This window comes from Hyla sarda, chromosome 6 (assembly GCF_029499605.1).
Source record: "Hyla sarda isolate aHylSar1 chromosome 6, aHylSar1.hap1, whole genome shotgun sequence".
Taxonomy (NCBI): domain Eukaryota; kingdom Metazoa; phylum Chordata; class Amphibia; order Anura; family Hylidae; genus Hyla; species Hyla sarda.
The window spans coordinates 272867247-273079559 of NC_079194.1; the positions used below are offsets into that span (position 1 = coordinate 272867247).

Here is a 212313-nt window from a genome sequence, read left to right on the forward strand (position 1 = left end):
ACCTTTTATTCTGAGATTGTTTTTTCGTGACATATTCTACTTTATGTTAGTGGTAAATTTTCGCCAATACTTGAATCATTTCTTCGTGAAAAATTCCAAAATTTTATGAAAAAATTACAAATTTAGCATTTTTCAAACTTTGAAGCTCTATGCTTGGAAGGAAAACAGATATTCCAAATAAATTATATTTTGATTCACATGTACAATATGTCTACTTTATATGTTCATCACAAAGTTGACATGTTTTTACTTTTGGAAGACACCAGAGGGCTCCAAGGTTCCGCAGCAATTTTCCAATTTTTCACAAAATTTTCAAAATCGGAATTTTTCTGGGACCACTTCAGATTTGAAGTGGATTTGAAGGGCCTTCTAATTAACCCCTTAAGGACGCAGGACGTACTCAAACGGCCCCTTTTCCGAGTCCTTGAGGACTCAGGACGTTTGAGTACGTCCTGTCAAATCCCGGTCCCCCGCCGCTAGCTGGAGGGGAGCCGGTGCCCGATGTCTGCTGAAATCGTTCAGTAGGCATCGCGGCATATCACTCAGGGGGGTCATGATGACCAAGTGACCTGGTGACCCGGAATTACTGGCTGATCGGGGCCGTCAGAGACGGCCCCGAACAGCCATAGCCCGCAGGGGTGAGGTGGCACTGGTGCCACCTCACGATCGCCCTGATTCGTCGGCCGGTAAACCAATCAGGGCACCTGCTGCGGGTGTCACTGCCGCAACCCGCTCCGCCCCTCTTCCGGAGCGCGGGTGCGGGACGTGGACCCCGGGAGCTGGGACCCCGATCCCCGGCGTCCCTGTTGGGATCGGGGCCCCAGGAGCAGCGGCGAGGGACTGACCTGTAGCGTGGATCGTTGGACGTGAGTGACAGCCTCCTGCTGTTGCTTAGCAACAGCTCCCAGCATGCAAAAAGGGCGTGCTGGGAGCTGTAGTTATGCAACAGCAGGAGGCAGACCACCACAACTCCCAGCATTCCCTTATGGGCATGCTGGGACTCATAGTTTTGCAACAGCTGGAGGCACATTTTTTCTATGGAAAAGTGTACCTTCAGCTGTTGTATAACTACAACTCCCAGCTTGCACAAACAGCTAAAGTGCATGCTGGGAGTTGTAGTGGTGCATCTGCTGGTTGCATAACTACAACTCCCAGCATGCCCGTTGGCTGTCGGTGACTGCTGAGAGTTTTAGTTTTGCAACAGCTGAAGACACACTGGTTGTGAAACTCAGTTTTTTTTTTACCTAACTCAATGTTTCAAGACCGGTGTGCCTCCAGCTGTTGGAAACTACAACTCCCAGCATGCACCGTACATACTGGGAGTTGTAGTTTTGCAAAAGCTGGAGGCACACTGTTTGTGAAACACTGAGTTAGGTCACAAACTCAGTGATACACAACCAGTGTGCCTACAGCTGTTGCAAAACTAAAACTCTCAGCATGTACAGTCTGTCAGCGCATGCTGGGAGTTGTAGTTTTGCAACAGCTGGATGTTCCCCCCTCCCCAATGTGAACGTACAGGGTACACTCACATGCGTGGAGGTCTACAGTAAGTATCCGGCTGCAAGTTTGAGCTGCGGCAAATTTTCTGCCGCAGCTCAAACTGCCAGCGAGAAACTACTGTGAACCCCTGCCCGTGCGACTGTACCCTAAAAACACTACACTACACTAACACACAATAAAATAAGAAGTAAAAAACACTACATATACACATACCCCTGCACAGCCCCCCTCCCCAATAAAAATGAAAAACGTCTGGTACGCCACTGTTTCCAAAACGGAGCCTCCAGCTGTTGCAAAACAACTACTCCCAGTATTGCCAGATAGCCACTGACTGTCCAGGCATCCTGGGAGTTTTACAACAGCTGGAGGCACCCTGTTTGGGAATCAGTGGTGTAGAATACCCCTATGTCCACCCCTATGCAATCCCTAATTTAGGCCTCAAATGCGCATGGCGCTCTCACTTTGGAGCCCTGTCGTATTTCATGACAACAGTTTAGGGTCACATATGGGGTATCGCCGTACTCGGGAGAAATTGTGTTACAAATTTTTTACATATGCAAAAGTCATGAAACCCCTGTGGGGTATTAAGGTTCACTTTACCCCTTGTTACGTTCCCCGAGGGGTCTAGTTTCCAAAATGGTATGCCATGTGGTTTTTTTTTTGTTGCTGTTCTGGCACCATAGGGGCTTCCTAAATGCGGCATGCCCCCAGAGCAAAATTTGCTTTCAAAAAGCCAAATGTGAGTCCTTCTCTTCTGACACCTATAGTGCGCCAGCAGAGCACTTTTCACCCCCCATATGGGGTGTTTCCTGAATCGGGAGAAATTGGGCTTCAAATTTTGGGGGGTATTTTCTGCTATTACCCTTTTTAAAAATGTAAAACTTTTGGGAAACCAAGCATTTTAGGGGAAAAAAAATTTTTTTTTACATATGCAAAAGTCGTGAATCACCTGTGGGGTATTAAAGGACATCTGCAGTGCTGGGCAAAAAAACTTTTTTTTACCTCATTTAATAAGTCTTTAAAAGACCTTTCCAACGATGTCTCCCCCATGAAAATTGGCCCAGTCTTTCTCCCGTTATCAGCACACGAATTACGGAGGAGAAGTGAAAATAAAACTACATCTCCCATCATGCCTTGTGCTTACTTCCTGTAAGCTGCTGCTCTCCCCCTGTTCTATCCCCCCGAGCAAATTATTATATTGTAACGCCCCCATCTCCCTCCCCTTCTGCTCATCTCCCCCTCCCCATGCTGCTCCTGTCCAGTGATGAAGCAGCTGCCTCCGTGCTCACTGTAGTGTGGACACTGGAGAGTGGAGAGTGAAAGGAAAAATGGTAAAAAAAAAAAACATAATTGTTTGTCTATAAAACTGTCCTGATATTGGTCCCTCCATCTTTTTCACAACTACAACTCCAAGCATGCCCAGTTATTTTATATGCTGTTCTGGCATGCTGGGAATTCCAGTGGTGCCTCCAGCTGTTGCAAGACTACAAATCCCAGCATGCCCTGTCAGCTTTCTGCTGTATGTGCATGCTTGGAGTTGCAGAGGTGACTCCAGCTGTTGTAAGACTATACATCCAAGCATGCCGTGTCAGCTTTCTGCTGTTTGAGTGTATAAAGGAGTTGTAGTTCACCAACACCTCTACTGTATCAGGAGACTCCTGGGAGTTGTAGTTCACCAACACCTCTATTGTATCTCTGTAGTCTCCTGGGAGTTGTAGTTCACCAACACCTCTATTGTATCAGGAGTCTCCTGGGAGTTGTAGTTCACCAACACCTCTATTGTATCTCTGTAGTCTCCTGGGTGTTGTAGTTCACCAACACCTATATTGTATCTCTGTAGTAGTCTCCTGGCTGGGAGTTGTAGTTCACCAACACCTGTATTGTATCTCTGTAGTCTCCTGGGAGTTGTATGTCACCAACACCTCTATTGTATCTCTGTAGTCTCCTGGGAGTTGTAGTTCACCAACACCTATATTGTATCTCTGTAGTCTCCTGGCTGGGAGTTGTAGTTCACCAACACCTCTATTGTATCTCTGTAGTTTCCTGGGGGTTGTAGTTCACCAACACCTCTATTGTATCTCTGTAGTTTCCTGGGGGTTGTAGTTCACAAACACCTCTATTGTATCTCTGTAGTTTCCTGGGGGTTGTAGTTCACCAACACCTCTATTGTATCTCTGTAATCTCCTGGGAGTTGTAGTTCATACACCAGTGTTTCCCAACCAGGGTGCCTCCAGATGTTGCAAAACTACTACTCCCAGCATTCCCTGGTTGGGAAACACTGGCATACACACACACATAACAGGGACTACAACTCCCAGCATGTGTCATTCAGTAGTCCCCCCCCCCTCACACACAGAATCAGTATGATATTTATTCCCTGTAGTCTATACACCACCAGCCCGTGCAGTGTAATATGTCTCCTTCACACACACGTCCTCCCCTCCCTGCTCTGTGGTTTGCTCTGTGTTTCCCCCCATGAAAACTTGAATCCTCCCGGTGATAAGTGAGGTCCTATGTAGACAGAGCAGGGGAGGGGGGAGGAGCTGTGGACGTCCTCATTCTCCCCCTGCTTGAATCTTACAGATAGGGGCGTTTCTGAGGATGAGCCTATGGCTGCCTCAGAAAGCACCCGCTCATGCATATGCATAAGCAGGGAAGAGCTGACAGAGGCTAGGGGGAGCACAAACACTGCTGGGAGGAAGAGATCTCCGTCCCCAAGATGGCGGCTGCAATGTAATGAATAGGGGACGGACGCAGGACTACTGGGCTATGCTGGCAACTCTAATATCTCAGAAACGGCTGCATATAGGTAAATAGGACTAATTGACTGAATTGTATAACTTTTGTTTGGGGAACATTTGGGCAGGGATTTTTGACCACTACAGTTGTCCTTTAAGGTTCACTTTACCCCTTGTTATGTTCCCCGAGGGGTCTAGTTTCCAAAATGGTATGCCATGTGTTTTTTTTTGCTGTTCTGGCACCATAGGGGCTTCCTAAAGGTGACATGCCCCCCAAAAACCATTTGTCACTCCTTCCCTTCTGAGCCCTCTACTGCGCCCGCTGAACAATTTACATAGACATATGAGGTATGTCCTTACTCGAGAGAAATTGGGTTTCAAATACAAGTAAAAATGTTCTCCTTTTAACCCCTTGCAAAAATTCAAAAATTGGGTCTACAAGAACGAGTGTAAAAAATGAAGATTGTGAATTTTCTCCTTCACTTTGCTGCTATTCCTGTGAAACACCTAAAGGGTTAAAATGCTGACTGAATGTCATTTTGAATACTTTGAGGGGTGCAGTTTTTATAATGGGGTAATTTGTGGGGTATTTCTAATATGAAGACCCTTCAAATACACTTCAAACCTGAACTGGTCCCTGAAAAAAAGCGAGTTTCAAAATTTCGTGAAAAATTTGAAAGTTGCTGCTGAACTTCGAAGCCCTCTGATGTCTTCCAAAAGTAAAAACACGTCAATTTTATGATGCAAACATAAAGTAGACATATTGGAAATGTGAATAAATTTTTTTTTTATTTGGAATATCCATTTTCCTTACAAGCAGAGAGCTTCAAAGTTAGAAAAATGCAAAATTTTCAAATTTTTCATCAAATTTTGGGATTTTTCACCAAGAAAGGATGCAAGTTACCACAAAATTTTACCACTATGTTAAAGTAGAATATGTCACGAAAAAACAATCTCGGAATCAGAATGATAACTAAAAGCATCTCAGAGTTATTAATGTTTAAAGTGACAGTGGTCAGAATTGCAAAAAATGGCCGAGTCCTTAAGGTGAAAAAGGGCTCAGTCCTTAAGGGGTTAAAAAATACCCCATAAATGACCCCATTATAAAAACTCCACCCCTCAAAGTATTCAAAATTACATTCAAAAAGTTTGTTAACCCTTTAGGTTTTTCACAGGAATAGTAGCAAAGCGAAGGAGAAAATTCAAAATCTTCATTTTTTTACACTCGCATGTTCTTGTAGACCCAGTTTTTTAATTTTTACAAGGGGTAATAGATGAAAAATCCCCCCAAAATTTGTAACCCAATTTCTCTCGAGTGAGGAAATACCTCATATGGGGATGTAAAGTGTTCGGCGGGCGCAGTAGAGGGCTCAAAACGGAAGGAGCGACAATGGGATTTTGGAGAGTGAATTTTGCTGAAATGGTTTTTGGGTGGCATGTCACATTTAGGAAGCCCCTATGGTGCCAGAACAGCAGAGACCCCCAACATGGAATACCATTTTGGAAACTACACCCCTCAAGTCACGTAACAAGGGGTCCAGTGAGCCTTAACACCCCACAAGTGTTTAACGACTTTTAGTCAAAATCGGATGTGTAAATGAAAACATTTTTTATTTCACTAAAGTGCAGATTTATCCCCAAATTTATCATTTTTACAAAGGGTAATGGGAGGAAATGCCCCCCAAAATTTGTAACCCCATCTCTTCTGAGTATATAAATACTGCATGTTAAGACGTAAAATGCTCTGCGAGCGAACTACAATGCTCAGAAGAGAAGGAGTCACATTTAGCTTTTGGAAAGCAAATTTTGCTGAAATTACATTTGGGGGGCATGTCGCATTTAGGAAGCCCCTAGGGTACCAGAACAGCAAAAAAAAAACACATGGCATACTATTTTGGAAACTTACACACCTCAAGGAATGAAGGAATGTAACAAGGAGTACAGGGAGCCATAACACCTCACAGGTACTTCATTTAAAGTGCGGCCCACAAGTCATTCATTTTAAAGTGCCACAGCCTGGAGGTGGGGGGGGGGGGGATTTAGAGAAATATAGCACCCCCAGTTACCTTCTCATTCACACTGGCTGGACCAGAAACAGATAAACCGGCAGCAGCAGATGATGATAATGATGAATTTTCAGTCCGTTTTGCCTCGGCATCATGGGACACTAGGGCTGGGACAACCTCCGCTGGCCCTTCAATGGACTGGGCAGCATGCTTAACCAGTCTAGAGGAGGCCCCAGCCCTGTTCTTATTAGTGCCCTCTGCCTCATCAGCAATTTCTCCAGTCCTATCACGGCACCAATGAAAAACAATATCTTTCCCTTACTGTCCAGCCTTTCGGCCGATGCCTTCTCTGCTCCATACCTGCTACTGCAAACAGGCATGGAGCTCTGTGCCCTGTCAGTACCTGTACTCTACCTGCACCTTTGCACCGAGTCCACCACAGAACACGGGCTGGGCTGGGTAACGGGGCTCACACAATGAGCTGACCCTGCGGCCGACTCAGGGTTTACGGGGAGGGGGGTGTAGATGTAACTCACCACCTCCTGCTGCTTTGGCTTGGTCTTCTTTTTCTTCTTCTTACCCCCAGGTGCCTCACCTGGGAGTTCATTTCCGAATACCAGGTTCTGAGGACACACTGGGGATTCCAGCATTCTGATCCCTCCCTGGCCACTGCTGTCACTGTCCCCTGAGTTGGCAGGTGACACTGCTGGCTGCTGTGCAGGGGGCCCACTGTACAGGGCCTGCTGGTCTTGTTGCAGGCTACCAGGTATATCTGGCTGTTGTTCTCCTTCCACCTGGCTCTCAGGTTGCAGCCCCATCAACCTTCTCTCTTTCTTTTCAGCCATTTCCCTGAAGCGGTCGTTGTTTTCCATTTTCTCTTCCTCTCCTCCAAGGCATCAATTTCAACCATAAGTCTTTTTTTTTTTTTTTTTTTTTTTTTTTATCTGTGCCTCAATTTCTGGCTTCCTCTTCTTCGGAGTGAAATAAGCCCTTGCACGGGCACACCGCAGTTCCTCCTGAAGCCTCCTGGCAGCTTTGCTGGCGTCTTCATACTCATGGAGGTGACTTATTAACCGGGTGCCATAGGTGGAAGTAGACTCCCGGGTCCTCCGCACTCCCCAGCCTTCCTCGCTGAGGTCGGCTTCACCTCCATGAGTACTCTGCCTTCCTGGAGATGCACTTGGCTTTCTGCTGGCAGCACCCAGCTTTCCTGAGTTGGGATCTTCATTTCCAGAAACCTTTTGGCTTCTATCTTCTGTGGGGGGGGAGTTGGAGCCACATTTCTGCGACTCCGGGTGGAACACCTCACCCCCACATCCTCCGATGTACAGGCCGCTTGCTGGCCTCTCCGGCTCCCTTGCGGCCTACTCTGGGGAGCAGAAGCCTGGGCCTCGCCGCCCTCACTCATCCCTGGAAACCCACTCCCTCCCTGGGGAGGAGGAAGCAGGCTTCAGATGGAACAGATGGAAATCCCTAGCGCTCAGGCGGCACAGCAGACACAGCTGAACTGAAGCACGACCACACCCACCACTAATTTGTAAACACTCCAGAGCTGTACTCACTATTCTGCTGGTGGGGTCACTGTGTACATACATTACATTACTTATCCTGTACTGATCCTGAGTTATATCCTGTATTATACTCCAGAGCTGTACTCACTATTCTGCTGGAGGACTCACTGCGTACATACGCTTAACTTCGCCGTGCTGTTTCAGTGTGCTCTGCTGATTGCTGCCTGCCAGAGCTGCCACTGACGCAAGTAAGAAAGCACAGATTTGGATCTGTATGAAAGTGCTCCTGCCTCAACTATTAGGTAGAAGTGTCACTTTTTTGTAGACTCCTCTGTCCACCCCTGACCCCTCTGTTCAGCTGAAGGGATCACTGGCCCTGATTTACTAAAACACGAGCGTTTAATGTTGAGTGTTTTTCTTTTTACTCTGGCTTTTTTTCCCCCTGATTTACTAATTTGTCACCCATCTCTGGGGTTTTTTTTGTCACAGGGGTTTAAATCTGTCACACAAAATATACTCTGCCCTGACAGGCAGTATTGGCAAGATGATTACAGAAACATCCAATTAAAGATAGGAAACAGTGAGAAGCAAACCCACAGAACAGATTAAGATATATGGGTCAAAAAGAATTTTCAAAAGTTGTACAATGTAACATGTTGAAAGGCTGCATTCACACAGCCGTCTGTCTCTGTAAATTCAGACTACATTAGTGCTTGTACTACTACCCCCATCATGAAACAGGCTCTGATTGTGCTGCGGGGGACATTACCTATATAAATGCACTGCGGGGAGCAAGACTTATATAGCGCAGCAGGGGTCCAGACAGCGATTCTATATACTGTATCTTTCCCCACCGCAGCGCTTCTATTTGATAACCCCGCCAGGAGCCCTGAATGGCTCCCCAGTACCATCCAGTGCTCCCGGCAGGGGAATGTAAAAATGAAAGTAAAAGTACTGTTCCACTGTGCTGGGGAGTGGAACATGCCACCAACTCCCCTGCTTAATGAATTCTGATCGGATCGGGTCTCAGAAGTGAGACCGGTGCAATCAATCTCAGCCCCTGTACTACTGTCCCCAACATGGAACAGACCCTGTTCCATGAAGGGGGTAGGATTCACTTGGTTTTGAGTAATTTCCCGACAGGCGGGTTTTGGTGAAGCAAACTTCACACGTTTTCCTGTGTTTTTTTTTTTTTCATACTTGCAAGTGTTTTTTCTTTTTTGTCGGGAACACGACCCTTTCTCGGCTAACCACGCCCATTTTGACAGGTTTAAAAAATACTGAGTGATGGTATTTCGTGTCGGAAAATTGTGTTGCATGGGCTATACGACACAAATTTGGTTGAGAAAAAGAGTCGGGTTGACATTAGTAAATCAGGGCCACTGTGTATAGCCAATCACTGCACGGGTCCCATTCGGCTAGGGGGACACAGTTATTTTCATTAGATCCCCTATAACAGTGTGTCTTCTACAGATTATGTAGAGATTCTAGGGTCTATATTATGGAGGGGTCTGATTCTGGGGTCTGTATTATGGTGAAGTCTGATTCTGGGGTCTGTATTATGGTGGGGTCTGATTCTGAGGTCTGTATTATGGTGGGGACTCATTTTGGGGTCTGTATAATGGTGGGGTCTGATTCTGGGGTTTGTATAATGGTGGGGTCTGATTCTGAGGTCTCTATTATGGTGGGTGGCGATACTGGGTCCGTATTATGGTGGGGACGGATTCTGTGGTCTGATTCTTGGGTCTGTATTATGGCGGGGTCTGATTCTGGGATCTGTATAATGGTGGGGACTGATTCTGGGGTGTGTATTATGGTGGGTGGTGATACTGGGGTCTGTATTATGGTGGGGACTGATTCTGAGGTCTCTATTATGGTGGGTGGTAATTCTGGGTCCGTATTATGGTGGGTGGTAATTCTGGGTCCGTATTATGGTGGGGTCGGATTCTGGGGTCTGTATTATGGTGGGTGGTGATTCTGGGGTCTGTATTATGGTGGGTGGTGATTCTGGGGTCTGTATTATGGTGGCGACTGATTCTGGGGTCTGTATTATGGTGGGATCTGATTCTGGGGTCTGTATTATGGTGGGGGTCTGATTCTGGGGTCTGTATTATGGTGGGGGTCTGATTCTGGGGTCTGTATTATGGTGGGTGGTGAATCTGGGGTCTGAATTATGGTGGGTGGCGATTCTGGGGTCTGAATTATGGTGGGTGGCGATTCTGGGGTCTGAATTATGGTGGGTGGTGATTCTGGGGTCTGAATTATGGTGGGTTGTGATTCTGGGGTCTGTATTATGGTGGGGACTGATTGTGGGGTCTGTATTATGGTGGGGACTGATTGTGGGGTCTGTATTATGGTGGGGACTGATTCTGGGGTCTCAATTATGGTGGGGACTGATTCTGGGGGTCTGAATTTACAAATCTGTTTAACTTTCTGCCACCAGTTGATTAATTTTTTTTTTTACCACTGGAGTACTCCTTTAATGGAGCTGAGCTGCAATTCCAGGAACGCGCATGGTCCTTTGAGGCTAAAGTTCTTGCACACGTGTGGCCCCTACGGGGTGCGACAAAAACTGTCACCTACACCCTGTGACAGAATAGAGGATGATGTCTGAAGTCTGCAGCGGGGAGCTGGAGCCGAGCATAGGGTAAGCAGCAAGACATGCTTCATGCTGGTGGCTGCCATGCGCTGTACATATTTAAACTTGTAGACTACGTCAAGTTAAATATTCCTGCTCCCTTTCTTGTTGACAGCTCATTGCCTAGGTTACAGACCACCACTCCAATCTAGAGGTGACTGGGCTGGTGCGTGTCTGTATATCTCTTACATTATATATATTACACATACCTGCCCAACTATATATGTATATACATGCAAACACCAGCCCAACCACCCCTTCTAGAGTGGAGTGGGGGGTCTGTAGCCTAGGCAAAGAGCTGTTAACAAGAGGGAAGCAAGAATATCAGAAAAAGGAGCACATTTGCTAAATTAAAGGGGTACTCCGGTCGTTAAGATTTTTGGCTATATTGCATCTTCTTTTAATGTTCATGTTTTCTGCAATTGACATGTATTATATGTTTGTGTAGCATGTGTCTTTTTTTTCTTACCTGTTTGTGGGCCAGGAAGTTCTGTATTGGATCTCTTACTGTTGTCCACAGGTTAGGATTAGGCTGTGGACAACATGTCATGGCTTTTTCTCTCTCTGTTCTTTCAGAACTGCATAAGCCACGCCCCCTCCTGGAGGACGCAGGTGTGCATGAGAGAAAGAAGCCAGAGTAGGGGGAGAGAGTAGACATACTTGTAGGACGCAGGTCTGCACTGAAAGAAGACAGAGAAGATAGAGTGTTATCTGAGGGGGAGGATAACAAAGTGCACGGGCTGGGGGTGTATAGACTGCAGGGGAATAAATCTCATACTGGGGAGGATTTGTGTGTGTGAAGGAGGGGGGGGGGGGCGGGAGACTCCTGAATGACACATGCTGGGAGCTGTAGTCCCTGTTATATGTGTATGCCAGTGTTTACAAACCAGTGTGCCTCCAGCTGTTGCAAAACTACAATTCCCATCATGCCTGGACTTTGGGCATGCTGGGAGTTGTAGTTTTGCAACAGCTGAAGGCACACTGGTTGGGAAACACGGTCCTAGCCTATTTAGCATACACATCATGTTACACCAGTGTTTCCAAACCAGTTTGCCTCCAGCTGTTGTAAAACTACAACTCCCAGCATTCCCTGACAGCCTTTGAGCATGCTGGGAGTTGTAGTTTTGCAACCGCTGGAGGCACACTGATTTGGAAACAATGGCCTAGCCTATTCAGTATGTTACAAACAAAGTGCATTCTTTCCCAACCGGGTGTCTTCAGCTGTATCAAAACACCTGGAGGCACCATGGTTGGGAAACACTGGTGTATGCCCTATAGAGGTGTGGTGAACTACAACCCCCAGGAGACTACAGAGGCAGCATGCTGGTGTTATATCACAGACTGAAGACTCCTGAATGACACATGCTGGGAGTTGTAGTCCCTTTGTGTGTGTATGCCAGTGAATCCCAACCAGGGATGATTATCAGGAAATAGAAGCAAAGATAGGAAAACAAAGTGGGGGATAAAAAGACAAAACTGAAATAGAGTCGCCTAAACAACAAGAATAGAAATGAAACAACAAATAGGGTAAGTCAAAAATGGAAAAACACGTTGACCACCGTAGTACCCCTTTAATGTATTTACAAAATATTTAGCTTGATGTCCCTTTCAAGCTTAACCCCTTAAGGACCAAACTAATTAAGCCCGTACGCATAACTCTAGTAATGTTTCGCATATGAAAACAATTCTGACATTGTTTTTTTTTTGTCACAAGTTGTAAATAGTATAAGTAAATCGTTATCATTTGTATTTTTTTATTTACAATGCAAAAAATCATGACATTCAATATAAAAAGTTCTTTTGACACTAATAGGTTGCATATATTTATACATACTGTGCAAATAGTTTATAAAAATTATAATTTCATATGTCTACTTTATTTTGTCTGTGACAACAACCTTTAGGGGTCGCCCCCCAAGGGGTTAACCCTAAACTAGAAACCCCCCTTAAAACTAAATTTTATTAAGTCATTTAAAATACATGAGCTCCGGTATAGTGATCTAAAAGCACAGCTAGTAGTTGCTTGAATCGTATGTTGGCACCCTGTAACTTCTTGGGTAATGGTATTGTGCTTTTATAGCACTAATCTGCGGATGCCACTGTATAGATAGAGAAGCACTGTAAGCTGCTGGTTAAAATATGAATAGCCCTCCGCTGCCCGACGTTTCGTTGGATGAACCAACTTTATCAAGGTACAGAGGCTAATGGCCGTTCGTTTGGTCCGCTCTCCCTTTTGTACCCTCTGTTGGTGATGTCAAAATCGTTGCATCATTATGCGCCGATTGTTCGGCCTATCTGAGCTCAAGTGACGTGACTGACCAATCCGGTCATGTCACGTCATTATGTGTTGATCTCATCCCAACCAATCAATACTCTTCATGCCCTGTCACTCGCATTGCGTATATATGATGCGCGGCGCATGTCTCTGCACTTAGTAATAATCTATCACAGTTTAGGATAACTGCGCATGTCCGTTCTGCGATGATCTGCCGTTCGCGCATGTCTCCGCACTTAGAGATGATCAATCGCAATTGTAAGCAACTGCGCATGTCCATTCCACGGCGATCCGGCGTTCGCGCATGTCAGTGGACTTAGATTCAATGTTAGATATTATTAGAGACTGCGCCTGCGTCCAACTCAAGATGTTCCTATGGTGGATTATGTACATGTCTGCGGACTCAATTAGGACACAACCATGATGGTAATTGTAAACTACATATTAGTTGTACTCTTTATTCTACTAGTAACTTACGTGTACTGAATATATATAAATACAGACCCATTATATCACCGCAAATAGTGAATTCAGTAAGTACAACATATGTTTGTAGAGTACATTATTTTAATGTTTGTGAACTTTTATTGTTCTAATGAATATTATTCTATATGTGTGAACTTGGTAGTGACAGGGGTCATCGTGGTGAAGGGTATTGGTGATAAATTCTGTATTAAAGTATATAAATATAGATGGTAGGTGTTGATGTTACTGGATGTCACCTAATGCGTCCATGTACAGTGGATATTGATAATGTTAGAGGGCGCCATATATATAAGGTGGAAATGCTAATATTAATATTCCTATGACTGTGGGCGTCATAGTATGGTGGTTATTTGGAGGAATGCTGTGGACTATATTCTATCTATCTATATTATATCTAGATACTAGCTAATCTCCAAAAATGGGGCCCAGGATCCAGATTGGCCCATTAGCTACCAACCCATAATCCATGGCTCCAGGTGGGTATAGCTCAATTGAACTGTATCATATACCCAATGTCCATGATAGTATATGGTGCCAAGGGGTCTCTGTCTGTTCATAATGTTCCCATTGATGAGTATATATAGGATGTGTTCACATCATTGTTAAGCTTTTTTGATTCCTAAATCCAGAATGTGGTTGGGGGAAGAGAGTCAAATTATGATACAGGTTAAAATCGTATAATCATTCTGTTTGACAACACAGAGTATAAGGGAGAGGGTTAATTATCCAGTGCTCAATTTTCTAAAGCTATTTTATTTTTGAAGAGTGATAAATCATAATATTATTAATTCTCCAAGAACGCTGTGAAAGAGAAGCCTTCATTCAGTCCATCTGGACTTCTTGTTCTCAACCTGTATATCCACTTGGCCTCTTCTCTGAGTAATACCCTATTTACATCTCCTTTTCTTGTCCCCATCTTAATTTGTCGTAATCCCCAAAACTTAATCTGATCAGTCCTATTGTTATGCAAGGTCCTAATGTGTTTGGCCAGTGGTGTATCAGCATTGGTTCTAATAGTGCTGAGATGTTTACCAATCCTACGTCTGACTTCTTGGGTTGTTTTGCCCACATATATTTTGGGACATGTGCAGCAAGCTATGTATAATACGTTTTTACTGCTGCAATTTATGAAGTCAAAGATCTTGTAGGATCTATTATCATATGGATTGATAAATTCCTTAGTTTTAGGGAAGGAACTGCAAATTGTGCAGTGGCCGCAGGGATACGAACCTGCTGGCGGGTTGGGTAACCATGTCTGTGGGGTGTCTATTTTCTCATCAAAGTGACTGTGAACCAAAAGTTCACGTAAATTGGCCCCCCTTCTGTATGTGATATTAGGTCTGGGTCCAATTTTTCCCTTCAAATCAGGATCAGATAGTAGGATATGCCAGTGTCTTTGTAATATTTGGTTGATCTGAGGAGTATAGGCATCATAAGTTCCTATCATTCTGGTGACTGATTCCTTAGATGTGGAGTTACTGTTATTCGGTCCTAGTAACCTATTCCGATCACTACGTTGTGCTCTGTTGAAGGCCTTTCTCATATGTTTGATTGGGTAGCCCCTTTTTAAGAATCTAGATGTTAAGTTTTGGCTTTCTTTCAGAAATCGATCATCTTCCGAGCAGTTGCGGCGCGCTCTAAGGAACTGGCCAGTCGGAATACTTCTCCGCAAGGTAAACGGATGCCAACTGGTCCAATGAAGGAGACTATTTGTCGAGGTAGGTTTCCTGAAGATATCAGTTTGAATCTTGTTTCCAGAATCTATGTAAATATTGAGATCAAGGAAATTAATAGATCTTCCTCCTTCTTCTGGTGTGAATTTCATGCCAATCACATTTTGATTGAGAACTGAAACAAATTCCCTGAAAAGTGTTGGACCCCCTTCCCAAAAAATTAAAATATCGTCAATGTACCTTCCCCAAAATGAAATGTGCTGAGTGTACAAAACCAAATCGTCACCAAAAACAAAAGTGCTCTCCCACCACCCCAAAAATAAATTAGCATACGTGGGTGCACAGGTATTCCCCATGGCGATGCCCTTCATCTGTCGATAGAGGGCACAGCCAAAGAGAAAATAATTGTGAGTTAGAATAAAGTGCAATAGTTCAATAATGAACTTATTGTGATTGTGAAATAATGTGCTCTTGGTCTCCAAAAATGTGTTAATGGCTCTTATGCCTAAATCATGTTGGATATTACTATAAAGTGATTCCACATCCAAACTCATAAGAAGTGTAGTGTCCGTGACTAAAAGATCACTAATTTTTAGAACTGTGTCCTTAGTGTCCTTTAAATGTGAGGGAAGGGAAGGTACAAAGGGTGATAAAACTTTATCCAAATAAACACTAGCATTCTCTGTTAGATTGTTATTGCCGGATACAATAGGTCGACCTTTGATGGGATCCATGCTTTTATGTGTTTTTGGTAAGACATAAAATGTAGAGATGGTGGGGTGTTCGTTTAGAATGAATTTGTATTCATTCTCTGATAATACATTTTCTAACCTAGCTCTTGACAAAATTTCCTTCATTTGTTCCAGATATTCACCAGTTGGGTCACGTGCTATTCTCTGATAGGTATCCTCATCGTTGAGTAAATTCATAGCCATTTCCACATAGTCATCCTTGTCTAGGAGGACTATGTTCCCGCCTTTGTCTGACGGTTTAATGATCAGACTTTCGTCATCTTGTAATGTTTGTAGGGCCCGTTTTTCCCCTTCACTCAGGTTAGAGTGTATCAGGCGGCTTCTCGGGTGGATTTGTTGAATGTCTTTAGTGACCAACTTCACGAAGGTGTCGATCTCTGAATACTGACTGAATGCCGGGGTCATTGTTGATCTAGGCTTCAATGGTGTGAACGGTGCTTGTATTGCGCTCGCCGTGCCTTCATTTTCTTCTTGTAGGGATTCAAGGACTTCCAGGGCACGTGAGTCCAAAATGGATTGAGTTCTTTCATTATTCTTGTGTAGACCATGCCATTTGTGAAGAGCCAGTTTTCGGGCAAATAGATTTACATCCTTGACCCAGGTGAATTCCTCAAACCTTGGCGTCGGTGTAAAGGACAATCCTTTCAGGAGCAGTGATTTTTCATCATTGTTTAGTCTATGTGAGGATAGATTGAATATTTGCATAGTGTCTTGTCTATGATTAGTGTGATCTTCTAATGGTACCACTGACTCTCTTTCATCAGGCACTGTGTCTACTTGATGTCCTATTTGAGAATGTACACTGGAAGGGCTGACTAAGTATACCGTAATCCTTGTGTTGTTGTTCTATTGTTGTTTCCCATTCCCCGCCTTGGGGTTGAACCTCCCTAGGGTATTCACTGATGGGATGGTATTCATATTTGTCCAATCCAGAAATTATCGTCTCCCCATACATTGGTGTTGGTGAGCCCTCATTGTTTCTTTGTGCTTCAAAAGTATCAGTGTCATATAGATCAGCCAGTAGTGTTACTGTGACAACGTTATACATATCACCAAATGGTGTGATTATGTTAGATTTCTGAATAGGGGTTGATAATTTTGACCCTCTACCTATACCATCCGAGGTTTGAGTGGTGTTGGAGGTATTATGGTGCTCATCATTTGTGGTAATGGTACCTGACCCAGCTGTAGGGGCATACTGCCCATGGCTCCTGATGATATTGGCACCTGTCCCGAATGTTGGGGCATGGTGCCTGCTCCTAAAAAAGGCTGAGTGTTCAGACCAGGTTGTGGCATAGGGGTTGGTATATTGGACGCAGGAGCTGGTGCCCTTGCAGAAATAGCACCCATCTGCCTTTGTGGTAGTGGTGGTTGAATTGTGGACATATTGGTATGAAAAGAGGTAGAACCAGAGGCTGAGTTGGCCTGTGGTCCCCATGTTGTATTTGTGGGATGAGAATTTGAATGATTTACTGTTTTACGATAGGGCTGTTTATTTGCTCTTGAATTATTGTAACTAGTTTTGTTTTTCCTTTTTGTTCCTGTATTTGATTGATTGCTTGAATCTGAATGGTATTCTGATCCTGATGCTTCAGACTCAGAAATCTGTTTATATGGTCTATATTGAGTGGTTCTAGTTTGAGTGTTCCTTTCTTTATATGTATAGACTTTGTCCGCAGTAAAATCGGTGTAATCTCTTACGTATTTACTATGTTTACGTTCCTTTAATTCGTTTTTGTAATTATCCAGATTTTTTTGTAACTTCTGTTCTAGATCGTTATATTCTGGATTATTGGCTAATGCCTGTATCTGTTTGATTTCTGAGTCCAATTGACCACTGATCTTTTGTAAATTGCCTTTCTCGTATTCTAGCAAGTAATTGATGAGTCTGAGCGAATTCTCAGTTTTAATATGTTCCCATCCACGTAAGAACTCTTTGTCCTCTCTATGTGCGTTGGGGACGAGGGTGGATCTTAGTCCCCTATATACAAGTTTCTGCTGTGAGTAGGTATCCAAACTTTGCACTTCCCACCACGATCTAATGTATGATTTGTAAGTCTTATTTAATGTTTTAAATGCTTGAAAGATGTCTACCTGATTTAGAGGCAAGTTACTGACAGAGAATACATGTGTCGCTTCAGTGGTAAAGGTATCAGCGTTCATAGGCTGTGACAGAAACCCTGACATAACGGGTTAATGGGGAAAAGTGGGATATACCCACTAGTAGAAACACAACAACAAAATTCCCCAGGGATTCCAGGGCAAATTATATGTGACAACAACCTTTAGGGGTCGCCCCCCAAGGGGTTAACCCTAAACTAGAAACCCCCCTTAAAACTAAATTTTATTAAGTCATTTAAAATACATGAGCTCCGGTATAGTGATCTAAAAGCACAGCTAGTAGTTGCTTGAATCGTATGTTGGCACCCTGTAACTTCTTGGGTAATGGTATTGTGCTTTTATAGCACTAATCTGCGGATGCCACTGTATAGATAGAGAAGCACTGTAAGCTGCTGGTTAAAATATGAATAGCCCTCCGCTGCCCGACGTTTCGTTGGATGAACCAACTTTATCAAGGTACAGAGGCTAATGGCCGTTCGTTTGGTCCGCTCTCCCTTTTATAGCCTCTGTTGGTGATGTCAAAATCGTTGCATCATTATGCGCCGATTGTTCGGCCTATCTGAGCTCAAGTGACGTGACTGACCAATCCGGTCATGTCACGTCATTATGTGTTGATCTCATCCCAACCAATCAATACTCTTCATGCCCTGTCACTCGCATTGCGTATATATGATGCGCGGCGCATGTCTCCGCACTTAGTAATAATCTATCACAGTTAAGGATAACTGCGCATGTCCGTTCTGCGATGATCTGCCGTTCGCGCATGTCTCCGCACTTAGTAATAATCTATCACAGTTTAGGATAACTGCGCATGTCCGTTCTGCGATGATCTGCCGTTCGCGCATGTCTCCGCACTTAGAGATGATCAATCGCAATTGTAAGCAACTGCGCATGTCCATTCCACGGCGATCCGGCGTTCGCGCATGTCAGTGGACTTAGATTCAATGTTAGATATTGTTAGAGACTGCGCCTGCGTCCAACTCAAGATGTTCCTATGGTGGATTATGTACATGTCTGCGGACTCAATTATGACACAACCATGATGGTAATTGTAAACTACATATTAGTTGTACTCTTTATTCTACTAGAACTTACGTGTACTGAATATATATAAATACAGACCCATTATATCACCGCAAATAGTGAATTCAGTAAGTACAACATATGTTTGTAGAGTTCATTATTTTAATGTTTGTGAACTTTTATTGTTCTAATGAATATTATTCTATATGTGTGAACTTGGTAGTGACAGGGGTCATCGTGGTGAAGGGTATTGGTGATAAATTCTGGATTAAAGTATATAAATATAGATGGTAGGTGTTGATGTTACTGGATGTCACCTAATGCGTCCATGTACAGTGGATATTGATAATGTTAGAGGGCGCCATATATATTTACTAGTAGAATAAAGAGTACAACTAATATGTAGTTTACAATTACCATCATGGTTGTGTCATAATTGAGTCCGCAGACATGTACATAATCCACCATAGGAACATCTTGAGTTGGACGCAGGCGCAGTCTCTAACAATATCTAACATTGAATCTAAGTCCACTGACATGCGCGAACGCCGGATCGCCGTGGAATGGACATGCGCAGTTGCTTACAATTGCGATTGATCATCTCTAAGTGCGGAGACATGCGCGAACGGCAGATCATCGCAGAACGGACATGCGCAGTTATCCTAAACTGTGATAGATTTTTACTAAGTGCGGAGACATGCGCGAACGGTAGATCATCGCAGAACGGACATGCGCAGTTATCCTTAACTGTGATAGATTATTACTAAGTGCGGAGACATGCGCCGCGCATCATATATACGCAATGCGAGTGACAGGGCATGAAGAGTATTGATTGGTTGGGATGAGATCAACACATAATGACGTGACATGACCGGATTGGTCAGTCACGTCACTTGAGCTCAGATAGGCCGAACAATCGGCGCATAATGATGCAACGATTTTGACATCACCAACAGAGGGTATAAAAGGGAGAGCGGACCAAACGAACGGCCATTAGCCTCTGTACCTTGATAAAGTTGGTTCATCCAACGAAACGTCGGGCAGCGGAGGGCTATTCATATTTTAACCAGCAGCTTACAGTGCTTCTCTATCTATACAGTGGCATCCGCAGATTAGTGCTATAAAAGCACAATACCATTACCCAAGAAGTTACAGGGTGCCAACATACGATTCAAGCAACTACTAGCTGTGCTTTTAGATCACTATACCGGAGCTCATATATTTTAAATGACTTAATAAAATTTAGTTTTAAGGGGGGTTTCTAGTTTAGGGTTAACCCCTTGGGGGGCGACCCCTAAAGGTTGTTGTCACATATAATTTGCCCTGGAATCCCTGGGGAATTTTGTTGTTGTGTACTTTATTTTGTCAACTAATTTTTTTTTATTATTCACATTTTAGATGTATTAGAAGCCTAACAATTTTGGGGAGCTTTCTCTGACTTCAGCGTATAGTGCCACATCCAACAGTTTTTCTTATGGCAAGATTTTGATAAAGGGGTACACTAGTATAATTGTCTGTGTATAAAATGATTCCCCTTGTCCAAAAGGGGATGAATAAGTTGCCACACAACTTTTCCAGCCACATTGAGGAAGGGAGGACATAAATTTGAAACCTGTGGGTTTACCCAGATTCACTTTCGCAAATTTTGTAAACTTTCAAGCCAAAACGTGCCTTTTTACCCGGAATATATTGCCAAAAGCTTAGAGGCCCCTTGAGAAGAACAAGGGACTCATCTATAGAGGTTTTTTCGGGGTTATATATATCACAAATTTTTTGTTCAAATAATTGACCAGTGGCCTTATATTATAAAGCCGGTCAAAGTTGGGATCATCGCTTGGGGGGCACTGTGAATTGTCACTAAAATGGAGACAGCGTAATATGGCTTCAAAATGCCGGCATCACACCGCAATACACAGGGGTATTATAAAGAACATCTTTCGACCAGTACGCCCTCAGTCAGTTTTTTAATAATGCCCATATTGAGGATGAGGCCCCAAAATTGTAAAATCTCTGCCTCATCCACTGGGCGCCACACATTTGGTTTAGTGTATTGCGAGGTCGGATTGGAATCTATAAATTGTGTGGCATATAGATTTGTTTGCTCAATCATTCCCATGCTGACTGAATTTTTTAAGTCAGACTCCGTATAACCCTCCACATTCATATGGATTCCCACATCGAAAGTGAATTCCGGAATCTGGGGTGAATGGGATTCTGTGGGAACCCAGTTACGAATTGCAACAACGTGATCTTTCCCTGCGCTGTTCCTCAGACTCCTCATCGCTGCTACCACTGGAAGACGGAATTACAAAACTACTCCCCCTCACTTGCACTCCCAGCGTCCGAGCAGAGCATAGCGCCTGCTGGAACTTACGCTAAGATGTTCCCTGATGCTAACTGACTAGACCTAACTTTCCACTCCTATCTAACACCCTACACCTAACCTAATTATATACCTCGGTAGCTTACTACATTACTATCTAATAAATATATTATATATATATATATATATATATATTTTTTTTTTTTTAAAGAGGGGGGGGGGGGGGGAGAGACAGGGTATGAAAGGGAGGGGAAGTGGTGCTTGGTGTGCAACTGTAAGAGGGTTAAATTAGGAAATAGAGGTCTGGAGTATGTTCTCTCAGACTGCTCTCTAACACAGCTCCGATCTCCTACACATACGCTGACAGGAGTTAAGGAGATCGATGCTGCAGCAGGAGAGCTGCTCGCCCCGCGTGAATAGAACACTGTCATTGGTCTGATAAGACAACCAATCACAGCAATCATGGGGCGGGGACCGCTCTGATTGGTCCTCGCCCCACGAGCAGTGACCATCAGCTATCTGTGACAGGAAGCATCACCCTCCTGTCACCACCATTTAGGAGCAGTGACAGAAGCATGAAGTATACACATCCAGGTGCCAGAATGGCCGCCCAACCTGGGCGTCTATACTTGTCCATGGTTGTTATCGAGTTAACTACATTTGTTTGCATAAAAAGAATCCCCCTTAAGTTATCTGTGATATTACCACTGATTATTAATGCAATACCGCCCAGTATTTATAGTGTATGGATCCTGGATGTAAATCAACAACTTGCAACACTAAGGCTGCATTCACACCACAAATCGAGCCTACAGTTGCCGGATCCGGCTGGGGAGGGGAAAACTGGGCGCTCCCACACCCCAGCCGGACCGGCGCTGATCTCCATCCAATTTAATGAGCCGACCCGAGTCAAACCGTGACTACTGTTGGCTCATTTCTGCCCTGTATCCGGTTTTGTGACCAGACCTAAAACCGTAGTATTCTACCGTTTTAGGTCCGGTCACAATCGGATACATTTGTGTGAACCCAGACTTTTTTCCCAAAACAGTTCCCGTATACGTTTTCAATGTGAAAAACGTATGGAACCGTATTGCAAACTATATGCATTGACTCTGCCAAACGATGCATCCGTTTTGAGTCTTGTATGGTTTTGTCTTTTTCCCATACCCAAAACAGTAGCCTACCACGGATTTTGGTCCGGGTGAAAAACCGTATGTTTTTTTTTTTTTTTTTTAACATGGGAGTCAATGGGAACCGTACAGCACCGTATGTGCGTACGGTTCCATCTGGTTTGCATTATATGGATGCCATAAGTATAATTTTGATTAGTATCACCCGCACTACAAGCCTGTATGACAGGTTAGTGCATGACCGATTTCCTTTAAGGGCCATTGTTTTGGGCTACAATTCCAAAAGTACTTTTCTGTCCCTTACATCAGGCATTGACTTTTGACCACAGTATTTTTGCAGATGTTTTGCCAGTCTTTGCATACTAAGATATGGTCAAGGAATCAGTAGATCCTAGCACCCTATTATCTAAGGTCACAGAGGTCACTAAATTATTTCCATTGGGAACTCTCACGTCTGACAATCCACACCCCTAAATCAAAGAACGAACAGCACAATAAAATGTTTATCTACGATGATATAAGCTATAATATGGGAAAAGAGGTTCATTACCGCAGATGGCAGGAGAGTCAGGAAAAGCTCAACTGGACTATGTAAACATAGAAGTGTTCTAATCCTTTTATCCAACCCACAAACATATACTACGATAACGTACCATAGATGTGCTGAGAAATAATATACACAGGAGCACAGCGGGAGAGATTTACCAAGTGCCATCAAGTTCATGCACATATAATTATTAGTTAAAAAAATTATTCTTTTGACACGTCAGTAGTTTTGAGTAATGAAAGTCTAGTAATTTGTGCTTGGTTCTCCTTCACAGTCTATAAGTCCATACAACACACGTGTAGCTCACTTTACACTTATTTTTCCTTTTAAAGGGGTAATCTGCCCCTAGACATGATATCCCTATCTAAAGGATAGGGGATAAGATGTCTGATTATAGGGGGTCCAGCCGCTTGGACCCCCATGGTCTCTAGGCCATCACTGCAGCGTTCATGAACATGTTTGTGATATAATGGCACGCCTCCTCCATTCTTGTCTCTAAGAGGGGACATGACGGCTAGTACACAGCATGAATAGAGGGGACAAAACGGCAGTGGTCACCCATCAACCGGCACAGAGTAGAGTTCGCTCCGTCTCCAATTATGGGGTGAAAGGCCAGAGATCGTGAGAGGTCCCCGCAGCCGGAAACCCCCGCGAACAGACATGTTATCCCCTATCCTATAAACAGAGGATAACATATCTAGGAGTGGAGTATCCCTTTAAGAAACCACCCTCATAGTGCACTTCATTTCAGTTACTATGTGGACACAAAAAAAAAATCCAGACACTGTGAAACATTTTGTATATACAAAAGAAAAAAAATTATAAAAATGCTAATCTAACAAAGGAACATTTCAACCATATTTTATGATCCACTAATTGGATTAATCCTGAGAAGAGTCCAGTTTTAGTTCCGTTCACAAGGCTGTGTAAAGACTGGGCATTTCTTTTATAGCAAATTACAGTGAATAAAATACAGCCACTATTTTGGTATGTTTTAATTTTAAAACCAGAATTAACATTTAGAGGTAACATTTGAGAAAGTTACAACAGCAGGAAAACGTTCTCAGCATAAAAAAAACAAAGTTCTCGTTTTATGGTCTGGTGACTACGTAGTAACTGCATTTATGTATAAAGCTTTCATTTCCATGTGTTCATCTGTAAATAAACTACGAAGCAATGAAATTCACCAGCTTAAAGGGGTACTCCGGTGGAAAAACTTTTTTTTTTTTTTTTTCAACAGAAGTAATTTACAAATCTGTTTAACTTTCTGGCACCAGATGATTTAAAAAAAATATATAAAAAAATTTAAAAAAAAAAGTTTTCCACTGGAGCGTCCCCCCCCCCCCCCATAATGACAATGTTTACCTGCTAATGTTTTACTTTATTACATTCCCAATTCTGCCTTGAAGTCCCTTCAACTCCACATGGCAAAATGTGTTTAAAATGCTAATAAAACTATGAGAGGCTGAAGTGGCCAATTTCAGTATGACATTGCTATCATGTATGGCATTGTTTCCCAACCAGGGTGCCTCCAGCTGTTGCAAAACTACAAATCCCAGCATGCCCAGACAGCCTTCGGCTGTCTGGGCATGCTGGGAGTTGTAATTTTGCAACAGCTGGAGGCACCCTGGTTGGGAAACACTGATGTATGCATTTGTACTGTGACAATTAAAAATTTCAGTGTATCATCTATATTAAAATGTAATATACAGAACGCGTGAAACTCATACAGCACCTTTCCTACAGAGAAAGTCACCTGCTATGAAACAGCTACTTAGTGCAATTCATCATTCCACACTAAATTGCCTCTAAGGCTTTGTTCACGTGTGGCTGATCTGTTGTGGAATTTCAGTGTAGATTCTGCAACTCAGTACAGTAAAAGTCAAGGGATTAGGGTCTTACAAAAGCCATTTACATACTGCAGAATGAATTGTAGACTACATTTCACACTGTACATTACACTTACAGCAGGATCAAAACAGGGAAGCTTTGGTGTTTGGCATATATGCCATGCATCAGCATCAAAACTGTACTGTGTGAACAAAGCCTTATGAGTGTCAGTTTTATTTTCCAAAGGCCCTGTGATAATTTCCTTTTCGTACTGTAGTACTACGCTAGTCTGAAGTAAAGTTTGGCAACATTAGCATATCATCTTCACAAATTAAAATTTGGGGACATAAATTGATGACAAAATAATGCAGAAAGGGCTCATAAATTAACACTTAGAAGCTACTGGAATATAGGGAGTTGCTGAGGCCATGTGGCTGTTTTGGTTTTTTTTTTTTCTTGGATTTCGGGTCTTTTAGTATCAGCAATCCAATGTATTAACACATCATCCTTGCTCAGTTGGATAGTCTAGCAGGCAGCAATAAGAAATGGCTGGGCCTGGACTTCAGAGGCTGTAGTTGGGAAGGCTTACAAGAAAGCATCACACCATTCCTTCAGACAGGAGGAACAATCACGTGCTTGTTTAGCATTGGCTCCACAGGTGTCCTTCAACCAATCTCTAAAAAGCTCTTCATCTTTCCTTAGTATAAGAAACTGCCCTAAGATGATATAGGCCTAGAAAAACAGAGAAATGGTGCATTAGGGTAACCCGTGTAATGAAATGAATATATATGCAAGGTTTACTGCTAGGATTCCGAATTAACCACAGCCCTGAAATGTAAACAATAGAGCAGTTGTGACAATTATGGGGACGATTTATCAAAACTTGTGCAAAGGAAAAGTTGCCCATTTGCCCTTAGCAACCAATCAGATGGCTTCTTTAATTTTTTCAGAGGCCTTGTTAAAAAATTAAAGAAGTGTTCTGATTGGTTGCTATGGGCAACTGGGAGACTTTTCCTCTGGACAGGTTTTGATAAATCTCCCCCCATAAGTATATTTAATTGAGCTGCGTTTAAGACTATTCCATAAAGTGCTTTATGGAAACTGAATACATATACAGCAAAATGTAGGTGCACTTGAAAATATCTCACGCAAGACTTGAATGAAGAAATGTAATAGCTAGTTCTATCAGTGTCTGGATTTGGCGACAAGCCATGGCAAACATTACATCCAAATGGTAGAGCGCGTAACAAATGTAAATATATATATTTAAAAAAAAAACCACAAAGTGCAATCTTACCTTGTCAAAGCCCTTATCTGAAAGCTTTCCTCCCAGTACCTCACCAATGCCAGCAACAGCTTGCACAGACTTCTCTCCCATGGGCTCGGCCACAAAATCCCTATGTTTTTGCGATGTAGAAGACATCTTTGCTGGCTACACCTAAAAAAATAAATGAGTATAATCACAAAAGAAGCCTTGTTAAAGAAATATTATGCATGGGTTTTATATGCAAAAAACATGTACAACATCATAAAGCAGTTTGGTTCCTGCTAGGCCAGCATGTGTGAATGAGGCCTGAGAGGTGTGGTGAGTGCATGCACATATGGATAACATAGGGGTTTACAGGCAATTTAAAAAAAAAATAATAATAAATAAAAAAAATCCTACAGTCAGGAATTAAGTTAAAAAAACAAAACAAAAAAACCTTTACTCATCCCTCAATTCACCACCATTCCAATGTTTTATCCCCCTGCCCCTAGAAGTGTTACTTAAATTGAATGATGTTGCAGCCAGTTATTGCCCCCAGCAGTCACTTTTTGTTTTAGTCGTGCCTTCTAGTCCCTGTAGAGCAGTGTTTCCCAACCAGGGTGCCTCCAGATGTTGCAAAACTACAACTCTCAGCATGCCTGGACAGCCAAAGGCTGTCCAGGGATGTTGGGAACTGTAGTTTTGCAACACCCAGAGGCACCCTGGTTGGGAAACCCTGCTGTAGAGAACTATTACTATGCATGCAGCTCTATGGCCCTATACCTGCTTGCAAGTGGCCACCACAGCGCCTCCATGGACGGTCTTCCAGTCTCCTAAAGAGAATATTTATCTGGTAAAGCAGCCTTGTTGGAGAGGAGACCTGAAAAGAAGATGTCACACTAGTTTTCTGCCATTCAGGAGTCGTTGTGCAGGGCTCAAAGTACTTCCTCGGCTGTATAACACTCCTGAATGGCAGAACACTAGAGTGACATGTGATACTTTTCATCATGTCTCCTCTCCAATATGGCTGCTTGACCAGATCTCTTAAGGAGACTGGAAAAGTTGTGTGACAGGCACTGTGTACTTCTATTAAATTACTTCTAATTTAAAAATCTTAATCCTTCCAGTACTTATTAGCTGCTCTATACTACACAGGAAGTTCTTTTCTTTTTAAATTTCCTTTCTGTCTCACACCTCTGTCCATGTCAGGAACTGAGCAGGATAGGTTTGCTATGGGGATTTGCTCCTACTCTGGACAGTTCCTAAAATGGACAGAGGTGTCAGCAGAGAGCACTTGTGGACAGAGAGAAATTTCAAAAAGAAAAGAACTTCCTCTAGAGCATACAGCAGCTGATAAGTACTGGAAGGATTAAGATTTTCATATAGAAGTCATTTTCAAATCTGTTTAACTTTCTGGCACCAGTTGGTTTAGAATTCCCCCCCCCCCCCCAGTGAAGTACCCCTTTAACCACATCACCTGTCAGTGGCTAGTCACGAGGCAACCATACATTTCAGACAGTCAGGCATCTAGTTTGGCCAACTTTAGTCTAAAGTGTATGGGCACCTTGAAGGTGTTATTCACAATTACAAAAACTGTGCTGATTTCTTAAAAATAAAAAAAAATAAAGAGGAAAGAAATAATCAGCACCACTACACACCTGTTGCAGCTCATACTTCAAATTACCAAACACAACCTGAGGACAGGAGTGGTGCCAATGATCAATTGATTTTGAGGTGTGGAATCCCTATGTGACGGCAGTGTGAGATCAGTGGCCCAAAGTCATTTAACCTTTTCAAAACACCAGTTAAATATTCAAATAGGGAAAAATATAAGCAGGTGGCAAGGTTGGCACATTTTTTTTTGCCCATCCCCCCTTTTTTTTTTTGGGACAAGGCTGAAAACAGTTCGTTATTATGTAGCGGCCCTTATGCTTTCAAATTCCGCCCCTTGGTTAGGCCAAGTTCACATTGCCGGCGGGATCCGCTATATGGAGCTCCGTTGGCAGTTCTGTCGATTATAGCGGAGAAAAATAGTGCATGCACTAATTTTTGTTTTCTCCGCCAAAAAAAAAAAAAACGGATCTCCAACGGATCCCATTCAAGTCAATGAGATCCGTCGGACCTCGTGTAGTCCATTGTGCTCCAAACCACCTGACTGGCACAAAATAAAAGTGTCAAATAGACCCAGAACAGAATGGAACACAACAGCAATGTGAACTTCACTTTAGTGGCCCAATGGTGTTTAGATTTTTGAAATCCTCAGTTATTTAATAAAAATGCAGAAAATATAAGTAGTTGCAAGGTCGGCACCGGTTTTCTTGCTAATCCCTTATTTGGCCCAGGCTGGGAACAGTTGGGTATTATGAAGGGGCCCTTAGTCTTCATATTTCCGTCCTCACCTTAGTGCAGTGTTTTTTCCAAACACTTTTTTAACTCCTTAACAACCCATGATGTGTATACACATCATGGTGTCATTAAGGGTGTATGGCACAGGCTCCAGAGCACAAATCAATGCAGTCCTATTGAACTGCATTGATATGCATGAGGAATCTAATGATTTCTCCTAAAGTCCACTAAGGGACCAATATAGTGTAAGAAAATCAGTCCACGCTGAGATCCTGCTTCCCGTGACCCGGACCACGGAACGCAGCGACCTATATTGAGCGTGAGTGCACATATACCCCTTCTGTACTATAAGAACATTTTTAATAAAAGGTTTAACGCACGCACATTAAAAGGAGGACTCCCGTTTATAAAAACGTATCCCCCACAATCTCCTGCTCTGCGTCCCCACTGAGTGAAAACAGTGGTGTCTACTTCAGCACAAAGCTGCGGCCAACATGGCCCCTCCATGCAGCTCTATGGCAGAGTTGGAGATTTCAGCACTCTGTTTCTCCCATAGAGCTGCATTGAGGGGCTGGGTCGACATGCCTCATTCAGGAGGAGAGCCGGACACCGTCCGGGAGATTGCAGGGGTCCCAGCGGTCTAACCCACAACGATCTCACACTTAGGACAAGTTATTATAAATGTGAGTTCTCCTTTAATCCCTACCATATCAAAAGCTTGCGTTCACATGGCCACTTGCCCCGTTCAGTTTAAAAAAAAAAAAAAAAAAAACGATTTAAAAAACTGGATAGAAAACGGCTGTTTTGAACAGTTTGTAACAGTTTTTTTTTTTTATTGGAATGAAAAAAAAAAAATCAGCCACCTACAGACTCCTGCAGCCAGGACTAGTACTACTCCCATCATGGAACAGACTTGTTTCCATGGTGGGAGTAGTAGTTCCTGGCTGCAGGAGTCTGACGGCGGCTGGGGAGGCTACATTAATGCTTATACTACTACCCCCATCATGGAACAGACTGCTCCATGATGGGGTTGTAGTACAGGGGCTGAGAGATTGATCGCATCGGGTCTCACTTCTGAGACCCAATCCGATCAGAAGTTATTAAGCAGGGGAGCGGGCAGCATGGTCCGCAACCCTGCGATCACCGATGTATTTTACTTTAATTTTTAAATTCCCCGCGTGGAGCTCTGAATGGCCGGTACTGAGGAGTCAATCAGAGCTCCCTGCAGAGATTTTTAAAATGGACAATGTATATTAAAAGCACTGTGGGGGGGGGGGGGGGGAGATATATAGCACTATATATCTAGCCCCCCAGCGCAAAAATATATACACACACATACATATAATTTATTTATATTTATATATTTATATATATATATATATATATATATATATATATATATATATATATATATATATATATATATATATATATATATATATATATATATATATATATATACATACACACACACACACACACACACACACACATATATATATATACATACACACACACACACCCCGTATTTATCGGGGTATACCACACACCCTCATTTTACCAAGGATATTTGGGTAAAAAAAAGTTTTTTACCCAAATATCCATGGTAAAATGAGGGTGTGTGTGCGCGTGTATACCCCGATACACCCCCAGGAAAGGCAGGGGGAGAGAGGCCGTTGCTGCCCGCTTCTCTCCCCCTGCCTTTCCTGGGGTCTAGAGCGCTGCTGCCGGCCCTTCTCTCCCCCTGGCTATCGGCGCCGCTGCCCGTTCTGTCCCCCTGACTATCGGTGCCGGCAATGGGTACCGATAGTCAGGGGGACAGAACGGGCAGCGGCGCCGATAGCCAGGGGGAGAGAAGGGCCGGCAGCAGGGCTCTAGACCCCAGGAAAGGCAGGGGGAGAGAAGCGGGCAGCAACGGCCTCTCTCCCCTAACCTTTCCTGGGGATGTATCGGGGTATACACGCGCACACACGCACCCTCATGTTACCATGGATATTTGGGTAAAAAACTTTTTTTACCCAAATATCCTTGGTAAAATGAGGGTGCGTGTTATAGGCCGGTGCGTGGTATACCCCGATAAATACGGTATTTAAATAAAAAATAAAAAAAAAGGGTGCATACAGTGACATTAACTAGTGTGATATATGACTCCAGAGCACTTGTCTATTGTATACCTAAATCCCCTGAAGAAGTGTAAGGGGTAATTCTTTATACCATACCCCTACATAGAAACACGTTGGGATAAAGGGAATTTTTTTTTATATGTTGTGATAACAATTGGTATTGAGGAGCATACAATCACAGATTGGTGATAAGTTGATTACAAATTATTGTCATACATCTATGTAACTTGCGTCATAGTGGGCTTAGAACCCCTATGTAAGCCGCAGCTTACGTGATTTATGCACGATTGTTTTTGAACAATTTTTTGGTTTTCTATAATTGTTGGAATAATATTTTAAGTGATATAATTAAAAGTTAAATTTTATAAGGCACCTCAGTCCTTGGTAGGGACAACCTATTATTTTCTTCATTTATTGCCGAGAGGTAACATGCACTAAGCAGGCAGATGTATGGCATATATTTCATACATATAGCTTTCTACTCACATATAGCGCCGCAGTAATGACATATGCGCTGGCGGAGGGTATTTATTGATAATTGTGCTGGCAGGGGGGTATATAATTATAAAGGCGCAGGTTACATTATAAATGCGCTGGTGGGGGGGGGGGGGGGGGTCACACACCCATTATCCAAACACGCTGGGGGGTTAGATATATAGCGCTATATATCTTGCCCCCCCACAGAGCTTCTAATATACATTGTCCATTTTAAAAATCCCTGCAGGGAGCTCTGATTGGCTCCTCAGTACGGGCCATTGAGAGCTCCCCGCAGGGGAATTGAAAAATGAAAGTAAAACACATCGGTGATCGCGGGGTTGTGGACCATGCCGCCCGCTCCCCTGCTTAATAACTTCTGATCGGGTGTCAGAAGTGAGACCCGGTGCGATCAATCCCTCAGCCCCTGTACTATAACCCCCATCATGGAACAGAGTCTGATCCATGATTGGGATAGTAGTACGAACACTAATGTAGTCCACCCAGCCACCGGCAGACTCCTGCAGAAGGGGAATTACTACTCCCATCATGGAATAGACTTGTTTCCATGATGGGAGTAGTAGTAGTCCCACAACACTGTAGGAGTCTGCTAGTGTCACCTCTTCTGAGCATGCTTTTAATTTTAAACCCGGTTGCAAACGGATGACATTAAAGGTTCATCCGTTTGCCATAGACTTCAATGTTAAAATTATGATGTCCGTGTTTTCTTCCGTTTTTTTCACGGCCACGGAAGAAAAAATACTGCATGAAAAAAACGGAAATGAGTGCAATCGGGAGCACACGGATTGTAAAAAAAATCCCATTGACATGAATGGTATTTTTTTTTAATCGTTTTTAATCCGGCTTTGCAGATTCTAAACGGAACTGAGACAGGGATAAAAAAACGGGGGCAAAAGGCCGTGTGAACGCACCCTTAAAACTGTCAGCCAGTTCATTCACACTAAACCCAATACAATGGGTTATAGTGTGGGTGAACAGGAGTCCATACATGGTAGGGCTGGGCGGTATACCGGTTCATACCGAAATTTTTGTGCTGCAAGATATGAAAACCGGTGCCGACCTTGCAACTACTTATATTTTCTGCGTTTTTATTAAATAACTGAGGATTTCAAAAAGCTAAACACCATTGGGCCACTAAAGCGAAGTTCACATTGCCGTTGTGTTCCATCCTGTTCTGCCCAGCCCCACGCTGTCCCCATCAGGGTACTACTCACATGTCACCCGCATGCGCTGTCCTCCTCTTCCTGTTTGTTTCGGCCGCCGGCGCTGACACTATACTGTGCGGTATCCCTATGCCCGGGCTGCAAAAAACAAAATAAACTTTAACTCACCTCCCGGTCCGGTACCGGCCTCACTTGTTTCCTGGGACGGGAACCTCGGACAGCCGTCAGCCTATCACCGGCCGCAGCGATGTTCCGCCTCGGCCAGTGATAGGCTGGCTTCTTACATGACAGTGGGCCCAGCCTATCACCGGCCGAGGCGGAACATCACTGCGGCCGGTGATAGGCTGACAGCTCTCCGACGTTCCCATCCCCAGCGTAAGGCCGACGTAGGTGCGTTAAAGTTTATTTTGTTTACCTTTTGCAGCCCGGGCATAGGGATACCGCACAGTATAGAGTGCCAGTGCCGACGGCCGCAACAAACAGAACGAGGAGGGCAGCGCATGCATGTGATATGTGAGTATTTACCCCGATGGGGATGTGGGCTGATAATATTGGGGGGGGGCGGCTAGGAAATACCGTTCTATAACGCGGAACCGCCAAAAGTTTAAAAAATACTGTGATACACACATTTGGTAATACCGCCCAGCCCTAATACACGGGTCACTTTTTCTTAGGTTTTCTTGCCGCCAAGTTGTCGTCCGCTAAAGTTCCGTAATTTTGGCCTTCATTTGTGCTCTGAAGGCGGGTCCCCTACCGGCAACCTTCCTTTGTGTTCCGGAGGAAGGGGCCCTAGCCCGCCCCCCCCTTGTTTGCATATTAATTTTCCCTCTGAGGGCAGCGCTGTCTGCAGAGCACATGCACTGAAGATTTTACCTAGCTCTTGCATCCTGATGACGTGAGAGCTGTGCGTTGGGAGAGAGCTCTGCAGAGTGTAACTGCACATGCGCCGGTCCCTCGCTACACCCGGAAGTAGCGAGACTTCAGAAAGGGGTACTTCCAGGTGTAGCGAGGGACTGGCACATGCACAGTTACACTGCACAGAGTGCTCTCCCGGGTCGCACAGCTCCCACGCCATCAGGATGCGAGAGCTGGGTAAAATCTTCAGCGCATGCGCTCTTCTGGGAAAATGAATGTGTGAACTAGGAGGGCAGGTTAAGGCCCTTTCCTCCGGAACCCACAGAAAGGCTGCCAGTGGGGGACCCGCCTTCAGAGCACAAAAGAAGGCCAAAATTACGGAACTTCAGCGGACGACAACTCAGCGGCAAGAAAACCAGTGTATTGGGTTTAGTGTGGGTGAACTGGCTGACAGTTTTCCTTAATTAATCCATATAAAAATGCATATTAAGTGCATAATAAAAATGAACATATTTGAAATCACCACATGCGTAATTGTCTAAAATAAGTAATAGTTATACCAGCGCTTCCTATATGGAATTCCCTAAAAAGGGTATAGCTGCCAGGTATTTTTATGGAACCCTGAGGACCATAAAATAGAGTGTAACTCAAAATGAATAAATAGATAAAATATCAGCGCTATAGGATCAATATATTTCATTAAAGGAATAAATAAACAGACTATGAAAAAAGGATATAAATATATCTTAGTAGCAGCAAGAGGGGTTGATGTAGGGCTCAATTGGCCAATGATACTCCTGATGGTTGAAATGAGGTAGCTATAAAAAAATATATATATTGGGAATGTAGAAGAGTAAAGTTTCTCCAGAAGTGTCTATATAATGCTTATCTAACAGTAAAGGTATGTTTCTATACCTAGTTGAACAATGAAATTGGGTGACTACTGATGTCCCTACCGAGGAAACTACATGCAGGAATAAGAAGGTGGAAAAAGTGCGCGCCTGAATTAAAATAGGGATAGACCGATATCGTTTTTTTTTAGGGCAGATACCGATAATCTGCGACCTTTCAGGCCGATAACTTATACAGATATTCCGGTATAAGTTATCGGCTATTTCCGCCCCGCCCCGCAGAAGCCGCTGCAGATCAATGATTTAAAGCGGGTGCTTTAAATCAATAAACTGCAGCGGCTTTTGCAGGGCCAGAGGCCGCCACCCGCTTCTCTCCCCCTGCCTGTCCCGGGGTCCTCCCTAGTCCAACTACCACCGCCGCTGCCCCATTGCCTCCCCCATCCCCAGTTTTCTAATTACCTGTTCCCGGGGTCCATGCTACTTCTGGCTCCGGCAGCGTCCTGAGCTGTCACTGTGCGCACTGACAGTGACGTCGCGTTGAGGACGTCACTCGTCATTGCGCTGCGTAGCGCGCAGGAGCCCGAAGTAGCGCAGGCCCCGGGAACAGGTCATTATAAAACCGGGGATGGAGGAGGCAATGGGGCAGCGGTCTCTGGCAGGAGGGGGGGAATGGGGGGCGGGGCATTATCGGCAAGGTAATTGCCGATAATGTCCAAAATCGTGAATATCGGCCAAACCGATAATCGGTCGATCCATAATAAATATGCATTGTTCTCCCAATTGTATAGATAAAAAATTAAAACTTTACACCTTCTTATTCCTGCATGTAGTTTCCTCGGTAGGGACATCAGTAGTCACACAAGTTCATTGTTCAACTAGGTATATAAACATACCTTTACTGTTATATAAGCATTATATAGACACTTCTGGAGAAACTTTACTCTTCTACATTCCCAATATATATATTTTTTATAGCTACCTCATTTCAACCATCAGGAGTATCATTGGCCAACTGAGCCCTACATCAACCCCTCTTGCTGCTACGAAGGCATATTTATATCCTTTTATCATTTTTTCTTTATGTATTCCTTTATTGATATATATTGATCATATAGCGCTGGTATTTTATACATTTATTGAAATATTAAAATTATTTATCCTGTACTGTGAATGGCCCAAACATAACCAGAGATTTGCGTTTTTCTTTATCACAATGGTACCAATAAAGAGGCCTGTGGAAAATGAAAGAAGCAATCTGATTGGTTGCTATGGACAACTGCACCACTCTTCCTCTGCACAGGTTTTGATAAATCTCCCCATCTAAGTCTAGGTTCAGACTACAGAATCTCCGGGCAGAAAATTTCCGCCCGGAGATTCCGAGTGCGGCCAGCGCCGACTGAATCATTGGGCGCTAGGACCGCGCGGACACTGAAGTCTCCAATAGACTGCAATGTGTTCCGCGAGTATTTCTGCCTGAAGAGCAACGCCATTCTTCAGGCGGAAATTTCCAAGCGGATTTTCCGTTCACAAATTCCGAAGTGTGAATTTGTGAACGGAAACCCATTCACTACACTATACATTTTAGCAAACGGAATTTCTGCCTGTAATTTCAAAGCAGAATTTCAAGCGGAAATTCCGTAGTCTGAACCTAGCCGTAGGGTCTATTCACACGTACTATTGTGCAGATTTGAAGCTGTGTTCAGCTGCATCAGAAAATCCTGCGCAGAATACTGTACATGTGAATAGTCCATTAGGGTACATTCACACGTACAAGATCTGCTGCGTATTTTCTGCAGCCGATTCTGCTTCCCATTGAAGTTAATGGATAGGGAAATCAACTGCACAAAATATGCAGCAGATCTTGTACATGTGAACGTACCCTTAGAAAGATTTTTTTTCAAAAGCCTGTATAGAGGAAAAGTGGTGCAGTTGCCCATAGCAACCACTCAGAAAGCTGGAATCTAAAAGCTTGCTATGGGCAATTGCATCACTTTTTCTCTGCACGGGTTCTGATTAGAGATGAGCGAACTTACAGTAAATTCAATTCATCACGAACTTCTCGGCTCGGCAGTTGATGACTTATCCTGCGTAAATTAGTTCAGCCTTCAGGCGCTCCGGTGGGCTGGAAAAGATGGATACAGTCCTAGGAAAGAGTCTCCTAGGACTGTATCCACCTTTTCCGGCCACCGGAGCACCGGAAAGCTGAACTAATTTATGCAGGAAAAGTCATCAACTGCCGAGCCGAGAAGTTCGTGACGAATCGAATTTACTGTAAGTTCGCTCATCTCTAGTTCTGATAAATGGCCCTTAATGTCCACATCACGGTAACCGAACACACCCACCACCCCGTCAACTAAAAGGCGCATGAGACTGTGGGCGCCGCCTCCAGACGCAATGCCACAGCCCGGCCTACACTACTATTACTTTTTGCCTCTGTGCTCCGGTAACTGCTCACCTCTATCCGCGCGTCTTCCCGCCAAGCCAACCGCTCACTGAGCAAACACTTCCGGCCAAAACTTTAGAGCGCGCTTACTACTTCCGCAGACGACAGGATGGATGGTGGAACGTGCGAATCACGAAAACAAAGAGGGGGAGCGGGGCTGAATTGTATCAGTAGAACGCCCCCCCACTTCCGGGTCCGGAGCAATGGTAACGCCCTCTCGTGACGTAACCGGAAGTGTCCTTGCAGCCATGTTTGTACTCCAACAGCGCACTACCAATGTACCCCGGAAGTGGCAGGTAACGAAGTCCATGCTTATAGAACCATGTGGGATGTTTAGTGGTAACGTGTCATTGGGGTCTGTCCACATTGGGGATGTCTCACCGGGTGTCAGTGATCTAGTTTATGATCCACATAAAGAATGTTCCAGCTGTACCTTTCCTAAAGGCTCTAATCCTACTGCTTTCAGGGAATGCTGGGAGTTGTAGTTTGACAAAAAAGATGCACATCAGGGTAATGTTCCCCAATGTTGTGATGGCTTTATTCTTATTGGTCAATTTTGTATGATGCAGGATATCCCTCTTGTATGTTTTTAGGTCGTCTCCTGTACCATGTATTAGGAACGGAGAAGAAAAACTGTGAACCCGCAGAGTAACGTCACTTCTGACTCTGGGGACAATGTCAAAGACCACTAAGAGGAAACATGTGGTGAAAGAGGTTCTGCTGGATTATGTCCAACCCACCGCGAACCAGCGCATAGTGAAAGTGAGTGACAACCATCCGCAGGACTTATTGCAGTGTTTACCAACCAGGGTGCCTTCGGCTGTTGCAAAACTACAACTCCCAGCATGCCCGGACAGCCTTTGGCTGTCCGGGCATGCTGGGAGTTGTAGTTTTGCAAAAGCCAGAGGCACCCTGGTTAGGAAACACTGACTTATCGGTTCATAAGCCATTTTATTATAAGTCGTTGTGAAGTAAGGGGCTGTAAGACCTAAAATGTAGGTTCACATTCCGTATATAACAGATACAGTTAAAGGGGTTATCCAGGAAAAAACTTTTTTATTTATTTATATATATCAACTGGCTCCAGAAAGTTAAACAGATTTGTAAATGACTTCTATAAAAAAAAAAAATCTTAATCATTTCAGTACTTATGAGCTGCTGAAGTTGAGTTGTTCTTTTCTGTCTAAGTGCTCTCTGATGACACGTGTCTTGGGAACCGACAAGTTTAGAAGCAAATCCTCTTCTACTCTGAGCAGTTCCAGAGACAAGCAGAGATGTCAGCAGAGAGCACTGTTGCCAGACAGAAAACAACACCAACTCAACTTCAGCAGCTGATAATTATTGAAAGGATTAAGGATTAATAGACGTAATTTACAAATCTGTTTAACTTTCTGGAGCCAGTTGATATAGATATATAAAAAGCTTTTTCCTGGAACACCCCTTTAACTTAGATGAGTTATCTAGAAATCGAAAAAACAGAGATAATTTCTTTCAACAAACGTTCCCTGTCTGTGTCCAGGTTGGGTGTGGTATTACAACTTAGCTCCATTTACTTCAATGGAACTGAGATGCAGAACAACACCCAACCGGAGACAGACAGGGAGCAGTTTTTTAAGAAATTGGCTCGGTTTTTCGATTCCTGGATAACCCCTTAAGGAAAATAAAATTTTTACGTTTTCGTTTTTTCCTCCTCTCCTTCTAAAAATCATAACTCTTGTATTTTCATCCACAGACTAGTATGAGGGCTTGTTTTTTGCATGACCAGTTGTCCTTTTTGTAATGTAAATGTATGGCCCAACCCAAAAAAATACTATTTGTGTGGGGGAATTGAAAAGAAAACCGCAATTAAACACATTTTGGAAGGTTTTGTTTTCACGCTGTACAATTTATGGTAAAAATGAAGTGTGTTCTTTATTCTGTGGGTCAATACGATTAAAATGATACCCGTGGTTACATACTTTTCTATTATTGTTCCGCTTCCAACTATGTTTGTTCATTTTTTTTTTCCCCAAAAATGTTTAACTTTTTTTTTTTTTTTTTTTTTATACTTTTATTTATACACTTTAATAGTCCCTATTAGGGATCGACCGATATCGTTTTTTTAGGGCCGATAATCGGTGGAGGTTAGGGCCGATAGCCGATAACTTATCGGCTATTTGTCCCCCCTCGACGCCGCTGCAGATCATTGATTTAAAGCGGGCGCTGTCCAGGGCAGGAGAACATCCCCATAGCAAACATATGCTGCTATGGACAGCAGAGAGCACTGTGGTCGTGACAGAAGAGAAATAAAAAAAAAGAAAAGCATTTCCTCTGTAGTATAAAGTCCCTAAAAAGTACTTGAAGGATTAAGATTTTATTTTTTTTTTTTTTTTTTTTATAGAAGTAATTTACAAATCAGTTTTCCACGGGAGTACCCCTTTAAGAGGATATACTGATTGGGGGCAGTGTATATATTCTTTACTACTTTTAACAGCATTTTTGCTCCCCATGAAAGTGGGGGTGATAATTGGAGCACAGATAGTGGTTGACCTCTAATTCTGTAATAGTAACACACATCACTTGCACTGATGAATTTTTTTTAGCTAACTTTAACTTATAAAAACTTAGTATTAAGCACTTTCCATACTGGTGAAAAATCCCCAGAGCAAACATATGCTGTTCTGGACAGTTCCTAAAATGGACAGAGATGTCAGCAGAGAGCACTGTGGTCGTGATGTCAGCAGACAGCTCTGTGTTTCAAAAAGAAAAGAATTTCCTCTGTAGTATTCAGCAGCTAATAAGTACAGGAAGGATTAAGATTTTTTAATAGAAGTAATTTACAAATCTGTTTAACTTTCTGGCACCAGTAGATTAAAAAAAAAAAAAAAAAAAAAAAATTTTGTTTTTAACCGGATTACCCCTTTAACTCCTTAAGGACTCAGCCCATTTTGGCCTTAAGGACTCAGACAATTTAATTTTTACGTTTTCATTTTTTCCTCCTCGCCTTCTAAAAATCATAACTCTTTTATATTTTCATCCACAGACTAGTATGAGGGCTTGTTTTTTGCGCGACCAGTTGTCCTTTGTAATGACATCACTCATTATATCATAAAATGTATGGCACAACCAAAAAACACTATTTTTGTGGGGAAATTAAAACAAAAAACGCAATTTTGCTAATTTTGGAAGGTTTCGTTTTCACGCCGTACAATTTATGGTAAAAATGACGTGTGTTCTTTATTCTGAGGGTCAATACGATTAAAATGATACCCATTATTATATACTTTTATATTATTGTTGCGCTTAAAAAAATCACAAACTTTTTAACCAAATTAGTATGTTTATAATCCCTTTATTTTGATGACCTCTAACTTTTATATTTTTCCGTATAAGCGGCGGTATGGGGACTCATTTTTTGCGCCATGATCTGTACTTTTTTTTTATACCACATTTGCATATAAAAAACTTTTAATACATTTTTTATAAAAATTTTTTTTAATAAAATGTATTAAAGTAGGAATTTTGGACTTTTATTTTTTGTTTTTCGTTCACGCCGTTCACCGTACGGGATCATTAACATTTTATTTTAATAGTTCGGATATTTACGCACGCGGCGATACCAAATATGTCTATAAAAAAATGTTTTTTACGCTTTTTGGGGGTAAAATAGGAAAAAACGGACGTTTTACTTTTTTATTGGGGATGGGGATTTTTCTTTGTTTTTTAATTTTACATTTTTTTACATTTTTTTTTTTACACTTGAATAGTCCCCATAGGGGACTATTCATAGCAATACCATGATTGCTAATACTGATCTGTTCTATGTATAGGACATAGAACAGATCAGTATTATCGGTCATCTTCTGCTCTGGTCTGCTCGATCACAGACCAGAGCAGGAGACGCTGGGAGCCGGACGGAGGGAGGTGAGGGGACCTCCGTGCGGCGTTATGAATGATCGGATCCCCGCAGCAGCGCTGCGGGCGATCCGATCGTTCATTTAAATCGCGCACTGCCGCAGATGCCGGGATCTGTATTGATCCCGGCACCTGAGGGGTTAATGGCGGACGCCCGCGAGATCGCGGGCGTCGGCCATTGCCGGCGGGTCCCTGGCTGCGATCAGCAGCCGGGATCAGCCGCGCATGAAACGAGCATCGCTCCGATGCCCGCGGTTATGCACAGGACGTAAATGTACGTCCTGGTGCGTTAAGTACCACCTCACCAGGACGTACATTTACGTCCTGCGTCCTTAAGGGGTTAAGTTCACATTACCATGACATCAAGTTACACGTAAAAACGGAGAAAAACACACCTGAAACTCCACTTCATGTAAACTAGTGAATCATAATCCATCCTGGTCCCACCTGTAGATGTATTAAGAAAGAAAGAACATGAACCTGCAGAGTAATGTCACTATGTCTGATGTCCCTTTGTCTGATCCAGCAGACCCCCTCTATGCATGATCCCCCCCCAGTAGCAGGCTACTACTCCGGCACTGAAGGCAGGCCACAATCCCTACAGGCCTCTTGCACTCACTGGAAATGGGACGAAATATCCCACCCAAGGCCTCTATGGTATGTGGCCTGCTTTCAGTCCCAGAGTTGCAGCCTGCTAGAGGGGGATAGCGATAGGTACACTTTTATGTAGCACGTGAGTGTCATAGTGGCGTGGCCTAGGGTCCTATGTGCCCTAGGGCCTCAATGCCTCTGTGCTGTAATTCCCTGCTTAATCGCTCATTTGCCAAGACCTGTTCAAAGCCTGCACACTCACCTTAGCCTTTACATTGCAGCCCATGCGTACAAACCTCACTCGCTCACTGTAGCGATGCAGCAGTGCAAATGAAATGCGAGTGTGCAGGCTTTGAATAGTGCTTGGCGTTTTTAGGAGAGTCTTGTCTTCTCTCATCCAAGAGGGAAATTACAGCACAGAGGCTTTAAAGGGGTACCCTGCTGCTCAGCATTTGGAACAAACTGTTCTGAACGCTGGAGCCGGCGCCGGGAGCTCTTGACATCATAGCCCCGCCCCCTCAATGCAAGTCTAGAGGAAAGGCGTGACAGTCTTCACACCCCTTCCCATAGACTATCATTAAGGGGGCGGGGTGTGATGTCATGAGGGGCGGGGCTGTGACATCACGAGCTCCCGGTGCCGGCTCCAGCGTTCGGAATAGTTTGTTCCAAACGCTGAGCAGCGGAGTACCCCTTTAAGGCCCTGCTGCACAACAGACCATAGGCCACGCCTCTTTGACTTTTACACTGTGTATAAGAGCTATTTTACAAGAAATAATGAAATGGGCGCACTATACAAAGGGATGCACCTTTTATTGCACCTTATCACTATTGGGGGTTCATAATAGTTTTATGTTTCTTCATTGCAGATTCCATGTAAATAATGAGACAAAAGAAACCCTGCATGCAGTATTTTCTTGTTCCAGATAGGGGGAGACTTATCCTAATCTATTCTCCGCAGTAGTTTACACATTTACAGAGTTTTGGTCTAGCGTGCGACAAAATTATCAAAAGTCGCACACTGTTTCATACATTTTGTGCACAAACTTCCTGTCACCTATTTAGATTGTATTACCGCCTGGGTCGATATGGTCTGAGGTTTCGGCTTAGTTTGTGTCGATGCGATTTTTTGGGGTCTTTTCAGGAAAAGTCACAGTTGATAAATTAATGATGACTGCATTTTGTGCTCTATTATAGACCACTATTCTTGTTGGGAAGAAAAAACCTCAAAAGTCGCATAAAAGTCTCACCTAAACTGACTGAAACTTTCTGAGAGACAAATTTAGACCATCTCAAACGGTGTAAACAGTTTGATAAATCTCCCTCATAAGACGTCTTTTAAAAAAATCTCTTACCATAATTAACCCCTTAACACACAGGATGTAAATGTATGTCCTGGTACTTAATGCACCAGGACACACATTTACATCCTTTACATTATGCGAGCATCGAAGCAGGGCTTGCATTATGCACAGCAGGTTCTGCCGGTAATGGCGGACATGAACGATTGCGCTGATGTCCGCCTTTAACCCCATAGATGCCATGATCAATACAGATCACTGAATCTGCGGCAATTCGGGCATTTGAATGGATGATCGGATTGCCCACGGCCACGGGGATCCGATCATCCAACATAACAGCCAGAGGTCCCCCTGCACCTGCTCTGGCTGTCATTCCAGGGTCTTCTCTTCTGGTCTGACATCAAGCAGACCTGAGAAGAAGATTGGCGATAATACTGATCAGTGCTATGCCTATGCAAAGCACTGTTCAGTATCTGCAATCTTGTCCAAAATTGCTGCTTTTTTGTCACATCTAATTCCCAAAAATTTATAAAAAGTGACTAAAAGGTTACATATACACAAAAGCTACTAATAAAAACTACAGATCACGCACCGTGCAAAAAAATTGTCCTCATGCAGCCCCGTATACAGTACAATGATAGAAAAGCATGTAACCATGGATATTACTTTAATCGTATTGACCCACAGAAGAAAACATGTCATTTTTCAAGTGTACAAAGTGAAAATTAAACCTTGCAAAATTACAAGGTTTGTGGATGGAAATATAAAATAGTTTTTTTGAAGGTGAGGAGGAAAAAGCAAAAATGCAAGTATAAAATTTGCTGTGTCCTTAAAGGGATACTCCGGTGGAAAATATATATTTTTTAATCAATGGTGCCAGAAAGTTGATAAAAGTTTAAACATTACTTCTATTTAACAATCTTAATCCTTCCGGTACTTATCAGCTGCTGTATAATACAGAGGAATTTTTTTTCTTTTTGAATTTCTTTTCTGTCTGAACAGTGCTCTCTGCTGACACCTCTGTTAATGTCAGGAACTGTCCTTTACTCCTTTTAAGGAGTAAAATGGCCTAGAGTGCCCTGATCACCCTCCTTTTAACAGTTTCTTGTCCTCCCATTCCAACATTATGGGGGTTTATAGTTTGTCTGACAATTCAGTTAATTGTCTGATGGGTGTGAACTGATATTCCTGATCTCAGGAACAGGAGGGCATATCCAGAAACTGTAAAAAAGGCAGTAAGATCTCCTTTTGGGAGTTGACCACAGGTCCTTTCAGCCCCTATGGTTATTCAACCTGTCCCATTACCTTGTAGGAGTGAACAGCATTCTGACATTAATCAACCCAAACAAAAGAAAGGGGATGTGCTCAAATACCTATGCTAGGTAATTAAGGTCCTGTGGTGTACACACTAACTATAGAACCGAAAAGAAAATAACCCACTTAAGGATGGACCATTTGTAAAAGAGAATACATTTTATTTATGGAAAGTTCCAATAATACATAAAACCAACACAGCGTGGACAAACATACGTGGGAACTAGGGAGCAGGGGGAGACCAGAAATAAAGAAATAATCCGGGTGCACTGGCCTATGGCATGTAAGAACAAGTAAGTCACAGGGTAATCATATAGATGTATAAACATGAGATATGTACAAAGGCAGAAAGCGCCTCAATGAAAAGGGTAAATATTTATACAGGTCTCATATCAAGAGTACCAACATATAAAAATTGAACTGAAATGCCATAGGAAGTGAAAAACATGCTAACCGGACTAAAGAAAGAACCACATGCAATGATGGTACACAACAGTAAAACCCCCCCCAAACTCCCCAGTTACCCACCAAACCTCCGACGCGTTTCACCCAACGGGGCTTTATCCTGGATAAAGCCCCGTTGGGTGAAACGCGTCGGAGGTTTGGTGGGTAACTGGGGAGTTTGGGGGGGGTTTTACTGTTGTGTACCATCATTGCATGTGGTTCTTTCTTTAGTCCGGTTAGCATGGTTTTCACTTCCTATGGCATTTCAGTTCAATTTTTATATGTTGGTACTCTTGATATGAGACCTGTATAAATATTTACCCTTTTCATTGAGGCGCTTTCTGCCTTTGTACATATCTCATGTTTATACATCTATATGATTACCCTGTGACTTACTTGTTCTTACATGCCATAGGCCAGTGCACCCGGATTATTTCTTTATTTCTGGTCTCCCCCTGCTCCCTAGTTCCCACGTATGTTTGTCCACGCTGTGTTTGTTTTATGTATTATTGGAACTTTCCATAAATAAAATTTATTCTCTTTTACAAATGGTCCATCCTTAAGTGGGTTATTTTCTTTTCGGTTCTATAGCATTCTGACATTGTATCTTTTACACTGTGTGCGATTCCGTAGAAACTACTAAAAAGTCACGGAAGAAGAGAAGCACCAGCATCTAGTAATGTTCCCATCTGGGAATGTCATGTGAAGCCTGGTACTATATATATGCCAGCCATCAAGATGTGTCACATTTAACATGTTCTCTTTACATTTCTTGTTTTCAGATTTTAGGAAGTCCTGGTAATAATTTACATGAGGTCGAGACAGCTGAAGGGGAGAGGTTTTTAGCCAGTATGCCAACAAAATTCAGAAAGAACATCTGGATCAAGAGAGGTAAACATTTCTGTAGAGCAATCTCACACTTGCTGTTACTCTTGCAGTGATATACTGCTAGGCCAGATGCGATTGTATTATATTGGATTTTTACTCACTGATATACTTTTTCATTTATTCTTTCTCCCCCCCCCCCCCCCCCCACAAACACCCCCCCCAACACACACACACAACAATGTTGTCAAACTGTGAGGGAGATAATCAAAACCTGTAGGACCCTATTATTCAGGAAGATTATTGGCCAAACAGGCTGTTATTGCCCTGAGTAATAAGGTCAGTCAGTGATCAGCTGAGAAAGAAGCAAACGCTAAGTCATTGGCTGATCGGGTTGTTTTGACCCATCAAAAATCCTTGCTCAGCTGCACGCTTCCCTTGCTGCTTGATGGTCAATTTTTGTAAATGGATCTGCAGACTAGCGCCAATTTACAAGATGGGGCCATCTAATAGAGCAGTGGTCTTCAACCTGCGGACCTCCAGATGTTGCAAAACTACAACTCCCAGCATGCCCGGACAGCCATTGGCTGTCCGGGCATGTTGGGAGTTGTAGTTTTGCAACATCTGGAGGTCCGCAGGTTGAATCCCACTGTAATAGAGTAACTGTCAAGTTTGAGTTTACACTAACTAAAGGAGTAGTGTAGTAAAAAAAACTTCTCTTCAGTGTAGGGTCACAGATCTGCTACATATTTTACACTGTGGATCCGCCAATGACCCTATAGTGTGCCTTCTGCTGTGCCTGTCTGCTTGTAGCAGCAATCTGTCCCTACAAGCAGACACACAAGGATCTGTGAGCCACTGGGCGCATACGCAGTGTATTCAGACATCGCAGATGCTCTCGGTCTAGCTCAGGGAGCAGGGGTAGCGACCGCGATGTCAGGGACTACAATGCGCATGTGCGCAGTGATTCTCAGGTCCTTCTGTGTCTGCTGACAGATGCAGCAGGAGGCACACAATAGGGTCAGGTCATTTTTGGATGCACAGTGTAAAATACGTATGACCCTACCCTTAAAATCTGTCCAGGAAGTAGGTTAGTAAAAAAATAAAATAAAAAAATTATAAAATAAAATAAAAAAAAAAACACACACACACACACACACAAAAAAAAAAGTCTCCTATCTTCTATGCTTCTGCGCTGCTGCTGGTATAACTCAGATTCGCTCCCCGCTGTCCAACTCTTTTGGGTTAGGGGAGCAAGATGTGACATGCCTGCTCAGCCAGTCAGCAAATGAGACTGGACATTAGATGAGCTGGGGTGTGGTGTCACATCACCAAACCTGAAAGTGCAGGGCAGTGGAGTTCCATGTGGAGTTCCGGCATCAGTGCGGGAGCAGGGAAGGTAAGAGAGTTTGTCCAGATCTTAAAGGGGTATTCCAGGCAAAAACTTTTTTTTTATATATATCAACTGGCTCCGGAAAGTTAAACAGATTTGTAAATTACTTCTATTAAAAAATTGTAATCCTTCCAATAGTTATTTGCTTCTGAAGTTTTCTGTCTAACTGCTCAATGATGATGTCACGTCCCAGGAGCTGTGCATGATGGGAGAATATCCCCATAGGAGCTGGACAGCTTCCGGGACGCGAGTCATCAGAGAGCAGTTAGACAGAAAACAGCAACTCAACTTCAGAAGCTAATAACTATTGGAAGGATTAAGATTTTTTAATAGAAGTAATTTACAAATCTGTTTAACTTTCCGGAGCCAGTTGATATATATATAAAAAAAGTTTTTGCCTGGAATACCCCTTTAAGTCAGATCAGTGGTGGCCATTTACCTTTCAATTCCTTATGTTCTTACACTGAATTTTCTTCCTCTTTAGGTGATTTTGTTATTGTTGATCCTATTGCTGAAGGAGAAAAGGTGAAGGCAGAGATCGCTTTTATCTTATATAAGGACCATCAACGCCTATTGCAGAAAGAAGGCTTGTGGTAAGATGTTTCTTGAGAACTGCATGGACTGTTATTTTCTCATATTTTCTCCACATTTACCTTAATGGGGTAATCCCATTATTCAAATTAATAGCATATCCCTATGATTTAATTCTTAGTTGCTATTGCTGCTTGAGACTTGGTTTCCTTGTAACCAGTATTGCAATTTTTTTTCTTTTTAATGTGTGTGCAGTACCAATACTGCAGCCTTACTGTATTATTTTTATTAGTTTTAAATCAAAAATGTTCTTTTCCACTGATACATATTTTTAACCATACTATCTGTATTCCTTTTTTAATCTGTGATGATGTGCCATTTATTGATGTATGTCTATGGCCAAGATATGAAATAAAAAACCATAGGTGTGTTATTGTAGGTTAAAGGGGTACTCCACTCACCAGCATTCGGAACATTTAGTTCCGAACGATGTGCATGCGCTGCGAGGGTCGGCCACGCCCCATAATGCCGTCACACCACGCCCCCTCAATGCAAGTCTATGGAAGGGGGCATGACGGTCGCCATGCCCCCTTCCGTAGACTTGCATTAAGGGGGCGTGATGTCACGAGGGGGCATGGCCGACCCATGCAGCGCGTGCACAGTGTTTGGAACTAAATGTTCTGAATCCTGGCCAGTGGAGTACGCCTTTAAAGGAGTACTCCGGTGAAAACCTTTTTTCTTTTAAATCAACTGGTGGCAGAAAGTTAAACATATTTGTAAATTACTTCTATTAAAAAATCTTAATCCGTCCTGTACTTATTAGCTGCTGAATACTACAGAGGAAATTTTTCTTTTTGGAATGCTCTCTGATGACATCACGACCACAGTTCTCTCTGCTGACGTTATTATAATAATAATAATGCTTTATTTATTGTTGTCCTTAGTAGGATTTGAACCCAAGTCCCCAGCACTGCAAGGCAGCAGTGCTAACCACTGAGCCACCATGCTGCCCTTAGCATACATCTGCTATGCATGGTTGCTAAAATGGACAGAGATGTCAGCAGAGAGCACTGTGTTTGTGATGTCATCTGTGTTCCAAAAAGAAAGGCATTTCCTCTGTAGCATTCAGCAACTAATAAGTACCGGAAGGATTAAGATTTTTTTAATAGAAGTAATTTACAAATATGTTTAACTTTCTGCCTCCAGTTGATTTAAAAGAAAAAAGGTTTTCACCGGAGTACCCCTTTAACAACTAAGTCTAACAACTGAGCATTTTCTTTATTATCATCAAGGCCATCAGCTTTCAATAAAGAAGATACAGAAAGCCCTGCTAAGGAAAAAGAGAGGTACGAATTGTTTCATTAGTTTCAAATTTTTTTTTGTTATATATTTTAGTGTGTATATTATAAAGAGGCAACAAAAAATATCTATAAATAAACACTTAAAGGTTTGGCCAAAAGTGGGCCTGACCCCTAGTACCTCTACAATCGGCAGAATGAAGGGGCCATCATGGTCTTTGGAGTGCTACAGCCCATTACCCAGGTCAGAGCTTCCCAAACAGGGTGCCTCCAGCTGTTGCAAGACTACTACTTGCAGCATGCTCGGGGTTGTAGTTTTGTAACAGCTGGAGACACCCTATTTGAGCAACACTGGACTAGGTCATACACGCAGCTGTACCTGGTACTGTGGCCCAGTCATATGAAGTCCTTAGTGACACTATTTTCCCTTCTTACCTTGCGGCATGATTTTGTAGCTGTGATTTCATACCATAGTGACCAGAGGTGCAGTAAGAAATGTCCTTTCAATTGTTTTTTGTTTTTGTTGCTGCTTTAAATGTAAAACAATTGCTACCTGATATGTCAAGTACTTGTAGGTCCACCCAACCACCGTTAAAGGGATTGTCGTGAGGAAAACTTATATTTAGAAATGCCGAGGTTGGCAGCAAAACAGTAAAAAAAAAAAACATGTACTCACCTGCCACCAATTACCCCCACCCACCCTGACAGTAGTTTTGACTGTGCCAGTCCCATGGCTCAGAATTAAATTTTCTCCCGAAACAATTGCACATTACCAGAATTCACAATCTGAGGGATTTTTCTTTGGGATCATTCTGATGGTGGTAGATAACTATCCTTTTGTGTCCCTTTCTAAACAGGTGTTTACATCTGAGACATTTATGGCATATTCACAGGACCCACAACTATGTAGAGATAGAGGATCCCTGGCCTGCTTGCCATAATCAATGGTGTTTGAAAGCCGAAAATACCAGAGCAGGCTATTTTACAGGTTTTGCTTAATTCCTTTTGACTTTAACCCCTTAAAGGGGTTCTCCACTGCCCTACCTTCCGGAGCTCCGCTCGCAGTTTATTACTCCGAACGCTTTGTGCGGGCTTCCGTGTTCGAGGCCGCCCCCTCGTGACGTCATGCCCGCCCCCTCAACGAAAGTCTATGGGAAGGGGGCGTGACTGCTATCACGCCCCCTTCCCATAGACTTTCGTTGAGGGGGCGGGCGAGCGTGACGTCACGAGGGGGCGGCCTCGAACACGGAAGCCCGTACACAGCGTTCGGAGTAATAAACTTCCGGACGCTGCGAGCGGAGCTCCGGAAGGCAGGGCAGTGGAGAACCCCTTTTAAGGACTCCAGGGTTGTTCCGTTTTTGCACTACTGTTTTTTTTTTTTTTTTCCCTCCTCACCACCTAAAAGTCATAACTTTCAGCTTTCCACCTACAGACCTATGAGAGCTTGTTTTATGCGCTACTAATTAGACTTTGTAATGATATCAGTCATTTTACCACAAAATCTACGGCGAAACCCCCCAAAAAAATTATTTGTTGGACAAAATTGAAGAAAAATTTTTTTTTGTAATTTTTAGCGACTTCCGTTTTTACGGAGTGAACTTTTCGGTAAAAATGACGCCTTATATTTATTCTGTAGGTCCATACAGTTAACGAATTTATGTAGGTTTTATTTTACTTTCCCACTTTAAAAAAATTATAAGTACATGCACCAGAATTTGTATGCTTAAAGTTGTCATCTTCTGACCCCCTATAACTTTTTTGTCATTTTTTTGCGCTGTGGTCTTTAGTTTTTATCGGTACTATTTTTTTTTTTTTATGGGACTTTTTGATCACTTTTTATACCTTTTTTTTTTTTTTTTATTTATTTATTTTAAATTTTTTTTCAGGGTATACAAAAATACACAATTTTGGACTTTTGAATTTTTTTTACGTGTTTGCCATTAATTGTGCGGTTTAATTAACATTATATTTTTATAGTTCGGACATGTACGCACGCAGCGATACCACATGTTTATTTTTATTATGTTAACATATTTTTTGAAAGGGGTTAATTCACATTTATTAGCTTTTTTTAATTTTTTTTTTTTACACACCTTTTTTTTTTTTAGTTCCCATAGGGGAATATTGCATGCAATCATTTGATTGCATACACTGTCCAATGCTATGCCATAGCATAGCATTGATCAGTGTTATCTGTGCTCGATTGCTCCAGCCTGCAAAGCCTGGCTGGAGCATTGAGGAGGAGATCGGATGGCAAGGAGGCAGGTAAGGGCCCTTTCGCCATCCTCTAAGCTGATCGGGACACCGCGGTTTCACCGCTGTGGTCCCGATCAGCTCCACTGAGCTGCCAGGAATGCTTTTTTGTTAAAATTTTATTTAACTTTTATCGTGGCGTCTAATGGATTAATGCCTGGCATCACCGCGATCAGTGATGTCAGTTATTAGCCACTGGTCCCGGTCATCGATAGCAGCCGGGACCACCCCGCTATGACGCGAGGTCAGCTCGTCATCGCCTACGTCCTTAAAATGTTAAAGGGAAACAAAGAGCCAGTCCACCTGCACTGGGATGGACACCTAACAGTGACGTATTGAGTTAAATAATGTTTTCTTTTTTGCCAATTTTTATATTTTAGCAAGAAAGAAGCAGAATCACAGAATTCCAAAGATGATAAGTCTGGGACTGACGACGACGACGACACAGAAGATGACAGTGACCTGTTTGTCAACACTAACCGTGTCTACTATGAAGACAGTGAAGAGGAATCTGAAAGTGAAGACAAAAGTGAGGATGAGGAAGAAACAGTGAAGATCTTGGATTAATATAATGTACTCTTGTTTGACAGGAGACATGATGGATCCAGCATCAGTATCATTTGTTTCCTCTTTACAGCTGCGACCCATTTATTTACCAAGTCACCTGTGGAGCTGAGGGTCACATCTTGTTTTATTCTCATGTTGTCTATTTTTCTCCATTTTGGACAATTCTTTATGCATTCCTATTATTGCTGAGGAACAAAAAGCCACCCCCATTGGTACTGTACCAGCTGCTTATGAATCTCAACTGGAGACTAAAGGTTATAAAGAAAAAGCTAAAAATTTCAGTTATGTGATTAAAAATTTTTTTATATCACCTTAAACCATATTAGATGTTGCCATAGAGCTTTCTTTACTTACACAAACACGTGTTTATCTGCCACTAGATACAGATGTTGAGTTGTTGTAGCAAAAGTGGTCAACTATTTTGTTTGTTGGATAAAGAAGAAATATTTCTGATCACGTGCCTAATGCAACTGCATTCACAACTAAGGCTGGGTTCACACTACGTTTTCTCCCATACGGGAGCGCATACGGCAGGGGGGAGCTAAAACCTTGCGCTCCCGTATGTCACCGTATGCGCTCCCGTATGTCATTAATTTCAATGAGCCGGCCGGAGTGAAACGTTCGGTCCGGTGGGCTCATTTTTGCGCCGTATGCGCTTTTACAACCGGACCTTAAACTGTGGTCAACCACGGTTTTAGGTCCGGTTGTAAAAGCGCATACGGCGCAAAAATGAGCCGACCGGACCGAACGTTTCACTCCGGTCGGCTCATTGAAATGAATGACATACGGGAGCGCATACGGTGACATACGGGAGCGCGAGGTTTTAGCTCCCCCCTGCCGTGTGCGCTCCCGTATGGGAGAAAACGTAGTGTGAACCCAGCCTAATAATGGGATGTAACTTGCAGAGTGCAGAGCTGTATGTTATACAAAACGAGTTAGAATTTTTAGGGTCACTAATCTATGGATAAAATGCATAGCAATAGCATGACCTTTAAAATGAAAACACTTTTTTCCCTCCTAATGTGTGTGTGGGTTTATATATATATATATATATATATATATATATATATATATATATATATATATATAAAATATATACCGTATATATAATTTTTTATTTATTTTTTTAAATCCCATTTTCATGCACACTGCTATACTTAAAGGAGAACTCCAGAATAGAAAAATTGGCCTCCGTATTGCCGGCAGTAAAAAAAAAAAAGAAAAAAAAAAAAAAAAGATACATACCTTCCTTCGCTCCCCCGGTGCCTCTGGTAGCCCACTCTGGTCTCCACCAGGATCGTCTTCCTGGTGGTCGGCGAGTCATACTGCACCGGCTGCAGCGGAGTCCCGATTCGACCGGCGATAGGCTGAGCGGCAATGTGACATTTTCGGCCCCGGCAGCAGGTGCCAGGGCCAAAAACGTCACACTGCCCAGCCTATCACCAGCCTAAAGTCACGCTGCTCAGCCTATCACCGGCCGAGTCGGGACTCTGCTGCGGCCGGTGATTGGCTGAGTGCAGCATGACTCGCCCACCACCGGTAACCAGGAAAAGGACCACGGCTGGTCCGGGGGAGCGAAGGAAAGTATCTATCTATAAAAAGTTCTCCTTTAAGTTGTGCTTCATGGAAAGAATTCTACTGGTGGAATGGATGTCTACCCAAAGAATAAACATGTTCATTGTTATGGAGAAATTCTGCTGGACTTCATTGCCATCTGAATGTCCGCAGTGTGAACGGGCCATAACTGCTCACAGATGACCAACTATCTCCCTCACAAGTGCCCTGGACCTGAGGGTGCTATAAAAAAAAATGCTATAGTATCCCAATAAAAAATAGAGCTACAACAATCTCCCCCAAAAATTGCCAAATTTTATTATACATAATAGAAAAAGATTGAAACATGAGGTATAACTCACAAAGACACACCAATAAAAACTTTTAGTGGGGTACAGAACATATGTAAATGCAAGTGCCAGTAATATAATATTGCACATAGACCATAGAAATATTTGTTAGGAACCTCGGACCAAATGTTATCTCTAGGGGAAACAATCTCCCATCTAATAGTGCCTTGCCCGAAGTTTAAACTGCAGTGTGTGCATACATAATGCACACCGCACCGATGTTGGTAGTATTAAGTCATGTGCACTCACCCATAACGAAACAGGAAGGAACGAAACAGTGGCTGTAGGGGTTGGTGGCGTACAGACGTCTTAACATTATGGGTGAGTGCACATGACTTAATGCACACCGCACCGATGTTGGTAGTATTATGTATGCACACACTGCAGTTTAAACTTCGGGCAAGGCACTATTAGATGGGAGATTGTTTCCCCTAGAGATAACATTTGGTCCGAGGTTCATAACAAATTGCACTATGTGCAATATTATATTACTGGCACTTGCATTTACATATGTTCTGTACTCCACTAAAAGTTTTTATTGGTGTGTCTTTGTGAGCTATCCCTCAAGTTTTAATCTCTTTCTATTATGTATAATAAAATTTGGCAATTTTTTGGAGATTGTTGTAGCTCTATTTTTTATTTATCTTTTATATAGAGAGAGAGAGAGAGAGAGAGAGAGAGAGAGATATAGAGATAGATAGATAGATAGATAGATAGATATATATAGAGCCCTCCCAGTGATAGGAGGTTATCCTTATGCCTAGACCCGCCATGATGCGGCTATATAGCAATTATTGCACTAATGGTCTAGTGGGACTCAAGTTTATATAAAAAAAAAATACTAGCAAAATGCTGATGTAACTGAGCAATGATATGCAAAATAATTGTTCATTTTTAGCAGTCTAATGAAAGTCCCCAATGGAGACTTAAAGGGGTAGTCCAGTGGTGAAAAACTTATCCCCTATCCTAAGGATAGGGGATAAGTTTGAGATCGCGGGGGGTCCGACCGCTGGGGCCCCCTGCGATCTCTCTGTACGGGGGCCAGGCTCTCCGGCCAGATAGCGGGTGTCGACCCCCGCACGAAGCGGCGGCCAACACGCCCCCTCAATACAACTCTATGGCTCTGCCATAGAGTTGTATTGAGGGGGCGTGTCGGCCGCCGCCTCGTGCGGAGGTTGACACGCCCCCTTCCCGCGGGCTGTCGGGGCTCCGTACAGGAGATCGCAGGGGGCCCCAGCGGTCGGACCCCCCGCGATCTGCAACTTATCCCCTATCCTTAGGATAAGGGGATAAGTTGCTCACCACTGAGTCACCACTGGACTACTCCTTTAAAGGGGTTCTCCAGTGCTTAAGCATCTTATCATATCATATAAGATGCCTGATCGCGGGAGTCCCGCTGCTGGGGACCCCCGGGATCATGCACGCGGCACCCCGTTTGTAATCAGTCCCCGGAGCATGTTCGCTCCGGGACTGATTACCAGCGACTACAGGGCGGGCGGCGTGTGACGTCACGCTCCGCCCCTCAATGCAAGCCTACGGGAGGGGGCGTGAGAGACAATGCAAGCCTACGGGAGGGGGCGTGAGAGACAATGCAAGCCTACGGGAGGGGGCGTGTTAATACACGCCAGTGATCAGCATGAGAGATCAGTGTGTGCAGTGTTATAGGACCCTATGGGACCTATAACACTGCAAAAAAAAAAGTTTAAAAAAAGTGTTAATAAATGTGATTTAACCCCTTCCCTAATAAAAGTTTGAATCACCCCCCTTTTCCCATAAAAAAAAAAATAACAGTGTAAATAAAAAAAACATGTGGTATCGCCGCGTGCGTAAATGTCCGAACTATAAAAATATATCATTAATTACACCGCACGGCCGTTTTGCCGTGAATTTTTGGGTAAAATGACTGATGTCACTGGAAAGTAGAATTGGTGACGCAAAAAATAAGCCATAATATGGATTTTTATGTGGAAAATTTAAAGGGTTATGATTTTTAAAAGGTGAGGAGGAAAAAACGAAAGTGCAAAAACAGAAAAACCCTGAGTCCTTAAGGGGTTAAAGGACATCTGCAGCAAAAGACAACTTTTGGGACCCCCTGAGATCTCCTGCATGGGGCCACGGCTCTCCCGCGTAGGAGGCATGCCGGCCGCAGCGTGACGCCATGGCCGACACACCTCCTCCATGTATCTCTATTGGAGAAGCGGAGAGGGCGTACCATCTGTCTCAGAGAGGTTGATGCTACGCGTATTAGCCGCTCACATAGAGCGGCAATGCGGGGACCCTGTTTGAGAGATCACGGGGGCACCCAGTGGTGGGACCCCCACGATCAGACTCTTATCCCCTGTCCTGTGGATAGGGGATAAGTTGTCTTTTGTTGCAGATGTCCTTTAAGCCAGCTGAATGTCTGCTAGGCGCCGCTAAAGTCATTGGATCTCATAGATGGTAAAGCAGTCCGGTGGAATTCAGCCCAAAGAATGAACATGTTCATTCTTTGGGTAGATGTCCATTCCACTTTGACGATTTCGCACTATGCACAGTGCGGCAGAATCCCATTGAAAACAATTGGCTGCTGCTGCAAGTGGATTTCTCCAGTGTGAACGAGACCCAAGTCCCCCCCCAGACCCCCTTAGTACTCTTTCAGACCCATCTTTCCCCTCTTCCTTTAGACCCCCTAAGTCCCCCAGACTCCTCTGCCCCCGTCATCCTCCTTAACACTTTTCTGACCTCCCCCCAGACCCCTTCCCCCTCAGGGGTCATGTGTGAGTTATATTCAGTAGACACAGTGTCTGGCAGGGTTATAATGATTATTGTCTTTATACAGAGGATGAACATGAGGAACAAAAAAAGATGTAACTGGAAGAAGTTCTGACCCCTCAGTCAGCCTTCTTCACATTTTTCTGCTCTCCCAGCCCCCTTCTCAGACACCCCCTTCAATCATCCTTCACACTTTTCAGCCCCCTTCCCAAGACCCCTGTCATCCTCCTTTACTTTTCTGCACCCCCAGACCGCTTCCCCCCAAGACCCCTCAGTCATCCTCCCTCACACTTTTCTGCACCCCCCAGACTCATCCTCCCCCAGTCATCCTTAACATTTTTTCTGACCCCTTCCTGATCCCTTCTCCACCCCAAGACCCCTCAGTCATCCATTTCTCAAGCCCTTCCCCTCCGCACACCCCTCTTTAGTCATCTTTCATTGTTACTCAGCCCCCCCCTTCTCCTCCGCACACCCCTCTTCAGTCATCTTCCCCCCCATCCCCCTTCTCCTCCGCACACCCCTCTTCAGTCATCTTCCCCCAGCCCCATTCTCCTCCGCACACCCCTCTTCAGTCATCCGCCTTCACATGTTTCTTCCCAGCCGCCTTCTCCTCCGCACCCCCTGCCATTGAATTATCCTCCTTCATACTTTCTTCCTTTCCCCCTTCCTCTGTTACCTTGTAGGGGAGGATTAGTCAGCTGTAGAAGTGAGCGGGGATCCGGGTTCCTCTTCTCCTCGGAGCAGAGCAGCCGGGGCAGGGATGTCTGTGACGTCAGGGGTGTGCCTGCGCACGGACGTCTGCTGCTCATAAAGCAGCAGTGTCCCTGCCCTGGTTTACTGCAATTGGGGCCGGAGGACTGGTCACTGGACGGAGTGAGGCCCCTTTTAGGGTAGGGATGGGCTGTGTCAGTGAGGAAGCAGAGCGGGCTGTTTTATTCACTACACTGACCCCTACTTTCAAAGCGGAGGCCGAGACTTTGAAAGCAGTGGCCGGTGTAGTGCAGAAAACAGGTATAGCGCGACAGGGCAGGTGAACGGCCCGACCCACTGGGCAAATGCCCGGTCTGCCCAATGGCCAGTCCAGCCCTGGCCTCAAGTTTGAGGCTTGATTTGGGTGTGCCCAGGCACACCCCATGCGCACACCTATGGGTGGCACCCCTGCCACCTCACTCCTATCTCTTCAGGGGGATTAGACACCCGCGATCCCCCTTATATTCCGGGTCACCATAGACCCGGAATCGCGCAAATCGCAAGTGTGAATTCACTTGCGATTTGCGCCGATCGCCGACAGGGGGGGGGGGGGGTGTAGTCTGGTGTGAACAGGACAGCAGCCGGATAACAATGTGAGATACTACTGAACAGGGTGCAACGCTAATGAGTGACTAGACGAAGGTGCAGAATTCCATAAAAAAAAGATATTAGCTATACACTCACAGCTCCTGTAGAATATTTCATACAGACATTCTGTTCCAGCAGGAAGACTTCATAGATGCGGGGTGCTCAGAGGTAAACAGCTGTTTTTGCACAGTAGGTGTGTGCTTCTTCCTGCCTCATGAGGCCAGAAGAAGCACACACCTACTGTGCAAAAACGGCTGTTTTCCTATGAGCACCCTGCATCTATGAAGTCTCCTTGCTGGAACTGAATGTCAGTATGAAATATTCTACAGGAACTGTGAGTGCATAGCTTATATCTTTATGATATTCTACTTTATGGTAAATTAGTGGTAAATTTTCGTCAATACAATACATCATTTCTTGGTGAAAAATTGGATGAAAAAATAGAAAATTTTGCATTTTTCTAACTTTGAAGCTCTTCTTGTAAGGAAAATAGACATATCAAATAAATTATATATTGATACGTATATACAATATGTCTACTTTATGTTGGCATCATAAAGTTAACATGTTTTTACAGAGGGCTTCAAAGTTCAGCATCAATTTTCAAATTTTTCACGAAATTTTCAAAATCGGAATTTTTCAGGGACCAGTTCAGATTTGAAGTGGATTTGAAGGGCCTTCATATTAGAAATACCGCATAAATGACCCCATTATAAAAGCTGCACACCTCAAAGGATTCAAAATGACATTCAGAAAGTTTGTTAACCCTTTAGGTGTTTCACAGGAATAGCAGCAAAGTGAAGGAGAAAATTCAAAATCTAAATTTTTTACACATGTTCTTGTAGACCCAGTTTTTGAATTTTTACAACGGGTAATAGGAGAAAAAGCCCCCAAAAATTTGTAACCCAATTTTCTCTCGAGTAGGGAAATACCGCATGTGTAAGTCAAGCGTTCGGCAGACGCAGTAGACGGCTCAGAAGGGAAGGAGCAACAATGGGATTTTGGAAAGTGAATTTTGCAGAAAATTTGGCATACTATTTAGGAAACTACAACCCTCAAGGAACATAACAAGGGGTCCAGTGAGCCTTAACACCCCACATGTGTTTGACGACTTTTTGTTAAAGTCGGATGTGTAAATAAAAATAAATAAATTTCTCACTAAAGTGCAGTTTTTCCCCCAAATTTACCATTTTTACAAAGGGTAATAGGAGAAAATGCCCCCCAAAAATTGTAACCATTTCTTTTGAGTATGGAAATATCCCATATGCGGATGTAAAGTGCTCTGCTGGCGCACTACAATGCTCAGAAGAGAAGCACCATTGAGCTTTTGTAGAGAGAATTTGATTGGAACGGAAGTCAGGGGCCATGTGCGTTTACAAAGCCCCCATGGTGCCAGAACAGTGGACACCCCCCCACATGTGACCCCATTTTGGAAACTACACCCCTCACAAAATTTAATAAGGGGTGCAGTGAGCATTTACACCCCACTGGCGTTTGACAGATCTTTGGGACAGTGGCCGGTGCAAATGAAAAATTACATTTTTCCTTTTCACGGACCAATGTTCCAAAAATCTGTCAGACACCTGTGTCTATATCATCTTATCATGACATTCCTTATACAAACACATCTTTTTGTCTAATTATGTCTTCACAGTTCATCTATATATGTATAGAACCCGAGTGTTACTATATACCTGTGTGGAAGTAATAACCACTCTATGCTATTGCCAATATTGGAATCTACATGGATGTGACAACACATACCCTATATGGCTGTGGTGTTATATATATAGATAATTTATATGTTTTACTGAATTTAAAGTTATGACATGGTGGGTTGCGGTTATCAGATTGACTCTGGACTCTTTGACGGTGTACACATCACTCTGAATGACTGTTTCGGACTGTAAACTTACCAATCTGGACATCAACTGTGGTTCCAACTTGCCAGTGACTGACTGACATATCTATCTCTTCTATCTAGTGTTTATCGGGTCTGTATTTGACCACCTACTGATCTTGACTAACTACTGATCTGAACTTAGTCCATATATACCTATTTCTATGTACCCTTGTGTGATATGATTATATACTGGTAGCCTATTATTCCCTCCTCGGTTCCCTGATGAACCCTTAAAACAAGTGGGAGAAACGCGTTGGACAGGAGTATGAGAGATTAATTAGCTAACCACCTGCGAGTGGAAATCACCAACCCCCACCCCCACCCCCACCCACACTAAATGTAGTGAGGGATAGTCCTAGGATGAGGTAGGACTATTTAGACATAGGTATTCACCTGTTACCCCATACCCATCTCATGAGCACGGTCCTGTGTTGACCAACTATACTGCTAGCTATGGACTTTTTAATTCTTGTATTTTTAGAAAAAGAATCAGAATAAAAGTTATATATTATTATTTTTTCATCACTGCCTTATTGGATGTTCCTTAACTTCATATATATATAGACACCTGTGGGGCATAAATGCTCACTGCACCCCTTATTACATTATGTGAGGGGTGTAGTTTCCAAAATGGGGTCACATGCTGTCTTTTTTTGCTTTTGCCATGTTGAGCCATGTTGTGCGCAGAGCAGAGCATTTTACGCCAACATATTTCCGTACTCAGGAGAAAATGCGTTACAAATTTTGGGGGTCTTTATTTCCTTTTACCTCTTATTAAAATAAAAAGTATAACACCAGCATATTAGTGTAAACATTTTTAGTTTTTTACACTAACAGGCTGGTGTAGACCCCAACATTTCTTTTTCATAAGGGGTGAAAGGAGAAAAAGCCCCCCAAAATTTGTAGTGCAATTGCTCCCGAGTACGGAAACACCCCATATGTGGCCCTAAACTGTTTCCTTGAAATACGACAGGGCTCCGAAGTGAGAGAGCGCCATGCGCATTTGAGGACTAAATTAGGGATTGCATAGGAGTGGACATTGGGATTCACTGGCGTAGAATACCCCTAACAGGGTGCCTCCAGCTGTTGCTAAACTCCCAGCATGCCTGGACAGTCAGTGGCTGTCCGGAAATGCTGGGAGTTGTTGTTTTGCAACAGCTGGAGGCTCCGTTTTGGAAACACTGCCGTACAAAAGTTTTTCATTTTTATTGGGGGGGGGGGGGGGGGGGTGAAGACAGTGTAAGGGGGTGTATATGTGGTGTTTTACCCTTTATTATGTGTTAGTGTAATGTAGTGTTTTTAGGGTACATTTACACTGGCGGGGGGTTTTCGGTGAGTTTTCCACTAGGAGTTTGCGCTGCAGCAGAAAATTTGCCGCAGCTCAAACTTGAAGCAGGAAACGCGCTGTAAACCCGCCCGTGTAAATGTACCCTGTGTACATTCTCATGGGGTGGGGGGGGGGGGGGGGTGGGAAGGGGAACTCCAGCTGTTGCAAAACTACAACTCCCAGCATGCACGGACAGACCTTGCATGCTGGGAGTTGTACTTTTGCAACAGCTGTAGGCACACTGGTTGGAAAACCTTCAGTTAGGTTCCGTTATATTACTCAGTATTTTCCAACCAGTGTGCCTCCAGCTGTTGCAAAACTACAACTCCCAGCATGTACTTATCTCCAAAGGGCATGCTGGGAGATGTAGTTATGCTGGAGGTACGCAACTACAACTCCCAGCATGCCAAGACAGCTGTTTGGGCATGCTGGGAGTTGTAGTTTTGCAAGATCTGAAGGGCCACAGTTTAGAAACCACTGCACAGTGATCTTCAAACTGTAGCCCTCCAGCTGTTGCAAAACTACAAATCCCAGCATGTCCAAACAGCTGTCTGGGCATGCTGGGAGTTGTAGTTTAGCAACATCTGGAGGGCTACAGTTTAGAGACCACCCTATAGTGGTCTCAAACTGTAGCCCTCCAGATGTTGCTAAGCAAATAACCAGCTTCCGTAGTCTGCACCAGGGAGCCAGCCACAAGTCATCGCCGCCAGCGCTTCCGATGGTAAGTGACCTCCCGTGCCAGTCACCGACGGTTCCCCTGCTCTGCCCGGACAACAGTGGGTGGACAGAGCGGGGGAACCGAACTTTAATCCCTCCACCCCCGATCTGCTATTGGTCGGTCACTTCTGACCGACAAATAGAAGGGAAAGGAGGGGTGGCACCCCTGCCACCTAACTCCTATCACTTCAGGGGGACCTGGCGTGTCTTGGACACCCCGATCCCCCTTATTTTCCGGGTCACCGGAGACCCATATGACCCGGAATCGTTGCAAGGCGCTTCTAGAATCATATAATCTATAATGCCTTTGCAACGCTATGAATGACAAGTATTCTTTCAGCAGCACATCGCGATGGCCAGATGCGCTGCTGTAGAATACTTTTCATTCATATTGCAGCAGGGGGAACGTATATACATGCGCTGCGGGGGGGGGGGCAAGATAGATATATATATATATATATATATATATACACATCCCCCCCCCCCCCCCAGCGATTCTATATATCTTTCCCCTACACAGCGCTTCTATTTGAAAACCCAGCTGGGAGCCCTGAATGGCTCCTCAGTGCCGGCCATACAGGGCTCCCGTCCCCTGCTTAATAACTTCTAATCGCATCGGGTCTCAGAAGTGAAACCCGGTGCGATCAATCCCTTAGCCCCTGTACTACGAACCCGATCATGGAACAGAGTCTTTTCCATGATGGGGGTTTTAGTACAAACACTAATGTAGCCTCCCCAGCCACCGGCAGACTCCCGCAGCCAGGGAACCACTACTACCAACATGGAAACAAGTATATTCCATGATGGGAGTAGTAGTCCCTCAGCACTGCAGGAGTCTGCTGATGTCACCTCTTCTGAGCATGCTCAGAAGCTCATAAATAACGGCCATTAATTTACCCTTTTCTTGTGACAGAAGAAAAATTAGTGCATGTGCCGTTTTTTCTTCCGTCACAACTAACGTCCATTTTTCATGACGGGCTATGACGGATCATAACGGATAATCAAAAAATCCCATAGACTTGAATTGGATTTTGTAACAGACAATTTTATAATGTGAAAGGGGCCTTAGAGGTAAAAATTCCTTCCCAACTCCAAATATGGCATCAGAATAAATCCCTGGATCAACCTTCTGTCCCTATAAATCTAGTATCCATAACCTGTAATGTTATTAATCTCCAAAAATGCATCCACGTCCCTTTTGAACTCTTACAGAGTTCCCCATGACCACCTCCTAAGGAAGAGAATTCCAGTCTTGCTGCTCTTAGAGTAAAGAACCCCCGTCTATGCTAGTGTAGAAACTTCTTTCCTCTAGACGTAGAGGATGCCCCCTTGATTATAGATACAGTCCTGGGTATGAATAGATCATGGGAGAGATCTCTGTACGTTCCCCAGATATATTTTTACATAGTTATTTGGTCACCCTAAGCCTTTTCTCTAAACTAAATAACCCTAATTCTGATAATCTTTCTGGGTACTGTAGTCCTCCCATTCCACTCCACTATATATTTCTTGTACACTGGTGCCCAGTACTGTACACAGTATTCTATGTGTGGTCTGACTAGTGATTTGTACAGTGGTAGAATTATTTCCTTGTTGTGGGCATCTATGCCTCTATTGATGCACCCCAAGATTTTATTTGCCTTGGCAGCAGCTGCCCGACACTAGTCACTACAGCTAAATTTACTGTTAACTAAGACTCCCAAGTCCTTTTCCACATCAGTCATCCCAAGTGTTCTCCCATTTAATACATAATCCCAGCCTTGATTTTTCCTCCCCATGTGCATTACCTTACATTTATCATCTGCCACTTCCCAGCCCAAACCTCCAACCTATCCAGATCCAGTGCACTGTCCTCTATAGTGTTTACCGCTTTACAGTGTTTAGCATCATCTGCAAAGATTGCTATTTTACTATTCAACCCCTCTTCAAGGTCATTCATTAAAAGGGGTTATCCACCATAAGGTGATTTTATGGCAGGCAGTAATGGACATGCTTAGGAAGGATCTGTGCTGGTCTTTGGGCTAAATGGCTATGTCATGAGATTACCATAATACTGTGGCTAGCTTTTTGTGAACTTGTATTTCCTGTTTGACTTTTCTTTTTTTGACTACAAATCCCACAGTTCCATTTTCCTCCCTCCCACACATCAGCCACCCCACCCATTGAAAACCACAGGTCTTTTGATGGATGCAGCTCATTTGTTTCAATCAGAGTGCCTACAGCTGTTGCAGTTGTAGAATGATCTCTCTCTCCCACCAAGCGATCCCTCCATCCATTGAAGCAGACAGGCTCCCTGTCATCAGCTGACTTGTGAGTCAGGTCTCTGCCAAATTGCAAGCTGGGAAAAATCAGAGACAACAGTCATTTTGTATGCTGGTAAAAATATTAGGGCAAAAATCACAGAAGAATTGGGAGAAAACCGTCACACACAGGTACAGACACTATATTATGAACTACACTAACTTTACAGCCCCTCAAAAATAAAATCCTGGAATACCCCCCTGATATATTAAATAGAACAGGACCCAAGACTGACCCCCTGTGGTACCCCACTAGTAACAGTCACCCAATCAGAATAAGTACCATTTATAACCACCCTGTTTCCTATCCCTGAGCCAGTTACTTTCCCACTTACACACATTCTCCACCCGCCCCATTCCTTCTCATTTTATGCACCAAACTTTTATGTGGCCCATATCAAATGCTTAGGAAAAATCCAGATATACGACATCCAGCGATTGCCCCTGGTCCAGTCTGGAGCTCACCTCCTCATAAAAGCTGATCAGGTTAGTTTGACAGGACCGATCCCTCATAAAGCCATGCTGATATGAGGTCATAAAAAATAAAAGTATCAAGATACTCCAAAATAGCATCTCTCAGAAAACCCTCAAACAATTTACATACAACGGAGGTTAAACTAACAGGCCTATAATTCCCGGGGTCACCTTTTGACCCCTTTATAAATATTGGAACCACATTTGCTATGCACCAGTCCTGGGGAACAGTCCCTGAATATTAAAAAATAGGGGTCTGTCTATCACACTACTTAATTCCTCTAGAACACGGGGGTGAATGACATCTGGACCTGGCGATTTGTCTATTTAGATTTTTTTTTTTTGTAGGCGGCGCTGTACTTCTTCCTGGGTTAGACAGGTGACCTGTACTGGGGAGTCTACCTTATCACACTGTATTTCACCTGGCATTTCATATTCCTCGGCGACTACAGTGGAGAAGAATGGGGGAGATTTATCAAAACCTGTCCAGAGGAAAAGCTGCTGAGTTGCCCATAGCAACCAGATTGCACCTTTCCTTTTTGAAGAGGCCTGTGAAAAAAGCAGCAATCAGATTACTTCTTTTTTCACAGGCCTTTTCAAAAATCAAAGGTGCAATCTGGCTGCTATGGGCAACTCAGCAGCTTTTCCTCTGGAAAGGTTTTGGTAAATCTCCCCCCAATGTGTTTAATATATTTGCTTTTTCCCGATCCCAGTCTATAATTTCTTCCTTATTATTTTTAAAGGGCCTTCCCCCTTCATTTTCTCCTTTTTGCTATTTATATAGTTAAAGAACATTTTGGGGTTAGTTTTACTCTCTTTGGCAATGAGTATTTGCTCCTAGCATCACTGATGCTGTAAAGTGTTAGGAGCGCACAGGAAAAACAGCTGATGTCAGCAGTTGCAGAGTTGTCGGCAGTGTGCAGCGATCACATCTTCGACAGTCCCGTCATCTCTTGCCACTCACATCTCCATCAGCCCCTCTCAGTCACTCATATCTCCACTAGCATTAGCAAAACTACAACTCCCAGCAAACTCTGACATTGAGGACATGCTGGGCGTAGTTTTGCAAATGCTAGGGGAGATGTGAGCGGGCAGATGCTGACAGCAGACTGAGTGAGGAGGCTGAGGCACTCAGTGCAGACCCCCCCCCCCTGTACATGATCAGTATTAGGTTTTTTCTTTTGGATCTGACAAGTACACTTTATGCTATGTTTACATGAGGGAAGGTCCGGACAGAAAATTTCCGGGTGGACATTCTGCAGGCACTGGCAAAACAAGCCTTCAGTAGGACCACTCAGAAATGAGCCGTCTTCATAGACTGCAATGCATTTGTGAGTGGATTAACCCCTTCATGACCCAGCCCATTTTCACCTTCAGGACCTTGGCATTTTTTTGAAAATCTGACCACTGTTACTTTAAACATTAATAACTCTGGAATGCTTTTACTTATCATTCTGATTCCGAGATGGTTTTTTCGTGACATATTCTACTTTATGTTATTGGTAACATTTCACTAATATTTGCATTCTTTCTTGGTAAAAAATTAAAAATTTCATGAAAATTTAGCATTTTTCTAACTTTGAAAGTCTCTGCTTGTAAGGAAAATGGATATTCCAAATAAATTACATATTGATTCACATATACAATATGTCTACTTTATGTTTGCATCAAAAAATTGACAAGTTTTTACTTTTGGAAGACACCAGAGGGCTTCAAAGTTCCGCAGCAATTTTCCAATTTTTCTCAAGATTTTCAAAATAGTACTTTTTCAGGGACCAGTTCAGGTTGGAAGTGGATTTTAAGGGTCTTCATATTAGAAATACCATATAAATTACCCCATTATAAAAACTGCACCCCCCAAAGTATTCAAAATGACATTCAGTAAGTGTTTTAACCCTTTAGGTGTTTCACAGGAATAGCAGCAAAGTGAAGGAGAAAATTCTAAATCTTCATTTTTTACACTCGCATGTTCTTGTAGACTCAATTTTTGAATTTTTACAAGGGGTAAAAGGAGAGAAATCACCCTAAAATTTGTAACCCAATTTCTCTCAAGTAACGAAATACCTCATATGTGTATGTCAAGTGTTCGGCGGGTGCAGTAGAGGGCTCAGAAGAGAAGGAGCGACAATGGGATTTTGGAGAGTGAGTTTTTCTGAAAGGGTTTTTGGGGGGCATGTCCCATTTAGGAAGCCCCTATGGTGCCAGAATAGTGGACCCCCCCACAAGTGACCCCATTTTGGAAACTACACCCCTCATGGAATTTATTAAGGGGTGCAGTGAGCATTTACACCCCACTGGTGTTTGACAGATCTTTGAAACAGTGGACTGTGCAAATGAAAAATTGTATTTTCCATTTTCACAGACCACTGTTCCAAAAAATCTATCATACACCAGTGGGGTATAAATTCTCACTGCACCCCTTATTAAATTCCATGAGGGGTGTAGTTTCCAAAATGGGGTCACATATGGATATTTGTTTTGCGTTTATGTCAGAACTGCTGTAACAATCAGCCACCCCTGTGCAAATCACCTCAAATGTACATGGTGCACTCTCCCTTCTAGGCCTTGTTGTGCACCCCCAGAGCACTTTGCGCCCACATATGGGGTATCTCCGTAGTCGGGAGAAATCGCATTACAAATTTTGAGGGTCTTTTTTCCCTTTTACCTCTTGTGAAAATGAAAAGTATAGGGCAACACCAGCATGTCAGTGTAAAAAATTTAATTTTTATACACTAACATGCTGGGCGCTTCCCCTGACCGCGACTGAGTACTTCCGCCCTTACCTGACGTCATTAGTGGCGTCGGGGTGGGGGCCGAAGTGATGATGCGAGACGGAGAGGCGTGATTCCCAGGACACACTGAATTCATGCGCGGAAAGCCGGGACTACACCGGAAACTCCACTGGCGTTCCGGAAATGATCAACTCGCGGTGGATATAAATACTCAAATACACAGAATAAGTTACCCCCTGAGGAAGAGACGAAAGCGGTCGCTCGGGGCACTTTGGCAGGCATTGCACTTTATACAGCGTGGGTGAGTGTGCGAGGAGGCTTAGAATTCACCCTTGATTACTTCCTTTATATATGCTACATAGGACTACCCTTATATACACACATTGTCTCTACTATGAATGTTTACTATAGTGTGTAATAATATAATTGTTTGCATATATTGTTACTGTTATTTTTTTCCTTGCACACCCCATGTTTGGTATACCTTCTTATATTAATATAATCATTATTATATGCAATTTCTGCTGGCCACCCAGATTTCTGCCAATTTTAAAAGTTTTTCAAGTACTATGTATTTTAAAAAGTTACAATAAAGATATTTGTATTATTATGGTAGCTGACTCATCTCTCGGTATACAAACTAACATGCTGGTGTAGACCCCAACTTCACCTTTTCATAAAGGGGTTAATGAAGAAAAAGCCCCCCAAAATTTGTAAGGCAATTTCTCCCGAGTACGGAGATACCCCATATGTGTCCCAAAACTGTTGCCCTGAAATACGACAGGGCTCCAAAGTGTGAGAGCGCCATGCGCATTTGAGGGATTTGGGATTTGCATAGGGGTATTCTATGCCAATGATTCCCAAACAGGGTGCCTCCAGCTGTTGCAAAACTCCCAGCATGCCTGGACAGTCAATGGCTGTCCAGCAATACTGGGAGTTGTTTTGCAACAGCTGGAGGCTCCGTTTTGGAAACAGTAGCGTACCAGACGTTTTTCTTTTTTTTGGGGAGGGGGGCTGTGTAGGGGTATGTGTATATGTAGTGTTTTTTACTTTTTATTTTGTGTTAGTGTAGTGTAGTGTTTTTAGGGTACAGTCACATGGGCAGAGGTTCACAGCAAGTTTGCCGCTGGGAGTTTGAGCTACAGCACAAAATTTGCGCCATCTCAAACTTGCAGCACTCACTGTAAACCTCCGCCCATGTGAGTGTACCCTGTACATTCACATTGGGGGGAGGGGGGCAAACATCCAGCTGTTGCAAAACTACAACTCCCAGCATGCCCTTTGGCTATCCGTGCATGCTGGGAGTTGTAGCTTTGCAACAGCTGGAGGCACACTGGTTTGAAAACACTAAGTTAAGCAATAAACTTTCAAGTGTTTTGCAACCAAACTTAGTGTTTCCAAACCAGTGTGCCTCCAGCACAAACTACAACTTCCAGCATGCATGGTCTGTCAGTGCATGGTGGGAGTTATAGTTTTGTAACAATTGCAACAGCTGGAGGCACTGAGGTAGGAAACGGACAATGTTTCCCAACTAGTGTGCCTCCAGTTGTTGCAAAACTACAACTCCCAGCATGCCCAGACATGCTGGAAGTTGTAGTTCGGCAATATCTGAAGGATCAGATGTTGCCGAACTACAACTTCCAGCATGCTTGGGCAGTCTGGTATGCTGGGAGTTGTAGTTTTGCAACATCTGGAGGTCCACAGTTTGGAGACCACTGTATAATGGTCTCCAATCTGTGCTCTTCCAGATGTTACAGAACTACAACTCCCAGCATGCCTGGACCGACTGAGCATGCTGAGATTTGTAGTTTTTGCAACATCTGGAAGAGCACAGATTGGAGACCATTATACAGTGGTCTCCAAACTGTGGACCTCCAGATGTTGAAAAACTGCAACTCCCAGCATGCCCAGAAAGCCAAAGGCTGTCTGGGCATTCTGGGAGTTGCAGTTTTGAAACTCTCAGAGGCAGCGGTGAGATCGCTTTACGGCGATCTCACTGCTGCCAATGAAGGTGCCGCACTGCTGCCGGAAACTCACCTCCGGGACGCACCACCCCCGGGACCGCCTGGAGGCCGCCGCTCGCGCCGGGACCGTTCTGGACACCGCATGGCCGGGTAAGTGACGCCGGGGGACGGGTAAGGGACACTTAGCAGAGCGGTGTGTGTCCTGATCCCCGTGATCGGGACTCACACACCGCGCTGCTAAGTATTCTGATAGCGAAACGCTGCTATCAGCTAGTCAGATTTGACTAGCTGATAGCAGCGATTGCTGATAGCTATCAGTGATATCAGTGATAGCCACCATCTTACCGGGCGCTGCGGGATGCCGCAGGACAATGACCCCAAATATACATCAAAAAGCACCCAGAAATGGATGGCAACAAAGCGCTGGAGAGTTCTGAAGTGCCAGCAATGAGTCCCGATCTAAATCCCATTGAACAAGGCGCCCTTCTAATAAGAGCGACCTGGAGCAGTTTGCAGAGGAAGAGTGGTCCAACATTCCAGCTGAGCGGTGGAAGAAGCTTATTGATGGTTATAGGGACTGAAGGGACTGATTTCAGTTATTTTTTCCAAAGGGTGTGCAACCAAATATTAAAGGGGTATTCAGGGCAAAAACATCTTCTCCCCTATCCAATGGTTCCCAGCAACCCCCCCGCGATCAGACATCTTATTCCCTATCCTTTGGATAGAGGATGAGATATTTTCACCTGGAATACCCCTTTAAGTTAAGGGTGCCAATAATTTTGTCCAGCACATTTTTGGCATTTAGTATGACATTATGTCCAATTTGCTTTTTTCCCCCTTCCTTTTGTGGTTTAATTACAATACAAACAAAGGGAATAAACATGTGTATAGCAAAACATGTGTTACTGCAATCCTTTTCTGTGAGAAATACTTAATTTTCTTGAAAAATTTCAGGGGTGCCAACAATATTAATTTGAATCTGTTCTGTTATTAGTTGAAATCCACAACTGCAGTACAGTAAACAAATGGAATGGACTTTTCCAAACCCAGGTTATAAAGGATATATAAATTGTTAAAGAATTCATCCAGTAAGAAGCAACTTTAATGATCTCATATTACAACACTTAATAGATTTACGGACATCCTCTTGACTGGAAACTGGAGCATGTCTGGATTCCAGAACACCCCAATCTTACAGAACCTAGTTAAAAATAAATCCCACCAAATTCCCAAGCTGTAATGACTGTCTGCATGGTGGCACATTGCAGTCCATACAGAGATCCACACCAGTCCAGCATGCTTGGAATATCTGCCTATATAGTGTGCAGAAGCTGGTCGTATTCATCTGGCCCTGTCAATCCGCTTTTCCTTCAGTGGAATTTTAGTAATTCATTACCACTCATTTGATAAGAGTGTTCCTAAAAATAAGAAAAAGAGTGAAAATTAAGAATAATGCATTGCTAGGTGTTAAGCTAAGAACTAATAGAATGGACTGAAAGAATAGAAATTCCAGTTTCAGTACAAACTAGAAATACCTGATAGATATAGGGCCAAAATTATTTTCCAATCAATATCTTTATAACACTTTATCCAGGAATAATATCACTATAGTACCATCTGCTGTTTTTTAACTTAACTGTGTCCACCTTGCAGAGGTAGGCATACATGCTTAGACTTAGTCATAAAAAAACTAAACAAAAAACACATCTTGGGTGACATGGTCTCTAGTGATCAAACCTTTTGAAATGTGTCTGATTAATAGTACATGCACTATTTCTCCCGTTACTTTCTTCCGTCACAAACGGCCGTTATTAATATCTGGCTATAACTGGTTAAAACGGCTATTAGAAAATCCCATTATAGTCTATGGGATTTTTCTAAAAGGCCATATAGGATTTTGTAACTGCCGTTTTCAACTGATTTAGATGCAACTTCGTACGGATCTTTAAAACGGAGTAATTTTGTAGTGTGAAAGGGGACTAAGCATGCAAGTCCAAAATTTACCAAGGATGGAATAGTAAAACTACTAAAAATCAGCAGGTGGCGCTATACTAACATAACTCCTGGAATATTAAAATTTAAGAAACTTAATTTAGGGCCGGATTTAACTGTGTCCAATATTTTTTATGGGGCGAGCCCATTGAGAGCTCGCCGTACACTGTTTAAACATGGCAAACAACAATGTGCTGTAAGTGCCCCCCTTATGATGGCTGCCAGTAGTCAGAATTTTCTTATTTAAATGGGTATTCAGATTCCACAGTTTCATGACATACCTCCAACCTATACCATAGATGCCTGATAAATGTGGGTCCAACTTTTGTGATCCGCACCTATCCAAATAACTTTTTCTGCGATTTCCACAGAAGTTAAATGGTAGTGGTTGTAATGCTGGCCACTTCTGGACGTCACAATGACTATGACAAGAATATCCCTTTAAAAGGGACTATCAACAGATTGGAACATCCTAACCTGCTGGTATAGGCTAATAGGGGACATTACAATCAGGATTATGTTACCTTTAAATGGTTAGTCCATTAAAAAAGTAACAAAAAAGCAAACATTACGAATTTGTTTTACTTACGCTGTCATGCTCTTTCCACTTCCGCTGAGCACAATGTATGGTGTCTTCTGGGCTTTCTGCTTTTCCTGCAGAAGGGCGACTGTACCAAGGGGAGTATCACTAGAACTCATTTTTTTTAAAAGCTGAAGGGGGGAAAAAAAAAAAAATCAGATAATTTTTTTTACCAACTTAACCCGTTTTTGCACTTACGTTTTTTCCTCCTTACTTTTTAAAAATCATAACCCTTTCAAATTTTGCACCTACAGATCCAAATGATGGCTTATTTTTTGCACCACCAATTCTACTTTGGAATAACATCAGTCATTTTACCCAAAAATCTATGGCGAAACACACAAAAACAAAAAAAAATTTATATATATATATGTCGCACGATGAATATTTTATATTATATATATATATATATATATATATATATATATATATATATAAAATCATCGTGCGACAAAATAGAAGAAAATTATATTTTGTAATTTTTGGGGGCTTCCATTTCTATGCAGTAAATTTTTGGGTAAAAAATTACACCTCTTTATTCTATAGTTCTATACGATTAAAATGATACCCTTTCTCTCTGGGCCCGGAGCATGCCTTACCATATATGCAACTTAGAGCGTTATTGGACTCTAGACTTAGGGACCTATCTAGGGAACACACATCCAATTCGTTTGACTTTCATCTCCTCGGATAATAGCCATCATTCACTCTCAGGGCTTTATAGGTATTTGTTCAACAAAGGCGAGGGTCTACAGGGTCGCCCACTCTTTAGTTATTGGGAGAGGAAGCTGGGACGGGAGAATTGGACGCCTTTGATTTTGGAGCGGTGGTCTAAAGTGTGCAAGGCCGTTGTTAGTGAGAAGTGGAGAGAAACCCAGTTTAAAATCATGCACCACGCTGCGTATGGTTTTATATTCCCTCGCACGCCTGACCATCCGGACCGCATTTAAGATTGTCCTAAATGTGGAGCTCATCGCTCCGATTTGCTGCAGGCCTGGTCACGTGTTGTGGTCTTCCCTGTAACGACTCTTGGGTGATAGGCTGCAGATTTCTGTCCCGGTTGATGTCCCGCTGATAGTTCTGCATATCCCTCCACCTGATCACACTATTTCACTACTGGTTCATGCCTTTATTTTGGTGGCAAAACGCTGTATTCTTGCTATGTGGCTCCAGTCGGCATTGCCCCAGGTGTCGGACATCCTGTTACAAATGAAGTATCTCTTCATAGATATGATGGACTTACGACGTATGAGGGAAAAAAGGCAAAATTCTTCTTCAAAAAATGGAGGGCATTTTTGATATCCTGTTCAGATGCTGAAATTCGGACAGTGATACAACCCTTTAAGGATACCACATGGTATTTGACGAGGGCAATTGCGGGTTCCCTGGGTAGGCTACTACAAGATGACGCATAGGGGATGGGGTCCTTACGTTATTGCACGGAGTTGGTGTCGTGGAGCCGGACTGCGCTTTGCTCATGCTATTGGAATATCATCTGGCACTCCTAGAAGGGGTATATAGATCTTAGTACTATATCTTTTGATACATCTACACAGGGTCCTTCGGGACCGGTTAAAGGATCTAGGGAGGGAGGGGCGGGGTTATTTGGGTCATCCTTTGTCTACTGTTCTGATAAGCCCTGTTGTACGGCGTAGACTTTCATCTGACTTGCCTAATCCAGGGGATTGTCCTGGTCTGTCCTTTCTTGTAATTGTGAAAACTAATAAAATATTGTTTAAAATAAAAAAATTATACCCTACTTATATAGGTTTGATTTTGTATTACTTCTGAAAAAAATCATAACTACAATCGGAAATCATAACTTCTGACCCCCTATAAATTATTTTTCTGCGTACGGGGCGGTATGAGGGCTCATTTTTTGAGCTGTGATCTGAAGTTTTTATCGGTACCATTTTGATCTGACTTTTTGACCGCTTTATATTAATTTTTTTATGGTATAATAAGTTACCAAAAATATGCTATTTTGTACTTTGGAATTTTTTTTGCGCGTACGCCATTGACCGTGCTGTTTAATTAATGAGATATTTTTATAGTTCGGACATACATTTACTCACGCAGCAATATGTTTATATTTACATGTGATTTGAATTTATTAGGGAAGGGGTTAAATCACATTTATTAACTTTTTTTTTGCAATGTTATAGGGGGCTATAACATGCAGTATATTGATTGTCAGCACTGTTCAATGCAAAGCCATAGCATTGATCAGTGTTATCGGCAGTTGACATAGGAGTCTTAGTTAACAGTAAATTTAGCTGTGGTAACTAGAGATGAGCGAACTTGCAGTAAATTCGATTCGTCACGAACTTCTCGGCTCGGCAGTTGATGACTTATCCTGCGTGAATTAGTTCAGCCTTCAGGTGCTCCGGTGGGCTGGAAAAGGTGGATACAGTCCTAGGAAAGAGTCTCCTAGGACTGTATCCACCTTTTCCAGCCCACGGGAGCACCGGAAAGCTGAACTAATTTATGCAGGAAAAGTCATCAACTGCCGAGCCGAGAAGTTCGTGACGAATCGAATTTACTGTAAGTTCGCTCATCTCTAGAAGTAACCAGTGTCGGGCAGCTGCTGCCAAGGCCAATAAAATCATGGGGTGCATCAATAGGGGCATATAAGCCCACGACAAGGAAATAATTCTACCGTTGTATAAATCACTAGTCAGACCACACATAGAATACTGTGTACAGTACTGGGCACCAGTGTACAAGAAAGATATAGTGGAGCTGGAGAGGGTTCAAAGACGGGAAACCAGGGTAATACGGGGAATGGGAGGACTACAGTACCCTGAAAGATTATCAGAATTAGGGTTATTTAGTTTAGAGAAAAGAAGGCTTAGGGGAGACTTAATAACTATGTATAAATATATCAGGGGACCGTACAGTGATCTCTCCCATGATCTATTTATACCCAGGACTGTATCTATAACAAGGGGGCATCCTCTTCGTTTAGAGGAAAGAAGGTTTCTACACCAGCACAGACGAGGGTTCTTTACTGTAAGAGCAGAGAGACTGTGGAATTCTCTCCCGGAGGAGGTGGTCATGGGGAACTCTGTAATAGAGTTCAAAAAGGGTCTGGATGCATTTTTGGAGAGTAATAACATTGCTGGTTATGTATACTAGATTTATAGGGACAGAACGTTGATCCAGGGATTTATTCTGATGCCATATTTGGAGTCAGGAAGGAATTTTTACCTCTAATATGAGGGCTTTTTGCCTTCCTATGGATCAACTCAACTCAATAGGGACTTATTAGGGTTATAGGTTGCACTTGATGGACTCTGGTCTTTTTTCAACCTTATGAACTATGTTACTATGATTGCTCAAGCCTGAATCTCAGGCTTCGAGCAATCAATCGCCGATCGTACACGCCGAAGGCAGATAACGGACCCTCCGCTCGTGTCCTAGCTGATCGCTATATCGTGGGAGCGGGACAGGATGTACAGGTACGCCCTGAGTCCCCAAGAGGTTAAATATGAGCACTAATGGCAGCTTCCTACGCAGTGGTTTGCAGTTGTATTATTTCCTTCCTATTCTGCTTGTCTGTGGCTGATGCCAGTTCTGTATAGAACAGGCTTCAGTGTCTGACTAGGAGAGGACAGTAGATCATTTCTGAAATGTTGGTATTTAGGCAAGTAAAACATCAGACTGGCAAGGCTAAAATGTTTATGTGCAGTTTATGCTAATAATCCGCTACATCCACCTTTGTTGAATCATTTTGTTAAAGAGTAACTGTCACCAAACCAAGCTTTTAATATATTGTTCCTTATGTTATTATAAGACACTTTGCTATTTACTTGCGGTTAAAATTCTCAACCTTTATATGGTTTTAATGTGATTGAAAAACCGGCCACTAGGTGGCTCTGTTCTGTTCCCAAACAGTTAATTTGGTCTCCACCTGGACTTGCAGAAGTCCAAACTCGAAGTGTGTGCGGGGCATGGCAAGTCACAGCACAAGTAGGCTTCACTGACGTCGCCCCTGCTGGGGAGCACCCACTTTCTCCTGCCGGGAGCTCACAATGTGAAGAAGGGGAAAGGTATGATACAGAGCTTTTTAAAGCTCGGAATTTTTTTATTTTTTAGGGCTGCAGGGGTGTTCGGAGTAGTTCGTGAATATAATCTAAGTTAGTTTAGAAAATATGGTTTGATGACAGGTACACTTTAAGAGTCAAATTAAGATTATAGTGGCCATGAGGGATGGCTGAAGCGGTCTCGTAGATAGCAATGAAAGCGCACACATCAAGTCTAGTGTACAAAGTGTGATGTTTATTATATGCCTTTTTGGGCTATGCAAACCAAACTACTTTATCAGGTAAAACAAAAAGACATACATCAATTCTCTATGTCACTGAGGTCCTCTCTAAGTTGGTGGAAATTGGCTTTCCATAAATGGGCACTGTCAGATACAAAAACTTTTGATATATTGTAAAGCATGTACAACCAATAGGTTTTGAAGTTTCTTTCATTAGGAAATTTTCAGTATTTCATACTGAAAAAGTCAGTCAAACAACTGTTCCCCCCCCCCCCCCCCCGCCTGCTTGTACACATACTAGTCCTGCTGTGTCCATGAGTCATCACCTATGTCATGGACACACTTCCTTGATTGACAGCTTTGAGCGCAGGGCTCACAGCTGGAGGAAAAATCCTCCCACTGTCAGCTTGTGTCCCGCTACCAGGCCTGGACTGGCCATCGGTGGACCGGGCCATCTGTGTACCGGGACCTAGGCGCGGACTGACTGGCCATCTGGCTGGCATTCAAGTGGCCAGAGAAGGGGCCGACTGCTGTCACGTTTTTTTTGTTTTATTTAGTTGCTGGGGCTTTTATTTAGTTGCTCGGCCGAAGGCTGGACGCAGCCAGTGAAACAATTACGGCACTGGCTGCTGGTATGAGACGTGCCTGCGCGCGGCACGTCAATAACCAGCAGCCATTAGGAGAAGACGCTGGCCAGTGACGTCAGTCGGCGTGTCCCTCCCTCTTTCTGCCCAGCGCCACAACAGAAGAGAAGAAGCAGGATCAATTCAGTACTGACACATGCTGTACACTCTACTAATGAGGTATTTACTTAAATTGGGGCTGTGAATGTGTATGTGGAGGCCGTGTATGTGTGTATATGGGGCTGTGTATGTGTGTGTATATGGGGCTGTGTGTGTGTGTATATGGGGCCGTGTAACTGTATATGGGACTCTATATGTGTATCACCTTAGGAACACAGTGTAAATGTAGGCCTGCTCCCAAACTATGAAGTGCCCTCAGGAGCTCACTTCATAGCCGGTAGTTTAGCAGAGCCAGAACCTGTGGCTAATGCAAGACCTCACCAATTAGAGTATTGTCCAGCATAAATCCTTGTATCGTCACCCTTGTAAACCCTCAAAGTTGATTGCGGTGTCTATAAGTGTAAAAATGGATTGCCGGTTAGCTGAGGGGAGCTGATGAAATCGCGGTATCTTGCTCAGCGAACAGGTGGAGGGTCCATCTGGCTTGTTTGACGATGCTCAAATAGTGTAGTACCTTAAAGCGGTACTCCGGTGGAAAACTTTTTTTTTTGTATCAACTGATGCCAAGAAGTTAAACAGATTTGTTAATTACTTCTATTAAAAAAATGTTAATCCTTCCAGTACTTATTGGCGGCTGTATACTACAGAGGAAGTTCTTTTCTTTTTGGATTTCTTTTTTATCTTACCACAGTGCTCTCTGCTGACACCTCTGTCCATTTTAGGAAATGTCCAGAGCAGCATATGTTTGCTATGGGGGATTTTCTCCTGCTCTGGACAGTTACTGACATGGACAGAGGAGTCAGCAGAGAGCACTGTGGTAGTGACAGAAAATAAATCCAATAAGAAAAGAACTTCCTCTGTATTATACAGCCGCTAATAAGTACTGGAAGGATTAAGATTTTTTAATAGAAGTAATTTACAAATCTGTCTAACTTTCTGGCACCAGTTGATTATAAAAAAAAAAAAAAAAAAAAATACAACACACACACTGCCACAAACCCCACTAACAAGAAACCACACTCATATTGCAGTCCCACCAAGTGGCTTTAAGAGCTGTGGACCGTACAGCAGAGTGAGTGAGGGAGAGAGGCTGGCTAACCTCCTCCCTTGTCAGTGAGCACAGAGCCCGCCAATGAAGCAACAAGGCGGTAAGTTACAACAGTCACATTATCTTCCTTCATAGAGTAAGTCTCTTGTTATCCTGACCTCAGCTGTGAGGTGAAATCATCATCAGGGCCTAACAGAATCCCTTCCCTAGCTGCTTCTGTCTCATCAGTAAGGTTTGTTTATTCCATCAAGTTTAACCCTTAAACAGCTTGACAGGAGAAGCCAGAGAGGGGAAACTTATAGTGCTATTTATATGGCAGACACTATGCACCTTCCAAACCCTTTAGTTCCCGCTTTCCCAAGCCCCCCTTTTCTCCTTCAAACCCCTCTGTCTATCCCTGCCCCTTCTGTACTCCTCCAGATGTCTCCATCCATCCCTGACCCCTCTGTTCTCCACCATAACCCCCTGTCCATCTCTGACCCCTCTGTGCTCCTCCAGACTCCTATCCATCCTTGACCCCTCTGTTCTCCTCCAGGCCCTGACCTCTGTGTAATTCAAAAGAACCCTCTTTCCATCCCAGACCCTTCTGTACTCCTTCAAACTCCTCTGTTCTCCTCCAAACCCCTCTGTCCACTCCAGACCCCACTGTCCATCCTTGACCACTCTGTTCTCCTTCAGACCCCTGTGTTATCCTGCAGGTGAGGTCACTGTTTACATACATTACATTACTAATCCCGTACTGAGCCTGAGTTATATCCTGTATTATACTTCAGAGCTGTACTCACTATTCTGCTGGTGAGGTCACTGTGTACATACATAACATTACTTATCCTGTACTGATCCTGAGTTATATCCTGTATTATACTTCAGAGCTGTATTCACTATTTTGGTGGAGAATAGAGATGAGCGAACTTACAGTAAATTCGATTTGTCACGTACTTCTTGGCTCGGCACTTGATGACTTTTCCTGCATAAATTAGTTCAGCTTTCAGGGGCTCCCGTGGGCTGGAAAAGGTGGAGACTCTTTCCTAGGACTGTATCCACCTTTTCCAGCCCACCGGAGCACCTGAAGGCTGAACTAATTTACGCAGGATAAGTCATCAACAGCCGAGCCGAGAAGTTCATGATGAATCAAATTTACTGTAAGTTCGCTCATCTCTAGTGAAGTTGCTGTGAACATATGTTCCACTTTGGTCCTCCATGCCAATTCAGTTCGCTCTGATTACCACTGCCTGCCAGAGCTGCCATTGACACACGAAGGGTGAGAGCCTGCAGCGAGCACAGATTTGGAGGTTCCACTATTAGAGAGAAGTGTATCTTTGTTGTAGAATGGTGTGATGCTCAGGACATTGCTGACTGACTGCACTGACTACAGCCCTACTGACTACAACAGTATGATAATACGTATGGTGATAATTTTCCTCCTTGTATACTGATATTATGGGTAATATTTGTCTCAGTATACAGGATTTGGTCATTAACAGTATGATGATAATATTTACTCGTTATAAACACTCTCACTCTCTCTCTATATCTATCTCTATCTCTCTATATCTATATAAAATTGCAATAGAAACAGCACATCCAAAAATATTTGGCAAGAAGAGAAAAGGGGTGCACGCATGTTCCGAACCTCGGCCCACTGGTTCTTCAATCCACAGAAAAAATGCAGGCAGCACACCACAGCTTGTATCGAAAAGGAAAGTGAATTTATTCCATGATGTCATACAGACTACTTTTCTCCAGCCTCACGTGTGTATGCGTGTACGTCTCTGCGTGTGTGTGTGTGTGTGTGTGTATATATATGTATGTTCCAGCATCACGTCAAAACGGCTAAAGGTAGTAACATGAAACTTGGCCACATGTTACTTATATGTCATCAACAAACATAGGATAGGTGATTTAACCCTTACTCACCCCCATTTGCCAGGGTCAGGGATTTTGTTTAAAGTCCCATACAAGTCAATGGGAAATGTATGTTCCTGAATAACTTCCGTACGGCTGGAGATATTTCAATACCTGGTACACATATTACAGGGATGGGAGGGTCGGGATAGGAGGTCAAAAGCTTCCTCTGTTGATTTTCCTCCACAACAAGGATTAGGAAGGAAAAACCGGGCAACGCCGGGTACTCAGCTAGTCCCACCCATGACCAAAATGGGCTGCTTTTCTAAAATGCCCAGTTTGATTGGTATCTTATGTCTGTATCCTTTTCAGACTTTAACAACAACAAAAAAAAAAAAAATGTAAGAAATGGTGCTACAAACTTGTTCATATTCGTTGATCGATGACTGTGATTAAACTATTTGATTTACATGCTGGTGGAATTCTATCCCAGGTTTAGTTTACTCACCGCTTCCTCATCCAATTTCTTCATGCGTTTTTCAGTTTTCATTTTACCCGAACCTTTACCATGGAACCGATGCGATAGTTGTCTAAAAGCCTGTGTAATAGATGTGAAAAGAATATGAGAAGAGAGAAGTCTTCAGGAGATAATTCGTCAAGACTGGGTAGTGCTTACCTCTTTTGGACAAAGTTTCCTCCCAGTTTCATCCACATACTCAATTTTCACATCTGGTCTGTAGCCATCCTTTTCCTTAAAATCCTGTGTGAACCCTCTGTACTCTTCTCGTCTGCTGTACTTGTCATCTATTGCCCTGTTTCATTACAACAGCAAAAGATATACATGAGTGGGCAAAAGTTGAAGTGAAGTAGGAGAAAAACAAGGAGAGCTCAATTGCAAATTAATAAGTTAGTACAGATACTTCATTTAAGGTCACCATCTGGCCACATGCTGTGGGCGCCCCCTCCCTTCCCTCTGTGGACTTGAAGGGGGGTGGCCTCGGCCCTCTCTGTTGCTCCAGCGCTGCAGAATGGTGTATGGCATGGATAGCCGAGGGGAGAGGCGGGGGGGGGGGGGGGGGGGGGGGGGGGGTGAGAGCGAGCAGACACTTTGCTTATTAGCAGCGTCATAAAATAGAGCCCAGTGAGCTGATTACATGGACAAGGTGGAAGTTAGCTGAGCAGAGACGCCAGGAGGCCCAGCCATTATCTCCCAATACCTCTCCTGGACTCGAGCAAGGTAGACATATCCTGCACCTACTAATCCCAAAAGGCAAGGCAGTGGAGGTTGCTGAGGAAACAGTTATCCTATCCTGCTGGACTGGGGTACCTTCTCTCTACCCTGCAATTTGTCAGCATAATTCCAGATAAAGGGGAATTTTCCTCTGGTATGTGTCCGAGGCATATGTGGAAGATCTTGGTCTTGTGTTACAGGCAGCAAAAGAATCCACATTAAATTGTCCTGGCTCTGGAATTTCTCTCTCTCTCCTTTGCTATGCAGTTCTCCAAGGATTAACGAGTTATGGGTCTGGTATGTAATCTGCAAGTTATACTTATAAGTCTCATATAGAGGACTGAGAGGAGACTACCAATTACTATAATTCAGCCTGCACAGCATTTAAAGAAGGTGTAGAGAATCTGTAGACTTATAGAAAATACCGCTGTAGACCGCGCACTCAGATTGGGTCTGGAGAAAATAAAATAAATCTCTGCTGCATATAATTACCGTATTTTTCGCCGTATAAGACGCACTTTTTCTTCCCCAAAACTGGGGGGGGGGGGGGGGGGGGAAGTTGGTGCGTCTTATATGGCGAATACACACCTATCGAGTCGGTCCCTTCGGCCATCAACGGCCGGGACCCGCGGCTAATACAGGACATCACCAATTGCGGTGATGCCCCGTATTAACAATTCAGATGCGGCGATCAAAGCTGACTGCCGCGTCTGAAGTGAAAGGGACACTAAACCAGCTGCTCAGTCAGGTGGTTCGGGACCGCTGCGGTGAAATCTCGGCGTCCTGAACAGCTTACAGGACACCGGGATGGACCTTACCTGCCCCCTCAGTGTCTGTTCCGTGCTCTCCTTCGACGTCATCCAATAGGAGCGACGTGATGACGCCGACGGAGAGCGTGGATCTCGGGGAAGACGATGTCCCGAGCTTCTGGGGACACCCCGGGAACGCAGCGATAGAGCGACATCCAGGGCAGCGATGATGAGTCCGGAGCGGCGGGGACACGCGAGTACTACCGCCTATCCAGTGGTCTTCAACCTGCGGACAGCCAACGGCTGTCCGGGCATGCTGGGAGTTGTAGTTTTACAACATCTGGAGGTCCGCAGGTTGAAGAACACTGTTGGGCGCTGAATTTTTTTTCTAGGTTTTACACCTTTAAAATTGGGTGTGTCCTATAGGGCGAAAAATACGGTATATAAAAAGTGGCGAAATGGAAGGATACTAATACGATCTGGACATCTTTGGATATGCTCAATGAATATGGAAATAGAACTGGTACAGCTATATGGGAAGCTGAGAGTTTATATTGTAGGGGGGAGAATGTTCCTTTTTTCCCCTTCTTTCTTTTCTGCGCAAGGAGTCTTAAAATTTTAGTATGGAACATTCGTGGTATGGCCAATAGGGTAAAAAAATTTGCTATATTTCATGCGATTCATAGACCTTTGCCGGCTATTGTTGCCCTGGATGAGACCCATAATGGACTAGATAAATATATTGAGAAAAAGAGTGACATCTCAGGAATATCATTTAAGGTACCTTAACTACTCTGTATCTGTGTAGGTTTACTCCGTTTATAGTCTCCCTTGATAAGGTAGCTAGATGTGGGAGATTTGTATCTTTATGGTAAATGGTGTGACAAGGCAGTAATCGTGGCATTTGTCTATATCGACAATCCCCCCCACCCCCCCTTTAAATCAGATGTATTAACTGAATTAATTTGGTTTTGTGAGGGTAAAGAATGGGTTAGGGGAGATATGAATTTTACTATGAACCCCAGTATGGACAAAATGAGTAGGGATAGAAAGGGATTGGCGAGGACCCTCCTCTCTCTAGATTTTGTAGGAAAGTGGGGTGGAAGGAGGCATGGCTGAGTTTTAATCCAGTTCTCCTGTTTTAGTACGTCATATGAAGCCGCCTCTAGAATTGATTTGTGCTTAGGTGAAAGGGTGTTTTTAAAGTATATCAAAAGGATAGCATATCAAGCATCAGATCACTCTCCCTTGATGATGGAGCTGATAGGACAGGATAATAGGGGAAAACGTATATATATTTTAAATTAAATCCCCACTGGATAAATCTAGTTGGGGACAAAGAACGGTTTATTATATAAATAAAACATAAAAATATAAATTCAATCAACTATCTAAATTTGTGGGATACAATGAAGGCAGTAGTAAGGGGTCTTTATAAACAGAAAATCTCGAGGGAAAAAAAAGAAAGTTCGAAGCCACAGAAAGTAAATTACGTAACGAAGCTCTTGGGATAGAACTAAAAGAAGGACAAGGTAGCGAAGAATGTCATAAGAAGTAAAGAAAAGCTCAAGATAAATATGTGTTTTACCTATTAGAAAAAGCCCATCATAAAATGCCATTTTTGGGGCAGAGAAACTAATTAGAAAAAGGGAAGCCTAATAAATTACTAGCCCAAATTCTCAAAAACCGGGAGAGAAAACAATGAAATCATTATGTTCAGGAACATAAGAGGAGAAATAATAAAGGGATAGTAAAAAGATAGAACTGGAGTTATTTTCCATTTACCGTATATACTCGAGTATAAGCCGACCCGAGTATAAGCCGAGACCCCTAATTTCAACCCAAAATCCCAGGAAAAGTTATTGACTCGAGTATAAGCCTAGGGTGGGAAATACATCATCCCCCCCGTCATCATCCAGACCCGTCATTAACATCCTCATCATCATCATCACCGCCTGTCATCATCCAGACCCTCATCATCATCATCCCCTTGTCATCATCCCACACATCCCCCCTTCATCATCCCCTTGTCATCATCCCCACCCCCCTTCATCATCTCCTTGTCATCATCCCACCCCCCCCCCCTTCATCATCCCCTTGTCATCATCCCCTTGTCATCATCCCACACCCCCCCTTCATCATCCTCTTCTCATCATCCGCCCTCAGTGGTCTTCAACCTGCGGACCTCCAGAGGTTTCAAAACTACAACTCCCAGCAAGCCCGGGCAGCCATCGGCTGTCCGGGCTTGCTGGGAGTTGTAGTTTTGAAACCTCTGGAGGTCCACAGGTTGAAGACCACTGCGGCCTTCGACATCATCCAGCCCCCTCTCACCCCCCTTTAGTTCTGTACAGTACTCCCCTCCGCTCGGCGCTGGTCCGGTGCTGCAGGACTGTCCGGAGAGGAGGTCGTCCGGTGGGATAGTGGTTCCGGGCTGCTATCTTCACTGGGGGCGCCTCTTCTCCGCGCTGCGGGCCCGGAATAGAGGAGTTGCCTTGACAATGACGCAGAAGTACGTTGGCAATGAACGTACCTCTGCGTCGTTGTCAAGGCAAAGTGACTATTATGGGGCCGGGCCCGAAGCGCTTAGAAGAGGCCTCCCCGGTGAAGATAGCAGCCCGGAACCACTATCCCACCGGACGACCTCCTCTCCGGACAGTCCTGCAGCACCGGACCAGCGCCGAGCGAAGGCGAGTACTGTACAGAACTAAAGGGGGTGAGAGGGGGCTGGATGATGTCGAAGGCCGCAGTGGTCTTCAACCTGCGGACCTCCGGAGGTTTCAAAACTACAACTCCCAGCAAGCCCGGACAGCCGATGGCTGCCCGGGCTTGCTGGGAGTTGTAGTTTTGAAACCTCTGGAGGTCCGCAGGTTGAAGACCACTGCGGGTGGAGAGTTCACTCGAGTATAAGCCGAGGGGGGTGTTTTCAGCATGGAAAATCGTGCTGAAAAACTCGGCTTATACTCGGGTGTATACGGTACTCCGATTTGTACAGGTCGGAAGGGACTTCAAACATGAAGAGGTATGTAAATTTTTGGGTAATGTCAAACCACCAAAACTGCCAGAAACAAGTATGGCAGAATTGGAATGGTAGATCTCAGTCCAGGAAATACAGGAGGCTTTATCATCAATTGGCAGCAATACCACTCCCGGATCAGATGGCCTGCCTTTCCAGATTTATAGAAATTATGCACATTTAATACCAAGACTGTCTGTAGTTATAAATGAATTTCACATTGTGGGGGAACAGGAATTTGAAGGATTTTTTGACTTGCGAGAGTAAATACTGGGAAAAACTGGGGGTTAAGCAAGTGTTTGAAAATGGAAAGTTACACAAATTTAAACAAACACTAAGAAAAATTTGGGATGAAGAATAGTGAAATGTAATGTTTTATTATATACAAATTAAACATGCGGTTGCTTGCACAACATAAAAGCTGTTTTATTATAAATAACCATAGAATTTTGAGGATTTATTTAGAGAATTGGGGGGGGGGGGGGGACTTGTCACTTTTGTATACATTTCTGAACTCCTGGTTAGGAGAGGATGGCTGGAAAAATATAAAAAAAAAATAAAAAATGGTTGAAAGAAGTTGGCTGTAGAGACTTGGCACAATATTGGTGTTAATTTCAGTATCACTGAATATGCAGCAAAATAGATTCACCCAGTTTAGGATGTTACATAGGGTCTATTATACACTTATCCAAATGAAGAAATTTGGTATATGTGAATCGTCAAACTGCCTGGGGTGTGGAAGGGAGGATGCGGATTTTAGATACTATATGTGGGATAGTCAAGTAATATCTAATTACTGGGAGCAAGTTTTGAACATTCTTGAAGGTAAAATAGGAAAAAAAGATTCCTCGTACTATCGGGTCCTTTATATTAGGGGATATAGAAAATATCGGGAGGATTAAGGGGTTCTTATGTAGGACTTTGTTCTATGCAAGATTGGTAATCGTGTGTAACTGGATTAAACCTGATTGACCCTCTGCGGGAGAATGGCAAAGTGAAATTCAGAGTATTAACCCCTTAAGGTTTTTTCTGTTTTTGCACTTTCCTCTTTTCCTCCTTACCTTTAAAATATCATAACCCTTTCAATTTTGCACCTAAAACTCCATACGATGGCTTATTTTTTGTGCCACCAATTCTACTTTGTAATGATTTCAGTCATTTTACCCAAAAATCTACAGCGGAACTGAAAAAAAAATTATAATTGTGCAACAAAATTGAAGAAAAAATGCCATTTTGTAATATTTAGGGGCTTCCGTTTCTACACAGTACATTTTACGGAAAAATGACACCTTATCTTTATTCTGTAGGTTCATACGATTAAAATGATACCCTACTTATATAGGTTTGATTTTATCGTACTTCTGAAAAAAAATTATAACTACATGCAGGAAAATTTATATGTTTAAAATTGTCATCTTCTGACCCCTATAACTTTTTTATTTTTCTGCGTATGGGGCGGTATGAGGGCTCTTTTTTTGCGCGCGCCGTGATCTGAAGTTTTAGCAGTACCATTTTTTGTATTGATCGGACTTATTGATAATTTTTTCATGATATAAAAAGTAACCAAAAATACGCTATTTTGGACTTTGGAATTTAAATTTGCGCGTATGCCATTGACTGTGCGGTTTAATTAATTATACATTTTTATAATTCAGACATTTCCGCACGCGGCAATACCACATATAAAACATTTTATTTACACTTTTTTTAAATGGGAAAAGGGGGGTGATTCAAACTTATTAGGGAAGGGGTAAAATTATCTTTATTCACTTTTTTTTTGCAGTGTTATAACTCCCATAGGGGGCTATAACACTGCACACATTGATCTTTTACATTGATCAATGGTTTCTCATAGGAAACCATTGATCAATGATTCTGCCGCTTGACTGCCCATGCCTGGATCTCAGGCACTGAGCAGTCATTTGGCGATCGGACAACAGGAGGCAAGGTAAGGGACCCTCCTGCCGTCCTAGAGCTGTTCGGGATGCCGCGATTTCGCACGGTGATCCCAAACAGCACCCTGAGCTAACCAGCAAGGTTTTACTTTCACTTTAGATGCTGTGCTATTAGCCACGGGTGCCGGTCGTTGTTAGAGGCCGGGCTCGACCCGTTATGACGCTGTGGCCCCGCATTATAGAACGGGAGCGGATTAAGGACGTACAGGTATACCCTGAGTCCTTAAAGGGTTAAGAGAAAAGAGCAATTATGGGCGAAAGGGAAGAAAGGAAAAGATAGATGGAGGAAAGTATGGAAACACTGGCCTTGATAAATTTGACAACAAGGAGATTTTTTTTAACTCCCCGTAAAATCTCTCTTGTAGCCTTCATTAGGGGACACCTATACTGTTGGGGGGACACCTATACTGATGGGTATATGCTCTTGCCACTAGGAGGCGCTGACACTAGGAAAAAAAAAAGTCGACTCCTACCTGGCAGGATATACCTGCACATTGGAAGTTATGTAACCAGTTTTGTCACAAAGCAGTAGGAGAAGCCAACAATGACATATGTCTGAAGGACCCTGGAGAAGAATCACGGATAAAGAACCAGAAAAGATCATCCGGACAAAAAAAATGAAGATATGGGTGGCTACGAGAAAGATTTTACAAAAAAAAAATCTCCTTTTCTCGGTCGCTTCATTTGGGGGGGGGGGGGCACCTATACTGATAGGACGTACCAAAGCAGTCCCTTAGGGTGGGAATAACAACCACTAGAGAAAGGGAATCAGTCGAGAGACCAAACCCACTCGTCTGTAAGGTCTGCGGACGAGACCCCCGGCCAGAGACAACAGAAGCCCAGAAACTGGGCTCCCGGAAGATCCCCCGTCCATGGAGATTGACTAGGAAGCCAAAAGGAAGGGACCGTCCTTTGCATAGACTAAACCTACAGTCCATATAGAGACACAAGAAAAAGTCAACTAGGAAGCCAGAAAAATCAACCCCAAGGAACATAGAACCAGTCAGAGGGCTAGCCCAGCTGGTAAACAAAAATGGAAAAAGGACACAACAAGAAAACCCCATCCAGGGTCGACTGATTCAAGAGAACATGGCGGAAAGGTGCCAGGAAGAGCAGAGTACGCCTGAGCAGGAGAGCACAAAAGGTGGAGAACAGAAAACCACTGGAAAAAAGAAAGATGGAAACCAGCTCGAGAGAGGCCTGGAGCATAAGATCGATTACCTGAACATCTGGAGACCCAAAACCCCTGTCCCAGGGGCCCGCCGCCAGCACCCGGAAGGCGAAATCAGCTCGACCGATGTAATCCAGATGACCGGAACGCCCTCCATCTTGGGAGTACATGGACCCCGGAGGAGGAGACTGAAAGTAATAACCGCCAAAAAAGGAACAGAACGCCCTAAAAAGGAGCATCCTGGAACACCAGACAGATATGGGAACTGGAGGTTCCTGAGTCACCTGGAAGACTTACACGGAAGGAAAAACATCCAAAAAAAAAGAGAATAAGACCCTGAAAAGGAGTATAACGGAACCCAAAAGCGACTGACATGGGAATCGGAGGTTCCTGCATCTCCTGGAAGACTCAACCTGAAGGGTATGTAAACCCAACGGCCGAGAAACACTCAGTGTTGAGACAAGAAGTAGTGCGGTACAGAAAGACCGCCCTACCATGAGATCACGGGGAAGTTTGGGCAGGAGAGCTACAAATGCCCGAGACCTCTACCATCACTAAGGCCCAAAGAACCAGGATGGCGGACCATAAAAAAAGGCAGTCTAGGATAGTGTCCAAGACAAGGAGACTAACCGGAGTTTGACCCCAGTGGTCCTAGCAGACATGAGCACTCTGAAGCAACATATCGTCAGGACGGGAACAGAGGGAAAACAATGAAGGGACCCAGCAGGGACTCCCAGAATCTGGGCACAGGAAGGTCCCTCTAAAAGACTGTGGTGTCAGTGTAGCACAACAGACACTGACAAGGGAAGGATGAACACACCCTTCCAGAGTGATTGTGCCGAGGGAGGAGGAGAGGAATGGCAGGACCCAAACAACAGACTGTGGCAAGACTGGCTGTCGCTGAGCCATACATGATTGTGTTAACTCCTCCAACAGAGGAGAGCACCAAGGCTGCATGAGCAGCAGTAGATTAAAAAAAAAAAAAAAAAAAAAAAAAAAAAAAAAAAAAAACAGGAAGAGAACCAGGCTGCAATAGTGGGCAGTAAGCACACAAGCATAGACAGTGAAAAGCTCTTCTGAATGCACTTAGCAAAAAACAAGGGCCCAGCCAGATACCCCACCTATATAGTGGGAAGAGAGAGATGGCTCCATCTAGGCCAGTGGTTCTTAAAGGGTACCTCTCATCAAAAAAACGTTTGATATATTATAGATTTATGTATGCAGAATAACTTTACAATTGCATGTTATTAAAAAATATGCTTCTTTCTATTTAATTTTACACTTTGAAGAAATGACCACTAGGGGTCTCCCTACCAGCCCTGGCAGCAAGCATTTCAGACTCATGCTGGAGTCCTAAACATTACGAGATGCCAGTCTGCTTTGTTTACACAGCCTGTTTGGCTGTGAACAAAGCAGACTGGCAGCTCTGAGTGTTTAGGACTCCAGCATGAGTCAGAAATGCTTGCCGACAGGACTGATTGGGAAAAATACAATAGAAAGAAGCATATTTTTCATTCGCATGCTATTGGAAAGTTATTCAACATTCATTAATCTAAAATATATCAAAAGTTTATTTGATGAGAGGTACCCTTTAACCTTGTTGGAGGTACTGAACCCCACCAGTTTCATATGCGCATTCACCGAACCCTTCTTAATTGGAAAAATAAAATGATTTTTTCAAATTCAAAACATAGGAGGTATATATTTAGGTATATATTTATACATAGGTGCACAAAATGAACAAAACCATTAAGAACAAAGAACAATACCATGAAAACATGATTTTCACACAAAAACATAATGAATATTTACTGCAAATCGGTGAGACTTCTGCTGTTGTCTTTCAGAGACCAGTTCAGAAATGCATTAAACCAGAACGTATTCAGCTCCAAAACAATCAATCATGGGCTAGCCTCTTTTCCCCACCAAAAGTAATCAATAAACTGAAAAACTGGGGTATGACTTACAAGATATAAAATCACAATTTATTGGGTATATTACATTAAAACACATATAACCCCTACAGACAAACTGTACCAATATCCACCCTGCCGGGATATCATGATCCTGACTGTCTCCCTGATGAGCTGAGTGAAAGCTGCGTTGGAGACCAGGTTTTTTCGTTGTTTATATCTGATACTTTTCTAAAGGCATTCCTTTATGGCATAACAATTTGCACAAACAGCACTAGCACGTAAGCACTTTTCTCTGTACCATATCTGATCGGACCATTGCAGTACAGAGACAGGGTCCTGAGGCATGGCTTATTAGGACGAGTGCCCCAGCTACATGCCACACAGTGAAGGAAAAGTGTGAATAGGGACTTGATTGCACTACACGTTGAGGGATTGATAGGCAGTGTAGGCATAGCATATATCAGACTTCCCTCCAGGAATTAACCCATCATATCCCGTGCAATCTTGACCCTGGGAATCGTGCAATATTTAAAGGACTGACCCGAATAGGGGGCTCTTTCTTTGGTTCAATAGTCATTCTACATAACTGACGCAAATTTGTGCAATATTGGTGGTGGTGAATTATTTATGTTTGGTTTCTATTCTCTGATATTTATTCCCTTTGTGGTCACAGGGGAATATTGGTACAGTTTGTCTGTAGGGGTTATATGTGTTTTAATGAAATATATCCAATAAATTGTGATTTTATATCTTGTAAGTCATACCCCAGTTTTTCAGTTTATTCAGTTCAGAAATGCACGGCTTTACCTTGGCAAGTGCCACTCTGTCATTTTCACAACAATGGCAGTGTTCCCCCACATCAGGCAGGCAGTGTTCCCCCACATTATGTAGGCCAGTGGTCCTCAACCTACGGACCTCCAGATGTTGCAAAACTATAACTCCCAGCATGCTGGGAGTCGTAGTTTTGCAACATCTTGAGGTCCACAGGTTGAAGACCACTGATTAAGGCAGTGTTCACCTACAGACATACAGCCTCCGGCCATATACAGTGTATGGCTGGAGGCTGCATGCCTGTGTACTGTCCACTTCAGTGCTCCGACCACCGCTCCGGCTATAGCAGTAGGTCTCGGGACCGGTGGTCGGAGCACCGAAGATGACGTGCCGCTGGTCACTTACCAAGCTGGCCAGCACGCGTCTTCCTCCTTCTCTATCCTCTGGTCTGGTCTATCCTCTTAGTTTCCATGGGCGCACGCACGCACGGGACGTCAGTGACGACCCGGCGTGCGCTATGTCCCGGCGGCCCTGCGCTTTGAAACTTAACGCGGGGCCGCAGGGAGTTAATAGTGATGGGGGGAGAATTCCCCCGTCGCTACAGGACAGGCAAACACCATCTCTGCTTGGGGCCCCGGGCCAGCTCGGGGCCCCAAGCAACTGCTTGGTTTGCCTGTCCTGTTGCAACCTCCCCGCCGAGCCCCCGGGACTAACTCACCGAACCCCTGGGGTTCCAGCAAACCCAGGTTAAGAATCACTGATCTAAGCAGAAGATAGCACTCAGCGAAAAGCCCCTCTAGTGGAGGAGAAAACGGGGTAGGAGAGAGGAAACTCAGGTACTGACCATGCCATGCCCAGTACCCACTGTGGAAGGGGGATTGTCAAGTGCGGCAGACACCGTAGTAGCAGGGAAATGCAGCCCTACGGCAACGGAACAAAATACTGGGTGGACGTAGCCCCTAGGAACCCTGCGACAACATATATAGAGATGGAGGGATCGGGATCCTGGACACTGGTGCTGGGCAAAGAAACAAAGACATGGCTACGAATGCGAGTAAGAAGCACACGCACACAGCAACCAACAATGTTGAAGGAGAACACCCCATTGTGGTGAAACCCTGGACCAGATGGGTGCCAACAGAGCCATCCCAGTCATGTCTAAGGCAACAGAGCAGACACCTGAGCCACCCTGCATAGGAATCTAAGAAAGAAAACTGGAGGCATGGGGGGAACTGACTGTGTCGCCCCAACAGGCGCCATGCCAGAACAGGTTTTTTAGAACAAGATCACAGGAAGGCCCGAGGAACACCCCACCGACAGCTGGGAGGGTGGGCTTCACATGTGCAGAGGACCTAAGCATACATAGGGACAGACATGGTTACCACACGATAGTAGCGGGGTACCAAGGACATCCAAAAGTCGGGCAGTATGGAAGACAAACTCAGCACCCTATGGTGTGTCACAACCAAGCCCTTAGCAGACTAGAGTGGCACTCTGAGAAGGGGAACAGAGTGCTGCTGTTGCTGTGAAGTGCCTTGGAACATGCAGGAAAATGCCCACACCCCATCTCCTAATGGTGCCACACACACCAGGACTGCTGCAAGAGATGAAGGATGTGTGTGTGGCAGGAAACATGCAGACACAGTCTTGCTTATAGGTATAAAAGTCCAATAAGCCCACAGAAACACACTTCGTGGAACTTCACCGGACTGCAGTCACGGGAGCGATAGGTATGGGGGAGGTGACCTGGTGGATTAGAAAGCTATGCAGACAGTCTGGCTATCTGGCATAGGCACCATGGCCACACCGGGTCCCTCATTCAGAACCACACTCTAAAAATGGGTTACCAGCCTTAAACCGTGAGAGCGGCAGGCATGAAGAGAGGGACCTGGTAAGTAGAGAACCCCGTGAACTAGCATGTGGTGCATTGTATAGGGCCCATGGAGCAACATGGGGAGACCCACTCGGAACTGGGAAGTGTATGGTAGTTGACCCGACATAGCAGTAAACCACGCAGACATCAGTCCGGCTGACTGGTTGAGGATTTCTGAACGCACAGGAACACTCCTTAGAACCGGAGGGAACAGGAGTGTGGCCAATCTCATGGGCGACCCGGTGGTGTAGGAGACCATGCAGACTAATGGCTGGCAGGCTGACTGGCAGCAGTCCCTTGTGCCTGCAGGAACCCCCTGACAGATTCCTTACACCAACAGTGAGGTACGGGAAGCCACAGTAATGCACGCGGCAGCACAGAGATGGGAGAAAGACGACGGCGGAAACCGTAAAGACAAAAGTCTGGCGTAACGAGTGCCCCTCCAGGCGCTAGTGATAAGGGGATGCAGACAGATAGGCATTAACTGTGCCCCTTTGACGCATGTGGAAAGGCAGGGATTAAAATCCCTGTCACCCTGGGAGATTGGGGGAGGCTTAGGTGCCGTGGATTGTATCCCTGTCGCCCTGTAAAGGGTCCATAGGACATGCCAGATCACTCCACCGGACACCGCGCACTAGCAGTGAGGTTCCAGATCTTCAGCCACAGATACATCAGCCCTTGGAGAAGTGACAGGCGGCAGAGACAACCATGCAGACCACTGTGGCTTACTGGTATGGGTTCATAGAAGACAGCGGGTCACTCCAGCAGTCACCTCACACTAGAAGTGGGGTACCGTAAACCAGCCGCGGACGCGGCAGTTGTGAGATGAGTGACAGGCGAAACTACTTTCTGGCCTAATGAGAGCAGGTCCAATCCATATCCATGCAGGGACACTTCCACGGAGACCTTGCACTGAACGTGGGGATCTGGGCCAGTAGCAGCAGATGTGGCAGCCTGTGGAGGAGAGAATAATGTGTGCACACCAAGGACGCTGGCAGACATGACAGACATGTCATGGCAACCAGTGGTAGCGGAGAACCAGACCTGTCTAACCCTGGTATCTTCCAAGTGATCATGAAATCCCTGGCAATGACCTGCCACGGCAAGTCACATATGATCCATGACAGAGTGAGAACCCTGCCGAAAGTAGGCATGCCAGAGACATACCCAGTGTAATGTGCCATACAGGGTGATGGAGACAATAAAGGGGCCCCCGTATACAGTCCCAGAAAAAGAGCCCAGCGGATATCAAGCTGAAAAGAACAGAGTTCCCAGAAGTAACAAAGGTGCAATGGAAAATAAGGCACAATTTAATTATAGCCCACAAGAGGGCGCCAAACACCACTAAATGCACCAGCTGCAGAGATTCCCTTTCTTTTTTTTTTAAACACACACCCCAAAATGGCAGAAAGAAAGTGTGGTAGCAGGCGTATGTCCGCATTATCCCCGAAGGTAGAACGGGTAGGAAGCCCACGTGTCCCTCATGCAGGGACACTAAGGAATGCTCATGCAGCAGCCCTTAGAAGCACCTGCTAAGGTGCCGCACAGCTCAGAGGCTAGGGGATAAGAGCGGGCCGGACGGGAAGTACTCCCGCCAGGTTGTAGCTTAGGAAGGCAGACGGAGCAGCTCAGACCCCTACAATGGAGGGGCGGACCAAGACGCTGGTGGTGGGGCGGAGCTAGATGCGGCTGGAGGTGCAATCATATACGCAAGTGATCCACGGGGTGTGCGAACCTGGGGAGGAGGCGCTGCCTGGCCTCCTGGTCCACACGCTCTCAGATGGAGAATGAGGAGTTGAGCCACATGCCGCCATAGCCACCTGAAAAACAGAGAGGAGGCATTGCCTGCCTGGTCTCGTGCTGGCTCAGGGGAAGAAGTAGGGTGGCCATATGCCGCCATAACACTTAACTCCCACCGGCTGAGCCCCCAGCGCACTGCCGACCCCCCGCAGTAGGGGAAAACAGCTTGTGTAAAGGAGGAACAGCAAGGCTGTTCAGAGGTGAGCTGGAAAAGAACACCTGTGGAGGCAGCCGCTGCAAAAGGCCGGCAGCAGTCCTCCACAGGACCTAGTATGCAGACAAACAGCACTTCAATTAGACCCTGAGCAAGCCCTGCAGTAAAGGACAGAGTCCTGATTTAGAGAGGAGGAGGGGGGGGGGGGGGGTACATACTCACCTGCGGACGCCATCCTTTATACTCACCTCAGGCGTCTTCAACCAGCTTATGGCCACGCTGCATCATACCAGGCTAAGCTAGTGGGGCGAGCAAGGGTAGTGGGGGACCCAGACCCACGGTACAACCTTCAAGTGCTGGCCATGGGTGAGAAGGGTGAATACAGTACATACCTAAGTCTGTGCCCCTTCATCGCATATGGGGGAACAGTGAGCGTCATACTCCTGAACCCCCACCTGAAAAAGGGAAACTAAAGGGAAGAAAAACATTTGATCCTCTAATAAAAGGGGAAAAACATTGTAAGACTATTCTTCCCTCGTGTAAATTTTTTCTAAAATTGATTGATGTGTGATACTGTGATGTCTATATCTTAAATCAGCATTGTAGTAATTTTATGAAATTTCTAACAAACAAATTTATAAAAAAATAAATTAAAAAGGTCACCATCTGCTAAAGATTAGCAGTCAAACTCCACCACTAGCTATCCACTACCCTGTTGATAGGGGATAACTTTCTAATCGATTGATATACATATACACACACACAATCATTGAGAGCCTTTCCTGGATTTAATGACAGCCTTCTGGTGGACCAGGTTGCATCTTAATGTGAAAGGTTCCCTTTACCAGACGTGCTTGTGGGTCTATAAATGTCTGTATAGTTTTCCCTGCATTTACAGTGATGTGTTAAAAGGGAAGGGTAATATGGAGAAAAAGAGAGGAACACTGCCCAAATAGGAGAAGGGCGCATATTTGGCATCAACTCCTGTACAAGGGAAATTCTGTGCGGTGCTGAAAGTGTTACCTACATTTTGTCTTCTATGCAGTAAACAGCTGATGGAAGCTCCTTATTGGGAGCTTTAACACGAGCAACCTTTTGTACTACTGTTTCCAGTAAGCCTGTCAAGAAGAAAAAAATAAATCTGAATGAGCATAAAGTACATGAGAAGACACATTCTGCAAGAATCATTCAATAAACAAGCAAGTTTATGTTACCATAAGATTATAGGGGTAGGGGCTAGAATGTTAAAAAGTTAAATTTTGGTATCGTCTGATCAGATGACCATCACAGTCCTTTAGGTGCTTAAAGGGTTATTCCAGGCAAAAACATCTTATTCCCTATCCAAAGGATAGGAGATATGACGTCTGATCGCGGGAGGCCAGCCGTTGGGCCCCCCCTCCCCCATCACGCCCCCTTCCATAGACTGAATGGAGGGGGCGTGGCGTCATGTCTACAGTCCCAGAAACCCGGAGGTTTCCGAAACTGGAGACGCAGCCCCGCATAGAATACAGGAGCTGCATGGAGATCAAGGGTAATCCCTGCAGAGGGTGTCCCACGATCAGACATCTTATCTTCTATCCTTTGGATAGGGGATAAGATGTTCTTGCCCAGAATACCCCTTTAACCCCTTGAGGAGCGTTTTCCCGTTTTTTGCACTTTCGTTTTTTCCTCTTAACCTTTTAAAAATTATAACCCTTTCCCACCTAAAAATCCATATGATGGCTTATTCTCATTCTCCGCGCAGCAGCCAGCACAGGATGTGAGGTAAGCCCTCCGGCTACCTCAGAAGTGGATCCCGCTGGGGGGTTGTCGATCCACCCCACTGGACCACCGTGGATGGTCTAAATGTCCCTTTAGATGCCACTAAAGGGGTGATAGCAGGCCGCGGCAATCGCTGCATGTTGGCAATTAATGCCGGCTCCCAGGTACAGGAATCAGCTGGGGGCCGGCCGGTACGACGCGAGCTCGAGTCGGGAGCCCGTGCCAAACAACGGTTGCTATCTCAAAGACACCAACCGGTTAACTTCAAACTTTTGGCAGGCAGATTTTTATGTGTTTCACACAAAGGAAAGGCATCTTTTGGCCACTCTGCCATAAAGGCCAGATTAGTGGAGTGCTGCAGTGATGGTTGACCTATGGAAGATTCTCCCATCTGCACACAATTTTTTCGAGTTCAGCCAGCGTGCCCATTGGATTCTTGGTCACCACTCCTGCCAAGTCCCTAGGAAGAGTTTTTATTGAGGCTACTGTGCTCTAGGAAACTTTAAGTGCAACATTTTGTACCTATCTCCTGATCTAAGCCTCCACACAATCTTGTCTCTGAGCAGTTCTCTGCTTGGTTTTTACTCTGACATGCATTGTCAGCCCTTATATAGACAGGGTTATGACTTTCCAAATCACGTACAATCAACTAAATTTACGACTGGTAAACCAAAGGGTCTGAATGTCCATGTGAAATTTTAGTTTTTTCTCTAATAAATTTTGTAAACATTTACAATATTTAGTTTTAACTTTGTCATTTGGGGGTATAGAGTGCAAACATAAAATGTTGGGCAAAAAAGGATAGGATCCAATAACTTTCCAAATGCATTGTGCATATTTCCACATAATGATACCTTTGTTCTGACAGAGATGTAAAGCAGCAGCTAGGCCCCTGTTCACAATGGGTTCTTCATCCAAAATGGTGGTTGAAGATGCAGAAAACTAATACATAAAGAAATAAATTGGGTTATGCAAACAGTCATGTAGCTTTCAAAAATATACATCATACAGAATAGTGAAAAGACAATGGAAACCTGAGAACTGATAGTTCCCTTACTTACATCTTGTTGGTTTTTCTCCTCATCAAGATTCACCATACTCCAACCAATGTTCTCTTCGCCTTCAGAGTCTCCGTGTTCATTCTCAGACTCCTCTTTGTCCTTATCAAAATCCTAAGACAGACAATTGGAGTGTGAATAAACCTGCATGGTAACATTTTCTTGTAAAGAGTTTTACAAGGCATTTACTGCATAACAGTACTAGGCACCTATTGCTAAAATGTATCCTTGGTAGGAAACACTTGGGCCAATGCTTTGTTAAACACCATGCCCTTGAAGATAAGAAAGAGAGAGAGCGCGAGCGAAAGAGAGAGAGCGCGAGCGAGAGCGCGAGCAAAAGAGAGAGAGAGAGAGAGAGAGAGCGCGAGCAAAAGAGAGCGCGAGCGAAAGAGAGAGAGAGCGCGAGCGAAAGAGAGAGAGAGAGAGCGCGAGCGAAAGAGAGAGAGCGAAAGAGAGAGAGCGCGCGAGCGAAAGAGAGAGAGAGCGCGCGAGCGAAAGAGAGCGAGAGAGAGAGCGCGCGAGCGAAAGAGAGCGAGAGAGAGAGCGCGCGAGCGAAAGAGAGCGAGAGAGAGAGAGCGCGAGCGAAAGAGAGCGAGAGAGAGAGCGCGAGCGAAAGAGAGCGAGAGAGAGAGTGCGAGCGAAAGAGAGAGAGCGCGAGCGAAAGAGAGAGAGAGCGCGAGCGAAAGAGAGAGAGCGCGAGCGAAAGAGAGAGCGAGCGAGCGCGAAAGAGAGCGCAAGAGAGCGCAAGAGAGCGCAAGAGAAAGAAAGAAAGAGAAAGAAAGAGAAAGAAAGAGAAAGAAAGAAAGAAAGAAAGAGAAAGAAAGATTTAATAAATCATGTAATAAAAAAATATATATAAATGTAAATTATTCATACTCTGTGTCCCTCTGTCCATCTCCTGGACTCAGGACCGGAGTGGCTCCTTCTCCTCCATATGCACATTTTCTGAACCGGAGGTTAATATTCGGCACTATGCTGTGGGCTGCGCTGCATCTGTGATGAGACATCGGGTGGGTGTGGCCCAAATGCCCATTACGCCAGACTGCTGGATAAGTGCAGAGTAGAACAGGTGGCAAAAAGAAGGAGCACGCCAGCCCGTAACCATGAGTGGTGCACGGAGCACCCTGATTTGGTGAGATACTGCTAGAGGGGTTATTGGCTGGGATGACTGAACGATGATAAGGAGGTGGGGATGTTGATTGATTGAGGAGGAGACCGTATTGTGGGGAAGGGGGTAATGGCTGATGAGGAGTCCGTATTGTGGGGATGGGGGTAATGGCTGATGAGGAGTCTGTATTGTGGGGGGAGGGTGATGAGGAGGCACAGTATGCTGGGCGTTGGGGCACAGTATTTGGTAGGGTGATGAGAAGGTTGAGAAAGCACAGTATTGTGGGTCTTGGGGGGTATTATGTGGTGTTTAGTGCTATATTTTTAAAAACATAGGGGGCGACACCATTTTCTACCGCAATGGCTGACACCATCCCTAGCAATGGCTGTTCCAGTTATTCAAGAGGAGGTCTTTATCAGGATGTTCCCCTAGAGTACAGCTTTGACTGGGGCAGGCAAACCTTCATGAAAGCACAAGTAGCAATTGCCATGCCAAAAGAAAAGCCATAAACAGACAATGGCATAACTGGAGTTGGATGTGCTAGGGAAAATTGGCATGTAGACATCTATGATGTTCAAGGTGGTGAGGTCCTCCTGTTCTATGAAGGCAATCACTGTCCTCAGCAACTCCATTTGAAAGTGGACCAAAATTACAAATTAGGTCCAGGATGCAAAGGAAAGACAGTTTTCTTGGGGACCAAAAAGACATTTAAGTAAAATTGCCAATAACCTTTCCTTGTAAGGCTATGTTCACACTTTCCTCCGCAATTCAGCAGAAATTCTATTCAGCAAAGCTTACTGAAGCGAACTGCGGCGGAATTTCTATGTACTTTACGCACAGTTCTGACGAAATTCAAGCTCCATTGAGTTCAATGGGATTCTGCCTGCAATTTCACAAAATCCTCTGTGTGAATGAGAAAGCGGAATCCCATTAAATATAATAGGGTTTAAATTTTGGCGGAAATTCTGCTATGTAAACCTAGTATCAGAAATAGGGACTACTGCTTCCTTGAGGACGACAGAATCTAGGGCCTGAAAACAAGCAAAGCTCTGCATGGGCGACTATGTGGAAAATATGGAAGCAAGCTATTTTGATGCCTGAGGAGATCTTGCAGACACACACGTGAGATATGCAATTTGTTTTGCCTGCAGAATGAGGGCTGAAAGAGAGGGCCAGCTATTTTGGAATTGCAGAAAAAGGATGTAAGATACTGCCTTTCAAGAGATGAAGGGTCAGATCTGCCAATGCCTTCCGATGAGCACCATACAACATTGCCAAGTGGATCCATTTTAGTGACAGCGTTACTGAATACGATATTAAACACATTCCTAATGGATAAAACTCCTGCCGCAAAGGATGATTCGCCAAAGAATTCCATGAAATTATTCCTTTTGGTAGCTTTGACTAGGCAGGAGTACCCTTCAGGATGTCTTTAGGAAATGGGTACATCAATTATTGGCAGATGTAGCCAACAGATCTGCTTCATTTTTTTTTTAACTGGTGGATAATTTTTGTATATGATTCATATGGTGACACTGGTGAAGTTTGCTCATACCATTAAATCCTCTTGATCTTCCCTGTTCCCTGCTAAACCATAAGTTGGTATCTCCCCAAGAGTTCTGCAGAATTCAGACGTTGCATTAAAAACGATGGACCCTTTCTTATCGTCGTCGTCATCTTCATCTTGGCTTTTTTGAGTGTTAAGCTTTTTTACCATAGCAGCAATCTAAAAAGAGAAGACAGAAACAAATAGATAACAAAAAGGATCAGATGGGGTTTTACAACTTGAACCTATAGAATGCTTACAAGTGTCAAACTTTCTAAATATAACCCCCCCCACCAACCAGCTGAATGAAGATTCCCAATTATGATATCACTGTTTAACTATCCTTTACAATTCCAGCCCTCTCAAATACATGCGCCAGTGCCCCCTGACTCCCTTATGAAAGATCTCTTATATCCTGTTAGTGACATCCCAGATATCTGTTTGGAACTAAGTGGAAGTGTGTTGTTATTTCAAGTGCCACCAACATCCACTTGTCAGGGGTAGCAAGGCAGGGGAGCCTGCGATCTGCAACATGAGCAGAGCATTCACGTGCCAGCAGGCTCTCACGCCCTAGTGACGTAAGAGTGAAGAAACTACCATATTCATTACAGGGGCATGCATAGCGATGCATACTGAGGAGGCGAGAAGTACTGCGAGCTGTCTACCTGCCTCCATAGCGCTATAATAATAGGGGAATAAATGGCCAAATTTTCCCACTAGAAGCCAATTGAAGTAAGTGACCCCTTGTTTTAATGCTGTTCACCCACACTATAACCCAATATATTTGGTTTAGTGCAGGTGAACAGTGTTAGTTATCCTTTAATATCAAGATCGTTTCATTGTTCTCCTGTATTTACCTTTTCACTGCTATCCTTCTGCTGCTGAATTTGTTTCAGTCGTCTACTTTTTTCAAGCTGTTTGTGCAACTCAACTTCTAAGTCATCTTCCTCTAAAACACTTGGGGAACCTGGAGCCTCTTTTGTAAAACAAGCAATGAAAAAAGTAGGTTAGGAGAATAAAAAAAAAAAAACAATTGCTTCCCTATAAAATATAACAAACATCACTAGATTATACATAGTCTAGTCTACTAATTGCTACATCAGCTGTAATATATATATTTATATCCATTCAGCCACACACAGAAAAATATATGTATAGGAGTTTTCTGGGACTTACATATTGATGGCATTAATCATGTGGATTTTGCCCTATGTGGTTTAACCCCTTAATGACGTAGGACGTAAAAGTACGTCCTGGTACGGTTGTACTTAACGCACCAGACCAAGACGTACATTTACGTCCTATACATTACCACGAGCATCAGAGCGATGCTCTGGTCATGCGTGGCAGGTCACGGCAGCTGATAGCAGCCAGGGACCCACCGGTAATGGCAGACATCCGCAATCGCGCGGCTGTCCGCCATTAACCCCTCAGATGCCGTGATCAATACAGATCACAGCATCTGCATCGCTGCGGTCACTAAAATGGATGATCAGATCACCCGCAGCGCTATCGCAGAGATCCAATGATCTAGAACTGCAGACGGAGGTCCCCTCACCTGCCTCCGCTGCCTTCCATGGGTCTTCTGCTCTGGTCTGAGATCGAGCAGAAGATGACCGATAATACTGATCAGTGCTATTCCCTATGCATAGCACTGAACAGTAATAGAAATCAAATCATTGCTATAAAAGTGTAAAAATAAAAAGTAAAAAAAAAAATTTAAAAAATTAAAAATCCCCTATAAAAATGTAAATTGTCCCATTTTCCCTTTTCACCCCCAAAAATTATATATAAAAAAAAAAATTATAAAACATTTGGTATTGCCGCATGCGCAAATATCCAAACGATTAAAATATAATGTTAATGATACTGTACGGTGAACATTAAATAAAATAAAATTGCTGCTTTTTTTAGAAAACATTTTATTCCCCCAAAAAATTGATAAATGTATCAATAAAAAGTAAAAGATCACGGCACAAAAAAATGAACCCTCATACTGCCGCTTATATGGAAAAATGAAAAAAGTTATAGGTCTTCAAAATAGAGGGATTTTAAACGTACTAATTTGGTTAAAGAGTTTGTGATTTTTTTTAAAGCGCAACAGTCATAGAAAAAGTATATGTTATCATGGGTATCATTTTAATAATATTGACCCAAAGAATAAAGAACACGTCATTTTTACTGTACATTGTACGGCGTGAAAACGAAACCTTCCAAAATTTGCCAAATTGTAGTTTTCTTTTTAATTTCCCCACACAAATACAATTATTTTGGTTGCGCCATACATTTTATGGTAAAGTGAGTGATGGCATTACAACGGACAACTGGTCGCGCAAAAAACAAGCCCTCATACTTGTCTGTGATGAGTCCTTGAGCCCTTAATGACCACGGACGTAAATGTACGTCCTGGTTTGGCGGGACTTTGCGCACCAGGACACACATTTACGTCCTGTGTACGACCGCGAGCATCAGAACGGTGCTTGCGTCATACACGGCAGGCAGACCAGAGCAGAAGATCACCGATAATACTGATCGGTGCTATGTCCTATGCATAGCACTGAACAGTATTAGCAATCAAATGATTGCTATAGCTAGTCCCCTATGGGGACATAAAAAGTGTAAAATAAGTTGAAAAATTTAAAAAAATAAAAAAATAAGTGAAAAATCACCCTCACCAATAAAAATTTAAATTGTCTGTTTTTCCCATTTTACCATCAAAAAGCATCATTTTTTAAAAAAAATAAACATATTTGGCATCCCCGCATGCGTAAATGTTCGATCAAAATATAATGTTAATGATCCCGTACGGTGAATGGCGTAAACGTAAAAAATAAAAGTCCAAAAATGCTGCATTTTTGGTCACATTTTATTCAAAAGTTTTATATATGCAAATGTGGTATCGATAAAAAGTACAGATGAAGGCGCAAAAAATGAGCCCTCATACCGCCCTATATAGGGAAAAATGAAAAAGTTATAGGTGGTCAAAATAGGGCGATTTTAGATTACTGATTTTGTCCAAAAAAAAGTTTTTATATTTTTTGGACCGCTTAAAAAAATCTAAAAAGTACCTAGCCATGGGTATCATTTCAATCGTATTGAACCACAGAATAAAGAACACGTCATTTTTACTGTAAAGTGTATAGCGTGAAAACAAAACCTCCCAAAACTTGCCAAATTGCGGTTTTCTTAAAAATTTTCCCACAAATAATATTTGTTTGGTTGCGCCGTACATTTTATGGTAAAATGATAGGTTTCATTACAAAGTACAATTGGTCATGCAAAAAACAAGCCCTTATATGGGTCTATAGATGGAAATATAAAGGCTTATGGATTTTAGAAGGCGAGGAGGAAAAAACGAAAACGCAAAAATAAAATTAGCCTGGTCCTTAAGGTTAAAATGGGCTTGGCCCTTAAAGGGTTACTCGACCCCTAGACATCTTATCCTCTATCCAAAGGATAGGGGATAAGGTGTCTGATCGCGGGGGTCCCGCCGCTGGGGACCCCCGCAATATAGCATGCGGCACCCACCCGTTTTTGCTCCGGAAGCGGTGGAGGGTCTGGGTCCCGACCACCGGAACGGAAGTCCGTGACATCCGTAACAGAAAAGTTAAACAGATCTATTTAAAAATCTTTCAGTATTTATTAGCTGCTGTATGCTCCACAGGAAGGTCTTTTATTTTTGAATTTATTTTCTGCCTGACCACAGTGCTCTCTGCTGACACCTCTGTCCATGTCCAGAAAAGGATAGGTTTGCTATAGGGAAGTATAAAGCAGCTGATAAGTACTGGTAGGATTAAGATTTTTTATTCAAAGTAATTTACAAATCCAGTTGATTTGAAAAAACAAAACAAAAAAAGTAGATTTTTTATACTTACAGTAAAATCTCTCTCTCGAAGGAACCATTGGTGGACACAGACCTTGGGCATATGCTGCTGTCTCTAGGAGGCTTGACACTATGGTAACCAAAAAGTCTGCTCCTCCCAGCAGGATATACCCGCCTCCAGGCCACTGAGCTAATCAGTGTTAGTTCCAAAGCAATAGGAGGAGACCGACCGGTCAAATGAAAAAAAACCATGAACTGTCCGAGAACAAGAAGAAAAATTAACTGAACACTCCCTCGGACAGATAACCGAATAGGAACCCCAGAAAAGGGCGGGAGCTGTGTCCCCCAATGGATCCTTCGAGAAAGAGATTTTACTGTAAGTATAAAAAAAATTCTCCTTTTCTCTATCGGCTCCATTGGGGGACACAGACCTTGGAAAGTACCAAAGCCGTCCCTTGGGTGGGCAGAGAAAAAAAGGTCAGGCCGTCGGCTGTACCACCGCCGCCTGCAACACTTTACGCCCCAGACTAGCATCAGCCGATGCAAAAGTATGAACCTGGTAGAATCTCGAAAAAGTGTGAAAAGACGACCAGGTGGCCGCTTTACAGATCTGTGAGGCCGAGGCCTTGTTTCGGAGAGCCCAGAATGCCCCCACAGAACAGATGGAATGAGCCAAAACCCTGAAGGGTGGGGTCTTCCCCTTGCAGAGGTAAACTTCTGAAATAGAAAATCGGATCCACCAAGAAATGGTGGCCTTGGAAGCAGGCTGTCCCTTTCGACGACCTTCCGTAAGGACGAAAAAAAAGAATCGCACTGACAAAAGGTGGTGACAGAAAGATAAGTCCGAACAGCCTGTGCCACATCCAATTTGTGGAGTATGCGCTCCCTGGGATGAGAAGGAGCGCGACAAAAGGACGGAAGGACTATTTCCTCGTTGAAATGAAAAGCCAAAACGACCTTAGGTAAGAAGGATGGATCTGGACAGAAAACCTTGCCCTGATGAATTATCAGGAGAGGAGAACGGCAGGAGAGAGCTGCCAGTTCAGATACTCTCCCAATGGAAGTAATGGCTATAAGAAAAGCCACCTTCCAGGATAGGACGCGAAGGGGAACCTCCCTAAGAGGCTCAAAAGGTGAGTCTTGGAGAGCGCCTAGATCAAAGTTCAAATCCCAAGGGGGAGAAGGGGCCCGGTAAGGAGGGACAGCGTGTGCCACGCCCTGAAGGAAGGTCCGGTCATACGAATTGGAAGCAAGAGGACGCTGAAAGAGAATGGAAAGGGCCGAAACCTGATCCTTAAGGAAGCTGAGAGCAAGCCCCTGAGTTTCGCACCAACGAAAGTAAGACCGCCATGTACGGTGATACATTTTCGCAGAGGAGGGCTTGAGAGCCCTGAGCATGGTGCGAATTACCTGGGAAGAGAAACAGTGGGCCCTTAGAACCGCAGTCCCAACCGCCACACCGTTAAATGCAGCGACTGTAAATTGGGGTGGCAAAGGGAACCCTGTAACAGAAGGTCTGGACGAAGTGGAAGACTGAACGTCATCCAGAAGCCAGACCAAGTCGGCGTACCATGCCCTTCAGGGCCAGTCTGGAGCCACCAGAATGGCAGGGACACTTTCCGGCTTGTGCTTCCTCAGAACCCTGGGAAGGAGGGGGAGGGAACAGATAAGGCATGACAAAGCCAGACCACAGAATTACTAGGGCATCCACGGCTAGAGCCAGGGGGTCCCTTGACTGACACAAACATCCGAATTTTCCGGTTGTGTCGAGACACGAAGAGATCCACATCTGGGGTCCCCCAGAGGTCGCAGTTGTGTGTGAACACCTCCGGAAGAAGAGACCACTCTCCGGGGTCGACTGAGGACTGACTGAGAAAATCCGCTTCCCAGTTGAGCACTCCCGGAATGTGAATCGCCGAAATGGCCGGAACTTCGTGTTCTGGCCAGAGGAGGATCTTTTGTCACCTCGGACATGGCTGCCGAGCTGCGAGTGCCGCCCTGCCGATTGATGTACGCCACGACTGTGGTGTTGTCCGACTGGACATGGACAGGGTGGCCCTGAAGCAGGGACAGACAGAGAGAGCGAGCTGAAGAGGCCGCTAATGAAACTGGGCAAAGGGTACAGCCTCCATGGCTGCCACCATTCGACCCAGGAATTCCATGCAAATACGGATGGAGACCGGGGAAGGTATCCGGATGGAGCGGACGCCCGAAAAGAGGGCCGGACGTTTTTCTGGCGGGAGGCGAATCCGAGCAGAGGCAGAGTCGAACTGAAGCCCCAAGAAGACCAGAGACTGGGTGGGGGAGAGAACAGACTTGTCTCTGTTGACCATCCACCCAAAGCGACATAAGGTCTGAAGAGTGAGGCTCACATTCTCCAGAGCCTGGGCTCTGGTGGAGGCCTTGATGAAGAGGTCGTCCAAGTAAGGAATCACTGAGACACCCCTCGACCGTAGTAGGGCTATGACAGGTGCCAAGACCGCTGATGGCCGGGAAATATAGGAACATGGAGGTAGGCATCCTTGATGTCCACCGAGGAAGAAACTCCCCTTGATCCATTGACGCCACCACTGAGAGGAGAGATTCCATTCGGAAATGGCGGATTAGAAGGTGTTGATTGAGACGCTTGAGATCCAAGATGGGCCGCACAGAACCACCCTTCTTGGGAACCATGAAAAGGTTGGAATAGAAACCCTGAAAGCGCTCCCTGGAAGAGACCAGGACAATGACTCCCTGGATGAGAAGGGACTGAAGCCCCCCCCCCCCCCCCCCAAAATTCCCTCGCTAGCGAAGGGGACCGGGGGGCCCGAAACAGAAAAAGAAAAATCAATCCTCCGGAAGAGAAGCAAATTCGATCCGGTATCCGTTGGACACCTCTTCCCTGACCCAGGAGTCTTGAATGTGCGCCGCCCAGACGTCTCGGAAAAATAAAAGACGACCCCCCACCCGAGAAAAATTTGCGGGTAGGGGCGTCCTTCATGCGGAAGTGGGTTTGAGGGTGCCAGACTTGGCTGCAAAACGGCCGGAACGATTTTCCGATTTCCAAGAGGGGCGCGCCCGGAAGGAGGGAACCTTTTTGTCCCGCGAGGGCGCCTGCCCCGACCCATTATTGGAACCAGAAGTCCGAAACCAAACCGGACCGAAAAGAAGAAGACTTCCTACGGGAAGTAGTGTGAGCCCTATTCTGGAAGTAATAAGGAACTCTTGCCGCCCGTCGCCTCAGAGATTATCTCATCAAGGCGCTTGCCAAAAAGTCAGGAGCCGGCAAATGGAAGCTTGGTAAGAGACACGCATCTGCGTCCCATGCCTTAAGCCACATGGAGCGACGGAGGGCCACTAGGTTACCAGTGGCAGAGGCAGCACAGCGGGTTGACTGCATGGAAGCAGAACACAGAAAGTCTCCAGCCTTGGAGCACTGGAGCGCTAGGTCAGATAGTTCCTCTGGGGGAGATCCAGAAAGAACACCTTGACGGAGTTAGGAGGACCAAACTGAGTGCGCGCCTTCAACACCCAGGCAGAAGCAATGGCGGGAAACAGGGAGGAACCCGCTGCTTCGAATGCAAACTTAGGCAAGGTCTCTACCCGATCCTTGAAGGCAGCCGCATCCGCCAGCGTCGTAGCCTTAGAGAGGCGGGAGACTGGCGGGTCCACAGAAGGAGGGGAAGTCCAGTTTAAGATGAAGTCCTTGGCGAAAGGATACCACGCCTGAACCTTCTTTGCTTCCTGAAACCTCTTGTCAGGATGCCTCCAGGCGGATTCCAGCATCCAACATCTTGGGTGCTGGACGGGCACGATGAAAGGATACTTCTGGAACTATGTCCGAAGATCCTGGGTCCTCTAGATGGAAGGTGTCTCTTATGGCCAAAACCAATGAGTTCACCGTGACAGCAATATCCGATTGGTCCTCTGAATCAGATGCCGAATCAGAGACTTCATCCGCAATTTCAACAGGAGAATGGGAGCGTGTTGAGGTGGCCCTGGATGAGGGAGAGGCTGACCTGGTACGCGGGTCTGGGGAGCCAGAGCGGCGACCATGAGAGCGTCCTCTGGAAGAGAGACGCCTGCAACCTGCTGGAGCAGGGGAGAGATTCCTCAGAGAGGAGGAGCATCCATGCCTGCCAGAAAACTCAGGGAAGAGAAAAGAAGAAAGGCGCTCCCTGTGGAGTAAAGCCAGCATGAGGGCGGGGAAAAGGGAAGAAAAAATTTCTGTGCTCACCCTGCTAAGTTGTGTAGTGGCATACACAACAATGCTGATCACATGTGATTTGAGGATCACAATCCTGTAGTCTGCAGCCTTCCTGAAAGATGTGGAATAAATACAGGATGACCCTGAAGAAACACCCAGATGACGCTTACGAGCGCGGTTAGCATAGGGGGAAGGGGAACGGGTCCGGTGGAGGGAGGACCTTTCCAAGGCTGTCACCATAGAGCGGGAGACCTGAGTCAAGTCAGAGATAGACTGGGAGAGGGAGGAAACCCAGGCTGGAGGGACGGCCGAACCCACAGGGTCTGGAGGGACATCCTGAACAGAAACTACCAGGGGGTCTGGGGGAGCAGTGGTGCAGGCAGAGCAAGATGGTTCAGCAGAACCAGACATTTTAGAGTTAAAAGCCTTACAAGTGTAATAAGTAAAAAGAACACGGTCTCACCCAAGTCTGCGTCCCTAACCAGGCAGCTGGTGGGGGAGGGGGGCCGGGCTAGAATAAGGGCACACTGATTGGTTGAGAAACTCCTCTCTCTGCGCGGTCAAAGCGCTTATAGGAGAGAGTTTTCGCGCCGGAGAACAGTGCAAGGCGGTGGGCGGAGCTAAACCGCACGTACTGTGAAGCCCCTGTAATGGCGCACGCTCCCGGCCCCGAGCGCACATGCGAATCGCATATGTGAAGGTCGGGAGCAGGGAGAGGGCGGAGATAACCCGCCGGCAGTTTCCCGGATGACGGCGGCCAGCGCACACACGCGGCCACCGAAGGAAAGTGAAGTAAAAACGCTGCTGCGGGGAGCTCCATATAGAGAATAAGGAGGGAACAATACCCTCCAGGCAGACCCCAAAAACTGGCATAAGAGTGGGTCACAAGTCAGGGTTCTCCAGAGGTTGCAAGGGCTCATCCAGGACCTGTAGAGAGGGAGACCTACTCACCTTGTCTGAAGAACTTACCTCATGGAGTCTTCAGTCAGCTTTGTCACCTGCAGCAAGCCAAGCTCATAACGAGGCGAAAAGGGAGGTAGGGGGACCCGGACCCGTGAGGTACAACCCCAAGCGCTGACCGTTGGCGAGAAGGGGTTAACAGTACATCCAAGATGCCTGCCACCTCTCGCAATGGGGAAACAGTGAACCGCAGTTCCTGAGTCCCCACCTGAAAACCGAAAGAAAAGGGAATAAAAAAGGACCTAACATTCCCTAATAGAGAAAAATTGTTTTCCACCATAGTACCCCTTTAATTCTTAGCCCTGTTACCCATTTATTGAGTATCATAAGCACTAGAATCCAAAAAGTGGCTTTTGGGGACTTTAAAACTATTTGCAACATTTAATAGCAATTCTTTATAGCCAATAGAGCAAAGTGACGGGTTATCGCACAACTTTTTCAATGCCAGTATAAACCGGAATGTTTCATTATCAAGAAATAAAAATCAGTGTCATAAGATATCACATAATCCTTAAGCAGTTGTCTAACCTTCGTCACTAATGTCCATGCTCTCTACACGAACATCATCTGACTGAGGAATGGCGGCTTTTAACTCCACTTCCCGCTCCTCATCATCTGAACCCGCTCGCTTCCTGCCACGTCCACGAGTTCTAAAATAAAAACAGAAAATATTAAAGCCTTTATAATTTTCCAGTTTACTCAGATAATTTAAAACAGGCAGGCGTGACGTCACGAGGGGCGGAGCCGTGACGTAACTATGCTCCGGCCCCTGTATTGCCCGTCATTACGTGCAGAGCGAACTTGCTCTGTACTGTAATGATAGCGCTGTGCCGCAGCGGGGATCCCATGGCTCCCCAGCAGTGGCACCGCGGCAATCTGACATCTTATCCCCTATCCTTTGGATAAGGGATAAGATGTCTAGGGGCGGAGTACCCCTTTAAGGGTGCCAATAATTTTGTCCATCCCATTTTTGTAGTTTGGTGTGACATTATGTCCAATTTGCTTTTTTGCAATCCTTTTCTGTGAGAAATACTTAATTTTCTAGAAAAATTTCAGGGGTGCCAACATTTACAGCCATGACATATTTATTTAAATATGTGTTTTATTTATATTTGTGTTTTTTTTATTTTTTTTGTGGGGGGTTTCTCTGTGGATCTAAGTCACACTCCCTTTTACAATGAGGCATAATTTACAACATGAGCCTGGTTTTTATATATATATACACACACATATATATACATATATATATATATATATATATATATATATATATATATATATATATATACATATACATATATATACATATACATATATATACATATATATACATATATATATACACATATATACACACACACACATATATACACACACACATATATACACACACACACATATATACACACACACACACACACACACACATATACATACACACACATATATATATAATATATAATATATATATAAATATATATATTATATATATACATACACATACATACACATACATATACATATACACACACACACACAGGTAAATAAACCAGGCTCATGTTGTAAATTATGCCTCATTGTAGAAGGGAGTGTGACCTAGATCCACAGAGAAACCCCCCACCCAAAAAAAACAAACAAAAAAATAATAAATATTAAAAAAAAATAAAAATAAAATAAAAACAACACTTTTGAAACAAGTATACCAGATTTTAATACAGCCTTAACCACTGTATGGTGTGTTTTTAAGACTAAGTTTACATTGTATTTCTTTGTTAATATTTACATCCTTTGCTTTAAAGAATAGAAGATTGACTCCCTACCTGGAACCAAAGTCACTCCTGCGGGTATCAGGTTTTATTAGCAAAAGGTCATCAGTCACAACAGATTTCTCTTTCTTACGGATCTTTTTCACACGTCGCTTTGTTTTTTTGAAGGTTACCTTTCATTAAAAAAGGAATGAGCATTTACAGAGCATTCTCAGCTACTTGTTTTGATTATACATTGATATTAAAATAGTATTAATGAAACAAATGTACCAACTAACTGCTCATGTAGCAAACAGCTAAAACTATGCACAGCAAATCCCAATTTGAACCCAGTTTCTCAATCTTACCATTTCGTCAGGGGTATAGTACTCAGATGCAATTTTCAGTGCGGGAATCTCTAAGGATTGTGCCTGATTGTGTAGGCTTTGGCGAATATTCTGAAGTTCTTTTTCCCAGGATCCATCAGCTGTACCACCACTTTCCAAGCGGAAGGATTTTTTCTTTTCCCCTTCTATCTCTTCGTCATACTTAGAAAGTACAGACTTGTGTCTAAACTAAATAAAAGACACATATACATTCCATCAAAAGTGACTGATAGCTTGCTGTATATTAACAAAATTGTGGGCACAGATTACAATGCCATAGGCCATCACTAAGTGTAAATAGGTAAACAGAGTACACAAACTGATGAAACAGAGGAGAGTATATCACAAGCATAACTGGAATAACTACACTGCATGTCCAATCAGATGTATTAATTGGAAATCACAGCCAGTTATTCTGGTAAATAAAACGGTATAGACACAATCTCGAACATGGCAAATGTACGAAAAACTGGCAGACTGGATTGCCCTCCATCCCCCGGAGTACCCGGACCCGTAGAAGGAGCCTGAAAGTAAAAAATAGCCTGGAGGCTCCACACCTGTAGGGGGAGCATCCCCAATATCTGCAAAATGCTTTGGGAGACATAACGCTATGTCGAGACAAGAAGGGCAGCACAGAAAGACCACCTGCAAATGGGATTGCGGAGAAGTCCAGAAGGACCACTACACATGCCCGAGACCGCAACCATCATTAAGACCCGAAGAAGCAGGAGGGCCGACCTAGAAAAGAAGGCACGCCACGGCAGTCTAGGAAAGTGCCCAGTACAAGGAGACTAACCGATCTCAGACCCTAGAGTGCTCCGAAGCAAATCCCATCAGGGAGGGAACAGAGGGGGATGCAAATGGAAACCAGCTGGGGCTCCAAGGATCTGGGCACAGGAAGGTTACTCCAAAAGACCGTTGGGCCAGTGTAGCACAACTGACACCATCAAAGGGAAGGAGGAACACACCCTTCCAGGGAGAGTGCGCCAAAGGAGGAGGAGAGCAATGGCAGGACCCAAACAACAGATGGTGACTAGAACGGCTGTCGCTGAGCCAAACAAATGCATAAACCCCTCTTACAGAGGAGAGTGCCTCTGCTGCATGAACAGCAGAGACAACCAACAAAACAGGAGGGGAGCCAGGCTGCAATCGTGGGCAGTAAGCCCACAATCATAGCCGGCAAAAAGCTCTTCCGATTGTACGCAGAAAAAAAAAAAAAAACAGGTCTGGAGATCACCAGACCTGTGTCTTGCCTCCTACTGACACTAGCTAAAGCTGATAATCTCACTTCCAGTGGGCGGTTATATCCTGCCAGGGAGGAGTCAACTTTTTTTCCTAGTGTCAGCGCCTCCTAGAGGCAAGAGCATATATCCCATCAGTATCTGTGCCCCCCCCAATGAAGAGCGCCCGAGATATGACTGTTCAAGAAAATCATTAATCTTTCGTTCATATGGAATCATCTTTTGAAAGAAAGGGGTGGCAGTGAAATGTCAAAGGGCTTCACACTTACCACAACCATGTCATCGACAGACTCTTCTTCCTCATACGGTTTGTAATCAGGTCTCTTCTTCCTAAGCTCGACATTTTTGGCTGCTTTTTCTTTATCTATCATATTTACATTAACCAAGACATCGGACTCATCCTCATCGAGAACGCCTGCATTAATAGAGCACAATGAAACAAATAAAAATTACACTGTACAGAGTCCCATAAGACTTCATAAAATGTTTACCATCAATCTCATTACCTTTATCTTTAAGGGTCAGTATTACAGCCTGTCCTTCAGCAAAAGATTCTAGATTGTGCTCTACAGTCAGACCTTGTAAATCATGGGAGGAGTAAGTCTATAAAAAGTAAAAATCCTCATCAGATTATCAAATGAATACAAGAAAAAAAAATTAAGTTGTTCTAGTAGGGAGAAAGCACGGCTAACCTTCTTTTGTCCAAATTCCTCCTCTACAAGATTGGACACTCCAAATTCTTCATCCATTTCTGCCAACAGTTTTGCCTGTGAGGATAAACTAACAAGTAAACCTCCAAAAATATTAAAACACAAAAAAGTTATTCTGACTACAGACACATAAAATATGACGAAGCATGTGCAAATGTGCAGTGGGGTTACGCACTTATCTCTGATTATAACTCTGCTGTAAAGTAGCACAAGATATGTCGTGGTCTTGTTATACTTCTTACATTTGTATCCACTTTTACTATTGCTTTCCTGCACTACATAGTTTTGCATCCATACTACTGCTTGCAGAGGCTTGTATACCCTAGGAACAGTGTATTGTGTCTTCTATTCTTCACATTTTAAGTTTTTTATCTTTGATATGTAACTTTAAATACATTTTATTAAATATAAACACAATCTGCTTTGTGTATGTGCATTTTTGGAGGATTATGATGAAACTGTATACAGGTACATTTGCTATATACTTATTAGGGAAGATTTATCAGAACATGTCCAGAGGAAAAGTTGCTGAGTTGCCCATAGCAACCAGATTGCTTCTTTCATTTATTCAGAGGTCTTTTCAAAAATTGGTTGCAATGAGCAACTTAGCCCCTTTCCTCTGGGCAGGTTTTGATGAATCTCCCCCATTGGCCCTATCTTTTTGTAGTCTCTGACTAGAGACATTTATAACATATGTATACGTACATGGTTGTTTATGAGAGCCACACCAATGAAGGGCTAAACTTTGTTACCACTAGAGATGAGCGAACTTACAGTAAATTCGATTTGTCACGAACTTCTCGGCTCGGCAGTTGATGACTTTTCCTGCATAAATTAGTTCAGCTTTCCGGTGCTCTGGTGGGCTGGAAAAGGTGGATACAGTCCTAGGAGACTCTTTCCTAGGAATGTATCCAACTTTTCCAGCCCACCGGAGCACCTGAAGGCTGATCTAATTTACGCAGGAAAAGTCATCAACTGCCGAGCCGAGAAGTTCGTGACAAATCGAATTTACTGTAAGTTCGCTCATCTCTAGTTACCACCACCATCTCAAAGATCTACAGTGTCAACAGCCAATTATTTCCAAAATTCTGCAGCATTCTTATCCTGCAGTATATAGATTTTTCTTACAAACAGAACTGCTTCATTTCCAGCATAGAAATCTAGACAAGATTGTTGAGCAATACATTTTTGTTTTGACTGATGAACTCCTTGAGAAACATGGGAGATCACCGATCAAAACAGAAAAAAAAGTGACAACACTTACTCTTTTTTCAGCTTTCTCCTTCTCTGCTTGAAGCTTCCGACTTCGTTCAATCCAAGCAGCTGTATCATCCAACCATAACTCATCCTCTCCCAGAGACTTGATTTTACTGTAAGTGGAAGAAAACATCAAAGAGCGAACAATGCTCCGAGTCACAGCAAAGTTTAATTTAAGGAATTTTTGCTTTCTTTAAAGTGTCCCTGTCATTAGCAAAAACTTTTTATATAATGTAGAAACATATGTATGTTTGTAATATACCCCGATATTCGATCATTTCAACATACGATGGATGGCCTCTCAGAGGCCATCGCATGTCGAAGGCAGCATCAACATATGATGCTTTTGTATGTCGGGGCCATCGCATAAACGGCTATCCGGCAGCGCAGACTGCTTCAGCTGCCACCAGATAGCCGTTTACGGTTCCCCCGTGAGCTCCGGTGATGCTCACTCACCTGTCCTCGGGATCCTCTGCATCGTCGGCGCTCTCCATAGTCATCACGTCGCTGCGCACGCCGTCCCATGATCCAATAGGAGCGACGTGCATAGCGGCGTGATGGCGACGACGGAGAGCGAGGATGTCGGGGAAGCAGAAGCCTTGCCGGAGCATCGGGGACACCCCGGGTATGCGGCAACAGCGATGGAAGGAGACATCCAGGGCAGCGGTGACTGTACGGAGCGGCAGGGACAGGTGAGTACAACTTCCTATACCAGTGGTCTTCCACCTGCGGACCTCCAGATGTTGCAAAACTACAACTCCCAGCATGCCCGGACAGCAGTTGGCTGTCCGGGCATGCTGGGTGTTGTAGTTTTGCAACATCTGGAGGTCCGCAGGTTGAAGACCACTGTCCTATACTTTCCATTGCACGGATCCCTCAACATACAATGGTTTCAACAAACGATGGTCCATTTGGAACGGATTACCATCGCATGTTGAGGGACCACTGTACATTGGTTAGAAAAAATAAATAAATAAATAAGTGTATATTTTTGTCCCTGCAGCTATTGTCTGTGTCTCTCAGTGAGGAGACCCCACAGGGCCCTGTGCACAGAGGCCCTGTGACACACCCCATATCACAGCAGGAGGATTGACAAGCCAGGAGCCTGCACAGAGCCCCGCTTGTTCTGCCCTCACTTCCTGTCACAGAGACACACAGACAATAGCTGCAGGGACAGCATTTTTTTTCATCCAAAAATATACACATTTTTTTTAACCAATGTATATTACATATATACAAATAATGGTTTTATCTACATTACATAAAAAGTTTTTGTTAACGACAGGTACACGTAAACATCAATGTCTGCTACTAGTCAGCAATTTATGTTTCTCAAAGTTTTAGATAGGACAGATATATCAGGGACTCTCTAACACTAATTCTTACCCTAGTTTCTGGTTTAGTAGTCTCTTCTCTTTGGCAGCTGCAAGTTTTTCCCTGAGCTCCTGTTGTTGCCTTAGAACTAGCGGGTTAATGATTGCAGCAGCAACTGGGTCTTCTTTAGTGCCACTCTCTGCAAAACCAAATAAAGGGTTAAATGTGGTAACAGTAAGATTACTTATATAAAGCATGAGACATTATATATACCTGTTTTAATTGTATTCAGCTCCAGGGGTTTTAATCCAAGTTTAGCACGAAGTTTACTAGAGAAAAGAATAAATTGACATGTAAACCATCTCTGCAACAGCCAATAAGGCCCAATTCAAATCCGGGGACATTTATCATTGTTGGCTTTGGTAAGAGTTCTGCAGTGTGTGACATTTATCATTTGGCTTATATAAGAAAAAAATAAATAAAAAAATTCTTTAGAATACCATTTTTTTTTAGCACACAAGCAAAAAAACGATAAATGACTTCAGAACACCACTTTTGAGCTTTTAAAATGTGGTGGGTGTGTGTGTGTGTGTGTGTGTGTGTGTGTGTGTGTGTGTGTGTGTGTGTGTGTGTGCGCGCGCGCGTTAATTACATTTTACCCCTTAAATGTACTAACCCATTTTTTTTTTTCTACTTATTTCAGATCAGTGTATCCTGTTGGACTACTTTAGATTTGGAGAAGTACGATTACCAGCTTTTTTTGGTTTAATAAAATTGTTAACGAGGGCTTGTGTTTTTTTTTTAATTTAAAAAAAAAAAAATGTGTTGTGTATTTATTTATTTACTTTATTTTTTTTATTATTATTTACTTTACAGGCTTAGTAGTGGAAGTTCTTATAGATGGAATCCATTACTAAGCCAGGGAATAGCGTTAGCCACAATAACAGCTAGCGCTAGCCCCCAATTACTACCCCGGTACCCAGCACAGGGGTGCTGGGAAGAGCGGTACCAACAGGCCCGGAGCATTTAGGCTGGGGAGGGCCAGTAATAATGGTCCTCGCCCACCCTGGTAACGTCAGGCTGGTGCTGCTTGGTTGGTATCTGGCTGAGAATAAAAAAAAAAAAAAAAAAAAAAAAGGGAAACTCTATGCAATATATATAAGTCTGAACTATTAAAGGAGAACTTCAGAATAAAAAAATTGTCCCCCATACTGCCGGCAGTAAAAAAATAAAGATGTACATACCCAGCAGTCCGACCGCCCCCCCCCTCCCCGTGATAAAACTTATCCTCTGGATAACCCATTAAACAACAGCATTTTGAAAACCACAGCTGCTTTACAATACAATTATTGACTATAAGTGTTTTACAAGTAAAATCACAGCTATAGATGTTTCAACTGTAAACTAAGCAGATAATAGCCACATCACAAAACTACAATGTTCCCTTAACCCACAGCAGCAGTAGTCACATAACACAACAGTTTTGTAGTAGCTTAGGATGCACTTCATATATAATTATATATATTAAATAATATATACATATGTAAACTTACTTTGTTTCCTCAATGGTCAATGATGAATCCCCACCTGAAGACTTTGGAGCGACACCTGTACATAAAACACAAGTACATGTAGTAACTACCATATCAACCACAGTTAAATGGGGACTACTGTGGAAAACTTTTTTTTTTTAAATCAACTGGTGCCAGAAAGTCAAACAGATTTGTAAATTACTTCTATTAAAAAAAAAATCTTAATCCTTCCAGTACTTTTTAGGGGCTGTATACTACAGAGGAAAGGTTTGTCTTTTTGGATTTCTCTTATGTCATGACCACAGTGCTCTCTGCTGACCTCTGCTGTCCATTTTAGGAACTGTCCAGAGCAGAATATGTTTATTATGGGGATATTCTCCTGCTCTGGACAGTTCCTTAAATGAACAGCAGAGGTCAGCAGACAGCACTGTGGTCGTGACATAAGAGAAATCCAAAAAGATAAACATTTCCTGTGTAGTATACAGCACCTAAAAAATACTGGAAGGATTAATATTTTTTAATAGAAGTAATTTACTAAATCTGTTTAACTTTCTGGCATATATATATATATATATATATATATATATATATATATATATATATATATAATAAAAAGTTTTACACTGTAGTACCCCTTTAAACAACATAATAAATGTATATAAAAGTAAACTTTATTGTAATAGGAGACTGTGTAAATTAATAACTTCACATATAGGCATCAACCTTTACAAGTGTCATTGACCTCTAAGCCTGTTCTACACAGTATTTTAAGTAATTTTTTAAAGCCCTAAAAACACAAACATTAAGATTTCACGGCACAAAGAACAACCCAATAAATGGCTGAAACCATGTGTGAACGTAGCCTAAGGGTCTACACAGGATGGGGAAATGTTGTGATTAAAGAATGGATGCAATATTTACAAATCTTATCCACATAGTATCTTCTTACATAGGAAAATTACATCCATATTTTTTTATAAGAATATCAACAATCATGAAATACAGTGTCAGTTGTGTATGTGTGCAACACAAAGAAATGGGGAAATCCTCATCAAATCCTTGCCCTTTCTGCAGCAGAACTGTATGTGCTGTTCATGCTTCCTGAACTACGGTGGCTTCTCCCTGCCCCATCGGCCTTGTTTCATCGATCTCTCCATATAACCAAACGGTCTATGAATGAAGCCTGCGGGAGCAGGCAGGGATAGCCCAATGACTCATGGTTCAGGCAGCATGAGAGGGATTAAAAGTTCCCTTTAACCCCTTAAGGACCAAGGACGTACCGGTACGTCCTTGGTCCTGCTCCCGTGATATAACGCGGGGTTACACGGTAACCCCGCATCATATCACGGCGGGCCCGGCGTCATAGTGACGCCGGGACCTGCCGCTAATAGCGCGCAGCGCCGATTGCGGCGCTGCGCGCTATTAACCCTTTAGCCGCGCGCTCAGAGCTGAGCCACGCGGCTAAAAGTGAAAGTAAAAACTGCCGGTTAGCTCAGTGGGCTGTTCGGGATAGCCGCGGCGAAATCGCGGCATCCCGAACAGCTTACAGGACAGCGGGAGGGCCCCTACCTGCCTCCTCGCTGTCCGATCGCCGAATGACTGCTCAGTGCCCGAGATCCAGGCATGAGCAGTCAAGCGGCAGAATCATCGATCACTGGTTTCCTATGAGAAACCAGTGATCAATGATAAAGATCAGTGTGTGCAGTGTTATAGGTCCCTATGGGAGCTATAACACTGCAAAAAAAAAGTGAAAAAAAGTGAATAAAGATCATTTAACCCCTTCCCTATTAAAAGTTTGATTCACCCCCCTTTTCCCATAAAAAAATAAAAAAAAACAGTGTAAATAAAAACAATCATATATGGTATCACCGCGTGCGGAAATGTCCGAATTATAAAAATATATTGTTAATTAAACCGCTTGGTCAATGGCGTACGCGCAAAAAAATTCCAAAGTCAAAAATAGTGAATTTTTGGTCACTTTTTATATCATTTAAAAAAGTCCTATCAATGCAAAAATGGTACAGTTAAAAACTTCAGATCACGGCGCAAAAAATGAGCCCTCATACCACCCCATACACGGAAAAATAAAAGTTATAGGGGTCAGAAGATGACAATTTTAAACGTATTAATTTTCCTGCATGTAGTTATGATTTTTTCCAGAAGTACGACAAAATCAAAGCTATACAAGTAGGGTATCATTTTAATCGTATGGACCTACAGAATAAAGATAAGGTGTCATTTTTACCGAAAAATGTACTACGTCGAAACGGAAGCCCCCATAATTTACAAAACGGCGTTTTTTTTCCAATTTTGTCGCACAATGATTTTTTTTTCCGTTTCACCGTAGATTTTTGGGCAAAATGACTGATGTCATTACAAAGTAGAATTGGTGGCGCAAAAAATAAGCAATCATACGGATTATTAGGTGCAAAATTTTAAGAGTTATGATTTTTTAAAGGCAAGGAGCAAAAAACGAAAATGCAAAAACGGAAAAACCCCGGTCCTTAAGGGGTTAAAATCAACAGCATGTACAGTTCTGCTGCAGAAAGGGCATGGATTAGTTGAGGAGTTTCCCCAGTTGAATATAATGAGGAAATGAAAAACTGCAGTCAAATCCTTGTATTGCACACACATACACTAATGATATCTTAAAGGGGTACTCCCACCCTAGATATCTTATCCCTTATCCAAAGGATAGAGGATAAGATGTCAGATCGCGGGGGTCCCGCCACTGGGGACCCCCACAATATTGCATGTAGCACCCACCTGTTTCTTGTCCGGAAGCGCTGGAGGGTCTGGGTCGCGACCATGGGAATGGAAGTCCGTGATGTCAGGACCCCGCCCCCGTGTGACATCACATCCCCTTAATGCAAGTCTATGGGAGTCACGCCCCCTCCCATACACTTGCATTGAGGGGACGGGGCGTGACGTCACATGGGGGCGGAGTCCTGACGTCACAGACTTCCGTTCCCGTGGTCGCGACCCAGACCCTCCAGCGCTTCCGGACAAGAAACAGGAAAGTGCCGCATGCAATACTGCGGGGGTCCCCAGTGGCAGGACCCCCGCGATCAGACATCTTATCCCCTATCCTTTGGATAGGGGATAAGATGTCTAGGGTGGGAGTACCCCTTTAATTTCATGAATGTTGAAATTCTTAGATAGGATTTTCCCTTTCCTATACCACCTGCAAATTGCTAGAGCAGAGTGGCAGTGTTGCAAGGAAAGAGCTGTGCTGCTTCATCTCCTGGCAGCCTTGGGCTGTCCGGTCATACTGGAAGTTGTAGTTGAAGGCACACTGGTTCAGAAACACTGGGCTATGCTGTGACAACCCTTCAAACATAACTGACAGAAGGCAGCCTATAGATGAACACAAATCTCTTTTACACTCTGCAAATTACCAAGTAAACTAGTGATCTATACAATGTAAATTGGTTCCAAAACGATCAAAGTATCCATAACTGTCTAAAACTGGTAATTGGCTCCGAAGCCCACGAAATGTCCACCCAATGTAAGAAAACATGAAGAAAAATAAGTACAAAAATAGTGCAAATAAACCATGTACAGTGACCCCCTCGACCTACGATGGCCCCGACATACGATAATTTCAACATGCGATGGCCTCTCAGAGGCCATCGCATGTTGAAGGCAGCATCAAAATACGATGCTTTTTTATGTCGGGGCCATCGCATAAACGGCTATCCAGCAGCGCAGACTGCTTCAGCTGCCGCCGGATAGCCGTTTACGGTGCCCCGTGAGCTCCGGTGAGGTCTCTTACCTGTCCCCGGGTTCCGATACGTCCTCTTCGGGATCCGCTGCATCGTCAGCGCTCTCCATCGACGTCATCACGTCGCTGCGCACGCTGTCCCGTCATCCAATAGGAGCGGCGTGCGTAGCAACGTGATGATGGCGACAGAGAGCGTGGATGCCGGGGAAGCAGAGGCCTTGCCGGAGCGTCAGGGGGACACCTCGGGGACGCGGCGACAGCGATGGACGGCGACATCCCAGGCAGCGGTGACGGTCTGGAGGGGACAGGTGAGTACAGCTTCCTCTAACAGTGGTCTACAACCTGCGGACCTCCAGATGCTGCAAAACTACAACAACCAGCATGCCCGGACAGCCGTTGGCTGTCCGGGCATGCTGGGTGTTGTAGTTTTGCAACATCTGGAGGTCTGCAGGTTGTAGACCACTGTCCTATACTTTACATTGCACGGATCCCTCAACTAGCGATGGTTTCAACAAACGATGGTCCGTTTGGAACGGATTACCATCGTATGTTGAAGGACCACTGTACTTACTTTTATTAGTCAAAGAAAGCAACTAGAAACAGGTTATTCCCTTTTAAAAAAAATAAGGGCCTGTTCTGTGAAATTCGGAATGGAGAGACTCTGGACATGATGGGCAGTCAGGTTGCTGAGGCAACCATACTGACACCCAGCGAGTCCTGTGTGTGATTGGATCTCACTGAACGTTGGTTCGGTTGTCTCATTAACAGTACCGTCTGTCATCTCCAGCATCTCTCCATGCCGAACTTTCAGAACATGCAGGAGAGGAATGCTGGACTTTCACTTTGGAAAACACTGCTTCAAATCAGCAGGTCTAGAAGGTCGGGGCATGCTGGGACTTGTACTTAAACACAGGAGAATAGGAACAGAGTAGGAGGAATGTGTTTAAACTTTGCTGCACCTAAAGGGACAGCATCTTGAGAGACTTCAAAGCTTGCGGGGACTGCACTTCTACACTGCAGTGACATTTTTCTACTGCACAGTAATGGACCTCTGGGATCTGTGATGTGGAGGGAGGACTGCTCAGCTGGTACCTAGATCAGTGCCCTGCAGCACTATCCAATCACCCTACTCTTCCTGCACGTCACAGACGGGGAAGCAGTGCAGAAAGCCTGGGAAACAAGTAACTACTTCTCATTGTGCCTCTCCTGTATGTACATTGGTGTGACAGGGACATTATTGAGCAGTCCAGCAGCAGCTGTAACAATCTGCACCACTGGGTAGCTGCTAAAAACCTTGACATAGAGTTGTAAGTTGATGCTGTATTCAACTTAGGAAGAGCTCCGAGAGCCCATCGTAAGTTAAGACAATAGTATGGTGGTGGGGGGTCATCGTTCCAAAAAAATAAAAAAAAATAAAACTGTATTAGAACATCGCTAAATGATCACTTACCCTGCTCATAGTCAGGGTCCATCATCGCCTTTTTTATCTTGCGAGATTCTGAATCCTTACTTGACCGGGGTCTTCCATCCCTGTCCCGAGTTTTCTCCCTTTCTCTGGACCTTTTGCGTCTTTCTCGTTCTCTGTCCTTATGCTTGTGCTTCTTATGCTCTCTGTGACGATCTTCACTTCCACCAGTTCCATATGAGGCATCACGATCCTTCTCCTTATGTTTCTTAGAGGAACCCATTGCTGTGAAAACATTGGAAATATATCACATATTTATTCATGCAAGTTATATGTAACATCTTTAATGTTCACTCAACGGCCAAACTATATATGCTGAAATCAGGGGTTTGGAAATTTAGTTAAAAATAAATAAAATAAATAAATAAAACTACTTGTCCGAGGGACTAAAAGAGAAAAATCTACTTCTCCCTCATGACGATCCACTTTGTCCTAGCACACAAAACTATTTTAACCAAAGTAGTCTATAAAAAAGGTCTTTATTAGTTTACTTATTTAGCTTTTGCACTTTGGTTTTCTCCTCCTCGCCCTATAATAGCCATAACTCCTTATTTTTCCATCTACAGACCCATATGAGGGCTTGTATTTTGCGGGACCAATTGAACTTTGTAATGACACCCTCTGATTTAAAAAATAATTTTTGTGAGGTGAAATTGAAAAAAAAAAATAGGGAGGGGATATACACGGGGGGGGGGGGGGAGAGAGAGATACCAAGAGGCGACAAGCTCAGTTACACACTATTCAGTGCTTCATCCGGCCATCTGGTATCCCCCTGATGTGGGTATTACATTTATGAATTTATGTGAATATTGCATCTAAGAAGTTGGAAGACGTGAATTTCGCGAGTTGCCGGTCCTTCTTTGCCTCTGCTTGGTTATGATGATTGCATTACTGTGTTAACCAGAGCAACGCCACACGTCCGAATCGCAGTGTATACCCACCTCCCCCATCCATCTCATCCCTACCCCGGAGTGCCGGACTGTCTTGTATTTTTTACTTCATATTTAATGTTACATTTTAATAGTTGGGACAATTACGCATGCGCCAATACCAAATATGTTTATTTTTATTAAGTTTACATTTTTTATATGGAAAATGGAGAAAAAAAAAAGGGGGGGGGGGGGGGTTATGTGAACTTTTAATATGGAAGGGGTTAATGTGTTTTTTAAAACTTTTATTAAAGCTTCTTCCATATGCCCAGTCATATGCGAATTCTTCCAGCACTTAGCGCACAAAGCAGGGCTAACTGCCTGAAGAAACCACCTGCCCGGGGCCCAGAACTGCATGTGCCAGGCGATACAATTTCCACATCCCTGTGAAATGTATGTATAAAGTCCCTACATGGACAAGCTTTATATACTGAAGGTTCGCGAATGAGCGACTTCTACTAAAGTTTAAAGGGAGTCTGTCAGCTCATTCTCATTGAGGTGGACAGAGAGGGGAGAGGAGCAGGGAGGTGATGCATCAGCTTACACCTAAATCTGGGTAAAACATGGTTTTATAAGTCATGAGATGCCTATCTGCTAAGACACAGGTTAGCATCATTTGCTTGCATTATTACTTATCATGTCTGCTGGTCACCTAATGGAGAAAAAAAAAAAAAAAAACTAACAGACTTTCTGCGCTCCCTCATAGCTCCAGTAGCAGAGCGGCCCATCCACAGCTGGTGACACCGCTTTCTTCCCCCGAGCTGCAGGGTGTAGCGTCTACAGCTGGGGAAACTGACAGTGCCGCTCACCAATCACGGGCCAAGACAGGGACGCAACTCTCATCACAGCCAAGCCAGATCACCCTGCTCTGTACTGACGAGGGGCAAACACCCCGAAACAGCTGTCTGCAGATGGGTTCTCTTTCCTTCTGGAGAGAGTTCTGGCTGGGTATGAATCCCAATCAGTTCTGAGACTTCTTAACTGGAGCCTGAGCTGTTTTGCAGGACACACTACCTGTGAAGGTGGTGTGGTGAGCTAATTTGAAATTTTTTTTTTTTTACCCAGAAGCCCGCGGAGTGCTAAATGGCCTAACTTGAATCTCTGTTACACCTGAAGAGGCGTCCTCTCCCTGAGGAAAGTACTGACCCCATGAAAAACTTAAAAATTTAGCATTTTTCGAACTTTGAAACTCTACTTGTAAGGAAAATAGACAAAAATAATTGATACATTGATTCACATATACAATAGGTCTACTTTATGTTTGCATCATAAAGTTGACACGTTTTTACTTTATTAACCCATTAGAGGACTTCAAAATGTAGCTGTAATTTTCCCCCCAAAAAAAAGCAAAATATGAATTTTTCAGTTAAGTTTGAAGTGGAGTTGAGGGGCCTTTCTGTAAGAAATCCCATAAATGACCCCATTATAGAAACTGCACCCCTCAAAGTATTCAAATTGACATTCAGAAAGTTTGTTAATCCTTTAGGTGTTTCATGGGAATAGCAGTAAAGTGGAGTCGAATATTCAAAATCTTCATTTTTTTACACTAACATGTTCTTGTAGACCCATATTTTGTATTTTTACAAGGGGTAAAAAGGAGAAAAAGCCCCCCCCCCCCTCCCCCAAAAAAAAAAAATGTGTAACCTCGAGTAAGGAAATACCTCATATGTGGATGTAAAGTGCTCTGTTGGGTGCACTAGAGGGCTCAGAAGGGAAGGAGCGACAATGGGAATTTGGAGAGTGAATTTTGATGAAATGGTTTTTGGGGTGCATGTCGCATTTAGAAAGCCCCCATGGTGCCAGAACAGAAAAAAAAATAAAAAAAAAATAAAAAGCAAGGCATACTATTTGGGAAACTACACCCCCCTAGGAAAGTAACAAGGGGTACAATGAGCCTTAAAGAAGATATCCCATGCAGCAAAGAAAAATAAAATACCTAGCCATTCCATAGTATATTCACCTACCACCTCTCTGACATGTTTGTGATTTTTTTTTTCCGCCCCCATTCACCGGCTATTCAGCTCATAAATTCCAGTTACTTCCTGGTTATGGTGGCTATGCCTGTGATCTCAAAGACTACATTTCCCTGCATGCACTGCTCACATTTCCTGCTCTCAGCTGCCTGAGCAGAGAGCTTGTTACCACCCCTAACTTATGTTAGTCACTCCCACATAGCACTGAGCTCCAATCATAGCCCTATACAGCAGGGTGGCCACGAGGAAACAAACTAATCTCAGTGCTCAGAGAGAGGGACCCTGGAGTTGAAGCTGCAGTTTTACACTGTAAAATCACTCCCTCCCCCTCTCAGTGAAACAGCTTTACAGTGGCACAATCACCTCCCCCCTTCTCTGCCCTGCACTCCTCTCTCCCCAGTGCTCAGTGTGACAGGTCTACTCTCCTGCTCTCCCTCCCCTCCATTCTCAGTGTGACAGCTCTACGCTGACAGCTCCCTCTCCTCCGTTCTCAGAGTAAAAACATTAGCAAGGAGAGGGGAGAGAATCAGCCTGTTTGCTGGGGCTGCTATGATCTGAATCAGCCGCATATAGGCAGTGCTGCTCAGCCAATCACTGCACAACAGAGGGAGGACAGTGTGAATATTCATCAGATGGGAGGGGCTAAGGCCGAGCACAGGGGTTTTCTGGGTAATTGTCACATCACGGCCCCGGGATGCTGCTGATAACAGCCTGGATAGGGGGTCGCAAGTCATGAAAACCTGGAACAGCTGAATTTCCTGTCAGACAGAAGAATGCAGATAAAGCTTGTTTCTAAGCAGCATTGGTAATGGAAGTGATTTACAAACCTATATAACTTTTACCTTCTGCACTAAAAGCTGAACAATTTTTTACTGTGAGACATGTCCTTTAACACCCCAAGGGTGTTTGATGAATTTTCACTAAAGTTGGACGTGAAAATGGAAATTTTTATTTTTTCACTGAAATGCTGGTGTTACCCCAAATTTTTCATTTTCACAAGGGGTAATAGAATAGTGTTACAAATTGGGGGAGGGGTCTTTCTCCCGAGTATCGAAATACCCCATATGTGGATGTAAAGTGCTCTGTGGGCAAACTACAATGCTCAGAATCAAAGGAGCGCCATTAGGCTTTCGGAGAGAGAATTTGTTTGGAATGGAAGTTGGGGGGCCATGTGCGTTTACAAAACCCCCATGCTACAGAACAGTGACCCTATTGTGGAAAATACACCCCCTCACAGAATTTAATATGGGGTGCAGTGAGCATTTACACCCCACTGGCACTTGACAGATCTTTGGAACAGTGGGCTGTGCAAATGAAAAATTAAATTTTCTCATTTTCCCAGACCACTGTTCAAAAAAATAAAAATAAAATAAAACAGCCAGACACCTTTGGGGTGTAAATACTCACTGCACCCCTTATTACATTACGTGAGGGGTATAGTTTCCAAAATGGGGGTCACATGTCCACTGTTCTGGCACCATGGGGGCTTTGTTCACGCACATGGCCTTCAATTCCAGCCAAATTCTCTCTCCTAAGTCTCAATGGTGCTCCTTCCCTTGAGCATTGTAGTTCGCCCGCAGAGCACTTTACATCCACATATGGGGCATTTCCATACTCAGTAGAAATAGGTTTAAGAATTTGTGCGGCTTTTCTCCTATTACCCCTTGTGTCAAACACCTGTGGGGTGTTAAGGCTCACTATACCCCTTGTTACGATCCGTGAGGGGTGTAGTTTCCAAAATGGGGTCACATGTGGGTGGGGTTTTCTTTGAGTTTATGTCAGAACCGCTGTAACCAGCAGCTACCCCTGTGCAAACAGGGATGTGGAATTCCTATCACCCAACTCCCGGGACATGCAGTCCCAGGCGACGGGCAGGTAAATTTTTCCTGCCTTTAGCCTGGCTTCGGGCAAGTAGGGCTGGACCTAAGTGCGGTGGCGCTCAGTAGTCTGTATGGAGGGGGCTCCCGACTCCTGCCCGCTCATTACTATGCAGCCCTCAGCTGTTCTTAGTCCTTGGAGGCCGCTGTGAGGTGGAAATTTGCGACCCGTGCAGACTTGCGACAGCTCCTTCCCAAATTTCCACCTCACACCGCCGCTAATAGCCAGCATGCGGCTGGCTATTAACCCTTTAGATTGCCGCTGTCAAAGCTGACAGCGGCATCAAAAGGGACATGTGAATGCTCCCTGGTGGGCTTGTGAGGTGAACCCCCCAGCAGCGCAATAGGGAGATCCACTATAGAGGTAGCCGGAGTCTGCAACCCTGGTGTTCGTGGCTCTGCCATTGATAGAGCCTGGCTGGACTAGGCTCTATGGATCGCAGAGTTCCGCTCGTGGAATTCTGCAGGAATTCCGTAGTGAGAACGCACCCTAAAAATCTAATAGAGTGTAAAAAAAAAAAAAAAAAAAAAAAAAAAGGTTTTATAAAAGACACATTAAAGGGGTACTACAGTGGAAAACTTTTTTTTAAATTAACTGGTGCCAGAAAGTTAAAAAAAATATGTAAATTAAACTAACAATAAGACAGTATTAGATTTGTAAATTACTTCTATTACAAAAAATCTTAATCTTTCCAGTACTTTTTAGGGTCTGTATACTACAGGGGAAATTCTTTTCTTTTTGGAACAGAGAGCTCTCTGCTGACATCTCTGTCCAGAGCAGCATATGTTTGCTATGGGGATTTTCTCCTACTCTGGACAGTTCTTAAAAAAGAGATGTCAGCAGAGAGCACTGTGGTCATGATGTCAGGAGAGAGAGCTCCGTGTTCCAAAAAGAAAAAGCATTTCCTCTGTAGTATTCAGCAGCTAATAAGTACTGGAAGGATTAAGATTTTTTTTTTAACAGAAGTAATTTACAAATCTGTTAAGCTTTATGTCACTAGTTGATTTAAAAAAAAAAAAAAGTTTTCCACGGGAGTACCCCTTTAACGACGCAGGACGTAAATGTACGTCCTGGTGAGGTGGTACTTAACGCACCAGGACGTACATTTATGTCCTAAGCATAACCGCGAGCATCAGAGCGATGCCAGGATCATGTGCGGCAGGTCCCGGCTGCTGATCTCAGCCAGGGACCCGCACGTAATGGCGGACACCCGCGATCACGAGGATGTCCGCCATTAACCCCTCAAGATGCCGTGATCAATACAGATCATGGCATCTGCAGCATCAGTCACTGAAATGGATGATCGGATCGCCCGCAGTGCTGCCGCTGCGATCCGATCATCCAGGACGGCAGCCGGAGGTCCCATCACCTGTCTCCGCTGCCTTCCCGGCATCTTCTGCTCTGATCTGCCTTCCCGCAGACCAGAAGATGTCCGATAACACTGATCAGTGCTATGTCCTATACATAGCACTGAACAGGATTAGCAATCGAGTGATTGCTATAAATAGTCCCCTATGGGGACTATTAAAGTGTAAAAATGTAAGTAAAATAAATGTGAAAAAACCCCATCCCTAATAAAAACGTATATTGTCCCATTTTCCCTATTTCACCCCCAAAAAGTGTTAAAAATATTTTATATACATATTTGGTATCGCCGCGTGCGTAAATATCCCAACTATTAAAATAAAATGTTAATGATACTGTACGGTGAACAGCGTGAACGTAAAAATAAAAAAAAGTCCAAAATAGATTTTTATAACATTTTATTCCCCAAAAATTTATAAAAAATGGATTAAAAGTTCTATACAAGCAAATATGGCATCAATAAAAAGTACAGATCACGGCGCAGAAAATGAGCCCTCATACCGCCGCTTGTACAGAAAAATGAAAAAGTTATAGGTCTTCAAAAAAGGGGGATTTTAAAAATACTAATAACAGAAAAGTATGTTATTATGGGTATCATTTGAATCGTATTGACCCAAAGAATAAAGAACACATGTCAATTTTACCGTAAATTGTACAGCGTGAAAACCAAACCTTCCAATATTGGCAAAATTGTGGTTTTCTTTTTAATTTCACCACACATAGTATTTTTTTTGGTTGCACCAAACATTTTATGGTAAAATGAGTGATGGCATTACAATGGACAACTGTTCACGCAAAAAACAAGCCCTCATAATAGTCTGTGGATGAAAATATAAAAGAGTTACGATTTTTTGAAGGCGTGGAGGAAAAAACGAAAACTTAAAATTGTCTGCATCCTTAATGCCCAAATGGGCTGCGTCCTTAAGGGGTTTACCCCTTCCATGTTAAAAATTCAAATCACCCCCTTTTCCTATATAAAAACATGTAAACATAATAAACATTTAGTATCGCTGCGTGTGTAATCGTACGAACTACTAAAATATAACATTATGTATCCCATACGGTAAATGACGCACATGTAAAAAAAAAATATATATATTAGATAGATAGATACACATACATACACACACCAAACCACAGAATTGCAATTTTTATAATATCCCAGAAAAAAAAGTTAAAAAGCGATTAAAAGGTCAGATCAATACCAAAATGGTACAGATACAAAAAACAGATTCTGGCGCCAAAAATGAGCCCTCATACAGCCTGGTATGCGTTTTTTTTTTTTTAAAGCCACAGAGGTAAAAAAAAATGGCTATTTAAAAAAGTTCAGAATTTTTTTACAAATTTGTAAAACATGATGGAAACTAGAGCTGGGCGGTATGACCAAATATGTGCATCACGGTATTTTTGTAACTCATGGCGGTTCCACGGTATATAACGGTATTTCTTTCACCCACTCCCCAAATCATGTGACTCGCGAGCGCTGTTCTGCTCCCCCCAATTAATTATCAGCCCAGCGGGTACTACTCACGTATGTCACCCGCAAGCACTGCCCCCCTCCTCTTTGTTAGGGGCCACAGGCGCTGGAACTCCTTACCAGCCAGAGCTCCTTACATGAGAGTGGGCTCAGCCTATCACTGGCCGGGGCGGGGCATCGCTCCCGCCAGTGATAGACCGACGGCTGTCCGACGTTCCCGTCCCCCAGCGTGAGGCCGACGTAGGCAAAAAGTTTATTTCCTTTATCTTTTGCAGCCCGGGCATAGGGATACAGCGTACAGCAGTGGTCTCAAACCTGCGGACCTCCAGCTGATGCAAAACTACAACTCCCAGCATGCCCGGACAGCAAACGGCTGTCCGGGCATGCTGGGAGTGGTAGTTTTGCAACATCTGGAGGTCCGCAGGTTGAAGACCACTGGCGTGCAGCAAGTTCCAGCACCGGCGGCCCCTAATAAAGAGGAGGAGGGCAGTGCATGCGGATGACATATGTGAGAAGTACCCCGCTGGGCTGATAATTGGGGGGGGGGAAGCAGAACAGCACTGGCGGGGGAGGGGCCAAGGGGGAGGGGCCAAACCGGTATTGGAAAAATTAATATCGAGCAGCCCAAAAATTTCGGTATGAACCGGTATACCGCCCAGCCCTAACGGAAACTATACAAATCTGGTATTGCTGTAATCAGGCAGCCTAAAGTATCAAAAAACATGTTAGCTCAACCACAAGGTAAAATGGTGTACAAAAGAAAACCACCAAATTTGCTCAAATTATCTTTTACTATTTCAATTTTACATATACATACATATATATATATATATATATATATATATATACACATACATACATACATATATATATATATATATTATTTTTTTTTTGAGAATATGTTCTTGAAAAATTTAAAGGTATCATTATAGTAGGTAGCTATTATGGGGTGGGGAGGGAAAAAACAAGAGTGTAAAGGCGAAAATTGGCCCGGACAAGTGGATCGTCATGGGGGACAGGTAGATTTTGTTTGGGGGTGGTGGTGTTTGTTTTACTCTATTTTGAGTAAGTGTAGTGTTTTTAGGGTACAGTCACATGGGCGGGGGTTTACTGCGAGTTTCCCGCTGGGAGTTTGAGCTGCGGAGGAAAATTTGCAGAGCTAACCTTCAACTGTTGCAAAACTACAACTCCTAGCATGCACTGGCAGACCGTGCATGCAGGGAGTTGTAGTTTTGCAAAATCTGGAAGTGCGCGGTTTGGAGACCACTATACAGTGGTCTCCAAACTGTAGTGCTCCAGATGTTGCAAAACTACAACTCCCAGCATGCCCAGACAGCCTTTGGCAGGACCCCCTGGGCGATATGCCAGGATGGCTGCTGCTATCAGCAGTCATCCCCTTCTGATCACCGCGCCCCGAGACGCGTCAATCAAGGAACTCAGCACCGTAAATGTATGGCGCTGTGCATGAAGTGACAATGACTGAGCACAGCTTCTAATCTGCAGTTACAAATCCTGCGCAGGATACTGTACATGTGAATAGACCCTAAAGTATCACTGTCATTTGAAAAAAACTTTTGACATGTTGCTTACACCAGGTTTAAGTTACACCCAGGGTTAGTGTGTGGCAGCATGCTCCACTTCCTGGCCGGCAAGACCTTTTCACTCCATAGACTTATGCAGTAAAACAGATTTGCAAATTACTTCTATTAAAAAAATATTTATCCTTCCAATACTTATTAGAAGCTGTATGCTACAGAGAAAATTCTTTGCTTTTTTAATTTCTTTTTTGTCTTGTCCACATTGCTCTCTGCTGACACCTCTGTCCGTGTCAGGAACTGTCCAGCGTAGCATAGGTTTGCTATGAGGATTTTATCCTGCTTTGGACAGTTCCTGATACGGGCATCAGGTGGCAGCAGAGAGCACTGTGGACAAGACAAAAAATAAATTCAAAAAGCTAAGAATTTCCTCTGTAGGAAATTAATAGAAGTAATTTACAAATCTGGTTAACTTTTCTGGCACCAGTTGATTTAAAAAAAAAATAAAAAAAGTTTTTCATCGGAGTACTCCTTTATGGCACCATGGTCTTTTCCGTCAGCAGAACAGAGGGGTGTTAAGAGTCTGATCCCGGCCAATCTAATAATGAAGGTTAATTAAAGCAAATAAAAATATCTTATATTCTTGTTGAAACCACAGGATATGCCCGTACCACCTCAGGGACCCACACATATCCCAAGATCAAGGGTCCCACAACCAGCTTGCAGCTACCAGAGGCATTTTAAACAGGATACAAACCAAAAATGAGCCAGCTAAAACAGGTAAGCACAACTAAGCTAAATCACAGAACCTTCCCTCTAGGTCTATCTGTATACTGCTGCTATTTCTATGGGATCAGAATATATAGTAGTTATACACTTCTTCTCAAGCTGTGTTCATACATTGTGTTTCTTGCTGCGTTTTTTTCTGCTTTTGCTGTGATTTTCTCACAATTTTGGCAAAAAATTTGCTATTTTACCACAATTGTGCCATCACAACTGTAGTTTTTACCCCAATTTTGGAAAATTGCTGCAGAAACTGCAGGAAAAGGGTGTGAAAAATGTTGCACAATTTCAATGCGTAACTACTGCCTGAAGACATCAAATCTTCATAAATCACCTCAATTCATATTATAGGTCAAATCACTTTCACTCCCTGGCAATATGAGGGGACGAGGGGACATCCCAACCCTCAGCTCATCTAAAAGCATCAGCAGTCTGGAAAGTAAATTGTAGCTGACAGATTTCCTTCGACTCCCATTAAAGGGGTTATCCAGTGAATTATTTTATATTTTTTTTTAAGCAATGACTCAGACTGCCTAATGAAATTATAAACATGTGTAGGAGGACACCCCGTAGGCTGGTCTCCACTGACAGCCTGCTGGAACTGTAGACGTGGTGTCACAGCGTTGCTCCGCCAGTCATTGGCCATACTGGGCGTTTGGCACTGTCAGTTCCCCTGGCTGTAGGCGCCATGCTGTGCTGCTGGGAGGAAAACTGTGGCAACAACTGCAGACAGTGCACACTGATACCGGAGACTATGATGGAGTGGAGGTGCATTTAAGTTTTTATTAAGCATGCTGAGCACATTGCTAAAAAATAATAATAATAATTTCACTGGACATAAGCCAGCCTGCTCAGCTGTTTTCAGTTTACCAACCAACCCTGGTGACCACATGTTCTTGAGAGATGCCAGTCTCACCTCTGAGACCCTCACCTGTCAGAAACCCTGTGGATATGCCAGAGGTCTACATCAGCGTTTCCCAACCAGGGGGCTTGTGGCTGTTGCAAAAGCAGAGCTGCGTGGAGCCGAATAGGGAAAACAAAAAAAAAAACTGCTGACTGGACGCCTAGCGATCAAAACTTTTGATGTCCACCTCACACACAGGGATTAAAGCTGGCACTACTGCCTCCTCTCTAGGGGCACTCTTAGCAATGCTTAAAGGGGTCCTCCGCCCCTAGATATCTTATCCCCTATCCAAAGGATAGGGGATAAGATGTCAGATCGCCGCGGTCCTGCTGCTGGGGAGCCCTGGGATCCCCGCTGCGGCACTGCGCTATCATAACAGCACAGAGAGAGTTCGCTCTGCACGTAATGATGGGCAATACAGGGGCCGGAGCATCGTTACGTCACGGCTCCGCCTCTCGTGACGTGATGGCCCGCCCCATTCAATACAAGTCTATGGGAGGGGGCATGGCGGTCGTCACGCCCCCGGCCATAGACTTGCATTAAGGGGACGGGCCGTGATGTCACAAGGTGTGGAGCCATGACATCACGCTGCTCCGTCCCCTATATCGCCCGTCATTACGCACAGAGCGAACTCACTCTGTGCTGTAATGATAGCGGGGTGCCGCAGCGGGACCACGGCGATATGACATCTTATCCCCTATCCTTTGGATAGGGGATAAGATGTCTAGGGGCGGAGTACCCCTTTAAGCAGTGCAGTCATTTTCACAATGCCTAATATGGTGGTTCAAACATCAATAGTTTAATGGGGTTATGGAGGAAAAAATTATATAATATATATATATCTATCTATATCTATCAACTGGCTCCAGAAAGTTAAACAGATTTGTAAATTACTTCTATTAAAAAAAATCTTAATCCTTTCAGTACTTATGAGCGTCTGAAGTTGAGTTGTTCTTTTCTGTCTAAGTGCTCTCTGATGACACGTGTCTCGGGAACCGCCCAGTTTAGAAGAGGTTTGCTATGGGGATTTGCTTCTAAACTGGGCGGTTCCGGAGACACGTGTCATCAGAGAGCACTTAGACAAAAGAACAACCTTAACTTCAGAAGCTCATAAGTACTAAAAGGATTAAGATTTTTTAATAGAAGTAATTTACAAATCTGTTTAACTTTCTAGAGCCAGTTGATATATATATATAAAAAAGTTTTTTCCTGGATAACCCCTTTAAGAAGATGAAATATGTGGCAACTCACTGTTTGTTGTATTCAGGCTTTTATTAGCAAACAGCGAGTTCCTGCATATTTCGTCCTCAAACTGTTGACGTTAAAACTTATGAGGGGTCAACATGAAATATTTTTAAAGAGACAAGTGTCCTTAAGCTAAGGGCCCTTTCACATGATAGCATGACAGCCGCCGCGGCGAATAGCGGGGGAAAAAATAATACTGCTTGCACCGCTTTTTTTTCTCCTGCTACAAAACAGTGGCGTCCGACAGATCCCATTGACTACAATGGGGCCCATTGGAACCCGCTGTTGCTCCCTGCCAACATGATGGTCGTTAAACAAAAATAAATAAATAAAAGAGTTTGACGGCCATTCCTGACAGGGCGCAACAGCAGTGTGAAAAGCCTCAGTTCCGCTGGGTTTACCGGGAGGAGAAAAAAAATATTTTTTTCCCCTTTCTCAGACGAAGGAGGTGTATACTGAAATATACATGAGGTTGGCTCTAGGAGCGAGATGTGGGTACAAAGATTTGTCGCCACATGCTCTAGTGCAGCCTTTCTCGCCCATCAAGCCGCCAGCTGTTGCAATACTGCAACTTCCAGCATGCCCGGACAGCCGAAGGCTGTCCGGGCATGCTGGAAGCTGTAGTTTTGCAACAGCTGGAGGCACACTGGCTCACTTCATGCTCCAGCACAGCATTTCTCGACCAGTGTGCCTCCAGATGTTGCAAAATTACAACTTCCAGCATGCCCCGACAGCCTTTGGCTGTCCAGGCATGCTGGAAGTTGTAGTTTTGCAACAGCTGGAGGCACACTGGCTCACTTCATGCTCCAGCACAGCATTTCTCGACCAGTGTGCCTCCAGATGTTGCAAAATTACAACTTCCAGCATGCCCCGACAGCCTTTGGCTGTCCAGGCATGCTGGAAGTTGTAGTTTTGCAACAGCTGGAGGCACACTGGCTCACTTCATGCTCCAGCACAGCATTTCTCGACCAGTGTGCCTCCAGCTGTTGCAAAACTACAACTTCCAGCATGCCCCGACAGCCTTTGGATGTCCAGGCATGCTGGAAGTTGTAGTTTTGCAACAGCTGGAGGCACACTGGCTCACTTCATGCTCCAGCACAGCATTTCTCGACCAGTGTGCCTCCAGCTGTTGCAAAACTACAACTTCCAGCATGCCCCGACAACCTTTGGCTGTCCAGGCATGCTGGGAGTTGTAGTTTTGAAACAGCTGGAGGCACCGTGGTTGACACTAGGACAACAATAAGCCCTATAACAAGTTATGTGACACAGCTTTACTGATGTAGCACCACACAGCTAAAGCCCCCCAATATACCGACCGTAGAAGGGGCAGGGATCCCTACAGAAATGACAGCCAGCCGTACGACATAGAATACAGACACTGCCCGCACTTCTATACAGCAACAATGGCCGACCCAGCTGTACCCTCACATCTCAAGTCTTACCGGCCAATTCCACTTACTTATAGCAGCGTCCCGGATCCGTTGCACAAGATGGTCGCGCGGCAGTCGCTCTAATGACGTCAGCACAGTCGCCGGCGCTTCCGGAAGTTCGTGAGGTCATCACCTGTGCGCTGCGGGGTAATTACTTCCGGTGCGTCCGCTCTCTGTGGACACGGTTGCTCAGCAACCTCTATCTCTCCAGCTAGTGCAAAAACTGTAACTCCCATCATTCCTTGGGAGCTGTAGCGTTTCAACAGCTGGAGTATCTCTGCTTGAGGAACATTGGTGGAGATTATCCCTGTTGAGACACTTATTAAAAAACTAAAATGATGTAAGAAAATCTAGACATCAAAATATACAGACATAGGGGGAGATTTATCTAATCCTGTGCAGAAAAGTGGTGCAGCTCCCCAAAGCAACCAGATTGCTTCTTTTTTTTTTTTTTTCAGGTCTCTTTAACCCCTTAAGGACATTTTTCTGTTTTTGCACTTTCGTTTTCCCCTCCTTACCTTTTAAAAATCATAACCCTTTAAATTTTGCACCTAAAATCCATATGATGGCTTATTTTTTTGAGTCACCAATTCTACTTTGCAATGACATCAGTCATTTTACCCAAAAATCTATGGCAAAACAAAAAAAAAAAAAAATAATAATTGTGCGACCAAAAACATTTTGAAACTTTTGGGGGCTTCTGTTTCTACACAGTAAATTTTTTGGTAAAAATGACACCTTATCTTTATTCTGTAGGTCCATACGATTAAAAGGATACTTATATAGGTTTGATTTTGTCGTACTTCTGGAAAAAATCATAACTACATGCATGAAAATGAATACATCTAAAATTGTTATTGTCATCTTATACCCCTATAACTTTTTTATGTTATTTTTTTGAATACAGGACGGTATGAGGGCTATTTTTTTGTGCCGTGATCTGAAGTTTTTAGTGATACCATTTTTGTATTGATCAAACTTTTTGATCGCTTTTATTCATTTTTTCATGACCAAAAAATACACTATTTTGGACTTTGGAATTTTTTTTGCACGTAAGCTATTGACCATGCGGTTTAATTAATTATATATTTTGATAGTTCGGACATTTACGCACACGGCAATGCCACAAATGTTTATATTTATTATACAGTGACCCCTCGACCTACGATGGCCCCGAAATACGATAATTTCAACATGCGATGGCCTCTCAGTGGAGTGCAGAGGAAAAGCCCATAGTAACCAGTTTGCTTCTTTAGATTTAAAAAAAAAAAGCCTGTGAATAAGTGATATGATTGGTCACTATAGGCAACTGCACAACTTCCCCTCTGCACAGATTTTGATCTCTCCTACTGAGAAGTACAATCCTTCCCCCCTCATGTGTCATTCATTGAAAGCGCAAGTCTTAAGGTTCAGGCCCGCACCAGCTTCAACCCAGGGAAACCTATGCCACGCTGGGCGATACAGTTGCCGAGGGAACCATACCACGCTCAGTGAAGTTCCTTGCACGTGTACCATTCATCAAAAAGGGCATGTGCACAGAACTACGCTGATCAAGGCAAGTTTAATGACAAATAGACTGCATATGGAGGAGAAAGAAAATTCTGTGTAGACGCTTTCCACAAGATGTCCCAGCTGAATGGTACGACAGAACGAGGTGGACTCAAAGTATTAAAGCAAAAGAGGCTTTATTGCTGAAAATAGCATAGAACATAACAAAAGAAAAGTATAGTGTCAGACAGCGCGTTTGAAGTGGCGGGACCCCTCTTCATCAGGTCATGAAAAATCATTTTTATAAAACCACTATGGAACACAGCTCTGAGTTATCAGGGCAATCTCCAATGGTTTTTCCTTGCCCCCACGAGCCTTGATTGATCTCTAAAATGGGAGCCTGTCATCAGTTTCCTGCTGCCTGAACCACACCCAGCATAAAACACTGACAGGCTCCCTTTAACAGCTAGACTACATCAGCTGTTGCTGTGTGCCCTTGCCGTCTGGGCCTTGACACACTATGGCATACTGTACCTCTTTGGACTCTATCGCATCTCATTTACAACTAGTATGCAAAAAATTGCAGAGGCAGAACAACAGATCTCTAATTCAGAGGACTCTGTCCAATCTTCCTATCTAGAGGAAAAGGAGCTTCAACTGGAAAAAGCTCTTGATGACCAAATAAATCATTCAGCTGTACATTAGATACAATGCAATAACATAAACCCTCTGCATGCTGTAGACCTCAGGGTATGCTTTAGGCTTGTGGTAAAATAATAGAAAATACATTTATACACTTTGCATGACCATTCAATACTTGAGAGACATATTACGCATCCAGCAAACCTATTAACCCAGCCTCCCGACTACTCCAATGAGAATAGCTTGTGCTGCGCCATCGCACATGTAGTTATTTTTATTAGATTTTGTGTATATTACCCTTGTTTTGATAAAAAATCTTCAGGATAGTGAGTGCCAGGACTTTAAATTTAGGCCATAGTAGTGGAAATGAACAAATACTGTATATGATCGCTGGTGGCGTTCACATGTCCCCTGTGTCAATGGAGTGATGGTTGAACATGACTACTAACTCTATGGGAAAGACAGAGATAGCCAAACTAGGCTCTGCTAGCACCTCAGGCCTTGATAAAGCCGGTTACGGCCGGCGAAACGTCGGGGGATGTCTGTGTGTACCTTTTAATAGCAGCATTGGGACAGAATAACATAAAGAGAACTGAATAAAAAGATAAAACTAATCCTATAAAGTTGAGATTACCTCAGAAATAGAGGGATCACCTTGAATAAAACGGGAATATAATAATTAAAACCCGAAACTGAACCAATGAATGTGGTTTTATCCCACATTCATTTTGTTTTCTCACATATCACCTTTTAATTTAGAAGAATAGAGGTTAAATTTTAAATTTAGGGTTCCCGAGTTTGGGAAATTAGTCCCAGGAGGGCGCAAGCCTGAGTGGGAATTTGAGATTAATGTATTTGTATCCTGGGAAAACCCTCATAGGTAATATTGATTTATAAACATGTTTACCCATAACTCACTGTACAGAAGATTGACAGTTGTATGGACCAGTGAGCTTAAATCAAGCCCCTGCCTATATAAGGGAGCTGTAGCTGCTCTCGTGGATGCCGGACTAGCAGGATGGAGCTGCACATCTTTCAAAGACACGCTAGGCCAGAAAACCTACCGGCCTCAGCCTAAACTAAACCGTGAATTCTAAACTAATCCCTAGCGTGACTACTGGACCAAAACTAAATTAAACTAAATCCTAAATCCAGTGGAACAGCGCATATCAGTCTTAGGACTCTAAAACACTTAAGGTCCCAACCACTGTCAATCTCTGAGAGACTTTGCAAGTATAGAGATTGTTCCGGTTATGAAGCTTGCATAAAATCTTCAGTAAAGTTCCAACTGTTTTCAGCAAACTCTCCGGTTGTGGACATTCAATTATTCTATACCTCCCTATCGCTCTTGGGAAGGGTGGCAGTAGGACAAGCATTACAGAGGAGCCCCCACCCTGGCGTCATGAATAGTAAGGGTTAACCAGACACCCTTTAGTCACCGAACAGCTACACCCCATATACCCTTCTCCCCCAGGCTATCACATAGCTTTTTGGCATCCTACGAACAGGATACGAGTGTGTGCCTACAGCTGTTGCCACCAATCAAAGTGTACTCCCCCTATGTAAAAGGCTTTATTAATGTGTTACGAAGCACCATCTAAGTGTACGGAATCGTGTGTATGGTGCCGCGTGCAGAGAGCACATGCGAAAAGTATGGGCAAAAGAATAGTGATATACTATTGTGGTGTCCTGGTACTGGACTTGGGCCTGTACCTTTGTCGTAAGTCCCCACAGTCAGAGTTCTTCCATGCTGGTAGAGCTTCCCTGATGGGTTAAACCCTAGTCGTCTCATAGTGCTATTTAAAAGTGTATATATTTAACATATTTTATTATAATGTAATTTATGTACAGGACCTTTGGTCATGTGATTTATGGAGAATTGTGTAATGCTAAGGTTCAAGGACCTTTAGGTCATGTGATTAGGCCATGTGATGTAACCATAATGCCTTGGTTTAGGACTGACAGGTTTGGGAACCAATAAGCTTTGATCCTGCCCCTTCTGTATATAAGGGCACTGTATCCAATAATCTCTCTCTTAGTTCCTGGTTGCAAAGCAAGTAACAGCTCTTTCCATTGGGATCTCAGAGAAAGCAGAGCTGTGATCACAGCTACAAGACAAGCTAGGCCTGAAGCCTTCCACTTCAGCGCATTCTAAACCGTAAGTTAATCCGACTCAAATCTCGGCAATCCTACGTGACTACTGAACCTAAACATACCCCTAAATGGATGTTCAGTGGAACAGCGAACAGCAAAATTCAAAGCTTATTTTACCTCAAAGTCCCAGCCAACCTGTGAGGAGCCTAAGTCCCGGTCCTCTTGCAAAAGACTGTTTGTTATGATCATCTGCATAAAATCTGCAGTAAAGTTATTTCCAGTTTATTACTACTTCTGCTGTGGACAATCCTTTATTCCTTCCCATGGTTCTTGGGACGGGTGACGGTAGGACATTTATATATCTAGAGGAAACCCGCACCCTGGCGTCATGACAATCAAGGGTTAATGCTACACCCTGCAACACTACTATGCAACACCCCTGTTCACCCTTCATTCCCCGAGCTCACCACATAGCTTTTTGGCGTCTTACGAACAGGATACGGGTGTCTGCCTATAGCTGTTGCCACCATTAAAGAGAACTCCCCCCATTAAGAACTGTGATTAATGAACTCTGCAAAGATTTCGCAAGCTGCGAATAATTGTGCGCACATTTGTGTACGGGACTGTGCTTATAATACTGTGTGTGAGAAGTGCGCATGAAAAGTAAGGTGGAGGCGAAGATTTATTTGCTGCAAGGATGTGTAAAGTGCGTAGCGAAGCCATGCTATGATCCTTTGGTCCATTCATCCCTGAAGGGATTAATTACTTGCCTGAAAAGGGGGCGAAGAAAGCCAGCGCTGCTCCACAACCCGCCCCTGGGTGTGGACATCAAGTGCACGTGTCGCAGCCGAAAGGGAACTTAAATTCAGTGTTGTTGTTTGCTGGGGGACCGGAAGTCGGGGCTGCACCGATGACGTCCTTCCGGTCGGCAGCCATTTTGGAGAAGCCCCATATAAAAGGAGCACTGCAGGGCAACCTCTTCAGTCTGCACGAGGAAGACGAGAGTACAGACATGGCAGAGAGCAGCGTTCCACTTGGAATGAGTCACAAAATGGCACCTGAACAACAAAAAGTTGCTGCGGCCGCAGCGCAACTTTTCCAGGACTTGGCCGACCGTCTGCAGCGGTTGTCGCTCAGCACTGAGGGGACCAGCGATCTACCTCCATTGCCTGATGACGACGCCTTGCCGGCTACCCCGACAGGGGAATCTCCAGGGACTTCTAGAGCGGCATCACCGGTGAGACTGTCCCCTCACCACCGGACATGGGGGTCTTGGGCCGAGATCCCGACTGAGGAATCCAGTGTGAGTACCCCGGCGGAAGCCACGTTTTTCTCCTCTTCCAGCCCAGAGCCAGAAGTACCAGGTCACCCTGCAGAGTGCATGCCCGCACTCACCCCCTCTGCCAAAATGGGTGTTCGGAAACGAACCGGAGCTGATCTAATTCATGCGGGACACTGTCCTACCTCAGCCTGGGAAGCCACATCCACAGGTCCCCACAGTACAGAGAGAGAGGATGAAACTGCCGTAGTCACGGAGAATCTGAAACCGCCGCAGTCATGGAGAAGCTGAAAGCCCGACATAGGGCTCCCTTACGAGGAAAGGGTTAAACAGCAAACCGACACAAAACAGCTGGAGGCCCTTTACATTCGAATGTGGGATTACCGCAGAGAGGGTGTAGCACAGCTAGAGCGCTGACGTGCTACCGTCATGAAGTTCAATAAGTCCAGGGAGTATGGTACCCTCCAGGGTTGCACGCACGGGGGTACCATCCTGGTGAACCGACGGGCCGTCCAGAGGGTCTATCTACCTAAGAGATATCACTTGTTGGAAGAGGGGGAAATTGTGGAGTACACCCCAGTTAAAAGTCTGCGGGGTGAGTGGGCTGCAGCGGTCACAAAGCCCAAAAACCCCACACAGCTTCCGTTCAAGTATTTCCCCTCTGATGACTGGGAAGCGGATCCATTTGGACTCAGGCCAACAAAGCCTTCTACAACTGCCTGCAGAGAAAAGCCAAGTTTCAGTTCCCACAACGTGGATCATCTGCATTAACCAAGGTCCCACTATGATGTCTCCATGTCTGCAAATGTGCCAAGGCCTACTCCCACTGAGGAGGTTTGGCCAAAACTGCGGGCACCGACCACTGTGCCTAGGCCTACTCCATGCCCAGAGGTTTGGCCTGATCACCAGGCACCTACAAAAGTGCCATGGCCTACTCCTACCAAAGAGGTGAGGTCAGTGTGAGGTGAGATTTCCGGACCCATGCAAAAATCGAACCGCTCCACTCTCCGAAGTTTTCCGAAGCTAGAGCGGGGAGGAGCTAGGGCAGAGCCCGAGGTCGCACGTCTGCAGGATATAATTAAGCCACGCCCCTTAGGTTCGGAACTCTCACCTCACACCCCACTCTACATTACACAAGAAGACACAGCAGGGAGAGAGCGAGGACGTACACAGCTCCTCCCTCCCCCGTACACAGCTCCATCCGCTCCCCTCCCCCTGCTCTGTCTCCACAGGACCTAATCTATCACAGGGAGGTTGCAAGTTTGCACGGGGAAAACACAGAGTAGGGGGAGGGGAGAGAGGACGTCCGTGCACAGCTCCTCACCTCCATAATGACTGCTATGTGTGTGAAGGATGACATACTGCACTGCACAGGGAGGATTTCTGTGTGTGAAGGAGACATAGACTGCAGGGGAATAAATATCATACTGGGGATGATTTCTATGTGTGAGGGGGGACTCCTGAATGACACATGCTGGGAGTTGTAGTCCCTGTTATGTGTGTGTATGCCAGTGTTTCCCAACCAGGGAATGTTGGTAGTAGTAGTTTTGCAACATCTGTAGGCACCCTGGTTGAGAAACACTGGTGTATGAACTACAACGCCCAGGAGACTACTGAGATACAATATAGGTGTTGGTGAACTACAACTCCCAGGAGACTACTGAGATACAATAGAGGTGTTGGTGAACTACAACCCCCAGGAGACTACTAAGATACAATAGAGTTGTTGGTGAACTACAACCCCCAGGAGACTACTGAGATTCAATATAGGTGTTGGTGAATTACAGCCCCCAGGAGACTACTGAGATACAATATAAGTGTTGGTGAACTACAACTCCCAGGAGACTACTGAGATACAATATAGGTGTTGGTGAACTACAACTCCCAGGAGACTACTGAGATACAATAGAGGTGTTGGTGAACTACAACTCCCAGGAGACTACTAAGATACAATAAAGGTGTTGGTGAACTACAACTCCCAGGAGACTTCTGAGATACAATATAGGTGTTGGTGAACTACAATCCACAGGAGACTACTGAGATACAATAGAGGTGTTGGTGAACTACAACTCCCAGGAGACAACTAAGATACAATAGAGGTGTTGGTGAACTACAATCCCCAGGAGACTACTGAGATACAATAGAGATGTTGGTGAACTACAACGCCCAGGAGACTACTGAGATACAATAGAGATGTTGGTGAACTACAACGCCCAGGAGACTACTGAGATACAATATAGGTGTTGGTGAACTACAACTCCCAGGAGACTACTGAGATACAATAGAGGTGTTGGTGAACTACAACCCTCAGGAGACTACTGAGATACAATAGAGGTGTTGGTGAACTACAACTACCAGGAGACTACTGAGATACAATAGAGGTGTGGTAAACTAGAACCCCCAGGAGACTACAGAGTGTGACACTCACCGGAGAAGACTGGAGGTGGATCCGCTGAGCACCGCGTGGCAGATGTAGAGAGCCGCACCAGGGAGCGGAATCTAAGACGCCGCTGGTCTTCACCAGAGCCCGCCGCGAAGCAGGATGGACTTGCTGCGGCAGGCGACGTCCAGGTCGCTTCCGCTGGTACGACTCGACCACGCGGGTGGCCGAGGTGGTACTTGGCACAGAGAGGAGTCACCGGGAGGTAGGGAGCGGGCAAGCTGTCGGGCTGATGGTAGGTCGTGGGCTGGGTAAAGCTAAGGTAAGAGGCTGGAGACTGGGTGCGTAGTCAGGGACGTAGCAGAAGGTCAAGGGCTGGCGGCTAAGGTACGAAGTCGGGGACGTAGCTTAAAGGTCAGGTAGCACAGGTAGTCAACAGTAGTGGTACGCTTTCTCTAGGGCAATAGCACAAAGATCCGGCAGGGAACAAGGGAAGTGAAATGCTTAAATAAGGTGGGACCAACTAAGTGACAAATAGAAAGGGTACTGTCCCTTTAAATCTCACAGAGTGGCGCGCGCGCGCCCTGGGGGAGAGACGCGCGCGCACCAGCACTGCAGGAGGATGCACGGGAGACGTGCCGAGAGAAGCCCAAGGACGCGGTTCCCGTGCGAGCGGGACGAGGATGCTGCCCAGCGGGAGTGACAGAGGAGGAAGGTAAGTGGTGGGGAGGAGAATGCCAGGGCACAGGCACACAGGAGCGGGAGAGGAGGCGCAGACGGCCCCGCGCAGGACACCGGGACACGGAGCGGGCCGTGACAGTACCCCCCCCCCTTTGGCCCTCTCTTCCTTTTGAGTTGCAGGAACTTCTGGATTAAGTTCTTGTCCAGGATGTTCTCTTCGGGTTCCCACGACCTCTCCTCAGGACCAAATCCCTTCCAGTCAACCAAGAAGAACCGTCTTCCTCTGGAGAGTTTGGAGGCAAGAATTTGTTGCACTTCAAAAATGTCGGAGACACCAGAGATTGGAGATGGAGTACAAGACTTGGTGGAAAATCGATTCAAGACCAACGGTTTGAGGAGGGAGACATGGAAGGTGTTAGGGATACGAAGAGAACGAGGCAGGAGCAACTTGAAGGCCACCGGGTTAATTTGACGTAGAACCTTGAATGGGCCCAGAAAACGGGGTCCTAGTTTATAACTGGGCTGTTTAAGGCGAACATGCTTGGCGGAAAGCCACACCTTGTCACCGGGACGGAAAATTGGTGGAGGCCTTCTCTTCTTGTCAGCCTGGAGTTTCATACGGGAGGAAGCATGGGTTAATGAACGTTGGGTGTCTTTCCAAATGGCCAGGAAATCTCGAACCAGGGAATCAACCGCAGGGACCTCGGAGGAGATGGGCAGTGGGAGAGGAGGGCGGGGATGGTGTCCATAGACAATGAAGAACGGGGAGTTGCCGGAAGAACCAGAGTCATGGTGATTATAAGAAAATTCGGCCCAGGGTAGAAGAGAGGACCAATCATCTTGTTGTGCAGAGACGAAGTGACGAAGATAGGTACCAAGGGTCTGGTTCACTCTTTCCGCTTGACCATTGGTTTGCGGGTGGTACGCAGAGGAGAAATCCAACTTGACTTTGAGGCGATTACACAGAGCACGCCAGAACTTTGAGACAAATTGCACCCCCCTGTCAGACACAATATGGAGAGGGAGACCATGGAGACGGAAGATGTGACGGAAAAACAAACTTGCTAGCTGGGTTGCGGATGGTAGACTGGGGAGCGGGATAAAGTGGGCCATTTTAGAGAATCTGTCCACTACAACCCAGATTACAGTGCAATTGGAGGACGGTGGCAAGTCCGTGATAAAATCCATGACTATATGGTCCCAAGGAGATTCCGGAATGGGAAGCGGTTGCAGTAAGCCAGCAGGCCTCTGGCGAGAAGTTTTATTCCGGGCACAGATGACACAAGCACGAACAAAATCGGAGACATCGCGGGGTAGGCTGGGCCACCAATAGTGACGGGAAATGAGGGAGATGGAGTTCTGGACCCCCGAATGTCCTGCTAGGAAGGAAGAGTGGCCCCAGTTCAAGATCTTGGTTCTCAGGTGAGGAGGTACAAAGGTCTTCCCAGGAGGTACCTGAAGAAGGGAAGCCGGTGCTGCAGGAATGAGGCGGTCAGGAGGAATGATGTGCTGAGGCTGCGAGTCTAGTCCCGTTACATCAGAGGCCCTGGAGAGAGCATCAGCTCTGATATTCTTATGAGCTGGACGGAAGCGGATCTGGAAGTTAAAACGAGAGAAGAACAAAGACCACCTGGCCTGTCGGGGGTTCAGCCATTGCGCGGTTTGCAGGTAAAGGAGATTCTTATGATCCGTATAAATGGAAATTGAGAGGACTGTCCCCTCCAACCAATGACGCCACTCCTCCAGAGCTAATTTAATAGCCAAGAGCTCCTTGTCCCCGATGGTATAATTTCTCTCTGCTGGAGAAAAGGTCTTTGAGAAGAAACCGCAGGTGGACATTTTGCCCTTGGTGGATTGCTGCATTAAGACTGCTCCAGCTCCCACGGAGGAGGCGTCCACCTCCAGGAAAAAAGACTTGTCTGGGTCGGGGCGTGTCAAGACCGGAGCAGAAGCAAAGGCAGACTTGAGTTGGGAGAAGGCTTCTACGGCAGGGGGAGGCCAAGACTTGGGGTCCGCTCCCTTTTTAGTCAAAGCCACAAGGGGTGCTACTAGCGTAGAGTAATGTGAAATGAACTGCCGATAATAGTTGGCAAAGCCTAAAAAGCGCTGAATAGCTTTTAATCCAGAAGGCTGAGGCCAGTTCAGAACAGCGGACAATTTATTTGGGTCCATGCGAAGCCCTTGGCTAGAGATTACATAACCAAGAAATGGGAGGCTGGTCTGTTCAAAGAGGCACTTTTCGAGTTTGGCATAAAGATGGTTGCTGCTGCATGGTGAGAAGCTGCTCCATCATGGCGGACAATTGGTTCAGTTGTTGAGCCTGTTGTGCCAACTGCTGGGACTGCTGAGCCACCACAGTAGAGAGATCCGCGATGCTGGGAAGAGGCACCTTGGCGGGATCCATGGCCGGATCTTGATGTGACACTCACCGGAGAAGACTGGAGGTGGATCCGCTGAGCACCGCATGGCAGATGTAGAGAGCCGCACCAGGGAGCGGAATCTAAGACGCCGCTGGTCTTCACCAGAGCCCGCCGCGAAGCAGGATGGACTTGCTGCGGCAGGCGACGTCCAGGTCGCTTCCGCTGTTACGACTCGACCACGCGGGCGGCCGAGGTGGTACTTGGCACAGAGAGGAGTCACCGGGAGGTAGGGAGCGGGCAAGCTTTCGGGCTGATGGTAGGTCGTGGGCTGGGTAAAGCTAAGGTCAGAGGCTGGAGACTGGGTGCGTAGTCAGGGACGTAGCAGAAGGTCAAGGGCTGGCGGCTAAGGTACGAAGTCGGGGACGTAGCTTAAAGGTCAGGTAGCACAGGTAGTCAACAGTAGTGGTACGCTTTCTCTAGGGCAATAGCACAAAGATCCGGCAGGGAACAAGGGAAGTGAAATGCTTAAATAAGGTGGGACCAACTAAGTGACAAATAGAAAGGGTACTGTCCCTTTAAATCTCACAGAGTGGCGCGCGCGCCCTGGGGGAGAGATGCGCGCACCAGCACTGCAGGAGGATGCATGGGAGATGCGCCGAGAGAAGCCCAAGGACGCGGTTCCCGTGCGAGCGGGACGAGGATGCTGCCCAGCGGGAGTGACAGAGGAGGAAGGTAAGTGGCGGGGAGGAGAATGCCGGGGCACGGGCACACAGGAGTGGGAGAGGAGGCGCAGACGGCCCCGCGCAGGACATCGGGACACGGAGCGGGCCGTGACACAGAGGCAGCATGCTGGTGTTATACCACAGACTGAAGACTCCTGAATGACACATGCTGGGAGTTGTAGTCCCTTTTGTGTGTGTATGTCTTTGTATCCCAACCAGGGCTGAGTTATATTAGTGTGCTGTGTATAACGCTGTATATATATATATATATATATATATATATATATATATATATATATATATATATAGTATACATGTTAGTTTAACATGATGTTTTGGTCATAAAAAACGCCAAGTGGCAGCACCTCAGTAAGTAAGTGGTTTATTTTCTTGCTAAGTGAGAGTATACAATGTATATACCTCCTGCTCAGCCTAAGCTGTACCCATGGTTTTATAGTTACTGGCACAATTCAGCCCAATCAGGATCACTATACAGCAGCACCACTGTATACTGAACAGGAGCCTGGACTCTTGTTTCTTTACTGATGGATGTCTGGGCTCCTGTACAATTAACAGCGGTGCACTATGCACCCCTGTATACTGTACCACAGGCGGAGGTAAGCAGAGATGCAAAGCATTACTACTTACCTCCTTACACTCCGGAGTCCGGGCACCCTGCGTCCAACCCACAAAGTGATACCCTGAAGGCAGTAAAAAACTGCCACAGGAAACCTTCTTAATAAAGAAGAAATGAATGCCCCAATACATTTTCAAATCAGATAATGGATGACCTACATAGAGAAGTCAGATCACAACCAAACATCAAACATGTTGTCTTTATGCCAGGCTAAAGCATTACTGTGATTTAAAAAATAACTTTTGACATGTCACATCAGTGGTGTTCTCAGTACTGAGACTGCCTCCAAACATTAGACATAGCCGATGAGTGGGGGTCTTAGCACTAAGATTTCGACTGACTAAAACCTTCGACAGTAATGCTGTGACAGTAATGCTTTAAGATTTTTATTTTCTTTGCAGATTATTGAATAAAATAAAGAGCAGCATGGTGAATTATTGTTTGAAAAGACCTTTGACTGTCTGTGTCCCAATACATGCTAGATCTTTTCCAGTGTTTCACAATAATAAGCTTGCCTCTTTTTGTCAAACAATCATTCAAAAAAACAGGAAGTGTACATAATTACTTCATGGGTGAATCACTAGTTTGTTGCAATAGCAGTCATGTAAAGCTCTTGACTCATGTAAATGAAATCTGAGGTCAAAACTAATAAATATGTATTTAAACAGTATGCAGGCTATTGACCTAATTTACAAAATACATCTCGGATAATAATAATAATAATAATAAATGTACAGTGTTCAGCGTTACAAAGTTCAGCATTCTGTGAAGATAAGATCAAGAACAATGAGAGTAATGTTTTGCCATTTCCACCTTCCTAGGGCGCTATCTCAGACATATGATTGTCATACTGACTATGATGCTCCATGTTTGGTTTACTAGAACCATAAGGGATCTGGGTCCTGTAGACAAATTTTTTTTTTAAACAAAAGTGGTGAGTGCAGCACAAAATTAAAGAAACTATGCAATTTTGTTTTAGCAAAATAGTTCTTGTATGTAAATTCTTGACTGGGCCAGATTGTTTGATGTTGATACACTGTGTTAAAGGAGAAATCTTGTGGTGAAAAACGTATCCCTTAACCACAGGATAGGGGAAGAGTTTTAGATCGTGGGGGGTCCGATAGCTGTGGCCCCCGTGATTTCCTGTATGGATTCCCGGCTCTCCCCGGGAGCAGCTAGTCGCAACCCCCGCACAAAGCAGGGGCCGCCACGTCCTATCTCTGTGGGAGAGCCGTTCAGCTATCTTCATCCCTATCATAGAGCTGTATGGAGGGGACCTGGTGGCCCTTGCTTTGTACGGGGGACGTGATGCACCGCTCCTGGGGAGAGCCAGGGCTCCGTACAAGAGATCTCAGCGGACGCCAGGGGTCGGACACCCGGCAATCTAAAAGTTTTTCACCATGAGACTTCTTTAATTTTTATTCAGAACAAGCCACCATTATAGTTCATTGTCGAGTGGTGTGTTAAGATCTTTTTTGGAGTATGATTGTGAGATTTTTGAGTCCTGTGTTCTCCTGGAATCTTCATTTTATTAAGTCATTGTTTAAAGAGCTGCTTCCCTTAGAATAATATATATACATATATATATATATATATATATATATATAGTTCTGCGCAAAAGATCTAATGCAGTTTAATGTTTCTTAAACTGCGCTACAGATAGTAGGAATAAAATTAAGGAGAACAATGACAGAAGTGTCTTTTTACCATTACCCATCTTAAAAGTGAGAGGAGCCTGGCGAACCTGGTCTTGCTTAGAACTTTGGGTGAAAAGCAGCTCACCGAACATTAGAACTTTGGCAGGCTCAGCTTGTGTAAGCCTGGCAACTGAACTATTATAGGAGAACGGATGAGGAACACATGACATTTTTGCGCCATGTTAGCTTAGGATGAAAAAGTAGAAACACTTAGATGACGTCAGAGTAGCCCAGAATGCTTTGCAGCTAGCAGCAAGATCACATGATTGCAGATTAGCCATAAATTGCTTGCATACAGCTACCAGGCCAATCAGGAGACAGCAGAGGGGCGGGGCTGATAAAACCCTATGCACTGCATTGTGGCCACCATCATGGAGAGAAAGCTGACCAGTGAGCAGTGCACAGAAGAACTCACTGTGATACTACTGATCCCAGAAAGCTTTCCCACTACAATACGAACAAGTTCATAGAAAGTTATCATACAACAATACAAAGCATATTGGGTAAAGCATTGTGCTGTGGGCTGACCTGTATTTGAACATAGATCTGCATTTCTAGTATTAAGAGTGAATGTTAAATATGTCGTTTGTGCCCAATTACCGGTATTTTCTGGTTTCAACAGAAAACTGACCTGGTACCTTAACAGTTTGTAAAAAAAAATTAAAAAAATCAGCCAAAAACCAAAACCACAAAAAACAAGCCCAGACTTTCCTCCTTACTGTTTGCTGGCTACTACAACTACCACCAGTCTACTAACCTTGCTGTTCGCTGGTTACTACCACTACCATCAGTCCACTACCCTTGCTGCTGCTACTACTAGCCAGGCCATTACATATACAACCAGCTGTGATCCTAAAAAAAGGGATAGTTTTTTTTTGTCTTTTCATACAAAAGCTATTTTGATATATTTGATATACCAATCCTGTTGAAACTCCTAGCCAGGCCTACTACCAGTCAGACCTACACATACACAATCCACCATGATCCCCAAATGGAATGTTTTCAATGTTTACAAAAGCTATTCCTTTTTTTTATTTTTTTTTACAATTTTGAAACACCAATCCACTTGCAGCTGTTGGGTTACCATTCTAAAGATGCAGCCTGGCTAAGTCATTATAGCATAAAAAGTGTAAAATAAAAAAAAATGTTTTTAAAACTATATAAAAGCCCCTCCCCTTCTTTTCTCATTTTACAAAATAATAAACATATTTGGTACCTCCCCTTGCATAATTGTCCGAACTATTAAAATATAATGTTTATGATCTTGCATGGTGAATGGCGAAAATGTAAAAAATCATATATTTAAAACATTTTTTTTTATAAAAAGTTAATAAATTGTCCCATCAAAACAAAAATGAAACCGCTAAAAACTAAAGAACACTAACAAAAAAACCAAAAAAAAAAAATAGAGCCCTCATACAGCCTCCATACATGTATGGAAAAATAGAAATGTTATAGGGGTCAGAAGAGGGCAAAGTTATGAAAAAACGGTTGTTACTATTGTAAACCCCACCGGTTTTGTTGGGTTGTGGGCTAGAATTTGTAAAATCGTAATTAACTCAGAAAACCCGATTTTCAAAAAATCCCAACATATTTACTAAGGTTTCCACTGAAATGTGTCGGAGTTGAGCTGTGGAAAATCCCACAGCTCAGAGCATGTGTAAAAAAAACGAAATATAGGGAAACATAGTAAATACCGTGGAAAAATACGTGTCAAAACCCACAAAGAAAATTACACATCACTCTTAGTAAATCAGGGCCAGTGTCTGCAACATGTTTGCACCAGTCTGCGACATGTATGCACCAGGAAAATCCAACAAACCCAACATTACATAGCGACCAAAGGGGGCATGACCTGCCGGAAAAGGGACGTGGTTTCACAACCCGACCTATTTACTATTAAACTCACAGAAAACCCTGTGAATTAATGGCTGGAAATTTCTACCTAGAAAAAGCTGGTCAGAAAATCTGTGAATCTCCATAGTAAATTGAGTAGAATCCTGCAATCTGAAACAACATTTCGCACTAGTAAAAACCCAAGGCTCTTAACGAGGGCCAGTATCTTTCTTCTGTGGGTCAATACAATGAAAAAAATAAAAAAAATTATGAAATTAAATGATACCTATGTTTACATGCTTTTCTATTACTGTACTACTTTTCAAAATGTCAATTTTTTTTAAAAACAAAATAAGTATATTTAAAAGTGCGAGCACGTTAATTGATTAGACCATATTTAAGGGTTTTTATTTGCAATCAATATCTTCTGAGTTTTTTTTTCTTTATTTTTTAAATATGACATATTTCACAGGAACAAATCTGGAATAATTGTCCAATCCATTGTATAAATGAAAAAAATAAAAAAATGATGAAATTAAATGATACCTATGTTTACATGCTTTTCTATTACTGTACTACTTTTCAAAATGTCAATTTTTTTTAAAACAAAATAAGTATATTTAAAAGTGCGAGCACGTTAATTGATTAGACCATATTTAAGGGTTTTTATTTGCAATCAATATCTTTTGAGTTTTTTTTTTCTTTATTTTTTAAATATGACATATTTCACAGGAACAAATCTGGAATAATTGTCCAATCCATTGTATAAACTCTAATTTATAATCAATTGTAATCCTATCGTAACATAACAAAGCAGGAAAAGCTAAGAGGAAGGGGGTAAATACTTGCACAAGGCACTGTAACGTTTAACATCTTAGTGTTCTTGGCTTTTCTTGTTTTACTTCCCATTTGACAAAATTTCCTTAAATCGAAAATTGAGGAAGTTATAATAGAACCCTTGTAAGTCACATTGTAGTCTGCTTATGTCAAGAGGTATGTATGCTTGTATTTATCTTCCTGTATTGTACTATATTAACAAATATAAAATTTGTAATAAGAATTATAGTAAAGCAATAGAATGTTTTATCATTCATTTTACGTCTATTTCATCTATGAATTTTTGTAAATACAAGCCACACACTTGAATGCTACCCGTGAGTGCTGCTGCTTTCTCTTCTATCTATCTATCTATCTATCTATCTATCTATCTAATCTGTCTATCTAATCTGTCTATCTGTTTTGCAGACTGGAAAAATGGAGCCATCCACTACCCTATGTAAGTGTATTATAAGTTTTAACTTTCTCAATACTAATTGTATGTAGATGTTCATAAGTAACTACATTGATATTAGCTATTAGATTCCAATAGAATCCAGCAGGTTCTCTCTTGTTCTTCTATACCAAATGTTAAAATACCAGCCAGTTAGGGGAAATTGTATAATTGGGTTTAACTGGATTAAATTGTATAAGTGGGAGACTGGGAAGTAGGACAGGCCATTAGAGACCCCAGGCACAGAGACCATTATCATTTATTTGGGGGGAACAGTGATCATTATTTATTTATTTATTTAACCCCTTAAGGACACAGCCCATTTTGACCTTAAAGACACAGCCAATTTTATTTTTGAGCTTTCGTTTTTTCCTCCTCGTCTTCTAAAATCCATAACTTTTTTATATTTCCATTCACAGACCCACATGAGTGCTTGTTTTTTGTGTGACAAGTTGTACTTTGTAATGACAGCCCTAATTTTTTCCCTAAAATGTATGGTAAACCGATTTTTTTTGTGTATGTAAGGAAATTTAAATGAAAATGCAAATGGAAGGGGGAGGGGGGGACTGGGCTAGTTTTCACGCTGTACACTTTGCGGTACAAATGACATGTTATCTTTATTCTTTAGGCCATATCGATTAAAATGATACCCATGGTTACATACTTTTCTATTATTGTACTGTTTTAAAAAAAATCTCAAACTTTATTTTACAAAATCAGTATGTTAACAATTGCCCCATTTTGACCACCTCTAACTTTCATTTTTCCATATACTGGGATGTGTGAGGGCTAATTTTTTGTGCCATGACTTATAGTTTTTTGTGTATACTGTATGTGACTTTTTGATCGCTTTTTATTATTTATTTTTTTTGCAATGTGATGTGACCAAAAAGCTGAAATTCTTGACTTTTTTTTTCTTTATGCTTATGCTGTTCACCATACAGGATCATTAACCCCTTAAGGACCAAGCCCATTTTGGCCTTAAGGACCAGAGCGTTTTTTGCACATCTGACCACTGTCACTTTAAACATTAATAACTCTGGAATGCTTTTAGTTATCATTCTGATTCCGAGATTGTTTTTTCGTGACATATTCTACTTTAACATGGTGGTAAATTTTTGTGGTAACTTGCATCCTTTCCTTGTGAAAAATCCTAAAATTTGATGAAAAATTTGAAAATTTTGCATTTTTTTAACTTTGAAGCTCTCTGCTTGTAAGGAAAATGTATATTACAAATAAAAAAATTTTTTATTCACATATACAATATGTCTACTTTATGTCTGCATCATAAAAGTGACGAGTTTTTACTTTTGGAAGACACCAGAGGGCTTCAAAGTTCAGCAGCAATTTTCCAATTTTTCACAAAATTTTCAAACTCACTATTTTTCAGGGACCAGTTCAGGTTTGAAGTGGATTTTAAGGGTCTTCTTATTAGAAATACCCCACAAAAGACCCCATTATAAAAACTGCACCCCCCAAAGTATTCAAAATGACATTCAGTCATCATTTTAACCCTTTAGGTGTTTCACAGGAATAGAAGCAAAGTGAAGGAGAAAATTCACAATCTTCATTTTTTACACTCGCATGTTCTTGTAGACCCAATTTTTAAATTTTTACAAGGGGTAAAAGGAGAAAATGTATACTTATATTTGTAGCCTGATTTCTCTCGAGTAAGCACATACCTCATATGTCTATGTAAAGTGTTCGGCGGGCGCAGTAGAGGGCTCAGAAGGGAAAGAGCGATAAGGGGATTTTGGAGAGTACGTTTTTCTGAAATGGTTTTTGGGGGGCATGTTGCATTTAGGAAGCCCTTATGGTGCCAGAACAGCAAAAAACCCTCACATGGCATACCATTTTGGAAACTAGACCCCTTGAGGAAAATAACAAGGAATAAAGTGACCCTTAATACCCCACAGGTGTTTCACGACTTTTGCATATGTAAAAAAAAAATTTTTTTTTTCACTAAAATGTGTGTTTCCCCCCAAATTTCACATTTTTACAAGGGTTAATAGCAGGAAATACCCCCCAATATTTGTAACCCCATCTCTTCTGAGTATGGAGGTACCCCATAAGTTGACCTGAAGTGCACTATGGGCGAACTACAATGCTCAGAAGAGAAGGAGTCATATTTGGCTTTTTGAGAGCAAATTTTGCTCGGGGGGCATGTCACATTTAGGAAGCCCCTATGGTGCCAGAACAGCAAAAAAAACACATGGCATACCATTTTGGAAACTAGACCCCTTGAGGAATGTAATAAGGAATAAAGTGAGCCTTATTACCCCACAGGTGTTTCACGACTTTTGCATATGTAAAAAAAAAAAAAAAATCCACTAAAATGTGTGTTTCCCCCCTAATTTCACCTTTTTGCAAGGGTTAATAGCAGAAAATACCCCCCAAAATTTGTAACCCCATCTCTTCTGAGTATGGAGGTACCCCATAAGTTGACCTGAAGTGCACTATGGGCGAACTACAATGCTCAGAAGAGAAGGAGTCATATTTGGCTTTTTGAGAGCAAATTTTGCTCGGGGAGCATGTCGCATTTAGGAAGCCCCTAAGGTGCCAGAACAGCAAAAAAAAAACACACATGGCATACCATTTTGGAAACTATACCCCTTGAGGAACGTAACAAGGGGTACAGTGAGCATTTGCCCCCCACTGGTGTCTGACAGATCTTTGGAACAGTGGGCTGTACAAGTTTTCATTTTCATGGACCACTGTTCCAAAGATCCGTCAGACACCTGTGGGGGGTAAATTCTCACTGCACCCCTCATTACATTCCATGAGGGGTGTAGTTTCCGAAATGGGGTCACATGTGGTTTTTTTTTTTTTTTTTTGCGTTTGTCAAAACCGCTGTAACAATCAGCCACCCCTGTGCAAATCACCTCAAATGTACATGGTGCGCTCTCCCTTCTGGGCCTTGTTGTGCGCCCCCAGAGCACTTTACGCTCACATATGGGGTATCTCTGTAGTCGGGAGAAATTGCGTTACAAATTTTGGGGGACTTTTTTTCCCTTTTACCTCTTGTGAAAATGTAAAGTATAGGGCAACATCAGCATGTTAGTGTAAAAAATAAAAAAATTTTACACTAACATTCTGGTGTAGACCCCAACATTTCCTTTTCATGAAGGGTTAAAGAAGAAAAAGCCCCCCAAACCTTGTAACGCAATTTCTCCCGAGTGCAGCGATACCCCATATGTCGCCCTAAACTGTTGCCCTGAAATACGACAGGGCTCTAAATTGAGAGCGCCATGTGCATTTGAGGCCTAAATTAGGGATTTGCATAAGGGTGGACATAGGGGTATTCTACGCCAGTGATTCCCAAACAGGGTGCCTCCAGCTGTTGCAAAACTCCCAGCATGCCTGGACAGTCAACGGCTGTCCGGCAATACTGGGAGTTGTTGTTTTTCAACAGCTGGAGGCTCTGCTTTGGAAACAGTGGTGTACCGGACGTTCTTATTGGGGGAGGGGGGCTGTGTAAGGGTATGTGTATATGTAGTGTTTTTAACTTTTTATTTTATTTTGTGTTAGTGTAGTGTAGTGTTTTTAGGGTACAGTCACATGGGCGGGGGATTACAGCGAGTTTCCCAGCGCAAAATTTGCTGCATCTCAAGATGCGAGAAACCCACTGTAAAAGCCTCGCCCATGTGAATGTACCCTGTACATTCACGGGGGTGGCAGGGCGGGGGGGGGGGGGGGGCTTGCATCAGCTGTTGCAAAACCACAACTCCCAGCATGCATGGTCTGTTAGTGCATGCTGGGAGTCATAGTTTTGCAACAGCTGGAGGCACACAGGTTAGGAAACACTGAGTTAGAAACAGACAATGTTTCCCAACCAGTGTGTCTCCAGTTGTTGCAAAACTACAACTCCCAGCATGCCCAGACAGCTGAAGGGCATGCTGGGAGTTGTAGTTCGGCAACATCTGAAGGGCCAGATGTTGCTGAACTAAAACTCCCAGCATGCCTGAACAGTCAGTGCATACTGGGAGTTGTAGTTTTGCAACAGCTGGAAGAGCACAGATTGGAGACCATTATACAATGGTCTCCAAACTGGGGCCCTCCAGATGTTGCAAAACTACAACTCTCAGCATGCATGGTCTTTTAGTGCATGCTGGGAGTTATAGTTTTGCAACAGCTGGAGGCACACAGGTTAGGAAACACTGAGTTAGAAACAATGTTTCCCAACCAGTGTGTCTCCAGCTGTTGCAAAACTACAACTCCCAGCATGCCCAGACAGCTGAAGGGCATGCTGGGAGTTGTAGTTCGGCAACATCTGAAGGGCCAGATGTTGCTTAACTAAAACTCCCAGCATGCCTGGACAGTCAGTGCATGCTGGAAGTTGCAGTTTTGCAACAGCTGGAAGAGCACAGATTGGAGACCATTATACAATGGTCTCCAAACTGGGGCCCTCCAGATGTTGCAAAACTACAACTCCCAGCATGCCCAGACAGCCAAAGGCTGTCTAGGCATGCTGGGAGTTGTAGTTTTCAGACTCCTAGAAGCAGCAGTGAAGATCTTCACTGCTGCCTCTGAGGACTACATACTTACCTGCTGGTCCCGTCGCTGCTCGCCCACGTGGCCGGTCCTGCCGCTGCTCCTCGGTCCTGCCGCTGCTCCAGGTAAGTCCGCCGGTCCCCACGTGTTCCCCCCGTGTGCCGCAGGTCCCCGCGAGCCCCTGCAGCCTTCGTCCCCCGTTCTGCCCGACTTCCAGGGGCGGGCAGTGCGGGGGATCTGAACTTTCACCCCAGATCACTGTGATTGGTCCACAGGGACCAATCACAGTGATCGCTGACCAGGACCATCAATTGATGGTCCTGGGGGTGAAGCAGAAGTTGTCCCCTGCTGGAAACAGCGGGACTTCTGCCAGTTAACCCGTGCGATGCTGCGCATCGCCGGGTTAACTGCATGTCATTTATAAACGCCGGGATGCGCGAACGCACTGCACAACCCGGCGTTTATATATGACATTCTGCGGGAAGGGGTTAACATTATATTTTTATAGTTCGGATATTTACGCACATGGCGATACCAAATATGTTTATTTAATTTTTTTAAACATTTATTTTACGCTTTTTTAGTCCCCATAGGGGACTTTGTATAGCAATCATTATATTGCTAATACTGATGAGTGCTATGCAAAGATATAGCACTCATCAGTATTATCGGCGATCTTCTGTTCTGGTCCGCTGGAAGGCAGATCAGTGCAGAAGACCCCGGGAGAGCGGTGGAGGCAGGTGAGGGGACTGCCGTCCGCCATCTTGGCCGATCTAATCCCCGTGGCAGTGTCAAGGGTGATCAGATCAACCATTTTAAGTGTCGCACGGCCGCAGATGCTGTGATCTGTATTGATCAAAGCATCTGAGGGGTTAATAGGGGACATCAGCGCAATCGCTGATGTCCGCCATTACCCATGGGTCCCCGGCTGCTGACAGCCCCCGGGACTCACTGTGTATGAAGTTAGAGCAGCTCCTGCACTCACTTTTTAGCCGTGCCATAAATGTACGGCGCTGTGCGTGAAGTACCTCACTGCAGCGCTGTACATTAATGTCACATGTCCTTAAGGGGTTAAAGAAGTGAAGTGATTGTTATTCTTTGTCTTAGGGGAAGAGAGGGCAAGTTTATTTATAACTGGGAGCCTGGGAGCAGATGACATGAGAAAGGATAATGTAAATTCTCCATAAAATTTTACCTGCTTACCCCAACATAAGGTGCAGCGTCATTAAAATACACAAATTACTGGGCCCAGATAGTATTTATTCCATGAATATAGTACCATGCTAGACAGACCCTTATTCCTTATATTTAAGGATTATGTATTGACAGGAATTGTTCCACAGGACTGGCGCAAATGTGGTGCCAATATTCATAAAGGGATCACACAGGGATCCTGGAAACTATAGGCTTGTAAGTTCATCATCTGTTGTGGGTAAAATACAGTATGTGAGGGGCTACTTGCATATCTTCATGAAAATAACCTTATAACACAACTCCAGCATAGGTTTATGCAGTGGCATTATTAGAAAAGGTTAGGCCCCACAGCATAATATTAGAATGGGCCCCCTGTCTAACTACCCAGATGTCCATGGCACCTAGGGGGTAAAGCAGCAGCACCATTACATAGATATTTAGAGATTTTTAGCACATTTTATGTATTCTTGACACAGAGTCTGTGGAGGGGTGCATGCAGAGATGTATTGTATGTACTATTTGAGGGTTCACACCCTTGAAAAATGTAACCTTACTATGTAATGTATGTGAACACAAGAAGGAAAACAATACATGCATGCTCCTCACCCACATGCACTGTATCCTGATAACAGTAGGAAATATTGTGCTAGGAACAGAATATAGTCACCAGCTGGGTAGTGACAGTCAGTAACCATTCGGGACAGGTTTTAGACTTAGTGTGGCCCTGGGCAAAATTTAAAGGGGTACTCTGCTGCTCAGCGTTTGGAACAAACTGTTCCGAACGCTGGAGCCAGCGCCGGGAGCTTGTGATGTCATAGTTCCACCCCCTCATGACATCACGCCCTGCCCACTCAATGAAAGTCTATGGGAGGGGGCGTGATGGCTGTCAAGCCACCTCCCATAGACTTGCATTGAGGTCATGAGGGGTGGGGCTATGACGTCAGGAGCTCCCAGCGCCAGCTCCAGCGTTCGGAACAGTTTGTTCCAAACGCTGAGCAGCGGAGTACCCCTTATTGTATCAATAACAGCCAAAGAGTCCAGGTCAGCTCGCCCAAAAACACCTGGTGCGACATGGACTGGCATGGAAAGACACCACATGGAACTGAAGAAAATTTGTTGTCCAGGGTAAAATTTTCACTCTTGTGCACGATCACATCATATTGTATGACTAAGGTTGAGATCTCTAACTGAAACATATCACTGTCTATGTGTCCATCCCTTTTGATAGGTTTGTATACAATTTAATAAATAGTGACGATTTTACCATGAGCAGTTGCGCTGGACAACAGTTTTTCTTTTTCAATAACACAGTCCCATACAGTGCTACTTCACTAGGCAAAGACCAGTATCACCAATAATACCACTACATAAGGCCCAAATAGTGCCACCATACCAGGAACACTACCACTAAGTAAAACCGCCATACTGAATAAAAGCACTATAAACTGACCCATATAGAGGCAGATACCAGCTCTCCACAGGCGCTTTGCAGGCCATGTATATGAGTACAGTGCAGTTACATCCAGTAACTCAAGTGTTGGTGGCAGCTGAGGTCTTCTCTGATCAGAGTCATTAGCTTTCCCTTTTCTTCTCCATCTGGCCCAGACCATCATGAAGATGCAGATGTCTTCTGCTTCTTGACTTTGCAGCACCTCCATGCAGTTCACCTGAAAATAACAATGTCACATACAGTGCCCCTGAATAAAAATGCCCCATGTTCATGCTGTGTCCCAAAATTAAAATATGTCCCTTCATGTAAATAGGACCTCCACAATGGGCCTAGATATAACTATGAAACCCATACTATGCCCAGATATAAATATGGCTCCCATACTGTGCCTACTGATTTAAATCTGTGCCCTCATAGTTTGACAAGATTAACATATGTTTCCCTTACTGTGCCCCTTCATCTAAGTATTGCCACATTGTGCCCCACTGCATAAAGAAAAGTAGGTGCATTCACATTAAGAAATTCTTACCTGCTAATGTTTCCATGCTGTCACTCAGCCGCTGCCGCACAATGAAGCCTTGGTCTCTTTAGGCCAGGTTCTGGATCATTTTCTCTGCATCCCAAGAAAGGGCCCAACGCATGGGCAGAGAGCCAGCAGGGCTTCCTTGCACTCTTTAGCACTGCAAGCATATTCAATTGTATTCATGTCTTTAAAGGGCTACTCCCCTGGAAAACATTCTTTTTTTTACATCAACTGGTGCCAAAAAGTTAAAGGGGTTATCCACCATAAGGTGATTTTAGTAGGTACCTGGCAGGCAGTAATGGACATGCTTAGGAAGGATCTGCGCTTGTCTTGGGGTTAAATGGCTATGTTGTGAGATTACCATAACATTGTGACTAGCTTTTTGTGAACTTGTATTCCCTGTTTGACTTTTTTTTTTTACTACAAATCCCACAATTCCATTTTCCTCCCTCCCACACATCAGCCATCCCACCCATTGAAACAAAAGACCTGTAGTTTTCAATCAGGGTGCATACATCTGTTGCATTAGTTGCAGATTGATCTCTCTCCCACCAAGCGATCGCTCCACCCATTGAAGCAGACAGGCCCCCTGTCATCAGCTGACTAGTGAGTAAGGTCTCGGACGCATTGCCAGCTGAGAAAAATCTGAAACAACAGTAATTTTGTATGCTGTTAAAAATAAATATTGGGGTGAAAATCACAGAAGAATTGTGAGAAAACCGTCACACACAGGTACAGACACTATATTATGAACTACACTAACTTTACAGCCCCTGTAGCATAGACAAATAAAAAAAGATTCCTGGAATACCCCTTTAACCAGATTTGTAAATTATTTGTAAATTACTTTAAAAAAATCATAATTCTTCCAGTACTTATCAGCTGCTGTATGCTCCACAGGAAGTTCTTTTCTTTTTTAATTTCCTTTCTGTCTGATCACAGTGCTCTCTGCTGACACCTCTGTCCATTTTAGGAAATGTCTGGAGCAGGATATGTTTGTTATAAGGATTTGCTCCTACTCTGGACAGTTCCTAAAATAGACAGAGGTGTCAGCAGAGAGCACTGTGGTCAAACAGAAAGGAAATTCAAAAAGAAAAGAACTTCCTGTGGAGCATACAGCAGCTGATAATTACTGTAAGGATTAAGATTTTTTTTATAGAAGTAATTTATAAATCTGTTTAACTTTCTGGCACCAATTGATTAAAAAAAAAATTCCATTGGCGTACTCCTTTAAGTCATGGATCCAATAGAATCCAGTATTTGCCCCGGGCCCAGCAGTGAGCATAATGGGCTGCCTGCACCCACTCAGAACAGAGGCTGGCAGTATTATTAAGCAGGGCGAGCCTAGAAACTGCATGGCCTCACTGCCACACAGAGGGGAAATCACCTGTTGGGTGGCGCAGGCCCCCATAGTTTCACCCCCTGGGTTTATGAGGGATAGTCCTGTCAGACTAATTTGATCAGCTTCTATATGGAGGTCATTTATAGATTGGACCAGGGTGAAGCTGTTGATGTTGTGTATTTGGACTTTTCTAAGGCATTTCATACCCTTACACATGAAAAAAAAATGCTGGGACTAGCAAAAAAACAAACAAACAAACAAACAAACAAACATATGTAAATAGGTAAGCAACTGTCCCAGTGATATGAAACAGAGGGAAGTTTTTGATGGAACATACACTCATTGGGTCACAGTTAAAAGGGGGGTACCATAGGGGACATTATTGGGTCTTTGTCTTTTTAATATGTTTATTAATGACCTTGTAGAGGGATTACAGAGTAAAATTTTAATATTTGCAGCTGACACTAAACTGGGTAAGGTGATCACTACAGAGGAAGAAAACTATAATATTACAGAGGGCTTGGGCAGAGAAATGGCAGATGGAGTTTACCGTGGACAAATGTACAGTTATTCACTTGGGCTGTAAAAGCAAAGTGTACAATTGCGTAGAACTGCAACGATTGATTGACTTTATTGAAAAAATTTGATAATGGGATCCATTTTTGGCGAATCCCGTAATTGAATAGTTGGCCGTTAGGGGGTGAGGCCTAATAACAGTATTCCTTTCCCTGCCTTTTAGCCCCTCAGTCTGCCCTTACATGTCCCCCTCCATCTCCCCTTTCCCTTCCATTACCCTCCGCACAGAGACTGCGGCCTGGAGTGATGGCAGGAAGCCAGCGCCACCTCCTTGTCCTCGGTGCCTCCAGTAACAAGATGTTTCTGGCCCTGACATCGCGGGAGCCCCCCTATACCGCCAGAAGCTAACAGATCTTCCTGGTGCAGGAGGACGGACATCACTTTAAGTCTGTGAACTCTCTTCCCTTCTTCCCTGCAGGCTCCTAGGTTAACCCTTCAGGTTCTGTCCCCTCGCTTTTCCCCCTGTTAATTCTTCACAATGCGGTCCCCACTTTCTCCCGCTCTCCTGTCAGGGCAGGCCCAAGACATTGTGCTGCCTGGGTCCAAGAGTGAAATGCTGCCCCCTCCCCCCCAAAAAAATAAAAAAATAAAATAAACATTAGGTAGGCAGCAGTTCCCCCACATTAGGTAGGCAGCAGTTCCCCCACATTAGATAAGCAGCATAGTTTCCCCACAATAAATAGGCAGCATAGTTTCCCCACATTAGGTAGCATGGTTTCCCCACATTGGGTAGCCTGGTTTCCCCACATTAGGTAACATAGTTTCCCAACATTAGGTAGCAGTTTCCCCTCATTAGGTAGCATAGTTTCCCCACATTAGGTAGCATAGTTTCCCCACATTAGGTAGCATAGTTTCCGCACATTAGGTAGCATAGTTTCCGCACATTAGGTAGCAGTTTCCCCATATTAGGTAGGCAGAATAGTTTCCCCACATTAGATAGGCAGCATAGTTTCCCCACATTAGAAAGGCAACATAGTTTCCCCACATTATTTAGCATAGTTTCCCCACGTTAGGTAACATAGTTTCCCCACATTAGGTATATCACATTAGGTAGCATAGTTTCCCCACATTAGGTAGCATGGTTTCCCCACATTAGGTAGCATAGTTTCTCCACATTAGGTAGCATAGTTTCCCCACATTAGGTACCATAATTTCCCCACATTAGGTACCATAGTTTCCACACATTAGGTAACAAAGTTTCCCCACATTAGTTAGGCAGCATAGTTTCCCCATATTAGTTAGGCAGCATAGTTTTCCCACATTAGGTAGGCAGCATAGTTTCCCCACATTAGGTAGGCAGCATAGTTTCCCCACATTAGGTAGGCAGCCTTGTTTCCCACATTAAATAGGTAGCATAGTTTCCTCACATTAGAAAGGCAGCATAGTTTCCCCACATTAGATAAGCAGCATAGTTTCCCCACGTCAGGTAGCATAGTTTCTTCACATTAGGTATGCCACATTAGGTAGCATAGTTTCCCCACATTAGGTAGCATAGTTTCCCCACATTAGGTAGCAGTTTTCCCACATTAGGTAGCATAGTCCCCCCCCCCCCCAACTTAGAGACACACACAGACACACTCACCTGGCCTGCGCAGTTCTTCTACTCTCCGGCGGCGGCCTGACGAGTGATGTGCGTGGCCGCAGGCTCACTTTCTTAAAAGGGCAGCTGCACTATTAAGCAGCTCGTCCTACGCTGGCGCCTCAGCCACTTTAGAACACCTTTCCCTTCCATTACCCTCCGATGCCTCCCCTTACCCTCTGGTGCCTTTTTGAAGAAGATGCCAGCCTCCCTGCAGCACTGAGACTGCGGCCTGAAGTGATGGCAGAAAACCAGTGCCGCCTCCTTGTCCTCGGTGCCTCCAGTAACAAGAAGCCTCAGGCCCTGATATCGCGGGAGTCCCCCTATCCCACCAGAAGCTAACAGTTCTTCCAGGTGCAGGAGGACGGACATCACTGTAAGTCTGTGAACTGCTCCTTCTTCCCTGCAGGCTCCTAGGTTTACCCTTCAGGTGCTTTCCTTCTCTTTCCCCCCTGTTAACTGTTCACAATGCATGGTTTCCCCACATTAGGTAGCATAGTTTCCCCACATTAGGTAGCAGTTTCCCCTCGTTAGGTAGCATAGTTTTCCCACATTAGGTAGGTAGCATAGTTTCCCCACATTAGGTAGCAGTTTCCCCTCATTAGATAGCATAGTTTTCCCACATTAGGTAGGTAGCATAGTTTCCCCACATTAGGTAGGCAGCATAGTTTCCCCACATTAGAAAGGAAGCATAGTTTCCCCACATTAGGTAGCATAGTTTCCCCACATTAGCTAGCATAGTTTCCACGCATTAGGTAGCATAGTTTCCCCGCATTAGGTAGCATAGTTTCCCCACATTAGGTAGCATAGTTTCCCCATATTAGGTAGGCAGCATAGTTTCCCCACATTAGGTAGGCAGCATAGTTTCAACACATTAGATAGTTAGCATTGTTTCTCCACATTAGTAAGGCAGCATAGTTTCCCCCCATTAGATAGGCAGCATAGTCTCCTCCCATTAGGTAGCATAGTTTCCCCACATTAGGTAGCACAGTTTCCCCACATAAGGTGGCATAGTTTCCCCATATTAGGTAGCATAGTCCCCCCCCCCCCAACTTAGAGACACATACAGACACAGACACACTCACCTGGCCTGCACAGCGCTTCTTCTCTCTGGCAGCAGCCACTTTAGAACAGTGAGCAGAGGTGGAGCAGTACCCGACCATGGACCTATGTGGCACAAAAAAAAAAAGGAAGCAGCAAAGTGCCGCCCCTGAAATGTGCTTTATTGCGGATCACATGGAATACACAGATAGCACAAACGCGTTTCGGGTCAAGCCGGACCCTTAATAATGGCATCTTTGTTGGACTCTGGTTCACCCACACTATAACACAGTAACCCAGTGTATTGAGTTTAGTGTGGGTGAACCGTAGTCCAACAAAGGGTCACTTACTTAAATATGTCCAGTAGGTCCTGAGATATGTCCGCCAGAAGATCCTCTGCTAAATTCAGTGAATTGTGTATAGGGGGCGGGGCTCCGATGCCTTAACTCACATATTCATTCTGTGACTGCACATAATAGTGAAGTGAAGTCACAGACAATGAATATGTAAATGGAGGCATCAGAGCCCCTGTGATTCACTGAATTTAGTAGAGAAACATATAGAAACATAGAATATGTCGGCAGATAAGAACCATTTGGCCCATCTAGTCTGCCCAATAATCTGAATCCTATCAATAGTCCCTGGCCCTATCTTATATGAAGGATAGCCTTATGCTTATCCCATGCATGCTTAAACTCCTTCACTGTATTTGCAGCGACCACTTCTGCAGGAAGGCTATTCCAATGCATCCACTACTCTCTCAGTAAAGCAATACTTTCTGATATTACTTTTAAACCTTTGCCCCTCTAATTGAAAACGATGTCCTCTTGTGGTAGTTTTTCTTCTTTTAAATATGCTCTCCTCCTTTACCGTGTTGTTTCTATCTTATCTATCTTATCCCCTCTGTCTCTTCTTTCTTCCAAGCTACACATGTTAAGGTCCTTTAGCCTTTTCTGGTAAGTTTTATCCTGCAATCCATGTACTAGTTTAGAAGCTCTTCTCTGAACTCTCTCTTAGAGTATCTATATCTTTTTGGAGATACGGCCTCCAGTACTGTGCACAATACTCCAAATGAGGCCTCACCAGTGTTCTGTAAAGCAGCATGAGCACATCTCTCTTTCTACTGCTTATATCTCTCCCTATACATCCAACCATTCTGCTAGCGTTTCCTGCTGCTTTATTACATTGTCTTCCTACCTTTAAATCTTCCGAAATAATTACTCCTAAATCCCTTTCCTCAGATACTGAGGTCAGGACTGTGTCAAATATTGCATATTCTGCCCGAGGGTTTTTACGCCCCAGGTGCATTAGCTTGCACTTATCCACATTACATTTCAGTTGCCAAAGTTCTGACCATTCTTCTAATTTGCCTAAATCCATTTGGCGTATCCCTCAAGGATCATCAACCCTGTTACATATCTTTGTGTCATCAGCAAAAAGACATACCTTACGATCGAGACCTTTTGCGATATCATTAATAAAGATATTAAACAAAATTGGTCCCTGAGGTCCCCACTGGTAACAAGTCCTTGCTCTGAATATACTCTATTGACTACAACCCTCTGTTGTCTGCCACTCAGCCACTGCCTAATCGATCAATGGAGTCCAAGCTCAATGACTGTAGTTTATTGATACATCTTCTATGTGGGACAGTGTCAAAAGCCTTACTAAAATCTAGATATGCGATGTCTACTGCCCCTCCACCATCTATTATTTTAGTCACCCAGTCAAAAAAATCAATAAGATTTGTTTGACATGATCTCCCTGAAGTAAACCCATGTTGTTTCCATCTTGCAATCCATGGGATTTTAGATGTTCCACAAGCCTATCCTTTAGTAGGGTTTCCATTAATTTCCCCACTATTGATGTCAGATTTACTGGCCTATAGTTGCTTGATTTCTCCCTACTACCTTTCTTGTGTATGGGCACGACATTTGCTAATTTCCAATCTTCCGGGATGACTCCTGTTACCAGTGATTGGTTAAATAAATCTAACGGTTTTGCTAGCTCACCACTAAGCTCTTTTAATAATTTTGGGTGTGTCCCATCAGGCCCCTGTGACTTATTTGTCTTCACTTTAGACAGCAAACATAGAACCTCTTTCTCTGTAAAGACACATGCATGAAATGATTCATTAGTCTTCCTCCCTAATGGAGGTCCATTTTTCTTCTGTAAAACTGAAAAAAAGTATTCATTAAGGCAGTCGGCTAGCCCTTTATTCTCTTCTACATACCTTCCTTCCTTTGTTTTTAATTTAGTTATTCCTTGTTTTAATTTCCTTTTTTCATTTATATATCTGAAGAATGTCTTATCCCCTTTTTTCACAGACTGAGCTAGTTTTTCTTCTACCTGCACTTTAGAAGTTCTTATAACTTGCTTGGCCTCTTTCTGCCTAGTCTTGTAGATTTCCCTACCTTCATTGCTCTGGGTTGTTTTGTAATTACGAAATGCTAGCTTTTAGTTTTTTATGATTTTGGCTACTTCTGCTGAGTACCACAGGGGTCTCTTCCTTTTTCTGCTTTTACTGACAGGTCTAATTTCTCCTGGATTCTATGTAATTCTTTCCAGTCTGATAGGGACTCATTTATGACTAATCTCATTTTTGAAAAGTCTGTTTTTCTAAAATCGAAAACTTTGTTTTCGTGTGGTGTGACTCCTTCACTGCTCTTATATTAAACCAAACTGACTGGTGATCACTAGATCCCAAGCTTTCGCCTACAATAACATCATATACCAAATCCCCATTTGTTAATACCAAATCCAAAATGGCCTCCCTCCGGGTTGGCTCCTCAACCACTTGTTGTAGAGATAATCCCAGTAGGGAATTTAGAATATCTGTACTCCTGGTAGAACTAGCTATTTTGGTTTTCCAGTTAATATCGTGAAGACTGACGTCTCCCATAATGATAATTTCTCCTTTCATTGTCATTTTAGCTATTTCTTCAACTAGTAGATCATCTAATTCTTTAACTTGGCCAGGTGGTCTATATATCACACCTACACGAGTTACTGTCTCATTACCAAACTGCAACGTAACCCAAACTGACTCTATGTTGGCCTCACTAACTTGTATTAGGTTAGATTTTATGCTATCTTTCACATATAGGGCCACTCCTCCTCCTTTCTTGCCTTCTCTGTCTCTTCTAAAGAGTACCCTGGTATGAATATGTCCCAGTCATTACTTTCATTAAACCATGTCTCTGTAACAGCCATTAAATCTACATTCTCGGATACCATTATTGACCCAAGTTCATTGATTTTATTGCCTAAACTGTAGGTATTTGTACACAGGACTCTGAGCTTGTCATTTCTTAACCTCTGTGTTACTGACATGTTCTGGCATTGTTTCGGGGGGCAATTGGACTCATGGATTTTCACTCTTTATCCCCCCCTTCCTAGTTTAAATACTCCTTAGCAAATTCTTGGAATTGTTCACTAAGTACATTCGTTCCTTTGAGAGAAAGATGCAAACCATCTTTTTTGTACAGTTCCTTTCTATTAAGTAGAGCTATCATGAGACACAAACCAAATCCTTGCTCTTGACACCATTTACTAAGCCATAATTTGAACTCCATAATGTGCCTCTGCCTATCATTCTGAATGTTATGCACAGGCAGAACTTCAGAAAATGAAACCGTGGATGCAAAGTGTGATAAAAGATTCTGTCACCTCTGAAACTTCATTGCAAGCCAGGTCATTTGTCCTTAGATGGACAAGAACATAGAGGATCTTCTGGGGGACATATTTCAGGACCTACTGGACATATTTAAGTGACCCCTCCTTGGGCTCCTGTTCACCCACACTATAACCCAATGTATTGCATTTAGTGTGGGTGAACAGGCTGACAGTTTTCCTTTAATTAAAGTGGGTACAGTGAAAAAGGGTGACTGAGGTAATTAATGGTATTGAAGTACATAGACAGTTTATCAATCTTGGGGTTGTTTAGTTTGGCACCTTCCTCATAAATGTTTTTGAGTTCCTCTGCATCAACACAGTAGGAATACCACTGGACTCTTTTCTTTTTTGACCTTATCAACTATGTAACCTTCTAGTCACAACTTAGTACTGCCCCAGCAATGCCTAAGTCGAATTATTGGACAGTGTCAGCACAGAACAAAAAGTGAGCCATCGGGGAGTGAGGAAAGGAAATAACTTTTTACCTACACAGATAAACCCTTTAAAGAGGGCTAGGTAGTTCTCTGGGTGAAACAGAATACAGCAGATGTCTGGTGTCCAAACAGCTATGAAACAGGAAAAATGGATAACTTCTGTATGTAATTGTGTAGTATAATATTATACAAAACATAACAGTTTTAATCTTTTTGAATTCTAGGTTTACAATTGATTACCTTTACCATTTGGATTGGATTAAGCATAGCTTTAATCGTAATGGGTAAGTGATGTTAAATGTGTCATTAGATTTTAGACTTGCTCTACTTTTATCTTGACTGAAAAACCACTGAAACCACTAAAACTTAACTAAAACTTTAATTACTACAAATTTTGCCTTACTAGCAATACGTCCACAGTGCAATAAAGACTAGGTAGACCAGCCACTATGTGATCAATTTTCACACAGCCGTATATGTGAAATGAGGGAAAGACAATAACCCTGTCTGTAGGGTTTGTGTTTGAGGGACTCTAGTCTAAATTCCTGTGCAGAACAACCCCTTGAAGTTATGCTAGTGCTTATCAGGATCCGGAATGTAGAAAGAGTTATCTTTTGCTTCTTGAGAATTTTTTTCCTAATTTTCCATATTAGAAGATGTGAATGCCGATCGCATAGTGGCTGGTCTATCTAGGCTTTATTACATTGTGGATGCTTTGCTGGTATCTAGGAAAAATCTAATGGGGTATGAAAAGCAGTCTGTGTGGGAAGGGAGCCCATGGGGAGGTCTGGTAACAGAAGGGGGATGGGGAGCGATTTGTGAAAGAGATGGGACATTGAAAGCAGACTGTATAGCATAGAGGAGCCTGTATAAGAAAGGGGACATGAGAAGCATGGGATAGGTATGTGTAAACAGAAGCATGGGCATTGCAAGTAGTCTGTGAGAGAGGGGGGGATCTGTTGGAGCATCCTGTCAGAGTTGGAGGCATGGAGAGCAGTCTGTGTAATAAAGGGGGCATGAGGGACAGTCAATGTGAGAGATGGGAGCATGGTGAGCAATCTGTGAAATAAGGGGCACTATGTGGAGCAGTCTATGTAAGAGATGGGGGAAGTAGAGCAGTCACAAGTCATGGCCTGAATCTTTGTCAGTCTGAGCCAGATGGGAAAGTGGGGAAAGTGAATGACTTCAATTAGAGAAGACATCATCTGTGAGCTACTTACTCAATTCACTTATACGGTCTGCAAATTGCTTGTGTAGATCTGGTATCTCACCATAGTATGGTAACTGAGTCATAATAGTTTGTCTTTACATAGTGCTGATTATTAACAATACAGATATATAGATATATATATTTCTGTTTAATAATATTTAGTCACTATGGGGTGGTACTTATTAGTCTTTGTTTTGTCTGTTATGTTCAGTAACAGTATGGAGGTAATACAAATGTAGACATTTGTTATTACATTTAATAGATTACAATGTGGTGTTAGTATATTAGCAAACAATGCATATGGTGTAGGAAGTAATCTATACCACATAGAACATAAGTCAACGATTTGACCCCACCAGGGCCTTGTTTTTTAAATCTGTGGTAATATGGAAAGAAAGTGAAAGGGAAAAAGCACCCACTCTATTATGGCAGTGCTGTGTACCAGTACAGGAGTACTTCCAGTTTTAGCAGTTGACTTTGTTCACTGTGTAGTAGCGGTATGGTGTTACTGCAGCTCATCTCCCATTCAAGTGAACAGGAGCTAAGCTGCAGTAACAAGGCCCAACCACTATGGAGCGAATGGAGTTAAAGAGGTTACCCCCCATAAGGTGATTTTAGTACGTACCTAGCAGACAGTAATGGACATGCTTAAGAAGGATTTGTGCTTGTCTTGGCACTAAATGGCTATGTTGTGAGATTACCTTAACACTGTGGCTAGCTGTTTGTGAACTAGTATTTCCTTTTATACTTTTCTTTTTTTGACTACATATCCCACAATTCCATCTTCCTCCCTCCCACACATCAGCCACTCCACCCATTGAAACATAAATGAGCTACATCCATTCAAATCAGTGTGGTTTTCAATCAGGGTGCCTACAGCTGTTGCATTAGTTGCAGATTGATCCCTCCACCCATGGAAGCAGACCGGCTCCCTGTCATCAGCTGACTAGTGAGTCAGGTCTTGGCCGCATTGCAAGCTGGGAAAATTCTGAGACAACAGTCATTTTGTATGCTGGTAAAATTAAATATTGGAGTGAAAATCACAGAAGAATTGTGAGAAAACTGTCAAACACAGGTACAGACACTATATTTTGAACTACTCTAACTTCACAGCCCCTGTTGCATAGTCAAATAAAAAAATTCCTGGAATACCCCTTTAACAGAGTTGGGCTAGGTTCACGTTCCCATCGGGTTCAGCTAAAGGGAGCACCATTTGCAATTCCGTCAAAACGGAGATAGTTGTGGTTGATGCGGGGGTTGATGTGGGCGCGGGCGGCAGCAGGGTCCGGATGTCGTCGCTGGACTGCTCCTCGGCTGGTGGGACTTCAGCTGGATCTGTTGCAGTACATGTGGGCAGGGTTCCCCTGGCCCCTTCTTCGGCCGGCAAGAGTCAAGTTTCGGAGGTGCGGGATAAGATTTGGAACCGGGAGTACGCCGATATTTTTTCGTTGCTGCCGTTGGAAAAATTCAAACTGGATAAGGTGAGGCCCGACAAGTCCAAACAGATGGAGAAGGCGGAGGAGCGTCGGCCGATACCGCAGACTTTCTCCAATTGGCTGCAGGCCTTTGCGATTTTGGCTAGCGTGGTGGGGGAGCAATTGCCGGAACATTGTTCTGGGCTCTTTTGCTTTATGGATGCGGTGGGGAGGCGTACCGGGTTTATGAGGATATAGCTTGGCTGCGGTATGATGAACAGTTCCGACAGCGGATGTCGGTGCGTCACGATTTGCCATAAGGATATCGGTTTGTGGATGAGGCATATGTTGGCTCCGCAGGGCCGTGGTGGTCAGTAGTGCTTTCGGGACCGGGCCGGCGGCTCAGGGTCCGGGGTTGGGCGGCCAGCAGGGACAGGGCGTGGAGTGTGTTGGCAGTTCAATGAAGGGAGCTGCAAGTTTGGAGCCGACTGCCATTTCAAGCATGAGTTCTCCGGTGGTGGGAGCAGGCATGGGCTGTCCCGGTGTTTCTGTCGGGGGAAGGTTAGGCAAGGAGAGACTGACCAGAAGAGGGGCGACACTGGTGCGGGTGGAAAGGATCGAGCCTTTCCTTACCGGAATCTGGTCTCGGCGCTGGCTCACCCGGATTTGGTGGAGGAAAAACTGCTTAAGGAGGTGTCACTGGGCAGGATGGCGGGGCCGTTTGCATTTCCTCCGTTAGAGGAGTTGCGAGTATCACCGTTGGGATTGGTGCCCAAGAAGGACCCCGATAAATTCTGCCTCATTCACCACCTATCCCATCCGGTGGGCAGGTCAGTGAATGATGGCATTGACCCGGCTCTTTGTGCCGTGTCCTACACATCCTTTGATGCTGCACTGGTGTGGGTGCGGCAGTATGGGTAGGGGGCTCTTTTGGCCAAGACGGATATTGAGGCGGCGTTCCGTTTGTTGCCTGTCCATCTGGACAGTTTTTCGTTGTTGGGTTGTTGTTTGGGTGATCGTTTTTTTACGGACCTCTGTTTGCCGATGGGGTGTTCCATCTCCTGTGCGTACTCTGAACAATTCAGTACGTTTTTGGAGTGGGTTGTGTAGCGGGAGTCTCAGTTAGACCTCGTGTTGCACTACCATGATGATTTCCCGTTTCTTGGCCCGACAGGGTCGCGAATGTGTGCTGTTTTGTTCCAAGTGATCGAGCGGTTGGCGGCTTGGTTTGGCGTCCCGTTGGCGCCTGAGAAGACGGAGGGGCCGGCTATGTCTGTTAAGTTCTTGGGCATCATTATTGACACTCTGGCCATGGAGTGCCGGCTGCTCGAGGATAAATTGGGCAAGTTGAAGGAGGAGGTGGCGAGGGCATGTCGGGTTCGCAAATTGCAGTTGCAGGAGGTTCAGTCTTTACTGGGCCATCTCAATTTTGCTTGCGGGATCATGCATATGGGAAGTTTTTTTTTGCTGTCGTCTGGCTGCAGCTACTGCGGGGGTCCATGACCCAATAATTTTGTGCGTCTCTCGGCAGGCTTGTGGGCAGATTTGGGGGTCTGGTAGGAATTTTTGGGTCGGTACAATGGGCGGTCAGTGGTGATGGAGGCGCCGGCCTCTGGTCGGGACTTGGAGCTGTTCACCGATGTGGCTGGGGGCTGCGGGTTTGGGGCATACTTGCAGGGCCAGTGGTGCATTGGGCAATGGCCGGAGGGAGGTGGGGTTTACTCGGAATCTGGCTTTGCTAGAATTGTTCCCTATTGTGGTGGCAGTGGAAGTGTGGGGGGATTTGTTTCGCAATCGGATGGTTTGCTTCCATTGATAACATGGGGGTTGTTGTAGCCCTTAACAATAAGATGGGAACTCTTCGCTGGTGGTTACGTTGCTGCGCCACTTGGTGCTGCGGGGGTTGGAGCTCAATTCACATATTGTCGCTTTGCATGTACCGGGGGTGTCTAATTTTGTGGCTGACACTCTCTCTCTCGCTTGCAGTGGGGCCGATTTCCGGAGCTGGTGCCGGAGGCCGGGGACAGCGAAATTCCATGCCTGGAGTGGCTGTGGCGGCTGGTGTAGAGGTTGCGCTGGGCCTGGTTGGTCGTTCGGTAAGCTGGGCTACCTGGGCTACCTAGTCGATGGTGGGCTGATTGGGAGCAGTTGGTTGGGCAGTTGTCCATTACGGGCACTTCAGATTGGGAGGCGGCTCTTTTGTTCTACGTGGGCAGGGCCTTTTGTGAGGGGGTGTCCCCATTGGGTATTAGTCGCCGGATGGCGGCTTTGGCCTTCTGGTTTAAGGCTCGAGGCTTGCTGGATGTGTCTAAGGCGTTTTTGGCACATCAGGCGCTGCAGGGTTTTCGGAAGAGGGCGGTCTCACGTGATAAGAGGAGGCCGGTGACTTTGCCTCTTCTGAAGTGTTTGGGTGTTTGGTTGGCTGGCGTGTGTTTTTCTGATTACGAGTTGCGTTTATTTCGTTTGACGTTTGCGCTGGCATTTTTTTGGGACATTCAGGATTTCGGAGCTGGTGGGGGTTTACTTTTTCGAAGGTTGGCCTGGTGGATGGGGTTTTGCAGTGTTTCCTTCAGCGATCTATAACAGATCAATTGGGCCGGGGGGCGGTGGTGTGCTTTGCACCATTGTGGGGATTGGATATGTGTCCTGTGGGTTGTTATGCTGCGTTTTTGAAGGTTCGGGTGGGGGTTGTGGGCCCCCCTCTTGGTTCATGCGGACGGGGGATTTTTGTCTCGTTTTCAATTTGTAGGGGTGTTTCGTAAATATCTGCAGGAGGCTGCTGTGTTGTGGAGGAATACAGCTCCCATTCCTTTCGCATTGGTGCGGCTTCTCGGTGGCGCCTGAGGCCGGAAGTGATTAAGCGCATTGGGTGGTGGGAGTTGGAGCGATTTAAAGTTTATGTCCGTCCTCATTTGTTGTTATGGTCTTTGTTTTCTCTATGGGGGGTGGGGGTTTGCCTGTATTTTCTTGTTTTCTTTGTCGTTTCAGGTGGCGGCCCTGGATTGGTCTGTATCATCGGACACTATTATGTTGTGCGGGGTGGTGTGAGGGCTGGTGTGAGGCCGGTGGGTCGACAGCTGGGCATGGCTAGTTCGGAAGGGCCAGTGCATTGGCTGGGGAAAGGTGGGATGAGGTGGTCGGAGCTGTTGGCTAGGGTCCAGTTTCTTGTACAGTTGGACAGGTCCCCGGATGTGCTGGTCATTCATTCGGTGGGCAATGATTTTGGTGCCCGGAGGTCCCGTGATCTCATGCGGGATATCAAATTAGATTTGCTCCGCTTGTGGTCTTCTTTTCCGGGGATGGTCATAGTTTGGTCGGAAATGGTGGCCCGGAGGAAATAGAGGCAGGCTTGTTCTGTGTGGGCCTTGAATAAGGCTAGGATTAAGGTAAACAAGGTAGTAAGTAAGTTTGTGGTGAGTAATGGTGGTTTGGTGGTGAGACATAGGGATTTGGAGGAGGGGGGCACTGGAGTTCATGGCGTCTGACGGTGTGAACCTGAATGAGCTGGGGATGGATCTCTGGCTATTGGAGTTGAGGGAGGCAGTGGAGCAAGCTGTTCATTTGTGGAGGACTGGCAATAAGTAAGGTGTTCACTTATCGTCGTTGTGGCGGGGTCAGGAGAGGGATCTGGAGGCACCAGTGGATGGCATGATGGTCCTATTGGATAGAGTGTGGAGGTGGACTGGGAGCGGTTCCCAGCCCGATGGTGAAGTACATGTGGACATGGGCCCAGGAAGGTTTGTGGGCTTCACAAATGGTGCTCCTGGTCAGGTGAGTACAGCTAGGAGCAAGTAAAGACCCCACCCACTTTGGTTCGGTAGCGGTGCCTTCGGGTTCTTCTCCTGCACTAGGGATACTTTATAAGTTGTTGTTTGCTCTGGTTTTACATATGATGTTCATACAATTTTGTTATGTTTACAATGTTTGAATTGGTTATTTAATAAAGTGGGCTGCTGTGGCCTTTTTGCGCCAACACCTTGTCTTGTCTTATTTAGGTAAAGGGAGGAGGGCTTATGGTGAAGTAATGGAAGGTATAGGTGGGTGGTCAAAGGGACATAGCAGCACCCTGTATAGTACAAGCCATGTTTGTCGCAGAATTGTGTTTGTAGAAAATTATCCTCTCACCTCAGGATTCCCACAGACAATTTTTTCATCTGTATTACAAAAATCCCGGCATGACCTGAACTGACAGGTGTCTATAGGGCTAGGACTTGTAGCTGTAATATGGACTGAAAAATGTGCCTGTAACACACCCATGTGAAAGCGGCTTCAGGATCAGTCCGATCCCAATTATTCTGTGCAGGTTTAGTATGCTACATATTTCATGAGCAGTGCTGTGTGAAACCTGTTTTTGAGTTACTGAATAACAACTAACCTGATCTTTTCCTTATCCACAGGAGCCATATATAACAACTAACCTGATCTTTTCCTTATCCACAGGAGCCATATATAAAGATGAATGTCCAATTCAGCCAAGCATACCTATCTTTCTTATGGTTACCGGAGTCACACACTTGGTGATAGTCTCATTGTTTTTTCTAAAATGTGGAATTGATATATGCATCTCAATTCTAGAAGGTTTGATTGGATTATTCAGCTTTGTTTGGTTTATAATAGGTAAGTATTTATGATAACTAGCATTATTAACAAATAATGGAATAATAGAATAGAACCATAAATATGGCCATACACAAGCTGTTGCTTTCTGAAATGAATGCCTGGATTAGCCAATTGTGGATTTTTATTTTAATAGGACAGCTACCGGTATGTGCATATTATTAACATATTGTTGCCATCCAACATACCCAATCTATCTTTACATGATGTATACCCATGTTAGACACCATAAAAAATGTGATGTGAAAAGAGCATTAGACAGACAGTAAATGAGCCAGATTTATCACAGAGGCTCATTTGGTATTAATAAATCTGGCACATCTGGAGACTGTCTATACTTTCTGCATCTGTAGATTGTCTATACTATTATAACTATTAAAAACAATCTGCTTACCTCCCGCTGCTCCCCCAGTGCCTCTGGTATTCCTGCTTTGGCCTCGACTGCAATCTGCTTTTTGGTGCTGGGGGTCAACATGTCTGACTGCAGCTCAGCGTATTGCTTGCTGCAGTAGTGTTCGGCCTTAGCGAGTGATTGGCTGAGAGGCAGTGTGACATTTTGGGCCCTGGCACCAGGAAGAAGACTGGTGCCTGTACTCAATACATCACACTGCCATTCAATCAATTACTGGCTGAGGCGGGACACCTCTGCGGCAAGCAATAAGCTGAGCTGCAGTCTGATGTGTCGGCACAAAGAAGAGGATCGCAGTGGAGTCCAAGGCAGCAATTTGCCATCTCTTTCATTCTAGCTATGCTGCATCATTACATTTTACTACTGTAACTGGGTCATGTGCCCAGCATTCAGACCACCAGAAAATTAAATGGGTTTATGTATCTGATGTGGGTTAGTTGATTTCCTGTGAACTTAAGGATGACATTATCACCAGATCCCTCCTGGCAGCTCCCAGGCTATGTTCACGTGATGCCCTTTGTTAGCTTTGGCTGCCTGGCACTAGTCACTAAAATTGAGCTTACTGTCCACCAGTACTCCCAAGTCCTTTTCAGGAGAAGCTTTTCCTAATGTTTTATCATTTAACACATAATTCAACTTTTCTAGTTTTTATGGCCCAAGTGCATAACCTTACATTTATCCACATTAATATTTGTGGTGTCTATGCCCAAGCCTCCATAGAAACATAGAATGTGTTGAAAGATAAGAACCATTTGGCCCATCTAGTCTGAATATTCTGAATACTATGAAAAGTTCTTGTCCCTATCTTATATGAAGTATAGCCTTATGCCTATTCCATGCTCTGTATTTGCAGCTACCACTTCTGCAGGAAGGCTATTCTATGCATCCACTACTCTCTCTGTAAAGTAATACTTTCAGATATTACTTTTGAACCATTGCATCTCTTATTTAAAACTATGTCCTCTTGTGGTAGTTTTTTCTATTTTTAATATCCTCTCCTCCTTTACCGTGTTGATTCCCTTTATGTATTTAAAAGTTTTTTATCATATTCCCTTTGCCTCATCTTTCTTCTAAGCTATACATGTTAAGGTCCTTTAACCTTTCCTGGTCATATTTATCAGGCAGTCCACGTACTAGTGTAGTAGATCTTTTCAAAACTCTCTCCAAAATATCTATATGCTTCTGACATTCTCCAGTAATACGCACAATACTCCAAGTGAGGTCTCACCAGTCCTCTGTACAGCGGCATGAACGCTTCCCTCTCTACTTCTAGTACCTCTCCCTATACAGCCAAGCATACTTCTAGCATTTCCTGCTACTCTATGACAATATCTGCCTACCTTAAAGTCTTCTGAAATGATGACCCCTAAATCCCTTTCCTCACATACTGAGGTTAGGACTGCATCACATAGTCTATATTCTGTCCTTGGGTTTTTAAGACCCAGGTGCATTATCTTGCACTTGTCCACATTAAATTTTAGTTGCCAGAGTTCTGACCATTCCTCTTGTTTACCTAAATCCTTTCCCATTTAATGTATACCTCCAGGAACATCAACCCTATTAAAGATTACCATCAGGACCTTCTGCAATATCACTGATAAAGATATTAAACAAAATGGGTCCCAGTATAAATCCCTGAGGTACCCCACTGGTATTCTTGATTAACTACAACCCTCTGTTGTCTGTCCCTCAGCCACTGCCTAATTCATTCAACAATATGGGAGTCCAAACTCAAATACTTCAGTTTATTGATAAGTCTTCTATGTGGGACAATGCCAAAAGCCTTACTAAAATCTCGATGAGTGATGGTAGAGGTGCAGTAGACATCGATTATTTGATATATATTGATTACTCAATCAAAAAAATCAATAAGATTAGTTTGAGATGATCTCCCTGGAGTAAACCCATGTTGTTTCTCATCTTGCAATCCATGAGATTTTAGATGTTCCACAATCCTATCCTTTTACGGGGGTTTCCCATTAATTTCCTCACTATTGATTTCAGGCTTACTGGCCCAGTACCCCGCTAAACTATGTTAATAACTTTGGGTGTATCCTATCAGGCCTCTGTGACTTATTTGTCTTAACTTTAGACAGCTAACTTAGAACTTCTTCCTCTGTAAACACACATGCATCAAAAGATGAATTAGTCATAACCCTTTTCCTTCATTTTCTTCTGCAAAAACTGATCAGAAGTATTTATTGGGGCAGTTGGTTAGTCCTTAATCTTCTTCTACATACTGTTACGCCGAGCGCTCCGGGTCCCCGCTCCTCCCCGGAGCGCTCGCTTCTCTCTCGCTACCGCAGCGCTCCGGGCAGCTCCACTGACCCGGTGCGCTGCGATTCCGTCTCCAGCCGGGATGCGATTCGCGATGCGGGTAGCGCCCGCTCGCGATGCGCATCCCGGCTCCCGTACCTGACTCGCTCTCCGTCTGTCCTGTCCCGGCGCGCGCGGCCCCGCTCCCTAGGGCGCGCGCGCGCCGGGTCTCTGCGATTTAAAGGACCACTGCGCCGCTGATTGGCGCAGTGGTTCCAATTAGTGTGTTCACCTGTGCACTCCCTATTTTTACCTCACTTCCCCTTCACTCCCTCGCCGGATCTTGTTGCCATTGTGCCAGTGAAAGCGTTTCCTTGTGTGTTCCTAGCCTGTGTTCCAGACCTCCTGCCGTTGCCCCCGACTACGATCCTTGCTGCCTGCCCCGACCTTCTGCTACGTCCGACCTTGCTTCTGTCTACTCCCTTGTACCGCGCCTATCTTCAGCAGTCAGAGAGGTTGAGCCGTTGCTAGTGGATACGACCTGGTCACTACCGCCGCAGCAAGACCATCCCGCTTTGCGGCGGGCTCTGGTGAAAACCAGTAGTGACTTAGAACCGATCCACTAGCACGGTCCACGCCAATCCCTCTCTGGCACAGAGGATCCACTACCTGCCAGCCGGCATCGTGACAGTAGATCCGGCCATGGATCCCGCTGAAGTTCCTCTGCCAGTTGTCGCCGACCTCACCACGGTGGTCGCCCAGCAGTCACAACAGATAGCGCAACAAGGCCAACAGCTGTCTCAACTGACCGTGATGCTACAGCAGCTACTACCACAGCTTCAGCAATCATCTCCTCCGCCAGCTCCTGCACCTCCTCCGCAGCGAGTGGCCGCTTCTGGTCTACGACTATCCTTGCCGGATAAATTTGATGGGGACTCTAAATTCTGCCGTGGCTTTCTTTCCCAATGTTCCCTGCACTTGGAGATGATGTCGGACCAGTTTCCTACTGAAAGGTCTAAGGTGGCTTTCGTAGTCAGCCTTCTGTCTGGAAAAGCTCTGTCATGGGCCACACCGCTCTGGGACCGCAATGACCCCGTCACTGCCTCTATACACTCCTTCTTCTCGGAAATTCGAAGTGTCTTTGAGGAACCTGCCCGAGCCTCTTCTGCTGAGACTGCCCTGTTGAACCTGGTCCAGGGTAATTCTTCCGTTGGCGAGTACGCCGTACAATTCCGTACTCTTGCTTCAGAATTATCCTGGAATAATGAGGCCCTCTGCGCGACCTTTAAAAAAGGCCTATCCAGCAACATTAAAGATGTTCTGGCCGCACGAGAAATCCCTGCTAACCTACATGAACTCATCCATCTTGCCACTCGCATTGACATGCGTTTTTCCGAAAGGCGTCAGGAGCTCCGCCAGGATATGGACTTTGTTCGCACAAGGCGTTTTTTCTCCCCGGCTCCTCTCTCCTCTGGTCCCCTGCAATCCGTTCCTGTGCCTCCCGCCGTGGAGGCTATGCAGGTCGACCGGTCTCGCCTGACACCTCAAGAGAGGACACGACGCCGCATGGAGAATCTCTGCCTGTACTGTGCCAGTACCGAACACTTCCTGAAGGATTGTCCTATCCGTCCTCCCCGCCTGGAAAGACGTACGCTGACTCCGCACAAAGGTGAGACAGTCCTTGATGTCTACTCTGCTTCTCCACGTCTTACTGTGCCTGTGCGGATATCTGCCTCTGCCTTCTCCTTCTCTACTATGGCCTTCTTGGATTCCGGATCTGCAGGAAATTTTATTTTGGCCTCTCTCGTCAACAGGTTCAACATCCCAGTGACCAGTCTCGCCAGACCCCTCTACATCAATTGTGTAAACAATGAAAGATTGGACTGTACCATACGTTTCCGCACGGAGCCCCTTCTAATGTGCATCGGACCTCATCACGAGAAGATTGAATTTTTGGTCCTCCCCAATTGCACTTCCGAAATCCTCCTTGGACTACCCTGGCTTCAACTCCATTCCCCAACCCTGGATTGGTCCACTGGGGAGATCAAGAGTTGGGGGCCCTCTTGTTTCAAGGACTGCCTAAAACCGGTTCCCAGTACCCCTGGCCGTGACTCTGTGGTTCCCCCTGTAACCGATCTCCCTAAGGCCTATATGGACTTTGCGGATGTTTTTTGCAAAAAACAAGCTGAGACTCTACCTCCTCACAGGCCTTATGATTGTCCTATTGACCTCCTCCCGGGCACTACTCCACCCCGGGGCAGAATCTATCCTCTGTCCGCCCCAGAGACTCTTGCTATGTCGGAGTACATCCAGGAAAATTTAAAAAAAGGCTTTATCCGTAAATCCTCCTCTCCTGCCGGAGCCGGATTTTTCTTTGTGTCCAAAAAAGATGGCTCTCTACGTCCTTGCATTGACTACCGCGGTCTTAATAAAATCACGGTAAAGAACCGCTACCCCCTACCCCTCATCTCTGAACTCTTTGATCGCCTCCAAGGTGCCCACATCTTTACCAAACTGGACTTAAGAGGTGCTTATAATCTCATCCGCATCAGAGAGGGGGATGAATGGAAAACGGCATTTAACACTAGAGATGGACACTTTGAGTATCTGGTCATGCCCTTTGGCCTGTGCAACGCCCCTGCCGTCTTCCAAGACTTTGTTAATGAAATTTTTCGTGATCTCTTATACTCCTGTGTTGTTGTATATCTGGACGATATCCTGATTTTTTCTGCCAATCTAGAAGAACACCGCCAGCATGTCCGTATGGTTCTTCAGAGACTTCGTGACAATCAACTTTATGCCAAGATAGAGAAATGTCTGTTTGAATGCCAATCTCTTCCTTTCCTAGGATACTTGGTCTCTGGCCAGGGACTACAAATGGATCCAGACAAACTCTCTGCCGTCTTAGATTGGCCACGCCCCTCCGGACTCCGTGCTATCCAACGTTTTTTGGGGTTCGCCAATTATTACAGGCAATTTATTCCACATTTTTCTACCGTTGTGGCCCCTATCGTGGCTTTAACCAAAAAAAATGCCAATCCCAAGTCTTGGCCTCCTCAAGCGGAAGACGCCTTTAAACGGCTCAAGTCTGCCTTTTCTTCGGCTCCCGTGCTCTCCAGACCTGACCCATCTAAACCCTTCCTATTGGAGGTTGATGCCTCCTCTGTAGGAGCTGGAGCGGTCCTTCTACAAAAAAATTCTTCCGGGCATGCTGTTACTTGTGGTTTTTTTTCTAGGACCTTCTCTCCGGCGGAGAGGAACTACTCCATCGGGGATCGAGAGCTTCTAGCCATTAAATTAGCACTTGAGGAATGGAGGCATCTGCTGGAGGGATCAAGATTTCCAGTTATTATTTACACCGATCACAAGAACCTCTCCTATCTCCAGTCTGCCCAACGGCTGAATCCTCGCCAGGCCAGGTGGTCTCTGTTCTTTGCCCGATTTAATTTTGAAATTCACTTTCGGCCTGCCGATAAGAACATTAGGGCCGATGCTCTCTCTCGTTCCTCGGATGCCTCGGAAGTTGAACTCTCTCCGCAACACATCATTCCTCCTGACTGCCTGATTTCCACTTCTCCAGCCTCCATCAGGCAAACTCCTCCAGGAAAGACCTTCGTCTCTCCACGCCAACGCCTCGGAATCCTCAAATGGGGTCACTCCTCCCATCTCGCAGGTCATGCAGGCATCAAGAAATCTGTGCAACTCATCTCTCGCTTCTATTGGTGGCCGACTCTGGAGACGGATGTCGTGGACTTTGTGCGAGCCTGCACTGTCTGTGCCCGGGATAAGACTCCTCGCCAGAAGCCCGCTGGTTTTCTTCATCCTCTGCCTGTCCCCGAACAGCCTTGGTCTCTGATTGGTATGGATTTTATTACAGACCTACCCCCATCCCGTGGCAACACTGTTGTTTGGGTGGTCGTTGATCGATTCTCCAAGATGGCACATTTCATCCCTCTTCCTGGTCTTCCTTCAGCGCCTCAGTTGGCTAAACAATTTTTTGTACACATTTTTCGTCTTCACGGGTTGCCCACACAGATAGTCTCGGATAGAGGCGTCCAATTCGTGTCAAAATTCTGGAGGGCTCTCTGTAAACAACTCAAGATTAAATTAAACTTTTCTTCTGCATATCATCCTCAATCCAATGGACAAGTAGAAAGAATTAACCAGGTCTTGGGTGATTATTTACGACATTTTGTTTCCTCCCGCCAGGATGATTGGGCAGATCTTCTACCATGGGCCGAATTCTCGTATAACTTTAGAGTCTCTGAATCTTCCTCCAAATCCCCATTTTTCGTGGTGTACGGCCGTCACCCTCTTCCCCCCCTCCCTACTCCCTTGCCCTCTGGTTTGCCCGCTGTAGATGAAGTGACTCGTGATCTTTCCACCATATGGAAAGAGACCCAAGATTCTCTTTTACAGGCTTCATCGCGCATGAAAAATTTGCCGATAAGAAAAGAAGAGCTCCCCCCATTTTTGCTCCCGGAGACAAGGTATGGCTCTCCGCTAAATATGTCCGCTTTCGTGTCCCCAGTTACAAACTGGGTCCACGCTATCTTGGTCCTTTCAAAGTCTTGTGCCAAATTAATCCTGTCTCTTACAAACTTCTTCTTCCTCCTTCTCTCCGTATTCCTAATGCCTTTCATGTCTCTCTTCTTAAACCACTCATCATCAACCGTTTCTCTCCCAAGTTAGTTTCTCCCACTCCTGTCTCCGGTTCTTCTGACGTCTTCTCAGTGAAAGAGATACTGGCCTCCAAGACGGTCAGAGGAAAAAGGTTCTTTTTGGTGGATTGGGAGGGCTGTGGACCTGAAGAGAGATCCTGGGAACCTGAGGAAAACATCCTAGACAAAAGTCTGCTCCTCAGGTTCTCAGGCTCTAAGAAGAGGGGGAGACCCAAGGGGGGGGGTACTGTTACGCCGAGCGCTCCGGGTCCCCGCTCCTCCCCGGAGCGCTCGCTTCTCTCTCGCTACCGCAGCGCTCCGGGCAGCTCCACTGACCCGGTGCGCTGCGATTCCGTCTCCAGCCGGGATGCGATTCGCGATGCGGGTAGCGCCCGCTCGCGATGCGCATCCCGGCTCCCGTACCTGACTCGTTCTCCGTCTGTCCTGTCCCGGCGCGCGCGGCCCCCCTCCCTAGGGCGCGCGCGCGCCGGGTCTCTGCGATTTAAAGGACCACTGCGCCGCTGATTGGCGCAGTGGTTCCAATTAGTGTGTTCACCTGTGCACTCCCTATTTTTACCTCACTTCCCCTTCACTCCCTCGCCGGATCTTGTTGCCATTGTGCCAGTGAAAGCGTTTCCTTGTGTGTTCCTAGCCTGTGTTCCAGACCTCCTGCCGTTGCCCCCGACTACGATCCTTGCTGCCTGCCCCGACCTTCTGCTACGTCCGACCTTGCTTCTGTCTACTCCCTTGTACCGCGCCTATCTTCAGCAGTCAGAGAGGTTGAGCCGTTGCTAGTGGATACGACCTGGTCACTACCGCCGCAGCAAGACCATCCCGCTTTGCGGCGGGCTCTGGTGAAAACCAGTAGTGACTTAGAACCGATCCACTAGCACGGTCCACGCCAATCCCTCTCTGGCACAGAGGATCCACTACCTGCCAGCCGGCATCGTGACACATACCTTTCTGTCTCTGTTTTTAATTTAATTATTCCTTTTTTAATTTCCTTTTTTCATTTATATATCTGAAAAATGTCTTATCTACTTTTTTTTAGTGACTGAGCTAGTTTCTCTTTTGCCTTTGCTTTAGAAGCTCTTAAAACTTGCTTTGCCTCTTTCTGCCTAATCTTATAGATTCCCTATCTTTATTGCTCTGTGGTTTTGCTTAAATTACTAAATGCTTACTTTTTTTTTTATGATATTGGCCACTTCTGTAGAGTACCACAGTGGTTTCTTCCTTTTTTTTTTTTTTTTGCTTTTACAGACAAGCCAAATACAATTATCCGTTGCCTTTAATAATGCAACTTTTAAGTAGTCACATTTCTCCTGGACTTCACTAAAACTGTTCCAGTCTGATAGGGACTCATTTACTACTAATCTAATTCTAGAAAGTCTAAAACTTTAGTTTTTGGGTCATGTGACTGTTTCACTTCCCCAGATCCCACTGTAATATTATGTTATCCTCCTCTGTGGTGATCACCTTACACATTATAGGGTCATCTGCAAATATTGAAATTTTACTCTGTAATACCTCTACAAGGTCATTAATAAACATAAAAGAAGAAAGAAAAAGAAGTGGACCTAGTACTGACCCTGTGGTCCCCACTTGTGACTGTCACCCAACCAGAGTAGGTTCAATTGATATCAACCCAACCCTCTGCTTCATGTCACTGAACCCTTTTGTATATATCCTCCCCTAGTCCCAACATCCTCAATTTATGTACTAACCTTTTGTCATCACAGCTTAAAAATTCACGAGTAAAAAAAGAAAAAGTTGACATTTCAGCCAATTTTTTTGCCATAATTGCTAAAAAAAAACAACCACAAAAAATAAATAAATACACACAAAATTGTGGCAGAAAATGTGAGCTTAAATAAGATATGCGTGCATTCTCTATGCTGTGTGAACATAATATTTTGACAAGTATTTGGTCTTCATTTTGGAAGTCGAGCTTCCAAAGAGAAAAGCTATATTGGAAAGATTTGCACTTTTTTTTCTGGTTTGTGGATCCACCACTTTTTTGTTTCTAAAAATACTGACCAAAATAGGAACCAAAATGCTATGTGTGAACCCAGTCTCAGCAAGCCTGAGTGATATCCAAAGGAAAATAGCTTACTGTTTTAATCATTGACTAAAGAAGCCAATAATTGATGGTGTTTATTTATCCAAATCTACTGTAATGGGCAAGAAAGGAATATGTTTGCCACAAAAAAAGGGTATATTTCATGAGTAAATAAGGGTTGCGAACAGGTAATTGTTGTTTTTAAACTTCATAGCATTATGTTAATAGCATAATATTGTATGCATTTTTATTAGATGTAATTCGAATCAGTCTTCTATATCTATTCTTTTCTAATATTTTATTTTGCTTTCAGGTAACAACATATTAAAACTTTTTTAATGTGCGTCTGTCACTTGAATCATCACTAAACTGCTTACACAGTCTGGCAGGAATATTTTCCCTATTCAAGGCATACCTCTGTAAGTGGATTTGGTGAATTTATTCTGTAGCAAAAATGTTTTGTAGATTGGTCCACGAGTGCCATCCTTTTGACACACAGGAGTCGCCTGCCAGTGGCAACCTCTGTAGATTCCCTGCGCATACGCAGTCAATGGGTATTGCAGCGCACATGCAGTAAGTCTGATGGCATTCAAAGATTGCACATGGACAATCTACACAGGGCTGCCGCTGGCTGGCAAGCATTGTGCGTCAATCCAAAGGAGGAATGGGCGTGACATCAGAGAAGGAGGAGACAATTTAAGTGACAGATGCACTTTAAGCATGTGCTAAACAACATAACACACAAAAAAAACTACAAAAACAAACATACATTTTTTTCCTTAAATATGGAAAATCAAAGAAGAACATTATAGATATTTGCACATACAATATATAGTATATCCACCTCCGAATTGAAACTCCAGTCCCATTACCATATTAGATTCTAAGTTCATATCTCCACAATGGTCACAGTGATCTGGAATTAGAATCATAGTGGTACCTGGGAACTATTCTGGACTTGTTAATTTTATACTGTACATTAACTCATTGGTGACTTATTACAGTATTCTGTTTATTGGATATTATGTTTCATATTTCGAATTATTAGGCTAGGTGATATAAATTGCTCATATAGCCCCTATGGCTATAGTAGATATACTCTGACAGACCATTTAAAAAGCATGAGGGCAACTTTTGCAAGAATATAACATAGCTTGTTGATCTTTTAGGGTGATACAGTAAGCATTAAAGGTTTATTCCTATTTAATACTTATCAAAACTCCTATTATTTTATTTACCATTGATGCTGTGAGCAAGGGCATAGCTATAAGGGGTAAAGAAGTAGCAGTTGCACCCCGCTGCTGGTGCCTGATGGAGCCTGCCCTCTGCCATATAAGAAGACACTAGTATTATGCTGTAATACGCACATGGTACATGGGCCCTGAGAGAGATTTTGCACTGGGGTCCAGAAGCTTGTATTTTGATGTCATTTATTAGTGAAGAGGAGATGTCATATTTATATGGATCTTGTGTTAACATTTTGTCATTTTGTCATTTTTAGGAAGTATTTGGGTGTTTAGTCTGTTTCATGAACATAAAGCTCCAGAGCAATGTGACCAGAATCTTTACTTCTTTGCATTTGGATTTTTGATATTTGAATATGTTTGTATTGGCATTAGCTTGTTAATTCCATGCATTCGTTGTTTATCAAAATCATTTTGGTATGAAAGGTGAGTTGTTTTTATTGATTTTGTTTTTATTTATCTTTTGATGTTTTTTTTCCTCGCTATTCCAAAGTATTCATTGTAGTTATAAACAAATGAATTGCAAGTACTGATCCATACATTTTATTGAATAACGCATAATATATATATATTTTATGAAACAGGACACTTCAAACTGTCTTGTCAGCAAGCAAACAGACCCAAACAGGCAGGTGTCACAGTTCAGTAGTCCTAAGTTTATTGTAACCATTCACATACAGCAATAAGTTCCACTTGCAGCATGTATGTATGTATGTATTCGGTATAACAAAAACTTAAATGTCCTTTACCTCAAGTTCCTTACATAAACCTCTCTGCTGCTTTCTAAAAGTGCTCATATACCTGTGAGATCAGGTTCAGGACTCCAACACACTAGAACTGGAGAATGGAAGTGACTTTATCTAGAACCTTCAGTCACTCTCAAAACCCAGATCCAAACTCCAGTCCTTTGTCACTGAGGCAGGGTAATGATCACTCTGCAATCCTGCCCCCATTAATTGTATCTGTCGGCATCCCGCCAAAAACGGGATGCTGATGTATACTGTTAAATGGAGCAGCGGACCCCATTCACTTCTGACTTCTTTACAGACGTAGGCACTATTTCAAAAGCTCAAAAGTCCATTATGAGTCCACTTAAAATAGCGGATATGGTCCTAGTGACTCCGTTTGGCCATAGAAGTGAATGGTAGTCCGCTGCTCCTCACTGACCCTCTGACCCTCAGTAATACAAACCTCTCAACCACCGTTTTACCTCCTACTTGTTTACAATATTATAGCACTCCAAAAAGCCCAAACAAAAGTAGTGGTCTATTCAACCCATGTAACAGCAATGTTTTAGTTCCAAACAACAATTTTTTTCACGCTAAGAGATACACACTCTTAGGCTAAGTTTCCACTTGTTTTTTTTTTTCTGGCTGTTTTTGGAAAACTGCCACTGCAGTTTTTGAGCCAAAGTCAGAAGTGGATCCATAAGGGAGGAGAAGTGTAAGTTCTTCCTTTTATATGTCCTATTCCTTATGAATACACTTCTGGCTTTGGCTCAAAACTGCAGTGGCAGTTTTCCAAAGACTGCCAGAAAAAAAAAAGTGGAAATTTAGCCTAAGGGGGTATTTTTACCCATTCAGTCTAAAGTGAAGTTCATTATACGTAAATAGAATTATCATACAAAATACATAAAAGAAGTGCTTGTCATACAAAATTGATGTACTGTATAAAAATACATTTCAAATGCATGAAATCATATTCAAACAAATACACTAATGTCCCAAGTATGAAACCTATGGTGTCTACTGTCTCAGAGGCATTGCATATCACCTACAGCCATTAACATCTGCCATATTACTTCCATCATGATTTTCAAAGTCCCCTCCTGAAATGTGTAGGTCATATTTTTAGGCTTTTCATTAAAGGGATATGTGACAATTACTAATTTATTAAAGGGGTTGCTCTTGACCATAAAAAGTTATTATCTTGCTTCCTGCACCACCATATCCATTTTGGTATGTCCACGGTCCGATATCTTTTACGTTCTTAAAGGGGTACTCCGCTGAAAGCAAGTCTAATCGTAGAGGTCCTGCCACTGGGGTCCCCTACAATCACCGGGCTGGCAGCGGCGGCATCTTAAACACGGTAGCTTGGAGCTTCTGTGTTTGTGATGTCACGCAACGCCCCCTCCATTCAAGTCTACGGGAGGGGTCATGATGGCTAGTACGTAGTTGTCATGCCTCCTCCCATAAACATGAATGGAGGGGGTGTAGTGGCTGTGTTTCCCAGTCATCAGGCACAGAGCGGAGTTCACTCCGTGCACCGAATGACTGGGGTGCCGCAGCGGAGATTGCGGGGGTCCCCAGCAGTGGGACCCCCACGATAAGACACCTTATCCCCTATCCTTTGGATAGGGGATAAGATGTTTTCAGTGGAGTACCCCTTTAATTGTGGCTGCCACATGTGGTCACTGTTTAGCAGTTGTTGTGGATAAAGCTCTAGGCTTAGCCTTACTGAGGTGCTGAAATGTAAGGCATTCAAATTGCTTCATTAAACCAACAAGTGGTTGATATTTTAGGTTTTCTCCAAGCCTGTCGTATTTCAAGGCAACAGTTAAGGGCCACATATGGGATATTTCCATACTTGGGAGAATTTGTCTAACTAATTTTGCGGGGCTTTTTCTCCTTTTTACCCCTTATGAAAAGGTAAAGTTGGGGTCTACTCCAGCATATTATTGTAAAACAATTACATTTACACTAACATGCTGGTGTTGCCCCATACTTTTCATTTTCACAAGAAGTAAAAGGAAAACAAGGCCCCCATAATTTGTAACGCAAATGCCCTACATGTACGGAAATACCCTACATGGGGACATAAAATGCTCTGTGGGCGCACAACAAGGCTCAGGAGTGAGAGCACCATGTATATTTGAGGTGATTTGCACAGGGGTGGCTGATCGTTACAGCGGTTCTGACATAAACGCAAAAAATAAAAAACGACCACATGTGGCCCCATTTTCTCACGGAACGTAAAAAGTGGTATAGTGAGCCTTAACACCCCACAGGTGTTTGAAGAATTTTTGTTAAAGTTGGACCTGAAAAAGATTTTTTTTTATTTTTTTCCCTAAAATGCTAGTGTTATCCCAATTTTTTTGTTTTCACAAGGGGTAATAGGAAAAAAGTCCCCCATCATTTGTAACCCCACTTCTTCTGAGTGTGGAAATACCCCATATGTGGATGTAAAGTGCTCTGCAGGTAAACTACAATACTCAAAAGAGAAGGAGCACCATTGGGCTCTTGGAGAGAGAATGTGTCTGGAATTGAAGGCCATGTGCGTTTACAAAGCCCCCATAGTGCCAGAACAGTGGACCCCCCCACATGTGACTCCATTTTGGAAACTACACCCCTCACGTAATGTAATAAGGGGTGCAGTGAGCATTTACACCCCACAGGTGTCTGACAGATTTTTTGAACAGTGGTCCATGAAAATGAAAAATTTTATTTTTCATTTGCACAGCCCACTGTTCCAAAGATCTGTCAAATGCCAGTGGGGTGTAAATGCTCTCTGTATCCCTTATTACATTCTGTGAGGGGTGTAGTCCACTGTTCTGGCACCACGGGGGGCTTTGTAAACTAACATGGCCCCCGACTTCTATTCCAAACAAATTCTCTCTCCAAAAGCCCAATGGCGCTCCTTTTCTTCTGCGCATTTTACTTTGTCCGCAGAGCACTTTACATCCACATATGGGGTATTTACATACTCAGAAGAAACGGGGTTAAAACTTTTGGGAGGTTTTTTCTCCTATTACCCCTTGTGAAAATAAACAATTTGGGGTAACACCAGCATTTTTCATGTCAAACTTTAGCAGAAATTTGTCAAACACCTGTGGAGTGTAAAGGCTCACTGTACCCCTTGTTACGTTCCTTGAGGGGTGTTGTTTCCCAAATAGTGCGCTATGTGTTTTTTTTTGTTTTTTTTTGCTGTTCTGGCACCATAAGGGCTTCCTAAATGTGACATGCCCCCCAAAAACAATTTCAGCAAAATTTGCTTACAAAAAGCCATATGTGGCTCCTTCTCTTCTGAGCATTGTAGTTCACCCGCAGAGCACTTTACGTCCACACATGGGGTATTTCTATACTCATAAGAAATGGGGTTACAAATTTTGGGGGGCATTTTCTCCTATCACCCCTTGTAAAAATAAAAAAAATTGTGGAAAAACCAGCATTTTAGTGAAATCATTTACACATCCAAATTTAACGAAAAGTCGTAGTCGTCAAACACCTGTGGGATTTTAAGGCTCACTGTACCCCTTGTTACATTCCTTGAGGGGTGTAGTTTCCAATATAATATGCCATGTGTTTTTTTTTTTTTTTTTCTGCTGTTCTGGCACCATAGGGGGCTTCCTAAATGCAACATGCCCCCCAAAAACCATTTCAGCTAAATTAGCTTTCCAAAAGCCAAATGTGACTCCTTCTCTTCTGAGCATTGCAGTGCACCCACAGTGCACTTGACTTCCACACTTGGGGTATTTCCTTACTCAGAAGAGATGGGGCTACAAATTGGGGGGGGGGGGGGCATTTTCTCCTATTACCCCTAGTAAAAATTTTAAATATGGGGAAATACATTTTCATTTACACATCCAACTTTAACAAAATGTCATCAAACACCTGTGGGTGTTAAGACTCACTTGGGTGTAGTTTCCAAAATAGTATACGATGTGTTTTTTTTTTTTTTTTTTTTTTTTTTTTTTTTTTGTTCTGGCACCATAGGGGCTTCCTAAATGTGACATGCCCCCCATTTTCTCCATTTTATTTTGCTGCTATTCCTGTGACACAACTAAAGGGTTAACAAACTTGAATGTCATTTTGAATACTTTGAGGGGTGCAGTTTTATAATGGGGTAATTTATGGGGTATTTCTAATATGAAGACCCTTAAAATACACTTCAAAACTAAACTGGTCCCTGAAAAATTTAGATTTTGAACATTTTGTGAAAAATTGGAAAATTGCTGCTGAACTTTGAAGCCCTCTAATGTCTTCCAAAAGTAAAAGCATGTCAACTTTATGATGCAAACATAAAGTATACATATTGTATATGTAAACCAATATATAATTTATTTGGGATGTCCATTTTCCTTATAAGCAGAGAGTTTCAAAGTTAAAAAAATGCTAATTTTTTTTAATCAAATTTGGGAATTTTTTTTACCAAGAAATTATGCAGGTATTGATGTAAATTTACCACTAACATAAAGTAGAATCTTGGAATCAGAATGAAAAGTAAAAGCATCCCAGATTTATTAATACTTAAAGTGACAGTGGTCAGATGTGCAAAAAATGCTCTGGTCCTTAACTGGGTTCTCCCCCATAAGGTGATTTTAGTACGTACCTGCCAGACAGTAATGGACATACTTAGGAAGGATCTGCGCTTGTCTTGGCTAAATGGCTATGTTGTGAGATTACCATAATACTGTGGCTAGCTTTTTGTGAACTGGTATTTCCTATTTGAGTTTTCCTTTTTTGACTACAAATCCCATAATTCCATTTTCCTCCCTCCCACACATCAGCCACCCCACCCATTGAAACATAAATGAGCTGCATCCATTCAAAGACCTGTGGTGTTCAATCAAGGTGCCTACAGCTGTTGCATTAGTTTCAGATTGATCTCTCTCCCACCAAGCGATCCCTCCATCTATTGAAGCAGACAGGCTCCCTGTCATCAGCTGACTAGTGAGTCAGGTCTCGGCCGCATTGCAACCTGGGAAAAATCTGAGACAACAGTCATTTAGTAAGCTGTTAAAAATAAATATTGGGGTGAAAATCACAGAAGAATTGTGAGAAAACTGTCACACACAGGTACAGACACTATATTACAAACTACACTAACTTTACAGCCCCTGTAGCATAGTCAAATAAAAAAAAAAATCCTGGAATACCCCTAATTTCGCTGCGGATCCACCGCTGAAGGACCTCTGTATGCTGCCTTTGCATGTGCCTGCTCGGAGCAGCAATACGCCGCTACGAGCTGACACATTGCAATGTGCGAGTCGCCGCACGCATGCGCAGTATACTCGCACATCGCGGCAGCTCTTGGCTTAGCTCATCGCGGTCGCAATGTGTGCGAGTACACCGCGCATGCGCAGCGACTCGCACATCGCTTCAGTGTGTCTGCACATAGCGGCATATTGCCGCTCCGAGCAGGCACATGTAAAGGCAGCATACAGAGGTCCCTCAGCGGTGGATCCGCAGCGAAATATGCGCTGTAAATCCGCTCGTCTGAACGTACCCTTAAGGTGAAAATGGGCTGAGTCCTTAAGACACTTAAAGGAATTTCAGATTGTGAGAAACAAGATTCTCTGGTCTGATGAAACTACAGTTAAAATTTGTGGCCCAAATTCGAAACGTCATATCCAGGTGTGCAGTCCTACGAAGATGTCTGGAAGCTGAAATCGCTGCCACAGGTGCTTCAGCTAGGTACTGACAAAGTCCGCTATAGTTCTTAGCATACTTTGCGCTAGCGGACTTTGCACTATTTTTATACCATCATATCTTATCCCTAAATATTTTATCTTCCCCCTCATCATTCAGCCATATTTATTATACCCCAAACAAATAGTGGGGAATATTTTTACATCTATTATATTGGCTTGTTATTCTTTTGTTTTCTAATATATCTATATGTACAGTAATGATCTGGAGCCTGCGCTTGGGCCCTGTGCTAGACTTCAGTTATTCAATGTAATATATTGCATTTCATTTAACCCCTTAAGGACTCAGCGTTTTCCGTTTTTGCATTTTCATTTTTTCCTCATCGCCTTCTAAAAATCATAACGCGTTCAATTTTGCACATAAAATTCCATTTGATGGCTTATTTTTTGCACCACCAATTCTACTTTGCAGTGACATAAGTCATTTTACCAAAAAATCCACGGCAAAATGGAAGAAAATTCAATGTGCAACAAAATTTAAGAAAAAATGTCATTTTGTAACTTATGTGGGCTCCCATTTTTATGCAGTGCATTCTTCAGTAAAAATGACACCTTATCTTAATTTTTTAGGTCTATATGGTTAAAATAATACCTTACTTACCGTATATACTCGAGTATAGGCCGAGTTTTTCAGCACGATTTTTCGTGCTGAAAACACCCCCCTCGGCTTATACTCGAGTGAACTCCCCCACCCGCAGTGGTCTTCAACCTGCGGACCTCCAGAGGTTTCAAAACTACAACTCCCAGCAAGCCCGGGCAGCCATCGGCTGTCCGGGCTTGCTGGGAGTTGTAGTTTTGAAACCTCCGGAGGTCCGCAGGTTGAAGACCACTGCGGCCTTCAACATCATCCAGCCCCCTCTCACCCCCTTTAGTTCTGAGTACTCACCTCCGCTCGGCGCTGGTCCGGTGCTGCAGGACTGTCCGGTGAGGAGGTGGTCCGGTGAGGAGGTGGTCCGGGCTGCTATCTTCACCGGGGAGGCCTCTTCTAAGCGCTTCGGGCCCGGCCTCAGAATAGTCACGTTGCCTTGACAACGACGCAGATACGTCGTTGTCAAGGCAACGGCTCTATTCCGGGCCAGAAGCGCGGAGAAGAGGCGCCCCCGGTGAAGATAGCAGCCCGGACCACCTCCTCACCGGACCACCTCCTTACCGGACAGCCCTGCAGGACCGGACCAGCGCCGAGTGGAGGTGAGTACTCAGAACTAAAGGGGGTGAGAGGGGGCTGGATGATGTTGAAGGCCGCAGTGGTCTTCAACCTGCGGACCTCCGGAGGTTTCAAAACTACAACTCCCAGCAAGCCCGGACAGCCGATGGCTGCCCGGGCTTGCTGGGAGTTGTAGTTTTGAAACCTCTGGAGGTCCGCATGTTGAAGGCCGCAGTGGTCTTCAACCTGCGGACCTCCGGAGGTTTCAAAACTACAACTCCCAGCAAGCCCGGACAGCCGATGGCTGCCCGGGCTTGCTGGGAGTTGTAGTTTTGAAACCTCTGGAGGTCCGCAGGTTGAAGGCCGCAGTGGTCTTCAACCTGCGGACCTCCGGAGGTTTCAAAACTACAACTCCCAGCAAGCCCGGACAGCCGATGGCTGCCCGGGCTTGCTGGGAGTTGTAGTTTTGAAACCTCTGGAGGTCCGCAGGTTGAAGACCACTGAGGGCGAATGATGAGAAGAGGATGATGAAGGGGGGGGGGGGTGTGGGGATGATGAAGGGGGGGGGGGATGATGAAGGGGGGGGGGTGTGGGATGATTACAAGGGGATGATGAAGGGGGGATGTGTGGGATGATAAGGGGATGTGTGGGATGATGACAAGGGGATGATGAAGGGGGGATGTGTGGGATGATGACAAGGGGATGATGAAGGGGGGATGTGTGGGATAAGGGGATGTGTGGGATGATGACAAGGGGATGATGAAGGGGGGATGTGTGGGATGATGACAAGGGGATGATGAAGGGGGGATGTGTGGGATAAGGGGATGTGTGGGATGATGACAAGGGGATGATGAAGGGGGGATGTGTGGGATAAGGGGATGTGTGGGATGATGACAAGGGGATGATGAAGGGGGGATGTGTGGGATAAGGGGATGTGTGGGATGATGACAAGGGGATGATGAAGGGGGGATGTGTGGGATGATGACAAGGGGATGATGAAGGGGGGATGTGTGGGATGATAAGGGGATGTGTGGGATGATGACAAGGGGATGATGAAGGGGGGATGTGTGGGATGATGACAAGGGGATGATGAGGATGTTAATGACGGGTCTGGATGATGACAGGGGGGGATGAGGTATTTCCCACCCTAGGCTTATACTCGAGTCAATAACTTTTCCTGGGATTTTGGGTTGAAATTAGGGGTCTCGGCTTATACTCGGGTCGGCTTATACTCGAGTATATACGGTATATAGGTTTGATTTTGTCGTACTTCTGAAAAAAATCATAACTACATGCAGGAAAATGTATACATAAAAAATTCTCATCTTCTGACCCCTATAACTTTGCCGGTATGAGGGCTAATTTTTTGCGCCGTGTTCTGAAGTTTTTATCAGTATCATTTTTGTATTGATCGGACTCATTTATTGCTTTTTATTCATTTTTTCATGATATAGAAAGTGGCCAAAAATACGCTATTCTGGATTTGGAATTTTTTTGCGCGTACGCCATTGACCGTGTGGTTTAATTAACAATATATGTTTTTTTTATAGTTCGGACATTTCCACATGCGGCAATACCACATTTTATTTTTATGTTTATGTGCCGCGCGCTATTAGCCCAGGGTCCCGGCTATCATAAGCCGCTGGGACCAACACGGTATGACGCGGGGTCACGGAGTACACCCTGCGTCCTTAAGAGGTTAATAAATATCTAATATTTTATTGTACTGGATCTTACTATTTTCTTTATTCTTTCTTTTCTTGTATACCTTTGAGGACTGGTCACATATAATTTGTTTATATATTTATATGTAACATATTATTTGTATACAAATTTTTGGCCTATCTGGGTGTAGGCAACATCAGTAACATCAGGTTTATCTTGTTGCTAAGTAAGCTACATGATTTTTTCTGTGTTTGTATTACAGCTTTTAGGACATAATTGATATGTCAGAATAAGTAGACCTCAGGCGTCTTAGATACGGCATTGGTTCCTTTTTAGTTAAATTAAAATTCCACTTTTTCTTCAATATTGATATGTCTTCATATTATAATTGTCATTGATGTTATTTCTCATTATATTATAGGTTTTGACAAACCACATGCAGAAAAGTAGGTAAAGCAACAATTGCCAGAAAGTTAACGTGACTGTATGTATAAGTAAAATGGCGAAAGAATTTGAATCAGAGAATCCATCAGATCTGAAAATGTCACCGAAACTAGTAACCATTTCAACTCTTTGTGGTTATTCAGCTTAACAATTTCTGTAACTAGAGAATGGACTGTGCTTACACACATCTTGCAGTAATAAAAATGTGATTTGACAAAACTATGGAGCTGTGAATGTGATTATTGATTTGGTAGTAGGTACCGGGGGGGGGGGGGGGAGTATTTAGTCAGCCACCAATTGAGTAAATTCTCCCCCTTAAAAAGATTAGAGAGGCCTACAATTTTCATCATAGATCTACCTCAACTATGAGACACATAATGAGAAAAAAAAATCCATAAAATCACATTGACTTATGGTGGAGAATAAGTATTTGGTCAATAACAATAGTTCATCTCAATACTTTGTTATATACCCTTTGTTGACAATGACAAAGGTCAAATGTTTTCTGTAAGTCACAAGGTTTTCACACACTGTTGCTGGTATTTTGGCCCATTCCTCCATGCAGATCTCTTCTAGAGCAGTGATGTTTTGGGGCTGTCGCTGGGCAACACGGACTTTTCACTCCCTCCAAAGGTTTACTATGGGGTTGAGATCTAGAGACTGGCTAGGCCACTCCGAGACCTTGAAATGCTTCTCACGAAGCCACTCCTTCGTTGCCTGGGCAGTGTGTTTGGGATTAGAGATGAGCGAATTGAATCTGACGAATCCGAATTAGTTACGAATTTCATGAAAAATCAAGCTCAGACGCGAGGATCCACGATGCGTGCCTCGTCCACGTGTCTGAGCTGCCAGGTCCGGGAAGGCCATTGAGCCGAAGAACGGGGACTTTACCGTCCCTCTTCCCCCTATTGTTGTCACATTTTTGATACCTCTATCAGGCAACCATCACATGAAAGAGAAGCACTACTGTACTTACCAGGATGGACCGATTCTAGGTCTAGGAGTGCATTGATTTCTAATTGGGAGTCCTGGTCTTGAAGTAAACTTGTCTCTGGGGGCATTCAAACCCCATTATTAGAATCTCACTGGATGGACTAATAACCTTTGGTCTACAAGAGTGCATCAACCCCCAAATGTGCATTCAGATTGTGAATTAAACTGGTCCTTGGAGGTCATTTAAATCGTATCAGTAAAGCCCTGTCTAAACAACGCTGGGACTACCTCACTACTTTTGATGTGTCATTGTGTGGCTAATACAGAGTTATACCCACCTTATCTTGGTCGCATCCTAGATTGGGCCAGTTTCATATTCATATTTAACAAAAGGGATTCACCATTCTACATATAGTACATATATTGAATGAACTCAGCTCTTACATCCGACTGTTATCATATGCAGTTTTGACTTACACAACTGAGCTTTATCTTTATCATTATTTGATTTTACTTCACCACAGTACACCATCTGTAATAATTTATACATTTATATGCACTTTTTCTCCTCCATTCCCTGAAGAACCCTAGTTATTTGCTAAGGGAGAAACGCGTTGGAAAGGGAGCACGAGATGCCATATAAATCTATTTCATTTATGTTTTATTTCTAATGGAATATTGAGGCCATCCTAACCCTGTCCACACTTATCGACTAGTGAGGGCAAGGGTTTAGACTAGGTAGGGTTCTTTTATGAGTAGGGGCTCACCTGTATCCTTCACCCCTTCCCTACCTGATTTGTGATCTGTGCTTTTCATCATATCAAGAGACACAATGCTGTACTGTCAGTGAAATGTATTTATGTCTTTATGTGTTTATGTAATTATGTTCTAATAAAGATTTATTTTTTACTATCTAGGCCTAATTAATGATTTTGATAGTGTTAGTTGATGATCAATTATCATTTAAGGGCATCTATATCATATATGCACGAGGGTATATACATTGTTTTCCTCGACTAGTGGATTAATACACAGCAACAGTGTGTTGCAGCACTGTTGTGTACTGCTGGTGTTTTTTAAGTGTACTGTAGCGCATTTTTCTGCCCTCATCTAAGTAGTGTACTATTTTGTACCTGTTAATCTGTCAAGGGCTTAGAAACTGTGAAAGGCCAGGCAAAAGTACTCACCGGCTGGTGTTGCACTCAAAAACTTTTTTAAGCGTACTGTAGTGTATTTTTCTGCCCTCATAAGTGCATATCACATACCTACATCTAAGTAGTGTACTATTTTGTGCCTATTGATCTGTCAAGGGCCTAGATACTGTGAAAGGACAGCCAAAAGTACACACCTGCTGCTGTTCTAAACAAATGCTGTTTTAAGCGCTGTGAAGCATATTGTACTCCCCTCATATATGCACTAAGTATGTCAGGCAGAGAAGTGCCAGGACATGCACAGAGGAGTGGCAGAGGCCTAAATTCATCAGGCAGAAGTCACAGCAGACTAGGGGCGAGTGGCAGTAGGAGTCGCAACGAGAGGCCTGAGCTCCCGGTATCAGCTAACGGTCGTGTCTCGACCAGCAACCCATCTGCCGTCATCGATTGGTTAACAACACGGTTATCCACTTCACCACAAGTGACATCTGATACCCCCCAGTCAACAGTTGGTGGGTTCCTCATACACAACCCTCAGTTGGCATGGCTCGGGAGCAGTCCCTGTCCTCCCATTGCCTCTGTCCTATGCTGTTTCCTCCCCTAAAGAAGCATCTTATGCTGTGGGTTCAGCTCCACTATTCAGTGAGGACGATCTAATAGAGGACAGTCAGCAGCTACTGCCTAGCCAAGAAGGGGAGGAGACATCCGCCTCTTCCTCCGCTAGGCGGGCAAGTAGTGATGAGGAGAGTGACGTGGGAGCCGGTGTTGCCAGGGTTAAGGGTCCTGAAGCATACACTGTTGAGGAACCTGAGGAGGACATCAGTGACGTGCAGACACTTGTTGATGATGATGAAGCCAATCGCAATTGGGAGCCAGATGCAGAAGGGGCTCCATCACTATCAGGAGAAAGGTTGCAGGTTGCCTGTGAGGCATCAGCTGAGCCAGCAAGGTGGTAGCACGGTTGGCAGTCAGCATGGTGGCAAAAGTGGAAATTCTGGAGCCAAACATGCCCGGGGAAGACCACCTGCTTTTGAGGCAGCCTACCTTCCCAGGAGGAAGTGGAACAGGGGTTCCTGGAGACGGCGGCAGTAGCAGTCAATTAGTGCGGACTGTTGGTGGGAAAATAAGCTACTCGGCGGTGTGGCAGTTTTCATCAAGCATCCGGAGGAGGTTCACATAGCCACATGCAAGATGTGTCAGCAGAAGGTGAAGCGTGGCCAGGGTCCCAATGTTGGCACCACGGCCCTGCGTCAACATATGCTGCGCCACTATAAAGAAGCCTCTCCACCTTATTGGACCCTCGCTTCCGGCACAAAATGGGGGCCTTTTTTACACCCACTGAGAGGGAGGACAAACTGAATGTTAGGATTCGGCAGGCTGGATGTGGATCCTCTGTGTCAACGAGGGATTGGTGTGGACCGTGTCGGTGGACCGGTTCTAGGTTGCTACTGATATTCACCAGAGCCCACCGCAAAGCGGGATGGTCTTGCTGCGGCGGTAGCAACCAGGTCGTATCCACCGGCAACGGCTCAACCTCGCTGACTGCTGAGAAGGCGTGGGACAGAAGGACTAGACAGAGGAAAGGTCAGACGTAGCAGAAGGTCGGGGCAGGCGGCAAGGTTCGTAGTCAATGGCGATAGCAAGAGGTCAGGAATACTGGTAAGGCAAACACTATAAACGCTTTCTCTGGCACAAGGCAACAAGATCCGGCAAAGCAGTGAAGGGGAAGTGAGGTTATATGAGCAGGGAGCAGGTGGAGGCTAATTAGACTGATTGGGCCAGGCACCAATCATTGGTGCACTGGCCCTTTAAATCTTAGAGAGCTGGTGCGCGCGCGCCCGGACGTGACAGCCGGGGACCGGGACAGGTGAGTGACTTGGGATGCGATTGGCGAGCGGGCGCGTCCCGCTATGCGAATCGCATCCCCGCCGGCAGTGTCAGTGCAGAGAGAGGAACGCCGCGAGCGCTCTGGGGAGGAGCAGGGACCCGGAGCGCTCGTCGTAACAGCACCCCCCCCCTTAGGTCTCCCCCTCTTTTTGTCCTGATGTCCCTCCACATGGGACGAGGACATTGGGAGCGATTGTAGAGTCTCCTTCTGGAGGACAGAGAAGTCCTGGGTATGCTCATCAACGGCAGGCAGTTCAGAAGGAGTGGGAATGGGGAGGGGGGGCAGAGGGTGAAGCTTGGCACGGGGCAGAGTGTTACCAGGACGGGGGCTATAAGGAGGAGACACTGAGGTTTGACTGATGGGACTGGGAGCAGACGTGAGGCATTTTTTGTGGCAAGAAGCACCCCAGCTCTTGATCTCCCCTGTGGTCCAGTCAAGGGTAGGAGAGTGGCGTTGGAGCCATGGCAGACCGAGGAGGACTTCAGATGTGCAGTTGGGCAAAACAAAAAATTCTATTTTTGCGTGATGCCGTCCAATGCTCATGAGCAGGGGTTCTGTGCGGTAACGCACAGTGCAGTCCAATTTCACTCCGTTGACCGAGGAAATGTAGAGCGGCTTGACGAGACGGGTCACAGGGATGTTGAACTTATTAACAAAAGAGGCCAAAATGAAATTTCCCGCAGAACCAGAGTCCAAGAAGGCCATAGCTGAGAAGGAAGAGTTGGCAGAAGGAGAAATCCGCACGGGCACAGTGAGACGTGGAGAAGCAGACTTCATACCAAGAGACGCCACACCCACGTGAGCTGGGTGCCTGCGTGCGTTTCCCAGACGTGGAAGACGAATAGGGCAATCCATCAAGAAATGTTCGGTACTAGCGCAGTACAGACATACATTTTTATCTCTACGGCGAGTCCTCTCTTCATGGGTCAGGCGAGACCGATCCACTTGCATAGCCTCCTCGGCGGGAGGCACTGGGGTAGATTGCAAAGGATACTGTGAGAGAGGTGCCCAGAGATCAAGGACTTTTTCCTGGCGGAGCTCTTGGTGTCTTTCAGAAAAACGCATGTCAATGCGGGTGGCCAAATGGATAAGTTCATGCAGGTTGGCAGGAATTTCTCGTGCGGCCAGCACATCCTTGATGTTACTGGATAGGCCTTTTTTAAAGGTCGCGCAGAGAGTCTCGTTGTTCCAAGATAATTCAGAGGCGAGGGTACGAAATTGGATGGCGTATTCTCCTACAGAAAAATTTCCCTGGACCAGGTTCAGCAAGGCAGTTTCGGCAGAAGAAGCTCGGGCTGGTTCCTCGAAGACACTGCGAACCTCAGCGAAGAAGGACTGTACAGTGGCAGTGACCGGATCATTGCGGTCCCAGATGGGTGGCGCCCATGACATGGCCTTGCCAGACAGGAGACTAACCACGAAAGCCACCTTCGACCGTTTTGTAGGAAATTAGTCCGACAACATCTCCAAATGTAGGGAACATTGTGACAGGAAACCACGGCAAAGTCTAGAGTCCCCATCAAATTTGTCCGGCAGGGACAAGCGGAGGCCAGGAGCGGGCACTCGCTGCGGAGGAGGTGCAGGAGCTGGCGGAGGAGATGGTTGCTGCTGTAGCTGTGGCAGAAGTTGCTGTAGCATGGCGGTCAACTGCGACAGCTGCTGTCCTTGTTGGGCGAACTGTTGTCCAAGTTGCTCTATCTGTTGGGACTGCTGGGCGACCACCGTGGTAAGGTCAGCGACAGCGGGACCTCAGCGGGATCCATGGCCGGATCTACTGTTGGGATTCGGCAGGCTGGATGTGGATCCTCTGTGTCAGCGAGGGATTGGCGTGGACCGTGTCGGTGGACCGGTTCTAGGTTGCTACTGGTATTCACCAGAGCCCGCCGCAAAGCGGGATGGTCTTGCTGCGGCGGTAGCAACCAGGTCGTATCCACCGGCAACGGCTCAACCTCGCTGACTGCTGAGAAGGCATGGGACAGAAGGACTAGACAGAGGCAAGGTCAGACGTAGCAGAAGGTCGGGGCAGGCGGCAAGGTTCGTAGTCAATGGCGATAGCAAGAGGTCAGGAACACTGGTAAGGCAAACACTATAAACGCTTTCTCTGGCACAAGGCAACAAGATCCGGCAAAGCAGTGAAGGGGAAGTGAGGTTATATGAGCAGGGAGCAGGTGGAGGCTAAGTAGACTGATTGGTCCAGGCACCAATCATTGGTGCACTGGCCCTTTAAATCTTAGAGAGCTGGCGTGCGTGCGCCCTAAGGAGCGGAGCCGCGCGCGCCAGAACGTGACAGCCGGGGACCGGGACAGGTGAGTGACTTGGGATGCGATTCGCGAGCGGGCGTGTCCCGCTATGCGAATCGCATCCCCGCCGGCAGTGTCAGTGCAGCGCTCCCGGTCAGCGGGTCTGACCGCGGCGCTGCAGAGAGAGGAACGCCGCGAGCGCTCCGGGGAGGAGCAGGGACCCGGAGCGCTCGGCGTAACACTGACCTACTACAGAGACATCCTACTTAGTCAGTTAACTGATGCCTATCGGCACCATCTGTCGTGCGGTAATAACTTAACCCCTTAAGGAATCAGGGTTTTTCCGTTTTTGCACTTTCGTTTTTTCCTCCTTACCTTTTAAAAATCATAATCCTTTCAATTTTCCACCTAAAAATCCATATTATGGCTTATTTTTTGCGTCGCCAATTCTACTTTGCAGTGACATTAGTTATTTTACCCAAAAATGCACGGCGAAATGGAAAAAAATCATTGTGCGACAAAATCGAAAAAAAACCCCCATTTTGTAACTTTTGGGGGCTTCCGTTTCTATGCAGTGCATATTTTGGTAAAAATTACACCTTATCATTATTCTGTAGGTCCATACGGTTAAAATGATACCCAACTTATATAGGTTTGATTTTGTCGCACTTCTGGAAAAAATCATAACTACATGCAGGAAAATGTATACGTTTAAAAATGTCATCTTCTGACCCCTATAGCTTTTTTATTTTTCCACGTACAGGGCGGTATGAGGACTCATTTTTTGCACCGTGATCTGAAGTTTTTATAAGTATGATTTTTGTTTTGATCGGACTTTTTGATCACTTTTTATTCATTTTTTTAATGGTATAAAAAGTGACCAAAATACGCTTTTTTGGACTTTGGAATTTTTTTTGCGCGTACGCCATTGACCGTGTGGTTTAATTAATTATATATTTTTATAGTTCAGACATTTACGCACGCGGCGATACCACATATGTTTATTTTTTATTTTTTTACACTTTTTTATTTTTTTTATGGGAAAAGGGGGGTGATTCAAACTTTTATTAGGGAAGGGGTTAAATGACCTTTATTAACACTTTAAAAAATTTTTTTTTTGCAGTGTTATAGGTCCCATAGGGACCTATAACACTGCACACACTGATCTCCTATGCTGATCACTGGCGTGTATTAACACACCTGTGATCAGCATTATCGGCGCTTGACTGCTCCTGCCTGGATCTCAGGCACGGAGCAGTCATTCGTCGATCGGACACCGAGGAGGCAGGTAAGGGCCCTCCCGGTGTCCGGTCAGCTGTTCGGGACGCCGCGATTTCACCGCAGCGGTCCCGAACAGCCCGACTGAGCAGCCGGGTCACTTTCAGTTTCACTTTAGAAGCGGCGGTCAGCTTTGACCGCCGCTTCTAAAGGGTTAATACCGCACATCCCCGCGATCGGCGATGTGTGGTATTAGCCGCGGGTCCCGGCCGTTGATGAGCGCCGGGACCGACTCGATATGATGCAGGATCGCAGAACGATCCCGCTTCATATCGCGGGAGCCGGCGCAGGACGTAAATATACATCCTGCGTCATTAAGGGGTTAATTATGAATTATGGTCATAAAATTTAAAATTATGAAAATTACTTCTTTTAAAAATCTTAATCTTTCCAGTATTTTTTATGGTCTGTATACCACAGAGGAAATGGTTTTCTTTTTGGAACACAGAGCTCTCTGCTGTCATCATGAACACAGTGCTCTCTGCTGACATCTCTGTCCATTTTTGGAACTGTCCAGAGCAGCATATGTTTGCTATTGGGATTTTCTCCTACTCTGGACAGTTCTTAAAATGGACAGAGATGTCAGCAGAGAGCACTATGGTCATGATGTCAGCAGAGAGCTCTGTGTTCCAAAAAGAAAACAATTATCCTCTGTTGTATTCAGCAGCTAATAAGTACTGGAAGGATGAGGATTTTAATAGAAGTAATTTACAAATCTGTTTAACTTTCTGGCAGCAGTTGATTAAAAAAAAAAATTCCACGGGAGTACCCCTTTAAGGATGTAGTTTTGCAATATGCAATAATACACAGGTATTATAAAAGTATGCAGATTTATTGGTTATAAGGTTATAAACATAAATGAGTAATAAACACAATGATATATGCAAATGAATATCAATTACATATATTCATAGGCGTGCGCACGGGGTGTGCCGGGTGTGCACAGGCACACCCTAATCACCGTGGCCGCGGCCCGCTGCTGCAGTACTTTTTTTTCTCACTACTAAACGCCAGCCCCATCGGACATCGCCGACATCACCAGCCCGACCCCCCACCCACACACCACTCCCCCCACCACCCCCCCGCTCGGCGCCGCAACCGCTACTACACACATTATCCCTACGCTGACTGACCTTACATGCCGCCCGGGGCCACTTTAAGAGGGCGGGGGCTGATGGGTCCGGCGTCAGTGCGCACGGCTGCACATGACGTCATGACGCACGCGCGCACTGTTTCTGGAGAGCCCGCACAGGAGAGGCCCGCTGCCAGGGCAAGGACAGGAGAAGCCCGGGCCCCCAGCTCTGGAATCTGGGCTGCTGGAGAGGGCGGCTAAGGAGAGAGAGGCCTGCAGCAGCAGCAAGTGCCGGTAAGTGGCTGCTGACCTGCTGCCATACATGATGGCGATGTAGTTCTGAACTGTGAGCCTACATTATGTAGGCTCACAGCTCAGGACTATATCCCCATCATGTATGATTGTGACTGTCTATTATATGTAGGCTCACAGCTCAGGACTACATCCCCATCATGTGTGATTGTCTATTATATGTAGGCTACATATAATAGACAGTCACAATCATACATGATGGGGATGTAGTCTTGAGCTGTGTGGTGTGGTCAGGGCATACTGGGAGTTGCATGCTGGGAGTTGCAGTTACTACTGTAACGCCCAGCATGTCCTGATAGTATCAGGGTATGCTGGGCATTACAGTTAGAATTAACTGCAACTCCCAGCATGCTCTGATACAATCTCGGTCTGCTCTGCAGCTGTCCCAAAATTAGTTTTGGGTCAATGGCAAAACCATAGGCTGCATCAGCCTGATACAGTCTATGGTTTTGCAGCTGACCCAAAACTACAACTCCCATTATGTTGCACTATACTCCTGAGTCCTGGGGAAGCAATGCATTAATTTTGGGACAGCTGCAGAGCAGACCAAGATTGTATCAGGGCATGCTGGGAGTTGCAGTTACTATTTGTAATGCCCAGCATGCCCTGATACAGCTTATGTTTTGCAGCTGACCCAAAACTACAACTCCCATTATGTTGCACTATACTGTAGTATAGGTTATATGGTGCTACATGCTGGGGGGAGCTGTAGTTTCGGTTCAGCTGCAGAGATATAGGCTGGAATCTGGATCAAGAAATTTCCTTGATCCAGATTCCAGCCTTTATCTCTGCAGCTGACCCAAAACTACATCTCCCCCAGCATGTAGCACCATATAACCTATACTATAGTATAGTGCAACATAATGGGAGTTGTAGTTTTGGTCACCATATATTGTATCAGGGCATGCTGGGAATTGTAGTTGGTAACTGCAAATCCCAGCATTGCATTCCTTCAAGGAATGCAATGCTGGGAGGTGCAGTTACCAACTACAATTCCCAGCATGCCCTGATACAATCTATGATGACCAAAACTACAACTCCACACATCTTGCACTATATAGGAGTACAATTTAGATTATGGTGCAACATGCTGGGAGTCCTAGTTTTGGGTCAGCTGCAGACTTTTTCAACCAATCTGGTGCAAAAAAAAATGTAATTTGGAATATTCCCCCCTCTGTGCCCCCATCTTATAGTAAAATCGTTCTTCTGTTTGGCAAGTAAAGAAAAACATGAGTTTTACCATTCAACTTACAATTTTTTTTTCAAATCCACATGAAATGCATCCCTATAAACACCACCAAACATACACACAAGTGGGAGGTCTAGTCAGGGCTGGTGCATGGATTTTTGACACTCTAGGCAAAACCTAATTTTGACAACCCTTTGACTCCGCCCATTGAACCCCTTGGCAAATATAAGATCAGCAGTAGAATTAGTCCCGTAAGCCTCATGGTAAATTCTAGACTTGTCCTCCTCCCTACAATTATAACTATACTGCACCTAATGTGGGGGAACTGTACTGCACCTAATGTGGGGGAACTGTACTGGACCTAATGTGGGGGAACTATACTGCACCTAATGTGGAGGAACTATACTGTACCTAATGTGGGGGAACTATATTGCCAACCTAATGGGGAGGAACTATACTGTACCTAATGTGGGGGAACTATACTGCCAACCTAATTTGGGGGAACTATACTGTACCTAATGTGGGGGAACTATACTGTACCTAATGTGGGGGAACTATACTGCACCTAATGTGGGGGAACTATACTGTACCTAATGTGGGGGAACTATACTGTACCTAATTTGGGGGAACTATACTGTACCTAATGTGGGGGAACTATACTGTACCTAATGTGGGGGAACTATACTGCACCTAATGGGGGGAACTGTACTGCACCTAATGTGGGGGAACTGTACTGCACCTAATGTGGGGGAACTGTACTGCACCTAATGTGGGGGAACTGTACTGCACCTAATGTGGGGGAACTGTACTGCCAACCTAATGTGGGGGAACTATACTGCCAACCTAATGTGGGGGAACTATACTGCCAACCTAATGTGGGGGAACTGTACTGCACCTAGTGTGGGGGAACTGTACTACTAACCTAATGTGGGGGAACTATACTGCCAACCTAATGTGGGGGAAATATATTTCCATCCTAATGTGGGAGATTTATACTGCCAACCTAATGTGGGGGAACTATGCTGCCAACTTAATGTGAATACACAAATATAAAATTGTACTATTCTGATCCCTATAGCACTTTTATTTTTCTGTATATGGGGATGTATGAGGGTCATTTTTAGCGCTGTGATTTGTAGTTTTTATCGGTACCATTTTTTTTTTTTTGCTTTTTAGATATTTTTTATGGTATTTGAAGTGACCAAAAATGTGCAAATCTGATTAGTGCACTATTACAACTTTTGGGACCCCACTTCTGATTTTGCCCTGGGCCACGCTAAGCCTAAAACTGGCCCTGGATCCAATCCTCCTACACTATGCAAGCAGGAGTGCGTGTGTGTGTGTGTGTGTGTGTATATGTATGTGTGTGTATATATATATATATATATATATATATATATATACATACACACGCGTGCGCGAAGTGAGTTTGTGCTTTAGGGTGCACACCCTAATGCAATAGGCTGCGCACGCCTATGCATATATTAGTAAACATTACAAGCTTGTTAATTGACTACATATAGTAGAACAATACATGTGAGTAGTAAGTAACTTGTTACAATAAACAAAAGCTACTAGGTTAGGAATATCATATAAGAAAAAGGTTACATATCACTCTATTCAGAGGAACCTCATGATATTAATATGGCAATATCTAATCATAGACATATCAATATGAAATGCTAAATACACTCCCCGCCCCCTTCTAACCAACTACAAATCACATGACTCCATGAATGAGCAGATCCATCTAAGGATATAAACATGGAAGAACTATAATATACTTCCACCCCATTGTGGACTATTTTCTATACATGATCTTTGTAAGATATTGAGACAAATAGCAGAGTTTTATCATCTCGCTAGACTATATTTTAGGAGGATGAACTTGAAACAAGTTTGGCGAGTAGGAATTCTATCAATAGTTCTAAGCAATTATTTAAAGGTGTATTCCAGGATTTATTTTTTATTTGACTATGCTAGAGGGGCTGTAAAGTTAGTGTAGTTCATAATATAGTGTCTGCACCTGTGTGTGATGGTTTTCTCACAATTCTTCTGTGATTTTCACTCCAATATTTATTTTTAACAGCATACAAAATTACTGTGGTCTCAGATTTTCCCCAGCTTGCAATGGGGCCAAGACCTGATTCACTAGTCAGCAGATGACAGGGAGCCTGTCTGCTTCAATGGGTGGAGGGATCGCTTGGTGGGAGAGAGATCAATCTGCAACTAATGCCACACCTGTAGGCACCCTGATTGAAAACCACACTGATTTGAATGGATGCAGCTTATTTATGTTTCAATGGGTCGGGTGGCTGATGTGTGGGAGGGAGGAAGATGGAATTGTGGGATTTGTAGTAAAAAAAAGAAAACTCAAACAGGAAATACACGTTCACAAAAAGCTAGCCAGAGTGTTACGGTACTCTCACAACATAGCCATTTAGCCCCAAGACAAGCGCAGATCCTTCCTAAGCATGTCCATTACTGTCTGCCAGGTACGTACTAAAATCACCTTATGGTGGATAACCCCTTTAATGCTTTGATAGATTATGAGTCCGGATTCTTCTGCATGTAAAATGAAGTCTCACAATATCCTAAAACTATAGTCTCAATATGGAGAGATAATTTATTATTTTATTTAATTAATTTATTTGCCAATCTAAATGGTATAGTTCCATCCACATTATCCAAATTGGTCTTAATTAAACGGAATACCATTTTTGTATCTCTTACCAAGTCTATGTAAGAACCTTACTTCTGGTCCTAGGAAAATTGAACGGTCCATCTCATCGTAATGGATATCCATTGGTCTGGTACCGTGAGATCAGTCCATCTGCTGGAATCTCACATGGCTTGTCCACCTGGTTGGACCTCTTTCCTGTGTGTGTGGGTTCTCTCCCGTCAGTACAGAACACAGTCTACAGTCCCTAACATCTGGTTTACCAGACTTTTTAATTAGTTAGACACACCCTCCTAAATTGGAATTCCCCAATGAATGTAGGTTGGGCGTGTACATATGACATCACTATAATGCATTGAGCATATCACCCATAATGTCTTCTTGTCAGTGTAATGTCAACTACTCATACACTAGGGCGTGCTATTGCATAAACAATTAGCATCATTACAATTAAGGGTTAACTGTCAATAACTGATCTTAAACCCACATTCCACACTTAACAGATGGAGCCATAATTATGAGTTCAGGGATTATTTTTGACATATAAGTAATTAAAACCTGGATTCTCATAGACATATTGGGGCCTACCTAGACACCCAAATTTATGGGAAAGATAAGAGTACCATGGATGATTCTCTAACACAGATGTGTGAATGTCTTGAGAATGTAACTAACCCCCCTTATCTTGTCTTATCCAAACAGCCATAAATATCTAAAGAGACAACAAGTATTCTACTCCCAGACTGGCACTTGAATAGGAGAACATTAGAATACACTGTGGTCTATTTAGAACATACACAAAATGGCCGACATCATGCTATTATGCTATGAAACATATTAAACATAATGATTCATTTTTGGGGCGTATAATTAGCATGACACATCGTCCATCATTTAGCAAGTTTGACTCTGGGGTCCCTCTGTGCTCTCCTTCCTCTGCCATGGTTCTGGGGAGGGGTGGCAGGAGAAGTACCAGCTCCATCAGCAGCAGCCTGAGTCTACAGTCACTGATGAGTACCTTTCTTCACCCGCATAGTGAAGCAACTCATCAGCAGCAGGTAGACCTGGAGCAGAACCTGAACCAGCAGGTGGTGGCATACCGTACATGCCCATGCCAACACACCTTAAAGATCCGCTGGACTTTTGGGCAGCCAAACTTGATTTGTAGCCAGAACTAGCAGAGTTTACCCTGGAAAAGCTGTCCTGCCTGGCCAGTAGTGTGCCATCAGAGCTGGTGTTTAGTGTGGCGGGGGCCATAGTCACCCCAAGGAGAACTCGTCTGTCCACAAAAAATGTGGAAAGACTGACCTTTGTGAAGATGAATCAGGCATGGATCAGCCAGGATTTCCAACCACCAATGCCTGATGCATCAGAGTAGATTGACCATGGTGCCACACCAACACTTCACAAATATGGATAGTGCAAAACAGATTTAAGGCACTGCTCCCCAGTTACAAACATTCCTCTGCATCAGACCTTTTTCACCCACTTTCATCACTGGGTACTGGTATTGCCACCCACCACACCACTCTGTTATCGGGTCACTTTCAGGACTCATGATGCTGCTGCTGCCATCTCCAGGCTGTCACTTTCAGCCCCATATGATCTCCTCATCTTTCCACCACCTCCAGGCTGTGTCATTCAGCCACTATATGGTCTCTTCATGCTGCCGCCACCTCCCCGCTGTGTCTTTCAGCCACTATATGTTCTACTCATGCTGCCGCCAACTCCAGGCTGTGCCATTCAGCCACTATATGTTCTCCTCATGCTGCCGCCAACTCTAGGCTGTGCCATTTAGCCACAATATGGTCTTCTCATCTGCCGCCACCTCAACGCTGTGTAATTCAGCCACTATATGTTCTACTCATGCTGCTGCCAACTCCAGGACGTGCCATTCAGCCAATATATCGTCTCTTCATGCTTTCGCCAGCTCTAGGCTGTGTCATTCAACCACTATATGTTCTCCTCATGCTGCTGCCACCTCCACGCTGTGTCATTCAGCCACTATATGTTGTACTAATGCTGCCTCCAACTCCAGGCTTTGCCATTCAGCCACTATATGATCTCCTCATCTGCCGCCAACTCCAGGCTGTGCTTGTCAGCCACTATATGGTCTCCTCATGCTTCCACCACCTCCAGGCTCTGTCATTCTGCCACTATATGTTCTCCTCATGCTTCCATCAACTCCAGGCTGTGTCATTCAGCCACTATATGGTTTACTCATGCTGCTGGGCCTTGGACATTACCTAGAAAATTTTATGGTAGCAGTAGCTACCGAAAATCTTCAATTTAAATTAGAAAATTCATCTTTTAATCTTAGGGATTGTGAAGCCCTATTGTCTCCTCATGCTGCCACCAGCTCCAGGCTGTGTCATTCAGCCACTATATATTGTTTACTGATGCTGCTGGGACTGGGACATTACCTAAAAAATTTTATGGTAGCACTAGCTACCATTAATCTTCAATTTTAGTTTGAAAGTTAATCTTTTAATCTTAGGGATTGTGAGGCCCTATCGTCTCCTCATGCTGCCGCCAACTCCAGGCTGTGTCATTCAGCCACTATATGGTTTCCTCTTACTGCCGCCAATTCTATGCAAAGACAAAAGGGAAAAACATGTGCCCCTAGTGTGGTATGTTTATGACAGTTGAATAAGTGTAATAAAAGTCACACTTACCAGAAAGTGTTGCGCTAAGGGCACAACACCATACAGCGTATTGATCAAGAAAAGTCTGTTAGCAGCCACGATCCTCCGGTCTATCCTGGTTCACCGGTCCAAACAGCATAAGCATAAAATAGCAAAAATGGATCTTTGCAGGCGCATAGACAGCAGCAGATAAAAGTTCATACGGTCTTCAAGTTCATATAATAATTTATTTTAAGCACATAAAAGCAAGCGGGCACTTCATCAGGCAATTCTAGGCCATGTCAATTGTCACGATTCGGCTTACAGGTAGTGGATCCTCTGTGTCAGCGAGGGATTGGCGTGGACCGTGCTGGTGGACCGGTTCTAAGAGGCTACTGGTGTTCACCAGAGCCCGCCGCAAAGCGGGATGGTCTTGCTGCGGCAGTAGCAACCAGGTCGTATCCACTAGCAACGGCTCAACTTCGCTGACTGCTGAGAAGGCGTGGGACAGAAGGACTAGGCAGAGGCAAGGTCAGACGTAGCAGAAGGTCGGGGCAGGCGGCAAGGTTCGTAGTCAAGATGGATAGCAGGAGTTCAGGTAACACAGGCTTTGGACAACACTAAACGCTTTCACTGGCACAAGGCAACAAGATCCGGCAAGGGAGTGCAGGGGAAGTGATGTGATATAGCCAGGGAGCAGGTGGAAGCCAATTAAGCTAATTGGGCCAGGCACCAATCATTGGTGCACTGGCCCTTTAAGTCTCAGAGAGCTGGCGCGCGCGCGCCCTAGAGAGCGGAGCCACGCGCGCCAGCACATGACAGCCGGGGACCGGGACGGGTAAGTGACTTGGGATGCGATTCGCGAGCGGGCGCGTCCCGCTGTGCGAATCGCATCCCCGCCGGCAATGTCAGTGCAGCGCTCCCGGTCAGCGGGTCTGACCGGGGCGCTGCAGGGAGAGAGACGCCGTGAGCGCTCCGGGGAGGAGCAGGGACCCGGAGCGCTCGGCGTAACAGTACCCCCCCCCCTTAGGTCTCCCCCTTTCTTTGTCCGGCAGCTGCTTCCCATGGGATGAGGACACCGGGAGTGATTGAAGGGTTTCCTCAAAGGCAGGCCGTACAGCAGGAGTGGGAATGGGAAGGGAGGGCAGGGGGTGAAACATGGCACGGGACAGGGTGTCACCAGGACGGAGGCCATGAGGAGGCAAGGCACAGTCCAGATAAGCCTTGGGGGGACCAGGTGTACGAGGAGGCACTGAGGCTTGCCTGACGGGACTGGGAGGGGGGGAGAGGCATTTCTTATGGCAAGCAGAGTCCCAGTTCTTGATCTCCCCGGTGGTCCAGTCAAGGGTGGGAGAATGAAGCTGGAGCCATGGCAGACCGAGGAGGACCTCAGAGGTGCAGTTGGGAAGGACGAAAAATTCAATCCTTTCATGGTGGGTTCCAATGCACATTAAGAGGGGTTTTGTGCGGTAACGCACGGTGCAATCCAATCTAACTCCGTTGACCGCGGAAATGTAGAGCGGCTTGACGAGACGGGTCACCGGGATGCAGAATTTATTCACCAAAGAATCCAAAATGAAATTCCCAGAGGCACCAGAGTCCAAGCAGGCCACGGCTGAGAGGGAGGAGTTGGCTGAAGGAGAAATCCGCACGGGCACCGTGAGACGT

General features: G+C 44.4%; 4 protein-coding genes across 15 annotated transcripts; 2 read left to right on the top strand and 2 right to left on the bottom strand.

Moving 5' to 3' along the window:
• Positions 1-23703: 23703 nt before the first annotated feature.
• On the bottom strand, positions 23704-36227 carry BANF1 (BAF nuclear assembly factor 1). 2 transcript variants are annotated; one of them, XM_056527335.1, is made up of 3 exons: positions 36088-36227; positions 25851-25991; positions 23704-25285 (listed from the first exon to the last, which is right to left on the bottom strand). In XM_056527335.1, the coding sequence occupies exons 2-3, from the start codon at positions 25974-25976 to the stop codon at positions 25139-25141; spliced, it is 273 nt and encodes a 90-aa protein (XP_056383310.1). In that variant the 5' UTR covers positions 25977-25991; positions 36088-36227; the 3' UTR covers positions 23704-25138. The 2 variants fall into 2 exon arrangements, with proteins under 2 accessions (XP_056383310.1, XP_056383311.1); XM_056527336.1 differs by having other exon boundaries at positions 36057-36090.
• A 6-nt stretch (positions 36228-36233) lies between these two features.
• On the top strand, positions 36234-50808 carry EIF1AD (eukaryotic translation initiation factor 1A domain containing). Of its 3 annotated transcripts, none has more exons than XM_056527332.1 (7): positions 36234-36371; positions 36669-36837; positions 44399-44507; positions 46319-46427; positions 47658-47711; positions 48521-48651; positions 50297-50808. In XM_056527332.1, exons 2-7 carry the CDS (start codon positions 36751-36753, stop codon positions 50467-50469), a joined length of 663 nt encoding a protein of 220 aa, XP_056383307.1. In that variant the 5' UTR covers positions 36234-36371; positions 36669-36750; the 3' UTR covers positions 50470-50808. The 3 variants fall into 3 exon arrangements, with proteins under 3 accessions (XP_056383307.1, XP_056383309.1, XP_056383308.1); XM_056527333.1 differs by lacking the exon at positions 36234-36371 and adding an exon at positions 36380-36585; XM_056527334.1 differs by lacking the exon at positions 48521-48651.
• An 18172-nt stretch (positions 50809-68980) lies between these two features.
• On the bottom strand, positions 68981-134497 carry SART1 (spliceosome associated factor 1, recruiter of U4/U6.U5 tri-snRNP). Of its 3 annotated transcripts, none has more exons than XM_056527337.1 (21): positions 134366-134497; positions 120803-121042; positions 115650-115704; positions 114370-114425; positions 114169-114295; positions 112790-112895; positions 111508-111582; positions 111322-111418; positions 111085-111230; positions 109557-109763; positions 109264-109382; positions 107972-108093; positions 99332-99450; positions 98484-98654; positions 95824-95934; positions 95617-95704; positions 94029-94119; positions 79045-79180; positions 78877-78966; positions 70475-70596; positions 68981-69311 (listed from the first exon to the last, which is right to left on the bottom strand). In XM_056527337.1, exons 2-21 carry the CDS (start codon positions 121038-121040, stop codon positions 69293-69295), a joined length of 2295 nt encoding a protein of 764 aa, XP_056383312.1. In that variant the 5' UTR covers positions 121041-121042; positions 134366-134497; the 3' UTR covers positions 68981-69292. The 3 variants fall into 3 exon arrangements, with proteins under 3 accessions (XP_056383312.1, XP_056383314.1, XP_056383313.1); XM_056527339.1 differs by having other exon boundaries at positions 134349-134415; XM_056527338.1 differs by lacking the exon at positions 134366-134497 and adding an exon at positions 134223-134361.
• Positions 134407-195490, top strand: LOC130277067 (transmembrane protein 272-like). 7 transcript variants are annotated; one of them, XM_056527344.1, is made up of 7 exons: positions 134509-134676; positions 147441-147553; positions 151398-151428; positions 167952-168011; positions 174793-174969; positions 185856-186024; positions 195256-195490. In XM_056527344.1, the coding sequence occupies exons 3-7, from the start codon at positions 151407-151409 to the stop codon at positions 195260-195262; spliced, it is 435 nt and encodes a 144-aa protein (XP_056383319.1). In that variant the 5' UTR covers positions 134509-134676; positions 147441-147553; positions 151398-151406; the 3' UTR covers positions 195263-195490. The 7 variants fall into 7 exon arrangements, with proteins under 7 accessions (XP_056383318.1, XP_056383316.1, XP_056383319.1 ...); XM_056527343.1 differs by lacking the exons at positions 134509-134676; positions 147441-147553 and adding an exon at positions 134407-134483; XM_056527341.1 differs by lacking the exons at positions 134509-134676; positions 147441-147553 and adding an exon at positions 134435-134496.
• Positions 195491-212313: the final 16823 nt, after the last annotated feature.

What these genes read in the sequence shown, in the direction of transcription:
- BANF1 (XM_056527335.1), bottom strand. Translation starts at nt 25,976, where the DNA reads ATGTCTTCTACATCGCAAAAACATAGGGATTTTGTGGCCGAGCCCATG. An exon ending in CAGATAAGGGCTTTGACAAG is followed by an intron (nt 25,286 to 25,850) that starts GTAAGATTGCAC and finishes CTGTTTTTCTAG; the next exon opens with GCCTATATCATCTTAGGGCA.
- EIF1AD (XM_056527332.1), top strand. Translation starts at nt 36,751, where the DNA reads ATGTCAAAGACCACTAAGAGGAAACATGTGGTGAAAGAGGTTCTGCTG. An exon ending in TTGCAGAAAGAAGGCTTGTG is followed by an intron (nt 46,428 to 47,657) that starts GTAAGATGTTTC and finishes ATTATCATCAAG; the next exon opens with GCCATCAGCTTTCAATAAAG. An exon ending in CCTGCTAAGGAAAAAGAGAG is followed by an intron (nt 47,712 to 48,520) that starts GTACGAATTGTT and finishes CTTTCTAAACAG; the next exon opens with GTGTTTACATCTGAGACATT.
- SART1 (XM_056527337.1), bottom strand. Translation starts at nt 121,040, where the DNA reads ATGGGTTCCTCTAAGAAACATAAGGAGAAGGATCGTGATGCCTCATAT. An exon ending in ACTGACCCTTAAAGATAAAG is followed by an intron (nt 111,231 to 111,321) that starts GTAATGAGATTG and finishes CTATTAATGCAG; the next exon opens with GCGTTCTCGATGAGGATGAG. An exon ending in AGAAATTGGATGAGGAAGCG is followed by an intron (nt 70,597 to 78,876) that starts GTGAGTAAACTA and finishes TCCCCCCTTCAG; the next exon opens with CTTTTAAAAAAAATGAGTTC.
- LOC130277067 (XM_056527343.1), top strand. Translation starts at nt 151,407, where the DNA reads ATGGAGCCATCCACTACCCTAT. An exon ending in GGAGCCATCCACTACCCTAT is followed by an intron (nt 151,429 to 167,951) that starts GTAAGTGTATTA and finishes TTTGAATTCTAG; the next exon opens with GTTTACAATTGATTACCTTT. An exon ending in CATAGCTTTAATCGTAATGG is followed by an intron (nt 168,012 to 174,792) that starts GTAAGTGATGTT and finishes CCTTATCCACAG; the next exon opens with GAGCCATATATAAAGATGAA.